The following is a 288,358-nucleotide window of genomic DNA, read 5'->3' as shown; positions in this document are numbered from 1 at the left end:
ATCCTTTTACAAAAAGAATAAAAACTTTATAGCATCTAAGCTATTTTGTTCCCTTGAAGTGTGGAAAGAGAAAGCATAAGAAGTCCATCATGTCAAGATCACATTACAGAGAAATATTGTAAATTATTGAAGGAGTTGGGTTGTCTGAACAATAATCAATAAATATTTATTAATGTTTATGTATTAATTTATTATTTATTAATGCTAAACATTGTAGGGAGAATCTCAAAGTTATTCTAATTAAATAAATGCATACTCACAACTTTGCTTAAATTGAGATGAATGTGACCGCTAATACAGAGATAGAGCAAGATGACAGAAAGTCACTTGTTCTCTCATTACAATGCAGAGTTTGGCCCTTGGTTAAATATTTTCCCCTCAGCAGGGTGGAATGTGTAGCCACTATAAAACTGTGCATATCCTTTGATCCAGCAATACCACTACTGGGTCGTATCCCAAAAAGATCATTAAAAATGGAAAATGACCCACATGTACAAAAATGTTTATAGCTGCTCTCTTTGTGGTAGTAAAGAATTGGAAAAATGAGAGATGCCCATCAATTGGGGAATAGCTGAACAAATTGTGGTATATTAATGTAATAGAATACTATTGTTTTATAAGAAATATTGAGTGGGCAAATTTAAGAAAAACTTTGAAAGACTTAAATGAACTGATGGTTAGGGAAGTGAGCAGAACCAGGCGAATGAACACTGTGCACAGTAACAGCAACATTATGCAAATGATCAACTTTGATAGACTTTGCTCTTTTCAGCAATACGATGATCTAAAACAATTCCAAAAGACTCATAATGGAAAATACTATACACATCCAGATAAAAAACAATGGACTCTGAATGGAGATCGAATGATACTATTTTCACTTTTTTGTTGCTTTTTTTTCTTTTCTGTGATTTTTCCCTTTTGATTTGATTCTTCTCTCACAACAAGATTAATGTGGGAAAATGTATATGTTGTATATATATAACCTATGTTGTTGATTGCTCTCTTGGGGAGGGAGGAAAGGAAAGAGAGGAGAAAATTGGAAATCAAAATATTATAAAAGTAAATGTTGAAAACTAATAAATAAATATTAAAAGAAATGTATAGCCACAAGGTGGCGACCTAAAGCCAGGTTCTATTTGATAACTAAGAATGGGATGAGTATCAAGTAATGTATCAAATGTATGTATCATGTATCAAATCTGTGAGTGGCGTGTATCAAGTAAATTTAAGTTCTCAGTCTGTTTCCTCATCTGTAAAATCAAGATATTGGATGACACCATTTCCAGCTCTGGCTGGAATAACTATTTATAACTATTCTGGACTGTTCTATCTCAATTGTGACTTCTTAGGGGAAGATAGTAAGGATTCCTGATTTCCTCTAGGGCTACAACAGACAAATTAATGGGAAGCTGATCAATTCTTTGGAGCCGTTGATCACTGTCAACAGCCAATTCAAATCATGAAAAGCCTCTTTGCCACTCATATTGATGTTTTATGTCTGAATTATTCCTTATAACTGCATCTGGCAAAATTGTTGTCATTGCACTTATTTAAGGAACTCCCCTTTCTCTCTATTCATCTATTTGTATGAGGCACATTCAGAACTCCAGAGAAAAATAAACATTTTTCCACTCCTACTGTTTAAAAATCACACTAAAAACAAAATTAGGGTAATTCTGAAAACCAGGAGACCAGAGCAAAGCCTATGGATCAGTTAGTCCTTCTGGGACCTAAGCAATATCCATGGGTCCAGTAAGAATTTCTTAGTGTACTGAAGTCAGATATCAGAGACTTTTCATTGCTTCTGCCCTCTGGAGACAGTGAGGTTGGATGTTGAGTTCAAGCTTTCACTTATAAGATTGCCTTCACACAAACAGCCAATTTTTGTTTTCTATTGCTTTTCAAAGTTCTCCGAGGACCCCTAGTGTTCTGTTCAAAACCAGAACTTTGGGGCCTTTAGGAAAAACCAAAGTCTCCAATGAATTTCTTCATATCCTAGAATGAGAAAACAACTGCTTACCAACCTGATAGATCATCTATTTTATTTTTTAAGGTTTTAAAAATATTTACTTTTAAGATAAAACAAAATAGATAAATGACTTAAAGCAGACTAGATTAGTTTGAGTGTCCAAGAACAATATGAACATTTCCCAGAGAAAGTAGCAACATAATAATGCCAGATTTCTTACATTATACAGAATTCGGTAACATAGAACATCTCAGTATATCAATATTTACAAACATCCAATACAAAGATATGTACATTCAATACAAAAAGTATGAACAAATGAAAATTACATCTATGTAACAAATGTATACTACAAAATAAGGTATAAAACAAATATAGAAACAGTTTAACCTAGTTCTTTCTTATACTGTCCTAGTTCCAAGTCCAAAATCCCTCACAAACAGATCATCTAGTTTAAAAGTTGTTATAGCATCCAGAATGGGTGCCAGTGATTTGATGAGAAGAGAATCTAACCTCCAAGGATCACATGTGGAAAAGTTTGGTAAGGAAACCTTGCCAGGGACTTACTCTAGTGCTCTTTAAAAGAGAAATCCAATTAAAAATGGCAATTAATACAGGGAGCACACAAAGACTTAGATGGAAACTTGATACTGGCATCCTGAACAGTGAGTGGGCCAAAGAACAAGTCATACAAACAATAAATCTGTGAAAGAGAATGACAATGATGAGATAACAAACTAAAATTTCTGGAAAACAACTAAAGCTGTCCTCAGAGGAAAAATTATTGCCCTGAGAACACCTGCTAACAAAATAGAAAAAGAGGATTTAATGAACTGAGATTCAATTTTTTAAAATTAGAAAATAAACAAATAAATAAGAAATCTATGGAGATAGGTTCAGAACACAGATGGAATTTCCCTTAGTCTGAGTGAGGCAAAAGGGAGTTTCAGAGTGACACAAAGCCACATTGTAAAGAGAAAAAGGCCCCATTTCTCAGGCCTACTGCTGAGTGATACAAAAAGTAGAAACCAAGAACTTCATGGGGAAGAACTTGAAGAGAAGGGGAGGGAGTAGGGAGTGGTGAAAATGAGTCTTAAAAATAAATCATACTATTTTAAAGATGAATTCATACATTTTGAATCTTTAGCACTTCAAATCCTAATGAAAATAAATAATAGAAATAATTTATAGGAGGAAATGAGAGAAGCTTGGGATGACTTGTATTTATTGGACAAGGCCAAGGGCCTTTCACTAGAGCATTTCACTAGAGGCCTTTATCTAACTGTAGGGTTCTTAATCTGGGACACACACACACACATACACACACATACGCACACACAAACCAAGTGTCCATGAATAGATTTCAAGGGACCCATGAAACTGGATGGGGGGAAAATTACATTTTGTTTTCACTAAACTGTACATGAAATTTAGCATTAATTTAGACAGCCAGGTGGTGCAAAGTATAGAACACCGAGTCTGGAATTAGGAAGGTATTAGTTTAAATCCAACCTCAAATTCTTGTTAGCTATATGACCATAAGCATGTGACTTAATCTCTATCTGCCTCAAGTTTCCTCCATTGTAAAATGGGTGTAATAATAGTTCTTACCTCACCAAGGTAAGTGTTGTGAAGGTCAAATGATGTAACATTTATAAAACACTTAAAACAGTGCCTGACACATAGTAAGAGTTTAATAAATTAAAACTTTTAATATTTTAACATTTGTTTTAAATTTAAGTCAAAAAGGTTAAACACTAAACATTTCTCTTTCCTTCCATTATAAATGTAAGCAACAAATATTATTCTGAAGAAAATGGGGTTTCATCAAACTACCAAGGAGAATTATGACAAAAATAAAGAACAAATTAAGAACCTTTGCTTTAATACAGCATTAATACAATGATGACTATCTTTGGACTAATTTATTCAACCATTTAAAAATCATTTTAACTATCCTGTCATCTAGCCTCTTTCTCTCCATCTTATTCACAGTATGTGCCACGAGATATTATGTCAAATATTATGCTCATATATAAGTATACTATATCGAATATATTCTCATTTATTCTTCTAGTTATCTCATCAAAAAGTTAAATCAACTTAGTTGGGTGCATCCTGTCCTGATATTTCTATTTATTTCTTTTCCAAAAGTGTTTGCATACCATCTTCTGAGTGATTTGTCCTCGAATTTTGCCAGAAATAGATGTAGGCCAATTAGCCTGTAGTTCATATACATTACTCTCTTCCCTTTTTTAAGATTGGGAAAACATTTGCAATTCTCCAACCTTTTGACATCTTTCTCATTCTCCAAATGCAAATTTGGAAAATTTCTCTTAAATTTTATTTAGAGTAGTTCAGCAGCAAAATTTATCAGTACTTTTCAACACTTTGAAAATCCATCTAAGCCTGGCAATTTGAATTTAGCTGAAGGCAGCTAGAGGATATCTCATCCTTTTAAATTTATTTGCTCTCCCTACTAATCACTTTTGTTCTTTTCCTGAAAGTTATTGGTGATATTTTTATTAGAAAATGCTCTTGTAGTTTCTAGAGTATAATGAAATCTTACTGGCTAAGAATTTATGTTGGGCCATCATGAATGTCATATAGGGTAAAGAAGCTCCACTGGAGAATTTAATTGATACGTCCTCATGTATATGGGGTGATTTTACAATATGTCTTCTAACCAATCTCCCAAACACAAGCATTGATAAAGATGGTGTACCTCTGGTTAACTTGGCTTTACATTATCTTGGAATTATATAATCTCCACATGGAAAGAACCTTGAGAATGAAAATAAAATTGTGAATTTAAATTTCTGAATTTCAATGACTGATAGTGCTGCTAAAAAATGCACTTCATTTATTCTACAAGGACATCAAATGATTTTATTTTTGGCAGAATCAGAGAGACATCTTAGTATAGCCTATCTTTGTTCTACACAGAATGTCAGGAAGGCAACATGTTTCCTTTTCAGGTTGTTCCTCATTAACAATAGACAGTAGCTTCAATTAGCTGTTAGAAAAAAATAATTTCTTGAATTTTCTATTTTTGACAATGCAATGATCCAAATTTCTTGAATTTGCTATTTTCAACAATACAAAGATCCAACAATACAATGAAGGACTTATAATGAAAAATGTTATCCATACCCAAAGAAAGAACTGATTGTGTCTGAATACAGATTGAAGCATACTTTTTTTACTTTATTTTTCTTGGGGGTTTGGGGGGGATGTCTTTGTTTTCTTTCACAATTTGACTTTCTTGGAAGTGTTTTTCATAACTTCCCATGTGCCTTTTCAATTGGAAAGGGGGGAAGGGAACAAGGGAGAAAATCTGAAACTCAAAGTTTTAAAAACCAATGTTAAAATTTGTTTTATGTGGAATTGAGAGAAAACAAAATATTAAATAATGAACAAAGAAAAGAAAAAGGTCGTTTCTGAGCAGTAATAACAAAAACAAAATATGTCTATCTCCCAAAACCTGGGATGTACGTTCTACACATATACACAATGAACAAGAGGAGAGTGATGGAGCAGAGATATCACTTTGACAACAAAAGTCCATATAAAACTTCTGGGTTCTTTTTTTCAGTAGCAATGTATGACCATGAAAGTTGGACTATTAGGAAAGTTAAATGGCCTCAAATTGAAGTTTTTAAACTGTGGTGCTGAAGAAGGGTTTTGACTTTTGATTTTTGAGAGTCTTAGACTCTTGGACTTGGACAGTCATTACTTAAAGAAATTAATTCAGACTATAATCTGAAAACTGGCACTAAAATACTTTGGCCACATGAGAAGACAGGACTCTTAGAAAAGACCCTAATCTTAGGAAAGATTGAAGGCAGAAGGAAAAGGGGATGGCAGAAGATAAGATGGATAGATAATATCATAGAAACAATAAACATGAACTTAGACAGACTTGAAAAGATAGTGGAGAATAGAGGACCTGCTATGCTATGAACCATGGCTTTGTGAAAAATTGCACACAACTGAACACTAAACAACAAGAAATATAACCAAATAACTACATTAAGACAAATATATAAATAACAAAATACATTGCAATACACATATAAACCCAGGTCACACTCTCCACCATTGCACTCAATAGGTGTAGTGAGGAGGGAACACACAGTAATAGAAAACCTGATATAGAAATACATGAAGGAGAAAACTCATTTGCTTATGATAATTCACAATTCTAAAAGTTTCAATGACATTGGTCCATTTAGGAACATTCACATCATTCATTGCTTTACTCTTTATCCTCACCACTCTTTAGCTAGGGAATAGACATAAGTTCCTTCAATCAACACACTTCAAAAGGCATAAAGAAAGTATTAGCTCTTAAGGTGAATAGAGGTTCTCTTTAAGCTAAAAAATTGCAAAGCTCATCAAACTGGCTTCCTCTGGAATATATAGAACAATCTAGCTAGTTTTTCACTCAGATGCTTTAGTGCTCAACTAGAATGGAGATCACTGCATAATGACACCTCTTATTTACCAAGGTATGAGCTGTCCATTCCCTTTCATTTTCCTTCTTCAGCCAGAGGTTACAGAAGAGAGCAAAAAGTTCTTATGAAAAGATGAAAAGGTTTGCTTTCTTCCAGAGATAGTGCAGAAGGGTCATAGCTGTCACTGGATGTCTCGGCCATTGAAATTCCATTCTCTCTGACCAATCAGGAATCACTCAGCTGCAACCCTCTTAAAGTTGACAACCTTCCAAGCTTTTCAGATGTCCTGCCATATCTTCTGCATTGGGTCTCTTCTGTTCAATGAACTATGATAGTTTCCCACCTTTCACTCAGAAAGTCACAACTTACTGTGAACCATTCTGGAGAACAATTTGGAACTATATCCAAAGGACTATAAAACTGTGCATACCCTTTGATCCCACAGTACCAATATTAAGTCTGCATCTCCCCTCCCAAAAAAAATCAAAGAAAATGAATAGGGATGAATATGTACAAAAATATTTATTAAGCTCTTTTTGGGGTGACAAAGAGTTGAATATTGAAGGAATGCCCATCAACTGGAGAATGGACAAACAAGTCATGGTATGTGATTGGACTAGAATAGCATGATGGTATAAGAAATGACAAGCAGGATGATGTCCAAATAGGAAAGACATGTATAAACTGATGCAAAGTGAAACAAGCAGAACCAGAAAAGCATTTTACACAGTAACATCAATGTTGTAAGGATAAGTAACTATGAAAGACTTAACAACTCTGATCAAGATAATGATCTGAGACAATTCCAAAGTACTCATGATGAAAAATACTATTTACATAGAGATAATTGATGAACTCTGAATGCAAAATTGAAGATTTTTTTAAATTATTGTTTTATTATGTTTATGTTTTCTTTTGCAACATAGATAATATGGATTTTTTGTATGTCACATATATAATCAATAACAAATTGCTTGCTTTCTCAAGGAAGGGGAAGAGATGGGAAGGAGGAAGGGAATGTAAAACTCATTTTTTTAAATTAATGTTAAAAAAATTTACATGTAAATTAAGAAATATTTAACAAAATAAATAAAAAGAAATTTTAAAAGCGTCGATGCCCCCAAATTTCTCCTGTTGGATCAATAGTCCTTTTAAAAATATTTCTCATCTTTTCAGTTCTACTCTTCTTAGTCATAAAACATGTATCTGCAAATTAGGGAAGGCACCCATCATGCCTTAGTTTTGAAATCTTCAGAAAGATAAGGTGGCTCTTTGGTGCCCTTAAAACTGTTTCTGTACAATCATATTTTTCTACTTTTTAATAAATAAAAAATATTTATTTGACATTAAACCATTTTCATACAAGGAAGGGAATACTTCCCATTGTTGAAAAGGAGTGTTAAGTCCTCACTTCTAAGCTATAGATTATTTTTCTCTCCAAGTAACTAAAATCCCATCTAAAAATGTTTCTTCATTCACATGTTTTAGCAGTGTGTATGTTAAATCAACTTTTTTGCTACTCAAAGTATGAAAATGTTCATCAATAACAGGGACAATATTCCACATTATTTGAACATGAGAACAAATTTCTTCCTTTACATAAAAATATTTTTTCTTTCCTTTTTATTATTAAGTGCTTCTCATGAAAGGGACTATTAAAGAAACAATGTGTTTTTCCTATTCATGGCACTGGGATCTCTGAAGCAAAGAATAAGGAAGTTTGCTGGTAAAGATTTAACAACCAACACTCTAGGGAAAATAAAGATATCCACAATACACTTTTAAATTTAATCAGCATTATTGATATTTTCTCCATCATTTTCTTAAGTCTAGACAATCATCAAAACGATAAATCAAATCATGACTGTGGTCAAATGCTCACAGTGAAAATTTAACTACTATCTCTTGAAAGCCCAAACAAGCTAACACATTCCTAGGTTTCAGTCCCTTTTGAAAAATATAATTTCTAATTGCTTTTCAGAGTAGTAGGACCAATGTAGACTTCTACCAGCAATGTAGTTTGTCTTCCTGTCTTTCCAGGAAGGCTCTAACATTGATCATTTCTATCTTTTCTTAACTTTCCCAATTTGTTGTCATTCTGGGCTGGGCATGATTTATTCTTAACTGACCTAACTCCTATTAGTTTTAGTTCAATACTGAAACAAAATGTGTCATTCATAGGTCACTCAAAGATTATTTGCTTAGCCATAAAAGAGGACATTCAACAAGGATGGGCACTGACAATGCACTGACTTGATTCAGCAGAGTATTGAGCATCTGAGAATTTCCCCCCCTCTTCTCATGTCTGCTTTGTAATCAGGAAATAAGGATGGATGTTAGCATTCTGAGCTATTAGTCCTCTGAGCCAACCAAGCTCTGAAAAATATTTCAATTTCTTTTAAGGAAAAAACTAGCCTAAGCTGAATGAGGGATGGAGGGGGCAAGATTATTGCCCTTACCACAGATGGATATCATAGAGTTGTTTCAGTTTGCATTTATCTTCCAAAGAAACTTTCATAAGATTATGGTTTATGACTCTTCTTTTAAGAACCATTCATCTCTATCTTTCCGCCACTTATCCACTGAGGACTAACTCCTGGTCTTATGTATTTGTGATAGTTTTCTATATATCTTTTATAGCAAATTTATCAGAGCTATTTGATGAAATATTTTTGTCCCAATCAATAGTTTTTCTTGTCCTTGATTTTAGTTATGACAAAAAAAGGCTTTCAATTTCATGTAATCAATACCATCTAATTTATCTATTCATCTTCTCTTATGTCATGTTTATTTAAGAATTCTGTCCCTAACAATGGTTGTAAAAGATCCCTCTACTCATTTTCTTTTCATTTGTTTGTCCTGTGACTTTTGATATTTAAGACAATTATCTATTTGAAATTTATTGCATTCTAATAGTATATATTGCAAATTGTTTAACTAAACTTATTTTGCCACACTGCGTTCCAATTTTCCTAGCAGTTCTTTGGAAACAAGGAATTATCCAAGTAGGTTGTGAGTTTGAATTTATTAAGCACTAATATAAAGGGGATATGAGACAATAACGGCCAGACCTTAGAGAATATTCAAATCTGATCTTCCTGGTCACTTACACAGAATAGGGACAGATATTCCCTACTCTGATTCCAAAGAATCATACAATATGAAAGTTTAGTGAGTTGAGAAACTGAAAAGACTGATGACATGAGTTGATGATACAACTCCGAGTGTAAAGATCAAAGAAATGATCCACTCTAAGCTGTCCTTTTGTTTTGGAGGGGGTTGTACTTTTTTTTTTCCTGGCCTTGATCAAAATGAATGTCCTGGTGTGGGAAAGGGCAAGTGTCATATCTCCTATTCCACTGCCATCTGTCTATAAGCATGCTACTTCTGTGTGTGTGTGTGTGTGTGTGTGTTTGTGTGTGTGTGTGTCCTGATGGTTACTGGAGTTAATGTCACAGTCCATCAGAACAATAGTTCCCAATGATGAAGGAAACACCTACAGGTGACAGCAGGAATACAAGTCTCTTGAGGATAGTGTCAGCTTCAGATACTTCTTGATGATGAAGAGGAATTCTGATGATGAACTTAGACTTGATCCTCAGAGACCTAAAGAGAAAGAGAGTCCCAGCAGTAATAATGTCTTTAGCCCAACATGCTCCCTACACATGTGCCTGGCTATCTTTCTAATTACATTTGATCCTAGTCTCTCCTCCTTTCCATGTGAGAGGAAAGAAATCTTTTTTTTTTTTTTTTGCTTTGGTAATTATAATTCTTGCCATATTTTTTCATCTCTTTCTTGACAGCTAATAGAGTTCATTTGACTAACTGACAATGTGAAGCTTGTCAGCTTGACAGTGTATGAGTGATGATACTAGAAATGTCATGCCCTGAGGGCTATCCCTAGAATTCCATGTAATAGACAGCCAACCTCTGGAAATCCAACCTGCCCAATACAAGTGGGAATTGAGGAAACAATAATAGCTATAATTACAGTCAAAACTTCTATAGCATTCACTATGTGCCACACACTGTACTAAGCATTTTATAATTAAATCTCATTTGATCTTCACAACAAGCTTGGGAGACAGCTGCTATCATTATCCTTACTTTACAGATAAGAAAATTAAGGCAAAGAAAAGAGATTAACCCAAGATCATGCAACTGGGATATATTTGAAGATGGATTTCAACCCAGGTCTTAGTGACTTCAGACCCTAGATTTATCCACTGTACCACTTAGGTGCTTAAAGGGGATGTTACACTGGGTTATTCCATTCAATTGTTTTTAATTCTTGTTTAAGTCTGTTCCGCTAGCCTATTTTTTCTGTTTAACCTGTAACCAAAATGTTGCTTATTGCTTTTATGTAATTTAATTTGAGAACTGAAAGTACTATTTCCCTTTAATTTCTGCTTCTCTGTTCCTCATTATTTTGCTTCAGCTTTTAAATCTTCCTTTAAATAAATTTTTAAATTATTTTGTCTATCTCTATAAAGTAACCTTTTGGTAATTTGTTATAGCACTAAATCTTTATATTAATTTAGATAGTGTCAGAATTTTTATTATTTTGGCATGGCCCTACTATAATTAATGAATCTTCTTCCAATTATTTGTCATCCCCTATTTCATTAAAGAATATTTCAAAATTGAATTTTTATGTCTTGAGTATGTCATGGTAAAATGATTCCCAGATAATTTATGAATTCTGAAGCTATTTTAAAAAGACTTCTTTTTCTAATATTTCCTTATGATTTTGTTATTGCTATATAGAAATGCAGTTTTAAATTTATTTTATTCTACTATTTTACAAATCTTTTAATTGTTTAAATATTTTCTAAGTAAACCATCATATCACCAGAGATAATAGTCTTTTCTTTAACAGTGTTTAAACCTTTTATGTCTTTCCCTTACTTTATTTTTAATCACTAGAATTTCTTAAATTAGATCAAATAATAGAGGGGACAAAAAGCATCCTTGCTTTACCTTTGTATTTACTGGGAAATATTTTAGTATTTTCCCAATGCAAATAATTGTATCTTTTTTTGTTTTATGTAATAGTTTTTATCATTTTAAAAATAACTATAGAGTATGTATATATTGATAATAAGGTCTCAACTCATGGATAGCAAATGTATATTTGATAGGAAAAACCTATCATATCTCAGAGAGAGAAAGAGAAAGAGAGAGAGAGAGAAAGAGAGAGAGAGAGAGAGAGTACAGAAGCCCATAAACAAACAGAAAAGATAATAATAAACTTTCTAAGAGAATTGTCCTTGAGGTTCCCAATGGGATAATATCTCAACATTCTGAAAAATCCTTTTTTACCACAAATCCTACATAGTCCCTCTTAGAAATATGTGGCAAAGATAAAACGGATCCAGGAATGTATGAAGTAATTTAGTTTATTTATGGTTTTTGCAAGAAACTGGTGATCCACTCAGAGGCAGTCCCTGGACAGATCCATGCTTATAAATGTGGAAATGAGCCTTTTATATCCTATCCTAAAGCACAAGGTCCCTCCCTTATCCCTCCCAATTGGCTGGTGATGACAAAATTAACAGATTTCTTTGTCTTCCCATTGCATGTTCCTCCTTGAAATGTTCCCCCACCCTTATAATATAATCCATGTTCAAAAATGGTGGAAAATTCCTCATTTGGGGGGAGAAGTTAATATAATTAATTCATTAAGCATGCACACTCAATGCTTTCAATTACCTTTTAATCACTTCTTGTTTCAGGTTGATTTTTGTCAGTTTATCAGTTCAGTATCTCAATATCTTGTTTTGTACAACTACCTTGGTCAGCTGACTTGATCTTTCTCTAAGTCTTTGTCTCTATATGGAAATGCAACTCTGTAGGTGGCTCACTGCCACCAAAACAGCCTCTACCCTGTTGCAAATCTTACTTTTCACAGAACTTATATTTCCACCTTGTGCTTCAATTCTGTCCTTAAAACAAATATGTTTTGGAATTAGGTGGTACAGAGTGCTGGGTCTGAGATCAAGAAGACTTGAGTAATTTCCATCTCAGACATTCACTAGCTGGATAACCCTAGTCAGATCACTTAAGCTCTGTTTGCCTAAATTTTTTCAACAATAGAATCCTACCTCTCAGAATTATTGTATCAAATGAGATAATATTTGTAAAGAGCTTATAACAGAGGCTGGCATACTATAGGTGCTAAATAAATGCTTATTCCTTCTGTAGTGAGCAAGTAACCCTCTTCTCAACAAGGATAAGGGAAGGCACACTTATTAAATACCAATTACATGCTAAACACTTACAAATATTATCTCATTTCATTCTCACAATAATAAAACAACCGAAACAGAATGCTTTAAAATTATAATGTTCAAGCTTGACCCCAAAGAACTGATTTGAGTATGTATTCCTACATATGATTACAGATGTGGAATACTGCATGTTGTCGGTGGTTTTTAATTTGTTGGAATTGTTTTGAAACCTCTTTTTAATTTACTATTAAAAGGGATGATTCTCTGAGAGGGAGAGTAAGGAAAATACATTAGATTATGAACTCAGAGACTGTTTTGTCTACTATTGTATTCCCAGTGGACTTAGCCCAGTGCCTGGCATATAGTAGGTAATTAATAAATATTAACTGATTAATTTATTAGGAAATATCAGTGATTTAAAAACAAAATAAACCAATATATTTTTAAAAAATAAAATCTCTAAACCCCAGAATACTTCAGCTCTGCCCCAGATGTTGATCTCTAGGGCCAGAAGGTTCACACTCAGGCCAAATATATGAGAAAGCTGTGGGTGAATACATCTCAAGGTCTTCTGCCCAAGTCAGCCATTAATGATTTGTGGTGGCTTCCCCACATCCTACATCCAAAATTAAGGTTTAGTCTAGTGTTATCCAGTCACTCCAAATGGCGAAAAGATAGGAAAAATACCCAGAATGGTCTGTCCTCTTTTTGTGGACTAGGAAAGATAATGTATTCAATCAATCCTTCTGAGTCCTAGTCAGTCAATCATCTTGGAATAGCCCCAGTCACTGAAACCTATCCCTCAGGAAGAAATGAGAAACTCCAAACCAGCCAGTTCTTCTTAGGACCACCCTGATAACTGAAACCTAATCAGCAATTGCCATTTGTTTTCTTAACAATGTGGCAATGAACATATCCATACTCTAAATTAGGTATCTTAAATTTTCTTGTACCATGGATCTCTTTGGCATCTGATGGAACATTTAGAACCTTTCCCAGACTAATGTTTCTAAATGCATAGGAAACCAATTGTGTTGAAAAACAGTTAATAAAACAAAAAAAAAATGCAAATTAACATAAACCAGATCTCTTGCTAAAGAGAAAAATATTTTTTAAATTCTCAAACAAAATATTATCACCTATGACCACATCAACTTCATTATGAAAATTCCCCTGAAAAATCTTTTCCTTCCCCTAATCTATAGAGAAACATCCTAGAAAAGAGGTTGAAAATATGGGAATGATTTGTGAGGTAGAGACAGAATTTTTAAATTACTCATCTAATAGCTTCACCTAAATGCGTCTAGCAGCATAGGTTCAGTCTGCCCATTGGGTGAGGAAAGAATTAAGAAAGAAAATAAACATCTAAGTTCAGAGAGAGGAAATAAGTTTTTTAAATCTGTTACCTTTTTGTCCTTGGCTAAATCTGTGAACATAAGATAAGAATAAGCTTTCCAAATCAATTATTCTTTAGAGTGACTGGGACAATAACTTCTTGCCTGAGCATCTTTGTTTATGAACCCATAAAATGAGGGTGAAAGGATTTTTCCAGAGAAAGTATGTACAAGATTATGGGTTTATGGATAATAAACAGTAATTCGTTCTTCATACCCAGTTCTACTACTAAATGCAGGCTTACAAGTTAAGCTCCCCAGAGTGGGTGAGACTTAGGTCTTGGATATTCTATTGGTAGCCTACAACTGTACCTAATACTATAGTTCACAAGTCTCTAATGGATAAGCTTCTGATTGTATGCCAGTACAAACAATTAACTCTTTCCCCACACACACACTACTTTATTATTCTTTTATTTTGGATTTTCTTTTCTTTTTTTTTTTTTTTTTTATTCTGCAATCAACAAATACCTAAAATAGAGTGTGGGGAGAGGGGTGTATAGACATAAATAGATATTTATACATGTGTGTGTGCATGTATGTGCATATTTATATGTGTGTGTTACATACATGTGTGTGTGCATGGGAGGTGTGCATGTATAGATATATATATTCATATGTATATAGCATGATAGGACAAGATAATGGAATATGAGACTGCAAGCCTCTACTATATTCAGCTTTCTTGCCTTTTAAATATATAATATATTCAACATACATCTTTCAAAACGATCTTACTTGTCTTTGACTTTTTTTGTCATTCAATTTGTGCATTTTTAAAAGCTACTGTATTGATTCATTTTTCTTTTTCTTTTTACTACCCTCTCCAGTTCCCTACTCCCTTTCTCCTACGCCACACTCATGTGGGAAAAAAACAACAAAATTCTTGTAACATAAGTGCATAGTCAAGCTAACCAAATTCCATACATGAAAATGGATCTCTTATTCTACATCTTAGATTTATCACCTCTCAGCCAGTGGCTAGCTTATTTCAATCATTAATCTTCTGGAACTGGAGTTGTTCACATACAATTAGTCCTTAGCAATGAAAGAATAGTAGCTTCCCTGCCTATCTTCCATCAAACTAAGGGAAAATCTCCCTCTAATATACACAGCATCCCTAGAAAACTGGGATTGGCCTGAACTCTGAGAATATATATATTTCTAACTCCTAGATCCATGTGTATTACAATATAAAGTCATCACTTACCCTGGGTGTAGCATATTGACTGTTTATATTGTATTCAGTTGGACTCCCAAGGTCAACTCCTCTCCAGGTCATAATTCTTAATTACGAGAGCTAGTTTTCTCTCAAGTCCACGGGTGACTCCCTTCTCTGTAGCCAGAAACCTTGTTCTTAGATGCTGCTTTCTCCTTTAGACTATTGATTCTTTGTACAGAAGCAATATCTCCTACTGGTTGAGTACTTCCGCTTCAAAATAACAGAGCCCATGCTGTCCAAAACAAAAATATCCAAGGCCCTTCTTACAGGTAGATCATAGAGCATAGATCTAAACTGCCAAATTCCTCCATGGTTTAATTATTTAAAGTTGAGCAAAGGAAATTTTGTTTGTCTGATATTTGCTCCCTTTAATTCACTCAGTGGATGTGTTTGAACCTTATGAGGTTATCATTATTTATCATGTTTTTACTGTAAATTTAATACCTAGTGATTATATTATGGGCTTGACGGTTTCTATTTCTCCCCTACCTTTACACACTGTCACTTGGGAGTTCACAATTTAAATTTATATCATTTCTATCCTCACTTGTCAGTGAAACTTTTAAAAAGAAAATGTATAGACAAATCACTTCACCTGTGAACCCCAGTCAGGTTGGGCTAGAAAAGATCTATCAATTTATCGCTGAATCTCATGATACTATATTGCCTAAGTCTAAATTTGAAGGACAATATAACCTAATACACGTAGGCAATATTTTTTAAAACCCACATTTAAATATAAATATTATGCTCTTTCAAAGAGAAAAATGAAATGGCCACAAGATGGCAGTAAATAGTAACAGATAAGAATGAATTAAGCATTTATTAACCCTTACAAGTGTTTTTAAATACATGAAAATTTCTAAGTATCTGATAATAGGTTTATGTCATTTTTTTCAAAACAGATATGAAACCAAAGGTTATTTGAAACCTGGCACTAATTGGTCCACAGTTTATAAAGGTAGAATCTTATCAAATTTAAGATATTAGTCATGAACACTGGTGTTTAATAATCAGCTCTCCACAAATACATGACACACTTTAAAGATTAATCTGCTTTATTAACATTTTCTCATTACTTTCTTAAATCTAAACAATCAAAATAAAAAAACAATAAATCAAACTAACTTATAGCTTGTTTGCTGATTTCCAGGCTGTAAATGTGCATGCTAAAAATTTAACAATCCACTCCAGTGAGCCAGTCAGAGCTAGCTCACAGTATACCGTTGGAGATCAATAACCTGAATTGTACTGTGTTCTGATATTATTATTGCTAAGTAGATTTCATTTTCTTTACATAAAATACTGTAAAAATCATACCAACACAGCTCAAAACTACAAAGTTTTGTACCAGAGCTTCATTTCCTTTCACATTTGGGTCTCCAAAAAAATATTCAAAGTATTTTGTCAGTCAGAATCATAGGTTTACTTGTACTAAAGAGGCATCGGACATATTAGCTTAAAAAGTTTTAATTTAATCAAAAATCAGAACAAATAAACTCTTCAATACACACATTGGGTACAACTTTCCCTTAAGGCAGCCAAACCTGTAGTGAAGAAAAACACAAAGCAGAAAACACTTACCCAGGGAGTATACATGTAAGCACATTTGAGAAAATTTATATGGTCAACCAAAGCATAAGTGGATTCGTACCTCTAATGCTGCATCATTGTCCTCTGATAACTTCATGATCTTTTTCTCTGTTACTTTCTGATGATCTTCATATTTCTGCTCCTTCTATGCTTTCTCCTGGGTATATCTACTAGGTTTTTGTTCACCAAGCTGTTCTCTTTTACCATCTGCTGAATTTCAGCTCTTTAGGAATCATTACTGTTTTCTTTTCCTATCTATTGAAGTTAAATGGCTAAAAGGTCTTTCCCTGACTAACACAGGTTGACATTCTTTTACAGCATAGAACTAAGGCTATGAGCCACTACGCCACACTAAGCAGATATCTTTTTTAAAATCAACTGAATACCCCAGACGAAGAATAAATCCATTCTTTGTCTGTTGTTGATTCAAGGTCCATAGTCCCAGACAACTATCTGATTTAAAGTTAATAAATTAAGTTAGACAACTATCTGATTTAAGGTAGTAAATTGTTTGTCTATGTTTTTCTCTTCATCATTTTCCTGTAATCTCTAGTCTCCAGAAAAGGGAGAGGGAGGGGGAAAGAGTGAAAGAGGGAAAAAGAAATGGGGGCGGGGGGAAGGAGAGAGGAAGGGAGGGAGAAAAGGAGGAAAGGAAAGAGAGAAGGAGAAGAAGAAAAATGGCAGAAATGGGTGGAAAAGGGTGTCAGACCTCCCTCAGATCATGCACATTATCTCTAAGGCCTCTGGATAGTCTACTTGTGACCTAAACATTAAGTTATCAAAAATAAATTAAAATAGGAAGCTGCCAAATGACACAGTGATGAGCTCCTACTCTTCTCCTCCACCATGCAAAACTCTCAGGCATAATATAATGCCAGTGTCCAAACATCCCCATTTCTCCAGCATAAAGTAGTTTCCACCACTCAAAAAAATTGAGGGCACCATGTCTGACCCTTCCCCCAAGTGCAAAAAGTTCTGGATATGATTCCATCTTCATATTATATCAAATTAAACAATATTCATTGGAGAGAACTAATTCAATGTTAACTTTTCTTACTTATTTTTCCTCCACTTTTTTCCACCAAAAGAATCCAAAGCTTATCTGTTCTTGTTTATCTTTATGTTTAATCAATTTGAATGCTAGTTGGCTAAAGAAGTGACTGATCTATAAAGGAGAGAAAGGGACATGTGCACATGTGCAAAAATGTTTGTGGCAGCCCTTTTTGTAGTGGCAAGAAACTGGAAACTGAGTAGATGCCCATCAATGACTGAATAATTTATAGTATATGAATGTTATGGAATATTACTGTTCTATAAGAAACAATCATGAGGCGGTTAGATGGCACAGTGGATAGAGCACCAGCTCTGAAGTCAGGAGGACCCGAGTTCAAATCTGTTCTCAGACACTTAACACTTCCTAGCTGTGTTACCCTAGACAAGTCACTTGACCCCCATTGCCTCAGTAAAAAAAAAAAGAAAAGAAAGGAAAAGAAACAATCAGCAAGATGATTTCAGCGAGGCTTGGAAAGACTTATGTGAACTAATACTAAGTGAAATGAGCAGAACCAGGAGATCATTACACATAGTAACAAGAAGATTATATGATGATCAATTCTGATGGATGTGGTTCTCTTCAACAATGAAATGACTCAGACCAGTTACAATTGTTTAGCGATGAAGAAAGCCATAAATACCCAGAAAGAGGATTGTGGGAACTGAGTGTGGATCATAACATAATATCTTCACTCTTTCTGTTGTTGTTTGCTTGCATTTTGTTTTCTTTCTCATTTTTTTCCTTTTAATCTGATTTTTCTTGTGCAGCATGATAATTGTGGAAATAGGCAGAGAAGAACTGCTTATGTTTAACATATATTAGATTATTTTTTGTCTAGGGAAGGGGATGAGAGGAAAAGAGGGAAAAAATTTGGAACACAAGGTTTTGCAAGAATGAATGTTGAAAATTATGTATGCATATGTTTTAAAAATAAAAAACTTTAATTAAAAACAACAACAAAATAACTGACTGATCTCAATCATAGGGAATCATGAAGATAAGAACCACTGGAAAGGATATAATAGAAAATTAAAAGAATACAGGTTAGACCCTCTATTTCTTCAAAAACATCAGAGTTGTATTTTATCTGGAGAACATTGATGTTATTGAGAGAGGATCTTACTGAGGATTACTTCTTTTACATTTTGTATCAATGTCCAAAAACAGAATGCAAATTGCATCCAGCTTTGCCATAGGTTTAAGTCAAAAGCAAGCCAGGTGATATTTCTGTTTGAGAGGGGACTCCTGGGTCATACTGCCTCCTCTCTTTTCTCTCCCTACCCTCACCCACTCATGAGAAAAAAAAATTTCTTTGTAGGAATGGAGCTAAGGGCTATTGCTGGAGAATACTTGGTGGAAGGGAAAAGAAATATGACTAGAAAACCTGATGAGACCAACATTCCAAGGGTAGAGACAAATAATTAGCTTTTCTCTCCCTCATATACAGCCAATTTTCCTACTGATACCTGGCTACTCATAGATATAGTTAATCCAGGAATGACCACTCTTACTTAAAGGTATCTGGGCACTCTCTAATCATCTTCTTTTCTATCATGGATTTGTAGTTGTTTTTAAATATTTCTTTTATATTTTTATTAATCCAAAAATTATTTTCCTTGATATAAACAAAATAAGGATTGAACAGTCATGTGTTATCAAAGTATACTTCTGTGTCAAATCATCATTTCATCTGCAATAGACATAGCCTCTCTTTAAGCTTCCTCTTGCTAATGAATGCTTCTAGCATTCATCTCTGATTTCCGCTCCTTTTGAATTTTCACATTCTGAACACTATTTTTTTCTTTTGAAGCTATTGGAGTTAAATGATCTGCCCAAGGTCACTCAGCTAGTAAGTGTCTGAGACCAAATTTGAACTGAGATCTTCCCAACTCCACGCAAGTGTTCTACCCACTAGACCACCTAATTGCTCCCCTTAATGTTATTCTCATACAACCATGTTATATTTTTATATTCATCCTCAATCACCTTGCTTTATACAACTTTTTTTTCTTTTATTATCTTGGACATTTATTGTTGAGACATTAAAAACTGTTAAGAGACATTTTTTCCTAATGTTTAGATACTGTTAGGACTATCTTCCAAAAAAAAAAAAAAAAAACTTTAATTATCTTAAGTATTCCTAGTTTTTCTGCTCTTCACTCTTGATTCAGCCTTCCTGACAACCTACTTCACACATCTCCCCTAATAATATGACATGTTACCTTCCTGCCCTTTCCTTCACCGCCCTCCCCCCAGTCCTACCATCAAAATCTGCTCTTAGCACTTTTACCTTCCTTAGGAAATATATAACTAATAACAGCTTAAAATATTCAACTTCTTTGACATTTTTTAATTTTAATAAATATCAGGACAAAAACCTAACCTGTTTGGACAGCACAGTCCAACTGAACAATTTAGTTTTCTTTTCTAATCCTGTTGTTATTGGACACTGGAGTTTTTATTTCAAAGGCATCCATTTTATCTCAAGGATTGTCAAAGTACGTAGTATTTGCCCTTTGTTTTTTCTCATTTGAGGTAAATGCTATAGCACTCCAAGTAAGCATTGTCGTGGTGCCAGGCATTTTCCTGTTACAAGGATCAATATTCATGGAGGAGCTAGGAGGCTACAAGATTTGGCTCCAAACTTCACACTCAACTGGTCAATAATTCTATATTCTGTTGGTCATTATCACTGGTTTTTTTTTTATAACGAACCAGAATAAAGGGGGAAAAAAAAAACAAATCATTATCTCTCCGTTTCAGGATTTCATTCTGTAGCCTGAGCCCAGAAATGGCTCCCAACAACACCATTGGGAGTTCTAGGCCCAGGAGGCCTTCAGGCTCTGATCCTGAGCATTAAAGTTCGAGTGGAATAGTTTAGTCACTATGGTTACAGAGTTCTGTGTGTAATTTTCATCCCTCACTAGGAACAGCTAAGTGACTAACAGGGAATCCAAACCTCAGCTCAATCTCCATTTCTGGGCTGATTATAGTAGGTAGTCTCACATGTGACTTGTGCTATCTTAGACCTGGTATTTCTGCTTGAATATCAGATCTGGATGAAAATAATTACTTTTAAACTGTTTTTAAGGTTTTAATTTTATCATCTACATACAAACTGGCTGAAATACAGTGTCAGGATAATTCTAGAATGAAAAAAATAAGGTAACAGCAAATTATACACCATGGGATCAATTCAATTCAGCAAACCTTTTTAAAATGTTTTCTTAATGTCTTTTGCTTTTATTTCACATTTCTAGATACATTCCTATATAGAGAGTGTCATGGAAACAACAAACATGAACTTAGAGAGATTTCAAGAGATAGTGGAAGATAAAAGGAGTGCTATGGTTTGTGTAATCATGAAAAGTCAGATACAACTAAATGATTGAACAACATCTTCTACTTTCCCCACTTCCAATAAGACTTCCTTTGAGAAAGGAAGGAAGGAAGGAAGGAAGGAAGAGAGGGAGGGAGGGAAGGAGGGAGGGAGGGAGGGAGGGAGGAAGAAGGAAGAAAGGAAAGAAAAAAATTTTAAAGCAAAAATAATAGATCCAATGACCTTGTTTAGCAATATTTGCAATATTCTTTATCCACAATCCTTGTCTGTACAAAAAAGCAGGGTTAAATTCATCATTTCAGAAAATTTTGCTCATTATTTACCTATGTGTAAATCATGTATGTGTATGTGTTTGCTCATTATTTACTATGTGTAAATCATTGCACTAGAAATTAGGAAGATAAAAAAATAACACAATTCCTGCTCTCATTGAGCTAACTTTCAACTGAAGGAAAATTACAGGAACATAGATAAGCAAATAGAAGACAATGTGAATAGTGACACAGTACTAAAACCTAGGGAGATCAGTAAAAGCTTCCAACAAGATGTGAAACTTGAGGTGATTTTGAGGGACACTAATTATTCTACAAGATAAAAAATTGCTTGTGAGGTAATAGGTTTAAGTCAAAACACAGAGGCAAGAATTAGATCAATAGGTTTTTTAACGAATAAGAATGTAAAGTGTATGAAGGAAAGTAATGTGAAATAAAATTGGAAAGGTTGGAGGGACTTAGATTATATAGGACTTTAAATGCAAGCTAAGTAGTTTGAATTTTATCCTAGAAACAACTGAAAGACACTAGAGACTCTTGAACAAAGAAATGAGACCTGTACTTCATATAAATGTTTTTTGGTAAAAATGTAAAACATGATTTGGATAAGGGGAAGAATGGATTCATGGAGACGAATTATAAGACTGTTCAATATTTGTGTGACTTGAAACAATGGTGGCACCCTCAAAAGAAAAAGGGAAGTTAGAAAGATTCCTGGTTTAATGGTTAAGGTTAATGATGAGCTGAAAGAGATTTTAATGTCAGAATGGGGAATTTGGATTTTACTGAGTAAGCAACAGGATTCCTCCTGGGTTTTCAGATGTATGCATAAGAAGCATGAATATGGTAATTTTTAGAAGAATGGGGAAAGGAAAGTGGAGGTTGAAAGGATAAGGAGCTATTGCAAAATATCCCAGGAAAGAAGCAGGGTTCACTGGAGTGGGGTGATGACATTTAGCATGAAAAGATGAAATGGTTATAAGAAATGAGCCCAGAGGTAGAAATAACAAGGATTGACAATGATTGGATAGTCTCCAGTGGTCTTGCCCATCTAGGGATGAGTCCACTCACTGATTGGTAAGTACTTGCTCACCATTTTTGGAGAAGCTTCTGCCTTGCTGTTCACTTCACTTCTAGCTCACCTCATTTTCCAATCTTCTCCAATTTCTCCCATCAGCTGCCTTTCCCTGGTATAGGAGCTCTAATTGCCTTTTTTTTCTCCAGCTGCCGTTTATATTTTTTCTTCCTTTATTAAACTATAAACTCCATCAAAGTAGCAGTTGCTTTGTTTTCTTATATTTGTATCCCTGGCACTTAGCCCAGTGCCCAACATGTTATAACACTTAACAAATTCTTTCTCTTTCTTTCTGTCATCTATCTGCCATCTACATCTATCATCTATCTGTTTATAATCCATCTATTGATTATCTATGATCCAACTATCTATCAATCCTCCATCTATTTATCAATCTGTCACCCATCTTTCTGTTTATTCATCTATCATCTATCATTTATCTGTCTATCATCTAGCTATCTTCCTGTCGATCTGTCTGTATATCCATCTGGATGGCATAGTTGAGAGTGATGACCCTGGAATCAGAAAAAAACTTCAGTTCAAATCTGGTTTCAAATACTAGCTGCTTGGGTAAGTTTTTTAATTTTTGTTTGCCTCAGTTTCCTCACCTTATAAAATGGGGATAGCACCTGTCTCTCAGAATTGTTGTGAGATAGTAATTGTAAAGCGCTTATCACAGTGTCTGGCACATAACAAATATTCTTGCTGTTGAGGTTGTTTTTATTTTTACAGTGGTACATTGTCCTAGAGTCAGGAAGATCTGTGTTCCAATTTGGCCTCATACACTTACTTAGTTGTGTGACATATAACCTCTCTGTATTGCAGTTTCTTCTTTTGTAAAATGGAGATAATAATAGCACCCACTAAATTGTTGTGAGTCAAATGAGATGACATATAGTACTTTGCAAACTTTAAAGTACTATATAAATGCTAGCTATTATTGTTATTATCTAAGGGATGTGACTCTGAATGACATTTGGATATTTTCAAAAAATCAATTCTACCCTCAAGAAAGAAATTTCTGCAGCTGCTGAGGATATAAAGAATAAAAATCTCTGGTCAATTTTTTTTAAAAGTCAGACAGGAAAATAAAAACAAGTAACAGAAAATGAGAGGGAGGGAAAAAAGGAAGAGAAAAAGAGAGAGAGAGAGAGAGAGAGAGAGAGAGAGAGAGAGAGAAATCTAAATATGTGATTTTTTAGAACAATAATACTTGGAAACTTTGAGTGGAAAAACATTCATTTGGCATTATCCTTTCTAGAACATTTGTTTTTTTAAATCAGTCCTATTATAAGTTATTAGTCATATCACTATCTATTATCTGTTTGCTTTTAAACAAAGCCACATTGCTATTTATCTGTAATAAAGTACATCTCTTAAATCCTTAGTGATGTCTTTGGCATGGTATTCTTCATTGGGCATGAATGAGAAACCTTTCTTTCTGGTCTTTCTCCCATCTCATATAGTCTGAACAAAGGTAGAAACATAGGAAAGTAGTTACTAGTGTATAGTCTCTGTTCATAAAGCAGGCAAACCATCAATGCTATGCATTTAAGGAGTGATTTAGATTATATCCTGGACTTTGAAAGGAAAAAAAAAAAAAACTCAGACCTACTACATATTCAACTTGTATCTTTTCGTGTAATCAATTCAAACTAAAATTTTAAAGAGCCAATGAGCATGGAAACTATTGGTATAAATAACAAACCCTCTATTAGTAAGGTTATTGGTTGTGAGCAATTTGCACCATGAAACATCAATGAAGTCAACCCCACCATAACCACCCCCAAATCTTCAATAAATGATTGTAATGTAGTTTTAGATAATCTTAGCTTGAATCAGTACTCTATACATATCCTTTATTTAGCTATCCACAATTCATGACCAATCCCAAAATATACCAGATTAGCCCCTACAAATTTGACGTGGCTCCCATTCTCTGACTCTGGGGACCCTAATTACCTACAGATTCAGTGTGAGGTACCTTACATGGCATTTTCTTAAATCATGAATTCCAACACCATATAGGGTCTTTTAACTGAATGTGGGGGTCATGAAATTGTGATTTATTATCTGTAAATGTTTGGCTTGTTTACCTATTTTATATACCTAGTCTCTGAGGTCACATAAAAATTTCTTGGGCAAAAAAGAATTGCAAATGGAAAAAGTTTAAGAAGTCCTGCTCTACATTACCTACTACACAAATCACAACCTGGTTTCCCATCTACTTCAATACTCTATTCAGAGATCATGCAAGAATAGTAAATTAAATAGTAAAGTACTTAATTAGGGCATAATTGCAAGATAACTTACACACACAAAAACAATGGATATCAGAATAATTCTCAATAACTCTATATATAGCTTCTAAGTAGCTCAGTGGATAAAGTGTTAGTCCTGGAGCTAGGAAAGCCTGAATTCAAATTCATATTCAAGTTAAGCTGTGGGATCCTTGGCAAGTCACTTAACTTTGGTTTGCCTTAATCTACCGTAGGGGGAAAAAAATGACAAAATGCTCCAGTATTTTTGCAAAAAATAAAAAAAAGGGGGAAAAAAGCCATGGACAGATGGACAATTATGAGTCACAGGATTGAGAAGAGTTGGATATGACTGAAGAACAGCTCCATAAACAAATAGCAGAAACTTTGTGCAATCTCAAGTAATAATTAATCACTTCCCTGGGACTTGGATTTTTATATTAGCATAGGATATCTACTTTACTCACTTAGGACTGGATTCCTCCAAATGGAAGAAGGGGCTCTATGGCTCTTTTAGCCTAAAAGAAAAAGACTTAAACTAAACATCTTTTAGGAAAGGAGAAATCCTTATACATTCAGTTATTCAACTAATGAAAAATTTTAATATGTCCTTGTTTGTTAGGATTCTTACAAGGTGCTAAGACAGTGGAATTGATAGACAATAATTATCTAATTTAGCATGGTTCAGTATGATTGATCTGATCCTACAAAAAGAAGTTATGGGCCAGAACTTGAAACAAGGTACTGAGTGGAATTGAGGAGACAATGTTTAAATCTAGTTTAGCATTGATTTAATCCTACAACAAATAATGGTTTCCTAGTGATTGGTGGGTACTCGGTGTACAGCATATAAGTAAGAAGCTCTCAGGGCCAGACACAGAAGCCAACTAGAAGCTCATTCGGAGGAAGCTAGAGGCAGAAGCTGGCAGAGGCAAAGAACTAATGGCAGGAGTTCTCATAACCAAGACTATAGAAGGCCTCCAGAAAACTAGCCAGACAGCAAAAGAAACAAGACTTTCAAGGAAACAATAAAGGATTTGGACTTTACTTCCTGGCTGCATTTGGGGTGATTACACTGAACTGAAAGGAAGGCTGCCTCCAGAAGCCCCCCAAGAAACCTGCTCCCAGAGAACATCACAATTTTAAAAAAGAATATTACACTTGTTCACTATCAGGGGAGTCTTTCAATCTTCTGAACACAGGCTCTAAGAATCTTTTCTGTTCAAAAGGATTATTCTTACCCAAGCACTAAGAATTTGGAACACAGAATGCTTACAGATAGAAAAATTCTTTCTTTCTATTTTTTTTAACGACTTCTGACTCACCACTGGCAATATCTCTGTCCAAAAGCCCTGTCTGACTTGGGTTTTTAAAGTCCTTGTAATTCCTACTTAATGTCCAATTGTCAGACCACAGACTAAGATGATGCGATTTTCAGCATTATCTTAAAGCCTGCCTTCCTTCAAACAACCAAGATCTGTCTGGGTCTGAGGCGCCTTCACTTTTCTTAAACTTTAGATACTTTTTGAAAATAAAAAAGGGGTTTTTTTGTAAGATACCTTCCAACTCTAAATCTATGATCATTTATTAATTGTATCCTTGACTCTCATTGGAAATTTCATATTCACATTGTCATCAATAAAGCAAGGTAACGCTTCTCATTTAGTTACAGTAACCTAGCCACTAGGTTAAAAAAAAAAAGTATGTGCTACAATTTACCCCATAAGAAATGAGGAAGAGGATGATTTCAGAGAAATGTGGGAAGACTTATATAAGAATTCGAAATAAAGTGAATAGAATCAGCAGAATAATATATATAACAACTATGACAATTTAAAAAATACAACTTTGAAAAACTTGAGAACTCTGATCAAAATTCTATATTTGAGAGAGGTTATAGATTCAAAATGAAAAAGGAAACATACATTTTTGGACATGGTCAATGCAAGAACTTGTTTCATTTGACTATGCATGTTTGTATAAAGGCTTTGTTTTTATTTGATTTTTGCAATAAAGTGAGGAGGGAAAAAGGAAATGGGGAGGGGAGAAAGCAAAGATAAAGAAAATTTAAAGAAATAAAAGTTACTGAAGCATCTTTTTAAAAATGCACAGGAGAGAACTGGACAAAAAAGAAAAAACAAACAAGTGGAATGCTTATAGGCTAAATTTATTTTAAAATTTAAAAGAAAACTATATATTAAAAAAACTATATATTATATTCTGGAAATATCTTTCATCAAAATGACTGCTATCCAATTATTACATAGGATCAACTGCCTGAACAGCAGGATACATGATAGCTTCAATCCTACTATTACTGCTGTATAGGGTCTTAGAATCTAGGACTCAGGGAATGTTAATTCAGCAGGCATTAATTAGCTTGAGGGATCATGCAGTAAAAGGAGATAGCTATAGGGAGCTTCTTCTCTCTCTGAAACCACATGATCCTAAGAAATGAGCCTTGTCCCTTGACCTTTTTGTTTGTTCTTTTTATGTTTTAAGCAAAGGGAGTAAAGTCTCCAGTCTTAGGAGCTTCAAAGGCTGGAAAAGGAAATTATGGAATCCAAGAGTCAGAATCCAGACCAGGTTTGTAGCCAATGAATACAAAAGCACCAATGCTTTAAAAATCAAGGAGTGACCTTTGGAAGTGACTTTCAAGATTTATTCCAGAAAAAGCTGAAATGAACCAAATAATCTAATAGGATCAATTACATCACATGGGACCAATGGGACCAATATTATGTTGAGATTGAGCCAAATTGTGAGCCTACTCCCCCTAGAAAATGAAATGATGTAGGGAAAGGTAGGGGAAGAGTGGGGAATGGAGGGAGTATGTGCGTGTTTGTTCTTAGTATATCTTTGAGCTAAATTTATTGGTGGTGGTCAGTCATTTCCGTGATGTCCAACTCTTGTGTGTTGTTTTAACAACTCATATGTTGTTTTAAAATAAATATTTTCCAATTACATGTAAAAATATTTTAATTTTTTTAAAATATTGAGTTCCAAATTTTTTTACTTCTTCCAAGTCCTCCCCCCCAAAGATGATAAGCAATTTTATTTAGACTATACATATGCAATCATGAAAAAATATATTTCCATATTACTCTTGTGGTAAAAAAAAAAAAAAACACAGACTAAAAAAAAAAGGTTTTAAGTGAAAATTCTATTTTTTGATCTGCCTTCAGATTCCATTAGTTTTTTCTATGGAGGTGGATAGCATTTTTCATCACTAGTCCTTTGGAATTGTCTTAGATCATTGTTATTAATCAGAATAGCTAAGCCATTCACAGCTGATCATCATATAATATCACTGTGACTGTGTACAGTGGTCTCTTAATTCTTCTCACTTCACTTTGTCACTGTTCATGTAAATCTTTCTAGGTTTTTCTGAAATCATCCTGCTTATCATTCTTTATAGCACCATGGTTGCTATATATTGCAATCATATACCACAACTTCTTCAATCGATGGACATCTCAATTTACAATTCTAGCCACCACAAAAAGAGCTGCTATAAATATTTTTTGTATAAAAAGGTTCTTTTCTCTTTTTAAAAAGATTTCTTTGGGGTGTAGCACCCAGTAGTGATAATGCTGGCATATTTCCAAATTGCTTTACAAAATAGCTGGATCAATTTCACTTGAAGTTTTCTTAGCAAAGATACTGGAGCAGTTTGCCATTTCCTTCTCCAGCTCATTTCACAGAGAAGGAAATTGAGTTTGCATAAGTTTAAGTGAGTTGCACAAGATCACAGCTAATAAGTGTCTAAAGCCAAATTTGAATTCACGAAGTCTTCCTGACTCCAGACCTGTCACTTTGTGTACTTCCACCTAGCTGTCCTTTATAAAGTTCAATTGATGTTCAGCAGTTAAATAAAATTGTAATGTTAGTCTTAAGCCCTTAATAGTGCAGTTAATGAAGACTAAACCAATGGTATTAGAGAAAAAGACACCCACAAACCAGGGTGTCTCTCTCTCGGGATGCCCTGGAATCCTAAAAAGCACCAGACCCAATCTCATTACCATGAAATAAGATAGATCCAAGTTTACCTCTTTTCAACCTCTTTTCCTGAACATTAACTTCATTTCCAAATTTCTCATCAGGAGAATCAATTAGATATTGCCAAGATTCTATCCTTAATCATTCCTCTATCAATGTGTACACCTCAAGAAATTATCACATATTAGTTTTTTCCCTACTTGGTTAGTCTAGCTTCATCCATTTGGGGAAGAGACAGTGCTTCTTTGACTACTAATCTGTGGAGGATCCATTCCAAACCTGTCATGAAATGAAGGACTTTATCCTTCTCGTGATGATGGAAGGAGTATGCTAGTAAATGTTAAATGACCAACTTTTGACATACTTTCAAATTTAATCTGTTTTGTTTACATTTTCTTCCTAACCTTCTTAGATCTAGACAATTAACAAGACAATAAACCAATCCCTGATTTGTTGTTTTCTAATTTCTAAGATAAAAATGCTCACCCTGAAAATTTAACAATTAGCTCTGTTAATAGGCGCTAATGAACTAGATATAGACATTCTCCATACCTAATGCACCACAAATTATCCATCTAGCTTCTGTAAAAACACAAGAACTTACTGTGACATTAGGTTTTAAAAGACAAGAACAGTCAAAAGCAAGTCCCCAGAGATTGCTCATTAGCCATTTCCATGCTCCCTAATCCATTCAACTACTTTTCCTACATTAGGAAGTGAGCTGATTAGGCAGCAAGATGTCACAGTGGGTGGAACCCAGAACTGGAATCAGAGAAGTCTGAGTTCAAAGCCAGGCCAGACACTTACTAGCTGTGTGATCCTGGGCAAGTCACCTTAACCTTGTTTGCCTCAGTTTTCTCATGTGCAAAATGAGCTGGAGAAAGAAATGGCCATCCACACCAGTATCTTTGTCAAGAAAACTCCAAATGGGACCACCAAGAATTGGACACAACTGAAAGTACTCAAGAACAATAAATTTTCTGGTCACTAATTCTATGTTTCTATCAGTAATTTTAATCTAGCTCGGGCAGAATTTAGTTATGGTTCTTTGTTTAATTTAACTGATAAAAGCAATCTGCATTTGAGTTCACAGTTTGTTAATCCATTCTTCCATGAAAGACAGAACAATGTTCAGAAGGAGAAGACCTCTGTGAAAAAAGATTCATATGACCCTTACCCTATCCAATCAGTATTAATCAGTTTAATATTTTGCAGAAATCATATAGGGATAATTAGATAAGATAGATAGACCTTTATAGGAGGAATCAAAATTCAATCCAACATTCACTTTTGTTTATGAGTTATGAAGCTCATTTGCACAACTACAAAATGCTGACAGATATCTCCATTAGCATGGGTGACATGAGACAGAAAGTCCCCCATTTTATTTTTGTACTTCCATTACACCCTCTCTTGTCCAAGATGAGCTAGTGACCATTTTATAACCACTTAACTAATAGAAATGACCCTTGCTATTCCCATCTTTTAAAATTATTATATCTTTTTATTTACAAAAAATATGCATGGTTAATTTTTTCAACATGGACCCTTACAAAACCTTCTGTTCCAAATTTTTCCCTCTTTCCCCCCACCCCCTCCTCTACATGACAGATAGTTCAATACATGTTAAATAAGTTAAATTATATGTCAAATCCAATATATGTATACATATTTATACAATTATCTTGCTGAACAAGAAAAATCAGATCAACAAAGAAAAAAAACCTGAGAAGGAAAATAAAAATGCAAGCAAACAATAACAGAAAATGTGAAAATGCTATGTTGTGGTTCGCATTCAGTTCCCATAGTCCTCTCTCTAGGTGTAGATGGCTTTCTTCATTACTGGATAATTGGAACTGAATTGATCATTGTATAGTCTTGTTGTTGCCATGTATAATGATCTCCCGGTTCTGCTTATTTCACTTAACATCAGTTCAGGTAAGTGTCTCTAGGCCTCTCTGAAAACATCCTGTTGGTCATTTCTTACAGAAAAATAATATTCCATAACATTCATATATCATAATTTATTCAGTCATTCTCTAATTGATGGACATCCATTCAGTTTCTAGTTTCTGGCCACTACAAAAAGGGCTGCCACAAACATTTTTGCACATATGGATCCCTTTCTCTCCTTTAAGATTTCTTTAGGATATAAGCCCAGTAGTAATACTGCTGGGTCAAAGGGTATGCACAGTTTGATAACTTTTTGAGCATAGTTCCAAACTGCTCTCCAGAATGGTTGGATTCATTCACAGTTCCACCAACAATGTGTCAGTGTCCCAGTTTTCCCACATCCCCTCAAACATTCATCATTATCTGTTCCTGTCATCTTAGTCAATCTGTCAGGTATATAGTGGTATCTAAGAGTTGTCTTAATTTGCATTTCTCTGATAAATACTCATTTGGAGCAATTTTTCATATGACTAGAAATAGTTCCAATTTCTTCATCTGAAAATTGTCTGTCCATATACTTTGGATTTATCAATTGAAGAATGGCTTGATTTCTTATAAATTTGAGTCAATTCTTTATATATTTTAGAAATTAGGCCTTTATCAGAATCTTTGAATGTAAAAAAGTTTTCCCAGTTTATTGCTTCCCTTCTAATCTTGTCTGTATTAGACCTTTTTAACCCTTTTAGCTTAATATAATCAAAATTATCTATCTGGTGTTCAATTATGAGTTCCATTTCTTGTATGGTCACAAATTCCTTCCTTCTCCATAGATTTGAGAGGAAATTATCCTATCTTCTTCTAATTTGCTTATATTATCACTCTTTCTTTCTAAATCATGAACTCATTTCAACCTTATCTTGGTATATGGTGTAAGCTGTGGATCAATGCCTAGTTTCTGCCATACAAGTTTCCAATTTTCCCAGCAGTTTTTGTCAAATAGTGAGTTTTTATCCCAAAAGCTGGGATCTTTGGGTTTGTCAAATACTAGATTCCTAAAGTTATTGACTATTTTGTCCTGTGAACCTAACTTATTCCACTGCTCAACTAAGCTATTTCTTAGCCAGTATCAAATGGTTTTGATGACCATTGCTTTATAATATAGTTTTAAATCTGGTACAGCTAGGCTATCATCATTTGATTTTTTTTCATTAATTCCCTTGAAATTCTTGACCTTTTGTTCTTCCAGATGAATTTTATTGTCATTTTTTTCTAGCTAAAATAGTTTCTTGGGAGTTTGATTAGTATAGCACTAAATAAATAAATTAGTTTAGGCAGTATTGTCATTTTTATTAAATTTGCTCAACCTATCCAAGAGCAGTTGATATTTTTCCAATTGCTTAAATCTGACTTTGTGTGGAAAGTGTTTTGTAATTTTGCTCATATAGTTCCTGACTTTCTCTTGGCAGATAGATTCTCAAATATTTTATACTATTGACAGTTATTTTAAATGGAATTTCTCTTTGTATCTCTTGCTATTGGGTTTTATTAGTGCTTGTATAAAAATGCTGATGATTTATGTGGATTCATTTTGTATCCTACAACTTTGCTAAAGTTGTGAATTATTTCTAATATAGCTTTTTAGTTGATTCTCTGGGTTTCTCTATGTATATCATCATGCCATCTGCAAAAAATGATAATTTGGTTTCCTTATTACCTACTCTAATTCCTTTCATCTCTTTCCCATCTCTTATTGCCAAAGATGGCATTTCTAATACAATACTGAATAGTAATGGTGATAGTGGGCAACCTTGTTTCACCCCTGATCTTATTGGGAATGGTTCCAGTTTATTCCCATTACATATGATGCTTACTGGTGGTTTTAAATAGGTACTACTGATTATTTTAAGGAATAGTCCATTTATTCCTATACTCTCAAGTGTTTTTAATAGGAATGGGTGTTGCATTTTATCAAATGCTTTTTCTACATCTATTGAGATAATCATATGGTTTGTTAATTTGTTATTAATATAACCAATTATGCTAATAGTTTTCCTAATATTGAATCAGCCCTGCATTCCTGATATAAATCCTACTTGGACATGGCAGATTATCCTGGGGATGATTTTCTGTAATCTTTTTACCAATATTTTATTTAAGATTTTTGCATCAATATTCATTAGGAAGATTGGTCTATAATTTTCTTTCTCTGTTTTCATCCTACTTGATTAGACATCACAGTACCATGTCTGTGTCATAGAAGGAATTTGGTAGGAGTCCTTCATTCCCTAATTTTTTTTCAAATAGTTTAAATAATATTGGAATTAATTGTTCTTTAAATGTTTGGTAGAATTCACATGTAAATCCATCTGGTCCTGGGGATTTTTTCTTAGGAAGTTGATTAATAGCTTGTTCTATTTCTTTTTCTGAAATAGGACTGTTTAAGCAATTTACTTCCTCTTCTGTTAATTTTTGTAGGTATTCCTCCATTTCACTTATGTTATCAAATCTATTGGCATAAAGTTGGACAAAGTAACTCCTAATTATTGCTCTAATTTCCTCTTCATTGATGGAAAGTTCTCCCTTTTCATTTTTAAGACTAACAATTTGATTTTCCTCTTCCCTTATTCTAACCAAATTTACAAAAGGTCTATTTTGTTGGGGTTTTTTTTCATAAAACCAACTCTAAGTTTTATTTATTAATTCAATAGTTTTTTTCCTTTCAATTTTATTAATTTCTACTTTCATTCTTAGAATTTCAAGTTTGATTGAAATTGATTGGGGTTTTTAATTTGCTCTTTTTCTAGTTTTTTTAGTTGCAAGCCCAATTCATTGATCTTCTCTTTCTCTATTTTATGCAAGTAACCATCTAGAGATATAAAATTTTTCCTTATTACCTCTTTGATTGCATCCCACAAATTTTGGTATGTTTTCTCATTATTGTCATTCTCTTGGATGAAATTATTAATTGTGTCTATGATTTATTGTTTCACCCATTCATTCTATAGAATGAGACTGTTTAGTTTCCAATTACTTTTTGGCCTATTTTTCCCTGGCTTTTTATTGAATAATTTTCATTGCATTGTGATCTGAAAAGGATGCATTTACTATTTCTGCCTTTTTGCATTTGAATTTGAGGTTTTTATATCTTAATATATGGTCATTATTTATTTGGGTTCCATGAACTGCCAAGAAGAAAATGTACTCCTTTCTGTCTCCATTCAGTTTTCTCCAAAGATCTATCATAACTAACTTTTCTAGTATTCTATTTATCTCTTTAACTTCTTTCTTATTTATTTTGTGGTTTGATTTATTTAGTTCTGAGAGAGCAAAGTTGAGGTCTACCACTATTATAGTTTTGCTGTCTATTTCTTTTTGCAACTCTCTTTAACTTCTCCTTTAGGAATTTCGATGCTACACCACTTGGTGAATATATGTTTAATATTGATATTGCTTTATTATCTATGATACTGTTTAGCAAGATATAGTTTCCTTCCTTATCTCTTTTAATTAGGTCAATCTTTGCTTTTGCTTGATCTGAGATCAGGATGGCTACCCCTGCTTTTTTTACTTCACCTGAAACATAATAGATTCTGCTCCAGCCTTTTACCTCTATTCTGTATGTATCACTCTGCTTTAAATGTGTTCTTGTAAACAACATATTGTAGGATTCTGGCTTTTAATCCAGTCTGCTATTTGCTTACGCTTTATGGGAGAGTTCACCCCATTCACATTTATAGTTAAAACTATTAATTCTGTATTTCCTGCCATCTTTTTATACTTCTCTCTTTCCTTTTCCCCTTTCTCTTTTCCTCAGTATTTAACTTATGAACACTACTTGCTTCTAGAAGCCCTCCACTTTTAGAATCCCTCTCCCTTTAGAGTCCCTCTCCCTTTCTTATACTTTTCCCCTACTGTTTCTGTTTTCCCTCCTATTTAACCTACCCCTTCATTTTTCACCTTTCCCCTTCCACTTTTCAATAAGTGAGAGAAGTTTCTCTGTAAACCAAATATGTCTAATATTTTCTCTTTGAGCCAAATCTGATGAGAGTGAGATTCCATAGTGTTCATCCCCCTCCCTTTTTTCCCTGAAATGTAATAGGTTTCCTTTGCCTCTTTGTGAGATGTGATTTTCCTCTTTTTACCTCCACTTTTCCTTTTTTTCTGGTACAATCCCCTTTCTACCTCTAGTTCCTTTTTTATATTATAATAGTAAAAATCAAATTGTAATGCACTTTCTATGTATACCCATAATAAAAATACAGTTCTCAAGAGTTCTCTTTACCTTTTTATGCTTCTCTTGAGTCCTATATTTAGAGGTTAATTTTTTTTGTTTGTTTGTTTAGCTCGGGTCTTTTCATCAGAAATAAATGGAATTCACCTGTTTCATTGAATGCCTATCTTCTTCCCTGGAAGAAAATGCTCAGCTTAGTTGGGTAATTTATTCGTGACTGCATTCCAACTTCCTTTGCCTTTCAGAATATCAGATTCCAGGACTTTTGATCCTTTAAGGTAGAAGCTGCTAGATCCTGGATGATACTTATTGTGGCTCCTCAGTGTTTGAATTGTTTTTTCTGGCTACTTATATTATTTTTCCTTGGTGTGATAGTTTTGAAATTTAGCCACACTATTCCTTGGAGTTTTAATTTTGGGGTCTCTTTCAGGAGATATTTGGTGAATTCTTTCAATGACTATTTTACTTTCTGATTCTATGACATCAGGGCAGTTCTCTTTGATGATTTCCTGAAAAATAGTGTCTAGACTCTTTTTTTTTTTTATCATGGTGTGCAGGGAGTCCAATAATCCTTACTTTGTTTCTCCTAGATCTATTTTCCAGGTCAGTTGTTTTTCCAAGTAGGTATTTTACATGTTTTTCTATTTTTTCATTTTTTTGGTTTTGCTTGACTAATTCTTGATGTCTCATCGAGTCATTCATTTCCATTTGTTCAATTCTGATTTTTAGTGAATTTTTTTTGCATTTACTTTTTTTGTATTTTCTTTTATATTTGTTCAATTGAGTTTTTTAAATGAGTTGTTTTGTTCCATGGAACTTTTTTTCATTTCACAAATTCTGTTTTTTAAGGAGTTATTTTCCTTTTCCATTTCACAAATTCTGTTTTGCTGGGAGTTATTTGTCTTTTCCAATTCACAAATTCTGCTTTCCTGGGAGTTCTTTACTTTTTGCATTTCACAAATTCTGTTTTTCAGGGAGTTGTTTTCTTTTTTTACTTTATCAAATCTATCTTTTAATGAGTTATATGCCTTTTCCAAACCCTCTTGCAAAGTTTTCCTTTCCTTTCCCCATTTTTCTTCTAGCTTTCTTTTAAGATCCTTTTTAATTTCTTCTAGGGAAGTCTTATGTAATGAAAACCAGGTTATATCACCTTTTAGGGATTCATCTAGAGACAATCTGCTTTTAGTATCCTCAGGATTTGAAATCTATTCTTCTCTTTCACCACAGAAAGTATCTATAGTTAGAGTCCTCTTTGCCTTTTTACTCATTTAAAAAAAAAAGTTAGGATCTGCTTTTAGGGCAAGGGAAGTTTACCAGACTTTCTCTAGAGGCATCAATGAAGCCTCAGGAAAGCAGTAGTAGCTGCGCTGGATCATTGCTGACTCACTCCCTTTGTTGGGTAGGTGTGGCCAGGTCCTGTGAGACTCCTGTGCTTTGGGATTCACTAGTGATCTTTTATGTTGGATGTTTTATAACTTCTCTACTGGTCTACTGGCTTATAACCAGGGCAGAATAGCCCCTTGGATTCTCCATGGCTCAAAGTCTGCACCACCCTGTAGAGACCGCACCCCATCCCAGGTCTGCACAGCGCAGTACTGGCATCCTGTGCCTGCCACCTCCTGTGCCCAACCAAAACAGACCTTTTCTGGTGATCTTCAAAATTATTTTCTGCTGGTAATTTGTTGCACTCCCAATATTCATGATTTCTGCCAGTCTATAATTAATTCAAAGGCTGAATTTAGTAATTAGTTGAAGATCCTGGGAGGAGATCAGAAAGAAGCTGTGTGTCCTCTCCATCATCCTTGTCATTCCCATCTTGTGACCACCCATGCTGATGTATCATTTCTAGTCCTTCTAGGGGATCAAAATCACTGTCAATCAATGAGATTCTGTATTTTACTATGCTTCTTTTGCATATTTGGGTATCAAACCTCATAAAGGTAATGACCTAGGAAAAGGAAGCATCTCAGATCTGAGGTCCACTTCATTAGAGAGGATTGTAGACCCTTTAATTAAGTGCTATTGACTTGGAGCTCTGCCTCAGTGTTTTTTCTTACAGATGGAATAATTTTGGACCTTACACTAGCATCTTTTATAAGTCCCAGCAAAGCCTTTTTGAGCTTTGAGACTATGCTTAGCTAGAGATAAAGAAAACAAGATTCAGAGATATCATGTGATTTGCCAATGGTCACACAGCTAGTAAGTGTTTGTGAGATTTGAACCCAAGTCCTTCTGATTTTTGAGCCCTGTATTCTTTTTATTATATTAACTGGCTAGTACTTATATATCTTTTTAAGGTCTGCAAAGTGTTTAACAGACATATCTTTTCTCATTAGATTTTCACAATAACTCTGAGGGGTGAGTGATAATATTATCTTCATTTTACAAATGGGGACACTAAAGCTCATTGAAGTTAAGGGACTTGCCCAATGTCACATAGAGCGTAAATATTTGAAGAAGAATTTCAACTCAGAGTTCCTGGCTCCGAGTCAGGCATTCTATTTCCTGTGTCTCCTGGCTTCTGTTAATACCATTCTGCCTCTTATGGGAATGAAAGGTCTTAAGAGGTTATGAGCAGAGAAGGAAATTTCAAAAAAATCCAAAAATAATTTAATGAGATCAACCCTGCCAATTCATTTATTCGTCTTTCTAAGAAGCCCATGAGCATTCCTTAAAGAAGCCTCAATTGCCGACTTCATGCAGAATGAAATTTTATATATAGAAGGAGATCACTTCCTTCATAGTCCATCAGTTCATTAATGACTGAACTAAAGCTGAACATTTAAAAGCACCAGTGGTTTAATTAATGTTTGTAAATAATCTCAGAATTTTGTGACTCTTAGCACTTTCTGTTCCCTTCCTATTGCTATCATTATGGAAGTAGAATGGGACTAAAATAGGATAATTTTGCATTTTTAACAGTTTCCTCAGACACAATGGTAAAAACAAACAAACAAACAAACAAACAAAACATTATTTAGTAGCCAACTTTCTACCATGGAGTACCTCTTTGTGTCTGTCTCTATCTCTCTGTGTGTCTCTCTCTGTCCCTCTGTGTCTCTATCAGTCTGTCTCTCTTGGTCTCTCCTTGGCTCTCAGTCTGTCTGAGACTGTTCCATACACACATATATATAGTAAGATATAGATAACCACATAAAATAAAATACATAGGATGATATGAATTTGCATATACCCACCTATACATATGCTTATTACTAAATTAACATAGATACCTTATGGTAAGACAAATAATGCTAAGAATACAGATTTAGTTTGTTTTTTGCTTTTTTAATTCTTGCATCAATTATCTTCTCTATGAGACTGTACCTTTTCCTAAGGATTAAAGAATTCCTCACACAATCATACAAACCAGAAATGCATAAAGAATTATAAGGAATTATGCTTATTGAGAAAAGAGAAATAGCATACTACAGAAGGGAGAGGTAGAGAAATGTTAAGAGATAACAAAAGGAAAACAAACAAGTCTAAATGGGGGCTGTTCGTGATGTTCCCTGGGTAACAGCAACTATTTCTTACCTTCCTCCTCCTCAACCACCACCAAATAATATGACTAGTCACGAGTACTATGCAGTAATCTGAATTGTAATTGTTCAACATGTATCATCTATTGCCAATGCTCCTGAAAAATGGTGGTACTTCTAAAGAAGGAAGAGGGACCCAGAAATCATAGTAGTGGAATCATCAAATGGCCCTCCACCAATTTCATAATCAAAAAATAAAAGAAATGATAAGGAGAAATTCTTTTTTTTAATTATAATAACTTTTTATTGACAGAACCCATGCCAGGATAATTTTTTACAACATTATCCCTTGCACTCACTTCTGTTCCTATTTTTCCCTTCTCTCCCTCCACCCCCTCTCCTAGATGGCAAGCAGTCCTAGATATGTTAAATATGTCGCAGTATATCCTAGATACAATATATGTGTGCAGAACCAAACAGTTCTTTTGTTGCACAGAGAAAATTGGATTCAGAAGGTAGAAATAACCCAGGAAGAAAAACAAAAATGCAAACAGTTTACATTCATTTAATAAGGAGAAATTCTATGCTAGACTGGATTTATACCAATAAAAGAAAACTATTTGCTGGGGTAGAAATGATGGGAAATCTTGGAGATAGGTGACCACAAGCATTTGGAAGGCCAAATTATCCATTTGAATTCTGTGATCATTTGGCTCAGTGAGGGTAGCAAATACCTTTTACAAATAAAAGTCTTGTTTTATGCCTTGTTTAATAATAACAAAAAGTAAGTTATCTATGTTGTTACATCTTTCAAAGAGTCCTTTGTTATTCTGATACTGAGGGGAGGAAACTTGTTGAAAGAGAATTTTAACGGGGGAGAGGGGTATTTCATTCTTGTAAGCTGTATGTTCAAAGCTTGAAAAGGTTTGAGGCAGACCACACATAGATATTAAACAAAGGAATTTGGCTAGTCTGGGAAAAAACCAGGAACTTGACCACTGGACTTAATTTTGTTTTGTTGAACTTTCCTTATTCTGTTTATTTTATTGAAGAAAAAATATTAATACTAGATTATGTTTTAGGCACAAATCTGTCAGAAATATTTTAATTAATTTAATGATATTCTAAAAATGAATATTTCTAGTTTAGAGAAAAGACCAAACTGACAAAGTTCCCTTCACCCCCCCTATCAATATCCCACCTCCAGACATTTCTACTCCTCAAGACATTAAACTTTATAAGAATCTTGAGAAAAGGGCAAATATGTTATAATCCATTTTGGGAATACCATTCTATTTCACTCAATAAAACTATAGTGTGTTAATAACTATTCAGTTCTTTCCCTAGCCACTCTCTTCAATGTTCTCCTAGAGAAATCAAAGGAGACCTCTGTAGAATCAATACTTCTAAGATCCTCAAAATAGGAAAGACAATGATTTTAAATATTTTCATTCTGTTCAATTTCTATTCTTAATACTTAATTCTACATCTCCACTGAAGGCTTTAGATTTTTGTTCTTGATCTCCTACATATTTTTCCTGAATAGGAAAATTCAGAAAGGATCTTAAGCTAGAGAAATATTTGTTTTTTTAATGTTTACAACCAACCTAAAAGAGGAAGTTTGTGATATACTCCCACAATTTTCAAGACAGAACAAAGGCAAAAACTGGAAGGCTCCTTAAGTATATTGACTCTTTCCCTTGACAATAAATGTATCTATGGGGGACAATGCCTCAAGTTTATTGTTGGCATGTTTTAGTGTTACTTTTTTTACTATTCAATTTCATTCAATGATTTTGCTTTGAATAAATTGTGTTTTCTGACTCTCTAGTAAAAGTAAACACATTGGTGGGGATTGGGTAGGTTTGAGTGACTGTGGACTTGACGGAGAGCCTTGAATCTAGGGTAATCATCCTGTATGGAAGACCCTATTGAAAGTTGAAGGATTCCTCCAGGTGCTACATTCAAATGTATATTCACTAAACAATGGCACAAAGGGATGTTGCATTCTCTATACATTTCAGTCAACTATATATTCAGTATCCTTCTATGGCTGCATAGATGTATTTCGTTGGAATGTTGTTTCTGAAAACCCACCTTCTCAAATCTTCATCAATAATATTCTCATTACATTTGTATATTAAACTTTTTTTAAAAGTCTCTATGACTAATAAAAGAATTCTTAATTTAACAAGGGATAAAAATAATCGTAGAAGATAAAATAATTTTGATCACATAAAATTGAAAAAAAAATTTTGAGAAAAATCAAATCAATGATAATTGCAAAAGAAGCAGTTAGTTGGGGAAAATATTTGCAACAAATATTTCTGAGAAATTATGATATTAAAGATTGTAAATAAAAGAATAAATGCCATTCCCAAATAAATAAGTGGTCAGTAAAATTATACAGGCAATTTTTTAAAAGAAGAAATTCAAACTTAACTATATTAAAGATAACTCCAAATCACTAATAAAATGTATATTTAAATTTCCCCTGAGGCTCTAAGTTGAACCCCATTAAGGTCTATTCTAGCCTTGGGCCAGTATTTGCTGGCTTTTCTCAGAGATACAAGACATCCCAATTTATGACATATCAAACAAAAACCTAATGAATATGTACCTCTTCACTGTACCTAAGGTATGCTTAAGAGCATGAGAAGTGATTTGAGGTAAATCAGAAATTTAGATTTTGAACAGACTTTGACTCTTTTGTTCTTTGCAGGAGTTCATTACTGACTCTGTATGCAGGAAAATTCCTCCCAAATCCAAGGCAAGCTCCTTCTCAGATATCTTTCTGAGTGTCTAATAGTGACACTCATTAGCTGTATGTCCCTGGGCAAGTCACTTAATCCTAAATAAATGAATGAATAAAAAAAATTTTTTAAGGGCTGAAGAAGGAAATGATAAACTACTCTGATATCTGCCAAGAAAGCTCCAAATGGGGACACAGAATTAAATATGAATGAAACGACTGAGGTATAACTTCTAGGAATAAGGTATTGATTATCTCAGTGTAGTTCTCTAGTCAAACCACTTGTGCAAAACTGTGTTCAATTCTGAGCCCTACCATTTAGGTAAGGAGTTGAAAAGTTAGAGAGTATCCATGAGAAGGTAAGCAAGATAGGAAAGGCCTTAAAGCCATGCCACAGGATGATCACTTGAAGGAGCTTAAGACATATTTGAAGGACCTGATCATATTTAGTCTGGAAAAATAAAACTCAAGCTGTACTTAAAAGCATCTGAAGGGCTGTCATGTAAAAGAAAAAAAAATGGAACTTTTTCTGGTTGGCCACTAAAGAAAGAGCCAGGAATGGTAACTTAAAGTTTCAGAGGCAGATTTAAAAACATTTTAGCAATTTGAAGTACTACAAAGTGGAATGGGCTTCCTTGGAAAATGATGACTTCCCTTTCATCAGGAGTCATCAAGCAGATGGCCCACTTGTTAAGTATGTTGGATAAGTGGAGTTTTTTTTGTTTTTTGTTTTTATTACAATGGTAAGGGAGCTACTGAAGAATTAGAGGCAAGCCTCCAACTTTCACTGGCTATTAAGTCTGTTACACTTCTAAGTCTATTAGGATGCTAGACTTCTAGGATCTTTTGCCTTTATCCTTAAAAAGTCAGCAAAATTCAATCCACTATATATATATATATATATATATATATATATATATATATATATATATATATATATATAGTTTTGCTTGAGAGCAGGGCTCCTTAAATGTATTAATATCATAGACCCCTTTGGCACAGTCTGAGGTAAGCTGTGAACCCTATCTTAGAACAATGTTTTTAAATGCATAAAATAAAATATTTAAGATTAGAAGCAAAACAAATTATTCAGAAATAATTATCTCCCCCCAAAAAAAGTTTTTTAACTTCATGGACTCCAAGAGGGGCAGCTAGGTGGCATAGTAGATAAAAAGCCTAGAGTCAGGAAGACTCATCTTTGGTAGTTCAGATCTGACCTCAGACACTAACTAGCTATGTGACCCTTAACAAGTTATTTAATCCTGTGTGCCTCAATTTCCACAACTGTAAAATGAGCTGGAAAAGGAAATAGCAAACTCCTCTAGTATCTTTGCCAAGAATATAATCTGGAATAATACCTCACTGTGATTTCTTGGATTTCCCATTCAGCATTAAGTCTGGGCCATGTTCTCCATTTGTTTTTAGAAGATGTGGGAGTCAGAACAACTGGGTGGCACAGTGGATAGAGCACCACCTCTGAAATCAGGAGGACCCGAGTTCAAATATGGCCTCAGACACTTAACACTTCCTAGCTGTGTGACCCTGGGCAAGTCACTTAATCCCAACTGCCTCAGGAAAAAAAAAAAAAAAGTACAAGTGAAAGAACCAAGCTGGTGGTTCTCTTTCCTTCTCCTCCATCTTTCTTCTAAAGGGTTTTTATTAGTGACTTTTAGGATCAGATACACTCTCCATTTTGAGTGCAATATAATAGAAGATGGAAGATATGGGAACCTAAACCTGATTTCAACCAAACTGCTTTCTAGTTTTCTCTATCATGCTTGCCATGATATCATCCTTTCCCTGCCCATTTATGTTCTTGAGTTTATCAAATATTGGGACACTGTATTCAAGTGTTTTGGTTTTTTCTTACATAGTTTATACTATTTCATCTTGTATGAACTGATGCAAAGAGAAATGAGTCGACTCAGGAACCATATATAGTGTATCTTATGTACTACAATAATGTAAATGGGAAGACTAAAGCAAGTAGACCTCTGAGCAGCTGTACAAATCAGTGGATATCTATGAGATCAAAGAATGAAAGATATCGCCTTCACCAAGAGATCCAAAAGACTCATTACTAGGGTTGAAGATTATCTCTACTAGCAAATGTGCCATGAGTTTGAATTCCCTGACTCAGTTATTTTTCTTTGTCACCCGAGAAAATTCAGTCTAGGGGGAGAAAGGGTTTTCCCCTCCTCTGATATAAAGACAAAATGCACCAATAAAACATCAAAGGGAAGGAAATAGGGAGACCCAGAACACAAACATTACTTTCCCAATAAATTTAATTCATGTGGAAAAGTGTTTAATCAACACTTTGTTTTTGTTTTCAACATCAAACAAGTCTTAGTAGAGAAGAGCATTGTAATCACTGCAGGAAGGCTTTAACTTTGGGTCTCTTTCTGATACTTGGAAAGCCCCCGCTTTAAATTTGTCTCATTTCTGGGATATGGGTAAAACACAAACTATGAAGCTGGGGAGAATGCTACTGGGCCACTTTGACTCTAGGAGGATGCTTCCAATTTGGCAGATGCTTTGGGGGACATTTTCTCCTTGAAACATATTTAGAACCTGTGGGAAAGCATGATTGTCTTGCTTGACTCTAGCCCTGTGAAGTTCAGAGATTAAACATTTTTGCTGCTGTAAGAACAGATTTGTTGCTCAATTGGAATGTGCAGATTATTGTTGACTGCAGACCTTTTAGGAAGTTCAGAGATTGAGACAACCCTGTTTTAGCTTTTGTCTCTGCCAGAGAACTTACCGAATTTCTTTCTAAAAATCTAGTGCTACAAAAAATAGATGTGGAAATTGTATATATATATATAGAGAGAGAGAGAGAGAGAGAGAGAGAGAGAGATACATAGATATATACATGCTTGTATTTGTGTGTGCATATGCAGATGTGTACATGCATGTGTGTTTGAATGTCTAATTGTTTTGCTAATTCTCTCCTATTTTCTTTTTCCATTTTTGGTATTTCCAGATTATATGTGTTTCCTGGGGCACTAGATGCTTAATCAGTGCTTGTTGACTTGGTGATGGACTTAATCCATTAGAAGATAAACTTGTAGAGGGGAGGATTTGTTTAATCTTTCTTTATATTCTTAGCACTTAGCCTACTGCCTGGCACATAGTAGATGCTTAATAAATGTTTGTTGATTGGTTGATTTTTAAAAAAAACTATAAGATTACCTGTTATTCCATCTCCATTCTCCATATCTTTTCACCACCCTCCTATAATGACTAAATGCTCTCTCACCTTATCTTTACATGTTAGATTCCCTGGTTTCCATCAACATTCAGCTGAAATGTCATCTTCTTCATAAGACTTTTCCTGACCTAAGCTGTCAATTCCCTCTCCCACAAGATTAACTTGTATCTGCTTTGCATGTGTTTTGTATATATTTGTATGTAGTCTCCCTTGAGGGAATGTAAGCCTCTCAAGGACAGAGACAGTTTTGCTTTTGTCTTCACATCCCTATCTCCTAGCCCAGTGCCTAGCCAAGTAGTGATCAGTACTTAATTAATATTTTTGATTGATCGATCAGAACTGTCCTTAGTTCAACATATGTATCTATCTATAATGAATTCTAGACAATAAAATCCTTAGTAGTAATCCAAGGAATTTAAGGCACACAATAATTCCTATAAAGAGAATGTCATTCTATCATCTCTTCTTAGGCCAGCTAGATCCTCTTGGACTGCATCCATATAGTTCTGAAAGAGAAGGAGGAGAAGAAAGAGAGAGACAGAGGGAGAGAGAAGGAGGGGGTGAGAGAGAGAAGGGAGAGAGGGAGGGAGGGAGAGAGAGAGAAGGAAGAGGGAAGGAGGAGGGAGGGAAAAGTTGAAGAGATTTAAGAGCAAATTAGATCCTATGTACAGTTTCTCAGTCACATCTCCTTGGGGTGATGTAATAGCTAGTTACATTGATAGATGTGCCAGTAGAAATAGGTTTAGAAGGGAGGCTGATTCCTAGTAATCAAACAGAAATTCATCTTGCTCCTCAAAATTCAGTCAGTCAACAAACATTTAATAAGTACCTACTATGTGCCAGCAAAGTTCCTGCTTTCAAGAAGCTTATATTCTAAAGATGGATAATGTATAAATGGCCCTGTATGCACAGAATATAAATATACATATATATATGTGTGTGTATATACATGTACATATAATATAAATATACTGAAAGTGAGCATCTTAGAATAAAGGCACTGAGATTAAGGAGAATAGGGAAGGGCTTATTGTAAGTGAGACTTTAGCTAAAATTTAAAGGAAATCAGACATTAAGAGGGTTTTAAGTCAGAAGCCAGATAGGGGGAAAGCAGGCTCTGGCACTGCTTACTCACTATTCAAATGACTGGAATGTATTAGGAGTTAACTATGACACAACAGGGGACAGTGGAACTGGGAACAATTCATAACACTCAGACCAGATGGCCACAAGCAGTAGTTCCAACTGTATTTGGACCAGGATAAAATCAGTAGCTTTAGTTGTTGTTGCTATCCATTAAAACCATGGGAAAAATCCCCAAGAATGGAAATTCTTGAGATAAAATACAAAAGAAGGAGGTGTGAAAAAACATTTATTTTAAGTAGGATATAACATTCTAAATTCTGGACCAATAATGAGTTCACCTTGCCTAGTCTGAGTACAAAAATAACATACAAAAAGGAAAATCATTAGCTGTAGCACTTTGCATTCCTTTCCCCCCTCCCCCATTCTTGGGACTAGATTTGTAACTGTTGTTATAAGGAATTCCCAAATAAAGAAATCCCTCTACCTCTATATGTCAGAGCCTTCTCTGCATCTTATGTTCTTAAAGATTAGAAGTCTGGAGTTAAGTGATCACCCAGTTCTCCATATGTATCAGAGGCAAGGTTTAATCCCAAATCTTTCTAAATATAAAGCTGGCTCTGTATTTATTACATCATGTTGCCTCTCCCTCCCTCACTACCTCCATTCTATAAAAAACACATTATTTTCAGACCCACCCACCCTTAGGTTCATGTAGAATTGAATCCAAATATATCTAGAATGATTAATACGAGTTCCAGGAAACTTTGTAGAGTCTTGAAGTTGGAATGGACCTTCAAAATATGTGATCAGCTCTTCTCAGACACAGAGAACTTTACTTGATGTCATAGCAATCAATACTTATTATCAATCAATAAACATTTATTAAGTGCCTACTATGTGTTAAGCACTGAGGACACAAAAAGAGAGAAAAAACAATTCTTGCCCTCAAAGAGCTTACAATCTAAAGTAGATAAGGTTTGATTTAAACATTGGATACTAAATTCCAAATCCAGAGCTTTTACTACCTATATACTCTGAAATCACTTTTCATGATAGTTTCTAGTCATTTGTGAAAGCCAACAGAAAAAGAATATTAATGCAATTACAGCTAAAAATCAACTTTTCTTAGACATTTCACAAAGCATTATAAATCCACTATAGGAAAATAAAAGCTTCATCTTTCTAGTTGGAGTATTTAGGACCTAGGTTATGGTTTGTGAGAACTCCCAGTAATCTCTAGGAGTGATGGTTTATTTTTTCCCTTGAATAAGGTTCTCCAATAGTTCCTGGGCCTCTGGAAGTCCCTGATCAGCAGCCACACCAAGAAGCATCTCTACTTCCCTTGGAGAAAAAAAAAGTGTCAATGAGATGTTCAGAGAAACAGGGAAAAAAATCATCCCCTTATCCCTTTCAGTTTGAAATAAAAGTGTAAGCATGCACCTCATTAATGTAATGGGAAGACTAGACAATGAGCATAGTCCTAATAATAAGTAGGAATCGGCAGAATCTGCTGATGCAATTCCCCTGGGGTGAAAGATGTCTCATTCAACTTTTGGATGTGAAATTCACAGGGTCAGTGTTATGTAGGAACTGCATTAAAGCTGAACTATTTTTCCCAGGGTTGGAAGGATATATATATATATATATATATATATATATACACACATACACATACACATACATATATATCTTATAGAATATAAGGTCATATATATAGGTATAAGCCTATATATAGGTATAGGGTCAAGAACATGTCCCCAAGACATTTCAGGAAAACGTACTTTTCATTTTGCAATATCTATCAAGTAAATATTCCTTTGTAAATGATTCTTTTTGTAATTGATAAATTTTTTTTTAAAAAACCTAATTGATGTTAAATTGCTAAGTATTACTTGGGCGTGTATTATTACCACACACACACAAAAGTTATGTTATATTTTGAAAGATCATAAACTAAGCCACTAGCCACAGGGTGACTTAATAAAAAAATGGTAGAATTTTTCAAATATTCTGAATGCCTGCACTAAAATGGAAAGGGACAGTCATGTGTGTCTGAAGGGATTTGGTTACTAAACAGTCCTGCCCACAAGAAGGAAGGGGAACATGTTCAGGAGGTCTGATGGCTAAGCCAGATGACTGACAGCTCAGGCTACCTTATTCCCCAATGTCTGCTGGGAGTTACATGTAAAAACAAAACAGGAACCTGGTTGTGATAGTGGCAATATATCCCGATCCAACAAACACTTCTGAAATGGTCTTAGAGATTCCAAGGTGTCATGGTGCCAATTCTTTGAAAACAGCTTTATATTATTTGACTCCAACTATTTCGCTATCTATAGTGGGAATTATTTCCCAGCCAAAATATTTAACAAAAGGATATAGATCCACTCCTCACAATAGTCATGAGTGCCCACAGATGCTTTCTTTGTGACCCCCAGTTAGAAAGGGACAACTAAAAATGTGAAGACTTTTTCCCTAGTAGAATGGGAGGATGAGAATACCAAAGTATTCCAACGGTCTTGAAGGCAGCTGAAGCAAGAACTATAAAACTCTTAGAGCTTGGTCAGACATTAAAGATACAGACGCCATCTCCTGCATCCTGGGTCATCACCAGCCCTCTCCAATTTTTTTCTGCCACTGACTTCAATAAGTCAGGAACAGAGAATGAGGCTGATGACTGAGCAACTCTGCCTTACTTAAATCCAATTCACAAGCAAGTTAATCATTACATGATTACACCAGTCGTCTCCAAAAAATGAAAGATGAACAACAATGAAAAGTCCTCCTTAATAGACAGCTATTTATTATCTCTGCTTAGTCACGCAAGAAATGGCTAAGAAAAAAAGTTGTAGTCCAAAAATCAGCTCAAAAACCCTGCTCAGAAGAACAGAAAAAGAAAAAGAATTAAAGAAAGCAGAATCCAAGGTGAAGATGAACGGCACCATATATTATTTTAAGATAAGGAAGGAACACATCCTCTGAGAGATAGAGTTGGAGGAGAGAGGGAAGGGCAAAGGAGAATGCTTACTATCTTCTTACCTATAAAATTCCGTTTGTACAAGATTATGTTGAAATGTGGTCTCTTTAAAGAAACCTACTCAACTCCAACTCCTTAAGGAGAAGTTACAAATACAGGTAAAAGGTACAGCATCCTATTTTACCCTTGTGTGAGCTGAGGTTCACAGACTCTCACTGCTTCATTCTTCCCTCCCTCCCTCCCAACCATGAAGTTAATTTTCAAGAATTGTAGACCAGAACTTATCCCAATGAAAAAGAAGATGGGATAGGGACTGTTACATGTTACATGTGTATTGCCTTACTTCCCATCAATCACCAATTACAAGTGAGGGCAAGTTCAGAAGAAATGAAATTTCAATTGAACAGAACAGGATGAGTAATTTGATTACCCTTCTTCAAGTGCCAGAGTTCTGTTTTTTAGCTTCCAAACTGCCAGGTTAAAGGAAGAATGAGGGTGACCCTGCTGGGAGGCTTTTCTGAAAGAGAAGGGGAACAGATAAAAGAGCTAGTAATTAGAAAAAAATAAAGAAGAAAAAACAAAATTACCAAAGGAAATAACGGGAAGGAAAGCATTTGATTAGCAGTTAATTGATTGATTGGTTAAATCAAAGCAGAATTATTCAAAGTAAGGAGGGAACCAATAAGTGATACTATCTTTACTAGAAATAAATCAGTCAAAAATTCACAGGCTAGTTTTATCAAGGTGCCAAACTTGTACATTTTAGTTTTTTGAAATGTTAAACATACACACATGCCCATCAATAATTTAAATGAGTTGGGGAAGGGAGTATTTAAGAAAAAAGTTTCTTATACTATGCTGTGGAAATGCTTGTTTCATTTCATAAATTAAAAATAAAACATTTTTTTTAAAAAATCCTAAAAAGAAGAAGAAAATTTCTAAATCTAGAATGAATATAAATCTAGGCAAATATTTTAACTCCTAAAAGAAGCTGCCTATAATTCTTGCCTCTACTTTCTCATTGTCCTTTATTTCTCAGTCCCTTATAATCTGAATCTCTCTTCACCACTCCTCAACTGAAACCACTATCTCCAAAACTATTAATTTTTACTGATACACTTTTCTCAGTCATAAGCCTTTTGCCTGATCTTTTTGCAGGGTCTGTCACAGTTGGCTACCCTCACCTCCTGGATTCTCATGCCCTTCTAGGTATTAGTGACACTACTCTCTCTCAATTCTCTATATTGTGGGATTGATTGTTTCCTTTCCTTGTAGGTTCATCATCTCTATCCTGCCCTGTTTGTACATTCAAAAGTTTGACTCTCTTCCTCCCTCTCTCCTTCCCTCCCCACCCCACTCCTCTCTCTTCCTCTCTCCCTTCCTCCTTTCTTTCCTCTCTCCCTCCTTTTCTCTCCCTCCCTCCTTCTCTGTGTGTCTCTCTGTTTCTCTGTCTCTCTCTGCTTCTCTCTCTCTCTCTCTCTCTCTCTCTCTCTCTCTCTCTCTCTCTCTCTCTCTCTCTCTCATCTCAATAGTTCCCACAGGTTTACCTCATTAACCTCCAGGTTTAGAATTTTCATGACAGAAAGGATGATGCTATCCTTGATAGAAATGATGAAGTTGGAAAGAGGGATGGGTTTGAAGGAATACTATATACTAAATAATGATATAGGTATTTGATGTCTTATCAATAGAATTTAAATTCCTTGAGAATAGGGATTGTCTCTTTTTTCTTTCTCTCTCTCTCTTTCTTTCTTTTTTTCTTTCTTTCTAAATATTTGTAACTCCAATACTTAGCACAGTATCTGACACATAAGAAGCATCTGATTAGCAGTTAGTTGATTGATTGGTTAAAAATGTCCAAGAAACAATTGGTGCTACTAGGTTGCAACTCAGGAAAGAGACTAAGACTGTACAGGTAGACCTGGGAATCATCTCCATCAGAGGTATTAAACCCTCAGCCCACAATACTTGAAGTGTAACCTGAATTAGATTAAAATGTAGCTGAAAAATATTTAACAAAATAAATAAAAATAAAACAGAACATAGGTAATATGTGGTTTTTCTTTGCCAATATATGACCCCCCCACTCCCAGGATCCAGTTATTTGAATTAATGGTCTCTACTGATGTCATAAATCCACACAGAGATGATTATTGGAATCTATGGATGCTGCTGAGATCACCAAAAGAGAGATTATAGAGAAAAGAGAGAGGGTCCAGGATAGATCCTTGTGAGACACCTACACTGAAAAAGGTGATAATACAACTACTGAGACAGGAATAAGATAATGTAAGTAAATACCAGCTATTTTCAAAGGAAGGAAATCACTTTAAATGATAATATAGCCCCAGCATTGTCTTTTGGGTTTGCACCCAGGTTCCTTGCCTTTTTACTGCTGTCCTCATTTCCTCCAGTGTAATCACTGGGTGTATTGTTCAAAAGACTTAAAAGCAGATCCTCAGTCCAGGTTTTTCTGCTTCCCAGTTCAGCTATCTAGCCCACCTCTGACAAAAGATTCCATGATACATAAAAGCTAATTTTTGTTCCATCACTCCTCAGTTACTGGGGCTGCATTTTGATTCAAGTATTTTTTATCAGTAATTCATAATGCTGCTATGAATATTTTTGTACATATAAGTCTGAGGTATAATCTGAGGAAGTGTATCTCTGGGTCAAAGAATATAAAAAGCATAGCCTTTCTTGTATATTCCTTAATTGTTTGCCAGAAAAGATGAATAAATTCATAGCTTCAACAGCAGTGAATTCATGTTCTTGTCCATTAGACAAGTTTTATTCTTGTCTAAGTTTTATTCTTAGTTTTATTCTACCACACCTCACCCCCAAAATCACCTATTTGTTCCTAAAATAGGGAAATTATTCTTTAAATCCCAAATCACCAGCTTCTTTATTTTTTTTTTTAAATTTAATAGCCTTTTATTTACAGGATATATACATGGGTAACTTTACAGCATTAACAATTGCCAAACCTCTTGTTCCAATTTTTCACCTCTTACCCCCCCCACCCCCTCCCCTAAATGGCATAAATCCCAAATCACCAGCTTCTTTAAACAGGAGTCTAAGTACTCTCTGCTTTGTAGAGACAGTTAGGTGATACAGTGACAATAGCTCTAGCCTGAAATCAAGAAGAATTGAGTTTAGTTTGGGATACTTACTAGCTGTGTGACCATGGGTAAATCACCTCATCTCAATTTCTCCTAACTATAAAATATAGTTATTATACTTACTTTCCAGGGTTGTTGCAAAGATCATAAAATGATATTTGTAAGGTACCTAACACATAGTAGGTGCTTTAAAAATTCGTATTCCCTTCCTCCATTCTTTATAGCACCAAATGACTATAGACTTTGTGATAGGTGGAGCCTTAAAGGTCACTTAGTTCCACTCCCCACTTCTACTCCCACTTCATCCCCAAACTTCTATCATTTTCAAAGCCTGTGCCATTTTGGCACATTCCTGCCCAAAGTAAACTTGAGCAACTCCTTAAAAAAGATAAAAAAAATCTTATGATTCTGTATACTGTGTGCACATGCTTGCTCACAAGGGCATAGGGGGAAGTTACTTCTTTTATTACATAAATTAAAAACAAAATATTTTTTTAAAAAGAGAGAAATAACTTGAGGAGAACTATACACACCCAAAGAAAGGGATCTTACATACAAATGAGAATATTAAAGCCCAGACAGTTCAAATAATGTGACTTAGAACACACAAGTAGTATGTAATAAAAGCTGCTCTTTCATGTTATAAAACTATATAAAATCTGCAGCCATCTGAGTGCATGTTTTTAAATAGAATTCTAATTCACAGAACCACAAATGTTACATGCTATGATAAACTTACTCTTATGTGGTTTTCCTCCTGTAACTACAATAGAAAGCAGAACAGGAATTATATAAGGAAGTGTAACCCTGTACTAACGCCCATTGATATAAAACTCTTTATTGGTGGAGATGAATTTCCTGCCCAATATAAGGAATTAAGAGGAATTGGTGAGATACCAGAAAACTCCAGACTTCAACTGGATCCTTTGGGTCTCTCCAAACAAAATTCTTCTTCAATCTTCTAGTCAACTTTTAGCTTCAAAAGGGAAGGTGGAAAAGACCAATCCCACTTGGGATTTATGAAGGAAAAGATTCTGGAAAGACATGAGAGGAGCTAGCATTCTCCATCACATCCTTATTTCCAGTTTGCTAATCTTGAGACTGTGAAATCCTTCACATTGAGTGAGATCCAGAACCTTTTAGCTTAGTTATTCCACTAATTCCTTTTCTCTGTATTGTCTGGTATATTTTCTCCTATGTATACCTTTTCAAATTTCCATTTCACTATGATTTGGATAAGTGGGTTTCTTTGCTATATCTCTTTTCATTGTAGAATTGGTATTAGGTAGGAAAAGACTCATCTTAGATATAGAGCTTGAGGGTCCCCCTCAAAGTAACTAAAAAATCAAAATTAATTCAAAACTGATCAAAGACATTAGACTAATTTTATTCAAGGGAGGAGACAGATATACTTTTAACCTTGTATCCCTCTCTTTCTCTATATATAAATAGATAGATAAATAGATTAGATAGACAGACAGACAGAGATATATGGATATATATGGTCTCAACCTCCAACTTTCTGCTTCCCCTCTTAGCAGGAATGAAAATCTTCCTTGAAAAAGTATGGGGCAGAAAACAGGATAGAGATATCTAGGTCTCTTCTGCTTTTCTTCAAGATACACAAAGGCAAGACTTTGCAGTACATGATCCCCTAGTCACTGGGGAGGACCCTCGACACATGGGGCTCATTCTCTCTATTAGTACAGAGATAACCATGCAGAGAATTTTGACAAGAGACAATTTTAACTCCTTTTAAAGTTTTTTTATTGATATTTATTTTGACATCGCCTTAATTTCCTCATATATCCCTCCCTTTTCCCAATGGACAAGACATCCCTTATAACAAAGATTCTTTTTTTTTTTTTTTTTTTTTTTAATTTAATAGCCTTTTATTTACAGGATATATACATGGGTAACTTTACAGCATTAACAATTGCCAAAGCTCTTGTTCCAATTTATAACAAAGATTCTTAAAATAAAAGAGGATTAAATCAGATTAATAAAACCAATAAACAAGTTAACTTGGTCTGATGGTACATGTGGCATTTTGTATTCATAGACACTTTAGTTCTGCCAAGAAAGGAAGCAGGTACTTTTCTCAATTCTTCTCCAAAGCCTACAGCTCTCTTCTCAAAATAGGAGTAGCCATATTGAAATGGAGATTCTTTTAAAATGGCAAATGAAAGTCCCTTTTTGCCTGGTTTGTTAAATGGCCTAACTCCACCTTCCTACTGGCCAATGAATATCTCTCCTTTTCTAAACAATCAAGCTCTATTAGAAAGAATCCAGGATGATCAACTATGACTGACTTAGCTCTTCTCAGCAAGACAATGATCTAAGACAATTCCAAAAGACTCATGATGAAAAATGCTAACTATATCCATACAATGAATTGAAGTCTGAATGAAGATCAAAGCATATTATTTTCACCTTTATTTTTTTCATTGTTTTTTAAAATCCTCTGGTTATGTTTCTTCTTTCACAAGAATGACTAACATAGAATTATGTTTTACATGATTGTGCATATATAAACTATATCAAATTGCTCACCACCTTAGAGGAGGAGGGAAAAGAAGGAAAGAAATTTGAAACTCAAAATTTTATTTTAAAAATGAATGTGTATATATAATTAGAAAAGATAAAATGTTATTTAAAAGAGAAAAAGGAAAAAAAAAAAAGAAAGAAAGGAAGCAGAGGTCCTCATAGCAAAACTATGTAAAAGCAGAATGGTATTATGGAAAAAGCAATGGATTTAAAGTCAGAAGAATAATGGAATAAGATTTGGGAGTCAATCCTGTCTCTACCACTCATGAACTATGTTGCTCTGGGCAAGTGGCCAAATGGAACTCTCCAGAAAATAAGCACTCTGAAACAGGTGATCTCAAAAGTCCTTTTCAGTTCTGAAATCTTATGATTCTGTGGTAAAAGAAAATTTTAAAATTCCAATCCTTCAAATAAAATAATTCATACTGAGTATTACACTGTAAACTAGAAGATGGGAATGGACTTCTTATTTTTTCACTGATGATTTGCTTTTTCTCCCCAGCAAACCATACACTAAAAGGAAGAATGAGAACATCTGAGTAAGATTAGGGATCTTATCTATCTAAAAAACCGCAGGTGGAAACAATTTGCTCTAAGTTGTCTAAACTCATTTCAAGTTTTAAAAGAATCTGAGTCCCTAAAGCTGAGGAGTCTTACATAATCATTGAATAGCAATCCTTAAAACTCAACATGATGGAAACATTACAACATTTGGAACTTCTTACATCTAACAAATGTGGACTATTCTCTATGTTAAATGAGTCTGGACAGTCCTTAAGCTGTCTTTAAACTATTTTTGTTGTATGCCCACATACCCTAAATTCTATTTGTTCCCTACCACCTGTCTCCATGCTGGCAGTGCTCCTGGTGTCTTGAAAGCTTTTTTATTTTCATCCACTACTCTTCAAGAGGAGCATGAGAAGAGAGTTTCCATGAGCCAGGTATGTGTCTCCAAAGTTTTTCTCATCTTTCCATTATAATTTTCCTAAAACAAGCCATTGTTTTTGGACAAAAGAGCTCCAAAGACCAATTCTAGATAGCCACAGCAGAGAATTATGCAGAATCAAGACTGTGAAAACAGGTATTTGCTTTATTGGGCAAAATCAGATCGGATATATATTTGAACCATAAAGAGACTTCATCTACATTTTTCTGTTAGTATTAAAATGTACAATTTCCAGATAATTGTCCAGGATATTAACAGGTTCAATAGGTCTGACATTCTAGCTAGACCAATATTTCTGAGTACTTGATTGTTTTGTTTAGCTAGAACAGTACATGTTATAATTAAAATTATAATGCTCTAACCCTTACTGTTTGACCCTAAGCAAGTTACTTAACAGCCATAAGTCTAAATTTCCTCATCTGCAAAATGGTGACAATGATATTTTCAATACATATTTTGTAGAGCTATTGTGAGGAAGCTGCTTAATCTTAAGTGGTAGATAGATATTAGTGTTAGATTTGTTAGCTGTTGTTTGCTTTATTTATCTGAATTTATCTAGATTTTCTCAAATACAGAGAATAACTAACTATACAAAATTAATTGTCTGCTTTCTTTGTATCACCAATTTTAAAATGCACTTTTTATTTTTCCTCAAGAAGGATAAAAAGGGAGATGAAATCAAGACTATAAGAAAAACAGTAAACTAGACTCATTTGAGGATTGGGAAGGTCTTACTGTTTCCTAAAAAGGCCCACAAGGGAGTTTAATTTTCATTTTAAAAAATAGTCTCTTGAAATCCAGTGTCATAACAAACTAAGAATTTCTTACCTAAACCAGTGCATTGCCATCTCTTCATTCTTGACTACACCAGCTCCTGAAGAAAAAAGCAAAATAAATGACAAAAAGAAAGATAAATTAAATTAAACTGCTTGTTACTCAAATCTTCATCCTTAGCTGTACATTTGTGATTAACTCCTAACCAAGACAGACTATGCTCTAACTGGGTCCAGGGGTTTACCTTTCAGATATCTCTGTCCTAAGATGTGCTGGGCATTAGGGTACCCCAAATGGGCATACATGTGAACCACCTGGAAATGGAAATTTTCATAATACTGCCAGATGTAAAGCAGGAAGACCAGGGAACCCATTATAATCAGTACCTACAAAAAGACGGAAAGAAGAAGGTGATTAAAGAAAGAATTAGATGGAAAAGGACATGGCAAGCTACTCCAGTATCTCTGTCAAGAAAATCCTAATAGAGTCACAGAGTTGGATACAACTGAAAAGACTCAATAATAGTAATAAAAGATTCAGAATGTTCAAATGCAGAAAATCAGAAAGTGGATTTTATATTCTGGAGGACATAAAAACAACACAGAATCAGAGTTAGAAAAGACCTCAGAGTACAACTAGCATCCCTGAAAAAGAAACCCCTTTACAAAATACTCAACTAATGATTATCTAACTTTACTTGAAGCCATCTGTGACTGACATCCACTATCTCCTTTGGCAACTCATTCCACTTGCTTTAATCATTATGAAGTTTTTCTTTATATTAAGACTAAATCTTTCTTCTTGCAATATCTACCTGCTGTAACTAATTTTGCCAATTGAGCCAAGCAAGAGTAATACTGCTTTCACATTACAGTCCATCACATTTTCTGTGTGTGTGTGTGTGTGTGTGTGTGTGTGTGTGTGTGTGTATACACGTATACATATATATTTCATTAAATATTGCTCAATTACAGGTAAAAAGAATTTTGGCACTGTTTTTAAATTTTGAGTTCCAAATTCTTTCTCTCACTCTCCTCCCCTCTCCTTCAGAAGGCAAGCAATTTGATACAGATTATACAGTGAAGTCATACAAAATATTTTTCCATACTAGCCATGTTTCTAAAGAAAACACAACTCCTTATCCTCCCCCCCCAAAGAAAGAAAAGAAAAACAACACTTCAATTTACATTCAGACTCTATCTGCTCTTTCTGTGAGAATGGATAGCATTTTTCAAAATTGTCTTGTATCATTGCATTGATCAGACTAGCTAAATCATTCACATTTAATCATTGTACAATATAGTGTTACTATGTACAGTGTTCTCCTGGTTCTACTCACTTCATTATGCTTAAGTTCATATTAGTCTTCCTTGATTTTTTCTGAAACCATTCTACTCATCATTTCTCAAAACACAATAAATAGTATTCCATCACAATGATATTCCACAATTTGTTCAGCCATTTCTAAACTGATGGACATCATCTCCATTTAAAATTCTTTGACACCACCAAAAGAGTTGGTATAAATAATTTGTATGTATTTTTTTTCCTTTTTCTGTTATCTTTTTGAGATACAGACCTAATAGTGGTTACTGAGTTAAAGGGCGTGCAGTTTTATATAGCTTTTGGGGCATAGTTCCAAATTGTTCTTTAAAATAGTTGGATCAGCTATGCTAAAAAAGTTATCAAACTGTGCATACCCTTTGATCCAGGAGTGTTTCTACTGGGCTTATATCCCAAAGAGATCTTAAAGGAGGGAAAGAGATCTGTATGTGCAAGAATATTTGTGGCAGCCCTCTTTGTAGGGCAAGAAACTGGAATCTGAGTGGCTGCCCATCAATTGGAGAATGGCTTAAAAAATCATGATATATGAATGCTATGGAATACTATTGTTCTGTAAGAAATGACCAGCAGGATGATTTCAGAGAGGCTACATGAACTGATGCTAAATGAAATGAGCAGAACCAAGAGATCGTTATACATGGCAACAAGAAGACTATATAATGATCAATTCTGATGGACGTGGCTCTCTTCAACAATGAAAGGATTCAACAATGAGAGAGAAATATCTGAAACAAAACAAAACCAGTTCCAATTGTTCAGTGATGAAGAGAGCCATCTATACCCAGAGAAAGGACTATGGGAACTGAGTGTGGAAGACAACATAGTATTTTCACTATTTCAGTTGTTGTTTGCTTGCATTTTGTTTTCTTTTTCAGTTTTTTCTTCCTTCTTGATATGATTTTTCTTGTACAGCAAGATAACTGTATAAATATGTATACATATGTTGCATTTAACATGTATTTCAACATATTTAACATGTATTGGACTACCTGACAATTAGGGGAGAGGAAAATTTGGAACAAAAGGTTTTGCAAGGGTTAATATTGCAAAAATTACCTATGCATATGCTTTGTAAATAAAATGTTTTAATAAAAAATGTCTTTTAAAATAGTTGGATCAGTTCACAACTCATCAACAATTCATTAGGGACCTAATTTTTCCATATTCCCTCCAACATTTGTCATTTTCTTTTTCTGTCATCTTAGTCAACCTGATAGCATAAGGTGGTATTTCTGAGTTGTTTTAATTTCCATTTCTCTAGTCAATAGTGATTTAAAGCTTTTTTAATAGGACCATACATATTTTTAATTTCTTCTTCTGAAAACTACAACTTCATATCCTTTGGCCACTTTTCAATTGGGGAATGACTTGTATGCTTATAAATTTAACTCTATTCTTTATATACTTGAGAAATGAATTTTATCAAAGAAATTTACTATGAAAATTATTTCCCAATTATTTTCTTCCAATATTGGCTGCATTGATTTTGTTTGTTCAAAAACTTTTAAATTTAATAAAATCAAAATTATTCATTTCATATCCCATAGCTCTATTTTTTTGGTCATAAATTCTTCCCTTATTCATAAATCTGAGAAATTTTTGATGTCCCCCTAATTTGCTTATGACATTACTTTTTTATGTCTAAATTATCCACCCATTTTGACTTTACCTTGTTATATAGTGTAAGATATTGGTTTATACTTAGTTTCTGCCAAACTGCTTTCCAGTTTTTTCAGTAACTTTTGTCAAAGAGTGAATTATTATCCCAAAAGCTTAGATCTTTGGGTTTATCAAATGCTAGATTGCTGTGATCACTTACTACTATGTGTTGTGCACCTAATCTATTCCATGGATCCACCACTCTATTTCTATATTCTGGTATTGTTTTGATGTTTACCACTTTGTAATACAGCTTGAAATCTGGTACTGCCTGATCACCTTCCTTCACAGTTTTTTTCATTGATTCCCTTGATAATGTTTAGCTTTAATTTTTCCAGATGAATTTTGATGCTATTTTTTCTTGCTCTATAAAATAACTTTTTGATAATTCAATTGGTAAAGCACTGAATAAGTAAATTAATGTAAGTAAAATTATTGTTTTTATTATATTGACAACCTATACATAAGCAATTAATAGTTCTCCAATTGGTGAGATCTTTGTGTGAAAGTTGTTTTGTAATTATCTTCAGACAGTTCCTGGATGGACCTTAGCAGATAGACTCCCAAGTATTTTATATTGTCTGCAGTTATTTTAAATGGAATTTCTCTTTCTGTATCTTCCTGCTGGACTTAGTTGATAATATATAGAAAACCTATAATTTACGTGGGTCTATTTTATATCCTTCAATTTTGCTGAAGTTAATTATTTCAACTAATTTTTAGATGATCCTCTCAGATTCTCTAAGTATGTAATCATATCATCTTCAAAGAGGGATCCTTTTGTTTCTTTATTGTTTATGCAAATTTCTTCCATTTCTTTTTCTTTTTATTGTTGTAACTAAAAATTCTAGTACAATATTGATTAATATTGGTAATAATGGGCATTCTTGCTTCACCTGTACTCTTATTAAGAAACTTTCTAGCTTATCCCCATTACAGATAGCTTGGCTATCACCATTTTAAAGCCAGCTCCATTTATTCCTATGCTTTCTCATGTTTTTAAGAGGAATAAAAGTTGGATTTTGTCAAAAGCTTTTCTGAATCTATTGACTTGCTGTTTTTGTTATTGATATAGTCAGTCATGCTGATTGCTTTCTTAATATTTTACTAGATATAAGTTTCTAGAATAAATATCACCTGGTCAAAATCTCCTTGGGAATTTTATTTAAAATTTTTGCACTAATATTCATTAGGGAAATTGGTCTACAATTTTCTTTGTCTGTTTTTGCTCTTCCTGGTTTAGATATCAGTGCCATATTTGGTTTGTAAAGTCCTTCACATTCTTGAAGGCTGTTATTATATTCTTACTGAATTCTCTTCTCTAGGTTAAACATCCCCAATTTTTTCATCTAGTCCTCCTATGGCACCAGCTTGAGTCTTTTTACTATTTATTTGCCTTCCTCTTGTCTAAAATTTTTCAATGTAGAACACAATGTTTCAGAAAGTCTAAAAAAAAAGAAATTGTAACAAATATAAGCATATCAAACAAAACAAATCCAAACAGTGGTCATGGGTTTTGGTTTTTTTGGATTTTTTAAAATATATTTCTCTTCACTTTGTATCCATCACCTTTCCATTTAGGAACTGAATGTTGCTTCTTCATAAATAACTCTGCAGACATAATCATCATTACTTTGATCAGAATTCTTAAGTCCTTCAAAATTATTGTGCTTATATAAATTGCTCTTCTGGTTCTATTTATTTCATTCTGTATCAATTTATACTACTGAGGATTCTCTGAAACCATCACTTTCATCTTTTTATGGAGAAATTATATTTTACATTACATTCATATGCCACAATTTTTTCAGCGAATCTCCAATTGTTTAAGAGACAATCTAAGGCAACCCCTTAGGTACTAGTTCTTTTTTTTCCCCTTTTAATCTTTTTATTAAGGATCAAGATGTTTATTTTGATTGTGACTATTCCCTCCTTGTTATTCTCTTCCCTCAATTTTTAACCTTTTTAAAATCATGTGATTTCCTGTTATTTTATGTGTTCCTCATAAAACACTATGTGTGTGTGCACGTGTGTTCATCCCTCCTTTGTTTTAGAGAAGAGGGAAGATTGAGGAACCTCTGATAACAGTATTTCACTTCCCTAGGTGCTCTTGTCCTCATGGAAAAATAATTGTTTTTCTTCTATGAGTCTGCTTGTTATTATTATGGAATTTGCAAAAAGTTTTGATGCTGGCATGTCTTTTTATCAATTTATTTTTCTCTTTAGTTTTGTTTCCCGAATTGGGACTTTGTGCCACAAGTAAATTCTGTCCCCCTGCTGTGCTTTTTTGGGGGGTAAAGGGTAAAAAAGCAGGGTGGTGGCCCCGTTTGAGCTTAACTGGGTCCTTTTGATGACCTGGGGTTTCTCCCCACTCCCACTAGATGATCAGAATGCAAGGGATACAAAGAAAGACAAAAGTATTATAAGTTGAAAATTATGAAGGTGTGAACTAAGATGGTATTGTGAGTGGAAAGGAAAAAATATACCAAAAAAATTGTATAAATAGTAATTATAAGATTTGACAATGAACAGATATATGAGTAAGTGAGAGTGAGGAGAACTTTGGGAGCTTGGGTCATTGAGAGAGTGACAATGCCCTGAATTATGATTTTAAAAAAATTAGAAAAGAGGAATTTGGAGTGAATGATAAGTTCTGTTTTGGATATATTGAATATCAGATGCATCATGTAAGGGATAAGAGGGTTGCTTTTTAAAATATTTTGGGGAAGAATTATAAAACAGTAGTAAAGATCAAGAACACAACAACACACTCACAAAAGCAAGAAGCTTAAAAGATATTAGTAGCTTCATGTTCATATGTTTGATCACTTCTGTAAAATCTTTTTGAGAACGGTCAATACTGAAAGGTCTTGATTTCTAAAAAATCATGAAAAAAAAGGGCAGTCATTAGCAAAATTATGTTATTATAACAACTAAGACCTGGTAACACCCTTTTCCTTGTTCTCTTTATACCTCATTCCCCCATGTTCATCCACTACCTCCATTCCCAGTAGAGGGAATTTGAGGCTCCTTTTTTGTCATATTGTTAAAATATATTTTTTAAATTTCCCCCCAATTACACAGTGTGACAATTATTAACATTCATATAAAAAATATTGAGTTCCAAATTCTAGCCCTCCCTCTCTCTCCCTAGTATAATAAGAAATCTGATATTGATTATACATGTGCAATCATGAAAAACATTTCCATATTAGTCATTGCATAGGAAGAATTGAATAAAAGAAAAAGAATGAAAGAAAGTGAAAAGTAGCATGCTTCATTCTGTATTCAAACAATACCATTCTTTCTTTATAGACAGATAGTATGCTTCATCTTTAATCCTTTGGTATTGTCTTGGATCATTGTTTGAAAATAGCCTAGTCATTCTTTATCAAACAATATTACCTGGTTTTGCTCATTTTGATTTGCATCAGTCCACATAAGTCTTTCCAGGTTTTTCTGAAATCATCCTGCTTGTGATTTCTAATAGTATAATCATTTTCCATTATAATCATATACCACAACTTGTTTAGTCATTCCCAAATTGCTGTGTATCACTCAGATTTCCAATTCTTATCCACCACAAAAATAGCTGCTAGAAATGTTTTTGTACAAATTGGTCCTTTTATCTTTTTAAAAATATCTTTAGGATATAGACCAGTGCTGTTGCTGAATCAAAGCGTATACACAGGCTTCTAACCCTTTGGACATAGTTCTGAATTGCTCTCTGGAATGGTTGGATCAGTTCACAATTCTACCAACAGTGCTTTAGTGATCCATAAGCTCATCTTTTGAGGGAATGAATCAGTGGAAAAGTTCTTAAGGGTTTACTCTGCGCAAAGTATTTTGCTAAGTCAGAGGGGGTGGTTGAATAAATCTCTAGAGACAAGAACCATAAGAAACAAAGGCTGGTGATAATCTGGTGATACCAATAAAAAAAAAAAAAAGCTAGACAGTCCCTTCAAGCTCACATATCTAAAAGAAAGAGACCATACATAATGGGCTTCAATACAGTGGAACAAGGCCCAGCAGCCCTTATGGGACCTTAGCTCAGTATTTGGCATATAGTGGACATTTAATAAATGTTTTTTTTACTGTTTTTAGGTGACCTACTTTGTGATATAAATACAAAGGGATATAGTCCCTGCCTTCAAGGAACTTATGTTTACTTAATGAAATAGCTGAAAAAAAAAAAAAAAAACTTGGGTTCAAAACTGGAAAGATATTTGGTTTTCCTCTCTACTTTTGGAAATACAAACCAGATTCAAAGATGCTGTCGATAAAGTCTTATTCTAAGATTTTTCTCCCCCCAAAACGGGCTGAAGCTATTAAGATAGAGGAGTGAAAATAGATATCTTCTTTCCTCTAATACTAGCACTGCCTTGGTACAGTACATCCTCACCTGGACTATTTCAATATCCATCCTTCACTCAGCTCCCAGAGTGACTTTCCTAAATCTAAGGTCTGAGTGTCACCCCCAGGCTCTATTCAGTAAATTACAGTAGCTCCCTATCATCTCCAGGATCAAATCTACTCTCATGCACTGTGTCATCTTGGATAAGTCACTTAATCTTTGCCTACCTCAGGTTTCTGAACTGTAAAATGGAGATGATAATAGTACAAGAAACCAGAGTTTTTGTAAGGATCAAATTAGATAATATTTGTAAAGTGCTTAGCACAATGCCTCACACCTATTAAGTATCATATAAATGTTAGCTATTATTCTTCTTATCATTATCAAATGAGATAATATTTATGAAGTGCTCAGCACAGTGCTATAAGAATGTTATTATTATTATTATCTTCAAGTGAGATAATATTTGTAAAGCATTTGGCTCTGTGCTTGGCACATAGTAGAATTTTTAAAAAATCTGTTTCCTTTCCCCTTCTCCCAGGCATTTTCCCTAATTGTCTCCAACGCTTAGAACTTTCTCCTTCCTTATCTCTACCTTCTGTAATAAAACTTTCCTAGGCCTCCTAAATCTTAGTGCCTCCCTACAAGATTATCCCCAATGCATCTGGCATTTATCTCATTTATGCTTAGTGGTTTGCATGTTTCCCCCCTCCTTAAGATCAGGGGTTATATTTTGTCTTTCTTTGTGTTCTCTGCACTTACCGTAGTGCCTGATACATAATTTGTACTAAATAAATACTTGTTGACTTTTTTGCAAATATAATTTTGCTTCTGCCTTCTGTAAGACTAAAAGTAGCTTCCTAATCTAGAATGTTTTTGATTTAGTCTGGGGAGGTACTAGATGCTCATATACTATACATGATTCAGATGCAGTTAGCACTCAATAACAACAAAAAAAAATTTGTGTCTCTGTTTCTAAATAATGAGTGGCTTCCCTTCAAAATTCACACTTATAAATAAAGGTTATTTCTCACCTCAGTCCCCAATCAATAGAAGAAATTCCAGATCTTGATGGCTGTCATTAAATGTCTAATGTTCTGCTGTAGTGGGCTGGCTACCAAGTAAAAGTAACTGCTGACTGCCATAATCCCTTCTTAGAATTCTAGTTATAAACAGACTCCTAAGATATCGCCAGTGTCTAATCATAGCTCTAAAAACCAAGTTAAACCCCAAAGTCTAGAGAAGGCTAGAAAATATAGAGACTTGCAAGATCAAGCCTCTCTTGACTAACAAGAACAATGTTACCAAAGAACAAGAATAAAATTACCAAAATCTATCTGTCATTCATGCCTGTAGATATTTCTATTTGGATGATACTGTGAATCACAACACAGTGATGTTGGGATGTACAGATAAGGAAACTGAGGATCAGAGTGGAAATGACTTGGCGATCATCCAGAAAGTTAGTAGTAGATCTGAGAGTCTCCTGCTTTTGATTCCCATTACTCAATAAATTCCAATGATTTCCTGTTACCTCCAGGAGTGATTGCAAAATGTTCAGTTTGGCATTCAAAGTCAAAACCTAATATCCTCTTGATGAGGTTTGGATCCCCTCAATTCCTGGTGGTGATGAGGTTAGTGGCAAAAGGGAGTTGTTAAAAAAAAAATCCCCTTTTAATTATCCATAGGTTTAAAGTGAAAGAATTCACTTATTCCTGAATTATTAATTGCAAAATGAAAGTTTATTGTTGGATAGAAACCAGTTTGCTAAAAGACTGACTTCTATAATAGCAGAATCCTATTGGGGAAATGGAATTTTACACTGAGAATCAGTGGGCAGGGTCCTAGCAAATTGCTTGGGCCTTCTGCAAGGAGTTTAGCTGAAGAAAGTTTATTATATGGGTATTTTGGTGGGCGGCTGGGACAGCCTGAGTTGATCAGACCAGGATTTCTCAATTGAATGAGAATTTAGAATTTCAAAAAGATCTATGGGCGTTGATTTGCCCTTGAATAGTATTGCTTCTCTTATCCTGGGAAGATGGGCCTTCTCTAGACTCCTTGAAGCCTGGAAGATCATGATCTCTGAGATCAGAATGGGGACACAACACAGTTTAGTGATAATCTTAAAGGGAGCACAGTTTCAGTAAAGGGAACAGTTTCCCCTCCCACTTCACTCCTACCTTTCTAGTCTTCATACACCCTGGTCTCAGACAGGTACTCTTGGAATCAGTAACACCAGCTCATGGCTGTTCCACAAACAAGATACTCTATCTCTCTGTTCCAGACATTTTCTATGTCAGCTTTCTATGACTAGGACTCTCCATCCTCCATTCCAATTAGTGACCTTTCCATCTTTATCTTTACCTCCCAAATAAAATTCCACTTTCCTGTTTATCTTTACATCCCAAATAAAATTCCACCATCTACAGGAAGCCTCCCCCAACCCCTTGATTCTAACCTTCCCTGGGTTAATTATTTCCTATTTTCCCTATATATTGTTATGCCACAGTTCTCTTTAACTGTTCTGACTTGGTTTCCCCTGAACTAGTTTCCTTTGTCTCAGTTTCCTTAGCTGTTCTGTTAAATCCCCTTAGTCGTAAAAACCCACTCTAGTCCATTAAGACTGGGGACCATTTACTCTAAGGTTATATATTGCTAGCAAGATAAACAAGAAAGCAGAACTCCTGACCCTCCCCTATCCTCAAGAATTTACAATATCCCTCTAAAATATTCCAAGATACCTCACTGACATCTTTATCTCTGGGTATTCAGACATCCTGTCTCTGGGCTTTTAGGATTTATGGTCTCCCCCCCAACCTGACAGAGGCCTTCCCGCCTTTTTTACCTTCTTTGTCTAAAGAATATTTAAGGTCCTGAGATACACCCATTCTTGGCTGCTTCATTCTTTGAGATGACAGCCCTGGGACCAACATGGTTTCCTTGGTCCCAGTATATCTTTATCTCTATCTGGATAATTTGAGACGAGAGTCCTGTCCAGTCAATTATACTCACCAATTAATAAACTATTAAAAACTCTCTAATCTCTCTCCTGCCTCAGTTTCTCCGGCATTACAATATAACTTGCACATATTTGCATGTTGTCTCCCCATTAGACAGCTTTTTAAAGGCAAGGACTTTTTTTTTTTGTTTAGTTAGTTTTTATCTTTTTTGTATCCCCAGCATTTTAGCACAGTGCCTGGCTGATAGTAGGAGCTTAATAAAGTTTATTGATTGATACTCTATTGAAATAGAATTCCTCCCCCTTTTTGATAGTAACTGAAATCAGAAGGGGACCATAGAGTCCACCCACTCATCTAGTGCATGAATATGAAAGCATTTTTTTTTTCCTCTGATGGATACCTATCAAGTCTGGCTCAGTTTATAAGATCAGATTAGAAAAACCAAAGGACATGAGATTCATATCAAGCCTTTAGTCTCTACCTGGGTATTAGATAGGTGTTCACACTCCTAGCTTTTATTCTCTATGCACCCTCAGAGCAATTCTGATTAGAGGCAGTGGCTAGCATTTCAAAAAAACCTTTTTCCAGGGTTTATAAGCTACGGTGTCCCAACTAGTGTTATAGGTCAGACATGTTAAGGGGAATTCTTGGGTGAGTATCAGAAAGTTAAAAAGAAAATAAAAAAGAAGAAAGAAAAAGAAGAAAGCTGGTTTTTGGCAAATGAGTAAAAGCTAAGAAGTTTCTTTAGCACATATTCTCAACCAGAAACTTCTGGAAGACAGAGGAAGAGACATAGGAAGAAGCTGGACAACTTATCCTCAATTAAAGAACGGCACCAGAGATTTGATCCTGCAGATAAATTTATCCATAGGAGCTAAAATGGGGTCACAATGGTTCCCTCTTTCTCTGACACTTAATCTAGAGAAATAGATGTGACCAGGACTCAATGGTGAATCCACTTCTTAGAGCCTGGGGTGAAAGGCACATATGGCAAGATTCCTGAATTTTGGTTCTAATATACTGCTTAGTTAATATATTGATTAGGGAAAGGATCCTGGTGGTAAAGGACATAGGCCATTCTGTAAGCACCTCCAGAGAGTTTGTTACCATATAAAACTGCCCATTCTAATAATAACACTAATTGTTGGAGAGCTTGCTAGAGTCTTAGTCCCTTAACAAGCATTTATTAAGTGCTTAAATTATGTCTAGCACTGAGTTAAGAGCTAGAGTTATGAATTAGGGAAAAGAGGAATTTAAGGAGTTTACATTCTAATGGAAAATAATTGACGTAAGGAAAGAGCTGAAAAGTGAGGGGAGTGGGGCAGGACAGAACAAAGTAGATGGTGGAAATATAAGTCTGGACAATCAAGAATGGATGAGTTTCTGGGAAGAACTCACTAATGGGAAAGGGGAACCTCATGAGTGGATTTAGGAAATAGTAAATTGTGGAAGTTAAATCTAGAAATGCAACTGAAAAGAGTAACTCTATTTCTCTCACCTCAACTTTGTTCCTACTACTTATCTTCCCTTACTCCACTGATAGCTTAGTGAATAGAGTCCCATACCTGGAGTCAGGGAGACTCATCTTTCAGACACTAGCCTGAGTGACACTGGACAAATCACTTAACCCTTTTTGCCTCAGTTTCCTCGCTTGTCAAATAAGCTGGACAAGGAAATGGCAAACCACTACAGTATCTTTTTGAAGAAAACCTCAAAAGAGGATCACAGAGAGTCAGAACTGAACTACAAACAATAACAACAAAAAACCCCCTCTGTCATCCTGGGAAATCCCATTGATGAGTCCCTTCTCAGAACCACAATTTTAGGAAGGACTCCAGAATTTCACTTTTGATGGTCTCCAGTCTAAACTTCTTCCATTAAACATTCAAGTCAATAATAAAGCTTTCCCCTCAGACCTCATAAACATGTTTGCATTCATCCTGGGTCCCACTGTTGTGAAAAAGTGAGATTTCATCTTTATTTTCTTGGGATGTTGCCCTCCACACTACCTTGCTGCAATCTCTTCACCAAACTGTTAATAACATAACCTCATTCAGTGGAGTGCTGGCAAATGTTTACTAACAGATTCTCCAAAGGAAGAAAAAAAGAGCACACCTTGCATTATTAATTTTTCCATCATTCATAATAATAATAGTACCACTTTAACATTTAACATGTATGGGACTACCTGTCATCTAGGTAAGGGGGTGGGGAAAAGGAGAGGAAAAGTTAAAACAGAAGTTTTTGCAAGGGTCAATGTTGAAAAATTAGCCATGTATATGTTTTGTATATAAACGTTATGATAAAAAATAAAACTAAAAAACTAATAAAATAATAATAATAACACCAATAATAACAATAGCTAAAATTTATGTAATACTATATACAGGACACTACACTATACACCACTTTACAATTAATATCTCATTTGATCCTCACAACAACCTTGGGATATAGGTATTTTTATTATCTCCATTTTACTGAGGCAGGCAGAGGTTAAGTGACTTATCCACAATCACACATATTGAGTCTCCATGATTCCCAATGTTACTCTAACCATTTCTGTACCTAACTGCTCAGCCTAGACAATCAAGAAAACAACAAATTAATCTCTGATCTGTAGCCGTTGCCATTTTCTTAAGTGTAAAATGTTCTTACAAAAAAATTAATAATTGACTCTCAATAACTATTAGAGCTGGCTCCAGCATATCCTGCTTCCCTTCTTTCCAACCACCCTCTTCTGTTTGCTGCTATCTTTAGAATGTAAACTCCTTAGGGAGGAAGATTATCTTGCTTGCTTATATCTATATTCTCAGACTTAGCACAGTGCCTGGCACACAATAAATGATCTATCCACCTAGTGACTCTGGAGTCAGAATCCCACTCTCACCAATGTTGATAATGAGTTTCTTCATTGACCCCAGTTTTTGATTTCCTCATCTATAAAATAAGAATTCTGAAACATGTAGCTTCTATAGTTCTGTCTAGATTCTAGATCTATTGAGTATAAAGTTTCTTTCTGATATTAGCCCAAAATATCTTCTTATAATGTCTACCCATTTGCTCTAATTCTACCTAATCTGTCTTCTTGTAACTCTTATCTTTTGGTTGTAATTCTGCTTCCTGCACTAAATGCATGAATACATCACTTCTTTTTAAATATTTGAAGACAGTGTTTATTTCTCTCCTTAGCTGTCTCTTCTCTGAATTAAAAAACCCCAATGCCATTAACAATTCCACACATTGCATAATTTCTAGACTCTTTTATTATTTTGGATGGCCCCCTATCTATCAGTGTACTTTCCTAGTGGGGATGCTTTCCTGGTAAATTTGAAATGTTAGCAATTGCCAAGATTATAGGGATACAGCATAAACACTCTTGGACTACAAGTGATCTATTACAGCTGAAGTATGACTGATAAGGGCTCCATTGCAGACAAGTTACTCCTACACCTTTATCAGTACTTTGCACAGACTGGAAGGTGGGAAACTATCAGCTCAATCTGCTTTTATCCATGTTTTTTCACTTGACTGAAGACCATTTACTCAAAGCACAAATGAAGCCTTAAATGAGACAATGAAAACAATGAGTCAGGATGATTTCCTTTTACTGAGAAGCTTAACCCATAGAATTCAGGCTTTAAAGCGAAAGTACAAGTAGTTTCATTTATTTGTTTTCAACCACGGTTAGCAGAAAGATAATGAGTTCATGGAATATTGCCCATTAAGAAAGAACAAGTTCCTCTAGCAATCATTCAAAATCAATAGTATCCCAAAAGCAATCTTGAGGCTCCTTTGGTCAAGGTATGGAAAAAGGAAACTTCTTTGTGTAACCTTACTATCCAGTTCTCAACTATCCAGATACATCATAATTGAATTAAAAGTTAACAGATAATCTTTTTGTATCTAAAATGCACAGGTCAGTCTTAATTAGTTATTTTTTCCTTTTTTGAGGAGGGGAGGGGAAATAGATGGGGAAAAGCACTTTCAGATTTATTGGTGTCTTTTGTTTTTACATTACATATATTTACAGATTATATCCACATTGTAAGCCCCTTATAATAAAACTATTACAATTAAATAAAACACGGGAACCTCATCTGAAAGTGTATGCAGCATTTGACATTTGAAGTACATACATACACACACACACTATCTTTCTATATTTTTTATTTAACAGAAATCTACTTTCTATCTTTTTTACTCTCATCCCATTGGGAAAAATAAAGAAAAGAAAAAATATCTTTTAACAGATATGTATATTCAAGGAAAACATCCCCCCCTAATGACTGTAAACATTTAAATTTATATATATATATATATATATATATATATATATATATATGTATGTATATATAGAGAGAGAGAGATTGATATCATTCAGTTTTGTCCAATTCTTCATGATCCCATTCGATGTTTTCTTCACAAAGATACTGAAATGGTTTGCCATTTTCTTCTCCAGATCATTTTTATAGATGAAGAAACTGAGGCAAACAGGACTAAGTAACTTGTCCAGGATCATATGGCTATTAAGTGTTTGAGGCTGGATTTGAACTCAGGTCTTTCTGATTCCAGGCCCAACACTAAGACACCTATCTGGTATGTATATGTGTGTGCATGTATATGGTGTGGATAGATAGATAAATTCCATACATCGATTCGTTATTTTTAAGTCTTGAGAACTCTATAGAAAAGGATAACTATCTTTATTTTTTTTTTTTTTTTTGAGATTTTAGGTGGCCCAGAAAAGCAAATCTCATGTTCCCAAGTTTTAATGTAGGTCTGTCACAGAATCATAAAGATTTTCTAAGGTGTTGTCTGGTAAACAGAATGGTAGGCATGGTAAACATAGAAATGGTAAAAAGAACTAAGATTAGAACTCAAATCCTCTGACTCCAAATTTAATAATAATAATAATATTTAAATCAAATTAAGCTTTAAAATTTTTATTAAATGCTTACTATACACTATACACTGTGCTATGTATTGGCAATACAACAAAACGGAAAAAGGCAGTCCCTGTTCTCAAGATCACAGCCTAACAGATGACAATATATAAGCAACAAAGGAGATATATAAAGGATAAAGGGGATATATAAAGGATACATTGGAAATACTTAACTGAAAAAAGGCAGTGATATTAAGGGAGATGAGGAAGGGTTTTTTTAGAGGGAAGAATTTTATTTGGTATTTGAAGGAAGCCAGACAATAGCCATAGGGAATTTGAGACCCTATTTGGTTTATTCTCGGCAGATATTAGACGTTTTCCATTTCCTTTTCCAGCTCATTTTATGATGAGGAAACTGAGGCAAATAGAGTTAAATGACTTGCCCAGTCACTTATCTATTAAGTTTCTGAAGTCAGATTTTTTCCTGACTCTAGACCTAGCACTCTGTGCTTTATGGTGCCACCTAACAGAGCATATCTATAAGGCAAAAACCAAGACTTTACATAAGTATTACTATCTACTATTAGTACTTGAGATGTAATTGTAGTCCCTTTTTGAAAATATTTTAATTCTACTACATAAACTGGGTTGTATAATAACCGGAATCCCTAAGGAATATCCAAGCAGGTCAGGTTCTTTAAAGTAATCTTTCTCATTGAGCAGTTCTCAGCTTTTCTTGGTACTTCTTTTTGTCCTATAAATGATGCTATGGCCAAAGAATGTGACTTTGAGTAAGTAAAATTCTCTGGGCTTTATTTATAAAATGAGAGTTGGACTGGATATCTTTAAGTTTTCTTTTATCTCTTTTATCTTTAAATTTGCACATGTGTATATGTGAGACATAAACGGGTCAGAAATCTAATTGATATCATTAGGAAATTTAAATGATATCATCAAATATAAAATATGTAATAGCTATCATTAAAGAATATCTGAATTTCCTGTCTGTACAAAATGGTTTAGTCCTTTTCAGCTTTTGATTAATAAAGCTTTCTTCATTTCACCCTCAAAAATAATTAAGAAATTATTTGGCATTTTTTATTCATCTATTTGAGGCAGTCAAGTGACATAGTAGACAGAGCACTAGGTTTGGACTCAGGAAGATTTCTCTTCATGAGTACAAATCCAGCCTTAGGCTCTTAACAGTAGTATGATCTTAAATGAGTCAGTTAACCCTGTTTGCCTCATTTCTTCATATGTAAAATGATCTAGGGAAGGAAATAGGAAACTACTCTGCTATTTTAAATGGGATCAGGAAGAGTTGTATTGCGAACAATTGGGCATGACTGAAAACAGCTCCACAATAACATTCATCAATACTATAAGGAGCTTTGGCTATTATTTTAACTCAGTAATTCAATGGTATAGGGAATTTCCAATGAGAAAATTCCCTGTACCAATGAGGGTTTGTATCTGTTTCTCTGCAATTTAGTCTTACAAGAGTTGCCCAGGCCACTGAATGATTAAGTGACTTACTTCCCAGGGTCTCACCTGTGTGTCAGGAGCTTAACTCAAACACAGATAGGTTAGTTATCTATTTGCTGTATCCCACTACCTCAGTTTGCAGTTCAACTTAGATAATTTGTAAACTAACTTCTATATGAAGGATTGCCTAACTCTCATCCCCCAAATGCTAGTGCCATCTACACCTAAAACTATGGATCAATGATTTAAAAGATCAAGTCAGAGAAAGAGCTGCTGGGGCAAGTAGGTTGTGTAGTGGATAAAGTGCTATATAGAGTCAGGAAGATTCATCTTTCTGAGTTAAAACTTACTTCAGAAACTTACTACTCATGTGATCCTGGGCAACTCGCTTAGTTGTGTTTGCCTCCTGCAAAATGAGCTGGAGAAGGAAATGGCAAATTCTCAAGCATCTCTGCCAAAAACAAAACAAAACAAAACAAAATGGAGTCATTAAGAGTTAGACATGACTGAACAACAATATCAAAAAAGAGAATGTACAATTAACTTCAGAGGAATAGGAATATGTCATGTGCAAATTTTGAAAGTAGGATTCTATTCATTAAATTGTTTTTTTTTCATATCCTGTTCATTAAATGAATAATTATTGAGTAGATATCTATATCTTTTGTAGTCTTTGTTTATAGCACCTCCTTCTCCCCACCCCCTCCCCTAGTTGGCAAGTAATCCAATATATGTTAAACATATTAAAAATATATGTTAAATTCAATATATGTATACAGATTTATACAGTAATCTTGCTGCACAAGAAAAATCAGATCAAAAAGGAAAAAAATGAGAAGAAAACAAAATGCAAGCAAACAACAACAAAAGGAGTGAAAATGTTATATTGTGATCCACACTCAATTTCCATAGTCCTTTCTCTGGGTGTAGATGGTTCTCTTCATCACAAGATCATTGGAAGTGGCCTCAATCATCTCATTCCAACTCAACCATTTTAAAAAATCCAGTGAAGGATCACTGGAAGGCAGTATGTAAATAATGCATGATAGAGAGAATTTACATTTAGATCCTCATCTCTCTGAAATTCACAGTCTGCTTTTGAAGGCCTGTAATTGTAAACTTACCTCACATTTACTCCATGGAACAGGAGTGTGCTTCTTGGTCCCCTGTGACATCCGTGCTCTGAAAAATTCCCTGTTTCTTGCCTGGGCCCTTCCTTTACGTTTTTGAAGTAGTGAAGGCATCATATTTCTCCCTTACCAGTCTCCTCAGTTCTTTACCTATTTGCTAAAATACTAGCGTTGAATGACTTTTTCTTAGTCTTTTATGAAGACGGTCTACTTCCTTTCTCCCTCCCACCTCCATTTCTACCCATTCTCATTTTACCTTCCAACCTCAGCCAATACTCAGTCCTCAAATGTCCTTCCATTAGCATCATTTGGCAAGGTTTTTGTCTTCTGATTTATGACAGATTATCCAGCTGCTCCCTTAGATAAGAGACCCTGGCATGAAGTATTTGACAATCAGTCTCCTTCTTTTTCCTGATACCCATTTCTCTGCAGAATCAGAGGAAAAATAATATTTTTCCCAAAAAAGCTTTGACATCAACCAACCTTTAAGATGCTGAATTTCCTAAACAATTCTCAAGGCTACTTTAGCTCTTCCCTCTGTTCAGAAACCCAAGTATGATATTTATTTAGCATTTAATCAAACTATTTGAAGTTTAAAAAATGTGTGAAAGTCCATACTTGGTTCCTATTCATGTTGAGATGCTTGGCAACTAGTTAGATCATTAATATGCAACTACATATACAATTTCATTTTCCTAAATAGGGAGAGTGTGTGGACCAAAAAAAATGGATTGAAAAGGTTAGGTTAGAGAAATGAACCTCAGGGGAACAGAAAAATGGGATATGAAGATTCCAAAAGTAGAATTTTAATATGCTGTCCATTAAATATTAAATGAGCAGTTACTATGGATAAGGTTTTATGATATATATATATATATATACATGCATTGTGAAGAATGCAAGATAGATAAGACACAATCTTCATGCCCCCTCCAGACCTATGTTTACCCCATCCCATCCTCTGCCCCAAGAAGCTTTTAACTTTAAAGTCACAAAGATGTATTTATTAAGTATTTAGTATTTATTAAATTCTTCCTATGATCCAGGGACTCTTCTAAATACTGAGGATACAAGGAAAAGCAAAAAAGTAGTCTCTCACCTCAAGGAGCATACATTCTAATGGGAGAAACAACATGTAAATACACACACACACACACACACACACACAGGAGATATACAGAATTATAAAAATAATCCAAAAGAGAAAGTCATTACAAGTGGGGGGCCAGGAACGGCCTCATGAAGAAGGAAACATTTGATTTGACTCTTGAATGAAGCCAAGGAAACTGATACTGAGGTAAGGAGACAGAGAATTCTGGGCATAAGGGACAGCCAGGGCAAAGGGACAAAGTGAGTAAAGGAGTGTCTTGTTAAACAAAAGGTAGTCTGGGATAGCTGAATCAGAGTTTATAATTGGAAGATAAAAGTTAGTTTATAAAGAACTTTCAGTGTCACACAGAGGCACTGTTTCACTGATTCTAGAGGCAAGAGAGGGAAAAAAGAAGAGGAGGAAGAAGAAAGAAAAGGAAGACAAAAAAGGAGAAAGAAGGAGAAAAGAGGGAGGAGGAGGATGATGACAGGGAAGAGGAGGAGAAGTATTGCAGTAGGCTGGGTGAGAGGTAATGATAACACAAACTAAGGATTGATTATATGAGTAGGAGAGAATGGAATATATATATATGAAATGTCATAGAGGAAGGAAGCCCTAGAAAGTGCTAGATCTGGAACCAATGGACATGAGATTGAATATCATCAGTTCAGCTACTTAACTAAAACTTAGATTATCTTTATAAAGCAAGTTGCTAAAACTTTAAAGGGCTCAGTTTCTTCATCTGTGAAATGAAAGGTTTGGATTAGATATTCCTCAAGGTCTAGATATTCCTCAAGGTCTTCTCTGACTTTAAAGTTATGACCCTGTAATGGACTGTTTGTATTTTTTTTCTTTTTTTGCCAGTTTGTAGATGGTAAAGTTCAGCATTGTTTTAATATGCATTAGTTTTATAATTTGTGATCTGGAGCATATTTTCAAATAGTTATTAAAGTCTTGCAGTATTTTCATTTGAATTTTTTTTTTGACTATTTATCTGTTGAGGAATAAGGACTGCTAAGGCTATGTATTTTGTCAGTCTTGAACATGAAAACTCCATCAGTGACAGAATGCAATTTTTTTTTTCCATTGGACAGTTTCTCTTTTTCTGTATTGATTTGGGGTTTCTTTTTAATTTCATGTAATTGAACTTGTGCATCTTATCTGTTATGATTCCCTCTATCCTTTGGTCAAAAGAAGCAATATGTAGGTGAATAAATGATAATAATAATAATATATTTATGTTGTACCTATTTTATGATCTGTACTATGCTAACATATTTACAAGTATTATCCCATTTGATCCTTACGACAACCTTGATAAGGAGGTGCCATTATTATCCCCATTATACACTTGAGGAAACTGAAGCAGAGACTAAGTGATATCCTAAATCACACAGCTAATAAGGATCTGAGACTGGTTTTGAACTGAGGTCTTCTTGCTTCTAGATCTAGTGCTCTATATCTGCATTACGTAGCTGAAGGTGTGGAAGGATCACTACAACCAACCCCACTAACTTAAAAATAATTCAGTGTAGTGCCATCTACAATCAGTGGTTCTCAAAGTGTGATCCAGAGTAGCTTAGGGATCTCTGAAAGCCTCTCTGAAGGTCTACAAATTCAAAATTAGTTTTCATTTCTAGTATGATAAATATCTATAAATATAATCCATGTAAACAAAAACTCTTGGGACAGATACTTAATCATTTTTAATAGTATAAAGACACTGAAAATAAACGTTTGAGAACCATGATCTATACTTATGAAGGGTTGGCAGCATCATATGTGAACAACACACTGTCATTCAAGTATAAAATAACACCATGTACAAACATGAGTTAGATCTGCAATTACAAACCTAATTACAAAAATACATGCAGCATGCTTCTTAATCATTCCTTCCTTTCCTCCCCTACAAGGAGTGTTACTAGACCCTTCTCCAAAGGCAAAGTGTATGCAGTTTTCCCCTGCACAGTAAGAAATTTCTTAGCACAAAGGGCCAATCGAAAGGGTATTAATTCTTTTCAAAGAAGGTAGCCAGTGCCTCTGAACAACTTAATCCTCACTTTGAGCGAGATTCTAGAACCTGAAAAGGCAGGAGAGAGGGGAAAGGAGGCATTATTTTGGCTAAAATAATAAAAAGAAACTCTAGTCTTGCATATAGGAACATCTCAAACCTCTGGACAAAAATAAAGTTTTAGAATTCTCAACTCTGGGGGAAATAGCCAAAGATATATTTGTCCCATTATCAATAATTGTTTATTATTTTTATTTATTTTTGTTGATATTTCTCATCAACAAGCACTTATTAAGCCTTATACTCCAGTAGAGAGGATTTTTCTTTTACTTCTATAGGACACTCCATATATCTACATTTCATATATCTATGTGTGTGTATATGTCTATGTATGTATAGGGATATGTTTTGTGTGTGTGTGTCCTATCTCCAGGCCTTTGAAAAGAATAGCCCTCAAGGCTAGAATTCTCCCCCTAATTACCTCTACCTCTTAGAAATTGCACCCCCACCTTCAAACCTCATTTCAAGGGGCAATTCCTTCAAAAGACTTTTCTTGACTCCCAGTTTTGTCCTTTTTCTCCCTATTCATTGTATAATATATGTGTATCTCCATATGGAGATTTTAATTCTAATTAATCTTATTAATTAATTTAAATATAAATTATAGATAACATATATATACCTTATACCATATATCATATCTTACCTGTGGAATGGCTCCTTCTCAAGCCTCTTTTACTGTATTTTTATTCAGGTCATACCTACTTAAGTCACCAACACTGGATATGGGAGAGATGTTGAAAGACAATTGGGAGCAAAGGAGATACTTTAGTTGTAAGCTTAAGTAATATGAAGTGGTTAGTACCAGTGATAGTAATGGGAAAATTAGGGAAAGGAGTGGGTTTGAAGAGAAATATGAGTTCAGTTTTGGACATGATGAATTTGTGATGCCTAAGGAGCTTCCAGTTTGAATTTTCCAAGAGGCAGCTGGAGATGTGATATGAGAAGAGAAGTATGGATTGGATAAATAATTCAAAGAATAATCTGTGTAGAGAAGAAATTGAGTCCTACCAAGGGAAATCATGTAGTACAAGAAATTCCAGGATAAGGGACTTATAGAAAGTGCAATTATCATTTCTATACAGATGAGTCTCAGAACGATCAATTCCAACCCTACCCTGATGACTAGTCTCAAAATTCTCTAAGGTTATCAGAAAATATTATCACTTTAAGTAGGTGGGGTAACTTGATCATTGACTCAATCAGTCTCATCTTTGCACTTATATATACAGTTTATCTCATCTAACTCATTCTGTTTAACTCATTATTTTTTCAGGTTTTTATCATCCCTTTCCTCAGTTGTGATAATAGCCTCGTAATTGTTTTCTCTATTCTACATACCCTCTTTCTTCTTCCATCCATTCTTCTTCAACTAGAAGCAACTAGGTAGTATATAGAACACTGGGCAGAATCAAAAAGACTTGAATACAAATCCAGCCTCAGACACTAGTTGTGTTATCTTGGGCAAGTCACTTAACCCCTGTTTATCCCAGGTTCCTCAAGTATAAAATGGAGACAATAACAGCATTTGCCTCACAAGGGGTTGTGAAGCTCAAACGAAATAATATTTGAAAAAGTGTCTGACACAAAACTGATCGTATATGTAAATGCTTATTACTTTTCCTTCTCCTTCCCCTTGAAATTGGTCCCCAGTCTTTCTAATGACTAATCTGAACATGTCATTCTACTGCTCCAAAATTTTCAGTAGTTCCTCATTGCCCATAGAATAAAATACAAATTCCCTAGGCTGGCTTTTTCCCAAGGACCCAAACTGCCTTTCTAGCTTTATTTCTAGCTTTTATCTAGAATTTTGGGATTCTTCTTTCAGTGAAAAAGAATCGTTCCCTGATCTTGTCCTGCCATCTCCTAGTTCAGTTCATTCCCACAAGGCATCCTTCACTCTTGGAATTAATTTCCTCTTCATTTCAACCTTTTGAAATCTTTCTGTACATCAAGTGGCACTTTCTCTGTAAAGACTTCCTCCTTCCTATCTTTTATTTAAATGTTCTTTCTTTCTTCAGATTTTCTTAGAGTATTTTATCTGGATCTCTCCGTTGCCCATAATCTTTATATTCTTTACATACTATTAGAATAAATAGAATAATACATTATTGGAATTTACATTTTATTTGTATTTTTGATTCATGAGTCATCTCCTACCTCACTTCCACTGCAAGATTGTAAACTCCAAGAGAGAAAACAAATTACTTTTCATCTCTGTATTTTCTAAATTCAGCACATACTTGGTCAGTGTTTAACAGATACTTGCTAAAGTGAATTCAATTGAATGGTAGACCCAGCTTGATTTTGTTGCTGCGTGTTATATGATCAGTAGGTGTGGAAGTAGAGATTGAGATAGATTTTGTCTTCTGTCTTTTTGTTAAGTTTTATTTCTTTGTTTTGCCTTTTCTTTAACATAATCAACTCACTAAAGGCAGAATCTGCACACTTTCCTCCTAAACACCCTTTGAGGACATTCCCATGCCATGGAAGAAGTTTTTAATAAATAACCCTTTGCCTATTGATAAAAGATTTCTCACCCAAGCAAAAAGATTTTCTACATTCATTGATACAATAGTTTGTAGTTCAAATAAACTTTCAAATAAGAGATAATCCTGAATAACTAGAGCTAGCACACACACAAAAAAAAAATCTGTACAGCTCTTAAAAAGCAATAAAAGAATTTTGCATTAAATAATCACATACCCTCCTCTCTCTAATTTCATGCCAAAAACATCACCAAATAATAAATTACTATAACCATTAACCAAATTATAATCAAATAATAAATTACTACATCTATACCCCAAAAATAAATCACTTTAGGGAGCATCTAGATGGGGCAGTGGATAGAGCACCAGCACTGAAGTCAGGAGGACCTGAGTTCAAATCGGGTCTCAGATTCTTAACACTTCCTAGCTGTGTGACCCTCAGCAAGTCACTTAACCCCAATTGCCTCAGCAAAAAAAAAAAATTCTTTAGCCATTATCATCAGATACAAAATTTGTAGGATATGTATGAATAGTCAAAACCCTATATTTAAATCCAGAAATGTTTGAAGGCCTAAGTTTTATTTGTCAAATTTTTTCTGAGTCCTTAAAATGAATTCTACCACCTTTTTTTCAACTTCTACACCTGGAAAATGGAATTTACTAAAATATTAAAAATTATACTAAAATAGTAAAAAAAATTATTAAAATATTAATTTTATGAAGTAAAGTTGCCCATAAATCCCCTTAAAAATTGAGTTTAGCAAGGTTTAACAATCTTGTCAGAGATTTTGTAGGACTTACCAGAACAAAACCCCCAAAAGATCTTAGAATAAGAAGTTGAATCCAGTTAGATGAAATAGATCTTTTTACATATAGGTTCAAAAATTTAATTTCATAAGCACAGAAATGGAGAAACATGGTTATTCAACAGTTCCTATATTTTTTAAAAACTCCTGGGAGTTTCAATTGACTACTACCTCAGCATGATTTAATAATGTGACATGGCCCCCTCAAAAAAAAAAAACCCTAATACTATCCTAAATTTCATTAAGAAAGGGACAGTGTCCAGAATGGTCTGTCCACATTTATTTTCAGTCCTGAATACCTCATTTTAGAAAAGATGGGAGTATATCCAAAGGAGGGCAACAAGAATGATAGATAAATTAGGATTGTGCCCATAAATATTGCTTGAAGGAAATGACAAGTGTTTAACTTAAAGAAGAGAAGACTTTAAAAGGACCTGATATCTGTCTCTAAATCCTGAAAAGGCTGTGATATGAAAAATAACTCCTTCAGTTTATCCCAGAGAATAGATCTAGGAGCAATGAACTTAAGTTGCAGATGCAAAAATTTACATTTTATATAAGAAGACGTTTTCTAATTATACTGGACAATAGCAACAACAAAATACTAGTTTTCTGGTCATCCCCATAAAATTAGTTGAACCATACAGTATTTTTATACCAATTTCAAATATGACTTCATATTTTGTCTCTTACCCAAATATCCTACAGGAATCAAATTTAGGTTTTTTAAAATCATCTTGGCCAAGCAAAACTGTATTTATTTGACTCATCTAATATATAGCTGATATATTTAATTTCATTGCATTTAACCTATTGACCATCCCTCCTCTGTGTCTAGCAGTAATTAGCCAGTGTGTTTGAATTCCAATTGACTTGGTACTCCTTGTCTATTGTGAGGTTACTGGAGAAAAGATGAGATACTCATCACTCTGGGAAGAAATCCAAGAGTATGAACCCAAAAAAATGAACTTCAAGTGACATATTACATCCCATAATTTTATAATAAGATTGGAGATGTGGGCACTTTTCTGGTAATTTTCTGCCTTGTAGTTTCCTCCAAAAAAGATTTTTGATCTCTTTTAAAAATATCTTCATTTCATGTACAATTCCTTCTTTTCAGTACATTATATTTTAAAATGTTTGTGTTAATAAAGAAAAAAATTTTCATAATACATTTATTGGGTTTGTTGTTAAAAAATTTTAAAAAAAATTTATTTTCATGTAGTTCCTTCCAACTTCATTCAACTCTTCTTTAAAATGTGTATCTCAAAACTTTCCAGTGTTTGAGGACCACTGGAACATCCCCTTTTTTATTGTAGCTTCATTGATTCTTAGTAACAAATAAAAAAAAATCCACACCATCTAGATCTGTTGCCTTAACAATTTTTCTCCCTGAAGTAATTGGGGTTAATTGACTTGTCAAGAATCACATAACTAAGAACTATTAAATGCCTGAGGTCAAATTTGAACTCAGGACCTCCTGACTTCAAGACTGCTGCTCTATCTACTGCTCATCTAGCTGCTCCTTTGACAAAATTTCTCACCGCATCAAGTTTAATAAGTAATGAAGTTTAGAAAACCTTTCCAGGACTAATCAGTAATTGACTTACCACATTTTGGGGGCTATAATCAATTTATTTCCTTTTAGATTGATTTTTTTAAAATTATTGTGTTTTTTTTTTCCTGTCTTTGCTCTCCAACTCACATAATATTTGGTATTTGGCAAATATTTGGTAGACCTATGTCACAATCCTCATAAAGAAGCATTCATTTTTTCAGATCCTCACAGATATGCCAAAATTATATTCATATGTAATGCTTCTCAAGAAAAGATTCATGTTTAAACATATTTTGGTGCTCTCTTATTAGTTTAAATTAGAAGCTAAAAGTTCACCTAGATTTTGGGATAAGTTAAAATCATAAATAATGTTATTTAGATCTGTTTAGGTTTCTAAACAAGATTCATAGAATGGAAAATAGGTAATCGTTACCTTATTGATCTCCTATTTAGTGATGTTTATCTTTATCCTTACAATCTGAATCATTAGGGTCATTTTCTCCACCCAACTCCCAATTTTCTGGATCATTTGGAAAAGATCCATTTGGATTTCTGGTGATTTATTATTTCACCACATAAAAAAAGGTCTTACGCTGGTAGATTTATATATTATACAATATATTGTACATAACAAAATATATTTAAACTTGAAGATCTATTTCATTAGGCAAAAAATGTCAATCTGTTCAATGGACTTTTCTCTCTAAATCATAGGAACTAAAAAACACATGTGACAATATCTGTATAGTCAGCCAGTTAATAGGCTAATCCAACAATATGTATTTATTTAGCACAGATCATGAAAGCTGCACAAGTGAGGGATTTTGCCTTTGCCTTGAGCACAATTTTAACAACCTGGATAGAGTTCATATGCTTTCTTAAGTAGTGGAAGATTTCATCTCTAAATTTAAAAGATTAGCTCACTAAAAAATTATTTGGATGACTGACACATTTATGAAGCTTAAATATAATGTGCTAATACCTGCATAGTACAAAATAGTACAAAACATGATTAAAAACAACAATGCTGTTTTACAAAATTATAAAAGCAGATAATAGGCCAGTGGAAAGATGTAAAAAATTTCAATGCAGGATTGAAAATATGTGAACATGTTCTGCCACACAACTCATAAATTGGGATTACACACAGCATGCAAGAAAAAAATGAGCTATTGATTTTTTGTTTTCTTTGTGATGAGGTATTGGAGATAGGAACATGTTTTCCTCCTTTGTTTTAATTCAAATCTAACCAAAGTTAGTATAGTAGTTCAGTCTCAGAGTTGGAATTAAATCAGCCATTCATTGTTATTATTGACCATATACTGCTAAATTTATTTAGCAATCACATGGAAAAGATATTTAGGAAAAGTATAGCTTCAATTCAGTTTGTTTCCCTATCTCCATATTTGCCATGTGGCCTGCTGCTGAGAGGCAAGTGTCAAGACTAAGGAAAGAGTCTTTGACTCCTCCAAAGGTGGCATTTGTTCTTAAGGCCATGAAGAAACCATATTAATGATACAAGACTTAGACTCCTGGACCAGGTAAATCTTGAAGGTAGTATCACTGCTTTAAAAAATAATAATAATGAATTTATTCATTTATTTTTACATACACTTACTGACTTATCTCTTCCTTTATTTTGAACTCCACCCTAAAAAAAAAAACAACGAAAAAAAAGAAGAGAAGAGAAAGAAATGCTTTAACATAGTATGGATGTAAAACAAATTCCTCTTTTGAGCATGGCCAAAAATGTGTGTCTTTTCATTTTAAGTTTATCAACTTTTGGGTAGGAGGTAAGCCACAAGGTTTCTAGACTTGAGTTATGTTTATCAGAGTTGGGTAGCATGGACTCAGACTTAAAGTGCAACGGCAATGAGACACAAGGGCAGTATATCCATGTGGCAAAGAATAACTCACAACTCTTGGTGTCAGAAGCCTGTTGTCTGTGTCAGCTCCTTTTGGATAAAGCTTTCCAATAAGGTACCAGATCAGTTAAGTTGTTGAAGTGGCTCCATTCTTGAGTTCTTGAGGTCACACTAGAACTGGAGTCAGAAAGACTTGAATTCAAATCCAGTCTCTGAGAATACTGTGGAATGGATAATTTTGATTATATTAAATTATAAAAACTTTGTACAAATAAACCAATGCAGCCAAGATTAAAAGGAAAGAAAAATTTTGAGGGGAGAGAATTTATAGTCAATAATCTCATATCTTAAATATTTAGAGAACTGAGTCAAATTGGTAAGAATAAAAGTCATTCCACTAATACATTGTTGGTGGAATTGTGAACTGATTCAAATATTCTGGAGAGCAATTTGGAACTATGCCCAAAGGGCTATCTAACTGTGTATGCCCTTCAATCCAGCAGTAGTTCTACTAGGCTTGTATCCCAAAGAGACCATAAAGGAAAAAAAGGGACCTATGTGTACAAAAATGTTTGTGGCAGCCCTTTTTGTAGTGACTAGAAACTGGAAGCTGAATGGATGTCAATCAGTTGGAGAATGGCTGAATAAATTATGGCATATGGATGTTATGGAATATTATTATTCAATAAGAAATAATTAGCAAGATATTTCAAAGAGGCCTGGAGAGATTTACACGAACTGATGCTAAGTAAAATGAGCAGAACCAGGAGATCATTATACACGGCAACAGCAATATTATACAATGATCAATTCTGAAGGACATGGCTCTTCTCAATGATGAAATGATTCAGGACAGTTCCAAAGGTCTTGTGATGAAAAAAGCCATCTGCTCCCAGAGAGACTGAGTGGGGACTGAGTGTGGATCACAACATAGTATTTTTACTTTTTGTTGTTGTTTGCTTGCATTTTGTTTTCTTTCTCATTTTTTTTTCCTTTTTGATCTGATTTTTTCTTGTGTAGCATACTTGTGGAAACATATATAGAAGAATTGCACATGTTTATATATATTGGATTACTTGCCATCTAGGGGATAGGGTGGGGGGAATGGAGGAAAAAAATTGAAACACAAGGTTTCGCAAAGGTGAATGTCGAAAATTATGCATATGTGTGGAAATAAAAAGCTTTAATAAAATTTTTTTAAAAAATAAGTCATTCTCCAATTAATAAATGATTAACTGATATGAACAGACAGGTTTTAGAAGAAGAAATCAAAAGCACATGTATAAGAAAATTCTCTAAATCATTACTAGAAAAATAAAAATTAAAACAACTCTGAGGTCCCATTTCACTATCAGACTGGCTAAAATGATAAAGGGGAAAATAACAAATGTTGGAGGTGATTGTGGAAAAAATGGAACACCTAATATACTCTTGATATTAAAAAGTTATAAAACTGTATATACTCTTTGACCCAGTAATTTCACTATGAGGTCTATTTCCCAAGGTGATAGGGGGAAAAGAAAAAGAATCTATATGTCTGTAAGTTACTTCCTTTACCTTTACTGTCTCAATTTTCACATATGCAAAATGAAGTAATAATAATAGCACCTACCTCTCAGGATTGCTGTACAGATCAAGTGAGATGATATTTGTAAAATGCTTTGTAAAACATTAAATGTTATATAAATTATAGGGATTATTATTAGCTGGCACAAAAGGAGTCATGTTGGTTGAAGCTGCCTCCCCTCTTGTGTGACTCTTGTCTCCTATCCCTATCTGTATTCCACTTGTCTCTCTGTTCTTCACTGGATGTTTTGCCTTCCATTGGTCTAGAAGCTCAGATGGCATAGCCAATGAGGAAGGCAGGAGAGGAGAGGTTCCTTCTTGCCCCAAGAGGGGTCTGCCTCCATCTACCACTCCTCTAACCTGGAACTGTCCAACTCCAGAACTGACTACCTAACATGTTTTGCTGCTTTTATGGACTAGACCAAAAACTAAGACTATTTCTCGTAGCCAATCATACTATTCCTTTTTTGACCAAGTAGACAGAATTATCATACCTGATAAAGGAATTAAGATTTAGAAAATCTGATTTACAATTAAAACCTAATGTTTTAATTATAAATCAAATTTTCTAAACCTCAATCTCTTTTTTTAAATTGTTATTATTATATTTTTTATTTACAAAACACGTGCATGGATAATTTTTCAATGTTGACCCTTGAAAAACCTTCTGTTCCAAATTTTCCCCTCCTTTCCCCACCCCATCTCCTAGATGTCAGATAGTCCAATACATGTTAAATATGTGAAATCATATGTTAAATCCAATATATGTATACATATATATAGTTATCTTGCTACACAAGAAAAATCAGATCTAGAAAGAAAAAAAAAACCTGAGGAGGAAAACAAAAATGCAAGCAAACAATAACAGAAAGATTGAAAATGCTATGCTGTGGTCCACACTCAGTTCCCATAGTCCTCTCTTTGGGTGTAGATGGTTCTCTTCATTACTGGACAACTGGAACTGTAAACCTCAATCTCTTTATCAAGTATAATAAAGGAAATGGAAAAAAAAAGGCATGACTAGAAACTTTTCTAACCATGGAGAAATTCATCCTCAGTACACTTGAAAGAATTTCAGAAGAGTGAAGGAGAGAAGGACATTTCCAAAACACTTTAATTCCTTGGAAAAATCACCATCTTTTTCTTCTCTAACCCTACCCCCACATAAGTGGGGATTATAAAACATTTTTATTTTTTAAGAGAGTTAATTTAAAAATTAATTTAATTCTTTGTATTGTTGTGGGGAAAGATTATATAATGGGTAATACCAATTTTATCCTGTTTCTGAACCACAGTGTATTCTGCCATTAGTCAAGGTTGATAGGCTTTTTTTAAAATTGCTTTTGGAAAAACAAAATAAAACCCAAAAAATTAATCTGATGATGTTAAGGTATAGGAAAATTCCAAAATGCATTCTTTTTATATATTTTTTAATTTACTCTCTGAGCTTTTTGGTTGATTGCATTAATTAAAAGTGGTGGATTGGCAAATGAGGGAATCTTCTCCCTTAAAGAAATCTTTAAGTCAAAGGTTCTCCATTTTGTATTTTAGATCCCATTGGAAGTCTTGGTGAGATTTAGGAACCCCTTTTAAAAACTGTATCTTTAAATACAGAAAATAAAATGCAAAAGATTATAAAGAAAACCAATTATAATGAAATAGTTATCAAATTTTAAAAACTCGAATTCAAAGGCCATCATGTTAAGATACTGTACAAAAAATATTAGCTTAAAGTAGATGACCAGAGGTCTCTTCCTATTTTTCTGTTCAGTGATTTAGCAAGAGATGAATGAAAATCTTTTTATTCTTTTAATATGCTGCCATCATGTGGCTGTTTCTTTTTGTCTCATTCAAATCTCCCACAATTGTTTAACTTTTAAAGTTTTGGGTTAACACATTCTATTTAAAATTTAATCAAAACTATTATTTTAACACTTTATTTGGAAATTAACTGTTCTCATGTAATTGTCCCAGTATCTCATGATTCTGTTATTCATAATTGTTTCATAGTAAATCAAAAGTCAAAGTTCAAGTTTTTTTAATCCCAGACATAAATTTAATCTACTGTGAAACTTTTAAAATGCCCCTCCAGTTGCTGTAATTTGTCATGCAATATTTTTTATCATCAAAGAAAAGATCAAAAGAAATTACTATTATAAAACTGCATTGCAATCATAGGTGTGCATATCTCATTCTATGTAAGCATCTTATTTCAAAATTCAGTGATCAGTATAATTAAATTACCAAACATAATATATAAAAAGTCTCTTTTTAGAATATTTTTATTACAAAGACACAATCATGTGTACAGAGGATTCCACCCAATGAGCTCTCTACAATGACAAAACCACAGACCATAACCAAAGAAAAGTAGCAAAAAGTCTCCACAAGTTTCTGAAGGTCAATGGGGCAGAAAAGAGGTAAGTAACCATGAAAAACTCCTCAAAGCCAGTAAGTCTCAAGGACACATTCCTTCTTCATATCAAGACTTCTAATTCCCCTTGAACGAACAGAGAAAATGGTGATTAGTAAGACATAGTAAATTGAGGTGTACACTTATTTGTCTTTTTTTTTTAAAACCTTAACTTCATTGTTTTGTCAACTTAGAAATTGAGGAATGATAATTTCTTTCCTCCTTAATATCATTTATCTCCCAGAATGTGCTACCTTAAGAATTCAAAATATGACAATAATCATTTTCAGGGACCACTGCTTCTGTTAATACTTACAAAGATAAAACTTTAAAGTAGTGGTTTTCGATTGTGATACATTACCCTTAGGATAAATGTAAAAATCTCCAAATTAGTTTTAAAGACTGCACAACTTTCTCCTCTTTATTTTCCCTACACACAACACACACACACACACACACACACACACACACACACACACCACACTATTCAAATATACCTATCCTACTTTTCTGACTTCTTGAAACTGAAAGGATCTCTCTATCCTCCAAACTCCCTTTGTACCTACTACTGGTTCCATTTATATTTTGTTGTTTCTCAACACTAGTCTTATTTTTTAATTTATGCATGTAGCAGCTATTTTTAAATTAGCAAAGAATTGAGAGTTTAGGAAGTGCTCATCAAATGGGTAATGACTAAGCAAATTATGGTATATAAATATAATAGAATATTATTTTGATGTAAGAAATTACTATAATAATAGTTTCAGAGAAACCTGAGATTTGTATAAATTGATATAAACAAAACCAGAATAATTGTTTGCCTTTTACTATAAGTTACATTATAAAGATAACAACTTTGAAATAATAAACTCTAATTAAACAATGATGATTCCAAAGAATCAGTGATAAAGTGTATTACTCACCACCTAATGACTGGGAGGTGAAGAATAAAATATACATTTTTAAACATGGTCATGGTGGGATTTTTTTTTCTTTTTTGGCACTGCATTTTTCTTAATAGGGGTCAGTGCAGGGGATAGAATGCCAAGCCTAGAATCAGGAAGATATGAGTTTGAATCTAGCTTCAGACATTTACTTGCTATGTGACTCTGGACAAGTTACTTAACCATGTTTGCCTCCGTTTCCTCAACTATAAAATGATCTGGAGAAAGAAATGGTGAACAATTCTTGTATCTTTTACAAGAAAACCCCAAATGGGTCAAATACAACTGAAAGGCATGAACTTCAAATTTTTAAATACAACCTAGAATAGCATTCGTTATCTTTCCACATGTTATACCATTGTCTCAAATTGAGCTTGTCATACATTAAAATTGCTTGATCTTTTTTCATAAAAAAACTATTGTCTATCGGGCAGCTAGGTGGCACAATGGATAAAGCACTAGCCCTGAAGTCAGCAGGACCTGAGTTCAACTTTGACTTCAGACACTTAACACTTCCTGGCTGTGTGACCCTGGGCAAGTCACTTAATCCCAATTGCCTCAGCAAAAAACAAAAAACATAAAACAAAACACTATTGTCTAGCCATGTTTCCTCTGTCCTATATTTGTGAGACTGGTTATTTTTTTTCATCCAAGGACATAGCTTTACCAACAACCCTATCAATTTTCATCTTATTTACATTATTCCAGTCTTTTGTGATCCTTTGGGGTCTCAAGACTCTCACCTGGAGTTTTTGTCTTCTTATTCCCAGCACAGAGATAGGAAGGTTTTAGTAAAGGTTTGAATTGAATTAAATTCAGTTTATTATGACTGGATCCCAGGTTACAGTCATCTGTATGATCTGACAAGCATACCAAGTGTCCCTCTCTAAGTCATTAAAAACAATGAATAGTACAAAGCCAAGAACAGATCCCTGGGACATTTCAAGAGACTTCTTTCCAAGTTGACATCATTCTATTAATCACTCTACTTTGGGTCTAGTCATTCAAGAAGTGCCAAATGCAGTTATCCCTATGAACTTCTAGCCTGATGACTCTTGATCTTATCCATAAGGATAATGCAATCATCTTTGGCTAACTACAAAGAAAACAGAAACAGTTCTCCTATTTTACCCCATTCCCATAAATTCCTATTTAACAAGAAAAAAAGATCTTATCATGAGCACATTTAATGTATTATAAGTACTGGGATTTTTTTCAACAAAGCTAACTTTTTCTTTGGATAAAAAAGCTAATCACTAGCCCTAAGACAGAATGTTGGAAAAATAATGATCCTGGTGTCATAAAAACTTCTTTGTTTTTATCAGTACAGAATTCATTTTGATGGCCCAGGGTCATCTTTATTGTAAATAAAGTATTAAAAATAAAATCTAAATAACAGCACCAAAGCCAGACAGATATGTGACCTCTAAATTCAGTGTTAGTGATGAGAACAAATGTACTTTCAAATCACATTATTGCAAAAATAAGCAACAATAATTATTTTTTTTTCCTTTATCACATGAAACAGATCTGACATTGTTGATTTTATATTTAAAAATAAAACAAGAGTTGACATTGTTAGTAATATACTTAAAAATATTACTTGTTTTAGGGAGCAGCTGTTACTAGGTTGTTCACAGTAATATTATTCTGAGTGGATCGACAACTATTGTTCCTTTGTTTTTTAACAAGCATGTATTAAGTGCCAACTATATGCCAGTCACTGTACTAAGTTCTAGGGATACAAAGAAAGGCAGAAAACTGTCTCTGCCCCTGAGAAACTCACCATCTAATGTAAGAGAGTGAAAACAATTATGTATAAAACAAAATGCAAAGAGGCTACACTGAGACCAAAGTTGCTGAGATTAGCTGAAGATGTTTTCTAAAGATCATTTTTATTCTTTTTCTTTAGTATTTTATTTTTCCCCAGTGACATTTAAAAACAGGTTTCAACATTTGTTTTTGAAATTGAGTTCCAAATTCCCTCCCTCTCTCCCCATTCTCCTTATTGAGAAACGAACCAATTTGATGTAGGTTATACATGTATAGACATGCAAAACATTTCCATATTAATCATGTTGTAATACACACACACACAAACACACACACACATACACACAAGAAAACATTCCAAATAGTTTTAAAGTATGCTTTAGTCTGTATTCAGACTCCATCAGTTCTTTCACTGGGGATGGATAGCATTTTTTCATCATTGAGCGTTCAGAGTTGTCTAGGATCATTGTACTGCTGAGGATAGCTAAGTCATTCACAGTTGATCATTTTACAGTACTGCTGTTACTGTGTACAATGCTATTCTGGTTCTACTCATTTCACTTTGTATCAGTTCATGTAAATCTTTCCAAATTTTTCCGAGAGCATCTAGCTCATCATTTCTTATAACACAAGAGTATTCCATCACAATCATATAACATTCCCCCAGTTTATGAGCATCCCCTCGATTTCCACTTTTTGCCACTAAAACAGAGCTGCTATAAATATTTGGGCATAAATCCAAATTGTTTTAGATAATGGTTGAATGAGTTTACAACTGATAGGAAATAGTTAAATTGGAAACCAAAAATGTTCTAGAACTAATTAACAAAACTAGAAGCTGAAAAGACAAACAAAACTTTGAAGGAGTTATGTTTTAAAAGATCATTTTTTTCACCTTTCTAAAACTCTTAATTTTGCTTGCTAGCCACATAAGAACATCAAGAGTGGCTAAACAGAAAAAAGTGACCGTTTTTATGCAACACATACCAATGATGATAGGCTCCTTCCAAGGCACCAAGCCTCCAGGAGGAGCTGCTACACTCAAGCTAAGTTGAACTCATTCCAAATATATTGTCTGTTTTCATGTCAGAGTAATTGATAGAGATCCTATCCTTGGTGATCTTGATGTGAGAGTTATTTGCTATAGTTCTTGTCTTGTTTGGGGGCCTGATGATACTGCACAGTCTGCAGAATACCCCTCAGATCCGAGGAAACCCCCTAAGAGTCATTAGCTGCTCCAGAAAGATATGTACCTCAATGTAGGGCAGACTTGCCTATGTTCAATGCCAGCTGCTATGTGTTTGCCCAGCAGAGACTCAGAGTAGCACTGTTGTTCTAGACCATATTGGTTTTTAGATGACAATTTTGGCAGGAGCTAAACCTGTGTAATAAGAAGAGAATTAAGGTGAGTTCTCTCTATCTAAAGATCCTCACCTAGTCCATGTTTTATCCAAATTCCCAATGACATAACTTTTTAAAAATTTAACCTATTTCCAAAACAAGTTAAAAATGTAACAGGGCCTACACATGCTCTTTCCATTCTCTTCTCTTTTTCAATAAAGAACATAAATCTATTAGGTCATGTCAGAATATTTAATTTACTATTCTTATTTTATTCTGCATACAATCAGGTTTTTATAATTGTTATTTCATTTGGTTCTTTTTTTTTCATAATTTTAACTTTTTATTGACAGAACCCATGCCTGGGTAATTTTTTACAACATTATCCCTGAACTTCTGTTCTGACTTTTCCCCTTCCTCCCTTCACCCCCTCCCCCAGATGGCAAGCAGTCCTATACATGTTAAATATATTACAGTATATCCTAGATACAATATATGTGTGCAGAACCGAACAGTTCTCTTGTTGCACAGGAAGAATTGGATTCAGAAGATAAAAATAGCCCAGGAAGAAAAACAAAAATGCAAACAGTTTACATTCATTTCCCAGCATTCTTTCTTTGGGTGTAGCTGCTTCTGTCCATCACTGATCAGTTGAAACTGAGTTAGGTCTCTTTGTCGAAGAAATCCACTTCTATCAGAATACATCCTCACACATATTTCACTTGGTTCTTGAGATAGGAACAATATTTTGTGTTGATGCTTCTTGTAGTAGAAGCAATAACTACTTCACAGAGATTGGACTAAGCTAGTTTTCCCTTAAAAACAATGAAACCATCTTCAGGTGTTAAACAGGGATATAACTTCAAATTTGGGGAATTGTTTTTTGCCCTGGGGCTTTTTGTTCCCAGGGGTTTTCAAAAGGGGTTTGTTGGCCAAAAAAATTTTTATTTAAATGACCCTCATAAAGAAGATGGGAGTTTGGGGGATGGGCTTTTTCCTTTCCTCACAAATCCATTTTTAAGAATGGGAGCTGAAAATTTAAAGTAAAAGAAATAAACTTTTTTTTTCCAAAGAAATAAATTTTCTTTGAAAAGAAATTATGGACCTTAAGGCCTCAACACAAAGATCCCAAGACAAACGGCAAATTAACCTTTTGAAAGTTACTTTGGTCCATACCTAAAAAAGTTTGATTAGGGCCTCGTTTCCCCAACAAATTTAAATTTTGTTTTTTGTTTTTTTGTTTTTTTTTAAAGGGTCCCCGAATTAAAAAAAACAAATTAAAAAAAAATAAAAAATAAAGAAAATTTAAATAAATTTAAAATTTTTTAAATTTTTAATTTCTTTTTTTATTGTGATAAAAAAATTCTAGATTTTTAGGCACACACTACGGTTAAATAAACTAAGTAAGTAACGAAAAAGCCCAAAATTTAAAACATTTAAAAAAAAAGTTTTAGGATGGGGCCCTTTTCCCACAGAGTGGGTTTGCGTTGGGGGTTGTGTTTTAGTTCATTGAATTAAAAAAAAAAAGGAAAGAAAAAAAAAGGAGAAAAGGAGAAAAGAAAAATTTTATATTTCCTTTAAAACCTATGATTGTGGATTAAAATTACAAATGGGAAAATGTTTAGGTTAGTCTCCACTGAAAATAAACAAAACCCCCACGGAAAGAAACCCAATTTATTATATACCTTAATCCAGAAAATTAAAGGGCAGTTAATTGAAAAAGGAATGGGTTTTAAAAGAAGAGTTTACCTGGGGACCCCTTGAGTTTAAAGTTCCAAAAGGGATAAATGAGAAGGAGGGAGAAAAGGAGAAGACAAGAAAAAGGAAAAGGAGAGGAGAAAAAAGGAGAAAAAATAGATTGAAAAATAAGGTGTTTGAACCCCTGGACGGATTTCCGAATTTTTTCCCTTCCCTTAAAAATTTGGGAAATAAAATTGATTTGTTTTATAAGTGAGACCTGCCTCTCCTTTTAAAAAACTTTGATTTAAGTTCTTTGATTACTTTTAATTTTGAAAACAAAATTGGGGCAAATTTTTATGCAAACCAGAATGGGATTCCCAAACCGTAGGGAAAATGCAAAACTTTGGCAAATTAAATCATGGGACTTCCCAAAGTCTGACAGAAGAAAGAATAAATGCCAAAGGGTTTAGTTTAAAAGGCAAAGGAAAGAAAAGGAGGAAAAATTTCCCCTCAAAGGGAAAAAAAACAAATTTTTATAGCTTCTTTGGTTTGAAAATACAAAAGGGTTGGAAAATTTAAAGCAAAATAAAATAAGAGGTCCTTAAATTTTCTCTTTGCCCTGAGAAGTTTTTCCAGATTGTTTTCCCCCCTTTTTAAAATAAAAGAAGTTTAGATAGCTAAACTGATGGTTGGGGTTTTAAATTGTCATTTAATTGTGCTTTGTGCCTTTATTTTATTTCAATAACTTTGAAAAAAATTTATTCATTTAAATTAGGTAGAAGTTAAAGTTTGAATAAAATTGGCAATATTTTCCGTTTTCCCAACCAGGAATTTGGTTTAATGTTTAAGCAATTTATGAGTAATCCAATTTTAACCTTTAAAAGGTCAAACAAATTCAAAAGGGCTCTATTTTATAGCCCAAATTTTTTTTTGCCGAATGCAAAAAGGGCTAATAAAAACCCCTATTAAAAGCAATTTAAAGGTTTTTAGAAACCCGAAATAAGGAGGAAAATCGCCCCTTTAAAATTTAAAAAAAAATTTACCAAAAAGTTTTGACCGTTAAAGGGAGCAAATTTTAAATTCCAGAGAAGAGAGTTTTGGAAAAAAAGGATTTAAAAGTATTTAAATAGGGGGCAATAGGAATGGGCAGAATGGAATTTAAAAACAAATCTGTGTGACCGAAAAGCTTTACTTAAAAAAAAAAAAAAAAAAGGAAAAGGAAACAAAAGAAAGGGAGAAAGGGAGAAAGGAGGGAGGGGGAGGAAGGAAAGGGGGCATAAAAGGAAAAAAGGAGGGGAAAGGAAAAGAAAAAAAAAGGAGAGGGAGGGGGAAGGAAAAACAAAAAAAATGAAGGAAAAAGGAAGGGAAAAGGGAAGGAAAGAAGGGGGAAAAAAAAGGGAAGAAAGGAGGGAAAGAAAGAAAAAGGGAGGAGGATAAGGAAGAAGGGAGAGGAAGAAAATAAAGAAAAAAAGGAAAGGGGAGGAAAAAACTGAAAAAAGGGGGAAAAAGGGAAGGGAAAAAAAGGAAAAGGAAAAAGAAAAATGTAAAAGAAAAGGGAGGTGAAATGAAAGGAAAGGAGGAAAGGGGAAAAAAGGAAAAAAAAAAAAAAGGGAGGAAAAGGAAAAGGGAAAAATTGAAAGGGGAAGGAAGAAGGGAAAAAAGGGAAGAAAGGGAAAGAGGAAAGGAAAAAGTGAGAAAAAAAAAAGGGGAATGAAAAAAAGAAAGGGGAAGGAAAGGGGGAGGGAGAAGAAGGGGAAAGAAAAAGGAAAAATGGAAAAAAGGGAAAAATGGAAAATAAGGGACCCCGAAGGGAAAAAAAAAAAGAAAGAAAAAAGAAAAGGAAAAAGGGAAGGAAAAAAGAAAGAAGGAAGAAAGGGGAGGAAAGGAGGGAGGAGGGAAGGGGAGGGAAGAGGAAGAAGGAGGAAAGGAAAGGAAGGAAGGAAAGGAAGGAAGGAAGGAAAGAAGAAAGGGAGGAAAAAGGAAGGAAGGAAGGAAAGAAATAAGGAAGAAAGGGAGGGAGGAGGGGAGGAAAGAAAGAGGGAAGGAAGTAGGGAAATGTAAAAGGAAAGAGTGACAGAATGAAGGAAAAAGAAGAAAGGGAAGAACTAAAGAGAAAAGAAAGAAAAAAGGGGAAAGGGGAAGGAATGAAGGACCAAGGGAGGGATGCAAGGAGGAAAGGAAGGAAGGAAGGAGGAGGAGGGAGAAGGAAGGAAGAAAGAAAGAAAGAAGAAAGAAAAAGGAAGGAAAGAAAAGGAAGGAAAGAAGAAGGAAAAAAAAAAAAAAGGGGGGAAGAGGAAGAAGGGAAAGGGAAGGAAAAGGAAAGGGATTGAAGGAAAGGGGAAGGAAAGGGAAGGAATGGAGGGGAAAAGAAAGGAAGGAAGAAAGGTAGGGGAAAAAGGGAGGAGGGAGAGAGGGAGGGAAGGAAGGAAGGAAGGAAGGAAGGAAGGAAAGAAAGAAAGAAAGAAAGAAAGAAAGGAAAGGAGGGAAAAAAGAAAGAAAGAAAGGGAGGGAAAAAAGAAAGGAAAGAAAAAAGAAAGAAAGGAGGGAAAGAAAAAAGAAAGGAAGGAAAGGAAGGAAGGAAAGGAAGAAGGCAATGAAGGAAGTGAATGAAAGAAAGAAAGAAGAAAGAGAAAAGGAAGGAAAGAAAGAGGAAGGAAGGAAGGAAGGAAGGAAGGAATGAAGAAACGAAGGAAAGAAGGAAAAGGAGGGGAATGGAGGAAGGAAAAAGGAAAGGATTGAAGGGAAAAGGAAGGAAGGGAAGAAAGGAAGGAAAAGGGGGGAAAGGAAGGAAGGAAAAAGGAAGGGGAAGGGAAAAAGAAAGAAAGAAAGAAAGAAAGAAAGAAAGAAAGAAAGAAAGAAAGAAAGAAAGAAAGAAAGAAAGAAAGAAAGAAAGAAAGAAAGAAAGAAAGAAAAGAAAGAAAGAAAGGAGGGGAAAAAAAAAAGAAAGAAAGGAAAGAAGGAAAGGGAAGGAAAGAAGGAAGGAAGGAAGGGAAGGAAGGAAGGAAGGGGAGAGAAAAAAAAAGGGAGGGAAAAATGGAGGAAGGAAAGAAAACAGGAAGGAAGGGAAGAAAGGAAGAAAGGAAAAGGGAAAAGGGAAGGAAAGGGAAAGAAAAAAAAAGGAAAGAAAGGAAAGAAGGAACGAGAAAAGAAAGGAAGAAAGGAAAGAAAGGAAAAAAGAAAGGAAGAAAAAAAAAAAAGAAAGGAAAAGGAAAAAAGGAGGGGGAAAAGAAGGAAAGGAAGGGAAGAAGGAAAAGGGGGAGGAAAAAGAAAAAGAGAAAGGGAAGGAAAGGGGGGAAAGGGAAAAGGAGGGGAAAAAAAGGAGAAAGGAAAAAAAAGGAAGGAGGGGAAAAAAAGGAAAAAGGGGGAAAAGGGAAGGAAGGAAAAGGAAAGAGAAAGAAAGGGGGGAAAAAAGGAATGAAAAAAGGGAAAAATCAAAGAGGGAAAGGAAAGAAGGAAGGAAAAGAAAGAAAAGGAAGAAAAGGGGAAGGAATAAGGAGGGAGTAGGAAAGGAAGGAAGGAGGAAAGGAGGGAGGGAAGGAAGAAGAGAAGGAAGGAAGTGAATGAAAGAAAGAAAGAGAAAAGGAAGGAAAGAAAGAGGAAGGAAGGAAGACAGGAAGGAAGGAAGGAATGAAGAAATGGAGGAAAGAAGGGAGGAAGGAAGGGAAAGGGAAGGAAAGAAAAAGGAAAGGAGGTGGAGGGAAAAGGAGGGGAGGAAGGAAAGGAAGGAACCAAGGAGGGGAAAAGAAAGGAGGGAAAAGGGGAAAAGGAGGAGGGGAATGGAGGAAAGGAAAGGGAAGGGAAGGAAGGAAGAAGGAAGGAAGAAAGAAAAGAAAAGAAAGAAAGAGGGAAGAAAAAAGGAAAGAAAAGAAAGAAAGGAGGGGAAAGGAAAGGAAAGGGAAAGGAGGGAAAGAAAAAGAAAGGAAAGGAGGAAAGAAAAGGGGGAAAGAAGGAAAGGGGAAAAAGAGAAAGGAAAGAAAGGAAAGGGAAGGAAGGGGGAAGGAAGAAGAAAAAGGGAATGAAAGAAAGAAAGAAGAAAAGAGAAAAGGAAGGAAAAAGAAAGAAAGAAAAAGAAAGAAGAAGGAAAAGAAAAGAAGGAAAGAAAGGAAAGAAAGGAGGAAAGGAAAAAGAAAGGAAAGGGAAAAGGAGGAAGGAAAGAAAGGAAGGAAAAGGAGGGGAAAAGAAAAGGAAGGAAGAAAAGGGAAAAGGGAGGAGGGAAGAAGGGAAGGAAGGGGAAAAAGGAAGGAAGGAAAGAAAGAAAAAAAGAAAGAAAGAAAGAAAGAAAGAAAGAAAAAAGGAAAGAAAGAAAGAAAGAAAGAAAGAAAGAAGGGAAAGAAAAAAAGAAAGGAAGAAAGAAGGAAGGAGGAAAGGAAAGAAGGAAGGAAGGAAGGAAGGAGGGAAAAAAAAGGAAGAAAGAAAAAAGGAGGAAGGAAAGAAAAAGGAAGGAAAGAAAAGAAAAAAGAAGGAAAAAAAGAAGGAAAGAAAAAAGAAAAAAGGGAAAAAAGGAAAAAAAAGAAGGAGGGAGCAAAGGAATCTAAGAAAGAAAGAAGGAAGAAAGGAGGGGAGGAAGGAGGGAAAGAGGGAAGGAAGGAAAAAAAAAAAGGAAGGAAAGGAAGGAAAAAAGGGAAAGGAAGGAAAAGGGGAAGGAAAATGGGGAAAGGAAAAGGAAAGGGGAGGAAGAAGAAAGGGGGGGAAGGAAAAAGGGAGGAAAGGGGGGAAGGAAATGAAGGGGAAGAAAGAAGAAAGGAAAAAGGAAGGAAAAGAGGGAAGGGGGAAAAGGAAGGAAGGAAGGAAGGGGAAAAAGGAAAAGGAAAGAGGGGAAAAGGAAAAAGGGGAAGAGGGGAAAGGGAAGGAAAAAAGAAGGAAGGAGAAAAGAAAGGAAAAGGGAGGAAAAGAAGGAAAAAAGAAGAAAAAGAGGGAAGGAAAAGGAGAAGGAGGGAGGGAAGGAGGAAAGGAAGGAAGGAATGAAGGAAAGGAAAGGGAGGGAGGAAGGGAAGGAAGAAAAAAGAAGAAGGGAATGAAAGAAAGAAAAGAAAAAAGAAAAGGGGAAGAAAGGGAAGGAAGACAGGAAGGAAGGAAGGAATAAAGAAATGGAGGAAAGAAGGGAGGAAGGGAGGAAGGAGAAAGGGAGGGATGGATGGAAGGAAAAAAGGAAAGGAGGAGGGAAAATGGAGGAAGGAAATGGGGAAGGAAAAGGGGGAAAAGGGAGGAAGGGGGGAAGGGAAGGAAGGAAAAGGGGAAAAAGGAAGGAGGAAGGAAGGAAGGAAGGAAGGAAGGAAGGGAAGGAAGGAAGGAAAGAAAAAGAAAGAAAGAAAGAAAGAAAAGAAAGAGGGAAGGAAAGAAGGAAGGAAAAAGGGAAGGAAGGAAAAAAAAAAAAACAAGGAAGGAAAAAAAGGAAGGAAAGAGGAAGAAAGGAAAGAAGAAAGGAAAAAAAGAAGGAAAGATGGAAGGAAGATTGTAAAGAGGGAAAAAAGGAAAAAAAGAAGGAGGGAGCAAAGGAATCTAAGAAAGAAAGAAGGAAGAAAAAGGGGAAAGGAGGGAAAGAGAAAAGGAAGGAAAAACAGAAGAAAGGAAAAGAAAGGAAGAAGGGAAGGAAGGAAAGGAAGGAAGGAAAGAGGGGAGGAAAGAAGAAAGGAGAAGAGGAAGGAAAGAAAGAGGAAGGGAGGAAGGGGGGAAGGGGAAGGAGGGGAAGAAAGGAGAAAGGAGAAAAGGAAGGAAAGAAAGAGGACAGGAGGGAGGGAAGAAAAAAAGGGAAAAAAAAGGAAGGAAGGAAGGAAGGAAAAGGAAGGAAGGAAAAAAGGGAAGGAAGGAAGGAAGGAAGGGGAAGGAAGAGGAAGGGCCCAAATTTTTTAATTTAGCATTTACTTAGAAATTTCCCAGCTCACAAGTTTTTCTCATTTGTTCACACTTTTGGGGAGATTCCGTCAGTATTCGTATGAGATTCAAAGTGAAACCCAAACCTACCTCAGAGGAGGAGTCAATCTTTTACCCAGCAAAAAGAGCTTCAGTGAGCTGAGAATAGTTCGAAGAAGCCAAGTGGGGTGAGCAGAGGAAGTCACTTTGAAGATTGAACCACGAGTGGAGTTGAGGCAGAGGCAGAAGAAAAGGACAAGCTGCAAGAGGAATCAAGGATGGAGAAAAAAATGTTTGGATTTTAAGGGGTTATTTAATATTATACTTTGAACTGAAACTGAGGTCATCCCAAAGCCTCCCCCAAAAACCCTTCCAGAGAAAACAAAAAAAAAGAGAAAACCAAGAGGGGAGGGAAGGAAGGGAGGAAGGAGAGAAGGAAAGAAGATAAAAGGAAAGGAAGAAAGGAGAGAGGAAGGAAGGATGGAATTGGGGAAGGAAAGACAGAAGGGGAAAAGGAAAGGAGAGAAGGGAGTGGGGAAAGGAAGGAAGGAAAGAAGAAAGGAAGGAAGGAAGGAAGGAAGGAAGGGGAAGGAAGGAAGGAAGGAAGAAAAAGAAGAAGGGGAAGGAAAAGGAAAGAAAGGAAAAAGAAGGAAAGAAGAAAGGAAAAAAGGAAAAGGGAAAAAGAAAGAGGGAAAAGAAAAGAAAAGGAAAGGAGGGAAGGAAGGAAAAGGAAGGAAGGAAAGGAAGGATGGAAGGAAGGAAGGAAGGAAGGAAAGGGAAGGGGGGAAAAGGAAGGGAAGGAAAGGAAGGAAAAGAAGGGAAAGAAAGAAGGAAGAAAGGAGGAAAAAAAGGGAAGGGAGGGAGGAAAGAAGGAAGAAAAGAAGGAAAAGGAAGGAAAAAAAAGGAAAAGAAGGAAAGGGAAAAAGAAAGAAAAGGGAAGAAAAGAAGGGGAAGGAGGGAGGGAAAAAAAAAAGAGTGGAGGGAAGGAAAGAAAGAGAGGAAGAAAGGAGGAAAAAAGAAAAGGAAGGAGAAAGAAAAAAGGGAAAAGGAGGGAAAAAAAAAAAGGAAGGAATGGAAGGAAGGAAGGGAAAGGGGGAAAAAAGGAAGGAAGAAAAAGAAAGAAAAAGAAAAGGAAGAAAAAAGAAAGAAAGGAAGGGAGGAAGGAAGGGGGAAGGAAAAAAGGGGAAAGGAAGGAAAAGGAAGGAAAAGGAAAGAAGGGAAGGAAAAGAAAAAGGAAGGAAAAGGGAAGAAAAAAGAAAAGAAAAGGGAAGGAAAGGAAGGAGGGAGGAAGGAAGGAAAGGAAGGAAGGAAAAAAGGAAGGAGGAAGGGAAGGAAGGAAAGGGGAAGAAGGAGGAAAAGGAAGGAAAGAAAAGGAAAAGGAAAGAAAGAGGAAGGAAGAAAAAAAAGGAAAAAATAAAAAGAAAAGGAAAAGAAGGAAAGAAGGAAAGGAAGGGGAGGAAAGGGAAGAAGGAGGAAAGGGGGGGAGGGAAGGAAAGGAAAGAGGGAAGGGGAAAAGGAAGGAAAGGGAAGGAAGGAAAGGAAAGAAAGAAAAGGGGGAAGGGGGAAAAAAGAAAAGGAAGGAAAAGGAAAGGAAGGAAGGAAGAAGGAAAAAAATGGAAGGAAAGGAAGGAAGGAGGGAAGGAAGGAAGGAAGGAAGGAAGAAGGAAGGAGGAGGAATGAAGGGAAGGGAGGAGGAAGAAGGGAAGGAAAGGGGGGAAAAAGGAAAAGGGAAGGAAGAGAAAAAGAAAGAAAGGAAAGGAAGGAAAAAGGGAAGGAAAAGAAAGAGAAAGGAAAGAAAAAAGGAAGGGGAAGAAAAAGAAAAAGGAAGAAAAGAAGGAGGAAAAAAAAGGGGAAGAAGGAAGGAAAGAAGGAAGGAAGGAGGGAAAGGAAGAAAGAAAGAAGGGGAAGGAAGGAAAGAAGGGAGGAAAATGAAAAAGGAAAGGGGAGAAGGAAGGAAGAAGAAGGAAAGGGGGAGGAAGGAATGAAGGAAAGGAGGGAAAGGAAAAAGGAAAGAAGAAAAGAAAAGAAAAAAAGAAAAGGAAAGGAAAGAAGGAAAGGAAGGAGGGGAAGGAAGGAAGGGGAAGGAAAGGGAAAAAGGAGGGGAAAGAAAGGAAAATTGGGGGAAATGGGAAGAAAAGAAAGAAGGAAAAAGAGGGGAGGAAAAAAGAAGGAAGGAAAAGGAAGGAAAGGGAAAGAAGGAAAGAAGGAAAAGGAAAGGAAAAGGGGGTGAAGAAAAAGAAGGAAAGGGGAAAGGGGAAGGAAAAAAGAAAAAAAAAAAAAGGAAAAAGGAAAAGAAGAAAAGGAAAAAGAAAGGGAAAGGGAGGGGGAAAGGAAGGAAGGAAGGAAAGAAGGGAAAGGGAAAAAGAAGGAAAAGAGGGAAGGAAAGGGAAAGGGGAAGGGAAAGAAGGAAAGAAAGAAAGAGGGAGGAAGGGGAAAGGGAAGGAAAGAAGGAAAAAGAAAAAGAAAGAAAGGAAGGAAAGGAAAAAGGGAAGGGAAGGAGGGAAGGAAAAGGAAAAAAGGAAGGAAAAGAAAGGAAGAAAGGAAAGGGGGAAGGGAAAGAAAAAATGAAAAGAGAGGAGGGAAAAGGAGGAGGGAAGAAAGAAAAAACAAAAAAAAGAAAGGGGAGGAGAGGAAGAAAGGGAAGGAAAAAGGGAAGGAAAGAAGGAAAAGGAAAAGGAAGGAAAAGGAAAGGGAAAAAAGGAAAAAGGGGAAGGAAAGGGAGGGAGGAAGGAAAAGGAAAAGGAAGGAAGAGGGAAAAGGGAAAGGGGGAAGAGGAAGAAAGGGGAAAAGGGGAAGGAAGGAAGGAAAGGAAAGGAGGAAGGAGGGAAGGAAAGAAAGGAAGGAAAAAAGGAAAAAGGGAAAAGAAAAGGAAGAAAAAAGGGAAGGAAGGGGGAAAGGAAAGGAAGGAAAAGAAGGAGGAAGAAGGAAAAGGGAAAAGGGGGAAAAGGAAAAAAGAAAAAAGGAAAAGAAAAAGGAAGGGGAGGGGAAGGAAGGAAAAAGGGGAATGAAAGGGAAAAAAAAGAAAGAGGAAAAAAAAGGAAGGAAAGAAGGAAAGGAAGGAAAGAAAAGGAAGAAAGGGAAGGAGGATGGAAGGAAAGGAGAAAGGAAGGAAAAGGGAAAGGAAAGGAAGGAAAGGAAGGAAAAAAAGGGGGAAAAAGGAAGGAAGGGAAGGGAAGGAAGGAAAGAGGAAGGAAAAAGGAAGAAAAGAGAAAGGAAGGGAGAAAAAAAGGGAAGGAAAAAAAAAATGAATTTGAAGGGAAAGGAAAGAAAAGGAAGGGAAGGAGGGAAAGGGAAAGAGGGGGAAGGGAAAAAGGAAAGAAAGAGAGGAAAAGGAAGGAAAAAGGAAGAAAAAAGAAGGAAGGAAAAGAAAAAAGGGGGAAAGGAAAGGAAAGAAAGGGAAAGAGGGAAGGAAGGAAGGAAGGGGGAAAAGGAGGAAGGGAAAAAGAAGGAAGGAGGGAAAAAAGAAAGGAAAAAGGAAAGAAGGAGGGAAAAGGAAGGAAGGAAAAGGAAGGAAGAAGAAAAGGAAAGGAAAGGAAGGAAAGGAAAAGGAAGGAAAAAGGAAGGAAAGGAAGGAAAAAGGAAGGAAAAGGAAAGGGAAAGGAAAAGAAAAGGGAAAAAGGGAAAAAGGAAAAGGAAAAGGAAAAAGGAAAAGGGAAAAGGGAAAAGGAAAAAAAAAAGGAAAGGAAAAAAAAGAAGCGAAGGGGAAACAAGGGGGAAAGAGGAAGAAAAAGGGAAAAGAGGAAGGAAGATGAAGGAAAGGAAAAAAAAAGGAAAAAAAAAAAGGAAAGGAAAAAGGGAAAAAAAAAAGAAAGGAAAGGAAAGGAAAAAAAAGAAAAAAGGAAAAAAGGGAAAGGGGTATAAGGAAAAAAAGGAAAAGGGAGGGAAAAGGGAAGGAAAAAAAAGGAAAAGAAAAAGAAAGGGAATTTAAAAGGAAAAAAGAAAAGGGGCAAGTTTTAAAAAAAAAAAGAAAAAAAGAAGTAAAAAAAAGGGTTTCAAAAAAAGAAGGAAGGAAAAAGAAAAAAAAGGAAAAGAGGGAAAAGGGAAGTAAAGGAAAGGAAAGGAAAGGAAAGGAAAAGGAAAAGGAAAAGGAAAAGGAAAAGGAAAAGGAAAAGGAAAAGGAAAAGGAAAAGGAAAAGGAAAAGGAAAGGAATAAAGAAGTAGTTCTGCATTAGGGGCAACTACATTTGGCTGTGGCATAGTTCATGGAGCAACAACAGCCCTGGAATTAGGAGAGGACATGAGTTCAAATTTGACCTCAGACCCTAATTGCATCCAAGAAAAAAATCTCAATTAGAGGCACTGAGTACTATAATTCTTACCAAAAGACTGGTAACATGTAATATTATAAATCCAGAGTTGGAAAGGATCCCAGAGACCATCTACTCTAATTCCCCACCTTTTACAGATAAAGAAACAAACTTTCAGAGGTTTGTTTTACCTAAGGTTTTTGTATTACCTAAGGTCATACAAGTAGTAAAGATCAGAAGTAGAATTTAAACTGAGGTTCTCTAAAGCCAGAGCCAGGGATCCTTCCACTGTGTCATGTTATTTTCTGCCACCTGTTTTCAATAAGGATGTATTAAGCATCTATTAATTATTATATACTCATCTATGAATAATTATTGATTAGTTATGAAGTCTCTAGTAATGTTTTCATTATGTGCCAAATACAGATAGCTATGCTAAGGATACAAAGATAAAAACTACTACCTGCCTTCTCAAAGGCAGCAGGATTATTCTCCTTGATAGCCAACCAAAAGAGGTAAAATAGCTCATTTAATGCCTCATCTCACTATAGTCTAATGGCTTCAATAAGAAAGATAATATCTGGAATTATCTTTTGGGGGTTTTGTCATTTTACTGTATTTTTTGAAGTTTGTAGAGATTACTTGTTTGTTTTTTATTTAAAATTCTAACATTTGCTGCTAGTCATCTCTTTCTATTTCCTATAGTTAAGATATGACAGGATGGGTGATTACATTCATACTTTTTATCTCCCTAAAGTATAAGGGAAATCTAAGAATATGTTTTAATTGCATAAGAAGCTCAGCCAAGCTCCCGTATAGTAAGGGTTTAAAGATTTGCCAACATCACTTTGCAGGTGACCATCATTTTGTTACTTCTTTCATTTGCATATTTAATCCCATCCAAAATATTAGAGTAATCCAAAATTATATATTATATATATATAATGTTATGTATTTACTCATTGAATCCTACTATACTTAATCTATTGCATTCTACTCCTTATTATAGCACTTAATACAGGAAATTTTAAAAAAGTGATGGTATATTTTGCTCCCTTAAAAACATTTAACACTCCAAAATCTAAACTTATAAAATAGGTAGAGTATATACTTATTAGAAATAAAAAGTATATTATTTCTATATATGCAAATTTCTATAATGCAATATAATTATTGCATTAGAAAAGGGTTGATGGCTCTTCCAATCAAAAGGACTGCTAGGACATTTAAAATAGGATTCACAAAAATCCAATTTACTAATAACAATTATTGATCATATTTTAACCTATTTCTCAATGAACTAAACAGAACTCCAACCACAATTCATCAAATATTACTTAGAGAAATCTTTCCTGATAATAATTACTCATATCTTTCTCTATATTAAATCTCTTATTCTCTTAAAATCTAATATAAAAGCTACCAAATATATAATTTGTTCACCATGAAATCAGCACTAAAACAAAGACATAGAAAACTATTTACAGCATTTTAGCTGTGAGAAAAATGACAAGTAGGTATCTCAAACTCTGTCACTGCAGGTGATTTCATGTCTGAGAACTGTCTCACAACATTTAGTTCATTCTTGATAACAAAAAGTCATTGTAAGAATATGCTTCATCTTCTTCACAAGATAAGGTTGCAATAGTTTCACAAAGAATAACCCCTCTATCTTTTTCTTTCTGTCTAGCCTATTTCCAACTTTCCTTCCTTCACACTCCTTTGTTCTCCTTGAAAATATAAGTAATTTGATATCGATTATACATATTAAGTCATTCAAAATATTTCCATGTTAGTCATGTTACAAAAGGAAAGAAATAAAGCTAATTTCAATCTGCATTGAATTCATCAGTTCTCTCTTTGAAGGTAGATATTTTTCATCATGAATCAATTGTCTTCAATCATTTTCTTAATCAGAGTAGCTAAGTCTTTCAGAATTGATCAATGTTACTGTATTGCTATATACACAGTTCTCCTGATTCTTCTCACTTCACTTTTCATCAGTTCATGTAAATCTTCCCAAGTTTTTCTGAAAGTATCTGCTCATCATTTCTTATAGCATGATAGTATTCCATCACCATGCCATATATATATGCCATATATGCCATAACTTGTTCAGCCATTCTCCAATTGATGGGCATTCCCTAGCTTTCTAGATCTTGTCAAGGAATATAATGCATTACATCCATGGTTTATGAAACTCCCATCTCCTTGTCTTCCTATCTGTCTTCTTTCTTTCCTTCTTGTTTCCTTCCTTGTTTCAGCAAACTTTAGTAAACTTTTGGTCTTTTGTCACCCTTCTCTCATGTGTGACTCCAAGAAGCTGTAGCTTGAGCAAAGCCTTCTCAACAGATAGGATAAGCCAGTTTGAAGATAACTAATAAACCTCACTGATTTGTCAGTGAGTTAGGGGTATGTTAGTTCCAAGAATGTGAAGGCATCCCCCAGTGGTATGGAGAGATGAGAACAAATTGTCCCAAAGTCCACGAAGGCTGCTGAAGCAGGCTCTGTGGAGATCTAAGAACTTGGTGAAACATTGGAGACCCCAAGGTCATCCACTACATCCAAATCATCACCAATACTCCTAACTTTTGTCTTGCAACTGGACTTCAAGAGAGAGTGAGGGTGATGACTGCCTCACTTAAATCCAATTCATGCACAAGTCAAGATATCATCCCACAGTGACATTAGTTCTTTTAAAAAACTAAGCATGAACAAAAACTACAGCAACAGAAAAGTGATTTCTACAGTTTCTTAAGTCATTAAAATCTTAAGTTTTTTTTCTCCAGACTCACTTTATGCTTCATAAATTCTCTTTATATCAGTTAAGACATTGTCACAAGAAAAAACTTTCATCTACTTTATCTTTTCAACAACTGCTCAAAGATCCCCCAAAATTGAAATTAAATTCATTAACCATATATAATATTTCATATAAATATATATATGTTAATTCTTATCTTTTCTCCTTGTTAAAGAGATAGTAGTTTCTATTGCCTCTTTTGGAGAGGCTTTTTAAAACAAGAATTATGTTTAAATGTCTTCAGGTATTTAGAGTAGTTATGCTATACATAACTTGTGAGAATTGTTTGGTAGTAAAAATATATGTATATATAATCTGTAGAATTTTTTTAAAAACCAAGATACTTAACATGTTGCATATTTGCCCTCATTATGGTGCTTAATATATGAAATTATTATTTTTTTAGTAAACATTCTGAAGTCTAAACTGATAAAACAGGTATAGTATACACTTGTCATTTGCAGGATTGGTAGTTCTTATGCAAAATTCCTCTCAATTATAAGGACTTCTAGGGTATTTAAAATGGAATTCTATTTGAAAAAAAAAAAACATCCAGTTTATACTATGGAGAACATTACATTTTAGCTTCTTTTGAGTTTGGACACCTATTATGCTAGGAACGTAAGAATTCGAAGTTCTTAAGGATTACTTATTTAATCCTCAAGTGAAAAGAATAGATTGGATTAATGCAATAAAGGGACCTCCATGTGGTGAAGTGCATAGAGTTATGGACTTGGAGTCAAGAAGACTCATTCTCATGAGTTCAAATCTAGCTGGAGAAAGAAGTGACAAATGGCTCCAGTATCTTTGCCAAGAAAATGGGGTCACAAGAGTTGGACATCACTGAAATGACTGGACAACAAAAAAATGCAGTCACCTGTGAATTTTTCCCATTCAAGAAGGGACATCCTAGATTCTAGAATTGGAAGGGATCTCAGAGTCTATTTAGTCTATCCTATGCCCTCATTTTACAGATAAGTGAAATCCAAAGAAATGAAATGACTATGAGATGCTGGTATCTTTAAACAAAAGGACAAATTTCATGAGGACACAGTATGGAGAGGACAGTTGCTCATTCTAACTTTTTCTTGCTGACAGAAAATCTTTGGAAAGTCGTTCTTTGATGTGAAATGCTTGTCAAAAGGCATCTGTAGTGTTTGTGCAATATTATATGTTTATCTTTACTGTTTATATAGCATTACTTAGCTTCATATTTATAGGAACACACATCAAAATATAGTATCAAATCCATAGGACTTTGCTACTGACATATATACAGAACAAAAGCAAAAACTCCTGCCCTTTACCTTACCTTCACTCACCTTTAATTGTCTCTCAAATTTATTACATGCCAACCTAAAGAGATTCTTGGGAATTTCTAACCCAAAATCAAATAAATTGTCTGGGGTTAAGAACTATAATTCAGTCTTAGATATGATGGAAAAAAGTCTCAATCAGTGTGAGGCACTCTGTTAAAAAAATAGATCAGAATAGATTTGTTTAGTTTTTGTGAAGATCTTTTAAATTTAAAAAAAAATCATGATGAGTTTGAGAGGTAGCAAAGCCTGATCCTGGAACAAAACTAGAAGCTAGTGACTAGAAATATCAATAAATAGGCAATACCTAATACAATAAAAAAAAAATACTATATATTAGATGCCTAAATAGCAAAACCAGAAAAAAAGAAAATAACTAACACAGTTCCTAATAGCAGGGCTCCATAAGGGGAAAAAAAAGTTGACTTCAAGGATTCTTGGGGAAAAAAGCATAAAGATTTTTTTAAAAATAAAATTAGAGCTCTGGAGGTAAAACTTGGAAGAAAAACAACAAATCAGAGGGTAAAAAATTCTACCCAATAAATTAAGATATACAATAGAGCACATAAAACTTGATGACTTTAGGGGAAAAGAAATATAAGGCAAAGTCAAAAGATTGGAAAAAATAGAAGTGAATATAATGTGGAAACAACTAACCTGAAAAATGGAATAGGAAAATTCCAAGGAACCACAATCAGAATCAGAATTACACATATAAATATGCAATGCCATAAAGGAAAGAAAGCAATTCTTGTGAAGGGGACCTGAGAAATGAATCTTTAATAGAATAGATAACTTTTAAGCATGTCTCATGAAAAGACCAAAGTTGAGCAGAAATTTTGAAATGCAAATACGAGAATCAAGAAAAGTCTAAAGAGAGAAATACATTGAAACAGTAGAAGAGAATAAACATTGTTCAACTGCAGACATTCTAATAAAAGAGATTAATATCCCTTCCAAACCCCATTGTCTTCAAAGGTCACAGGGGAGTTAAAGAAGACAGACATTGTCTAGGTGTAATTTTGTTCTGTTATTATGGCTTTGAATGGGGGGGGAGGGTGGAAAAATAAATATACTGGGGAAGAAATGAGGAAGAAGAGAGGATAATATACTATTTCTCACAAATGTAGTGTGCTGGAGGATGAGAATAAAAACATAATGAGGTGGCAAAAGTAGATATCTCATGAGTCTCACTCTGATCTAGGAAAAGGAAAGTTGAATTCATATATAGAAAGAGCTTAGAGGCAGAATTAAATTAAACTCAGCTAAGAAATAGGTGAGACCAGAGATAAGGGACTAGAAGTTTAGGAGAAAGGATAGAGTTAAAGAAAAGGAATACTAACTACATAAGCAAACCAAAATACAGTTTTGGAGGGGAGATATTAAAGGTGGAATTCTAGGCAAAAAACAACGACAAAACAGCAAGAACAAATGATTAGGGTCTAAGCAAGGTGAATAGAGGAGGAACTATAGAGTTAGAATAGACCATCTTAATTATTCACTACATTCTCTTTCACTTCCTTTTTTCTTTTTGCAAAGAAAGAAGCTGGAATAAAAGAGGGAAAATTCTAAGAGAAAATGATGGAGGAAAATAAACAATTAACAATTTGAATACAAATATCATGAATTCACTCATAAAATGGAAGAAGGGCAGAATGGGTTAGAAAGTTATAGTCACATAGTTAAAATGAGGGAATGGAAAAGAATTTAGTAAGTCTTAGACAAGTTAAAAAATAACAACCACCACCTGAGTTTTAAATCTGGCTTCAGATATTTGATACTTTCTAGCTGTGTGACCATGGGAAAGTCATTTAATCCTAATTTCCTCAGCAGGAAAAAAAAATAAAAATTATAAATGGATTTTTTAATGTATAGAAGAGAACAGAAGGGGGATACAGAAAAACAGGATGATTTTGTAGGTAAAATGTTGAATTTGACATTTTTTTAACCCACGTATATTAATGGAGATGCTGTATTCAGCCCTTTTGTTTTCTATTCTCTGAATATAGAATTGTGTTTGCTGATATTTGTCAAATACATAGCAAAAATGATAGGAAGTGTTTTTACTTTTGTATTTGTAAACTTATCAGTTGGCACAGTTTATGGAATATGTAATAAGTTCTTAAGACATGCTGGCATTCATTCAAAACAAAATGAGATGTTTGGACTACATGTTCCTTCTAGATTTAAATCCTATGACCCTATGATCTTCTTTGTATTGCTTGATGTTGACTACTTTTTTGGATCAAAGGATCAGATATCTAGAGCTGGAAGGGGCTTTATAAATCATCTAGTCTATCTCTATTTCATTTTGCCGATGAAGGTTAAACAGAATTAAATGACTTGTCCAAGTTTACAGAGATAGGATGGGTGCAGAGTCAGAATTTCAGTTCATGGAGTCTGTGACTCCATGTTTAACGATTTGTACACTGTACCATCTTGCCTTTTGTGATACTGCAGTGTCCTAATTCTCCTGCCTTTGCATATTCACCATAATGATCTCTTTTGTAATTAATGTCTTTTTATTTTATTTTTTGCTGATTTTATTCTTTTAGAGTTCTCATCTAAAATTATACTTTCAATAACTGGCTCCATACAAATGACTCTCAAATCTTTATACTTTACTCCTGACCTGACTCTGCAGTGCCATATCTCCACTTCATGGAAATTTCTCCTTTCCCTCATGTCAACTTAAATGGATATTTATAGAATGGAATACTATCTCTTACTTGATTCTTAATTAATCTACTAAGGATGTCCCTACTTTTGTTGATAGCAGCAATATCACTACCCTAGTTATCCAGCTTTGAAATCCGAGCCATCCCAAACTTCCCTTCTTCCACCTTTTCTTCCCTTATCATCTAATCAGATGCTAAACCTTTTTGATTCTTCCTTTTGCTTTCTTTTTTCTATCCACTGTCACAACCATTGTTAGAAATCCTGTTACTTTGTGTTTAGATTGTTATAATAATGATCTTTTAATTAAACTCTACTACTGTTACACTGAAGTTTCACTAGTTTTTCTAGTTCTTTAAACTAGACTTCAATTAAGGACCTTGAAGACAGGAATATATTATGGTGTTTTGTTTGGGTTCGCAATTATTTTTGTAATTTTGTTCAATTAGGAGCCTAAAACTGGATCAGACTTGAATAAATCATATATTGAATAGCAATACTCTCAACAATTTTCTCAAGCTTTATATGAAGAATGACATTTGTTAAATATGTCATTCTTAACAAATATGTCTCTCTCAAAGTCATTTTTCAGTTATGATCAACTCTTCATGACTCCATTTGGGATTTTCTTGGCAGAAATACTGGAGTGCTTTGCCATTTGTTTCTCCAGTTCATTTTACAGATGAGGAAATTGAGGCATTAAATGGCTTGTCCAGAGTCATACAAACAGTAAAGTGTCTTGAGGCCAGATTTGATCTCAAGAAGATGTCTCCCTGATTTCAAGTCTTGCACTCTAACCATTGTGCCACTTAGCTGTCCCTATCAAACATAAAGATCATGAACCTAGGGAGGAGAGCTAATGAAGATTTGGAGTCCAACAATATTTGGAAAGATTAGGATAATGAACCAAAATAAATCACATAAAATTCAAAAGGGCTAAATTTTAAGACCTGCACTTGAATTAAAAAAAAAAAAAAAAGTTAGACCCTAATGTAATAAAAAACTTTAACAAGAAAAAAGTTAAGTTTTAATAGAGGCATAATCTCCAGAATAAAGGTATCTATAATGCTATCTCAAACATTTTAGAGTTCTAGAACCCTGAACAAATCAACTTCTCAGCCTGGTTTCCATAATAGTGCCTCCCTTTTTGTGAGGATCAAGTGGAATAACAATAACAAGCTTTTATTAAGTATCTATTGTGTGTCAGGCACAGTGTTAACCACTTTTTACACATATATTATTTAGTCTTCACAACAATGCTAGAAGGTAGGTGATATTTCCATTTTATAGGTGAGGAAACTGAGTCAAGGATACAAAGAGTGTATGTTTTGTAAACCTTAAAATTCTCTAAAAATATTAGCTATATTTATTATAACCGCCAGTGTACTTTGCCCTGGCCAAACTTCATCTGGAAGTTCTAGGGTCCTCATTTGAAGAATACTAAGAGAAGACTACCCAGAAAAGATTTGCTAGAATTATAACTTGGAGGTTGGTTGGTTGTTTTTCAGCTATATTCCCATTTGGGGTTTTCTTGACAAAGAGACTGGAGTGGCTTGCTACTCACTAGGCATCTCAAGCAGTTGGTAAAAGTAGGTTGGCCCCTTAAAAAAGGGATGGAGTAGGCGGGGTCTCAGACCCTTGAAATAAAAAGAGATTTAGCCCAGAGGGGAAATGGAGTCCTCAGTTCTGCAATTGCCTGAAGGAAGGGTAAATTGATGTCGTCATTTCTGGATGGTTGCTGTTTGTGGTGACTAGGAAAAGTAAAATTTTCTATCTCTTTAACTTTGGAATTGTACCCTTTTAAAATCTTAGTAAGATTGGTTTTATGTTTTATGTACCATACTTATATTTTAAAACTTGAATGTGCTTCAGGCTTGGCCTGAATAGACTATCTCAATTCTCTTTTAGCTCAAAATTAGATGATGATATATTTCAGAGTAGCAGGCAAATTTCAGCTTGATGGAAGGAAAAGCTTTCTAATAATTAGAGCCATTCAAAAGTAGAATGGAGTGCCTGAGAAGATTAATTTCCCCAAGAATATTTTTAAAAATTAAGTCCTTATGTTCCAAGTACTGGAGACACTAATGCAAAAATTAAGATTGTTTTTGCCCTCAAGGAGTTTATATTCTAATGATTGGTTACTTCTTGTCCTAGTTCTCTGGGACGACCAAAATGACATCACTATGTTAGAGTCAAATTACAATGTGTCAGGCTATAGCTGATCAGAACAAAATGAGTTCCAAATACTCTGCCAAAGGTCAGAAATAGTCCATATGAATATTTGGGATGGATTCTCTATGCACATCTATTATTTCTTCTGAGCTGCTTCAATTCTATTTTGCTCATAGAGCATAGCACCTTCTCTGATTTAGGGAGATCAGAGTTGCTGCTAGTTGGTCCTGTGCCACTCCCATGTTGTACACTCAGTTCTAAAGTTCTTATAGAAGAAACCTTGAGAATATTCTTGTATTGCTTTTTTCTGACTTAGCACGTGAGTAGAAAAATTAAAGTGGAGATGATTCTAATGGTAATAGATTACTCATTTGGGGATTAAGTTGTTTTGGGAGGGTGTTTTGGCCTTGGAAGTCTCTGGGATTGTGATTCATCCTGTTTTTGAATCATAATGTTGATTTTATTACTGATCCAAGAGCTAGAAGTGAAAAAGGGAAAGGAATGAAGACTAGCTGTTTGAATATTATAATGGTCAAGGCTGGTGCTGGCCCTGGGTTCTAGGTTATAAATGGAGGGCTTTGGAAAATTGGGAGTCCTGAGCTTCAGAGTATCACGTTGGTATTAACATACCAGGTCTAGAAGCAGACACTGGAACCAAGATGCATGAACAGGGAGTAAGACAGTCTTCAAGTAGAGGATGAAGATGGAGAGATTCAAGGTCACTGACCTCTGAAGTCCTATCCATTCTGTATGAATGTAGCCTAACTCACTAAATAGCTAGATAAATGAAGTTATCAAGTCACCCAATATTTATTAAATGTATAATTTATCAAGTTTGATGTTGCCAGAGAAATGAAGAAATAGAAGTCATGGTCCCTCAGGGCATGCAAAACAAGTGTTCATTTTTGACTGATAAGAGATACAAGCTACATAAATATCACACAGTCTAGTAGAGAATGGTAAGTACAAAGGGAAAGGGGGGGAAGAATTAGGGAGCAACAATTTATAATGGACTGAAATGCATGTCAGGAATTCTTATTTCTAGGAGACCAAAGTTCCTATGGTTGTAGGTGAAGCATTGAAGTAATTTTCTCATAAACAAATATGATAGCTAAATCCACTGATTTGATCTTCTTTGTAATCAAAGGAATGCATTTATGAATTATAAATAGGACGGGATTAAGAGTGCAAAATATGACCTCAAAAACACGTTCTTCACTTTATTCAAAACTAATAACTTCATTGAAACCCACGATTTTGGTCTTACTGCCTCCATCGAAGCTCTCACTTCCAATCACCTCCCGAAGTGGGTTGGATATAGGGATAACTCCGTGAAGGGTAAAAATTCTCCCTTACAACTCTTAGTTCTCTCAATCCTGGAAGGACCAGGTAGAGATGGGGGGCTGGGGAGTTGAGAATGATATGGAGATTTGCAACTATCTCCTTCAAAAGTTGTTTTAGACAAAATTACTTCCGTAGTTTGAAATGAGTACCTGGTTGGACTCATGTTCCTCTATAAATCCCTTCTTTACTATTATTCCGGTCAACCTAGTTCTTGTTATGGTAAAATTTTTCCTTTATCTTGGAAATGAAGACATTGAAATTCGCAAGCATATTTTTGGGAACAAAATGATGTTCTTTGACCTACTTGCTACGCTTTGAGTTTCTTTAAAAGTGCTATCCGATGTGATGTTTGCTTGACTCCGCAAGGAACGGGGAGGGGGGGAGAGGAAGTCCCTGTCCAGCACTTGAGGACAAGCCAGCTTCCCTATTCTAGGTTTTTGCAAGCGCAGCAGCCATTGCTATAGAAACAAGGAGCTCGCATCGCAAGCTTTGGTTTTTACCTAGCTTCAGCCGTGGTTTTTTAATCTAAATTTATAATTTAACTTGTCTCTCCCCACCCTCGGTGATGAGGATGCTTTCTGTAACTTGTCAAACTAATCAGAAATAGAGCTTCAAGGACTGAGCATTGTTTTTACTCTTTGGTGTTTTCCAAATTTTGCTCCGAAGTTCGCCGACGATAAAAGCTGCACTTGAGATGCAACAACTACTGGCCGGCGAAGAGGGTCCCGTTATACATTCGCTGGTACAAAAGGAGTATGCGATCCGTAACGATTCTGGTCCGACCGCACTCCGGCCAGAGGGAGACTCCGCGTGCACCGCCTCTCCCTGACGGTCGGTGACTGTCAGTGAATCGCTGACATGCATTTGTCACGCAACCAAGCGTCGGGCGGACAAGAGCGGCGCGTTTATGCGAGGAGGCTCGGTTCCATCTGGGCCCCCGGAGTTTGTCTCACGCGGCGCTTTGCTTTTTTGTTTGCACTCCCTCCCTTCCCACACCCCGCCTCCTTTGTGGCCGCTTCTGTGGGGCTTGGCGGGGACCCCCTGCGGCGGCTCGTGCATGCTGCCGGCTCGCTATTGGCTGCAGAGGCAGGGTAGTTTGCCGCGGAAACGCCAGCCCGCCACGGTTAACCGGAACGTGGGGACTCTCTTTTCCAGGCCCCGCTGGCTGGATGGGTGAGCAAGAGATGCTGACTGGCGAGAGTTAAGGACGTGGGGGTGGGGAAGGCGGTAAAGAGGGAGGGGCGACGGGTGGGTACAGGCTGGGTTTCCGCGGCCTGGAGTGTTGCACGCCCACCTGGGGCTAGAACCCGCGGGCGGGCGGCGCAACGCTGGGTGTGCATGCACGGGCGCCCCGGCGAGCAACCTCGGCGCGCGCCCTTCCTCCGCGCCGCCCCCGAGTCACATGACACCGGCTGGCTGGCTTCTACGCTTGAGCGCCTTAACTTGCTCCATTTCTCCCCCACCCTTCCTCTTGCCTTTCCTTTCATTACTGCTCCCCCCCCACCCCCGACACCAGTTCTCGCTAGAGCGGCGAGAAGCCCGCCCCTACGTCCTCTTGCTTCTCATGCTCATTGGCTGAGACGGTGAAGACGCGTCTCCAGGGCGAGTGGCAGCCATTGGTGCGGGGGGCGATCCGAGTTCCCGGATGAGGGAACATTCTGCAGTATAAAGGGAGCGGGGAAGGCGGGAGACAGCGCAGTTTGAATCGCGGTGCGCCAGAGCAGTAGCCGGCGGGATCTCTGCCCGGGTGTTTGCTTGGTCCATTCTCTGCCGTGAGCGTGTGTGCGAGAGAGCTTCACGCACAACTCAAAATGGTAAACTTAGCAGAAGAGCCTGAAGGATTCCGCGGGCTGGTTCCCGGCTGGAGAAGGGGGAGGGGAGAGGGGGAGGGTACCGTTACACACCGGGTACTAGGGGAAGAGGCGGCGGTTAGGGGCGCGCGCGCGCGCCTGCATGAGGCTAGGGAGGAGGAGGGGGAGGAAGCGAAGGAGAGGGGGGACGGTTGGGGGGAGGGAAGGAGGAAGGGAGCCGCCTCCGGTCTCGTGGCGGCGGCGACGGTTGGTGGCGCGCGTGCGCGGCTCCGCGCGGGCCCGGGACAGAGCGCGCGCGCGCGCTCCCGGAGGCCTGCGCGCGGATCGTCCAGCGCCGGCGGGGCTGGCGGCCCGGGAGCCACGGAAACCCCGGGAAGGCGGGGGCGGCCTCCTTTACTCCCATCCCCCGCCCTCTCGCGCCCGGGAAAATGCTCGGGTCGTGCGTTGAGAAGCTCCGCGGAGCGGGCCGGCTAACCACCTCCAACCCCGTCCCCTTCTCCCGCCCGTATGGGTGTGTGCCCTCTCCAGGCTGGCGGGAAGGCTGGGAAGGACTCCGGAAAAGCGAAGACAAAGGCGGTTTCCCGCTCGCAGAGGGCTGGCTTGCAGGTCAGTGGGGCCCGCTGCCGCCTGCCTCCGCCCGTCTCTGTGGATCGCCCCTCAGGGAGGGAGGGCGGGCGGGTCCCCCCTCGCGCTTGGGCTGGGGCGGGAGGGGGCGGCAGTGGTAGCGCGGTGACGTGTACCCCCGGGAACCACTGGCACCCCCTACTCTGGGTCGAGATTTGGCGGGATTGTTGATTGAGGCCGGTCTCCTCCTGGCCAGGTCTTTTTTGTGCATTCTTGTGCTTGTGTGTGTATGTGTATGTGTGTGTGTGTTTTTAAGTTCCCAGTCGGCCGTATCCATCGGCATCTGAAGTCCAGGACAACGAGCCATGGACGCGTGGGGGCCACTGCTGCCGTGTACAGTGCAGCCATCCTGGAATATCTAACTGCAGAGGTAAAGGGATTGTGTGAATTCTCCGCGGAGTGGGAAGGGGAGGAGGAGCCGGAGCAAAGTGATGCAAAGAGCCCTCGGAACTGAAGGGGTGGGAAGCCGCCTCTCGACGCCAGAGGGAGCCCGAGGGTTCACTAGGGGTCACCCAAGCAGCCGCCCTCTTAACTGGCATCAACCCCTGGCTTAATGGTATTCATAGCTTGCCATCGAAGGAAACTTTTTTCATTTAAAGACCTTATGTAACAAAATCGCCTTTATCTATACTCACTTGGACTAAAGAAAGTTATTGTAGACGGTATTGACTTACGGTTTTTTTCCCCTTAGGTTCTTGAGCTGGCAGGAAATGCATCAAAAGACTTGAAGGTGAAGCGCATCACTCCTCGCCACTTGCAGCTTGCCATTCGCGGGGATGAAGAATTGGACTCTCTTATTAAGGCAACAATTGCTGGTGGTGGTATGTAACTGGCATTACCTTAAATTGCTTGTGGAAAAACTATTTGGTCCAGCTTGCACTTAGCTTTTAGAGTAGGAATTACTAATGACTTTGCCAATACAAGTTAAATCAGTCTGTAAAAAACCTTACCCATCCCTTTTTTAGTATTCTGCATGCAAACTCCCTGAAACTGATCAATAGATAAGTTGTAACAAGATATATATAGTCCCCTTTCATTGAATGGAAAACTAATGCTCTTTTTTGAAGTTTAAACAAATTACCTTTTAATTAAGAACTATAAAGAGGGGCAAATTTTAATGATCTTAGTTATTTTACATCATACCTTAAAAAAGAAAACTTCTAATCTTTTAACACTCTTATAGGTGTGATTCCACACATCCATAAATCTCTGATTGGAAAGAAAGGACAACAGAAGACTGTTTAAAGGATGCCTGGATTCCATGTTATCTCAGGACTCTAAATACTCTTAACAACTGTCCAGTGTTGGTGATTTCCAGTGGACTGTATCTCTGTGAAAACCACAATTTTGCCTTTTTGTAATTCTATTTTGATTAAGTTGGAAGCTTACTTAGCTTTCCAGCCAACCAAATTTCTGCATTGAAGTCTTAACCATATTTAAGTGTTACTGTGGCTTCAAAGAAGCTATTGATTCTGAAGTAGTGGGTTTTGATTGAGTTGACTGTTTTTAAAAATCTGTTTGGATATTAATTGTGATGCAGAAGTTATAGTAACAAACATTTGGTTTTGTACAGACTTTTATTTCCACTCTGGTGGATAAGTTCAATAAAGGTCATATCCAAAACAAGTTTGTTTCTTGAATTTTGATGTTTGATAGGACAGAAATAGGTCTATTTTGATTAAATGTTCTTAAACTCAAATGAATCCTTTGAAAATATACATCCTAGTAACTCATAGACTTCTCCTGAACAGCCACAATAGGAAGTAATTTCAATCCAGAAGCAAATAATTGCATCTGCAGCTCTAATAAAAATAGGTGTTAAGTTAAAAATTAATCAAAATCAAAAGATTTGAGAGGCTTCTCGTTAAAATATTTTCTAAGTATGTACATCCTTTATGTACCTCTGTCCTTACTTATAATGACCTAATTTTGCCAAACTTCTTAATTGGGAAAAGAAATGGCTATAGCTTAGAAACTACAGGGACCTAGGAATTAAAGAAAAAAGCGTTAAACTTGGAAAGGTAATTACTGCAATTTACAATGAATGGGTCTTATACCTGTATAGAATTCCTTTTTATAAAATATTAGTGTTCACCACAAAACCACTTGTCACAATCATAGAACACTGTTAAGGTGGTTTTCTTCCCCAGGGTGTCTCAACAGTTTTGAATGTTTATTAATGCGAATTACTTATCTTGGCTTGGAGACATTTATTACTCGCATTTTATCTTTTTAAATCTTATACTATTTTATGTATGTGTGAATGCATGTGCACATAAAACAATACACTATAGTAATAAAGGTGCAAATCGGGATTTCAAAGCAAAAACATTTTAATAGCATGTGCTTCAATAGATCCCTAAAAGTTATCATAAGACCCTAATAAATGGTTATAAGGCAATAAATGGTTTTCAGAAATTTCCTTGGTTGAAAATTGCATGTCCAAAATTAAGATTAGTTCTGAGGGCTTATCAAACCTGACCACTTGTGTTCTGCTTGAGCATCCTTCAAAAAGTCAATTACTGTGGGGTAAGATGTGAGGCTGAGTTGTGAAAGCTATATTGACACCGCAGTAAAATGGGCATAATGGATTTTTTTTTTTTTACTATGAAAACTAAATTGCAGACGGCCAATAAAGCAATTTTTCTTAAAACTTCATGCTAGCTAGTGATTTGCATTTTTAGGTGGTGGCATTTATCAGCTGTTTTAATCTGTTCAAAAGGACGTATTGGGGAAAGAACTAGCTGGATGTGAGGCGGTGGGGCTCTAGCATTTATCGCACATGGCTTGGTACGTGCGCTGTGACGGCGGGCTGGCTGGGAGGCTGGCGTTGTCTTGGTCCCGCCTCCTACACGCCAGTCTTAGGTTACCATGGAGCCGGTAACTCTTAAACCCACGGTCGGGTGCATTGGGAGGTTCGGCCGAGAAACAAGGTTCCTAGCGCCCCCTAGGAAACCACAATCCCGAACGCCCCAGCGAGGGGCCTTCTAGATGAGGAGGCTGGGAAGCGGCTTCCCCAAATTCTAACTTGCCCACGTAGTAATCACTCTATCCCAGGGGCCTGGGCTTTCTCGGGGTAGAGGGTGGAGCTGGACGAGATACGGAAGCCGGGGCGGGAGAGGGGACAGGGCTTCCTGCCAGCTCGGGGAACGAGTAGTCTGCGCCCTCGGCGCCGCAGTGACACCCCTCTGGGAGTTTGGTGGTACCACCCGTCTCCCCCTCCCCCCCGCGGTCGGCCCCGGGTTGGTTGGCTCCGCCTGGTTCCTGCGCCCTCCCAGCCGCGTTCTGCGGATTCGGGTCGGACGTTTCGCCATCCTAGCCCCGTCTGCCCCTGCACTGTCTGACCGGGCCCACCCGGGCGATAGTCCCCAGCAGGGGTCGGGGTCCGGGATGCAGCCAGACTTGGGCCTGACCGCCGCAGCCGCAGAGGCGAGAGACCGCCCGTGAGGAGGCGGGGCCGCCCGCCCGCCTGGCCCCGAGGCCCGCCATCTCCTCGGAGGTTTACGGCCTGCCCGCCCCGGCCCCGGCCCCGGTCCCGGCGCGGGCCCTCCTCAGCGGCCCGGCGCGGCCTGCCTCCCTCTCCCATCTCGGGTGCTCCGCCCCGGCCCGCCCCCTCCCCCTCCGGCCCGCCCTCCCGCCTCCGCCTCCGCCGCTCTGGCTTCCGCCCCCTTCTCGCTGCGCTGCCGGAGGAAACGGAAGAAGGAGCGAGCCATGGAGGGGAACCGGGACGAGGCGGAGAAATGCATCGAGATCGCCCGGGAAGCTCTGGAAGCCGGCAACCGCGACCGGGCTTTGCGCTTCCTGCACAAAGCCGAGAAGCTTTACCCTTCCCCCACGGCCCGAGGTGAGTGAATCCCCCGGCCCAGCCTGGCCTCGCCTCCGCCGCCCGGCCTCGCGGGGAGAGGCAGAGGAGGCCCAGATCGGCCGGTCCGGCTTGACACACCCCCACTGGGGCCTTCATCCCCGGTCCCCGCCCCGGCCAGGCCGGCCTGACCCTCTGCCCCCCTCCTCTTCCGGGAGCTCAGCAAAAATGACCCTTGGTCCGTTCGAGGCGATCTGGGCCCTGTCGGATGCCTGAGATTTCTCAGGAGCTCCGTCTCCTCCTGCTTCTCAGTGTGGTGATTATTATCGAGCGCCGACATGCCCCAAGAGTCCCTGGAGATGCGAGAAATGAACCCTCGGGGGTAACCCACTGGCCTCCGAGCCCATCTCCTCCTGGGGGTAAAAAGTCGTTCCCCAAGCAAACAGTCTTTGGTACGTTAGGGAGGGCAGCTTCCCCCAGGAGACGGAATCAAGAAATGACTGCAGATTTCGCAGGAGTAAGGGTAGGGTTCAGATTGATACAATATTTTGTGCTTTCGGGGAGGGGAGGGGGGGGGAGCAAGGAATGGACTATACTGTATAAATTATGAGGTTTTTCTTAAGTTCCAGAATGTAAGTAGTGTTTTCTTCATATCATCCAGTCTCAGAAGTACTGCTACTTGTTTGTATTATCCCTAGATAGGTCTCAAAAGTATAAATGCTATTTCACACGATATGGAAAACTTGAAGAATAGAAAGGAAAATCAGGGTTGTTTAAGTAAATTCTACTGTGTTAATAATGTCCTTTGCTTCCCTAACCGTTTGGTTGGTTTGGGTTTTTGGGGCTTTTTAACTGCGTTAACCTAATATACCGTGAGGATAGAAAAATAACTTGTTAAATTTCAGCTATTTAAAATCAGCTACTTTTTAATGTTGGATGTAACTCTGGGAAATCATTTAGTCCAACCCTTAATTTTACTGCTGAGGAAACTGAGACCCAGAGAACTTGAGCTACTTATAAAGTTTGGAAGACCTAAGTTAATCAGCAAATATTTGGTAAAAATCTATTTTGTAAAGGTCTGTTAGGGAATAGGAAAATATAGAGATGCCTGCCAAGATTCTAGTTAGGAAAAGGAGACAAAACAGCAAATATCCTATTGACATCCAATCCCAGAACTTTTATCTTCTCTGCTGCCCTCCCTTGATATGATTTTAAATTTCAGAGTTCATCTTGATTAGATTCAGTTCAGTGCTCTAGCCTACAGAGATCCTGTGTTGCTCCCAACTTTGTGAAAAAATTCATATTTAATACACATGCCATCTACAACTTTACTTACACCATCGATTAAGGTGTTAGATCTTCATATTTTATGAACATGTTAAAATAGCATAGCACCAAGCATAGAACCCTGTTTTACTCAAGGAATTCAGCTTCTTAGCTTTTTAAAAATTTCCATAAAACATCTCTAACATTTGTCCTCTTCACTCCACTTTTACAATCACCACACTAGTCCAGTCTTTCATCACCTCTAGTTTGTGCTGTGGTCTCTCCAAATTGATTTTCCTAAAGTACCTATCTATGTTACTCCTTAGTCAATAATCTCCAATGTCTTCCATGTCCCTCTAAGATCAAATATCAACTCCTGTTTGGCATTCAGAACTTGACAACCTGGATCCTTCCTTTCCTAGCATTTTTATTCATTACTTCCTTATACACACACTAATGCCAACTGTACTGACTTTCTTATTCTTCACACATGACATTCCATTCCTTGTCTCCATGCTTTGTTCTGATGGTCTCCTCCACCCACTGAAACACATTCTTTTCACCTCTGCCCCTTAGAACTCTGAGTTTTCTTCTAGATTTAGCCCAAGTGCCACCTTCCGGAGGAAGCTTTTCCTGGTCCACCTGCATGCTAGTGTCATTACCTCTATAGTTAGCTTGTATCTTTTTTGTGTCTGCATATATCTTGTAGAAACAGATATGCATGTCTCTGCTGTTAAAATATGTTCCTTGAGAACAGTGACTTGTTTTGATTTTTTTGCTTTTTATTCTCAGTGCCTAAGACGGTACCTGGTAAATAGTAGGTCCTTAATAAATGATTATTAATTGATTCAAGATAACCACATGAGTTATCACAAAACAAGGTCACAAAGCAATATGAATAATAAATAGAGAAGTACAGAAGAAGGAGAGAACTTTTGTAAGGGGTGTTAAGGAAGCCTGCCATTGTTAACTACTTTAGTAAAAATTTTGGTAACCGAAATTTTCTATTTGTTGATTTCTTTTATCTAGGCAACTTCTTGAATCTTGTGATGCAAAACAATATATATTAGACATGTACTCTTATGTGACAGTATTATGCCGTAGTACATAGACAGTTGACATGTGTTCCAGGAAGATCTTGGTTCTATCCTTGCCCTTGACACATTACCTATATATGCTCTGGAGCGCCCCAGGCAGTGCTCTAAGTTACAGAGAAGGTGCTGACCTTTATTGTAGGAGAGATTTACTCATTTGGGAGCTCCGCCCTATCCTTATTCCTGCTATTGTAAAAGACACTGATACTCTTATTTATAAATACAGAACTATTACTATGAAAATTCTTAGGACTAGAACAGCTGATTAAGACAGCTAGGTTTGAACTAAGCCAGTAGTCTTCAAACTTTCTTGATCACATACCCCATCAGCAATTTTTTTTTCCCCTTTTGGTGGCTATTTTCTTAGTGACACCTGACCCAAATTGTTGATAATAGATACTTGGGACAGTACTTAGATTATTTTTGCCCTGAGGGACTCGGTGGGAAAATTGGTAGATGGTGTCTTATGGGGGAAAGATGCAGTTGGGAGAGTATAAGGGGCTGTCATGGGTAAAGGGTAAATGTGGTTGTGTTGGGCACTAGAATGATGCCATCTTCTCCCTTGAATTCTTTGATCACACACCCTTAAGGCTCTTAAGATCATCATTAAAGTGAAAAAGATAGGAAGGCAGGACTTGAACTCTATCTATCCACTAATCCTAAATCTTAGTTTAAGAACCCTGTACACATTTCTGATTAGATTATGACCAAATCTTGGCATTAATCTAAGTAATTAAGTAATGATGCCTTATCCAAATAAACAAGGTTTTTAAAAAAACTATCTATTAGCATTGTGGAATTTCAGAATTCAAGGTGACTTTAGAGTATCTCTTACTTTAAGATCATGGATAGCTGCAATACTTAAGACATTCTAGAGTGGAGATTCTTAATCTTTTTTGTCATAGACTCTTTATTAGTGTGGTGAAAACTATGGACCTCTCAGAATTACGTTTTAAATGCATAAAATCAAATACATAAAATTACATAGAAACCAATTATATTGAAATTAAATTGTTAAAATACTTTTTTTAAAAAACAAGTTCAGGGATTCATGTTCTATATAGATGATTATTTACTTTAAAGTATAAAACCTTGTTGGACTTAAATTATTTTGAATGGAAATTTATTTCTTAAGCCTAAGGAGTACTCATGGTATATTGGCAGAAGTAAAAGCATAACATTCTTAGTTATGTTCATTGTTATTATAATTATTCTCCATTCTTACTGGTAATTTATACTATTTTAACAACATCTTATAATTTTATTCTCTTCTGTGACTTTATGCTTATACCCTTTTAATAACTTGACATGCACATTCAGCTGTCTTCCTTTAACTCTGTTCTTACCTTAACGATTAATTTCATCTATTCTTCCAGATCTTGCCTTTTGTAATGAGTTTATCCTCCTCGAGTTCTTTTCAGAAATTTCTTAATCCTTTTCTTCCTGTAGCAAACTATCCTTTCTTCTCCTTACTGGAGAGTTGATCTCTTTCACTAACCCTCCCCCCATTCTCCTAAATTTCTCTTTCCCAAATTCTTTTTTTGTTTGTTTGTTTTTTAACTTACAGACCCTGCAGATCCTTCAGTTTCCTCCTCCTAAGATGCAGCATGATACAGTAAAAGCATTGCCTCAGAAGTCAGAGGACCTCTGTTCAAATTCTGCTTTTAATGCTTCTTAACCTATGTGAACTTTGGGTCTCTTTCTTAATCAGGTTAAAGAAATTGGACAAGATGGCCCCTGAGATGACTTCTGCTCTGGGATCTATGATCTTTTGACCTTATGTTCATTTTCAGCTCCTTTCTGTCACTTAACATCTTCTGGAAGCTTGATTTGTCCATAGAAAATTTATACTATCTTAAATATTTTTTCTTCCAGATAACAAATGGCTATATGTGGCATTAAGATATATTTGTCATTGTTGATTATTAGTATAGTTGAAATTCTTTTCATAGAACCTTATTTTTCAAAGCTCTTAGGTCTAATCAGTATTGTGTCCATTGGTTGATTTGGCATCAAATGTTTCTCATACCTGAAATGGACATCCTGTTTTCTCTCCCACCCCATATCTGTCCAATGAAGCCCCCCTCAAGTCCTACCTTAGAGTTCTCCATAAAAGCTGTCTCTCCAATTGAAATGTCACATACCCTCACCCCTAATTTCTCAGTTTTTGACTAATTTTGTACTTCTCTAACTTTTCCCTTCTATCACAAGGCTCTTCTCTTCCAACTCTTGTATCTCCCATTGTCCATTTCTCTTTACTGTGCACTAAGCTCCTTATTAAGTTAGAATTCTGAAATAGGGTTTTAGTTTTTTGTTTGTTCTGTATTTTTAGTGTCTGACACAGCGATCTGCTCACTTTTTTTTTAAATTTCCCTTTACCCCCATATCATTTCATTGGGCTTGTCAGTATGAAAACTCATGTTAACCTGTTATCACTAACAGAGCAATTAATTGATTAATTGTTCATTGTTAACGCATAGTCTTACACAGTTACCCAGGATGGGCACTGAGAAGGCAAGTGATTTATGTGTGGTCACATAGTTAGCATGAATCGGAAGGAGAGCATGATTCTAGGTTATCCTGACTCTGGGATTGCCCTCTGTCCAGTATAATTTTATTAATACTTATTAATTGTATTTATTGAATGAGAGTAGTATATAGAAGTATTCTTTGGATACGTAGTGGGCATTGAAAAATAATCATTTTTAGCTAAGGTGTGTTTATTATTTTTCACTATTATGTCATACTACTACAATGTATGAATTTAGATACAAAGTTTTTACTGAATGACGCTAATCCATATTCATCTGAATATATAATTTTTTTTTTCATTCAAATCTGACATAGATAAAGTCTGAGAGCAACCTGTGACTTCTTTGCTAGGACCATAGACCCAATCTTCATTGTTCTTTCCTGCAGAAATATCAAAAGCTTCACCTTTAGATGTTTCTACTGTTGGTACTAAAAAGTAAAGAAAGCAGAACGTACAAAATCTTGCATATAACTCCAAATTCTTTAAAGATAGGTCTTTTAAATTCTAAATTATAATGCCTAGCAGTAATTCTATTTTCTTCTGCAACTGCATCCTCTCTTCCTCTTCCATGTGAAAATGTGGAAAAGAGGGTAGGGGTAGTGGGCATATAATGTCCCTAAGGATGTAAAAGGCAGAAAAGTCTCATATGTAATGAAATAATTGTAGAAGCACTTTTTGTGGTAGGAAAAAGTAGGAAACAAAGTGACTGCCCATTGATTGGGAAAATGGTTGAACAAATTATGGTATATAGATATAATATACTACACTTTGAGTTACTCAAATTAGAATTTGATCAGTCAGATTTTATGTACTGATGCAAAATGAAGACAGTACAAGCCAGAGAATTACGACTATGGCAGTGAAATGGTAATTGTAATGACCACTCTTAGTTTCATAGAATAGATGATGAAATTCTTGCATTTAGGGGGCAGCTGGGTCTTATAGATTAGTTTTGTTTAACTGCTACTCTTTAGTAAAAGAGAAAAGTGAATGTGGATTTTTTTTGAAGGAATATGAAAACAAAAAAACTGACTTAAAAATAAACTATATCAGTGAACTTATTTTAAATGTACTTATGAAAGAAGGCAGGATTTTTAGATTTTTATGAGTAGAGGGGAGTTGTGTGGGGGAAGGCTGAAAATTAAATGAGGGTGACCCAGTTGTGTTACCTGGAAGAAAAAAAAGCAATCCTTTTGGATTTCTCATATTGGAACATTTTTGTTTCTAACAGGGTAGTGGAAGAGAATGGAACAAGCATTCATTAAATTCCTAGTTTGTATTAGGCATTGTGTTAAAGATATTTTACAAAAATTTCTTTTAATCCTCACAGTAAGTGTTGTGATTATCTACATTTTACAAATAAGAAACCCGAGGTGGATGGAAGTAAAGTGACTTGAGGAAGGTCATACCATGGGAAATGCTAAGGCCAAATTTGGGTTAGGTGAATAGAAGTTAAGTGACTTGAGGAAAGTCACACAACGGGAAATGCTAAGGCCAAATTTGGGTTTAGTTCTTCCTGATCTAAGCTTAGCACTTTATCGCCTATAAATGAATGTTCTTAAATAATTTTTTTCCATGTTTCAAATGACCAAAATTTTGTTATTGTTCAGTCATATCTGACACTTCATGGTCCTAGTAAGAATTTTCTTGGTAAAGATACTGATTTGCTATTATCTTTTCTAGCTCATTTTATTGATAAAAACTGAAGTAAACCAAGTTGTGACTTGCCCAGAATCACACAGCTAGTAAGTGTTGAGGCTGGATTTTATCTCAGGAAGATGAGATTTCCTGAGATTTCAGGCACTCAGTCCATTTTACCACCTACCTGTGATCAAGTATAAAGTGTCAATTCTGTTTTTACCTTATATCATTTTCAAAGGCATTTGGCAGATGACTTTTCCATTATTCAAGTTTGGCTAGTCAAAGGTAGGTTTGGACAACTAATTTAACAAAATTGTTTCTTTTTATTTCAACACTATGATTTTGTAACATAGTTGACCTCATCACTCTGATTAAGATCACTGGCTGGCATAATTTTAGTTAAATAATTGGTTTTCATTAATTAAGCATTCAGATAGTACATTCGTTAGAGTTAGACTTCTTTCAGTCCTCCCTTAAAAATTTACTAGTGGAGGAACCTTGGGTAAGTCACATTCAGCCTCAAATTTTCCTTCTCTGCAGAATGGAAATAATCATAGCACTTACCCCAAAGGGTTGTTGCGAGGATTAAATCAACTATATAGAAACTGTTTTGTAAACCTTAAAGTGTGATATAAATGTGAGCTATAAATACATATTAATAGCTGTTTGAAAATGGAATTTGATGCTTCCAGAAAGTGAGTTTCCCATTACTTCTGGGTTTGGCTGCATGTTGGAGTTGTTATATGCCTCAGGTAGATGCTAGATTGTATGATCTAAAATCTCTTTCTACTACTTTGATTCTGTACTTTTACAAGTAAAATTTAGTTGTAATCAATTTCTGTGCAACAAAATTTCAGTATAACAAGAAAGATTTCCTTGTTCCAAGTAATGGAACTACATTTTAATAAAGATGAAAGTACCTTGGAATAGGCTTTGACTTATATTTGTCCACCTATATATTTTGGCACATTCTACTTAAATTAACTCAGAAGTGATTTTAGAATTTAAAGATAGTGAGTAATTATGCACAGATTTTAATTAATAGCTTTCCTTAGAGGCAACATCAGGTCATTAAGTGTATGCATAACTCAGTCAATAAATATTTACTTGTGTACATATTCTGTGCCATAAATTGTGCTGCTAAATACCAAGGATGCCCAACAAGAATAGTAGTGCCTGTCTTTAAGGAGCTTACAATCTAAAGTGTGAAGACAGAATTACAAAAGGAAGGTGAAAGAGGATGGATGGGAGGAGAAGATAGCTACCTAGCTGGGAGACATGATAGCAATGTCAGAATGCACCCTTTTAGAGAAATGAAGGGATGACTGCCTTGAGACTCCTCTCCCCCCCTTAGATGGAAGTTTTGGAACTTATTGCCTATCTTCCAATCAGAGGCAGAGATGACAAGGTTTAAGTATCAAAGTTAATTCTAACCTGCAGGTGGGTGAGATTTTCCAGTAATAAAAGTTTTGGGGAAGTATGATCAAGTAGTCAACATTTATTAAGCACTTGCTTGGGCGATAAGTACCATTAGTGTCCTAAGGTAGAGGGAAACAAAAAAGAGGCAAAAAGCTGTCTGTGCCCTCAAGAAGAGTATAACTCTGTAATAAGGGCAATGTCTAAGCTAATATAAACAGAGTGATCAATATACAGAATAAATAGAAAATAACTAAGAAAAGGAAGGTACTAGAATTCAGAGGAGTTAGGAGAAGCCTTCTGTGAAAGATGGGTTTTTATCTGGGATTTACCAGAAGCCAGGGAGACCAATAGTGGGATTAGAGGAGGGAGAGCATTGCAGGTTTGGGGATGCCAAAGAGAATGCTCACAACTGAGAGATGGAGGATTTGATGTCATGATGAAAAAAGTCAAAAGAGAAAAACCTGGGCATTGGAAGGGAAGAGGAAGATGAATTGTCAAAAGATTTGAATTCGAGTTCTGATTCTCCCACTCAGTAGTTGTATAACCATGAGTAAATCACATTTCTCAGCATATAATTTTCTGTAAAATGGGGATGCCAAATATTACACTCTCATCTTTGTGTTGGTTGTGAATGCATGTGAAAATAGTTTCTATCTGAAGCCATATAAAAATGTAAACTAATATTAGTCAAGTCAAAAAATTTAATATCAAATAGGCTTTCTTTTACTGTATTTTTCCCATGTTTGACTCCTGTTAAATACCGTAAAGCAAAATAGGATTTGGAAGACAAACATACACAAAATTAAATGACATTTCTGGAACTAAACAAAATTAATCTTGGCACATATCTCTCCTTTCCCAATTGTAGTTAATAAAGTTAAAAGTATTGTAATTTGATGCCAATCCAGGTCTTTTTTTCACTTTATATTGTTTTAAAATGTCAAATAGACTGAACTGACTTCTAACCTGTGGGTAAGTGGAGCCATACAGAACAGACTAGAGACAGGAGAAATAGGAATCAAACAGTTTAATTTCAAGATGAGTGAAATGGCTTGCAAGGAAGGAGGCAGATTAGACACATGTGTTTGGGCCACACCTCTGGTGAGGGGACCTGAGTTAGTGTGGCTCAACCTTGATGCTTACACCAAAAGTTATGCAGTGAATTGTAGCCCTGACAATGAGGGGGGTAACAGCAACAATGAGATGAGTTTGATTCATAGCAGAGTTTCATGACTGCAATATTTCTGAACTTGTCCTATCCTAATATGAACTCAGAGAACACCTGATGCTGGTCAAAGCAATACAGTAATCATTTAATTTTGCCAGAGGGTGAGTGCAAAGGATAGTTGTTATGCCAAGTTCAGGGCACAGCTTGCCTGCTTATTGACCTTAGCTCTGGAAAATAGGGTGTCTCCTAATATCTTGACAAAAATTATCATTAGTATAATCTTGAGATTCTCAATGACAGCTAAAGCCCAGAGTGACCCTTTACCTCTTAGTGCTCCAGTTGATGAGACTTCAGACCTTAAGATTCAAACCATTTCTGATTATTGTCAGTGAGATAGTTTCCTCACTGGGAGGCGTTTATATCAATGAAATTATAGATTTTAGCTAAAAAAAAAAAAAATTACTTTTTAACTTTGTAACCATGAGCAAAAACAAATCGGACATCAAAACCAAGAGGCCAAAATCTTATCCATCTCTCTGCCTTTTTATTATAGCAGAATTAAAAGGATTAGAGTGTTTTGGTTTTTATTAAGTGACCAGACTTGTTTGAAGTGGTACCATTTTGGTCAATTTTTTTTTTTTAAACAGTTTATTTATTTATTTATTGGTAGTATAGTTCTATTAAGTGTTTGTGTACCATTCTGGGTATGCTGATTATATTCTATATCACCTCACAAAGGTCTTTCTGTGTTTTCTTGTGTTTCATAATTGTTTTTTACACCACGATAATATTCCGTTACATTAATTAAGTGATAAGTTATTCAGACATTTTCTAATTGTTGGGTATATTTTGTAGGTTGCTCACAATTGTTTGCCAGTAAAATAACTGTGCACTTTTTTGTACTGAGAGATTCTTTTTTATGATATTTTTTGAGTTAGTCAACAATTTTTATTTAGTCGTTTCAGCTGTCTGAATCTTTATAATCCCATTTGAGGTTTTCTCAGCAAAGATACCAGAGTAGTGTGCCACTTCTTTCTCATTTTACAATTAAGGAAAACTGAGGTAGTTAAGTGACTTGCCCAAGGTCACAAAGCTAGGAGGAAATGCTAAGACTGGATTTGAAGTCAGGTTTTCTTGAGTCTAGGCCTGGCACTCTGTCTACTCTGCCTCCTATCAGCTCCAGAGTCAGAGATAGAATTATGGAATCACATGGTAAAAGTTCTGTGATTTTTACTGGATACTATTTTCCAAAATGTTTGTATACTGGCACACCAACAATGAACTGGATCACTTTTTAGACATTTTTAACATTTTGATTCCCTGTATCTTCAATAAGACCTCTTCCCAAAATACATTTTGCTTTAAACTCTGCAACTTTTGTCCAGGGTATTCCATAAATCCTCTTCAGTGGACTATTTAATATATCGGAGGTTTTCCTCTTAATGCTCATGACCATTTTCTTATTACATGGCCTCCCCTCTTTTTTTTTTTTTTTTTTTTTTTTTTACTAATTAAAATCTCTCTGACATAATTATATTGAACAATTTTTTTGCATCCTTATTTTAGGTCTCTCTGTTGCCTTTTGAGTAATACAGTCAGTCAACAAATATTTAGTAAAGGGCCTACAGTGTGCTTACCCTGGAGCTACAAAAAACACAGTGAAACAGTCCCTGATCTCACATTGTACATTGTGTCAGGAAAGACAATAGATGCATACAGGCACACACACACACACAATACGAGATAATTTTTTTGAGGGTGGGAGTAAGAATATTATTTGCTTGGGGGAGGGGAGGTGCGGAGACTGTCAACAGCTTCACAAAGAAAAGGGTGCTTGAAATGATACCTGAAGAATTCTAAGAAGAGTTGGAAGTGAGAAGAGAATTCCACATGGGCAATATCCCATGCAGAATCACAATGATTAGAGATGATGCTTAAAACATCAGGAAGCCAGTTTGGATATTCTGTATTGCATGTGAAGAGTAGTAATGCATAACAATGGTGAAAACATAAATTGGGGTCATTTTGTCAAGGGATTTAAATATCAGACAGACCCATACTTTTGATGATTCATATTATGATATTCTGTGATTTACAGCTCATAGAGCATCACTAATAGAAGATGAAAATGGAGCTTTTTTTTTTTTTTTAAAGGAAGAAAGTTAAATATTTAGATTCTGTATTGGATATCCATGAGAATACTTGTTCTGTGTTTTGCTTGCTGTTTATGTGGAAGAAAATCCTTGGGGGTGGGGAATCACTTGTTTTATTTATTAAGGAATCTTATATGATCATAGCTTTTTTAAAAAACCATACAGTTGGTTATAAATAGTAAGTATAGTAAAATCTTGTATTCGGTGTATTTTTTAGTCAATTATGTAATGAAAAAGGTATGATCTGCTTTCATTTGACAATACTTATTTCTGCTCTCTAAGGATATCTTTGGTACATGTGTAGGTCACTCTCATACAGTTGTTATCTAGATAAGATAGTTAGCATATGGTTTAGTTAGGGCCATTGTATTTATTCACATAATACTCTTAAGGTACTATGAATCCAATTATACTGACTCAAGGACAGAACAGAGAAGTTGCTTTTTTAAAAAAAATAAATCCTGATGTGTACATTTTGTACATGCAATTTGTTCTCCAAAGTAAAAATCTACAAAAATTTCTGTTATGTGAGGAATTTAGTTGAGTTCTGGTTAAGCAATGTTTTAATTTGTTTTTATATCTTAAATGTCCATGTTATAAGAAAATATTAAACGTGGGACCTCATCCTTTATTTTTTTCTAGTCAGCAAAAGTTTATTGAATATCTATTATGTGCAAAAATCTTACGTTAGGTTGGTGAAATTATTAGTTAACTTTAAAAGAAAAACGATATATTAGACATTTTGGTGTAGCTTACTAATATCATAGTTGTGAATTTATTTGTAGGTTATGATTAAAAACATGTCAAAGAAGAAAAAATACTGTTATTAATGGAGAAAATTGTTATAGAAATGCTGACACTTTTCTACTTTTTATTTGTTGTCGTCATTTCATTCTAAGATTTTTTAAAGGACAATCTGAATTAATCTAAGTCTCAAATGAAGATTTTTTTCAAACTTTTCTTTCTTTCACTCTTCACTTTTTCTTTCATCTTTTGATGAGAATCATAAAGTTCTACTGAAATGCTCTGTATGATTTTATATTTTAAAATAATGTATCTTTTGATACAATTTCACTCCTTATGGCAAAGGGATCACTAAGTATTTGCTGCCTGAGATGGTTTCTCTGCTGATCTCATCATTGTAATGCTTTCTTTATGCTGTTACATTTCAGTAAAGAGTGATGATAGTCTTTCTCAGTCAATATCTCTTCATTTATCCATTTTCTATTTTTTGATACTTGTAGCTTATATAGTTCAAGTTGGAATTGTTTTAATTACATACCATGTCTTCTCCTCTTTATTCTTCTGGGTTTTTTTATCTTTGATTATTTTTTAACAAATCAGTTACATACATAATATGTACAGTTGTGATTCAGAAATGACTTCCACGTGAGTATCATGTTACCTAACATCTCCTCTGTAGTTAAATTACAGTGTTACATTGTATAATAAGGTCAATAATTGTGTCTAGCAGATTCTTTTCCTATGTCATATGAAAGACAAATCTCTGAAATTAAGGTACCTGTTCATTCAGACTACAAAGAGACTTCTGGGTCACAGAATTATTAAGATGAAGACTAGACACTTTCTGATTCTCAGCTTCTCAAACACCTCCAAAATATGAATGATTTGTAATAGACAAAGTATTTTCAGTTGTTTTTTAAGTCCAAATAACCAAGAACCCTAACAGGGGTAATAGCCTGATAAAATAATGACAAAAAATGCTAATCTATAATACCTGTCATGCTCAATCAGCAGTATGTGTGTGGGGGCTTCTAGATCATTTTATTTTTTATTTATTTATTTATTTATTTATTTATTTTTTATTTAATAGCCTTTAATTTACAGGATATATACATGGGTAACTTTACAGCATTAACAATTGCCAAACCTCTTGTTCCAATTTTTCACCTCTAGATCATTTTAAACAAATCCTGACAACTGAATTTCCTTTTGGATATAATGGAAAATAAATCACACCTGAGGAGCCAAAGGATCCTCTGAATTCCCAAAAGAGCCTGGGGACCATAACAAGGTGTTCCTAGTTTAAACAAGGAATAGACCTTATAAGAACATAATTTACGGCCTGCATAGCATAAATAATTTGTTGATCATTCATTTTTCAGTCATGTCCTACTTCTTGTGATCCCATATGGGTTTTTTTTGGGGGGGGAAGGGGGAGTGGCAGAATTACTAGAGTAGTTTGCCATTTTCTTCTCCAGCTTATTTTATAGATGAGAAAACTGAGGGGGGAGCAGGACTAAGTGATTTGTCCAGGGTCACACAGTTAGTAAGCTAATAAATACCTGAGGCCAGATTTGAACTCAGGAAAATGAATCTTTCTGACTCTGAGCTGGGCATTCTATCTACTGTAATACTTAGTTGAATGAATTAGCAGAATGAAAAAACTTGACTCCACATTGGCAAATGTTACTAAAGATAAAGAAGAGAGAACAACAGATCAGGAATGTAGACTACTCAGCAAGGAATAATCTGGAAGAGAAGCAAAAAAAAACCCATGATTTCAAAGCCATACATTGGTTTGGAAAACAAGATTCCTAGGTAATTTAAGGATTGCATGTCTCCCAGAGGAAAATACAAGTCACAAAACCAGAACACCATAATTCAAAAAAACTGCCCAAACTCTCAATACAGAAAACAGTGTCAATGAAAGAATCCATAGATCACCTCCCAAAAAACCCCAGTATACTGCAAACTTCAAGACACTTAGTGATCCAATGACAATATTGACAACAAATTCTGTAAGCAACTGAGAGAAAGACCTTCACATATAAAGGATAAGTAATTCAGGTAACAAAGGATTATCCTGTGCCCTCCAACACTACAGGAAAGAATAGAATAATGTTTTTTAAGGAGCAAAAGTAATTTAGAATGTAACCAAAGGGGATATAAGCTACAAATCTGAGTCTAGCCATTAACAAAAAATAAAATAATTTTTATTATCTTAATAATAATATATGTAATATAAATAATAATAAAAAGAGGCATTTGAAACATTCCTACAAACAAAACCAGATTCAAACTAATCGTTTGCTTTACAAATATCCTAGACAACAGAAATACAAGATAAATACAGGAATAAAGGAGGACATGGGTAATTAAATAAATTACCTTTGTGGAGGCAAGGGAAACTATTTGGACATAGATTAAATTTCTAAATGTTATGGTTTCAAAAAATAGATTCATTCACTGAAGTTTTTATCAGCCTATTAGTTTATTTTTTCCCCTTACAATTAAAAGTTCCTTGTTGGCTTTACTTAAATTTTTTTTTTAAGTTTTATGGTACATTTTATTTTTAAATTTAGTCTCTATGACCAAACATTTAGTTCCTTTTCTCCCAACTCCCCCTACTCTCCTACACCCACACATACTCCCACACACAGAAAAAATACCCTTATACCCCTGTGTATAATAGTCAAGCAAAACAAATCGTCATATGACCCATGTTTAAAAATGTATGTCTTATTTTTTATCTTGAGTTTGTTGTCACTCAGCAGAAGGTGAATAATTATCACTGATATTCTGGAATTGTGGTCAGTTGTGTTGATCAGAAAACTTTTTTCTTTCAGAGTTGTTCCTTTTTACAATGTTATTGTATAAGTTATTCTCCTGAATATGCTTGTTTTACTCTTGTTATTTCATACAGATCTTCCTAAGTTTTTCTACAAACAATTCCATTCATCATTTGTTTAGTATTCTGTTATATTTAGATACTATAACATGTCCATCCGTTAATTGTTGACCATTCATGTTTCCACTTTTTTAACCACCACAAAAAAAAAAGAGTGCTATTATATTTATTTTTAAGCCTAAGAATCCTTTTCCTCATTCTTTGAGCTTTGGGGGGTTATGTACTTGATAACGGTATTGCTGGGGAGAAGGATATAAGTATTAATTTAGTAATAATAAGGGTAGCTTAGTTGACAAAGTAGTTACAGTCCTGGGTTTGGAGTCAGGGATTCTTCTTCCTGTATTCAAATTGGCTTTAGTTCAAATTGGTCATTAACTGTATGACTCTGGGCAAAGTCATTTAATTCTTTACTTTGGTTTCCTCATTTGTAAAATAAGTTGGAGAAGGAAATGTTAGACTACTCCAGTATCTTTGCTAAGAAAACCCCAAATGGAGTCACAAAAAGTTGGACATTACTGAAAACAACTGAACAACAAATGGTGATAGTGGTAACTCATTTTTATATAACACTATGTACAAGGCACTGTGCTAAGTGTTTTATAATGATATTATTTGATCCTTACAACAACTCTGAGAGATAGGGGCTATTATCATCCCCATATTATAGGTGAAGAAACTAGTGCAAACAGTTTAAGTGACTTGTCCAGATTCACACAATTAATCAATGTCTGAGACAGGATTTGGATTCACATCTTCCTTGATTTTAGGTCCAGTCTGCTGCACCTTCTAGTAACTTCAATGCATTAAGGTTCCTATTTTTTCATAGCCTCTTTGACCTTTGCCAGTTGGATGTATATGAAGTAGAAGCTCAAAGTTGCTTTAGTTTGTATTTCTTTATTAATGATTTGGAGTGTTATTATTTTTATTTTTGATGTGGCTGTTTGATAGCTTGATTTCTTCTCTTCAGAACTAACTACCTGTTCATACCTTTGGACCATTTATCAATTGGAAAATGAGCATTTTTTTTTCTTAAACAATGTAATCACTTACTGATTGATTTAGATATAGATATATATGATTATAGATATAGATTTTGCCTGGTAAAACTGGCATACATATTGGCAATATTGGTACTATGTATGCAAATACTCTTTGTTAATTGGTTCCAGAAGCATGAATGGTGAAAATGTATCAAGTGAATTTTTCCTATAAGGAATATATCTCCATTCTGAAACCTAACTATTCCCAATTCCCCAAAGGGGGCAAAGAAGCAAAGAAACAATCCTCTCAGCCCAGCCAGACTTCTCCCTTCTTGACCCCACTCACTTTCTGAGAGGAACTGCGATCTTTATTACTTTCCCCCTTTCCCATGTTGTCCAAGCTTCTGAAGTGGTGAGTGATGGAGGAGGGCTGACTGAGGAAGCAAAAACTAGGGTCCTGCACCCTCTGAAGCTCAGGACTCTGGCCCCCATCGGGATTAGGGGCTGCCCAGAATTGTGGATCGTCCTCTTATCACTGCTCTTATGCTGCTTACGCAACTGCCACCGCTGCTACTGCATCTCTTCCTCCTGAGTACACTCCTTCGAGTACTAATGTTTTGGGAGCCAAGAGACTACATACTGCAGCCACTTTGTCTTTCAGGCACTGCCTTGCAATGCGCCTCACAACCAACCTCTGAATCATAGACTCCCTTCGGACACTTTTGCATACTGATGCCTGCATTTAGAAGGACCTGCCCCAAGCTGATGGCAATAGCAGCCATGGCTGGGGGGGGCTGGGCAGTGCACTCGGCCAGCCTCACATCTCCATTGCTCAACTGAGACAATAACCAGTTGCAAGAAGTGCTGAGCAAGCGTCAGTTGCTGGAATGCTAAGTGTCAAAGCAGACTAGTGCCAAGGTGCCACTGTAAATTGTTTAGCAGTGATTTTATCAGTATTTCAAATTCACAGTAAAATGTACTAGTGCAAATGACAACTGTTCCTTCAATTTGTAATTTTAAAGAATTCAGGCACCATAATGCGTGAGAGGTAGGACTTTCTAGATTTGCTTTGTTGGGAACGATCTTCTAAGGGCATTACTCTTGCGTGTCTCTATTTCTCTATCTTCCTCTGTGTTCTTCTCTACCTTTTATCCTTTTCTCTACTGAGTGTTCTTGCTAAGAACTAAGTTTTGAGGTCAAATGTGAGTCATTGTTCTCTCAAGTCTAGTCTTGTAGTTGTTGTAGCTAGAATGTCAACTATAATTTAGGGCTTTATCTGTGGGTAGATTCTTTTCACCCTTTTTTTCTTAACTGTTAAAATAGGCACCTCATTTTTCTCCCCGTCTTCCCATTCAAATTTACTCTTTATTCAGCTGCCAAAGTGATTTTCCTGGAGTCTGTGTTTCACCCTAGCACTTCCCTGCTCAAAAAAATCCTAGTGGCTCCCTGTTACTTCCAAGACTTATTGAGTAGTAGTTGTTGTTATTTTGTCCTTCATTTTCAAAGAGGACCATGACATCAGGAAAGTGATGCCATGACATATAAGTCCATTGGTTATAAGTAAGGGAAAGCTGTGCAAGTTACCGGTCTCACTTTCCCCTCTAGAACATCTAAATTCAGTGGCAAGATATAGATCAGGATGACTGGAGATGGCACTGGATGTAGTGGGAGATCATGGCCTTTTAATAAGCTTAGGGCAGGTAGGTGGCAGAGTGCATAGATTGCCAGACCTTAAAGTAAGGCTTATCTTGCTGAAGTCAAGTCTTGTCTCAGACACTAGCTATATGACCCTGGACAAATCACTTAACCTTGCTTGTTTTAGTTTCCCACCTGTAAAATGAGCTTGAGAAGAAAATTGGCGAAGTTCTGTAAATTCAAAAACAATAATAATAATAAGAGTTCCTCTGTGTGTGTGTGTGTGTGTAAACATACAGCCTTTTTTTAAAGGATTGTACTTTTTTAGGAAAAAACACACTTTCCGAAACATTTCAGTTGATCCAAGAGATAAATCACAATAGATAGATATAGGGTCATTTTAACCACAGCAACAACTATATTATTTTCTTAATTCAGCAAGAGATAATTGAACTTATTAGAAACTATTCAGTAGTTTGATGTAAAGCCTTGCATCTTGGTCTGTTAATGTTCATAGAGGTTGTCCCCAGTGCAGTAGAGGACTTCCCTTACTTAATTCTTTTAAAATTTCATAAATACTAATGCAATATGTGAATTATCCGTTTATTATTCTCTTTTGCTACATTTTTTTACACTTTTATTTATCAATATGTACATAATATCTTATATATTTCATTGTACACATTTCATATAAATTCATCATCACTGGTAATATATTACAACATGCTAAATTACTATTTTGGTCACCTGCAATTGTTATCTCTTGAAATTGTGACATCTCATGATCTTCAGTCAAATAGTATTACGAGGAGAATCTAGGTGATTAAAAAGATGAGGGTTTGTAGAAATAAGCAATTTAGTATAATTAAAAGAATGGCATTGTTTCTCAGATTGTTCCAGTTTGTTCTTTCTCCTATCTTGTCATAGACCCACTTCGTTGTCTATTTGCGGTATTTGTCCTAAACTTTCCATATAAATGAATGGAGATGAAGATAGGGACTAAACCTGTGATTTCATTCATATAGGGAACTTCAGGGTTAGGAAACTTCTTTCACCAGAGCAGGTTGCAGTTTACAGTCTTAGTTCTTGTTGAGCACTGGGAAGAAAAGCAGATTCTCAGACAATATGTGTAAGGGGTGGGACTTGAACTTTGGTATACCTGACTAAGGCTAGCTCTGGTGACTGTGCCATACTTAAGTCAACAAGCATTTTTTTTTTCATTTAATTACAATTTTATTTTCTTCTCAATTAACACTTGAGGAAAACTATCTCCCTCTTACCCTTTTTGAGAAGGCAAACAGTTTGATATAGATTATACATTTGTAGTCATGCAAAACATTTCCATATTAGTTAGCCATTTTGTAAAAGAAAACACAGACAAAAAAACCCATAAAACATTCAAAAACAATAAAAGTTTAAGAAAAAAAAAGTGTTCTTCAATCTATATTCAGACTATCAGTTTTTTGGAAGTGGATAACATTTTTCATCAAAAATCCTTCAGAATTGTCTTGGATCATTGTATTGCCAAGAATTGCCAAATTATTCACAGTTGATCATTGTACAATATTGCTGTAATTGTTTACAAGGTTTCTTGGTTCTGCTCATTTCATTTTGCATCAGTTCATGGAAGTCTTTCCACGTTTTTCTGAAAGCATCCTGCTCATCATTTCTTATAGCCAATAGGATTCCATTGCCATCATATATTATAACGTGTTCATTTATTCCCTAGTTGATAGATTTTCCCTCAAATATTTTTGTACATGAGATTTAGAAATAGTTATTACTGGATCAAAGGTTATATACACTTTTATAGTCCTTTGAATATAGTTCCAAATTGTTGTCCAGATTGAATCAGTTCAAAAATCAACCAACAGTACATTTGAGTCCCAATTTTTCCACATCCCTTCCAATATTTGTTATTTTTCTTTTCCATCTCATTAGCAAATCTGATAGGTATGATGAGGTGGGTACAAATGATGAGTTGTTTGGATTTTCATTTCTCTAATCAGTAGTAATGTAGAGCTTTTTAAAACATGACTATAGATAGCTTTGACTTCTTTGATTGAAAACTGCCCGTTCATATCCTTTGGTCATTTATCAGTTGGGGAATGATTCTTATCTTTATAAATTTGACTCATTTCTATTTATATTTGAGAAATGAGGCCTTCATCAGAAAAACTTGCTATGAAAATTATTTTCCTGTTTTCTTTTTTCCTTCTAATCTTTTTAATAGCAATAATAATAACTAACATTTATGTATCACTTACTATGTGCCAGGTATTGGGCTAAAGTAATAAGCATCGTAAAATTGGGGGCATCTCTGCTTTTACCTATTGATCTCTTGTGATCATCCCCTCAGTTAATCACATTATCTAATGTTCTAGTTCCATTGAAAGAATTAAAATTAATTAGCTTTTAGGAAAAGGTTGTTTACTTTTTGGATGTTCATCCTTTCTTTTCTTCTTTTAAAATTTTTTTAATTTTAATTTTTTTATTAAAGTTTTTTATTTTCAAAACATATACATAGATAATTTTTAGCATTTTCCCTTGCAAAACCTTGTGTTCCAAAATTTTCCCTCCCTTCCTTTTACTCCCTCCCCTAGACAGCAAATAATCCAGTATATGTTAAACATGTGCAATTTTTCTTTACATATTAACACAATTATCATGTTGCACAAGAAAAATCAGATCAAAAAGGGAAAAAATGAAAAAGAAAGCAAAACAGAAGCAAACAACAAAGAAAATGAAAATACTATGTTGTGATCTACACTCAGTCCCCACATCCTCTATGGCTCTCTTCATCACAAGGTCATTGGAACTGTCCTGAATCAGCACCCTATTTATTGAAAAGAGCCATGTCAATCAGAATTGATCATTGTATAATCTTGTTGCTGTGTATAACGATCTCCTGATTCTCCTCATTTTACTTAGTAATCTCTCCAGGCCTTTCTTAAATCATTCTACTGATCGTTTTTTATAAAAACAATAATATTCCATAACATTCATGTATCATAACTTAATCAGCCATTCTCCAACTGATGGGAGCTTCCAGTTTCACCCCACTAAAAAGAGGGCTGCCACAAACATTTTAACACATCCTTTATGATCTCTTTGGTATATAAGCTCTATAGAGATACTGCTGAATCAAAAGGTATGCTCAGTTTGATGACCCTTTGGGCATAGTTCCAAATTGCTCTCCAAAATGGTTGGTTCAGTTTACAACTCTACCAACAATGTATTAGTGTCCCAGTTTTCCCACATCCCCTCCAACATTCGTCATTATCTTTTCTTATCATCTTAGCCAATCTGAGAGGTGTGTAGTGATATCTCAGAGTTGGCTTAATTTGTATTTCTCTGATCAGTAGTGATTTAGAGCACTTTTCATATGAATAGAAATGGTTTTAATTTCTTTATCTGAAAATTGTCTGCTTGTATCCTTTGACTATCAATTGGGGAATGACTTATTTATGTTTGACTCATTTCTGTTTGTATTTGAGAAATGAGGCCTTTATCAGAGAAATTTGCTGTGAAAGTTATTTCTGTTTTCTTTTTTTCTTCTAATCTTGACTAAATTGGTTCTGTTTGTACAAAACATATTTAATTTGATATAATCAAAATTATCCATTGTATATACTATAATTATAGCTTTGTCTTTTGTCACAAATTATTCTTGTATTCATTAATATGATAGGTAAAATATTCTATGCTCCCCTAATTTACTTGATGATCAACCACTTGCTTGTTGCATTCAGTCCAGTATGCTCAAAAATATAAACATCATGAGAACCTCATTATACATAGAGAATTTTTTATTTGAAACTTAGTATAGGAAATCCATGAGTTTATGCCTTTCTATTTTATGTTTCACCTGATATAAATACCTGGAATTTTATTAAAATTATCTCTGGTTATATCTGTCAAGTATGTGGCGGGGAGGAAGAGGGAGAGAGGAGATTGACATGTTATGAGAGATTTCTTTTTGGAAAAAACCTGTAAGGTTAACTGTTGCTCTAGCTATGGTACAGTGAATAGAGCGCTAGTCCTAGAGAAAGATAGTTCAAATTCAGTTTCGGTTACTAAACACTTACCAGCTATGGGACCCTAGGCAAGTCACTTAATCCTGATTCCCTCACCAAAAAAAAAAAAAAAAAAAAAAAGTGCTTTTGGTTTGGGGGGAGTGATCAGCAAACAGTAAAGAGTGTGGATCTTAATTGTCTCTTGAATTGTGTGACTTGGAAAATATAAGACTGTTATAGAGCACAGTTTTTGAAAGTTTGCCTAAACTTTTTTTTTTCTTGTGTTGCTCAAGGATATCCTTGATACCTAATACTACTTATAATTGACATTTACATGGTACTTTATAAACTGTGCAAAGCAATGTGTATACATGATCTCATTTGAGTTTTATAGCAGCACTGTGAGATAATTAATATAAGAATTTTCCCCATTTATAATAAGAAACTGAAACTCAGATCATAGGTAACTTGTGGATTGTCATACTGATAAGTGTCAGAGATAGGATTTGAACCCAAGTCTTCCTGACTCCACATTCCTTCTTCCTAATTCCTTCTTTTCTAGCACTTTTATACACAATTCATTGATGGATCGATGAAACATGATCCTTTTAAATTCATAATTTTTGTAAGGACTTAATAGAAATGGGAAAGTTAACATATAGTTTGCCTTTTTTTTTTTTTAATAAAATACCATCTGCATTTTTTTTCTACTTTTTCAGTTTTCTTATTTTTTAGATAGCTTGACAATTCTTTAAATGTTTTCAAAATTGTGTTATCTCAAGTATGATATATACTTGATCTGGTTTTTTTTTTTTTTTATCATATTGATATTTAAAAACAAACTGAAATTTTCTAATTGCATTTTTCTTTCTTTCTTTCCCCCATAAGACTTGTAACAAAGTAAAAGAAGTATATGCTATTTAGTTATTTTTTCACTGGTAAAGTCTACTTCTTCTAATTCTTAGACAGACTTCTGCTGTCATAATTGGTCATTGCATTGATGTGAATTTTATGGTTGCTATTGTTTTCCTTTATATTTTTATGATTTTTTTAATATTCTCATTTTGCATAGGCTCATAGAACTCTTCCCAGTTTCACTAAATTTATATCCTCCCCCCCCCTTTTTTTTTTTAACAGCACAATAACTTTTCAGTGTGCTCAATCATAACTTTTTCAGGCAAACACCAGTTAATGAGCACCTTTGCTTTAGTTTTCTACCATACAGATTTCCAGCTGCTCTTCTGTTTGTTTGGTTTTTTTCTATTCTATTATTTAGCATGTGTGGAATTGAGATGTTAAAATCCATATGTGATAGTTCCACTGTCATTGATGAAGAAAAATACTATATAATAGCATCTTCTTTGTCTTTCATCTCTTTCCAGTATGATCTTTAAATGGGCTTAACTTTGGTTTTAGGCCATACTTTTTGCAGTTATTTTTCTCTGTCTTCCATGTCCTACTTTTTATGAACTGATACTAGTGTTTTATGATATCGACTGATCATAAGTACTAAATCCTTAATGATTCTTAACTTTTTATGAAATGATGCTACTTAAGCTTAAGCTACCATCTGTCTCTGAAAAGTTTTACAAATGAAGTTTATATTCCAGATGAGTATTATCCTTTTACTATGCCTGTCTTACCTGTGAAAAAGATTTTCTGTTGGCTAACATGATTTTCAAGGTTTTTTGTTTAGTTTTGTAGTTTTGTTTTAAGTTGATTAATCCCCATTGGTATTGGTATGTTTTCCTTTTTTTTTTTTTCCAGAAACAATGTCAACTTAAAACTTTTATAATTACATCCTGTATCTTCTCATTTCTTTATCTAGGATTTAATATGAATTATGTGTTTGGTCCAATTGCAAAGACAGCTAATTCAGAAATGATTCTCACATCAGTAAACAGTTGTTTCATGTCAGTGTTGTTTATTGTTATATTACTTGGTATTTGTCAAATATCAAGAGATTTCTGTACAGTCTACAAAATTTTCTTTTTCATTTCATAATCCTAAACTATATTTTAAAATTTAATCTTCTTTTCATTAAAGTCACTGAGTATTAAAGTATAAATACCTAAGTTTGAAAGATCTTGGGTTTTTTTGGTAGAATTGCTTTGCTTTATTCATCAGTTAAAATTTAAAATGTTATCATGTAAGTATCTTCATAGGTATTTTTAAATTTTTTTTTTTGCATAGATTCATCATAAACACTGCAAGGTGAGATGAGACAACTTTCCATTTGATTTCATTTCTAGTAAGAAACATCAATTTTGTCATAGTTTAGTTCTTTCAGTTGCATCTTCATTTGGTGGTCATTGGACAAAGATTTCACATTTAGAATACTAATGATTATATGCTGAATATGCTATTCTATTCAGTTATGTGGTGATTATATGAAGGATCTATGACTTTGTCTGATTTGAGAGAGGGAATTTATATCTATATCTATGTACCAACAACAAAATTACATATCTTGAATTAGCCCCTGACTAAACTCATTCTGCTCTAACTCCTAGGAAGTTTTCTTTTACATGAAACTCAAATATTCTTCTTTGTGATGCTCATTTATTGTTGCAAATCCTACTCCCAGGAGCCAATCAGAATAAGTATTGTAATCATTTTTCCTCTTGACAGATGTTCAAATACTTTATCGATAACAGCTATGACAGTTTCCTTAAATCTTCTCCAAACTAATCATCCCTAATTCCTCCAAAGCACTCTTCAGATAGCATAGTTATAATTGACCTTCTGGATAAATCCCATAAGGTGCATTCTTAAGGCACCTGAAAGTTATTTTTCACACAATATTCTAAATTTCGCCTAACTAGGACATTTGAGTCAGTATACCTCTGCGTTAACTTTTTTTGTTGTTGTTTTTTGCTGAGGCAAAAGGGGTTAAGTGACTTGCCCAGGGTCACACAGCCATGTCAGGGCTATGCTCTGTTCATATGCCACCTAGCTGCCCCTGCATTAACTTATTAACCTACCTTTTCATTAATCTACCTTTTCATACGTTGAGTGCACAGTCCACTGAAATAAGAACTGTTGTATAATCCATACTTCCTATTCTTATGAAGATAACTTTTTGACCCAAGTGTAGATTTTTTTGTATATATCCCTATTAAACTTGCTATTATATCCAATATATTATTCCACTCTGTCAAGATCTTTTGCTCTCTGATTGTTGTCCTGCATAAGATCATATTAGCTTAGGCATGTGTAGATTATGTGATTTCCAAATTTTACAAGCATGCTTCTTCATTCTTCTTCATTCTAAACATTTGTAAACATATTAAACAGCAAAGGACCAAGGATAGAGTCTTGAGACCCTCTATTAAAGACCTCTTCAATTTGTTGTGGTTCCATTAATGACTTGGTCTGATGATTTACTCTTATCTGATCTGTAGCTTCTTAAACTGTGGTTCATAATTTTATATGGAATCTCAAAACTGAATGTGGTGGCTATGAAATTATGATTTATTATCAGTAAATGCTTGACTTTATATATTTCACTTGCCTATATACTCCGGGTCACATAAGAATTTCTCAGGCAAAAGGGGGCATGAGTGGAAAAAGTTTAAGAAGCCCTGATCTAGTAGTCCAGTCCTCCTCTGTCTTGGTCACAAAAATAGCTAGGATAAGAGATTTTTTGGAATGTAAATTCCTTTTTTCCGCCCTCTTGCCCTTTGGTCATAGCCTTAACCGTGCAAGTAGCAGGCACTTTACTTAGTGTTTTGTTCAATTCAACTGTCTTTTACTAAGTTCCTCTGTTGGGCAAAGGGATTGGGTTGGAAGTTTGAGGAGGAAGGGAGAGATTATAACATACAAAGAGAAATGATTTGTATTTACTCTGTGTGTGATGCATATTCATTTCAGGATGGAAAGTGGAAGCATTAAGAGTTGAGATCAGAATCAGGAATAGGGAATCAGAACAGGCTATGGGAGGTGTCACCTAAGTTGAGCCTTAGAATTGAGTTGAATAGAGTTGAGCTTAGAATTCTAAAATTCAGAAGTAAAGAGGGAAATTATTTCAGCTATGTCAGAGAACTCTACAAAGGTGGTTTCACTCTTCAGTTTTGAAGGTACCGAGTTACCTTAAAGGTTCCAAGATAGCAGATTGAATAAAGTGCAAGAAGAGGAGTAAAATTTAATACCTTCTTTGTGGCTCTTAGAACTAATTGTCTCTTCTGCCCATTCCATTGAGGAAATCTTCACATATTTGTGGTAGACATCTCTCTATTGGAGCAAAGGATTTTAAGGTCTTTTAGTTCCCCTCAATTTGATTTAGCCAAAAGGTTTTACTGAGATATGACTACAGCCACAAGCGAGAATTGAGTGACAGATACTTTTAAAAAAAAAATTTATGAAAGCTTTTTCTTTTCTTTTTTTAAATTTAATTTAATTTTAATAATTATAACTTTTTATTGACAGAAACCATGCCAAGGTAATTTTTTACACCATTATCCCTTACATTCACTTCTGTTCCGATTTTTCCCCTCCCTCCTTCCACCCCTTCCACCCAGATGGCAAGCAGTCCTATACATGTTAAATATGTCACAGTATATCCTAGATACAAAATATATGTGTAGAGAAAGCTTTTTATTTTCAAAACATATGCATGGATAATTTTTAAACATTGACCCTTGCATAGTTTTGTGTTCCAAATTTTCCCCACCTTCCCCCCACCCTCTCCCCTAGATGGCAAGCAATCCAATATATGTTATACATGTTAAAATATATTGTTAAATCCAATACATGTAAACATTTTTATACACTTCTCTTGCTGCACAAGAAAAATCAGATCAAAAAGGAAAGAAAATGAATAAGAAAACACAATGCAAGCGAACAACAAAAAGAATGAGAATGTTATGTTGTGATCCACATTCAGTTCCCACAGTCTTCTCCCTGGGTGTAGATGGCTCTCTTCATTATTGAACAACTGAAACTGGTTTGAATCATCTCATTGTTGAAAAGAGCCATATCCATCAGAATTGATCGTTGTATAGTCTTGTTGTTGTCATATACAGTGATCTTCTGGTTCTGTTCATTTCACTCAGCATCAGTTCATGTAAGTCTTTCCAGGCCTCTTTAAAATCATGCTGTTGATCGTTTTTTATAGAACAATAATATTCCATAACATTCATATACATAACTTACTCAACCATTCTTCAGTTGATGGGCATCCAGTCAATTTACAGTTTCTAGCCACTACAAAGAGGGCTGCCACAAACATTTTTGCACATGTGGGTCTCTTTCCCTCCTTTAAGATCTCTATGGGATATAAGTCCAGTAGAAACACTGCTGGATCAAAGGGTATGCACAGTTTGATAACTTTTTGAACATAGTTCCAAATTGCTCTCCTGAATGGTTGGATCTGTTCACAATTCCACCACAATGTATTTAGTGTCCCAGTTTTCCCACATTCCCTCCAACATTCATCATTATCCTTTCCTGTCATCTTATTAGCCAATCTGAGAGGTGTGTAGTGGTATCCTAGAATTGTTTTAATTTGCATTTCTCTGATCAGTAATGATTTAGAGCTCCTTTTCATATGACTAGAAATGGTTTTAATTTCTTCATCTGAAAATTGTCTGTTTGTATCCTTTGACCATTTGGAGAATTGCTTGATTTCTTATAAATTTGAGTCAATTCTCTATATTAATTTTAGAAGTAACGCTTTATAAGAATCCTTAAATGTAAAAATGTTTTCTCAGCTTATTGCTTCCTTTCTAATCTTTCTGCATTAGTTTTATTTGTGCAAAAACTTTTAAACTTAATATAATCAAAATTATCTATTTGGTGTTCAGTTATGAATTCTAGTTCTTCTCTGTTCACAAATTCCTTCCTTCTCCACAGATCTGAGAGGAAACTATCCTATGTTCTTTTAATTTGCTTATAATATCACTCTTTATTTCTAAATTATGAACTCATTTCAACCTTATCTTGGTATATGGTGTTAAGTGTGGATCAATACCTAGTTTCTGTCATACTAGTTTCCAGTTTTCCAGCAGTTTTTGTCAAACAGTGAGTTTTTATCCCAAAAGCTGGGGTCTTTCGGTTTGTCAAATACTAGATTGCTATAGTTATTGACTATTTTGTCCTGTGAACCTAACCTATTCCACTGATCAACTAATCTATTTCTTAGCCAGCACCAAATGGTTTTGATGACCACTGCTTTATAATATAGTTTTAGGCTTGGTACAGTTTGGCTACCCTCGTTTGATTTTCAAAACATTTTGTTCTTTACATATTCCAAAAAAGATTGTTGATTTGATGCTTTTGTGAATTTAAAACAAAACATCTTAATAAACAAATCCCTATAGTGGACTAATACTCTTCTCTCATGCAGACCAATTGACATTTTGTGGAATCCACCCCCTAACCCAGGAGTCTTCAAACTACATACAGCCCACCGGCCAGATGAGACAGCTGAGAATTATTATCCCCCTCACACAGGGCTATGAAGTTTCTTTATTTAAAGGCCCACGAAACAAAGTTTTTGTTTTTTACTATAGTACAATACTATAGTCCGGCCCTCCAACAGTCTGAGGGATAGTGAAGTGGCTCCCTATTTAAAAAGTTTGAAGACCCCTGCCTAACCCATGAATGAATGCATGAAAAATCATTTTTAAAAGCACTTTCAGTATGCCAAGCATTTTGCTAAATATAAGAGATACAAGTAGAAAAAGCAAAGACAACCTTTGTTTCAAATGAAAATCTCACTTTACTTGGAATAGACAACTTGCAAAAAGAAAGCTCAGCAGTAGAGCAGATAAAAAGGCTGAAATACCTAAGGCTTCAGTGGTGGGGAAGATGGCATAGGCCAGAAACCTATTTATATTACATATATAGGTTAGATCAAGACTTGTTAAGCTTTTTCCTTTTTCATCCAAGAAATTTTTACACAACCCTGGGCATACAGGGCATATATGTGTATAAAATTGGTATGCAAATTCAACATTTACTGATTATAAATCATATTTCACAACTCTCATGTTCAGTTACACAGTCCCACATGGGGTTGCAATTCATAGGTTAAGAATCTTTGGGTTAGATGACAAAGCTGAATAGAGATAGAGCCAGGCAGTAAGGCCAAATTTTCTTCCATCCTATTGGACACTCCAGAGTTGCTTAGTGGACTAGAGCGAAGTCAGGAGAACCTGAGTTTAAATATGTTCTGAGACACTAGCTATATGATTCTGGGAAAGACATTTAATCTGTTTTCCCCGTTTTTCTATGTTTAAAATGGGGATGATAATACCTCACAAAGTTGTTAGGAGTATCAGATATGATAATTTTTATGAAGTGCCTAGCAAAATGCCTGGCATTGTAGTAGATCCTTAGTAAATAAGTACTTGTTTCCCTCCTTCCTTTTTCCTTCATCTAAGTCCTGTAAAGTCAGACAGCCCAGGCTAAGGGAAAAAGTTAGGAGACAAAGTACCTCTATTAGTGGGAAGTTTTTTGCCCCTTGGTAGTCTTGGATGAATTCTGTATTCATTGCTTTTTTATTTGTTGGGAGTGGTACTTCATTATTAGATGTACTTTTAACTGAGTGGGTATCATGGAACCCTTTGTTATTCTGAGGAAATCCAAGGATACCTCAGAATAACAGTAACAGTAATAATGGTATTTATACAACAATACGAATAGATTTCCAAAGCATTTTTAAATAGCTTATTTTGACCTCATAACTACCCAGGAGGAAGCTGCTATTATTACCCTCATTTTATAGATGACTAAAACGAGGCAGACAAAAATTAAGGGACTTGTTCAGTGAAGTATGTGTCTGAGGCTGGAGTTGAACTCTTGGCTTCTTGACTCTTAAATCCATTGTTCTGTTCACTGTGCTACCTAACTACCTCAGTTGAAGGAAATGCTGATTTTCCAGTAAATGTGTATGAAAAGTAAAGATGCAGTTTTTTTCCTTTATCAGGTTTCTGGATCTTCAGAAATCTATTCACAGATCATTAAATGTTTACCACCCCCTAGGTTTTGGTTTTGGTTTTTAATTATTTCCGTAGCAGAGTTTTATAAAGGGAAAAATCATATATATACATATATATGTGTGTGTGTGTGTGTGTGTGTATATATATTCCCCTCCCCCCACTATATACTTTTTCTTCAGTAGCCTTTTATTCATGCAAGACATTTACATTTTATGTAAACAGAATAATCAAAATAATTTTATAGTCATTTCTATGCCATATCTACTTGGCTGATACTAGAGGTCTGAGAAGGTTATACTTTATATAATCCTAATAATAGTATTGATACAAAGCTATGCAAAGATTAGTGACTTTGGGGATAGTTCCAAGTTGTTTTCCAAAAGGGTTTTTTCAATGATGCATTCATTTTGTCTTTCTATTGTCTCTTCTAACAATTAATATCCCTCTTTTGTTATCTTTATCAATTTGATGTTGTGTACTAGCTCAAAGTTGTTTTAACTACATTTTGTCTTATTAATTGTTTGAATTTTTTTTTTTTTTACATGGTTGTTGGCAATTTGGTGTTCTTCCCTTGACAACTGTCTATTCTTCATATTCTTTGACTATTTATTGGGGAATGTCTCTAATTCTTATATGTTAGTTCTCTCTATATTTTAAATATGGGGTTTTTATTATATTTGGTGCAAAGATTTATTTCCCTGTTAATTATTTCTTTTATGCTTTTGCCTGTAGGTTTTTTTTTTTGTTTTTTTTTTTTTTTGGTTGTGCAAAAGCTCTTCAGTCAAAATTATCTATTATATCTTCTGTGATCCTCTCTAACCCTTGTTCTAGTTCTTCTTCTTCTAGCCATCTAGAGATATCTACTGATGTCTCTTTCTTTCCTTTTCTGATTTGTTTATGTTGTGAACTTTTTATACATGACTCATGCATCTTTTGAATATTTTTATTGTGATAATATGGTATGTGACACTAGTTCAACTTTAATTTTCTACCAGACTTCTTTCCGGTTTTCCAACACTTTTTGTCAAATAATGAGTTCTTACCCCAATAATTGGATTTATCAAACATTACAATGTGCTTGTTTATATATTTTATGGATAGTTTCTTCCAGTAATAAATTTTCATGTTTTTTTCCTGTTTTTTTACAAATAGTTTTTATGATTACTGCTTTTGCAATTTCTGGCTTTTTCTTCTTCCATATGAGTTTTGTTATTTTGTCTAGCTCTATAAAGTAATCCTTTGCCTACTTTTCTGTTAAAAAGTGAAACAGTAGAAACATAGAAGTTGTGATTTGCCCAGTGTTTAATTTTCTAAAAGTAATTAATTTTTTTAAAGTAATTAATGGACCAGAATTGTATTACAATTAGATCAGTGTGCTTTTTATTATACCATATAGTCTCCCTCTCGGATGTTACCTGACAGATCATCATGCTTAAGGAATAAAATATGTAAAAGATAACTGTGTTAGATAATGAGTTTATTATCTCCCAAAAAACTCACCTAATGGAGAGCTTTCATAAGATGCATTAACAACGGTAATAAAAAGTAGAATGTGAGAACTGCCAAGATTGTTTTATACAAGCTGCTGTAAGAATGGAAAGGATTTGTTTGGATGCAGAGAAATTACAATAAATGACTAGGAAAGATGTCTTGGAATAATGACAACAAAACAACTAAGTTGGCCAGTTTGACCAGCATTCAGATTAATAAGGAGACAGTAAAAGATAGATAAAATATGTGTGCCTTGAATGCCAATATAAAGAGGATTTTCCCCCTCATTGAAAAATTAAACCAACAGTCCATAGATAGAGGATTACTATATAAACATAATTCTAACCAGATTTACTTGTAAAAAGAAATAAATGCTGTATAAAAACTTAGGATTTTTTTAAGTGTTAAATTAAATGTTAGTTTAGTGGACATTTTTTTAAATAAATTTTATTTTTTACATTACAGTCATTAATGGACATTACCACTGCAGTATCTCTCCTTTTCTCAGCATATTTTCTTACCCAGTCCGAAAATAACATTTCTTCTATTCTCTTATTTACTGTATTGTTCCCATTCAGTGATGATGATGATGATGATGATGATGATGATGATGATGATGATGATGTAATAAATATTTAGGATTTACATAATGCTTACTATGAGCCAAACAAACTATGTACTTTACAATTAACTAGTTTGATCCTCAAAACAACACTGTGAAATAAGTCCTGTTATCCTCATTTTACAGATGAAGAAACTAAGACAAACAAGTCAAGTTATTTGCCCAATGTCACAGTTATTGTGAATTCAAATTTTCTTGATTTTAGACCTGGCACTCATTCTGCTGTGCCACTTACCTGTTTCCTCGTGGAATTGCTGGGTCACAAAATGATAAATACTTTAGTGACTTTCCCTTCATAATTCTGTATTTCATTTCTAGAATTGTTGGATAACAGTCTTATAGACTTGTTCTTATTATTCATGGACTGAATTTAAACAACAAAGCAATAGGCTATCTTATACCAAGAAAATGTATCTTCTGGCATTTTATTTTGCTTGCTTTATTAGTATACTTTGACATTCTTTTAGTATTAATACTATTGTCTAATTCAAAAATTAGTTTTTATTTGCAGCATTTTTGAAAACTAATATAATACTGAATGTGGCATAAACAAATATTTCTATTTTATGCTCCAGAGAATCTCTTAAATCAGTAAAAAGCAATCTTTAACCCTGAATGAAAAGATTAATAGGTCAACTATCAGAAAAAAAAAATGTATAATAAAGGTTATTTTTTTTAAAAAGGTAACAAAAGTATTTTCAAGACTTGCTCAAATACCCATTCACTTACAAAATAAATTCTGCTGTAACTATTTGTATTGTAATTCTGAAAATTTAAAAATGCAGCTTATTTTTTTTTTTAGTTTCTCAGTGAGTTTTGTAACATTGTTTATTGTTTCCTTAATGTTAGAGCCAAATAAAATTCTTTTTTTTTTTTTTTTTTTGTCTGACACTGAATTTGAACTCAGATTTTCCTGACTCCAAGCCCAAGGAGAAAAGTGTCCAAAATCTTTTATCATAAAATAATTTTTGTTGTCTGGGCATGTCACTTAATCTCTGTTTGCCCTTAGTTTTTTCAGCTGTAAATCAGGGAAATGAATAGATCTTACCTCCCATAGTTGTTATAAAGCTCAAATAAGGCAATATTTGCAAAGTACTTAGCACAGTGCCTGGTCCATTTCTCTTTTACCCATCATCTTGATTGGAAGTACAGTAGCCACATCTTTGCCTGATCTCAGCTCCTGGTCTGTAGGAAGTTTGGACCTGCTATGTTCCTCTAAAACAACTTTGATGGCTGTTGCTCTGGGAGGCTCATCCTATTTATGCAGGACTTTATGTGATCACCCATTTGACTTTAGCCCTAATCCAACTCAGAGCTCCAGAGTTCAGGTGATCCACCAGTCTCAGATTTTACAGCAGATGGGATTAGAGCCTGTGCTACCACATCCAGACACTCTTTTTCTTAGGATTCCTGTTTCCAGGTATTGGGAAATTGGAGACCCAGAGTTGGCAGTCGTCATCTAGTATCTCTGCATCTCAGATGTAGAAGCCTTGACAAAATCTGTTCTGGGGATAATAAAAGTGGAGAAGTAGGAGTTGGATGAAATTAAGGAGAATTCAGAAATAAGTGCAATTCCATAAGTTTCATGTCTTTCCCCTCTTGTATTTTCTTCCTTCTTCAGACCAGATACAGTCAAATTTTCCTTTTTCTGAGATCGATTAGAACGAGGTGTTGTTCTAATTAAAGCAAATGAAAAGTAAAGGTTAATTCTCCAGGGATTTATTTATTTATATTCTCCAACAAGAAGCTTGTTAAATCAAGCTACCATTGTGTGAGTTCTTTAGATTCTCTTAGTTCTAGGGGATCCTGCTTCTCCTAATCCATCCTGGAAGTAAATCATTAGTTAATATCAAATGGTAAAATCCCCTTATCACATTTGCATATATCCTTGAATCTCCACACCCTATTTAATGTATTAAAGTCAAGGATATTATCGATTGGCATATTTGAACCCAGTTGAAAAATACCTTTTTATTAAGAGTTATCTTTTAGTAAAAAATTTCAGACCCTATTAGTTTACAGCTCATTGTATTGCTTGTCTCAATATGTCACACCTGAATATAGATTGCATTAACAAATCTCCTTGAAAAGGTTTATACTAAAAAAAAAAATCTAACTTAAAAATACACTATATATAGTGTATATATATGTATATATGTGTGTGTGTATACATATTTATATATATGGAGGTAAGTGGGGTTAAGCTTTTTTCTTTTAACTTGATTTCTCATTTCTGTCTCTGGTCATATTTGAACTCAGGTCCTCCTTACTTCAAGGCTGGTGCTTTATCCACTGCGCCACCTTGCTGCCCCTCTGAAACATCTCTTAAGTTGACATTGATCCATTATGTAGGTTTCTTAATCAGCTGTATAACTATATAATTGAAATTCATATTTCTCCATTTTTTTTGCAAGGATCTAAGAGAATTTTAGCCTTTTTAAAATCTAAGAATAGCATATCTATCTAAAGTATTTCTCTTACTCTGTTGGTCTATTAATCTCATGAAAAAAGAAAATGAGCTTAGTTTATCAACAGTGGTTCTTACCATGTCCTCTTCTAGCATTTCATTATGCCTACAAAATACACGTATGGTTCAGTTTTATTATTCCATGTTGCTTCTCATTACTATATAGTTTCAAAAAAAATCTACCTTTTTACTTAAAAAAAAAAAAAAAATGAGGCCATTTGCTTGTCTCCACGTTCTAATACCTTTTATTCCGGTTTTCTCAAAAATCAGTGGTGGTGGTTCAGTATTCATGTCTGTTAAATTGCAATGCTTTTTAACCATCCAACTTAATAACTACAGTGAAACTCCTCTTGGAATTTCCACGGGACTTGAGTAGCATAGTACAAACTACTAAGGGAAAATAAAGGGAAATATCCTAACCATCTGCTAAAGCTGTAGTCACCATGTCTTCCAGGTTCCATGTATACCTTGAGCCTCACAAACTTCTGACTGCCCCAGTTAACCAAGGAGCAAATGGGAGAATAGGAAGAGGAACTATGAGGGAGAGGGCTGGAGCCCAACTGGTACAGCCATCTTTCATTTTTCTATAACTTTGCAGTTTCATTTTTTTTTTTCCCCTTGTTTCTTGACTTCGGAGGATCAGTCCTGGAAATAGATCTCCTATCATTCAGACTAAGTTTCTCTGAAGCTACAGATTATTTTATAGATGGGAAAAACAGAGGCTCCAGCAGATGAACTGACTTGCTAAATGTCACTTCATGACATGGAGTGGTAGAGGCTGCAAAGCCTAGATTTGAACCCAGATTTGCTGACTCTTAACTACCTCCAGTGTAATTTCTTATGCTCCATCTTGTCAATATCTGCCTAAATTGTTATACATATGCCTCTGAGGGAGTCTCCCTTTGCCTCTCATCTCTCTCTGTCTCCAATCTGCTCCTATGGCCATAATGAACATTTTCCTAATGCACAGGCATGATTATGTCATCCATATGCTCAAAAAGCTTGAGTAGCTTCCTATAGCCTGTAAGATTTATGATAATGATGTTCATAGCTAACATTTTATGTAGTTCTTTTAAGTTTACAGGTGGACCCAGATGCCTTCTAAAGTCATTTTCAATTGTTCTGAAATCCATGCTCTAGCTGCTTGGTGAATTTGTTCTGAGAATTTGGAACCAACTAGGGCACATTTATATTGTATGAACTCCAGTTACCTTCTGATAGATTCTAATGAACATGAGGGGGAAGGAGTCTTGAAGGGAGAAAAATAAAAACTAAAGGATAGGAATGTATATAGAAAGAGAGCATTGTTGCTAAGTAATTTCTAAGGTTACCTTGGAGATGAGATTGGGCCTTTATTCTTACTGATTATAGGTATGGGAGTTCTCAGGCCTGGTTCTAGTACCAGTTCATAGCACTATTTCATTCTCTTATGATCTTGAATAATTTTTCAACTGTAGTCTCCTGATACTTGACCATCCTAGAATGATTACCTTGACTTTTCCTTATCTTTTTTGTTTGTTTGTTTTTTTATCTTGTTTTCTGTTTTTCTGGTTATATATGTAATTCATTTTTAAAAATACATTTCCTTATGAAATGTTAGGAGAGAAAAATCAGAACAAAAGTGAAAAACCATGAGAAAAAAAAAAAACAAGAAAAAAGGAAAAAAAGTGCATAGCATAGCATAGCATGTGTCGATTTACATTCAGTTTCCGTAGTTCTCTCTCTGGATACAGATAGAATTTTCCATCCAAAGTTTATTGAATTTGCCTTGTATTACTGAGAAGAATGCTGAAAAGAATCCAATCTTTCATAGTTGATCATTGCATAGTCTTGCTGTCTACAGTGTATTCCTAGTTCTTCTTATTTCACTCAGCACTAGTTCATGTAAATCTTTCCAGGCCTTTCAAAATCAGCTTGTTCATTGTAGGGTATGGGCTATCTCCCTGGAGCGCCTCTGGGTCAGCCAGAGTCAGGATAAATTAAAGTCCTTAGTCTTTAGGGGGAGAAGTGAAAGAGGCAGGCAAGTAGAATCCTGGATTCAGGACTCTGGAGTCACCAACCTCTCTCCTCGTCCTGTTGCCAAGTGCCTCTCTGGCCCCTCTCCCTCTACCCTCCAATCCTTGCCTATCATTATCTTAACACCAAACATTCAGCAAGCACCAATGGCAAGAAGAGCCATTTATCCCTATATATGCTAATAAAGTCATTGTCTCACATTGAATAGGTAAAATTAGCCATAAATGCTTAGTTGTCTGCAAACCTTTTTGCAGGTTTAGCCCTCTACAATTTATCATTTTTTATAGAACAAAAATATTCTATTATCTTCATATACCATAACTTATTCAGCCATTCCCCAATTGATGGGCATCTTTTCATTTTCCAATTCTTTGCCACCATAAAAAGAACTGCTACAAATATTTTTGCACATGTGGATCCTTTCCCCTCCTTTATGATTTCCTTGGTGTACAGATCCACTGCTGGATCAAGGTTATGCTTTGATAATGCTTTGAACATACTTCCAAATTGCTCTCCAGAATGGTTGAATTATTATTTACCAACAATGCATTTAATAAACCAATTTTCCCACATCCCCTTCAACATTTATCATTATCTTTTCCTGTCATTGTAGCAAATCTGAGAGGTGTGAGGTGGTACCTCAGAATTGTTTTTATTTGCATTTCTCTAATCAGTAGTGATTTAGAGCGTTTTTTCATATGACTATAGATGATTTTAATTTCTTCATCTGAAAATTGTATGTTCTTAAACTTTGACCATTTATTAATTGGAGAATGACTTTTATTTTTATAAATTTGACACAGTTCTTTATATATTTTAGAAATGAGGCCTTTATCAGAAACATTGGATTTAAAAAAAATTTTCTCAGCTTTGTACTTCCCTTTTAATCTTGGCCATGTTAGTTTTATTTGTGCAAAAACTTTTTGATGTAATCAAAGTTGTCCATTTTGCATTTCATAATGTTTTCTAATACTTCTTTGTCATAAATTCCTCCCTTTTCCAAAGATCTGATAGGTAAACTCTCTCTTGCTCTCCTAATTTGCTTATGGTATCACCTTTACATCCAAATCATGTACCCATTTTGACCTTATTTTGGTATGGGGTATGAGATGTAAGTCTGCCATATTGGTTTCTTAGAAAGAAGATATTAACAGAGGGCGGGGGTGGGGGGGTTGCAAAGAAAGAGGGGGTGAGGAGGAGGATGCATTTTTTAGAGTAATATGAATAGTCATAGGAGAGATCAACATTGTAGGAAATTCTGTTGGGACCTTAATAGATTAGGATACCAGAAAATTATACAGAATTGAAGTAAGGTAGAAGTTATGAAAATCTAAATGCTATATTTTACCAGATTTATTAGCCTTTTTTCAGATAAGTGAAAGGGATAAGAGATCACAGATAATTGATTGATCTTCAATTGCCAGTAGTTACTAACACTTTCATTTAAAATTTCTTAGTCTTTCTGGAAACTAAGGAAGCTCCCATTTAAGGTGGTCATTTTATTTTTAAAAAATTATCTCAATTTGTTAGTCATCCAGATTTGTTAAAGTATGTCACATGTATGTTGCATATATTTCTTTAATGAAATTACAATCTGTACTTTCTTTGTCTTGGTACAATAGTGCTTCTGGAAGCAATTATGAAAAATGGAAGCACAGCTGCAAATGGCCCACATTGTCGAAAAACAAGTGGTGGTGATCACAACAGGCCCAATAGCACAAAGGACAGTACGTGTGCTGGTGGTGAAAGTGGAAAAGCCTATACCAAAGATCAAGTAGATGGAGTCCTCAGGTATGGAATTTTATAAGATCTTTTTAATATTTTGATTGTGATGACTGCTTAGAAAGTTTAATTTTGGCCTAAAAAGATTCTTCTGTCTCTTTGTAAATAGCAAATACTATGAAAAAGCTGAACTGTTTACTTGTATGCTCTATGATTAATTTTCCTTTTAAAAGCACATTATGGGCATAACATGATAGTATGGGATTATGATTTATGTTTCAAATGAGATAAAATGTGGAAAATATTTTACAACTTTGAAGATCTGCATATAAGTGTTTACTGTTATAATTACTTAAGACTAATAATTTTTTCACCAATGATTTGTTTTAGTTTTTTTATATTTTCCCCCAATTATATGTGAAAACAATGTGAAGAAAGTCCCACAGTTTTCTATATAATAATGTTATCTACAGGTACACAATTGTATGATGAAAATCTCTCAGAACAAGGATTCAAAGACTGTGTGTTATTTAAAAAGCAAGGAGATCTATAGTAGAGTGGAATGGGGGGGCCTGGAGATGGTGGTAGATGGTGTGGGTTGTTCAAGCCTGGTGTTTTTTTCTTCCAAGAGTTGTCTATGCCTGATGGTGACATTTCCTCCCTATCTCATTCTTTCCTCAGTCTCTTGGCATCTGCTTTTACCTCCCTTGGCCTCTGTCAAACATCAGTGATCATTCATTTGGCCACATATCCAAGGGCTTTTTCAGTCCTCATTTTCCTTTACCTTTTTGTATTTTTTGTCATTGCTGACTATACTTTCCTACTGGATAGTCTGTCATGTCCTGCCATCAGGCATTTCTCTTTTGGGATACTTACCTCTGGCAGGCCATTTTCTTTTTCCATTACAGTCTTTTTCTTTTCTTCCCTCCTTGAATCAATTTATACCATTCTCCTCTCTTCTCTCATTCTTTCCTTTGGCACTCTTGATTCATTCCCTGATTTCAGTGGACATAATCTAAGAAAAGGATTCCATTCTTGACTTCTTTTGTGAACATGCCCTCATATTTCCAAAATATTATTTTCCAAAATCTAAAATTTCCACACACACACAAAAAAAAAACCCTGTAGATTTTTCTGTTCTTGTGTCACACCAGCATTTCAAGTGCAACCAAGAAATTGAACTCATTTTTTCCCCTCAACTTGGGCTGCTTTTCAAATCTCACTCTTTTTGTCTGATCACCACTTCATCTGTCATGTTCAGAATATTTACTGATGCTTTCCTTTTTGTCCTGTTTAACGTGCAACTTACTTACTAGGCCTGCCAATAGGCTGACCTCCATTCTTTCCCTGTGCCAGTCTACCCTGTATATATTGCTGCCAAAATCATCTTCCTTACATGTAGATCAACTGTATCTTTCCTCCTGAATAAAATGCAGACTCCCTCACAGTATCCAAGACTTGGCACAATATGTCTTCACCTTGCTTTTCAAGTTTTTTCTCATATTCTTAGCAAATTGGATTGTTTTCGCTCCCTCTTTCAGGCTTCCATGCTTTTGATACTAATATTTCTTATGTTGAGAGTGCCCTCCCCCCATTTGTCCAACCTGTTTGTTTTGCTTTGGAGATCTACTTTACTACAAAGGGAAAATTGAGATACTACGTTCTCCATGAATTTTTGATGATCCATTGCCTATAAACCCCTTGAGGCCAAATATTGTATCTTATTTCTGCTTTAAATCTACTCTCTTTCCACCACTCTCTCTCACTCACTCCTACTCCCTGATTTTACATTGATCAAATTTCCTGGCTCCTCATGGCATTAGGCATTTAATAAGTGTGTACATATTTTTCATAAACAGAACTGATTTCCAAGGTTCACTTTCATTGCATTAATTTAGTCATAAGCTATATGTTGTATAGACTTAAAATAACCAAGCACTTTAGTGATGGGTTTTTGTTTTGTTTTGTTTTTTGTTTCACATGTTCACAAGGGATTTTTCTGAAGAAAGAATTGTTATCCTGTTGGTTAGCTGATTGTTGCATGATTATGCAAGCCAGTTGCTCAGGGAGAAGCAATGCAATAGTTTTCCATTAGTTGCATAAGTTATACACTCTGAACAGTATTGGTATAGGAAGGCTAATTATCTGAAGTGAAGTACTTTTCATCACCTTTGAGTTGAAATACATCTGAAATGAAGCTTAGAAAGAGTTAAGAGTTTTCCTACTTTGTTATTTAAAAACGCATCATATATGAACATGAACATGAACAGTGGCCAATATGAAAATCTTTTAAGTAGAACATAATCATAATTACCATTTGAACATCATTTTCAAAAGTGAAAATGTGTTATTTAGTCAGCTAAAAATTTAGATTTTTAAAAAGACTTTTTAACATTACAAATAAAAATCAACCCATATATTGTTTAGGGGGAAGAGTTTAATCAAAGCTTTCCAGGAATAAGAAAGCATTTCACTACTTATGTTATATATTTCATAAAATTTGAATGTAAATTTAAAAATAGTTTTGAATAAAAATATTATTTTAAGATATTAAATCTTACACTATATCTTTATAAGCTGTAAATAGCTCAAAATTATACAAAGACTTTTGGGGCACCTTGTGTAATTATCATTTTAATTAATTCTTGCTCATCATCTACATGAGAAAACTTTCATTTTTCTTTTTTGTTTTTGTGTTAAGATATAGCACACCCAGTATTTCACTAAATATTTGTAGAGTACAAATATTATTTTCCATATTTTCCACATAAGGACATTGAGATTCTAAAAAGTCTTGTCCATGGTTATAAAATTAATATGTATTTGATATTAGAATCAAACACAAGTCTCATGACTCCAGATTGAGCACAATAATAATTCTGTTATATTAAACATGAAAGTTAGTATATTTGAACAAGCTATTGAGAATATAGCTTGAAACCTGTGCTTTTCAACTGTTTGAAAGTGAAAAAAAGTATATATTGTAGAACTGAGTTAGGCAAGAATTTGAGGATATTAATTGTAAGCACTAATTTTTCCAAACTGACCTCTAATTTATCGTGACATTTTCAGGACAAAGAGGATGTGGTAGAGTACCCTCTAGAAATGAGTAAAATGCCTCCCTTGCCTTTGCTTATTGTGATCTGCTGTGACTACCCCTTTTAATATCAACAGGAAAACATAGATACAGGATTATATAGTTATAAGTAGAAGTAATTTTGAATTTTGGAGGTCACTGAGTCCATCCACAACTCCCTCACTTTATGGGGTTAAATTTGAATGTAGGTCTAGTGCTCTATCTCAAAGTACTAAGCTGTCTCTAAAACATAATATCAGAGATCAATCTGGCAATTAGCAGGTACATAAAAAAGCATTCTTATGTCGTTTCTAATTGCCAGATTGATCTCTGATATTTGATTTATCCAATATCTCTGATATTTGTATTATTAATGTTATATACATCTTCATTGCCATGGATAAGTAAGAGATTCCTGTAGGTGTTTTTGAGAATTAAATTCTTCATATTTTTAACATTTAAAAAAAAAGGACTTTCTAAAAAAGTTTTTTATTTTTGAAAGATCAGAGAAGAGACCTCAGAAGCCCTCTGAAATCTCCCCTGTGACTGATAGCACAAGTGCCCTCTATTTGCTCACTGTCTGAAAAGCTCCATGGAGGAGCAAGTCCATTCATTGCCTTTAAAGGTGACCCACTCCATGGGGGCCCAGCTCTGACCTCAAGGTCCTCTTCCTCTCACTTCTAAATAGACCTCTGAAGTTTCACATACTGCTCTGGCTTTTTCCCTCATGGAGCCATATGGAACAGGTATGCTACCTTTTCCACGGGACAGGCCTGCAGACACCTGAGAACCAGTGGTTATCATCCCCTTCCCTCCACACATACACTTTCTCTTTTCTGCACAAAACATTGCCAGCTTCTTAAATTAATCCTTATATGATAAATTTCCTTCAACCAATTTTCATATGACATATAGTAAAGATCACACAGAGTATAGTTGTTGTTTATCCTTCATTCTCAAAGGGGATCATGACAAAGGACCATGACATTTTTTTTAGGTGATGCCATGACATGCAAGTGAATCGGATTTAAGTGAGGGGAAGGCTGAGTAAAGTCACCTGCCTCACTTTCTCCTCCAGAGCCATCTGGGTCCTGTGACCAGATATAGATCAAGAGACTGGAGATGGTCTTTGGTATAGTGAGAGACCATGGCCTTTTTAAAGCTAAGGTCTTCCACAGGTCTCAGTTTGACTGAGGCTGCACCCATTTAATGACTCAAGATAAGTAGAATCTGAGGCAAAGAATCTCCTCTTTCACCTAGTCCAAAAAATCTAAATGAATGAATGAATCTTAAAATTCTAAGCCTATCTTCAAACTTAATAATGTTGCTAGGATAGGAACAATGACTTTAAAAAAACAGAAGCTTTATTCATGTTTTTCACATTATAACCCTTTTCAGACATGTGACTCCTTCCCAGCTCTCCCACCACACTTCTTTCTCCTTTCATCTTTCCCTGTAACAAAGAAAAACAACTGAGCAAACTAATCTGGAAAGTGACTTTTTCTGCCCCTTTCTATTTCTTTAGTTCCTACCTCAGCCTAGAGGAAGAATATTCATTTCCTCATCTTTTCTTTAGACCCAAGTTTGTCCATCATAACTATTTCGTCATAGTGTTTTTTTTCATTCACATTATAGTATTTGTATTATAATTCTTTTTCTCATTGCTTCATTTTCAGTCATCTCCTACAAATCTTCTTTTGATTTTCTGAATTACTTTTTAAAAAAAATTTCTTATGGCATAATGATAATTTATTATATTAATAATTAATATAATATAATATTTGGATATTCTCCAATTGAAAGCTACTCACTTTTGGACATTATTTTTTTGGGATAGAAAGTAATGTTAGACATATTTAACATGTATTAGACTACCTGTCATTTAGGGGAGAGGATGGGGGAAGGAGGGGATAATTTGAAACAGAAGGCTTTGTAATGGTCAATGTTGAAAAAATTACCCATGCATATGTTTTGTAACTAAAAAGCTTCAATAAAAATAAATAAATAAAAGTAATGTCAGAAATATTTTGTTATATATTGAGATTTTCTACCTATGACTTTTTTAGGATGGGATTTCTTTGTGGAGGAATGTGAATGTTTCACCTTCCATAATTTGTCTCTATAATTCCAAATTATTTTCCAGAATATTTTGAGCAAGTCAAAATATTTGTGCCAGTAGTTGTATGTGTCTCTTTGTAGAAGTCCCTCCATGTTAGTGGGTGAAGGGTAAAACCTTACCATTATTTTAAGTTGCATTTTTCTTACTGTTATTTTTTTTAATGTTACTAGTTATTTTAAAAAATAACATGTTACTGTTGTGTTTTGTTTTTATATCATCATTATAACTAACATTTATATAGGACCAATTATGTCAGGTACTATACTAAGCTCTTAATCCATATATTATTTGATTGTCATAACCTTGGGAGATAGATGATTTTAATTATTTTAAAGTTTGTTGATTTGTTTTTTTTTTTAATAATAGCTTTTTATTTTTTAAAATACATGCAAAAATAGTTTTCAGCATTCACTCTTGCAAAATCTTGTGTTCCACATTTTTCTCCCTCTTTATCTTCTCCCCCTTCCCTAGACTGCAAGCATTTCAATATAGGTTAATAAACCTGTGTGATTATTCTAAACATATTTCCACATTTATCATGGTGCACAAGAAAAATCAGATCAAAAAGAGGGGAAAATGAGAGAGGGGAAAAAAAAACAAGCAAACATCAAAAAAGATGAAAATATTATATTGTAATTCACATCTTCATAGTCTTCTCTCTGCATTCAGATGGCTCTTTTCATAAGTCTATTGGGATTAGTTTGAATCATCCCATTGTTGGAAAGAGCCAAATCCATCACTTAACTGTTTTACAGTTGAGAAAACTGAAGGCAGACAGATTAATTAATATTTCAAGGTACTCAGATCTTGTAGCCTCTGGCCTCAGCAGTCTCCACTGCGCCACCTAGCTGCCAAATATATCACCTACATTTCTCGAAGTATTCCCCAGAATATTCCTTTTTAACAAGCAAACAAACAAAAAAAAAAGGTGTGTGTAATGTGTGTAGGGGACACATTTAGCTAAACTGACTAGAACATCTAAAAATTCAAGCATTATTTGTAGGCTTCTCCACCCATAGTTTCCTCCTCTGCAAAAAAGGAAGGGGAACTCCTTTATATATCTCTTCTTTATGGCCAAACTTGATCATTATAATTTCATAGCATTTAGTTTCACTTCCTGTTCTTTCTGTATTTTTTAAATTGTTGTTTTGTTTTCCGGATTCAACTTATTTCAGTTTGTATCCTTGCATATACTTTTCCTGAGTTTCTCTACAATGAGGGTGTGTAGTTATCCATCACTTTCACTGTTTCTTATAGCATCATAATATTCTATTACATTGTTGGTTACCATAGTCTGTTTAATCATTTCCCAAACAATGGCTTCTCTTTTGTTCTTGCTACCATAAAAAGGACTGATATAAATAGTTGATGTATGTGAAACCTTTCTTATCAGTGACTTCATTGAGATGTACCCAGCATGGAATTTCTGGATTAAAGGATTTGAACATCTTAGTTTACATAATTCCAAATTGCTTTCCAGAATGATTGGACCAATTTGTACCTCCATTATCAATGCATTAACATTTATGGCTTTTTATCATCCCTACAACATTTCCATCTTTTATCATTTTTGCTCATTTTCTGAGTATTTAAAAAACAAAAATAGTAGTGGTTTTGATTCAGAGCATATGATGTTTTAGTAGTTTGCAGCACTTTTAACTGTTCATACCTTTTGACCATTTGTTTATTGGGGAATGGTTTTTGATCTCATACTTTTTGGGTGAATAGCAAATCTTAACAAAGATATTTGATAAAAAGATTATACCACCCTTTGAATAGTTTTCATTTTCCCTAATTATATGGAATGTATTCAGCCTATTTAACTTTAATATAGTCAAATTTGAATGCTTATTCTTTTTTGGGGGGAAGGGAGAATCTAGCAGTTTCTCTTAGCCAGAGTTGTGTGTCACCTGTTTTTAAAATTGTATAACATTTCCTATTTATGCCATGTATTCTTTTGAAATATATATATTTTTTTCTGGTATAGGAGGTCATTGTAAGCTTATTTTCTCCCCAAATGCTTTCAAGTTTCACAGCAGTTCTTTATCAAATTGGGAACACTTCCTCCTAGGAATTTGTTCTTCTATTCTAAATACTAATCAATTTTTGTTTCATATTTTTGTTTATATTGTCTGTCCCACTGGCATAGTTTTCTATTTGAGCTCATCTTAAATTTTAAGTTTTATCATTTTATGTTATAATTTCAGGATATCCTTTCAATCCAATTTTTAACAATTCTCTTGAAATTCTAGAACATTCTGGTTTTCAAATGATTTTTGCCCTCTCTTGTTTGATATAACACTAAATTAGTGACATTATTTAGGTAGTTTTTATCAAATTAGCACAGATCCTCCAGGTGCATTTAATTTCCCTGCAGGAATTATTTATACTTATACTCAGGCTATCACTGTTTCACTTTATCTCCTTCTCAGTCTTGAACCTGTTGTCAACTACTTTCAACATTACACTGCTCTCCACTCTTTTGAACTTATTCCGTTTCCCTCCTCTGTCTCCCAAATCTCCTCCTGCTTGGCTTATCTTTACTATTCAGTCTCTCTTGCAGGATTCTCCTTCACATTGTGCCTTGAAATTATGGTTGAGCCCTCAAGGAGCTGTTCTGAGTCTTTATCTATTTTTGTATTCCATATTGCCTGGTGATCTTATCAATTCATAAAGGTTCAGTTATCATTTTTCTGTAAATGGCTCACAGTTCTATATGTCCATTTCTTGTGTCTTTCCTGAGTGCCAGTCCTTCATCACCAGTTGCCTATTACATTTTAGTAATGGCTATGCCATAGTAGGGGCAGCTAGGAAATGCAGTAGAGTGCCAGGCCTGGAGTCAGGTGGATGCATCTTCCTCTGAGTTCAAATTTGACCTCAGATATTTACTAGCTATATGACCCTGGACAAGTCACTTAACCCTGTTTGCCTCAAGTTTCTTGTCTATAAAGCAGAAAAAAGAAATAGCAAACCACTCTTGTTTCTTTGCCAAGAAAATCCCAAGTGGAGTCACAAAGAGTCACACAACTGAAACAGCTGAACAACAAAAACATGCCATAGTCATTTCAGTTTGCAGCAGACTCTTGTTAGTACTTTTTTTTTTTTAATCTTTTAAGAGCAGCATTGTTTTTCAAGTCCACCTATGTTTGTAACCTAGGAATAATCTTGAACTCTTCATGGGACCTCAACTCACATATTCATTCATTCATTGGCCAAGCTTGGTGATTTTGGCTTCCAAATCTCTTAGACTTGTCTTCTCTCCACTCTCACAGTCACCTCTTTCCAATGCAGTATCCCTAAACTGCTCTCCCTGCCTCAACTATGCATCCCCTTTCCAGTCCTCTGCACACTGAAAAAATAATAGGAAAACAAAGACACCATCTCACCCCTCTGCTTAGTAAGCTCCAGTGGCTCCCTAGGAGTTCTAGGATCAAATACAAACTTCTTTATTAGGTATTTAAAGACTTTCACAGTGTGGCTTCAGTCTTGTACATTTTTTGTTTCTATTTTGTATTTTTGCCTCATTTTCTTCTGGTTTCTGTTACTGTTATATGGAGCCATTAGTGACTTTTATAGATTTTATAGATTTATTTTTTGTCTTGTTACTTAACTGGAGCTATTAGTCATTTAATAGTTTCTTTGTTATTCCTCAGGGATTTTCTAAGTAAAAGTTTTTCTACAACTAGGGATAATTTTCTCTTCTCCTTTTTCTCCTTCTCCCTAGTCATTCCTCAATCTTTGAAATCTGGTTTCTGACTGCCACATCAGTCAGAAACGACATCAGTGAAACTGTTCTCCTCAGAGTATGAATGATTTCCTAACTGTGTGGGGCCACTGTTTTCTTACCTGACCTATCTGTGTCATTTGATGCAATAGCTCCCTCCCTCCCTTCTGCACTCTCATTTATTGTTTACACTCTTTCTTATGGGATCATAGTTTTGAGCAAGCATTTATTGACTATGTGCTAGGAAAGTGGCACCTTAGCATCATGAGTGAACATATTGGAAAGCCTTCATTAATGACATCATGTGCATAGATAGTACTGTTCTGAGCATGGGAATACAGAAGAAAAAGCAGTCTGCTAGTATTGAGGAGCTTACGTTCTAATGTCAGAAATAATATAGCATCATATGGAAAGGTCTAATGGTCTTTAGTATACAGTACCAAAGCTTGTGATCTTACATCTTCTTTAAGGTTCCTTCCACGGATACGGCCATATCTATTTCAGATGTTCACCTACTTGACAGTTCTAAGGACTTGGGGCTGTAGCACCTGACTCTTGATGGCCTTTGGTCAATAACTGGAGATTGATGGTCAGGGTGGTGATTTGACTTATCTTGAACATACTGTTTCAGTTAAATAGATTTCTTGCCCTGTAGGTTGCAGTTGGTGCAGGTACACTAACCTGTTTGCTACAGTGAGGTTGATCAACCTTTTTGATGATGTCTGCACAGAGGCAGTAATTGGAGGGGAAGGGAGGAGTTGTAACTAATAAACAGAGAGCTATCCTTGGGGCCAAAACACTTGGATTCAAATCCCGTTTCTGACATATACTGTCTGTTTGATTTTGGGCTTATCCTTTTAGGGGCTCTCTACAGAAATAAAATTGCCAAAAAAACATTTCTTTGAGCACTGTGCTATTTGATGATGAGGAAACAAACAAAAACACAGGCCCTGCCCTCAAGAAGCTTACATTCTACTAGAAGGTATAGCATATTCACACATAAATATAAGCTAAATACAAAATAATTTTCTGTGGGGGCTCAGTATTTACTAAATACTGAGAAAGAATAGGGAGAGGCCTCTAGCAAGAGGTGGCACTAGAGCTAAGTCATGAATGTCCCAGAGGCAGAGGTTAGGAGAATGAGCATAAGAGACATGGGAAATGTGATGTCATGGAGATGGAGATCAGCAGGTAAATCATTTTGGCTTTAAGATGGGAAAGAATGAGTAAATAAGCTCAGAAAAATAATCTGGAGCTATATTGTTTTTAAAATACCAAAATGAGGAGTTTGTTTTCTGTCCTAGATTTCATTAAAATGTCTTGAGTGGTAGTGTGTGTGACATGGTTAAAGCTGTGCTTTTGGAATATCAATTTGGTGGCTTTGTGGAAAATGGATTAGAGAATAGAGACAGAACCAATTAAAAGGTCATTATAATAATTCAAATAGACTGATGCCAGATCCTAAATAGAGAGGGTAGCTAATACAAGTACTGTTACTGAGATAGAAGCCCTAAAATCAGGCATTTGTTTGATTCTGTGAGATAAGAGGAAGTGGAAGAGGCCAGGATGAGTTCTTGGTTGTTATTTGACCGAATCAAGAATGTTAGAAGGGCCTGTGGTTTTGTTTTTGTTTTTGTGTTAATTTTGAGTTTTTTGGTTTTTAGTTTTTGCTGAAGCGATTGGGGGTTAGTGACTTGCCCAGGGTCACATAGCTAGGAAGTGTTAAGTGATTGAGGACAGATCTGACTTCAGGACTGATGCTTTAACCACTGCACTACCTAGTTGTCCCTGGGCCTGGTTTTTAAGGGGGAAAAAATGAATGTTGCTTTGAGCACGCTGAAGTTGAGAGGTTTTTGACATCTCTCTAGATGGATGTTTGAGAGACTAAATAGGGTCTCTGGGTTGGAGTAAGGGAGGACCTGGCTGCTAATTATAATTGTATGACCCAGGTAACTTATTTAATTTCATTGTGCTTTAGCTTCTTCTTCCAGCTTTCAGCCTATAATTCCCTTATCTCTTGAATCACTGAAAGTTGATAAGCACCTGAAGAAAGAGTGTAGAGGAAGAAGAGGAGAAGGCTAAAGATGGAGTTCTAAGATACACCCATAGTAAAAGGGTGGGATGTGGAAGAGGATCTACAGAACAATGAATGATTTGAGAGCATTGGTCAAATAGATGGGAAGAAAATTATGACAAAACATTGTCACAAAAACTCCTAAGAGGAGAGGATCCAGAAGGAAGGGTGGGATACAGTATCAGATAATGAAAACTTGAGAAAATTCCTGTGGATTCGGCAATGAAGAGGACTTTGATGATCTCTGAGAGAACAGTTTCAGTCATAGTGATGGGGCAGTAGAGTCAAGTGAAGGTTATTTAAATAATCTCGTTTTCAGATTTGGAATGAATGGAACTCTCAGCAAATTTTTCCTAAAAGGGATATGTTTAAATAAAACTTTACCTGATGCTAAATAACCCTCTTTTGAAGCTTTTAATTGTTTACTGAAGGAGTTCCAAGCCATCATAATGAATTCTTATAAATTAATACAGAAAGAAAATATTCAAGTCACAAATTTTCAAGGGCAAAGGTAACAAGTTTGGATCAATGGAGGAATATCTTCTGGAATGAAAACAATCTACTAATCCTCATAACTTTTGGTGGAGCCCTTTGCTGCACTGCTCTTTATTATCTATATTGCTTATGTTACTGGAAGAAAGAGGAGTCTTCTTGAATATCAGACAGCTTAATGACTGCAGTTATTTATCCACTACTATAACCAGTAGTTGCAGGAAGTCCATGGTTCATTTTCCTGAGCTTAAATTGATAATTAAAAGGAGGAAAGTTTGCACTTTCTTGCAAACTCTTGTCCCTTTTCTTCTCCTTACTCCTCTCCCCCGCTACCGTCTGCTTTACCAAATGAGAAGTCCATCTTGCATAAGAGTTATCTTCTAAAATGATGTATTAATTTTACTAATTTGGTTAATTATTTTGCTAACTGGTTAAAGTAGACACATAAGCTAAGGTTGAGTACACTTCTAAAATGGCAGACTCCACTGTCATTTAACTTTTAAGACCTGGTATTAATTTATTTCATTTTTGCCTTCAGATTTTCTGTAATATAAATTAGCAAATTATTGAAATTCAAATGACCACTGAGAATCAAAAACTAAACATTTTAAGGTACTACAGAAGGCAGGGTTCTAAAACTCTTTTAAGATTTAAAAACCAGAAAATCCCTGGCTCATACAGAAAATGAACAATGAAATATTCAGATCCTATAGAAATTCAGTTGAACAAAATAATGGTTTGGTGTTTTTTAATTTTCTGACACTTAAAAAGTTTCCTTGTTTTTTTTTTTTTTGTTTTTTTTTTTTTTTTTTAATAAAATGGGGCTTTACATTTTTTGGTAAAGTGAATTTCAGTCTTTGATCCTATTTTTTGCATATATCCACAATTTAGATTTCACTCAGCTAATTGTACTTTTGTTGGGGTTATGTACTTTTAGGAATCAATTTGTATGTAAAAACTTTCTGTAATGCTAATGAAATAGCTAGACTTAGTTGATAATTCAATCAAAAAGAGAGAACTGTACAAGGGACAAATTGCATAGGAAACAAGAGATGGAATCGGGCATATAAGTAGAGAGATTGTTAATGATCAAGAGACTGGCTATCTCAGCCTTTCAGATTGGATCAAGGAAAGAGGAAAAGAGGGTGTTTAAGTAATTTGAAGTATGAAATTGGAGAGGAGAGGCAGCTCTTGGTTAATATCATCTTTAAAAATTTTTTTTAATTTGGGGAATAAAGCAAGCATTTTCATAGTACAGCATAATAAAAAGGATGATTATATGTGAAAGTGCAAATCTACTATACACAGTTTGCTATATTTCAAATATACAAAATTATGTAAATTTTTTCCCTTTCTCCCTCTCCCAGTCAGTTTTTTACATTTATCTAGTATATATGTTTGTGCTGAGTGACTTGAACTCAACTCTGGGCTGTAAGAAAAACCTTACTATATTTTTACCTAACATAAGTTTCAGGTTCCTATTAGTCATTCTTGCAACCCTTCCTAGTCAGAAGATTCCATTTATTCAGTGGATCAATTCTCTCATTGTCCTAGTCAATCTCTCTATAATTGTATCAGTCCTATGTAATTTTTCTCTTACTTTATAAATCTTCACTAGAAAATTTGTCTACTAATGCAGAAAAGGTCAGTTTTCCTCCAAACTCTTTTAATATTTTGCTTTGTTTTGTTCTTGGTAATACTAGGGATGTGTTCCGTCTTTGTGTAACTTATTTTCACCACCCAATTTCTTTCTTTGCCTCTGCCAGAACATATTTGGAAATTCATTTTGATGGGAATTTTACTTTACATAAAGAAGCTTCCCTCCCTTCCTGTTTTCTACCCTTACTTGGTGTTAAACCACATGAAGATTCAAATTTCATATTTATTTATGTTAAATATTGAATTTTTACTGTGTTAATCATTCTTAGCTAAATATTTATAATTAGACAAAAGTTGAAAAGTATTTATAGTTTTTTTTCATGTAATTATTGTAGTTTCAATTTTTTTGTTCCAAAATATTTTATTGTGGCATCTGCTATCTCTTAGGTACAAATGTGACAAATTTTGAATTGCTTTTCTTATGAGTTCTTATACGAATGTTTATTCTTGCTCACATTTCTGCCTACATTTCCAGAATTTGGGATGTAGAGTGTGTCTTGGAACACAGTGGAGTAAATTGAGAATTATATGCAGCTAATCCTGAACAAGGTTTCTTGTGTTTGGTAAACAATGGAGCAAAAATATTTATTTTTACTTTTCTAATGAGTTAAATGTTCACAAAAGTTCTATAAAATTTTCTTCTGACATTTATTTTATGTAACATTCTCTTTACAGCATAAACAAGTGTAAAAATTATTATGAAGTACTAGGAGTTACAAAAGATGCCGGTGATGAAGATTTGAAGAAAGCTTACAGAAAACTTGCTTTGAAGTTTCATCCAGATAAAAACCATGCACCTGGAGCAACAGATGCTTTTAAAAGTAAAGTAAACTTTTAAAAACATTGTACATTAACATTGTACTATAAGTATAGTAACAGTAGTGAATTAATAACTAGTTCAATTAATTCATTTCAGAATTCTTCTGAATAGCATTTTGTTTTTAGAAACATTCATTAAAATGTTTGTATCAAGTTCTTTAGAAAAGAATAAACTCAACAGAAATATAACTTGGTATTTGACAAAGACATTGTGTTCACTTTGACATAAATCTAAGTAAATTGGTTAGGCTAAATACCTAAGTATATTTTTAGGCCAATCAAACCTACTAAACATAAATATTTAAGTGAATGATTATACATAAACTGTTGTCAGGCTGCTATCTGGTTCTGTGATGATAAAAAGGCAAGATAAGCAGTTTGACATATAAAAATATATTTTATTAGCTATTCTATTACTATGGTGTTTATTTACCTACTCATCAATTTATCTGTTACCTCCAGCTCATTTTTTTATTTGATATTTTTAAATTTTTGTCTTAACCGAAGTTGTTTTTTCCTCTCATTTTTATTGGCTACTATTTTCATTCAAGTTTCATAGTTTCCTTTTTCTTCCTTTTTTTTTTTTTTTTTTTTGATATGTTTGTATTTCAATGAGTAATAAATTAATGTGCCATAAGATTGCATTTACAGTTTCATGCCTCAACACAGTTTGGTTCTAATAAGCTCCTCTTTATAAGAGCTTAATTAGGTTTCTGATCATCATTCACTGGGGACTGGGCAAGTTTTAAGCATTATTTGGTATTTACTGTTACATTGTTGGTTTTTTGGAACTATACAAACTGACCTGCGTCACTGTAAATTATTCTAAAGAGGTGTTAGTCCTGGGGAATGACTACTATCTATATGTGCTTTTAAAAATGTTTCCAAAAAAGAGTTTTATTTCTTGGAAGTTTTTGGTAAGATTAAGTATATTTAGAGTTTATAAACATACATTGATAATATTTGGCTCCTGAAGTGGCACTAGTGATATAAATATATTACAGTTTCAGACATTTTGGCCAGGTTTCTTTTCCTTTAAGTTAAAGAAATCGATTTTATGTAGAAAAAAATTTTATGTAGAAAAAAAGTTTTATTCAAAAACAACCAAATTTTAGTTGACATTTCAGTTCAATTAAATTAGAATTAAAAAGCTGATCAGAGTAGCTTAATTCATAACAATTTAATTACTGATACCTTTTATTAATGAAATTTTCTTTTAAATGTATGATTTCTGGTTCAATATATAATTTTAAAAAAATTATTACTGAAGGCTATCCATTTCACATAATAAAATTATTTTTTATTTTTCATAAACATAAAATGTTCATCAAATAAAAGCTAGTTCATAATGGTGCATCAAATGTAGCCTTGAAAATTTTATGATTTTTATTCTTTTTTCTGTTTGAGAATTCCCCAAGTGTGAAAAGTTAAAAATCTCTGACAGCTGTGTTTTAAAAAAAATTGTTTGGAAACAATTGTAGTAGAAGTTTGGGTTCTTTTAAGAAAAATTAATATTAAAATCACTATTTAAGGAAATAAGTTGAATTTTCCTTCAATTTTTTCAGTGAATGTTAGCAAAACATTATCCAAATAAGTAATGTAAATGCTTGTGTAACAATTGTAATTTATTGTCATCTAAAATTTTTAAAAAAAGTTTTAATAAGTTCATCTATTGCAGATGTAATTTTGTTCAGAAGATTTATCTCTCCAAAAATCAGAACCCAAAGAAGTAATATGTTAAGTCATAAGGGTTTTATGTTATCTATATAGTGTGATTACTTTGTGATGTTTAGTTAAATCTATTAGCTTTCAAAGAATAGTATTTAATAGAATCATACAGGTAAATGAAACTCTAGAGATAATTTAATCTAAACTCCTCATTTGACAGATAAGGAAACTGAAATTAAACAAAATATCCCCAAAGTCACCAGCACTTAAGTCTTTTGACAACTAGGACAGGGTTTCTTTAATTACATAGCACTAAGGAGTAAGGAGATATGGACAAAATAATTTCTCCAGATTTCTTATAACTCTGATAGTGAATATAAATGTGCTTTGTTTTAGGTATATCTGTTCCTTAAAAGTTGTATATAAATTAAATTTTTATAAGTCAGATCATTTAAAATCATGAGTTTTCCTTGTGCATTTAAAGGAATTCTTTTAAAAGTTTTTTAAAAATTTTAAAGTGAATTCTTTTGTAAAGAAAATGATCACATACACACCCCATCCCCTCCCTAATTTTTTTCTTTTTGAAAATCCAGATTTTCTTATAATGGGTTTGCCTAAATCAAGTTGCACCTATAAACAGGGATGTTGTTCTACACAAGACATTGGCAGCTTATGGCAGGTGACAGAGGAGATAATGGCATCTGGGGCAATTGTTGCCATCAGGGTCCTAGGCAAAATTACAAAGTAGGTGAAGTTTGTTTTCCCTGCCTTCCCATCTCCTTTTGTACAACCTTTTCTCACCACTTTCTCGCATTCTGTTCTTCACCCTCCCTTCTTCAACTGCTTATATATAAAGTCTTCTTCTTGATCTTTTTATTTATATTTCCACTTTTACATCCAATTTAAGCCTGCATCCCTCCAAGTTCACTGTGCTCTAGAATTATTTCTCTCCTGCATCTTCACCCTCCACCCACCCATACACACACACACACACACACACACGCCCTAAAGAAATTGAAATTTGCTCAGAATAGTCTCTCTCAGCTTTGTGTTCAGAGGAAGACCTTTGGATTGGATTTGCACTAAGGAACAAATGGAGAATAAATTTAATACTTAAAATATATTTTAAAGTATGTGGTTTTTTTAATACTTAAGATAAGTTTAGTAAATCAAATTAATGCCCATTTGGTGGAATTTGGAGGAATGATAGAATGGAGATATGTTTCATCTACGGGACTTCCTGGATCTGGATCTCTGCCTCTTCCTGACCATATTGCTTCATTCACCTTGAGGCACAATGTTTAGTGGAAAGAGCTCTGGATATGGAATCAAAGGATATTAGTTCAAATCATTATTCTAATATTTACTGTCTGTTTGACTTCGGACAAGTAACTTCCTCCTAGACCTCTTTGTTGTCAGTTGAAAAATGAGAGAGTTGGACAAGAGTCCTTTATAGCTCTAAATCTCTTGTCATTTAAGGCTCTTCACAATTAAACCCAAACCAATGTCTGCAAATGTTAATATCATTTCATTCTGGTGGGTTTTTTTTTCTAAGAATGAAAATTTTTTAACTCATTTTAATGCAGAAATAAAATCTGAAAAGCAAGTATGTTATAATAAGTAGTAGGTCTGGAAGACGTGGTTTCAAATACCACCTACTAGCTATGTCATCCTAGGCAAATCAATTCCTTCTCACTGGGTGATTAAACAAATCTTAAATGGAAAAGGCGGTACTAATCCGCATTGAGAATGGGAGTTTCCTCATTAGTGAGTTCCTTCTTATAATGAAATCATAAGACTAGATCAAATTTAAAAAAAAAAAAATTTTTTTAACCCACCAAAAAACATTTTTCTATGTCTCTTTTTTCTGAATAAATTTTTTTTATGTTATAAATAGAAAAAACTGTGTACACATGACTCCATTCACAAATAAGGATTGAATCTTGACCCCCCCCCTTTTTTTTTTTTTTTTTAAATAACCCAGGATTTTTAACCAAGTAGCCAAGATGGGAAAAATTAGGGGGGGGGGGAGGCAATTATTACAGTGAAAAATACACTAGTTCTAGAACCAGACAATCTGGTTCTAAATTACACTTGGGATGTTTACTATATGGATGACACCAATTGGGCCACTTACCTTCTCTGGGCCTTAGTATTCTCTCCCATAAAATAAGAGTGGTGGATTAAATAGCCTTTGACATCCTTTCCAACTCTACCTCTATGATCCTCTGGTGAATGCTTGCCTATGCCCAGTCTAAAAATAATCTTCCTTTGAATTGGTCCCTTGCACATTGCTCTGTACATAGTAAGCATTCATTAGTTGGTGTTCAATAAATGAATCTAAGATGCCAGTTTTAACTTCGATTATATCCTTATCTTCCTCCCAAGCCAAAGTCCCCCATTAAATTACTTTCCCTTTTTGTTTTCACTTCCCACATCTCATAACCCAACTCAGATTGTATTTCATTTATGAAGCTGTCTAATCAGCCTCAAATATGTCTGTCTCCTTCATTTGACTTTTTCAAATACTTATTATCTTCAGTTGATACTTAGTTGTATACCGCTTTATACCATTTCTTAAATAGTTGTCAAATATTTTTGTTATTTAACTTTTCATCTGTGTATGCCTTATCTCTCCAACTAGAGTAGTGTACTAAAAATTGCTGTGCATAAAATAGACATTCAGATCTTTGTTGAATGAAACAATATCTAACCTTTCCTGTTCCTAGAACTGTAATCCAGAAATTCTTTCAAGATGTATCTTGACTAGAGGAACTTTTCATTTTAAAGGCCTCTAACCATTTTTTGGTGTGCTTGAAAAATAGCTGGACTTGTTGAGAGTACAAAAACAGAATTAAGTATATGCCTTAGATTAACTTATTGATCAGTTAATATGGCAGTAGACTAGAGCAGAATCTTGTTTGTGAGTGTTTTAGCATCTGAATATTCTTCAGTGAATGTATCATTTAGTACAGAAGATTTATTTGAAGTTTAATTCAATTTAGTAAGTTTTTGAATGTCTGTGTGCTTAGTGTTTAGGGGAAGAAAACAAAAGGAATGGAAGAATTGTCCCTGCTCTCTAAGGAACTTTCAGTCTACTTGGAAAGTGGACTTGTATGAAACTGTGAAAGAACAACAGAAAGAAAGAAACTTGCTAAAATGTGTACCACAGAGAAGCCAAGTGGGAAATTTAAGAAGAGGAAATCATTGTGGTTCATAGTTCTTAAGGAAGATTTTATAGAATTTGTAAAATTTCACTATGTCTTGAAAAATAGTTGGGTAGAGAGGAATCAAAGAAAGTATGTAATTAGGGGATGATATATCACATGAGAAAAGACTTGGAGAGATGACTCCAACCTGATTGAGCAAGTAAAATGAGGCAATGTCAAAAAGGACTTTAAATGAAACTAGTGAAGCATGGATTAGTTTTAGTAGCTGTAGGAAGCAATAAGTTCTTGAATCAGGGGATAATTTGAAATTTGTAAACAGTACTGCCTGTCAGATAAATGAATTTTCTAAGAAACACATACTTTTAGTGTGATGGTAATATTCCAGGTATTTTGTAAAATTCCATAATAAAATATTTCAAGAACAAGTATTTCTTTTTTAAAATATTTAAGTGAAAATTCTAGTAAGATTGAGGCCATTATATCAGCAATTAAAGAAGAAAGCAGCACTATGGAGTTACAGAGCAATAATTTCAATGCATAAGAATCAAATCAAATTGAAGTCTTGATGTGGGGCTTTGTTTTATCCTAAAACTAATATAATGTCTTCATGAGAGATCTGGCAGTAGATTTTAGTCCTTAGATAAAATAGCATTAATAGAGATTAATAGGTAGTTCAGAACAAACCAAAAGTTCTTTTGTGAGTCAGTTGTTTGGAATTAAGACTACTTTACCTTGTAGTGTTGCTTAATAGTAGAATGATGGTTAGTTTCCCAGGTAAGTCCAAAAAAGCCTATTTGACTCACTGTATCCAGAATGAACGATTTCTCCCCTTCTCCCCCCATGGGAAAACGCATGTAAGCCAGAACTTAGCCACCAAACATTTTTCTAAATTGTAAAGCAGAAAACACCCCTTTGCCCAAGAAACATAGGTCAATTATTTTACCTTTTATTCTGAATTGAGAAGGGATGTCAGTGGTCAGCTGACTCCATGGGGAGGATGGAGGTAAAGGCAGGTATGGCCTTTCATCATTACCCATCAGAGATAGCCTATATTTCACAAAAATATTTAAAATGCCAGTTTAATGTTTAAAGATATAACTTCTCCTTTCATCTGGAAAACAGTGCTATGTAGAATGTGCACACTAATTGACTCTGAACTTTTTATTGTAATTTTTCTTCCCATTCATCTTTACAAATATTAAAAGAGAGATCATTACCTACTGAAATTGAGCTGAAACTAAACTGAGATTAAAATTGAACTTCCTTTTAAAATTATACCATTATGAACAAAGATTGCCCAGAGTGAGAAGTACACTAATATATGGAAAGTACTTTGGAAACCTTAAGCATTGCATAAATTGTTAGTTGTATTAACAATACAATTAGTGCTGCATCCTGTTTCAATGAAGAAATTAAACCTGGGTTTAAAACCTTAATACCATTTGGAACCCCAAGGAAATGAGTCTTTCTGAATAGCTGAAAAATCCTAATACTTTTAATCATTCATGATAAAAATATTCCTAAAATAATTTTACATACTTCCTACTCTTTCTGGAGGACATATTGAATATGGTACAGCCTTTTCTTATTGATTCAGAATATCACTTGATAAACTGTGGATAGGTATGGGTGGCTCATTTCATTGTGAATCAAGTGTATGTATTTTTGTGCATGAATTTTACAACCATCTACATGACTGCTCAGAGGTCTTTTTTTCCTTTTCTGTTTCTCATGTTCAAGATAAGATGGATTTTGGAAAGTGAGTTCTAGGTAAAGTGAGATTTTTATATATATATATATATATATATATATATATATATATATATATATATATATATATGATAAAAAAAAAATGTCAGTTGTATAACATATAGAGTGCAGAACTTGGAGTCAAATCTTGCCTAAGATGCTTTCTACTTGTATAATCCTGGGAAAGTTACTCAACTTTCTCATCCTGTTTTCTCATCTTTAGAATGGGGGATATGTTAGCATTGCCTCCCACAGGATTATTGTGAGGATCCAATAAGATAACATATTTAAAGCTCAAAATTGCTGTATACATTTAAAAAGTCAAAACAATTTTTCCAAATGTTTTTAAATTCTGACACTAAAATTTTAAACAATATAAATATATATTAGGGACAGCTAAATAACTCAGTAAATAGAGTACAGACTCTGAAATGAGGAAGCCCTGAGTTCAGATCCAGCCTCAGGCACTGTAACCCTGGGCAGATCACTTCATTCTGTTTACTTTTATCCATTGAAGAAGGGAATAAGAATCCATTCCCAGAAAACTCCATCAATAGTGTGGTCCATGGGGTCACAAAAAAGTCAGCTATGACTCAGCAGCAACAAAATTATTTTAGAGAATATGCCCACTTTAGGACATCTTAGTGAGTCTGATAAAGCCTAGTTAATGCTGTACATTTTTTTTTCCTGTTCCCATTTCCAAGTGAGGCAGGCAAATTCTTTAACCTAAACCTTTATTCTCAGCCTACTCTTTATTCCTTTGGAAGATTAAGGGAGAAATAATAGTAGTTGACACTGAGTCATGTATCCTGAAGAGTGATAGAGCCTCTACAATTGCCTATTTTCCTAATTGGATAACTCAGCCTTAAGAAGATGAACTTTATGAATCCAGTTAAAACCATGTTCTCCAACAGTGTAATCACAAAGCTGGGGGATAGAACTCACAACAATTTTAATTGTGGCTTTATTTCAGAATAATTCTGTAGTCATTTATTTGCAGATGGGAATATTGTAGAGATAAAGTTTTAAAATTGAACAGTTCGCAAAATTGAGTTTGTTGAAGCAAATTACTTTAATTGTTCACTTAAAGAATTTTCTTGGTTAACATTTTATCTTGTTAAGTGCTGCTTAACACATCAGAGGAGGGTAGCATTTAAAGCCTGAAGCAAACTAATTTCAATTTCCAGTGACAGCAGTAGTGTTTAAATATGAAAATAAATGTAATGATAGTAGGGTTGGACTTAGTTAAATCCATTCCCCAAAAGTAGCTTTTAGTGTGGAAGGCTAGGACTATGAGGACTGTGGTCTAGGACCTACTGGTACCTGGTGTTACTTCTGGAAAGCACTTAGCTTCTTCAGTATTAAAAGAAAAAACTTATACATGGTCATAGATTTGTCAGGGTATTATATGGATGGTTCAAACAGACTTTGTAGCTTACTGTATTTTCCTTATAACACTACTGTTACTTGCTCATGCTATTCCACCCTTTATTCCCAAAAGACCTTCTTATAACAAGAAAAAATCAAACAAAGCAAACTTAAAAATATACAACTGTGTTTGTGTTTCTTTATTGAAAGGAAGTTTGTGTCATCATCAAGTCTCTGTAACCAAGATTTGACGTGTATAATTTAAATTCTGGTGTTTGGGGTGGTGTGTGCATTTATATTATTTAATGATAGTACAATTATTATAGTCATATTATCTTTTATTCCATTTGTTTTGCTTTCTTTGCCTTACTTCAGGTCTTCCTAAATTTCTCTGACTTCCTTATTCATCATTTCTTACAGAATAACAGTGTTATAGTTTATGTTTCACTTGTATCTCACAATTTTATCCAGCCATTCTTAACAAGTTACATCTACTTAGTTACAATGGGTTGCTTATTTTAAGTACTAATCAACAAAAGAATTTCAGTACTAGAATAGAATTTGGATAACTCAATGAGATTTATTAAGAGGAGGAATGAACATATCTTTCCTTCCTGATTGAAAATTTATCACCCATGTGATGTTATTTAATCCTCCTGAGCCTTAAATAAGAGGGAAAAACCTCTTCTAGCTCTAAAAACTTTGTGATTATTCATTTATTAGTTTATCAACACATTAAATAAGGTTATATTATATTCTATTTTGAACAAACTTTGTAGCTGAATAGAAAATTCTACTAACAGATTCCATTAATTTTAGATCTTGAAAGCAATATAGTTTTATTTAGAAGTATGTTTCTGAATAATATATGTCTAAGGAAATGGCTCATTCATTAAAAACAAGAATTTAATTGAGTTTTCCTATATGTCTAGCCACTGTGGAAGATGCAGATGGACTTTTACATCCACAAGAAGTAGCATTTACTTTTATTGGTATTAGAGAAGCATAACTTGTGAAAATTAGGCATATTATATACTTAGGTGGATTTGTGGTCTTATTAGTTTGGATGCTGCCCCTAATGGTGTAGAATATAATCTATCCATACTTTTTTATTCTTTTATGATCTCTACCCTGTCTTCCCACAATTCATTTGTTGAGGATCTACCTAATGTTCTGGAAAGCTTCCTTTTTATGTCTTTTTTAACATTATGAAATGTTTAAAGAATAGTCATTTACTGTTATGCAATAAATACTAAATTTGGGGTATAGACAAGATTAGCCTTTAAACTTGGTGTGTTTCTGCTTGAGAATGCAGATTGCAACAAGATGGAATTGTATATATTCTGGTAATTTTTTCCTGACATTGATGAAAAGTAGTGGATAAACATTTAAGTCAGTGAAAAATAAAATAGATCCTTTAGGCATACTGAGCAGAGAAGTATAATAGGAAATTTCAGAAAGTTGAGATAACCTGTTTAGCTAGAAAAGAACTACTTTTCTTTTTTTTTTTTTTTTTTAATTGTAGTAACTTTTTATTGACAGAACCCATGCCAGGGTAATTTTTTACAACATTATCCCTTGCACTCACTTCTGTTCCGATTCTTCCCTTCCCTTCCTCTCTCCCCGCCTCCCCTAGATGGCAAGCAGTCCTATATATGTTGAATATGTCCTAGTATATCCTAGATACAATGTATGTGTGCAGATCCAAACAGTTTTCTTGTTGCACAGGGAGAATTGGATTCAGAAGGTAAAAATAACCCGGGAAGAAAAACAAAAATGCAAACAGTTTACATTCATTTCCCAGTGTTTTTTCTTTGGGTGTAGCTGCTTCTATCCATCATTGATCAATTGAAACTGAATTAGGTCTCTTTGTCAAAGAAATCCACTTCCATCAGATTACATCTTCATACAGTATCATTGTTGAAGTATATAATGATCTCTTGGTTCTGCTCATTTCACTTAGCATCAGTTCACGTAATTCTCTCCAAACCTCTCTGTATTCATCCTACTGGTCATTTCTTACAGAACAATAATATTCCATAACATTCATATACCACAATTTACCCAACCATTCTCCAATTGATGGGCATCCACTCAGTTTCCAGCTTCTAGCCACTACAAACAGGGCTCCCACAAATATTTTGGCACATACTGGTCCCTTTCCCTTCTTTAGTATCTCCTTGGGGTATAAGGCCAGTAGAAACACTGCTGGATCAAAGGGTATGCACAGTTTGATAACTTTTTGGGCATAATTCCAGATTGCTCTCCAGAATGGTTGGATTCGTTCACAACTCCACCAACAATGTATCAGTGTCCCAGTTTTCCCGCATCCCCTCCAACAATCATCACTATTTTTTCCTGTCATCTTAGCCAATCTGACAGGTGTGTAGTGGTATCTCAGAGTTGTCTTAATTTGCATTTCTCTGATTAATAATGATTTGGAACACTCTTTCATATGAGTGGTAATAATCTGAAAGTTGTCTATTCATATCCTTTGACCATTTATCAATTGGAGAATGGCTTGGTTTCTTATAAATTAGAATCAGTTCTCTATATATTTTGGAAATGAGGCCTTTATCAGAACCTTTAACTGTGAAGATGTTTTCCCAGTTTGTTGCTTCCCTTCTAATCTTGTTTACATTAGTTTTGTTTGTACAGAAGCTTTTTAATTTGATATAATCAAAATTTTCTATTTTGTGAACAATAATGGTTTCTAGTTCATCTTTAGTCACAAGTTTCTTTCTCCTCCACAAGTCTGAGAGATAAACTATCCTATATTCCTCCAATTTGTTTATAATCTCGTTCTTTATGTCTAAATCATGGACCCATTTTGATCTTATCTTGGTATACGGTGTTAAGTGTGGGTCCATGCCTAATTTTTGTCATACTAATTTCCAGTTATCCCAACAGTTTTTGTCAAATAATGAATTCTTATCCCAAAAGTTAGGATCTTTGGGTTTGTCAAGCACTAAATTGCTGTAGTTGACTATTCTGTCTTGTGAACCTAACCTGTTCCACTGATCAACTAATCTATTCTTAGCCAATACCAAATGGTTTTGGTGACTGCTGCTCTATAATATAGTTTTAGATTAGGTACAGCTAGGCCACCTTCATTTGATTTTTTTTTTCATTAATTCTTTTGAGATTCTTGACCTTTTATTATTCCATATGAATTTTGTTGTTATTTTTTCTAGAGCATTAAAATATTTTCTTGGAAGTCTGATTGGTATAGCACTAAATAAATAGATTAGTTTAGAGAGTATTGTCATCTTTATTATATTCGCTCGACCTATCCAGGAGCACTTAATATTTTTCCAATTGTTTAAGTCTGACTTTATTTGTATGGAAAGTTTTTTTGTAATTTTGCTCATATAATTCCTGACTTTCCTTTGGTAGATAGATTCCCAAATATTTTATGCTGTCGACAGTTATTCTGAATGGAATTTCTCTCTGTATCTCTTGCTGTTGGATTTTATTGGTGATGTATAAAAATGCTGAGGATTTATGGGGATTTATTTTATAACCTGCAACTTTGCTAAAGTTATGGATTATTTCTAATAGCTTTTTAGTAGAATCTCTGGGGTTCTCTAAGTACACCATCATATCATCTGCAAAGAGTGATAGTTTGGTTTCCTCACTGCCTATTCTGATTCCTTTAATCTCTTTCTCGACTCTTATTGCTGAGGCTAGTGTTTCTAATACAATATTGAATAATAATGGTGACAGTGGGCAACCTTGCTGAAAAGAACTACTTTTCAAATTGAAAGTCATATTCATTCAGACTAAGAAAAGGGTCTTAGAACAAAGGAGACTTTTAAGCTAAGCCCTGATGATTCGAATCACAAAGGAAGAAGGGCTGGTATGGGTAGGAAAGTAACATAGGCTAGGTTAATAATGAAAGTCTGTATTTCATGTTTTGAGAAGCTGGAATAGGAAATTAATGTTGTGGAGTAACTCAAGATTATTACCTATATAATTGTAGAAATAATGTAATTTTGTCTTTGAAGGATAATCATTTTTACTGTCTTCTTGATCACTAGTAATTCTTTATTTAAATTAGATATATGTAGCTTAATGTATCTGTTATAATGTGGTTTGCTTTTATTCACTAAATATTTCAGAGATTGGAAATGCCTATGCTGTTTTAAGCAATCCTGAAAAAAGAAAGCAGTATGACCTCACAGGGAATGAAGACCAAGCATGTAATCACCAAAACAATGGTAGATTTAATTTCCATAGAGGCTGTGAAGCTGATATAACTCCAGAAGATTTGTTTAATATATTCTTTGGTGGTGGATTTCCATCAGGTACTGTAATAATCATTCATATACAGCTTATTTATTGAAGTTTGAGATTTTCAGTTAAGCCTTTTGAATGGTTTGCTTATCACTCCCATATTTGTTAAAAATGTCAGAGTTGTGAGCAAGTCCAAGAGATAATTTCTTTCTCTTGTCAAGAGCAGTGAATCATGACTCTTGTCTGCAAAAAAAGCTATATGAAAGAAAATGACAGGAAATTAGATAATAAGTAATATCTTAAGGATATATATAGATGGTTGGATCTCTGAGGGCTAATAAGTAAGATCTAGAAAAGCACTTTGCAGACCTTCAAGCTTTGAACAAATGTGAACTACTGTTACTGCTAGAAGACAAAAATGCCTTGGATATAAGCTTTGACTGTACAGGAATTATTTCATTTGCGCAGATTTCCTAGTCATATAACAAAAATATTATTAATGGTAATTTGTTAGTGAAAAGTTAGGACCATGTATTTATCTAAACAGAGTTTTATTTCATTCAAGTATATAAAGTAACTGAAATGAAGCTATTAAATTGATACCTAATAGAAGTAACAAACAACAATAAGATAAATATAATTAACATATGGCAAGGCTTTGTGATTTAGTAGATAAGAAAACTAGTCTCCAAGTCAGGAAGGCCTACTTGGTTTCCAGTTCTGTCAATTGACACAGTTGGCATGAATGACCCAAGGCAAATTGCTGAATCTGGTAATGCCCCAAACAGCTCTTGTAGACTGCAGGATGCAGAACAACTGCTGAACCACATTGGGAAAGGAAGCTTCCTTACTGAAACTTTGCTTTTGCCAGTGAATTAAAGAGGGTGTGTGTGTGTATGTGTGTATTCACTAATTGGACAGCCTTGCCAATTAATTAATGGCATTGCCAATAATTAATCTAATAGATAAGATCTTAAAAAAAAAAAAACTTGTCTATTCAGCAAAAAGATTAACAAATATTTATTAAATGTTTGCTATATGCAAAAAAAGTGTACTAGATATTGGAAACACACAGGCCCTACTATGAACTCAGGTTCTAATGAGAAAGGAGGATAGACATATAAATAACTAAGAAACAAAATAGAATGAGAAGTGTACACAGATAAGATACAAATTACAGTGAAAAAAATTGAGAGTGAAGTGGACCCTGGACCAAGTTATTGAAGGTTTCATGAAGAAATTGACTTCTCCAGTTTTGAGGAACAAAGACACAGGAAAAGAAAAAAAATGATAATGAGTAATGGAATGTAGTCTAGGTTAGCTGCAATATAAATTTGGAAAAATAGGTTGGAGCTAGATTTTATAAACTATTACATATCTAAGTCAGTCCTTTAATACTTTATACCAAACAGTAGAAAGCAGTTGAAGTTTTTTGAGGAGAGAAGTGAAAAAACATTGTAGTGTTTTAGAAAGATGACAAGCTTTGTTGTAGAGGATATGATACTCAAGGAGGAAGATCAATTAAAAGGTTAATTTATTGCAGCAGCCTGGATAAACAAAGATGAAGGACTCAAACTAAATGATTGAGTAATTAGAATCAAAAGATATTTCAGGGATAGTCTGGACTATTTTAAAATGAGTAGATTCCTGATTAATGAGATAAAAAATCTTAATCTCCTGTCCTTTTTTTTTTTTTTTTAATGATACTGATAATGATTTTGGTTATACAGCTTTAAAAAAATAAGCTTTATTTTTAACCTTTAAAGCAAAGATATTATATAAATGCAAAATAATAACTAAATTTGTTATTTAAATTGTAAAGTTATCAGAATAATATTTCTTGAATTAATTAAATCATTTTAGTTATTGAATAATGGGAAAAATCAATTGTATCATTAATAAGGAGGATAATTACCTTTTGGATCAAAGATAATGAACTTGGTTTGGGGGAAAAATGGATATCATAGTAAATCATTAATTTTTTATGAAAGGATGACCATGGGAATGAGATCTAGAAGTATCTACAGGTCTTTATAAAATCCTTATACAAGATGGTAAGCTTGGAAACTTGAGTAACTTAAAATGTAGCTGTCATACATTTTGTAATCTTTATGATAATGATTTAGAAATTTTCTTTTTGTAGCTGATACAAACTTCAGTTCTGCTAGCCATAGAACACAGTTTATCAATCTTATCCATAGAGTAACCATTTTTCTTTGGTACACGGTCTGAACTAATACATTGCAATTCATTTTGTAATGAAGCTGTCTTAAATTTTACTGCTAAATACCATATATTTATTATTTCTGTCACACCTAAAAACCAAATTATTTAAATTTAAAAGTACCATAAAACTTTTAAAAGAATCTTTATAATCAATAGATGTGGTTGCTTTTAAAAAAAAAAAGAAAAGAAAAGAAAAACTTGCATGTTTGATCTGAAGATAATTGTAAACAATAATAATCCTGGATTTGGCTTAATTTTCTTTTTCTAAGTATTTTGGTCACAAGTGCTATTTTGGGCTTAATTTTGCTTTTAACTCTTCAGGTAGTGTACATTCATTTTCAAATGGACGGGCTGGATATAGTCATCACCACCAACATCGGCATAGTGGACATGAGAGAGAAGAAGAAAGAGGCGATGTATGTTTGGGATATAATTGCTTGTATTTGCCTTGTTTCCAGAAATTAACTTAAGTGGTATGATTCATAGAGAGGGTTATATAAAAATAAATTTATAAGCAAAATTTATAATGAAACTGTTTAGATCATCCACAAATAAGAAAGCATATCTGCATTTACATCTGATTATTTCTCCTTCCACCATCAAAGGATTTTTCTACTCCTTATATTTTAGAAGGACAGCCTAACATCTGTATTCCTTGCCTCAAATTCTTTCCCATAGTCCTGCAGGTCCTAGGTAGTATAGGAACACCTTTTAAAGTCATTTAGTATTTAACTTTACTTCAAAATAGTGTGAGGAACTCTTGGGAGTATAAAGTTTCTATTTTATAAAATGATAAAGTTAATTTGTAAGTATAAAACTTCATTGTTTATTAAAATGTAATATAACATGAATGATCTTGTTTTTACAGGTTCAACCTATTTCCAAAATTATGCAGCTATTGTAAATCTTTTCCTTGGGGAAAACTCATTCTTTCCTTGCTCTAGACTTCAGACCCAGCTCCTCAGTTTTAGGTCAGGGGCCTCCTCTATAATACCTGAATCTTGATTTTGGATTCTATCCAGCACTTAACAAGTCTCTCCTTAGGGCTTTTCTGTGTGGGGAAAAAACCATCCTGACATTGCTCTTTACTAGGAAGCTTTTTTTCTTAACTGCTCTGTCTGGATAGTTGCCACCTTTTAAAAAAAAAAAAACATTTAACATAAATCGAATCATTCTTTTTTCCCTTCATTCTTTCTCTTAAAAAGTTCATTTCATTTTTATTTTAGCCCATCCATAGGCAGGTTCTCTGGTCAAACACATAAAAGTTTATATCATATTTAGATACCTATCACCCACTCTCTGGCTTATGGAGAAAACCTTCATTTAGATATTTTCAAATATCAATTTAAAAATATGCCTAAGGTAACTTCTTTTTTTCTGTGATGGAAATGAGGAATATAGGTTGCGAGTATTTTACCACAGTATTTGCTAGTCTTCCATAGCAGCAAATTTATATAAATATTTGTTCCCTGAATATCATCTCTTCATTTTTTTATGTATTTTAATTTTTTTTCATTGAACCAAATCTAGTTTGTACCACTTTAGAATTATGCATTTATCTAAAATCTTCATCGCAATCATTTACTAGAATTTTAGCCCAGGAAAGCGCTAACAAATAGGTATTCAGACCTACCACCTTTTCCTCAAATATTTGTTACTTATCTTTTCCTGGAAGACAAAACTTGACTGACTGGAAAATTGCTTAATATAATATATTTAGTAATATTAGTAATTATCAATTTATATATTTCCTAGAATTTGAAATTGATTTTCCACACACGCACATATGATCTCAGGTCATAATACTACCTGGCCTTCCTTATGCTTGCCTCCAGGGCTCCCAGGTATCCTGGGACACAATACCTCCAGTCTTCTCTTAGAGATTTTTTTGAGACTCCTGGAATACACCACGATCAGGCTATAGTGTTTCCCTCCTTTGGTTTATTTCTGGCTGACCCCAAGTCAAGTAACACTTTCTACAGTGAGTCTAGTCTATCACTGTCTTTACTTTGTATCAACTTTCTTTTTATGTTATGTGTACCTGTTTACGGATAAATTGTTTCTCCCATTAGCATGTAAACTTATTTCAGAGTTCAGGAGAGGGATTGAATTTTCTTTTTATCTCTAGATGAGCCTAGGGAGTAGGGGAGCAGAAGGCAGAGACAGAGAGGGAAACCATGAACCTTGGGGTCACCTGCCTCTCTCCACAGCCTTCTCCCTACTGATAATCTGCCAGGACTCACTACCCACTGGTTGGCCTATTTCTTTCTTATTTTTCCCTTTCCTGTGATTGTGAACCCCTGGGTGCCATCCACTCTTACCATTCTCACCTCCCTCAACCTACTTGCCTTGATTCCCATTACCAGTCTGCTGCTGTTCTCCCCTTTTTCTCTATGCCTTGTGGAACTCTAATTAAAACGTTTTCTTTCATTATAGGTCTCCTCTCTTTTTCCATCTTCTGGTACTCCCTGATTCCTCTCCTCCAGAAGATACTACATCACTGGCCTTCCTTCCCTGAACTAATAGTAGCTTCTTTCATACTCCATATCCTGACCTCTATTACCTTAGTGACTTCTAGGATATTCTTCCTCTTTTCTCAGTGAGTTTAGTTATTAATTAGCAATCATTTCTCCCCAACCAATATCTTTATACTGGGGAACTATATATATATACATGCATATATAATATGGGGAAATCTGTTTATGAATATCTTCCATAGTTTCTCAAATATCTAATTTTTAATTCTATTCTACTTGGATGATCTACCTACAAGCACTCTTTTCCATGTCAAAGAACACCGAAATTCCCCCATATGCTCATACTCTTTAATTCTTCTTTCTCTCCCTGTGCCATCTTACTTCTCATCCCCACTCTCTATCCCTCTAGTTTTCTATACTTTCCTAGTCTGTTGCCCCTGCTCAAGCTTTACTCTCCTCCCTTTCCAACCCTTTGATGAACAGTTTAACTCTGTATTATCCTTCACTGTCAAATCTCTCATATTCCCTTTTCTAATCATCATGTGTATCTTGCCAAATCCTATTTTAGATTACTCTCATTGTACATCTTTTGCTCCTCCTCATTTGCTGTTGAATGGTACTGATGGAAATCATGAAATTAGGTCAAATCTATTACAGATTTTTTCAGTTTATCACATCTCTCATATGTCCATCTCCTTTTCATTTTAATCTTTGAATCTGGTTCAAGATTATCACTTCTCTCCTAAATTACAGCAGTAGTTTACTACATTGTTTTCCTTTCTCAAGTCTTTCCTTATTCTAATCCATTCTTCATGCAGGTACCAAAGTGATTTTCTAAGACTCAGGTCTGATCATATTGCCTTCTTACCCAGTAAGCTCCAGTGATTCTCTTATTAGCTTTAGAATCAAATATAAATGCCTCTGTTTCTTTCAAACTGACCCATTTCTCCCTTATACATTATTTCTCTGTACATCCTTTCTTCCAGCCATGTCTCCCATCACTATGCCTTTATGTTGGTTGTCTCCATTCACCCTCCTTTTAGGATTTCTGGCTTTCTTCAAGACTGAGACCAGTTAGCAGCACCTTCTTTGGGAAGCCTTATCACTGTCTCTACTTTGTATCAACTTTCTTTTTATAGTATGTGTGCCTGTTTATGTATAAATTATTTCTCCCATTAGCGTGTAAATTTATTTTAGAGTTTTGAATTTTCTTTTTATCCCTAGATGTTAGCAGAGTGCCTGGCACATAGCAAGTGCTTAATAAATGCCTGCTGATGATTGATTAAATATGATTACATATTCCTTGCCTACTATTTTGTGAGGATTAGATTATATATAAAAGTGCTTTGGAAAACATCATACAAATGTGTAATAATGCTGTTTCTTTTAATATGATTCTCTCGATTGGCTAGTTAAGCTTCTTTGAATTAATTTTTACAAGTTTCATTCTAGGGACACTTACTTTTCTTCATAGTAAATTGCTTTCTTCCAGATCTGTTTTTCATTCAACTATTTTTACATAATGAGATTAAACATCACACTTTTTCCTTCTTATTCCTCCATACAAGACTATGCTTTTTCAAGGATTTATAAAGTAAAGTTTCCCAGGACTACCTTTCTGCAATTGCAATTTTGACCTTCAATAATTTTGATTTGCATTGATTGAAGGAATTTCTTTATTGGGAGTTAACTCGCACTTATAAAAATCAAAATTCTGGATCAAATCGATTTTTTAATTTAGGCTTAAGCTTACATTACCTCTTCTCTAGTATTTCATGTAAGACAGCTTAATGAGTTGGTTTTACAAGTCAGTTCACAGGCTTATTCAACCTTCCCTGCACCCTCCCATCTACTGTTTGTTTTCTTGTTTATGATTTCATTATAATATGTAACTTTTGACTCTGATTTGGTCAGATTCTCATTATTAAAAAAAAAGTCTACTTGGAAGATGATAACTTCTTGGTTATCTTTCAAAAAATCTTAATATGCATAGAAATCAGTCCTCATTTTTCTGCAAATAAATTAGGTTATTTTAGAAAGGGAATTGTTTACATTTTTTTAAAAAGTTTAACATTTATCAGCATCTATTTAAATTAATCTCTATTAATTGATAGACTAGATAGGAGGAATAGAAGAAAAATACTTTGTTAGAAGATGTTAGAAACCATGGCTAGTTTAATCAGAAGGGAACATAGATATAAGTCAATGATTAAATAATTAGATTTTCAGAAATTTGGCACAAATGTTTTCAGAACTTAAAGCTCTTGTCAGTTATGAGAGTGTAAAATACAGTCTTAATCTCATATGACCCAGGATTGCTATTGATCTATTTAATAGTGTTAATGACCCTCTAGGTTTTAATTTTTTATTATAATTCAGTTTCTGTACAGAAGCTAGATTATACAGGACAGCAAAGTATCTCCAAGAAAGTGCATTGGACTAAAGGTGTGAAGGTTCCAGGATTCTCCCACTAAGTACTATCTCTAAGCTTCATCTTAACTCCTATAAAGTGCATACAATATTAAGTATTTTCTGAAGATCTTTTCCATTGTGAGATTCTTTGGTTTTTGTATAACTTTTCATTTGAGAAGACATTTAGATTCTAATTTGGTTTTTTTTTTCTATTATATAGGGAGGTTTCTCTGTGTTTATACAGCTGATGCCCATTGTAGTGTTGATCCTTGTGTCCTTGTTAAGTCAATTGATGGTTTCTAATCCTCCTTACTCCTTATATCCCAGATCGTAAGTAGTTAATTATTTTATAATGAATTTATTTCCTTAGTAGTCTTTCTACTTCTTGAATTACCAGAATAATTTTAGTTTTTTCCTGGGTTTTATCAGATTAATAATTATAAAGTATGTTTTTATTTTCCTTTTCTAATTTAGTTTATTTAGTTGGATGAAATGAATAAGGAAAGAATGTTGTGATTAGACTTCATGGCCATTTAATATGGAAAGATGATATATTAATACTTTTGTATTCTCAAGGCAAAAAAAAAAGTATTCTTTTCTATAGATATAAGAAAATGAGGAAACAACTTAATTTTCCTGTATATGTTAGCAAATGTAACTATTTATAGAGTATAGAATAAAAAGAAGTTGATATTACTCTTTGTATGAAGCCCACTTTCTCATAAAATCTGAAATGAAATTTGAATTGTATTAATAATATATCTTTAAGGCAGTTTAACCCAGTACTCCAGTTTTTTTTTTTTGTTTGTTTGTTTGTTTTTGTTTTTTAGTTTTACTATTATTAACTTTTTTGATTAGGAAAATTGGTTCACATTTATTTTGCCTTCATTGAGTCAAAGATTTGTTTGTTAAAGATGTAGTGCATTTACATGGTTGCCATTAAATTTAATTGTTCTAAATAAAACCTATTGCTCTTTTAAGTAGGAATTCAAACATTGATATAGTTTTGTTTGCTTTTAAAATCTAAAATAAAACTGTATTAAAATTATTTCATTTTAGGGAATGATCAAAATATCTTTTTGAAAATTCAACATAATATAATTTTAAAATTAAGGTGAATTATCAATTTCATATTTTAATGTTCCTTTGGCAACTTGATTTTATAACTTAAAGTTCATAAAATTTTAATTTTGAATTTAGTTCATAAAAACTAATAAGTATTTGTCTATTTTGCAGTGGTTCAGGACAAACCATTAAAATGCAGACAGAAAATTTAGGTGTTGTTTATTATGTCAACAAGGATTTTAAAAATGAATATAAAGGAATGTTATTACAAAAGGTAGAAAAAAGTGTGGAAGAAGATTATGTGACTAATATTCGAAATAATTGCTGGAAAGAAAGACAACAAAGTAAGTTGAACAAATAATTAATGTTAGCAGATTTACAACAGAATTTCTAAACGCTATTTTACTTGTGATCTTCATTCATTTTCTCCACCAGTCTCCCCCCTCCTTCCATCTCCGTGTCTTTCTCTCTTTCTCTTTTATTCTCAGTTTGTGGCTCTCATTTTTTATTTTTGGTCAGCATCAGTGAAGTATTTGTGTAACTTCATGTAAAGCTTAGCTATTGACCAGATGTCAACAAGATATATGTTAATATGTAAATGGTCCACTTAGAAAGTTACATAAGTTGATGATGGCATATGTAAGTATTGTCATCTTTCTCTTAAAGATTGGTAGCTGCATTATTACTTATGTGCTCCTAAATACTCAACTATTTCCAATTAGCACTGAATAAGAAAATGGAATCAGCACTGCATTAGGAATCAGGAGCCTTGGGTTTGAGAATTGACTGAAGTTAATTATTTTATGACTGTAGGCGGGGTCTGTTAGTTTCCTCATTGGTAAAATGGAGATACTTCATATTTAAATGAATATTTGCTTGAGCTTATTTAGAGTATTTTGCAAATATCAAATCACTAAATAAAATTGGCAGTGCTTGGATCAGATCATTTCACTAGTTATGAGTCTTAATTTTTTTACTTGATAAATGAAGAGTTTCTGTATTCTATAGTTCTCTGAAATGATCCCCTTTTTTTTTTTTTTTTTTTTTTAAAGAATTGTTTTATAAAATCACACATATACAAAGAGAAAGACTAATAGTATTCTGAACAAGGGATTCAGTGAACAGATTTTCATTGAGTGACCATAAATGACACTTTATTTTAAAAACATAATTATTTCTTAAATTTTTAAAAATGTTTTTCTGTTTAAAGAAACAGATATGCAGTATGCAGCAAAAGTATACCGGGATGATCGACTACGAAAAAAGGCAGAATCACTAAGCATGGACAACTGTAAAGAATTAGAGCGGCTGACTAGTATCTATAGAGGAGGATGAACCAGGATTTTCATTTACATCTTTTAGCACACTTTTTTTTTTTCTGTACAAGAAGAAATTTAGTTTCGTTGTAAAATCTCAAAAAAGAGTTGGATATTAAAAACTAAACTGAGTAGTTGTTCCCTGAAATCTTATCTAGGGCTCAAAACAGTTAATGGCTTCTTTATATAATGTGAAATTGAAAACTAAAATTCATTATTTAGTTACGCATCTCTTAATTGTTTAGTTTTACTTCCAATGCTTACATAATTCTTTAATTACAGATTATTCAGAAAAGGATTGTCATACCTCTAGCAGTTTTCCAGTTACAGTGATTCCCTTCTTCCCTTCTCATGTAAATATTTATGGGGGGAAAAAAACATTTTGTGTATATACAAGTTATTGACTTTATATTTAAAAATCTCAAAAGTTTAGCTCCATGAAACACTAAAGCTCACTGATGAAATACTTATATGACAATGTTACTTTTTTCTTGTCAGGTGTCCAGTGTGTGGAGTTTAAACAATGATACTTTTTTTTTTTTAAAGGCAATTTAACTTTGTGTAAAAAAATCTTCTAGCTTTATCTGCTTAGAAGAATTTAATATTTTTAAATGTATATTCCTGAATATATGTTGAAATGAATTGAACTGGTGTAGATTATCAGTTTGCCATTTAATTTTATGAATTGCTAAGCAATGTGAGGAAATGAAAAGCTATCCTGATTAATTTAAAAATAAATACACTAAATATGATACACAAATACTTAATGTTGACATTTCTTGAGAAGTAAATGTCAGTTTTGAAATTCTGAATATATTCCTTTGTTCCCTCTACCCCACCCCCAGTCAATTTAATGTCCATTTAAAAGGTTCTAAAATTTATGAAGGAAAAGGCTTTTCCTCTCCTACAGAAATTTGTGTTTTCTTAGTGCTTATTTCATGCTTGGTCTCAAAAGTAAATTAATTCTTTTATAAGCAAGTGGTAAGAAAAGTTACTACTAAAATTAAGCCTTATGCCTTTAAACACTATTGCCAACTACTAAACTTTAGATAGATAACTTGCAAAATTATTTGACCTATTTGGCTATATGAAAAGATGAGCAGAAATATAGTGGCAGATAGAATAATCTTTTACAGAAAGTCACTGTAAATGTCTCCATAATGCCACTCTGAACTTAAAGTCGACTCAACATTTAAAGTAGTCGGATTTGATCTTAATAAAAAAAAATATATACATTTTTTTTAATGAAATCCATTAGTATAAATTAGAATCATATGTAAGCAGTTGGATTTTGGGTTTTGTGCCTATAAAATAGAATATGAGACTTTTATTTGAAATTTTCTATGTTGGAACAGTTGTCATATTTTAATCATTTTGTTTCATGCTCATTGAATGGAACAAGTCTTTGACAGCTTTTTTTTACTTGATGAGAATGCTAGAAATTTGGTATAGTAGCAGTGCTCATTGTGCTTAGAAACTTTCTAAATTTAGCTAATTTATTGTCAGTCTAATAAATTCCTGTTAAAATGATCATTCTCCTTAAAATTGTCCTCTTGTATCTCTTTTTTCCAAGTGATTCACTTAGAATTGCTTAGTTGCATCATAAATTATATAACAGTATAATAATTAAGGAATAGTAGAGAACCCAATCAAGTTTTACTTAATTTTTAGAGAAGTGGCCTTTAGAGTAAATAGTATACTTAAAGGGAATTACATTTTGAAGCATTTCCTTCAGCCTGCAGAGTGGGCTATTAGCAGATAAAGGACATAAATTGTTGCTCATTATTTATTTTGAAAGTATTATAGTCATAAGAAAACATACAAATTTGGATTAGAATTACAATATTTTTATCCATTTCTTTTTTTCTAGTTTTCACAGGAATGATGGGCATAAATGGAGGTAGTTTCTTTGAATTCAACCCTCCTACTTAATGATTCTTTTTCTTTTAATTTGGAGTTTGAGAATATTGATGACATTAGTAAAGTTAAGTGAAGTTGTATCATGCTATCTTACTCATGGTTCTAGACAGTGTTATATACTTTTATTGTATTGGTATATTCCATTGAATTTCCTAAAATATTAAAATGAAATATTTGGAAAAAGGACATACTAAAATTGATTGTAATCACTAGTAATGACTGAGCAAATTTTAGGGTACCCTGCTGACCAACAAGCCTCAGAAGGTTCTTCTGCTTTGTGCTCTGGAGGTGAAAAAGTTGGGCTTTCTATATTACCTGCATGCTAGTTTAAAAAAAAAAAAAAAAAGCCCAGGCCTTTTAGTGTTTTAAGGTGGGCAAGGCAATATTTGGCCACCTTGAAGTGGGAGAATTTCACATTTTAACACTCATTTCAAAGATTTTTTTTTTTTTTTTTGCCTGTGAAATATTATTACTTATTAAAGGTATGTGTTCATTCCAAATTCCAAACTAAAACTTTACATCACTACACTAATCAAAGGCTCCTAGTCATGAAGTAAGGATATACTGTGTTTAGATAATTTACAGCTATTTTATTCAGTTGGCATCAAAGAAATTTTTCCATGCCTTTAAACTACTCAATAGTAACAAATTAAAGCTTCTGAAGAAATACAAAATAAAGTATTTTAATGTCTGAGTAAATTGAGACAAAGTAGAATCACACTGTTTCATCACTTTTGTTTTCCTTTGCCCTATAGTTTACAAATGGATTGGTGCTAGTTTTTGCCATCTTGGCTATTTTTGAATTGTGGAAAGTTTCACTCAATATTGTATAGTAGTTTCAGATTGTTTTTTTTTGTTTGTTTGTTTTTAAGTGAAAAGGGTTCATTTCAGAACTAAGTGGATTTAGGTGCATCTGTAACCATTTGTTTCATACTCCTCACATAAAATATGAATAATATGTGAATACTCTAGGAGAAGTAGTTACACCCGTATATATGAGCATCATTACTCTAATTCATTAGACTAATCTGCTTGTACTACCTCTACTTAGATTGGTTTTCTGCTCTTTCCCACTGAACAAAACTTACCACAAACCCTAAAAACCAACTAAGCCTTCATCTCCAGCCCTACATCTAACAACTAAAAAGAAGGCTTAGTTTCTATAGTTGATTTAAAAGGGCCTTCTCTTTGGTATTCAATATTTTAAAATAATGTCATGTGGCAACACAACACTACCTGATAAAACATGTTTTAATTTTTTGCTTAATTATATATGAATTTAATCTACCAATGATTTTAAGACAGTAAAAAAAAATTCTTGAAGTAATCAAGGCAGCTTTCCTATTAAGCAAGTATTATGTGAAAGAATCAAAAGGTTCATAGAAAAACTTGGTGTCCCTGTGGGAGACTTAAATCCAGTAGTTAATCTTATAACTCCTCAGCCTCACATTGAATAAGGCAAAAAGGAGAGTTATATAAAATCTTCACTCCTTATGTGGACAGGAAAACAACAGTGAACAAGCTTGTTTGCTACTTTACAAAATATGTGACTAAACTGATGAGTACAAAAATAATAGTCTGGCAGATATATTTGTTATTTAAGGTTTTAGTGCCAGCAAACCCCTTTATCTATTTTTTCAAAGAAAATAAGTAAAGTGGTGATCCCCCTTAAGGAATTTTACTTATCATTGATCTGATGGGAAACATGGTAATAGAAGTCAGGCTTCCTTTTTAGTTTAATTACTGTTAAAATACATATTTCATGTGAATGAAAGCAGTTTTCTTTTTAATAAAATTACTTTAAAACACTCCTTATATTAAGGATTGTGTAGCATTTTTTAAAAACCCCTTTGCATGTGTAACTTTTCCCTTATCAAGATAAAAATTTTTTTTTTCATTTAATGCCAATGTTTGCTGGTCTTGGGGCCATTAGATTTGTGAATACTCTGTGTATTGTGTGTGTGTATAGGTGTATATATATATATATATATTTTTTTTTTTTTTTCAGCTAATACCTCAAACTTGTGATTGTTTAATTAATACCACAATATGTTTGCACAGAGCAGGGCTTCCATTAGCAGAAGGATTAATCTTCTAAAGCTAGAAATTCAGCTCCGAGTCTTGTTAAACATGAAGTCTATGCCTTCAATAATCTTTTTTTCCCCCTAAGAGTATATAGCCATTTCTGTTATAAGTTCCATTTTTCAAAATAGCCCGTACCTGTTTCTTTTCAAAGCAATCTGTAAATATGCTATTAGGTAAGAAGCATTTCTTAAAATGTCTCCATCAATTAATTATTTGATATTTGAGACTTCAACTCAACAAGACTATTAAACCAAAAAGTTAATAACATCTGACCCCAAACTGTTTAACTAATTTCATTTCACAGGAGACAATATGCCTTATTAAAACATTCCAGTTTGATAAGCCACTGAGTTTCAAAAATGTAAATAATGAACTTTCAAATGGGTAACATTCAGCTGTATGTAGTATGAGTTTTGGTAATGAAGAGGTCAGTCCTTTTTCTAGCTAGTCATGATGACAAGAAATAAAAGCAGTAAAAGGATTAACTCAGTTGGCCATTTATTAATCTTGAGAAATGCTTCTTGCCTGTTTTCACTTTCTGTCATTCAGTCCAACTCCTTCTAGTCCAAAATTTAATTAGTATGTTTTGAAAGCCACAGATAATTTTCCCAATATGTGTAGGAATTTTAATGGAAGCCTTGTAAAAAAATTTAATGAAGTGAAGCTGGCATCTTATATAGGAGATCTTATTTTGTCTATATAGTGCATTTAAGATTAAAAAATGAACTGTCTGATTTGTAACATAATTACTGTAATATCAGACTTATATCAAAATAAAATTATTTTCAGTGTGAGAACTGTGTTAAAGAAATGGTATTTGATTTTATTTTTGTAAACTTGTAAATTCTGTTGAATGCTTTATGATAAATTTGTTTTTTTCATTTCCTGCAGTTTTCATGTCTGTGCAAGGCAGGAACAGATTGAAGTTATTATTATTCTCCCTGCAAATGATTATAATACAAGTTCACTTTAAGGGTGTGCTAGGTTTTATGATTACTGGCCCTCTACCTTCACTACAGAATTGAAAGAGAACTGCATAGAAACTAAGGGTCATTTTGTATTCCTTTTTGTCCATGCGCAGAAAATTTATCACCCATCACCTGCCTCAAGGGTAGTTATGAGGAAAGTACTTTACACCCTTTTAAAGTGCTTTATAAATTATTACCACTTAGTAATATTTTATCCTGGTTAATCTAGATCTGGGAAACCAGATAGTCAAATACAATAGTTTTGAAAATGACCACATATAAATCTTTTCCAGTCTACCGGTTAACATCTTTTGAAATATGAATTCTAAGCCTTTTCATTAATCATTTTTTTCACAGAAAAAATGAGTCACTGTGTAGAAGGTGCTAAAAATCATGTTTTATATTTTATACTATTTATAATAGTATAGTAATGGGTCAAATATAAAACTTCATACATAAGTGCAATACCTTACACTGAATACATCCATGTTCAGATGAAATTTTCTCATTGACCTTCCTGAGGAAAAAAAACAAACATAGTTACACAATCAGGGATAAACTCCATTGCTTCTGCTAGATAAGGACAAGGTCTTGGTTATATTTCTCTCAGTCCCTAGATGTTTGGAACCCAGAAAGTAGTCTCATTTTTGTTTGGTTTTGTTTTCAGAAGGTCATTTCTAAAAATATTCCAATTTTTACCATTGGCCTGGAGAGCCAGTGTACTTCTATTGGCTGTCCAAAACTGATAGGAAGTTTTTCTTTGGACAGTTGACAGGTTAACCTATGCTGAAAATGCCAGATATATATCAGGTCTGACTGTGATTGTGAAACATACATATGTTTGCATATGTACACAAATAAATGGACATTTGTGATTCCAACATTTTTGAGGTTTTATTTATTCTTTTAGTTTCTCTTAAAATCCTCCATATCAGGTGACAAAACAATTTTTCTAAAGCACAGGTTCTATCATGTCCCATCCTAACTGACATCCTATCATTTTCCAGTAAAAATACAAACATACAGTGTCACACTCTAGCTCTAAATTATCTTTCTAGATTTATTTCATGTTACTGCTTATTACACACAAAATTTTAACCAAATAGAATTACATTCATAGGATCAGATCTGGTGATGGAAGGAACCCCAGAGCACATCTAGTTAAAGGAAGTTGTATTATATCCAAGATCACACAGGTTTATCAGGCAGATTGGAATCAAGAGACTAGATTTCTCTGGCAAGAGCTAATGTTCTTCCCCCATGTCACACTGTCTTCCCAATTTCACCAGGCTTGGAATGAGCTTTTATTTTTTCCCAAGAGCATTTTATTTTCCAAATACATGTAAAGATAATTTTCAGCACTCATTTTTGCTAGGCTTTGTGTTCCAGATTTTCCTCCCTTTCTCATTAAGACAGCAAGCAACATTTTCAAATTTTATTAAACAAGAAAAATCAGACCAAAGGGGAAAATTGTACTCCTTCCTTATCACTAGCTCTTAGTATCGTTATTCTTGAAGCCTTAGCTTGTGGATTACTTCTTGCAGGAACCATTTCCTGATCCTCTTCATTTCTAGTGTTCTAGTTATCTGGTATTAATTGTTTGGACAGCAAGCTCCTTGAGAATGGATGTTTTTGTTTTTTACTTGTATCCCCAGTAGTTCAGGGTTTAGCACTTAAATGCTTGTTGACTTGGCTTGTTTAATGTATTTTGTCCACCAGTATGGATAAGTCTATAAGCATTTATTCATACCTGCTGTGTGCTTGTCATTGGTCATAGAATAGGAAAGCTATCCCGACCTGGACATTCTTTTATAAAAGCATCATTTGCATACATATGTGTATAAAACATGTGCCTGGAGGAAAGGGAGGGAGGTAGTACTTGAGTTTTAAAGAAAACTAGAATAAGGAAGGAATGCATCCCAGACAGACAAGGCATCCTATGCAAAGGCATAGAGATTGCGGATAGTCTGTCATGGGAGAAGGGCAACAAAGCCCATTTGGCTCCATCACTGATTGCATGAAGGGGAAGACAATACCACAAAGTAGATTAAGACCCCAATGCATTAGATGCCAGTAACAGCCACTGGAGCTTCCTTGGCATAGGTTGACATATCCTTCCTGTGCTGTAGGAGTGTTTGGGCAAATGTATGGAGGCTAACTTGGAAAAGGGAAAAATTGAAACAAGGAGACCAATATTGCTGTTATAACCATTCAAATGAGAGATGGTAAGGTTCCAAACTAAAGGGATAAACCATGAGAAAAGGACTGATGTGACTGATGGGGACTTGGAACTAACAACACTTGGAAACTGATGGGGTGATGGAGAAAGAAGAGGCATTGATGACTCAGGTTGTGGAACCGAGGGACCAGAAAAGATACTGGTGGGCCCTGAAAGAAGTAGATTTGGAATACTTGATGGAATGGAAACCAAGAGCCTGCTTGAGAACCTCATTTTTCAAATGGTCAAAAGAAATGACTCTCCTAAATATAATGGATTGTCAAGGAAAGCTCAACTGTTTTCTTTCTCCAATTACATTCCTTTCAGAAAGGTCTGTTGTATATAATGTTATGTCCTTTACATGTCAATGATGGGATGCTTGAAAATCAGAGTGACCATGAAACAATTTCTATGATCTCCCTTCTCTATTATTATATGAGATGATCTCAGGACTTCTCTACATGACTAATAGAAAAACATTCATTTGTACCCATGAATTATTGAATAAAAATATTTCCCATACAGTAGTAATGGTCTTGCTGAAAAAGGAAAGATTTTAAGTTTTCAGGAGCTCCCACTCCTCCCTTATAACCTGAACCCAAGAGGGGCAAAAGCAATCATCAGCAAGAATTTCCCAGTCAATAACATGAAAAAGATAAACTCATCAGATTTCAGGGAGCTTCTGACAGCTTGACAATTTGAATATCATTAGTACTTCGACTCATTCTTTAAAAACACCAAAATTTTTATTTGCTACAGATTTTCTTTTGTTTGATCCAGTATGAGTGCTATTTGTTTCATGTTTTATTCTACAAAAATATTTACTGAGCAAAATTTAGGAAAGCTACTGGCCTCTTGGAGCTTACAATTGAGACACATATATGTGTGTGTGTATATATATATATATATATATATATATATATATATATATATATATATATATTCATATCACATGTAAGTGCTATGTGAATGGTTTAAGTATAATAAGAGTTCAGATTATATAGACATTTTAATAAGTTCAGCTAATATTAAAAATCCATATGTGGAGCATTATATTAGAAACTGTGGAAATTAAAAATTTGACAGAGAATCCTTGCTGTCTTTGAGTTTCCAGTTCAGTAGAGGGATATCATAAAAAAACAATTATATTGGAAAATAGTGCAAGAAAAGTGTCCTAGTGTGGAACAAACTATAAAATCCATTGGGAAGAATGGGAGTGTCAGCAAGACTTTTCTATAGAAAGCAGTCTTTGAGTTGGGCTTTAAAGAATAAGGAAGGGAGGACTGCAGCAGGCAATCATAGGAGTAGATCTCGGCATGAGCAGAAATAGCAAATCTCATTTTATCTGCAGTGTAAAAGTAATGCAATAGATAAATCATACTGTATTTAATGGGGACCATAATGATTCAGCGTATACTAAGTTTTAGATAATGTTTGGGCATCAGTAGTCATTACTTAGAGAATGTGGGTCAGCAACTTATGAGATGCCAGGACTGGAGTTGTACATTTTGGTGTCTTCTATAAAAGTGGTAGCTACATCAGGAAATTGAATGAGATTGCCTAGGGAGACAGTATAGAGAAGAGGTCCAAGATGGAAACACTGAGGAAGAGTCCCACTAGTGATCAAAGAAGGTTTCATAAAGCAGCTAAGATGTGACCTTGACAAATAGCCAGGGGACCTTCATTTCATAAGCATTCAAAATAGATATGTTGTAATGATATATTGACTGGAAACAGAAAAGATTCAAGATTGGACCAATTAACAACCTATAATGAAAATGCTAATGACTCCCATGTTCATTTCACTTCTTTCCATAGCCTTTCATCAAGCTTGTTAAGCCTATTAGATTTGCTTATTGGACGTAAATTTACAGAGAGAATTCCAGATTGTTCCTATACCCTAGGATTCAAATTCAACTATAAGGAATATTTAAATGCAATAAGAATTTATTAAACACCTACTACATGCTAGGTACTGTCAAGCAAGCATATTAGGTAAGGAAGCCGACTCCCTTTCCCTGTTCATCAGCAGCTGTTCCTTCAACTTTATAGCCTTTCAGAGTTGTTCAGACAAATTTTTGAGAGGTTGAGTGATAGACAGGGTTATGTGGCTCTGTATCATAAGCAGGACTTGAACCTAGGTCTTCCTGATTCTTGATGCCTATTAGCAGCTAGAGATAAAAAGGGGAAAAAAAGGATCTGCCTTCAAGTACCTTATTTTTTTTCTCATAACTCATACCCTAAAAGGAATTTCCATTCTCTTATACTCAATGAATATTCATTCAGCTTCTTTTTGAAGATTTCCAATGTTAGGAAGCTTCATTCAACCCTGTGCGTCTAGTTCTACCCTTTGGGGTTGAATACCCCATATTCTGCATAATTAGCCACTGCATAATTTGCCTTTGCATTTAAAGATATTGTGTATAATTATCTTAGGGATCAGGAGGCCAGGAGTAAGGAAGACTCATCATCTGAGCATGGCTCTGGCCTCACATTGATTAGCTGTGTGATTCTGGACAAGTTACTTAACCCTAGTTGCTTCAGTTTCCTTCATCAGTAAAATGAACTAGAGAGAAATGGCAAAGCACTCCAGCATCTTTGCCAAAAAACCCCTCATGGGATTACAAAGAGTTGGACACTAAGATTGAAGGGGAGGGAACAGTTCCCTTTATTGAAACTGTGTTCCCTTTTAAGATTATCACTCTGAAACTGTGTTCTTTTCTGATCTGCTATCCCGTTTGGAGTCTTCTTCTCCTCCCCCGCCCCCCCCATAAGTTATCTTTCAGGGATGCCAGACCCTTTGATTCAATTAGAAATTTTGGTCAAAAAGCACTCCTTTGAAGTGTTAATTCCAATAGATCTGGGCTGGATACCTACCAATAAGCATCTAGGCCTGGGAACTTTGGCTTTCTGAAATCTAAAGTTTCAAGACTCCTTTTAAAGGGCAGTTTCTGAACTCACTTTTTCAGAAGATCTAGAGCAACTATCTAGCAACCTGCCTGCTGAGAAGGCATTTTCTTCTCAGTGTCAGCCTCTATTTCCCTAATAGAACTTTCCTACTAAGGAAGTTAGTCTCTAATGAAAGTTTATTGTTGGATAGGAAGCTGGCTTCATTTCACTTCTACGCTGGCTTCATTTTCATTTCTACACTGACCATAAGGGGATTTTAACAACTCTCATTGCAAAAAACCTTATCAAAATGACTGCACAACATAGTTATAGCAAAAATAAATCTAGAAAAGGCCATGGATGCCTAAACCACGGGAAAAGGCTTTGTCAAAGAAAAAGTAGATTTTAGGCGTTTCGGCTTTATGATGTGTAACACTAGTTGGTGTTATTATGGAGGAGATCTGGCATCTATGGGAAAGTGGAGCTGGGGGAGAATGGACACAGAAATTAATTAGGAAACTGAAAGATCTGGAAAGTCAAAACCTGAATTATGTTCTGTAACATGGTACTAACTGAGGAATTAACTGAGTGAAGATGTTCTCATGGGAATATAGCCTTAAACTAATTGTGAAAAGACTATAATAACAAATAGAGCTATAATTCTATTTTAAAAGTTGCAGGTGTTGTCCTCTCCTATTTCCCAATTCTTAATTAGCATTTAAGTACTTTTTAAAGGTGATGATGGCTTTGAATTCTCTTATCTTCTTATATGTCAATTCTCTAGGGAAACTTAAATTAAGAGTTTATCATTATTAGCTTGCACTCTTTTGTTTTGGGGGGGGATGATTAGGAGGATTAGGATGGAGGTTAGTAGGGCAAGGACTCCACCTAGTTTATTGGGGATTGGGCGGAGGATGGCATATGTGAATAGGAAATATTCTGATTTGATGTGGGGAGATTTCCATAATTAGAATGTAAGCCTGGACTCCCTCTAGCAATGGTAGAAAGGCCAGCCAGAAAGGTCTGGAGAGGAAGCTTCTTCATTCAGGGTATTTAATTTTGTGTTTCAAAGTTATGCTCTGTACCCTCCTTTTACTGATAAACACTTTGTCAGATAAACCCCTTTTGCCTTTTCTTACTCTTGAGAGTCTCTATTTTTGTGGATGATACTGCCCCACACATAACCTCTAAAAAAGGGCTGTTACTGATCCCTTTTCCTTGAGGAAATGATAAATCATGGTTTTTAGTTCCACAGGTTCCACTGTGCTACTTTTCTGATTCTTAAAACAATTATACATAATATATTTAAATGCAAAGGCAAATTATGCGGTGGCTAATTTTGAATTTACTATTCTCAAATTTGTTTCACTGCTGAGCTCAAAGTGCTCCTTAAATTGCCCACTTGTCAAATTGTGTGGGACAGTAGCATCCACAAAAACAGACTCTCAGAGTAAAAAAAAGCAAAAAGAGGTTTATTATGATCTCATAAGAAAGGACATTTCCCATCTGACAAGGTGTTTGTCAGTAAGGAGTGCAAAGCATAACTTCAAAATACAAGATTAAATCCTAAACCCAGAAGTCCTTTCTCCTCTCTCTCCCCACACAACCCGCCCCCCCCCCCCCCCCCCCCCCCCCCCCCCCCCCCCCCCCCCCGGCCTTTTTTCCCATTGTTTGGAGGAGTTTAAATTTACATTCTAATCACAGAAATCTAACCTGAAGAGCTATTCATTCCACACAATCCCTCCTCTTTTTATTTATCCTTTGAAGACTTCTCACACTATTCTTGATACATTTCTTCCACCAGCTGGTTTTCAATCTCCAATCCCTCTGGACCTGGCTTAAACTTTTTCTGTACTGGAGTTCATCCTTGTCTAACTGGACATCCTGTACCCCCAACACCTATTGGGGCCATCTAGCACCCCAACCATTTGTGTTCCCAATAATTAGAGTAAAACTGTCTGTCACTAAAGCCAGCAACAACAGAAATGCTAAAAGAAGCATCACATCTTCCTCCACATATTCTCAAGGCTCATGTATCCACCCAGAGGGAGGTCCCTGGGATGATTTGAATCCACAGTCCACTCCGTGGCAATAGTAATTGGTCCCTTAGTCTGAATGTGGTGAGTCCAGCCTTTCTCCTTGGTCCTTCCAGTGATGTCTGGCATCAGCAAGACTTGGAAAGGTCCCTTTGTAATGCAGGAGAAACTAAGTAAGGATAGAGATTAGAGTTATATTTTATTTGAAAGGGAGAGATTTACTGGGACCAAATGGATCATGGTTTGGTCCCAGGGCTGAATGAGACTTATCATCTCCAAAAATCCAGCAAACAATGTGAGTTCTTAATGACATATATACATATGGCTCAGATACAGGGGGTAGACCAAGGCAGGGCAGAATCAGGGAGCTAAGAGGGGGAACGGGGACAGGGTGGGGGGAAGGTACCAGAGAGTCATCTTGATAAGATAGTATCTGATATTCTGATAGATTGGGATGGGGAGAGGCATTCTGATATTCTAAAATATGATCTTTTATCCTTATCAAATATTCTGGTGATTAAGGAGGGATGCTTTTGCTGGACTGAGCAGAACAATTGAGGCAGAACAATTCAGGGACAATTTAGGGCAACTGAGTCAGGACAATTAGGGAAACAGGGCAGTTAAGGAAACTGAGTCAGGACAAAAAAGAACTGTGGCACAACATCTCCCAGGAGAGAATGATTTTTTCCTTTTTCCATGTCCCTATCAAAACCCAGTCTTCAGGCTGAAATTTGTGTACAGGAAATCTTAGTGGTGGAATTTGAGCAATTAGCCCTGTATTCTGCAACACAGTCAAATGTTTTATCAGAGAATCCACATAATTCCTAAGGAATTTGTTTCTACTGTCAAGTATGGGGTTCCAGTTTCCTTCTCTTCCCAGATAAGGATGTCCAAAGAGAAGTTCATAGAGATGATCCAATATCCCTCCAGTGTTTGGTCTTCATTCTGAAGAGGGCCACAGGGACGCATTCTAACACTAAATTAATGAGCTGCCTCTTGATCTAGTTCATTCTTTCTACCTTACCGAGGAAGAAGGGTGCCAAGGAGTATGAACCTCCTAGGTAATATCCTTTGCCAGGGACTGGAGAACCTTAGAGGTAAAATAAATCCCCTGGTCTGAGTCTGTCCTCTCCATTATCCCATATCTGGGAATGATGTCTTCCAACAAGATCTAACTAACAGCCCGAGCAGTAATTTGGGTCACTGGGAAGGTCTGTACTCCAAAGTCTATTATGACAAGCAGGTATCTGGGGCAGCCTACCAAAGGCAGCTCAATAGAGTCTACCTGCATCCTCCAAAAAGGTCTAATTCCCAGGGGGCCTTCCTCCTGAAGGGGCCTGGTCCTTAGACAAATAAGACAATCATCCACTAGGTTGTATGCAAGGTATACAGACCAGGAGATATGAACTGGGTTAAGACAGCTTTGCACAGGTTTTGGACATCCTAATGGCTGCCTTGGTCTGCCTCATATTTGCCTTATTCAGTACTTCTTGGCCATCAGGTAAGTACCATTTAACATTATAGTCGAAGCGGATCAAGACCAATGGGGTTCAGCCCATTGAGGTTCTTCATTCCCTGACCTTGCTTGCTCATCAGCAAGACGGTTTTCTCTAGCTTCAAAAAATTGATCAGGTTGATGCCCATTCACATATACAATGGCAATGGTCTCAGGCAGTAAGGGGTTCTTTAAGACTTGTAGAAACAATACAGTGTGGGTTAATACCTTACCTTTACTGTGCCCCCCCCCCCCCCCCCCCCCCCCCCCCCCCCTCCCCCCCCCCCCCCCCCCCCCCCCGCCCCATGCATCAACATATTGCAATATCTGGATACTAGGGGAAACTCTAAATTCCTCCAAATAGTTTCTAGTACTTGCCCAAATAGATGAGGGGATTTCGTGTATAGAACATACCATCTATACTACTGTTTTCTTCCAGTATCTGCATCTTGCCATTCAAAGGCAAAGATCTTGTGGACAAGCCCCAGAGGGCATCTTTTAAATCTACAGTTTAAACCACTTACTGGTTCAAAAATCTGTATTTGTATCGGGTACTACTGGATGAGAAGGGAGGACTATTTTATTAATTTCCCTCAAATACTGCACCAACCTATCTAATAATCCATCTGTTACTAATCCTTGGATTACTGTTGTAGTTCTTTTCCCCCCCAAAGGAATGGGGTATTGTCTGATCCTAAACTGTATTTGGGTCCATCACTCTAATTCTTATGGAGGTTATATTTACTTGGCCTCTGTTATGGGGATGAGACCAAACTTCAGGATTGATTCCATTTTCTTCCTCTTTCTCAATAACATTTTTCTGATTGGTATAATCTGAATCATCTCCTCTAGTATCAATTGGATAAACAATTTGGTTATATTCATCTCTGTGATTAGCAGGAATTTCCCCAAAATCATAATCTTAATCCCCCCTCCATCATATTCTTATTCCAAAACCTCAGTAAGTGGTACAATAAAATTCTCGCCTTTTACAGCCAAAATTAAAAGAGTTTCTTTGGACAATTTGACCCTCAGAGCAAGTGAGTTACAGAGGATCTGGTAGCCCCAATATCTATCAAGAAAACCACTTTGTCTGGGCCCACCCTTAAAATTTATCAAGAGCTCTGGGTGAGTTCTTTCCATGAGCCCCTGACATTCCTTTTTTTGTGAGGAAGTAGATCTTTTGTTCCCTTTTCTCCTGTGGGCATTCCTTCTTCAGATGCCTTTCCAGTCCATAATTGAAACTAGTGGAGTCCTACTGGGCAGCCACCTCCCTTTCCATTTTCTGATACACTGTTGGCTGAGATTCAGGGCAAAAACTCTTCCTTCCTCTACCTCTACTAGATTGCCCTTGATTTTTCATTACCGACTTAGCAACTGTTTCACTATCTGAAATATAACTTTACTTAGCTCTTCCTGTTGTGAGGGACTGTGACAATTTTTCTTTCTTCTCCTCAGTCTCTTTGGCTACATATACCTTCTGAGCCATTTCTAATAATTCTTCCAAGGGCCTGGTCTGCTACCCATCTTGCTTCTGGAGCTTTTTATTTATATTTGGGCATGAATTGGTGACAAAGTATGCCTGAAGCAGCTTTTCTCCATGACACATTTTTCCCTAATCCTGAATACTTCCTCAGATGCTCCTTGAGTTTATTTAAAAAGGATGAGGGGGTGTCTTCCTTTTCTTGCTTAATTTCTGTTACTTTATTTATATTTTGATTTCAAGGGACTGCATTTCTAATACCCCGAACAATCATCTGTCTTAAGTCCCTCATACTTTTTCTATGAGCTGGATTGTTATTATCCCAATTGGATCCTTGAAGGGAGAATTTTTGTTCTCTCCTCCTTATGCAACCAGACAGGCATTATTCTGGGTCCTCATTACAGCTCTCTCCTAATTTGTCCCTGCTCTGATCTTCAGTGAAGAGGATTCCTAAAATTGATACCAATTCTAGGAATTGGTCAAACTGTTCCACTAACCCGGATGGATCTTCTGAAAGGGCTTTCATTTCTTTTTTTAAGTTTCTCACCTCCATACTACTCAGGGGAGTATTTACAAACCCCCTTCCTCTCTGGGAGAGTGGGACCTCTCTAAATTGGAACAAGCTAGTCTTTGTGGGGGGTGGAAAATTTTCTTAATCCTTTAATATCTGCTTAAATTTCCTCTGAATTGGGCCAGGAGGAGAGAAAATAGTTAATGGTTTTAAATCAACTGAGCTCCCTTCCTCAGCTCCTCTCTGGGGTGGAATGCAGGAGGGGAGCTCTGGAGCCAAAGCCTTAGGACAATGGCTGGCTGCGGGCATAATGAGAAAGAGGAGTCCCAAGGACAGAATTTCTCCAGCTCCTCTCCTTCCTTTCTCAAAATAGATTGACCCACAGTCAGCAAACACAAGCTGCTTTACTCTTCTCAGAATTAACAGGCTCCTTTGAATTTACATACTGATTCAATTTTTGGCACACCCAGATCTCAAAATACCTATATTTTGGCCAGAAGACATTTCTTCTGAGTGGGGTGTTTGTCCAAACAAAACAATTATATTTAATCATTTTCTTTTTGTCTTTCCCTGTACATTTTGGTATTTTCTCCCAGTTCTTAAGCCTGTCTTCTAGAGGGCTGCCATTGTAATGCTGGAGAAAGTGAGGCAGGAGAGAGATTAGAGAGTTTTCAATAGTTTATTAATTGGAGAGTATAATTGACTGGACAGGAATCTCATCTCAAATTATCCAGTCAGACAGAGATAAAGATATACTAGGACCAAGGAATCCATGTTGGTCTCAGGGCTGGGGAGCCTGTCATCTCAAAGAATCCAGCAATCAATAGGAGCTGCCCAATTCCTTAAATACCCCTAGAAACAAAGAACCAGAAGCACACTCGCAGGAAAACTTCTGTCAGGTTAGGGGAGACCATAAATCCTAAAAGCCCAGAGACAGGTTGTCTGAATACCCAGAGATAAAGATGTCAGTGAGGTATCTTGGAATATTTTAGAGGGATATTGTAAATTCTTGAGAACAGGAGTTCTGCTCTCTTGTTTATCTTGCTAGCAATTTATAACCTTAGAGTAAACGGTTCCCAATCTTAATGGACCAGAGTGGGTTTTTACGATTAAGGGGATTTGACAGAACAGTTAAGGAAACTGAGACAAAGGAAACTAGTTCAGGGAAACCAAGTCAGAACAGTTAAAGAGAACTATGGCATAACACCTTCCAGTATACTATACAGGTTTTTAGAGCCAACTACTTTAGATTGTTCCTTTCCTGTAGAAATGGAGAACCTGATCTTACCAAAGGAAATCCTTTATGGAACCGCCTAGGATTTCCTCAATATCAAAGAGAAATGAGAGCCTTCTAACTGCCTAGATTCTCCCAAATCTAATCCCAATCACCCAGATACCTCATCAGACCTCTCTTGTCCTTTCACCACTTTTTGGCTTTACCTGGGTTACATTACTGATTGCAAACTTTTCTCAGCTAGTTTATCTCCTGGGCCAAATTAATCCTCTGCCTATGTTGGCCCACTTCTGTTTTTGTTTTCTTTGAGTATCCCTCTTTAGGAGTTCCTGATTGGACTGGGAGTTCCTCAGCTGAGTCCAAGGACCACCAGAGAACTCTCTGGAGGATGCCTGCCCAAGGATTCTGTACAGAAGAGATTCCTCAAGAACAGGAAATATCCTGGACAAGCTCCCAAACTGAGGGATAGCAGCATCCACAAAAACAATCAGAGACTCTCAGAGTAAGAAAAAGGAAAAAAGAGGTTTATTATGCTCTTACAAGAAAGGGCATCTCCCATCTGACAAAGTGTCATTAAGAAGTGCAAAGCATAACTTTGAAACAAAAAATTAAATAACCTATATGCAGAAGGCCCCCCAAACCCTCAGACTGGCTTTTTCTCCCATTGTTTGGGGAAGTCCAGGCTTACATTCCAATAATGGAAATCTAACCCCAAAACAAAAGAATACAAGTCAATAGTAATACTTTTAATTTGTTTATCTAGAGAACTGAGATACAAGCAACAGAGAATTCAAAGCCATTATCACCTTTAAAGGTATTTAACTGCTAATTACAAAGTGATGAGAAATAGGAGGACAAACACCTGCAACTTTTTAGCTCCAGCTCTTTTTGTTATTATGAAGTCTCAAGTCACAATTAAAATATAGTTTTTAAGTCTATATTCCCTTGACAGCATCTTCACTCAATTAATTCCACACAAAGTGATTTCCTTGCTGAAGGTCATTGCTTTGTATTTACCTGTAACATTTTTGTTATTACTTTTTGCAACTATTTATCTGGAACAGGGATTAAATCTGTTCTGATTCCAGAAGGTGGAACCAGAAGCACTGGGTTAAATGAAAGTTCTTCCCTTTCTTAAAAAAAACAAACACAAAATTTGTGAACCAATAAAAGCCAATTCAATTTACTTTAATAATTGAGGAGTTAAAAGTACATAATGTACTAATCACAAAGGATATAAGTGATAACTCCTCTTCTAAATCAGACGGTGAAGAAAGTCACCTACAAGCAGCAAAACCTTTAGAAAAGCAGTGTATAAAACACTGGAAAGGTGGAGCAGGGAAGAGGATCAGCTATGGCCACAATAGGAACCCACCCAAGATCTTCCTCCATACATTCAAAATTAACTTAAAAAAATAATTTTTTAAAAAAATTAACTTTAAATTTATTTTTATATCTACCTTTTGTCTCCTCCATAGAACAAAAAGTCCTTGAGGTCAGGAAGTTTCTTTTAAAACGTATTAAGTCCAAGCCTCTACTTGAAAGTACCAAAAAGAAAATCAACATATTGGCTGATTGCTTGGTATGTGTGGTGTTGGGCAACTACTGAAATCTTTCCAGGTCATCTATAAAATAAGAAATCTGGGTTCCTTTCTAATCTATCATTCCTAATTTGAAGTCCCAGAACTTAAAAAAAAAAAAGTTTTGATAATTGACTTTTTTTTTAACAAAACATATACATGGGTAATTTTTTAAACATTGACCCTTGCAAAACCTGTTCCAAATTTTCTCCTCCTTCCCCCCACCTCCTCCCCTAGATGGCAGGTAGTCCAATACATGTTAAATGTTAAAAATATATGTTAAATCTAATAGGATAACCGACTTTCAACATATAATTCAACAAACATTTATCAAGCGCTTACTATGTACCTGGCACTGTTCCGAGCACTGGAGAAACAAAAGGAAGCCAAAGGTAGTCCTAACCCTGCATTACAAACCAATGGGGGAGCCATTATAATATTAATAAATATAAAGCAACCTATATAATTCTAGAAACATTTATCAATCACCTGTTATTTAAGCACTGGGGATAAAAAAAAAAGGGGGGGGAGGCAAAAAACAGCTGTCCTCAAGAAATTTACATCAAATGGAGATGACACCAAGAAAACATACATGTTAAGCATCCTAAAGGATGGATAGGAAATGATTAAGAGGAAATACACTGGTTATCTCATGAATATTTTATGCATTAAAAGCAGGGATCCAAGGCGCAATAAAAAGAAAAAAGGGAAGAATCCCGAAGATTTTTCCATTTCTACATGGAAAGCATGTTTTCCTCACGTGTCCAAGAGCCAGAGATTCGCCCATCCTCGCAAATCCCTCCCTCATAACGTCTGGGATGAGTGGAACGAGGCAGGCGCATGCGCAGCATCCTGCACAGAGGTCGGATCGTGGAGGAGAAAAGCTGAGTCTTGGCACATGCGCAGGAGGAGTGAAAGGAGCCAGTCCGGAACATGCGCACGACAGACTGAAAGGGGCCAGTCCGGAACATGCGCACGACAGACTGAAAGGGGCCAGTCCGGAACATGCGCACGACAGACTGAAAGGGGCCAGTCCGGAACATGCGCATGCCGGCCTCTGCTGGCAGAGGGAAGTGGAAGGAGAAGGGGTCCGGTCCTTCGTCGATGTCAGTTCCTGGAGAGCCAGGCCCAGGAAGCCGCTTCCGTTGTCTTTAAATTTCTCCCGGAAGTGGAGTGTCACGGGACAGGCTCCCTCGGGGCTTCCTGAGAGAGCGGGAGGGGTCAGCAGTCATGTGACCGCGGGTTGGAGAGGAAGCGGCGGCGGCAGTCGGAGCTACCTGCGGCCCGGGACTGCTGCGGCCTCGGCAGCCTGAGCTCGGTAGGTTTCGTGGCTTTTTGGGCGCGGGGAGGGGGCGGGGCGGTCCGAGGGTCCGGCTCTGAGGTGACGGCAGGAGGTGACCCTGTCTCCCCCATCCTAGTCCTCACCTCGGGACTTTCTCTTGCAGGTGTGGGGACCGTCCCAGCGGGAGGAAGGGGTTCATCATGGCGGATGTGAGTGAGATACCCCCCCCCCACCCCCACCCCCACCCCCAGCTGGGAAGAGGGCGGGAGGGCAGCGGGGCCGGGATGGAGTTGGGGGTGGGGTAGGAGGGGAAGACCTGGGGAATCTTGCAGTCACTTGAGATGGTCTGACTAAGGTCACAGCTGGTGAGGAGCAGTCAGTCAGTATTAGACGCCACTCACTCCGGGAGGCTCTGGCAGTTTCGGAACAAGGCAGGAAGGAGGAAGCTTTGTTCCAGAGCCGCCTTCCAGAATTTCCCTTTTATTTGCTCGCTCTGAGCAGATTTGACAGAACATGACCCGTTGGAGACCAGACCCAGTTTTCCTTGATGTCCTAAAACTTTGTCGTGCTCACCGCCTCCCTCCCCAATTCAGTGACATAACAGCGTGCTGCGGTGGGCTTCTTAAGTCCCTCATAATCTGGTCCCTTCCAGTCTTGGGTTTTCCCACTTGCCCAACTTTCTGATGCATCCCACTCCAACCTAGGGCATTTTCACTGACTGACATCTCCCCTCCCCCCGCCCTTTCCCGGAATGCTCTCTTGTTTTCCCCACCCCCTGGCTTGCTTCCTTTTTCTTTTCTTTTTTTATTTATTTAATAGCCTTTTATTTACAGGTTATATGTATGGGTAACTTTACAGCATTAACAATTGCCAAACCTCTTCTTCCAATTTTTCCCCTCCTTCCCCCCACCCCCTCCCCTAGATGGCAGGATGACCAGTAGATGTTAAATACATTAAAATATAACTTAGATACACAATAAGTATACATGACCAAAACGTTATTTTGCTGAACAAAAAGAATCAGACTCTGAATTATTGTACAATTAGCTTGTGAAGGAAATCAAAAATGCAGGTGGGCATAAATATAGGGATTGGGAATTCAATGTAATGGTTTTTAGTCATCTCCCAGAGTTCTTTCTCTGGGCGTAGCTGGTTCAGTTCATTACTGCTCCATTGGAAATGATTTGGTTGATCTCATTGCTGAAGATGGCCAGGACCATCAGAACTGGTCATCATATAGTATTGTTGTTGAAGTATATAATGATCTCCTGGTCCTGCTCATTTCACTCAGCATCAGTTCGTGTAAGTCTCTCCAGGCCTTTCTGAAATCATCCTGTTGGTCATTTCTTACAGAACAATAATATTCCATAATATTCATATACCACAATTTATTCAGCCATTCTCCAACTGATGGGCATCCATTCAGTTTCCAGTTTCTGGCCACTACAAAAAGGGCTGCCACAAACATTCGTGCATATACAGATCCCTTTCCCTTCTTTAAAATCTCTTTGGGATATAAGCCCAGTAGAGACACTGCTGGATCAAAGGGTATGCACAGTTTGATAACTTTTTGGGCATAGTTCCAAATTGCTCTCCAGAATGGTTGGATGTATTCACAATTCCACCAACAATGTATTAGTGTCCCTGTTTTCCCACATCCCTTCCAACATTCTGCATTATCTTTCCCTGTCGATTCTACTGGCTTCCTTCCTTAAAATCCTATCTTCTACAAGACTTTCCTGATGCCCTTAATATCATTCTTCTTAAATCATTTTCTTAGTTTATCCCATCTTATAACTTGTTTGTATGGAGCGGTTTGCATATTGTCTCCCTCATTAGATTGAGGGGTACTTAGTTGAGTGCCCAGCACTGATTAATAAATCTTAGTTAATGTGTTTTGGTATTTTTGTATCCCATCTATCTAGCACAGTACTCTGCATAGTGAGTGCTTTAAAAAGTGTATGTTGCTTGATTAACTGTAGAAATCTCTACCTCTAAATCCAATGTTCTTTACATTACAACACCGTTCTTCCTTTCATTCTTTGTTATTCTTCAGCGTCCACCACTTCAATAAGGAACATAGCATATGTTGGTTATTAGAACTATTATTAGGAAACAGAGGTCTCCAAAAAGCCACACCTTCCTCTTAAAAATCAGTGGACATTTATTTTTTTACCATCTAGTTATTTGCCAGAAAGGAATTGGGGATAAAAAAGCAAACAGAGCTTTGTGCTCTGTCAGCACAGAGATTATTCTGTTGGAAGTAGAACTTGAGTTTTTGCCATATGATTCAGACCTTTGAGCTAGTCAAATTCAAAGTAGTCATTGTAAAGGTGTGCTGGACTTAGAGTCAGGAATACCTTAGACCTAGAGCAGCTAGTGGCAAAGTAAGTGGAGTACTGGGCTTAGAGTCAGGAATTCTCAACTTCCCCAGTTCATATCTGCCCTCAGACTTTCCATCTATATGACCCTGGGCAAGTCACTTAATCCTGTTTGCTTCAGTATGAGGCCATGAGCTGGAAAAAGAAATGGCAAGGCAATTCAGTACCTTTGTCAAGAAAACCCAAATGAGGTCATGAAGAAGAATTGGATACTACTGAAACAACTGACTAGCTGTGTGACTCAGCAAGTTCCTTACGTCTGTGTAGTTTAGTTTTATCAAAAAAAAAAAAAAAATGACAGTAATAATTTCCAGCACATAGGTTGGTTGTAAGGAGAGCTTTCTTGATATTTGACCTGAAAATTCTCTTCCACCCCAAATCCATGATTCTGTGAATGGTGTATAAAATGTAAGCTATTGGAGCCATTAGTTCTTAATTCTAGGGGGATGTGATTGTAAACTGAAGGTAGGGATTTTGTATTTTCCCACAGTACTCTGCATTTATGAGGTATTTAATGATGATGTATGGTAGAGTTGTATTAGCATAAAGTTCCAATGAACTGAGTTCAGGAATTGTTCACTCCTGTGGGAGGCATAAGAATGGGGTTTGAATTCGAACTAGCTTTGGGAGATTCTGGTGAGGGAAGCCTATGAGATGCTATTCAACTCAGATTTGAGGAGCTTCCTGTTTGAAGCTTTATTTCCCCCTTGTGACATCTTTATATTTCCTTTTCTAGGATTTGAAGAGATTCCTCTACAAAAAGTTACCAAGGTAAAGGATCAGTAATAATGTCACCCAGAATTCTGAATCATAAAGTCTCTCTTTATTGCCACTTTAAAAATATCACATTTGTTTCACTTTTAAACTCACCTATACCAGGTTATTTTCCTTGTGGTATTATACCAGGGGTCCTCAAACTACGGCCCATGGGCCAGATGCAGCAGCTGAGGACGTTTATCCCCCTCACCCAGGGCTATGAAATTTCTTTATTTAAAGGCCCACAAAACAAAGTTTTTGCTTTTACTATAGTCCGGCCCTCCAACAATCTGAGGGACAGTGAACTGGCCCCTATTTAAAAAGTTTGAGGACTCCTGAATATACTATCAGCCAAGCCTTTTTGCTTTTACAGTATACTACATTTGAGTTTTTCCACTAATGAAAAAAATTTGAATGTCTAGCTTTTGAGAAATATACTTTCTTTTCAAATACACTTTACCTATGCACACGTTTTTAAAAATAGGATATAGAGAACATATCTGGGAATTCCGAGGCAAGGAAGCTCCTTTTATCAGTGCATATTGGTACCTCCTCTGTAACTTAAAGCCTTAGAGCATTATCTGAGAAGTTTAAGTAACTTGTTCAGTGTCACACAGCTAGTACATGCGACAGGTGGGTCTTCTGAGCTCTGAAACCAGCTCCCTATACAAAGCCACCGTTAAAAATAATTTCAGAAAGTTCTTGAGAATTAAAACTGAACTATGTGGTAGCTAGATCTATCTGGCTATCTGTAATATCTACTGGTTCTTGAGAGGTAGGGAGAAAATGTTACAAGACAACACATCTCATTGGGGAGAGGGGGAAGAATACATATGTATGTAGAACATACATATATAAATACATGCAATATAATCTAAAATAATTGTATAATGATAGAATATATAATGATATTCTGATTTCATTCTCATACCAGATCAAAAAGTAGTTTCTATCTGATTTTAATTTGTTAATATACATATACAGGTGTATATATATATATATTTTTTTTTTTTTTTCTTTTTTCCTAAGTCACTTTAGGCTTTTGGGGATCCTGATCTTAGTGGTTTCTGTTTCTATTTGAGTTTGACACCACCATTTTTAATGTGTCCCTTAACATTGTATAGAAGGGTATCCAAGTTGTCAACCAAACATCATTTAATCTTCATCTGGCTCATTTTTTTTTCCCAGATGTGTGTATCTCTGGCATTCTTCAATGAATTTTATTTGTCCAAATCTTGCTTGGTAATGGGTTACAGTTTACTCAGTCCACCATGCACTTTTACAGTGCTTTTTGGATGACTCTAATGGTCTGTAACTTGTAGGTTTAATATTTATATTAGAGTAAAAGGACATCTAGATGGTATCATGGATTAAACTTGGAGTCCTGTTTTATACACTAGCAATATGTAACCTTTGTTCAGTTTCCTCATGTAAGAATGAGGACATTAAAGGTGCCTTTCTCTCAGAGTTTGTAAAAGGACCAAATGAGGTAATATTTGTAAAGTGCTTTACGAACCTTAAAATGCTATATGAATACTAGCTATTATTACTACATTAAGTTGAGTTCTTTGGCGGGGATAAAGCCTCCCTTTATTCTTGCTTTATTTCAAAATCATCTGGCATATTACTAAAAGTCAAGAAAAATGTATCCTTGCTTCATGGCTCAGCTACAACTTGGAATCTTGGACAGTCATTCATATATTAATTGGATTTTTTTTTTTTTTAAAGAATCTGCTTCCGGTGATACAGAAACTTAGAAACTTGGCATTCTTTTTATTTTTTTAATAATTTAAAAAATAAATCTAGACAGATCATTCTTCCATTTGATTAGCTAACCACTAACCTCTTCATAAGGGAATATTAGAGGACAGTTAGTTGGTGCAGTGGCCTGGGGTCAGGAAGACCCATCTTCCTGAGTTCAAATTCAGCTTCAGATACTTACTAGTTGTGTGATCCTGAGCCAAGTAACTTAACCCTGTCTGCTTCAGTTTTCTTATCTGTAAGATGAACTGGAGAAGGAATTGGCAATCCATTCCTTTAGCTCTGCCAAGAAAACCTTAAATTAGGCTATGACATGTCTGTAACAACTGAACAAAAAAACAAGTATTTTTATATGTTTCTAGGACAGATCACTGAGTCATCATTAAGGAGACTGAGTTTTTGTTCAGTCAGCCCTGTGTAACTTTGTCTAGACCTTTTTCTCGTGGAGAAAACAATAGAGTTTGATCATTGGAACATTTTTGGACCTGAAAACCCCATAGGCTGGTCTGGGTCGTAAAGGGAGGTTAAAAAAAACTTTGAAGAAAAATAGGAGAAATAATGTGTTCTTAATAGAAAAATAGCCACGTGCATGTTTTTCTACATAGTTTTAATGCTATTCCTTTCATATTTAATATTTTTGAACCAAATTTTGCAAGGAAATAATGTCCAACTTTTTTTCTCATGGAGTGGATATTTTGGCATTGTGTGCAACATTAGGGTTTTATGGACTATGCTCAAGCAAAATTTTAAATGACATCTTGTCTCTTAACATTCATTGATCTCTTATCTCAGCCAGTGGTTCCCATTGTGTGTGCCCTCTAAGGCCATAGAGTTACAGCAAAGTTCACAAATTCATGATATCTATTATTTATGGCTATAAAAGAATAAGCTAACTCCTTCCTGATTTTTGCTGGACTTCTTAAGGTTTTCTAAAATTCAATAAATAAAATTTTTCTAAAAACCTGATCTCTCCCTTAGCTCCCAACCCCCAGTCCCATATATATTTTGAAAGGCAGCTAAGGAATACTAGAGTTCTGGGCCTGAGATCAGGAAGATCTGAATTCAGAAGTGGCCTCAGACACCTATGACCCTGGGAAAGTCATCAAACCTATTTCAACTTCAGTTTCTTCAGCTGTTAAAAAAAAAAAAAAGAAAGAAAGAAAGAAAAAGAAAAAGGAGGGGGAGAAATAATAATAGCACTCAGCATTCTTCCCAGCCCTTCTCCCTACTTTCCCTCTCTACCTCCCCTCCCCTCAAGATAATTGCAAAGCACTTAGCACAATACCTGGCACATCATAGGTCAGTTAAATAAATAAAATGTTTGGTGCCATGTGCTTTGAATTGTACCAGTAATAGTGATGAGTTTATGCTATCCAATCAGTGTGGTTCTCGCCTTCTCTTCCTTATGAGTGGTCTAATTTAAGACTATTTTAATGCAACAGAAGATAGTTGAAAGCTAATGAATTCTAATAGGTTTTGGTATAGTGATCTTCTGTAATTAGCATTTGTAGATTATATATGTAAATATTGAATTTTAACAATCTTATTCTTTATAATGTTTAATCCCACATAAGTTTTTAAAGGTTGTTTCTTCCTTGACAGTTTTTCAAGGATTCTCTCTGCCTAAAGTATAGGTCATTATTATTCCTTATGTTCCTACATGACATGACTGATGGTTTTGATAAACCCAATCATAGGTGCAAAATTTCCTGTTTGACCAGTGTCTTTCTTCCACAAATAGCCTTTTGCTTATGATCACTTCCAATATTTTAAAACTGGCAGCATTATGAACTATATGATGAAGACTTTTTGGTCCAAAGAAAATCTGGACCATAATTGTGATTTTGTTGATTTAAGAAACTTGTCTCTGGAAGAAATGGAAGTGCCCCATCTTCTCTTCCTTTTCTCCTGTTTCCCTGCCTTACCTCCCAGTGTACCCTGGGGTTCCAGATTCTGCTTTCTGCTGCATCATTATTATTTCCATACCTTCCCATCACCCCTACAATTGAACTCATGTTATCTCCCTAGTTAGAGTTTAAGCTCCTTGAGAACAGATTGTCAAAGTGTTTGACATACATTGAGCACTTAATAAAGGCTTTTTCATTCAGTAAATCAAATTGGCATTCATCTCTAATTTATAATGTGCCTGGGGGCACTGAGAGGAAATTTGATTTGCCCATGGTCATATGGTTTGAATCAGAGGCAGGACCTGATTCCAGAGCTTTGATCTAGCCCACCACGCTGCCTCTCCCATTATATAGTGTTACTTTATTTTTTAAAATGGTCCATATACTGGCACTTAGGAGTCTTTGGAGGAGTGAAAGTTATCTCTAAGGCATCTTTTAGATGGCATCCTTGGTTCTGTCTGAATTTGGTCGAGACTTGGGGTTCCTAGAGAAGGAGGTAGTACTAAAACAAGTCAAGGAGGAAGAGCCTTGAAGACGTAATACATGTCTTCATAATGGGTGTATTTGTTTTGTTTTGGTCCATAGTTAGCTTTATTGACTCAGGGTGAAAAGTTCTTAAGCAAGGGGCCATAAAAAGAGTGATAGCTTTGGATTTTGAGAATTTGGGTATGATTCCAGCTCCACAACTCTATACCCATGTTGTCCATCTCTACCTTTATATTATTTTGTTAATATAGTTTATAGTTATCTACACAAGCATATCTATCCATCTCTTGCCTCCTATAACTGTAACGGAGAACAGTCACAGCACTTCATGTTCAGTGAAATTGAATATGTAATAGGAGTTTTATGACTTCACTGATTGACCTATTTCCTCATTTAAAATTAAGTATTAGCTTTATCGACAACACTTGGATTTGGCCAATTTTAAGAATCTAATTGTATTTGCTATAATTGTTAGACTTAGGTGTCCTGAGTTTTGTTAAATATTGTGAGAACAGAATATACTGGTTGTGTATGATTTTAATTTATAGAATGCTATAATATCAGGCACTGGGTAGCTGCAATATGGGTGTGGAAAGGCAGTAACACATAATAGGGAAGTATGAGAGATTGAGAGTGAAGTTTGTCAGAAAAATGCATGCTCAGAAGTGAAAATAACCTGGTCAGTTGTAGAAAATAACCACACCTAATGTGAACTTGGGGGAGACTCAGGATAAGTATGGTATAGGCAAGTCTGGGCCAGCATCTACATGGTTGAAAGCAATGTCTGAATCCATGAGATCTTAAGTTTAATGTATAAGGATGGGGGTGGGGGGAGAGGGAGAGAGAAGTTGAAAGGGGGAAGAAGAGAAGGGGGAGTGTGTGTGTGTTAACTTTAACCTCACATTTTGAGAAAATTTAGTATAATGTGTTATTTTATTTCTCTAGTGTTGAAGGTCTTCATGCCATTGTAGTCTCAGACAGGGATGGAGTACCTGTTATCAAAGGTAACAATGAATTGTGGAAGTGGACATTTTATTTTCAACTTTGTCCAAAAAATTAACAGGTTTTATTCAATGTGGGTGATGAAGGGAAAATCAAGAAGCTATTTCAGTAAATGAAAGAACCTTGTTCTTGGACTTTAAGAAGACATTTGTTTTTGAGATATTGTCAAGGCAATCTGTTTAAAACAGCTGTTGGGGCCTGTAGTTTATCATGTGAGGTATTTCATGTAACCAGATTTTCCCCCCAAAGGTCAGGTTCCCCATTAAAGGCAGTTATTGATGTATATAATATGATGTCAGTAAATCTAAATTATTAGAGCCATGTATATAATTCACTACTTAAACTTTTAATAAGATGGAAAAAAGCCTTCAAAGACAAAGTACTTGCTTTTGTTTCATAGTTCCCTTTAATATAGACATTTAATAAATGTTGAATCAAAATCTAGTGGTTTATATTCCCAATTCATGCCTGTAAAGAAAAGTTAATTTTAAAAATTCATTTCTTCCCTTTTCTTCCTCCTTTCTGAAAATTACATATACTTAGAATTTTTTTAATGTAGTGAAACTTGAGTTAACCAGAACCCAGGCAACAACAATTCTTAATGAAAATTTTATTTTTGTATTCCACTTTCAGGAGAAAAGGCAAATTACAGGAAAACAAGCTTATAATAGAGATTTATATAAAAAGAAACTTCTAAGATCACTATTTATTCAGCCCAATTACCTAGTTACTTGTGCTGTTTACATATTATAATATTGTGTGATGAAAATTGATATTAAGAATGATGATTCAGGGGGCAGCTAGGTGGCACGGTGGATATAGCACCAGCCCTGAAGTCAGGAGGACCTGAGTTCATATGTGGCCTCAGATACTTAACACTTCTTGGCTGTGTGATTTTAGGCAAGTCACTTAACCCCAGTTGCCTGGTGGGGGGGGAGAGAGGGAAGGAGTGATGACTCAGACACTGCACAATCCTTAGTCATCAGGGACAGCTTAATTTGTTTTCATTATATTACTCTATAGATCTTATATATAAGTGGAAATAAAGCCTTTTTAGCCTTTTTATTTTTGACTACAACATACTCCTTAAGCATTTTAATTTATTTAAATCTTATTGTGTATACTTAGAATATGCAGATATTCTTTATAAATGTTTTGCTGTGAAATCCCAGGAAAGATTTCAGCATTCTTTTTCAGTTATTTATGGGCTCTGAGCATGTGGTTAACTAGGACTCTCTTTCTCCTCTACCTGATAAAACCATGAAATTCTTTTAAATATATGCAGAATTCTCTTTGCATTTAAAACATGCATACCCCAATGCATTTGAGAAAGAGATTATTATTTATGGGCATATGAGGAAGAAGGTGTTGTTTGTTTTGCTCCGTTTGCTATTAACCTGATTTCTCCTATAAGCTCTTCACAGCCTTTATTAAAAGCATGCTGTCTTTTTCCAGTGGCAAATGATAATGCTCCAGAGCATGCTTTGAGACCTGGTTTCCTGTCTACATTTGCCCTTGCAACAGACCAGGGCAGCAAACTTGGACTTTCAAAAAATAAAAGTATCATTTGCTACTACAACACATACCAAGTAAGTACCTAAATATTGAAACTTATTTGATTGGAACTATCATTACAAATCTTTTTTTCTTAATTAATTAGGCTCACTTTATTATAGTGAGTAATAATTCTTTACATAGCCTTTAACTCAATTACAGATAAGTCATTTTATAGTGAAAATTGATTGGTAAGGAAAACCATTTAAAAAGATTTGATAGTCTACCTAATAAGAAATGTAAGGTCAATTCAGGTCACTTACTTCCAGCAGATGGTCCCCGTAGCTAATTAGCTGTGAGTCACTGAAATGATCTTTTCATTCAATGTCTTTATTTTTCACAACTAAAGACTTTATCTTGAAAATCTAATGGTAACTGTTATGCAAATTTGAATTGGCAGTTTTTGCATTATTTTAATTTTGTTAATAAAATAACATGCTAAAAATCATGTTATTTCATTTACAGAAGCAATTAATCAATCATTAACTTTTTTTTTAAGTCAGACATGAACATATATTTGTAAAGAAATAAAGCTTAGTATCGTCAGAGTTAGAAAAGCTCCATCTTGTACATTGAAAAGGGAGGTGTTTCCTCAGAAGTGGGTAAATCCTCAAAAATATACACAGTTTTGTGGTTACAAGGAGTAACCCATTGAAATTATTTAATTAAGGAAACAAATTTACTGTTACGGTTATTCATAGAATCATATCATGTTAGACATGTTTGCTCATTTTAAAATTAATGGGTAAGTAAAACATAAAGGCATTTCATTTTCATTTTGGAATATAAAATGCTATGCTCTTATTTCTCTAAAACAATAATTTCTCTCCCTCTTCCCCCCCTTTTTTAAAAGGTAGTCCAATTCAATCGGTTACCATTGGTGGTGAGTTTCATAGCAAGCAGCAGTGCTAATACTGGTATGTTTTCAATATTTTAAATATATTTTTATATTATTGAAAGATTGTACTTGTACTTGACATTCCATTTCTATCCAGAATTTGAAGTAGTCTGTGTACTGGATATGCTACATCCTTGTCTTTATGCTTTGTTTGCCTTTCATTTGTTAAATGAAATAATTTATTGAATTTAACGAAATTTATTTTGTTTAAATAAATTTTGTACAGAGCACTTTGATGTATATTTGTGTATATATGTATACATATATATGTACATATTGTATATATATGTATATATGTGTATATATGTATATACACACACACACACACACACACACACACACTTCTAGAGAGAGGATTTTTTTCCCCAGTTTTACATGTGGTACCTTTGGAACCAGAGATATTTTCCACAACATTTAGTCACCTCAAAACAGGTTACTTCTTCCAACTTTCACCCTGGTGTTTTTACCACTTTTTTTTAATTAATCAACAGTTAAGTATATTCTAAAAATTTTTACAATTCATTTAGTTATGGACTACTATAATCCAAGATCCAGCCTAACTAAGTTTGAAGAAGCTTATTTATTACCAAGGTGGCCACAGGGTGATGAATTTTTCAGCCACAACAATTCTTGAAACCATCTATTGAAATTATAGGGGAGTTTGTTTATAATTATAGATATCATATTAGTCAACATTTTTATAGTGCTTTAAAGTTTACAGAGCACTTTGATTCCCACAACTACTCAGTAACTCAACATTTCACAGATGAGGAAATGAAGGCTGACAGAGTAAGTGACTTGCCTAGCTTCACACAATAAGGGTGTGAAGCAGGATTTAAACTTGGCTTTGACTGATTTTCCAAGTGCATGGGGAGCATATGCAGGATGTCCCTGTCTGCCTGCATGAAAGTTACAAGTTTTTTAATTTGCTTCTATTACTATTCCAACTTGATTGAAGCTTCTTTTAGGAGGTCTTGCACAATCTGAAATGTTTCTTTTCCTTGGCTTATCACCTCTAAGCATTCCATGTTTTTTGATGAATGGTAAAAGAATCTGGAGGAAAATTTTATGGACACCCGGGAGATATAGTTAATATAGAGAAGTCCTTAGATACTTTAGATACTTATTGTAAAAACAAAATAGCTAATAGCCTTCAGATTCTGAATCCATCCAACACTGGTGGTGGTGGTGGTTTTAATGTTAAGTTTAGTTATTCTTAGGAAAATTTAGAATCCTTATATATACATATATGCTCTAAAATAGGAAAACTTTTAACCATATCCTTGGGTAACATAATGTGACCTCGTTAATTTAGAGTAATGACAAAAGTATCCCAACTATTTTTTCATATAATTAAAAAATTAAATCTTTATCTTCAAACATTTTTTTTAACATATAAATACAATATGAAGTAGATATTAGCAAAAAGGTCACTTAATGAGAAAACTTAAAATTAAGAGACTTCATTGGTGGTAGGTATTCTCTCTGACTAAATTTTAATCCTCCTACATCATAGTTAATTATCCTGAATTTCTCTTATCTCTATCTTCCTCCCTTCCCTCAACAAAATTGACTTGACAACTAGCCTTTCCAGACTCTTCTGAATTGAGCCTCAGCACAATCTGTCAAATCTTTTATGGTATCATTTTAACTTACAAGAGCTGTGACTCACTGGTATAAATTTAGGGAATCCACTAGGTGCAACAGTTACATTGATGCATTGGAGCTTAGATCCTTAGATGGAAGTATCCTTAAATTTGATGTTTTTTATTTGAAAAAAAAAACGCTTTTGATTTGATTTTTCAACTGTAACAATATAAAATAGAAATGTATTTCAAAAGGGATAGGATTATTTCATGCTATTCTTAATTAAGAGAAATATTTGTTCCTCTCAACAGTGAAAAGTCTAAAACAATTAAATTTGTATCTTGGAACATACTCTTAAGTAATTCAAGTTTTTTCTTTGTTTTCACCCAAATTGCCTTATAGCTTTTTGAAAATTATCTTTTTTCTTTTCTTTTTTTTTTTTTTTGGATGTAGGACTGATTGTCAGCCTAGAAAAGGAACTTGCTCCATTATTTGAAGAGTTGAGACAGGTCGTGGAAGGTTCTTAATCTGACTGTGGCTGACCCTGGCCATGTTGTGATCCCAGTGAGTTCAGTCCAGCAACCTTGAACTTCATCAAGTAATGTGACTCTACACATTCAGAAAAGACAACTTGCCCCAAGTTAGACTGAAGAAGAAGATCGTATTTATTATTTCTAAATTGATGGACTGTTGTGTTGAGTTTTAGGCTCAATTCTTCCATAGTATGATTTCTGGGGAGACCACTAAAATGGTTCAGTATCTATCACAGCTCCCATGGAGTTTAGCTTAGCTACCATTAAGGGATGAGATTCTTATCCAGTGGATCAGAATCAAAATGTTCCCGTGATCCACATGAGCCACCTAAAGCTCCCATTGTGTATAATACATACAGGCCTGCAGTAGGTAGGCCCTGCTCTGTATATGCTATTGCTTTATTGTGAATAATAGAGAACTTATTTTTATGTGTGCCATGTTGTATGTCTGCACTGAGAGGAAAATAGCCTCTAACAGCAGTAATAAACCAGTACAATCACTAACTATCCCTGTTTATATTATTGTGAGGTAGAAATTTAAGAAAGCATTACTAATTGGTATTTCTCTTTAAAGTGTATATCTAAAAAGAAATCTGTTGTTTTGGATTTGCTTTTACATTCAGTTATCAATAACCAATCAGTATTTTGATGTTTTTCTCTTTGTGCAATTTAAGTGTGAAATCAATATCAAAGCTTTGGTTTGTGACATTTATATGAATACCATAATACAACAGTTCATTTTACTTTTCCTAAATATAAGGGTCTAAATAAAGTAGTATTTTGTAAAAGTATAGCTTGACTACTTAGTCATATAGTATTGGGTGGGGGAAGGGGCAGGAGCTGAATGAGGCCCACACATAAGGATAAGAAGATCCTCCAAAGGATAAGGAGTTTATAAAATAGTGACAGAACCATGAGTCCAATTGGTCTAGCAAGAGGTGATGAGGACTTGAACTAGTGTGGTTGTGCTGGATCCATGGGACCTGAGGAGATTATGAGTGGCTCTGGAGTACATCCAGCTATAGAGGATCAGACCAGAATAAGGAGATTTGAGAGGGATTGTTCACATGTAGGAAAAGAGCAGTGTCCAAAAAAAAAAACCTGAGGTAGGCCAAGTATCTAAAAGATACTTAGACTAAGGGGCATCTCAGAGGCTGAGAAAGGTGGTTCATAACTCATTCTGCCTTAAGAGATGGAGAGGAGGGTTCCTCCTTACTGAATACTGGCCAGCACATTAATTCACAAGACTCCCCACATATGAGGCTACAATGTAAAGGAGTCAGTGCAGAATAAGGGACCAAACAGTGCATTCTTAAGTTTGGGAAGGCTTCACATAAACTGAGTTGAAGAAAGGGAAGCTTATCAAAATAGAAATTAGGAGTGGAAAGAAGGGAAGTTCATTCTAAATGTGAGGGGAGAGTATGAGAGGCATGGAGACAGGAAAGAACAAAAATGGGAGAGAAGAGTGCGCCTCTTGTTCTAACTTTAAAGAGCTGGGGTCACTATGCTACCATGAGATGTTGGAGCTGGACTTTTTAAGCTACTTAAGAGTTAACAGTGTTCATTTAGGGGAGTTGGTTTGCACTATCTGAATTACTATAACATTCTACATAGTGATAAACCTGTTTTTAGGATACTTTAAGAAAAGTATATAGAATGTTTTATCTTTGCTATCTTTGATTCTATAAATGGGAAAATATTCTCTTTCATATTTTTAAATAAGATGCATGTAATAGTATACATATATGTGTGTATATGTACATATATACATATATGTGCATAATTTATATATACATATAGTCAAAGTAATTTAAGTTTTAGTAAGCTTAAATTGCTCTTAAGATTTTTGAGGTGTCCTGTAAATAGACTTAGATATTTACAAATAACAAGTACCACTTAATCTGTAAGGGCTTTGATGGTATATTGTAACTCCTAGACTTAAAATCAGGAAGACCTGGGTTCAAATTCTGCCTCTGACACTTAAGTTTATCATCCTGGGCAGATCATTTAACTCAGTTTCCAATAAAATGAGGGTAGTATTTAGTATAAATGCCAATAGTGTTTCCCAGGTTGTGACAATCAAATTGGACAATGTATATGAAGTGCTTTGCAAACTTTCAAGTGCAAAATAAATGCCAGTTATTATTATTTTATGGCATAGTTTGAGTATTTATGCATATTAATATCTGGGAATTGCTATCCATATAAATTTGTAGATTAAAAAAAATTAAATATCTTCATTAAAAGGTGTTATAAGAAATGCCATGAAAAGCAAAATATAATATACACCTACACACACACACTCTCATTCTGGTTCTATTTTTCTTGATTGTTGATAATAGGAAGTGTTCTGAATTTGGTGTCAGGAGACTTGGGTTCAGATCTTAGCCTTATAAGCAAGTCACCCTCTGAGACATGTTTCCCCATTTCGAATGGGGAGAGTAGCTTTTAGATTCCCTACTTCATGAAGTTATTGTTAGGAAAAGTGATTTATGACTTTTGTGACTATGAAGACCCATAGGATGTAAATTGTTATCAGTTGTATTTTTAATCACTATTAAAAAATCAACACACATGTTGGAAAAGTATGCAATTTTTAATAAAGCCGAGCAAAAGTATATTAAATAAATACATAATATCCTATAAAAATAGCAAACAGTCTAATACTACTTTGCTTTAGAAAGTCAAGGGGACCCCCATTTTACAAAAGGTGAATGCCAAGGACTAGAAATCCAGCATTCTGTATTCCCTCCCTCCCCAATCCATCCTGTCTTTTTTTTTCTTAAGCTCTGAAACACATCATATGCCTCTTTTGTTATTGTTATTATAAATCTCTTGATAATTGAATGTACCTCAAATGGTATATAGCAAGTCTGGTTTAAGTTCCTTGTAGGCAGATGCTTTGGAGACGTTTTTGTGCTACAAGGTTGTGAGTGCTTAGGAATCCTATTCTAAAGTCTTTGGGTAAATAACAAAACTAATGTTATAGCAAGCCCAGAGAATAGCCAAGATTATTTAGACGACAAGCAGAATTTGAACCCAGGTCTTCTGAACCAATGCACTTTTTGTCATGCTACACTGTGGGAGAGAGCTATAAATAATAAGTCTTTGATATTTCTTTTGATCTAAATCAAGGAGAATCTGTCATGATGAATTTATTTAATCCTTGCAATGGAACTCTTGTTTTTGACAGTCAAGTTCCAGCAAAATGCTACTTAATTTGTTGGTTTCTGACATGATACTTTCCCACTATATAGACAACCACCCATAGAAAAACATAAAAAAGTGTTTCTATTGCTTTGTTTTGTTTTATCATTCTTTTTAAAAAAAAAAAAAAAGTAGATTTCAAAGCTGTAAATTTGTGTTATCTTTCAGGTTTTAATTTTTGAAAAAAAAATTTTTATCAAAATATTTGAAATCTGTTCTAATTCCCATTACTGTTCTCACAACATAGTGGATACTTAATAAATGCTTACTGAAAGGAAATGGCAAATCAGTCCAGTCCAGTAGCTTTGCCAAGAAAACCTTAAATAGAGCCACAAGGAGTTGGACAAAGTGAACAACATCATTTTAAAAAAAACAGGAATGGGGCAGCTAGGTGGTGCAGTGGTTAGAGCACCAGCCCTGAAGTAGGGAGGATCTGAGTTCAAATCTGGTCTCGACACTAAATTCTTCCTAGCTATGTGACCCTGGGCAAGTCATTTAACCCCAATTGCCTCAGCCAAAAAAAAAAAAAGTTATCCTATTCCCAGATAGGTAAAATAGAGGAACTGCCTGCTAAACATGTTTACTCTAATTCTTCTAAGTTTGGCAGTCACAACCAGAAAGAAAAGAACATTGAATTCTGGAGAAGTGTTTTCCAAAGTTTTAAGATGATATCATGCAGCAAAGGTATAGTCCAGAAGTTCAAATTCTACTTTGGAGAATTTACTAATTGCATGAATCTGGGCAGGTCATATGACTTCTCAGAGCTTCAGTTTTCTCATCTGAAAATCGGGAAATTAGTAGCACCTCCTTCATGGGAATATTATAAGAATGAAAGAAGAGAATGTGTTCAGTGCTTTGCAAAACTTTAAGCACTGTGTAAAAGTGAGCTATTTTTATTGTCAAATGCCTGTTTCCACCAAATCAATAATTGAGTGTGCCAATTCCAGGAGATAGCAGTATCTGGACAGAGCAGCCATTTCTGTGCCTCAGCAATGTGTTGTATTCTCAGAGAATCTAACCAGGCACCCATTCTTTGTCCCTGGAGTTAGATTTCCTTGTAAGTCCATCAGCATTTACAACAGTGGAAGCAGCCTGCCTCTGGGGAAGAGCAATCATCACTTTTCAGAAAGGGATTGCTTTAAAAAGGACTGAGACCTCATACTGCTACCATCCTGTGCCAGTTGCTTCCTTATTTGTGACTGAAAAACAAAACAAACAGAAAAACTTGTGCACAGTTGTAAAATTTGTTTTTCCTTGCATAACTCTATATAATATTGACACATAGCATAGTTTGGAGGTTTTCCAAATGTGAAATAATAGATGATAAATACTAAAGTCATCTGGGCAATTAAAGATTTATATATATATACACATACCAATCCTATTTATCTAGTTACTTGTATATCTAAGAAAATTTTTAGCTATTCCTACCCCATACATACAGACACACACGCTCATACCTTTCCAAACATATTCCCTGTTATCCCTGTGTATAATCCTTCAGAGAAATGGGATATCTATTTCCCAGGCATGGCCTGAAATTCATCTTTAGGAGAAGCATTTTCAATGACAAGGTAACTAAATCTCAAATGTATTGAAGAAACAAGCATGAATGCTATAGGCATTTAGGTAGGTCATGCATTGAAGAAAAAAAAAATTCCTGTTCATAATAAACAATATTCAATAAGGCTTTCAGGTTCTTGAGGGTAATGTTCTTTTGCAGGCATTGGGATTCTTGATGAGGATGACAGATATTTGAACTAAATAATAAAGAGACAATCCATTAAAAGTAAATGTATCTACATATATACATATGTAATGTCTACAGGAATTGGATCTAGAAGTTGACTAACAACTTGGAAAAAAAATGCAAACAAAATAAAATGTAAAAACAACACAGACTTGCAAAAGTTGCTAGAAATCACTGTCTTCCTTCTGGGAAACATCTACAAAGTACAATATTTGAAATAAAGTTTTTTTCTTTAACCAGCACAACTGTTAGTTATGAGCAACTGGTCATTTTTCAAATATTGTACTTTGTAGATATGTATCATTAGAAATTTGCATCCTTATGTGGAGAAATATGCCAAACTCCCATCACTGGATTGCCCAATTCTCACTGTTTTCTTCCTGCAGACTGGGATTGACCACCTTTATAAATCAGGCTGGTCTGGTTTCAAGAGACAGGCGGTCAGCATTAATCCAGTCTTCTCTCAGAAGAGTGGATAAATTACAAAGTTCTTCCACAAACCTACCTATATCAGAAGGACTGTCCTTGCCCCTGAATTCCCTGAAATGAATTAAATCACATACCCAAATTTCTATCCCCTACCCCATAGGCCAGACTGCAGATGATCCATTTCCTTCTTAGTTTGAAAAAAATGCAGATGGAATTTCAAAGAATAAAACATTATAAAAGAGCTTAGCACAGTAGTAGATCTTGATAAATTACCATTTTCCATCGGAGTATTTTAATCCACTCATCTGCTTCTACTCCTGTTTTTGCACATAAATAAAAAGTCCTGTATGGAAATACTAAGCTGCAGGGAAAAGAAAAAAAGGAACAATTTAATATATTCTTCCTCTCCTGTCTCCATTTCCTCCCCTCATTTTTCTTGAGAAAAAAAACCTGGTAAAAGTTCAGTTAAGGTTTTGAAGACTGGCATCTGAAAAATTCTTTGAGGTATATTTGAAGTTTCCTTTAATTATGACAGGCCATGTTCTTGTCTAATAAGAATTCAAAGATATAAAAAAGACAAGATCTAGGCTGCTTCCAAAAACCTTTTCATGAATGTTCTCACAACTTCCATGGGATGAGATTAGGTCATAATGTCTAGTTCATCCATCTCCTCTAACCTGAACTGATTTGAATTGAAGGCTTAAACCAAAACAGAAAGACGCTGTCTGTTGCTTGCCAAGACCAGTAAGGTCAGTGTTTCCCCACAGAAGCCTGTAGACTCTTATTTGTGTTCATCTAGTATGATAAAATGTTGTCCTTCACATATGAAGGCTGCAAATCCCGTTTCAACATTTCATTTCAGTTCAGGGAGAAAATCAACCAGCTCACTTGATCTATTTAAAGAACAGGCAATTCACTTGTCTATCTCCTTGGTTACAAAGTCAAAGTAATCTGATTTTACAAACCTGGCTCTGCCTTTTATCTCCTCCCTTGCTACTGTCTCAGTAACTGTTGTGAAGCAAGGAAGCAATCAACAAACGGTTATTAAAAGCCTACTCTTTGCCATGCACATGGGATTGCAGATAAAAATGAGTTTTTATTTCTCTTGGGGGCAGGGATAACATCCATGTATAAATGTATAATATGGAGAAAGTTATTACAAAATAATTAGGTGGAAATTTTTTCTGGAAAGTAGAAAAGACTTCATGGTTGAACTAAACTTTGAAGATCCTAAAGGTGAAGGTGAGGAAATCATATATCAAATGCCCAGAGAGATAGAGTTGGGATTGCTGTGTATCAGAAAGAGCTAGAAGGCCAATTTCCCTGTATAGATGAATGAATGTGTAATAAGTCTGGAAAAGCAGACTGGAGCCTGAATGGGAAGGGTTTTGAATGTTCAACACAAGAGATTAAATGTGTTTAGCAGCAAGTATGTTTAGCATACTTGCTATGTTTAGTGTTAGGAGGGAAAATGATAGGTGTGTAGTTAAAGAGAAAACCAGGAATCCCTTCTTGAATATTTTCATAGGTCTTCTGGTCTTCTAAACATTACAGATTAGGAGCTTTTCATATGGCTACTGAGTTTAAGACCCTCAGGTCATAAATCTTTTAACACGTTGAGATGGCAATGCATATTCTATGGTTTTTTATTCTTTTTCAGGAAAAAGGGATGGGCAAGGATTTTCTCTTTTTATCACAACTTACCAGAAACAGTTGACTTTTTCCTGTGTGTAATCAAACTGCACAGCTGAGCATTCTGTTAGATCTAGTGTTCGAATTGGCTCTGGTGTCTGGAAAATGAGATACAATATCATGTTTGGATGTGAAGACTCTTGGAGCCTATCCATTACTCGTATTCCCCAGTAAGCCCTTCCCAAGATGACCATGACAGCTTACTTCCACCAACGAGGACTGAAATAAGAAAGTACATTTTATTTGGAGGAATTCCATGCTAAAGGTTTTTAAATCCTCAAGACCCTGAGCATCAAAGATAGATGAATTTGTATTTCCTACTTCAATTTCATATGGAAAGAGTTTTTGTTTTTTATTTTTTACATATTAGAGACAGCCACATTTTCCCCACAGCTTTTGACTCATTGTATGTCTCATAGAAGAAGAATGGGAATCATGAGCCTTGGGTTTTAAAAAGGGTTCTACCTACTAACTGTAACCTAAAGTGTTTGAATGTCTATGGGTCTCAGTTTTCTCATCCAACCTGTCCCAACCCAAATCTGTGAACCCAGGCACTAAGCATACAAAGACAAAAGAACGAAAAACAGTCCCTGCCTTCAAAGAAACTTCTAAATATCTTTTAAAAAATAAATATATGGAAGTGGTAGGAATACAACATATAATCAGATTAATATATACATGATAATTGAGGAGGGAGACAAAACTATTAGGGGTATCAGAAAAGGTTTGCTATAGGAAATGTCTTATCAGTAAAATGAACAGGATGGACTCTGCTATTTCTTTCAGCTGTAACCTTTTAGGGTTCTATCTGCTGGAGGGAGAGAGGAGAAATGAAATAGCTGTAGATTTATGAGCTGGACAAATGAAACACAAAGAAATCTTTGATGCTTTGTAATGTAGCATCTTACAGTTTCCATCTCTGTTGGTTCTCATTTGCTCTTCCCAACAATCCTATGAAGTAAATATAGGAGCTTTTATCTTTAAGTTATAATGAAGAAATGGGAGTGTAGACATTATAAGATCTAGGACATGAGGGCCATCTAGCCCAACTCCATCATTTTACAGGTGAAGTAATTGAAAACCAGAAATATGAAACTTCTTGTCCCCAAAAACCCTACAATTAGTGACAGGACTGGAGAGTGCACCCAGGTCTTTGGACACTCAGAAAACAATAACAAAAAGGAGGAAGAAAATGAGAAGAGAATATATATTTATAAGTACCTACTATGTTTCAGGCACTGATTTAAAGTGCTTTTCAATTTTATCTCACAATGTCATACTTGTTACGTGTAAAATGAGGGAGTTAGATTTCATGTCATATTAGACCAAGATGCTCTCTATAATTCCCATATTGCTTCATTCTGTGTAGTCCCCAAACAATAGGCTAAAAAAAAAACTGACTAGCTCTGCTCAGTAGAATCATAGTACCAATTATGCCTTGGGCATTTCAGGTAGAATAATAAAAATTTAAGGGATTTCAGAGGTCTTGTTTTCTCCTGGGGTCTGTTTTTTTCAAATGATACTACACTGCAATCTACTACTCACCATTTGGTCTTTGAAGTATTTCAGTTCATTCCTTTGCAAAGTGAACCACCTGGTTTTCCAAGTCTAGAATGAGGGAGAGGATGGAGGAACAAGAAAGAAAATATGTAGATTTTGAATAAAAAATATGGGAACTAAAGTATTTTCTTTGTTTAAAAAAATCTAGCAGAGGACTAAAAAAAGAATTGCTTCAGAGAAAAATAATTGAGAGGGTTTTCAAATGGGAAATAGTTCATAGAACTGAGGGTCCTGTCCCATGTGCATACTGGATTTTCATATACAAGGTCACCCTAAGTTCAAAGAACTCAAAACCATAGCTCATGAGCTCTCAGTTATATACTTGCTTTTAGGAGGACACAATATATATCAAAGGCATTTCATGAAATAGCATAGTAAAAAAAAAAAAAAAAAAAAAAGAAGAGGAAGAAGAGAAGGAAAAGGAAAAGGAGATTTTTTTTCATAAATTCTGGGAATATCCCACAATATACATGCCATCAGTGGGAAGAATAGACACTACATAATGAAGGTTTTTCAGCCTTAGTAATCTATGGTAGAAACTATTAAAATTGTAATCTGTTACTGATAGATAAAAAACCCACACAACTGAATTACTAATTCTCTCAACATCTAATTAATATCCAGCCATCAGCCATATAATAAATCTATAATGGTCAACATGCCAAAAAAAAATGCCTATCTGCAAATTTGTACATATCTTTTACCAGATCAAATTCAGTAAAGTAATGCAGTGTTGAATAAACATTGAAATTACTTTTCAAAAATAAATTGTTGCACTTAAAAGCACAAACTAAAAATACACTTTTAAAATGTTATTTTCAATAGTTTAAAGTATATCAAGCTACCTTGACTCTCAAAGTAGCTTAAGTCATGATGGCATTTTTCTGCTGTATTAAGTGTAAAGTGGTATTGAAATGTTGTATAAAAATTAGAGGCATTATTCCCACCTGTCTCTTTTCTGAGAAAATCACAGAAAGAAGAGCAAATTGAGGTGGGATAGAATCTAGGCCTGGGTACTGATTCCTTATTTTATGAGATATTCTTGGCTACAGAGCCCCACAGAAGAAATTTTTTTTTCAATTTCACACAGAACAATTCCTAGAAAATAATTCATGTCTCAACTTAAAATAGGACAAAATGAGTTAATTACTTGTCCATAGACATTTTCTTGGGACATGAAGGTGAAAACTGAAAAGGACAACCCCATTAAATGAGGACAGTCAATCTAATCCAGTATTATATTCCATTTTCTAGTATTTCTTAGACAAGCTGTCATTGCTAAATAAACCTACTAGAATTTTAAACCTCTTAAAAAAAAAACTGAATTTGTACAAACTGAAATTTTATAATATGTTGAAAATTATGCAGAGGGAACTTCCTAGAAATTTTTCTAGAATAAATTTGCTACCCTCCCTCTCAATGAACCTGTTAGCAAATTGTTAGCAAATGCACCTTGGTAGCAAATCATAAACTTCTTTGTAGGTATTTCCCTTAAAACTTAAAGTTACTTTCCTAGTTTTGAATAATTAGCTGTCAAAAGGCACTGGTAAGATGGCTTTGTTAATTAATCAATCAATTAATTTTAGATCTGACCTGTGATTCCACTGATATAGGGAACTTCTAATTGAGAAACTCACTCTAGCAATACTGTTCACCACCTGATCTGAAATATTAAGTGACTTATACATATATGGGTGTTTAAATATAAATAACTATATATAATATTATATCATGCACATAATATGATATATAACAATGTGATGTTGTCTGTTATGATGTAATATAATATATAATGTAGTGTATTATATGTAATATGTATGCATAATAACAAAAGCAGAATGGTCTATTGAATATATACAGGAACAGAGTCACAAATGTCAAATTTAGAAATCTAGTTGAACTCTATGCCATCTGCTTAATTACTGTCTCTTTGGGCCTCACTTATAAAACCAGCTCTTACCTTCACTAGACCTCCTTGTTTCGTTAGGTATCCTTCCTTGGTGCCCAGCTAGGAAAGAAGCAAGAAGTTATTGAAACCAGAGACATAAAATCGATCCTTATATCTCTTTTCTGTTCTAGAGGAGTATTGGATTTTTTTTTAAGTCTTGAGACTCATCTCTTCTCAAGGCTCAGAAGTTCCCTGTGCATCATGAGGTGCCATAATTGCTTTGAATCACAGTCTCTTGATCTTAAAATGTACCTCAGACACATTTTTTTTTTAATCTTTTTGAATCTTGCTTTTTACTTTAGGGAATTCTAAGACTAAGCTCTATATAACCTCTTATGCACGCCACATTTTTTTTTTTTTAAGAGAACCAGTGCTTTAGCAATCACATGTACCAGTTGTTTCTTTTCTTTCTTTTTCATTTTGGATTAAAGCTTTTTATTTTTAAAATAGATACTTTTCAACATTCACTCTTACAAAACCTTGTGTTCCAAATTTTGTTTTCTTTTTTTCTTTCCCTTCCCTCCACTCCCTCTCCTAGACAGCAAGTAATCTAATATGTTAAACATGTGCAATTCTTCTATACATAGTTCCACAATTATCATGCTGCACAAGAAAAATCAGATAAAAAAAATGAAAGAGAAAACAAAAAGTAAGCAAACAACAATTTAAAAAAGTGAAAATGCTATGTTGAGATCCATACTCGGTTCCCACAGTCTTCTCTCTGGGTGCAGATGGCTTTTTTTATCACAAGATCATTGGAATTGGCACGCGGAAAGAGCCACATCCATCAGAATTGATCATCGTATAGTCTTCTTGTTACTGTGTATAATGATCTCCTGGTCCTGCTCACTTCACTCAGCATCAGTTCCCCACCTTTCTGAAATCATCCTGCTGGTCATTTCTTACCGAACAATAATATTCCATAATATTCCTATACCATAATTTATTCAGCCATTCTCCAATTGATGGGCATCCACTCAGTTTCCAGTTTCTGGCCACTACAAAGAGACCTGCCACAAACATTCTTTCACATGTGGGACCCTTTCCCTCCTTTATGATCTCTTTGAGATATAAGCCCAGTAGAGACACTGGCACCAGTTGTTTCAATATTCTTCACAGTAAGACTGGAATCCTGGAGTAAGAGAGTGCAGGTGCTGCTCAGCCTGCTCACCTTTAAAAGTTCTTCATAAGAAGTTGAAAGGATGCCTGTAAGCAATCTATATTTGTTCTCATACTTTCTTTGGCTCAAATGAAATGGAACAGTGAGTCAGATTGGATCCTTGCTTCTCATCTACTACAGCTTTGTAGCCATGAGTGGGAATTTCATCCATGTGTAAAAGAATCTTTACCAACAAGTTTGCTTTTTTAGACCTTGAACTCCTTGACAATGAGGATTGTCTTTTGGGTTTATTATCTCCCTAGTACTTAGCACAGAACCTAACACAGCATAGAGAGTTAATAGGTGCTAGTTACCTAATTGACTGAACCTGTATCTGTGAACCCATTAGGAGAGAGAAACTTTTGTCTATCAAAACAAGTTGGCATCTGCTTTGCAACTTAATCTTAGAAGCATCCCTGGGGCATTGAGAAATCAGGTGACTTGCCTAGGGTCAAACAATCAATTTGTATCAGAAGCAAGTCTTGCTGATACAGAGACTAGTCTTCTATTCACTGTATTTTACAGCCTCTCAATTCAAGAAACACAGAAATTCATCCCAGAGTGCTTTTAGGTTGAGCTCCCCCCCCCCCCGTCTGTCTCTCTTTTTCTGTCTGTCTGTCTCTCTTCTTTCTTTGTTTCTGTCTCTTTCTCTCTTTTCTGTCTTTCTATCTCTGTCTCTGTCTCTGTCTCTGTCACTCTCTCTGTCTGTCTCTTTCTCTGTCTCTCTCTCTCTCTGTCTGTCTCTCTCACTTTCTCACTCCCTCCCTCCCTCCACTTTCCCCACCCTCCAAATTAGCTTATGTTCAGCATAATTACTTACTGAAGGAGCTGTGGGTACCAGGTCACTTTCTGTCCTTCCCGTCTGCATTGCTGTGTGAACTCTGACTGATTCGTAGATGGATGGCTCTTCTACTTGGTACGGATAGGGATGTTTCAGGACAATCAAGGTGCCTAAATTGGAGGGAAAACAGAGGATCGTGTAACTTTGCCAGGACAGGCTTAAGAGCTAACTAGAAGGCTGTGCTTGGGCTTTTATTTTATTTTAGGATTTTGCTAAAACTAGATAGAATAACAATATGTATTTCAGAAATATTTATTGAAGTACTCTGAATTAATTCATTTCAGTTTTATACTAAGAACTTTAATACATTATGCATTAATCTCTGATCAGTTAAATCATATATCAAATCTCTCTTCCCTTCATTCCCCTCCCATCTCTTAACTAAATACATTTGTTTTGATCAAGTGAACATGAAATGAGTATGGACATTACACATATCCATTTTTTTCTCCATTTTTACTTGCAGGAAAATTTTTATTTTTATTTATAAGCAGCTAGATGGTGCAGTAACTAGAGTCCTGAAAGTCATATTCTACATCAGACATTTGCTATATGTGTGATTCAAAGAAGTTACTTAATCTGTACCTCATTTTCCTCATCTGTAAAATGAGGATATTAATCGCTCCTGCCTTCCAGAGTGGTTGTAGGGATAAAATGAGATATATTTGTAAAGCCTCTTGCAAATCTTCAAGAGTTGAATAAACGCTATTTATAATGATTATCATTTTCTATTGTTACTGCCCTCTAAATACCACAAATTCTATTCAAGAGATATGGCTGCTTAGGGTCCTTCACAGACATTGTGACTTTTGAACTAAGCCTTGAAGGAAGACAAAGATTCTGAGCCACAGAAATGGGGAACTTGCATTCTAAGTTTGGGAGAATAGTGGGATAAGAGGTAGGGTGTTGAGTTCCAGTAGGTATAGTTTGTTTGAAATGTAGAATAAATGAAGGACAGAATACTATTAGAAATGTAGGGGAGAGTCAGATTGTGGGTGAGTGGGAGGGGATCTTAAATACTTAGCAAAGAGATTTGTATTCCTTCAAGCCTCTGTTCAAATGCTATTTTTTCCCAAATCTTTTCCAGTTCTTACTCCCATTCCCCATTGCTAGTGTGCCTTCTCTCTGAGATTACCTCTAGACTACGTAAACATATCTTCTATATGCATCTTCCCATTAGAATATGAATTCCATGAAGAAACTATTTTTTTGGTCTATTTTTGTATATATAGCACATTGCTCGGCACTTAGTAAATATTAATAAAACCTATTGAATGCTTGACTAGAGTAGACTAGGGGACTGTCCAGAAGGTTTTGAGCAGGGAAGTGACATGCTTGGACCTGTGCCATAGGAAGATTACTTTAGCAGCTGTGAAAAGTCTGGTTTGAATCAGGCAAAATCTGTTGGAGGTCAAAGGAATAGTCTAAGCGAAGAAACTGTTACTAGTATGTTTCATTTGGAAAGAACAGAGAATGGTATATAATACGCAATACTAAGAAGAAACCCTCAGATGGGGATGACTTAATTCTGGCCCTTTTTTTTAAACTTAAAAAAAATATATCTATGAGCTCAGGCCCAATCAATCGATGAGCTTCATTCTGAGGCATCCATAAGTTTCACCAGACTGCCAAAAAAGGTTAAGAATCCTCTGACAGACATTTCATCAAAAGCAAATTAAAACAATTAATAATTCTAGGACATGTAATAATAATGATAAAAACATATAATAAATTTACAAAAATCATTAGACTGTTTATTACCAATAAAATTTAAGAAGAAAGATTAAAAAGAAATTCTATTACAAATAACTACTGAATCTATAAAATATTGAGAAGTCAGATATTAGGCAAGTAGTGTAGGACAGAGTCCTGAGCTTAGAATCAGGAAGACGATTTCAAATCTGGCTTCAGAAACTTATTAGCTTTGTGACATTGGGCATTAAATCACTTAAATTGTTTGTCTCAGTTTCTTCAACTGTAAAATGGAGATAATATAATCTACTTCCCAGGGTTGTTGTAAAGATCAAATGAGATTATATTTATAAAGCCCTTACCACAGTGCCTGCCATACACTAGGCATTATATAAATTTTGTGGCTGCTAACATTATTGTTGTTGTTATGAGGTCCACCAACTAAGATATATACAGAAAAGGAATATGATGACAAAACACTCTTGCTTAAATATTCAAATAATAGGAAAGCTATTGATTGATCAAGATTTGGCCATGTCAATATAATAAAAATGAGAATGTTGTCTAAATTAATTTATGGAATCAACGCCACACTGATTAATGTACCAAAGAGTTATTTTATAGAACTAGACAAAAATCAAAACAAAATTAATCTAGAGGAACAATAAATCAAGAATCTCAAGGGTAGTGATGAAAAAATGAGAGATAATATCTTAAACTATATAACTAAGCAGAAAAATGAGATCTAATGTCTTAAGCTACATAACTAAGCAGTACAAATCAACATTATTTAGCACTAGCCAGAATTAAAAAATTGGTCAGTGAAAAAGATTATATAATTTAGACCCAGAAGCAATGCAATGTAGTCACACAGTATTCAATAAATCCAAGGATACTAACCACCAGGGTAAGAACTCATGTGCAGCAAAAACTGATAGAAACCTAGAAAACAGTCTGACAAAAATTAGATTTAAACTATACTCTTATAACACATACCCCTATAAAATCCAAATGGATACATAACCTAGATGTAAAATGTCTCAGCATAAACTATTTGAAAAAGAAAAAAGAAATACTATTTACAAATATGGATAGGGGAAGAATTCTAAGTCAAATGAGGTACTAGAAATAAATCATAAGGCATAAAAAAGAAAAATTTGATTATATAAAATTGAAAAGGTTTTGCCAAAACAAAATCAGTGCAGTTAGATTTTTAGAAGAGTTAGAACTCCCCCAGAAGTTAATTGGGAAAAAAGAAAACCTATTTCATAAATTTCTCCGATAAGCAATCTGAAGTACAAGATATTTAAAAATTGATGTAAATGAATAAGAGAGAGTGATCCCTCAATAGATCAAAGAATATGGTACCACTTAAAAAAGAAGTGCAAGTTATCAACAACAATATGAAAAAATGCTTCAGATTAATATTAAAAGAAATTAAAATTAAAATAATTTAGAAGTTCTGCCTTATACTCCTCAAATTGACAAAGATCACAGAAAAAGAAAATAATAATTGTTGGAGGGCCCGGGGAAAATAGGTATATTAATCCACTGTGATGAAACTATGAATTTGTCCTACCAGTCTGGAGAGCAATTTGGAACTATATCTCCAAATCCATTAAATTATGTATAGGCTTTGACCAAGTATTACCACTACTAGACCTATGCTCCTAAAGAGGTCAAAGAAAAAGAGAAACACCTTTATATGCAAAAAAAAAAAAAAAAAATTTAGTATTTTAAAAAATTGTAATAAAGACCTAAAACTAAAGGACTGCTCATCAGTTGAGGAATGGTTAAATAAATTATAAGAATGTAATGGAGGGAACTAGATGGCTCAGTGAATAGAGCACCAGTCCTGAAGGCAGGAGGATCTGAGTTCAAATATGGCCTCAGATACTTAATGTTTCCTAGCTGTGTGACCCTGGGTATGTCACTTAACTCCAATTGTCTCATGAAAAAAGAAAAAAGAATGTAATGGAATGTTATTGAACCAGAAGAAACAATGGAAGGGATTTTAGAAACACTTGGAAAGACTTTTATTTAAAGTGATTCAGAGTGAAGTGAGCAGTGAAGAGAATGACTATAATATGGTATTTTAACATTGTGAAGCAATGTCAAAAGACTTAAGAATCTTGATTAAAATAGTGACTTACCATGACTTCAAAAAACTAATGATGAAGCATGTCTCTATGGAAATATATTGGAGACCACCCGTTTTCTTTAGGTTACACTTATGATATTGCAGTATGTAACTGCATGTTATTGCAGTGATTATTAGTTTAAATTGGTCACTCCTGGACGAGAAATCCCGATTCTGAACCAATATATGAGATGATTAGGCTCTTGGTAAGGGGAAGAAAATAATTACTTTCTTTCCATAAGCATAATGCATATGCATTCAGGGAGGAACCTGTTTTCCCTTTTGATAGAATACCTCCAATTGGTTTAGGGTAATGATGTGACTAAGGAAAGGAAGAAGTCTTCGATTATTTCAGTTAATGGAAATATCTCTTGAGTTTATCTTTTTTTAAACTCGAAAGGAGCATCCTTGAAGGGAGAGATTGAAAAAGGATTGAAAGGTTTTAGGAATATAATGCTTCATGGGTGTGCCAAAAGTAATCTTCCTTGTTCTATTTGATGAAGCAAACTTAGTTAAACTTAGGAATTCTGCTTAATTTTGACGGAAATTTTGTGAGTTTTTGGAATGCTATAAATTTTTTACTCCAGAATGGGCTTATGTTCAGTTTTTAGCAGTAGAGGTAGCTGCTTTTTTTTGAACCTCTTCCCTTTTGAGCAGAGATGATTAGAATTAATTTAATCAAAATTAATATATATTGTTTCTGGTAAACTTGTGCCTAAAATACAGAATATAGGATCTTATTCTATATTTTTTTTACCACTTAGAGGAAAAGAGTTTCAAAATGAGATGAACATATCAATAAATGTGATAAATAAACATTTATTAAGTGCTTACTATGTACTAGGCATTGTACTAAGTATAAAAAGAAAAGCAAATGATAATTGCTATCCTCAAGGAATATACAATCTGATGGGAGAAAATAATATGCAAAAATATGAAAAGAAGGTTGAGCAGGGTTAGGGAAAGGGTAGCAGATATAAGGGCCTTAAGGTATTGTTCATAATATAGAAAATTCAGTTTAAAAATTAAATGGCAAATTGAGGAAGTTCTATTTTATTCTGGTGTCAATGGGAGATAATAGTAGAAGATTAGTATATCTCACTCATGCTTTGAAAAGATGAATTTGGTTACGTTTGGAGGATGGATTAGAGAAGTGATATTGAAGCAAAGAGATCAATTAGGATGTTAGAGCATAGTCCAGACAAGAAGTAGAGAAGGCCTAAATAAGGGTGGTAGCCATATAAGTAAAGAAAAGGAAATAGATTGCATGTTGGGGCTTAGGGGACTTGGGGAGAATGTGAAAAAGAATGAACAGCAGGAGTTTTTCCAAGATTATGAACTTGAGTGGCTGGCATAGTGCCACTGGCTTAAAAGAAGAAACCTCCTTAAAGGTACAAGCTAGGAATTTCTGGGCCAGACTGAAAAATATGGTCATAGTGATGGCACTAATTGGTACCATAAAACAATGAGCCATACTTGATGAACCCTCTATCCCAAAACATTGAAATTTTTAGAGATTTTATGTAAATGGGATTATTTCCTTTTAGATTACAAAGGACCAGGATAGTATTTTATGCACTATGTATCCTACATAGTAGGTGCTGAAAAAAATGTTCTATTTGGTGAATGAATGAATGCCTTTGGAAGATGAGGTTTAAATTTAGGAAAGCTTTGCCTGACCTCCCAGTGTCCATGGTCCTGAAGACCTAGGACCAGGATAGCCCAGATGTTCCAAATTCCTCCAGGACCTCAGTTTTGGTTTTCCTTATCTTTAAAATGGATTTCAAAACTTTATTCTTAAAACATTTTTAATTTAACTCAGTAAAGGAAGTATGAATGAACTCCCTGCTTCTAGGAAGTAGATTGTAAGCTGAGAGCAAAGTCGTGGTGCTGATCTGCTTCTAATTTATGTGGCTGGGGTTAGATTTAGACTGAAATGAAAAATAGGCAAAATGCTAATTCATTATACAACTTCTCATTTCTGTGACCCCAGAGGAGAGGTTTTCTTAATCTGATTGTTGAAACACTATTAACTCAGTGAGGTCTCATGTTTTGGAAAGAGGAGTTAGTACACCAGACCAATGGACAAGGAAACTTCAATACACAAGACAGTTAGACTAAGTCAACTTTAGGCTTGGCTGCAACCCTTAGATAAGGGGTAAGAGTTGACAGGGGATGGGAGAAGGGGTGAAAAGACTAAAAGGGAAATTAGGGACCAGAAGCTTAGGAAATATAGCTACAAGTTTTACTTCATTTTCTGCTCTGCTTCTAGAAGATGATTTGGTCCTGCCTCTGAAGTTAAATTTGGTTTCAGAATTATTCAGCAGAAGTACATTTTTTCAAGCAGAGTTTCTTAGCCGTGTGTGTGTGTGTGTGTGTGTGTGTGTGTGTGTGTAAGAGAGAGACAGAGAGATAGATCTTTTGTATAATCTAGTAATGACTATAGATCCCTTCCCAGAATAATGTTGTTGCCTACATCTAGGTGTGTTCTAGAATCAGTTTGTATTATGAGAGACAATTGTTAAATTTTCAGTGTGTGTATTTCATCTTGAAAATAAGCAAAGACTACAAAATGATTTATTAAGTTTTTAAAAAATTATCTAGACCCAAGAAAATGTGAAGAAAACATTAATAATGAAGATTAAACTTAAAAATGTATTTGTAATTTTTTTTAGAGAAATCAATTAAATATTTACCACTATACCCCCTACCTACATCATTCATAATGGAAAGGGATGCTCAATTTCAATTAGAAGTTAGTTCCCATTTAAGTTCCCCAATCCCTTGAAATCTATCTAAATACTCTTTGAGGATCTACAGACCAGAGATCATGTACTTAGATAATTACTGAATTGAATGACTGTGTTGCCTGGTAGAATACTCGGCATGAGAGTTAAGTCTCCTTGAATGCAGAAGGGTGCTATATAGCAGAAGTATAAACCACATGGTTTGCGTTATTGCTGCAACATTGGCTGGTATTGCTAAACCAGATTAAAACTGAAATGGAAAATATTCAACAATATAAGAAAAAATACAATAAAGCATATATATATAGTAATATGTAATTTCCAAGTCAATATATAGCTCACAGGGATCCTCATGTATACTTTAATGTCCTTTCTCTTTGAGTTTGACACCACTGTTGTAAACTACAGATATGTACAAACTATCACTTTTTTTTATTGAAGCAATTAGTTAAATGATCAGGATCACCAGCTATTAAGTTCCATCTAAAGCAGGATTTGTACTCAGGTTCTCCTGACTCCAGAGCCAGTGTCCTCTCCACCTAGCTTTTACCCCTCAACTATTAAAAATAAAATCAACCCTCATATCACTCTTTGGATTCAAACACTAAGTTCCAATAATACAACAATGATGGCCATGTTATCAGTTACTCCATTAGGTTCTTCTGTTAGTATTTCTTTCTGCAATTCTATATGAATGGAAATGCAATATGATGCAAAACAAAAGGGCAATGAATTGGAAGTCAAGAGATCTGGATTCAGTGGCTGGTTTTGTCACTAACTTGTTCTGGGATCTTGGACAAATCATTTGTGAATGAATAAAAGGATTGGACTAGAAGATGTCTAAGTTTATTCCCAGGGCGAATATTCAATGACTCCATGAATATGGAGTCTCATCCCCCTCAATATTGTGAGGTACAAGAAAGATGAAGAGGACATAGTGAACTGACCAACACCGAGTCTGGAAGTCTACCCACAGTGCCACCTAGCTGCTTAAAAAGTAGTGACTACACATGCATTTACCAGCATCTGATTGAATTTTAGTTCTGCCCTAGACTTAGGCTGGTTATGTGCCTCTGAGCAAATCACTTATCAGTGCCCCAAATTGGGTACAGCCTCCGTCAGACTGAGATCTGTGGAAGACCTTAGTTTAAAAAGTCCCAGATCTCCCATTGTATCCAGGACCATCTCCAGTCATATTGATCTATATCTTGCCACCAGACCCCGATGGCTCTGGAGGGGAAGTTGAGGCAGGTGACCCTCTCTTAAATCCAACTCACTTGCATATCCTGGCATTTAACCTCCCTGATGTCTTCTTCGAGTACAAAGGATAAACTACAACAAGACTGTAAGTAGCAGAAAAAGTGCCTAACTACACTCATTCCTCTAGAAACTCTACTCGTTGAAGTACAAGTGAATGTTTAAAAGACATTCCTGTTCCATCATAAGGAAGATTCAATGTCCCAAACCAAGTTTATGTGAATGTTCTATCTTGTTCCCCTATATTCTAATACAGCAAGCAAGCCATCAAGAAGCATTTATTGTAGATTTGTGATGGAGAGAGTCATCTGCATCCAGAGAGAGGACAATGGGGACTGAATGTGGATTGCAACAATTTTCATTTTTTTGCTGTTGTTTGGTTGCTTGTTTTTTTCTTCTTTTTTCCCCTCCTTTTGATCTTATTTTTCTTGTTCAGCATTATAAATGTGGAAATATGTTTAGAAGAATTGCTCATGTTTAACTTATATTGGATTATTTGTGTAGGGGAGGGGGTGGTGGGAAGGGAGGGAGAAAAATTTGGAACACAAGGTTTTGCAAGGGTGAATGTTGAAAATTATCTTTTCGTGTATTTTGAAAAATAAAAATCTATTATTATTAAAAAAAGAAGAAGCATTATTGTGTATTATATGCCAAGCACTCTGTGAGGCACTGAGGAAAAAAAAGACAAAAAGAGCTGACCTCAGTCAGGATATATTGTAACCATCCTTATTAACGTCTCTTCTTACAGGTAAGTAGAAAATACCTTCATTTTCATAATGAGAAAAATAGGATTCCAGAAGAGTAAGCAGTTCAGATCACCTAGAAAGTCTGACCAAGTAGGATATTTGGAATTCTATTGTGAAACCCAACTCATGCCTCAAATAATTTAAATATTGGTGGCAAGTGGTATTTAACACCACAAAGGGAGAAGTGATTTATTGTCTTTGGTTAGGTTGTCATCTTCTTCTCCTTCTTCTTCTCCATCTTCTTCTCCTTTCTCCTCCTCCTCCTTCTTCTTCTTCCTTCTCCTCCTCCTCCTTCTTTTTCTGCCTTCTCATTTTTCTGTCTTCTTCTTCTTCTTCTTCTTCTTCTTCTTCTTCTTCTTCTTCTTCTTCTTCTTCTTCTTCTTCTTCTTCTTCTTCTTCTTCTTCTTCTTCTTCTTCTTCCTTTTTCCACTGAATTACTTAACTGTCCCATACTCATTTTGAAAAGGGCTTTTTATGTATCTGAGGGATAAGAATCCTATGTGATAATTCATAGGCTGGACAGATTTCCAATATAAAGAGCTGGTGAGAGTCAGTTCACAGAATCTAGGTTAGTGCATTTATCAACTCTTATTCTGTTGTATAAAATTTGGATGTTCTTCAGTGATACCAAGTCTTTTCTCTCTATTCATTATTCAAGCTCTTGACTAGGGTCTTTTAGTCCTTCTCTCTGCTCTTTGAGCCTGTAGTCTTTCTCTTTTCCAATATACATCTTTGATTAAGCTATAAAAATAATTTCCAATTGTGAAGGTTCAATGCCTCTGATTAAGAATCTTCATTTTTCCCTATTGCCTCTAAAACAAAAGCTAAATTCCTTTGAAAAAACTTCTTCAGTTTTACTCAAACCTATCTTTCCAGTCACATTTTGCCACTAGCTCTGTACAGTCCAGTCAAACTGAATTATTCATTAGCTATCACTCAATCTCATCTTGCCCTGTGTTTCAGCATCAAGATAGGCAAGGTAGCTATGTCCAGGAAGACCTCTCTCCATATCTCTTCCTGCCGAAATCTACTTTAATCAAAGCCAGTTCTAGGCAATTTCCTACATGGAGCATTAACCCCAGTCCTCCTCTTGCCTCACTTCTCCTCCATTGAAACATAAGCTCTTCTTCTTCAGATTTATCCCAGCACTTTTTTCTGGATCTCCTCTTTGTTCTCATCATATTGTACTTAATATTGTTTCACCTTTATTTGTATGCATGTCTTATCTTCCCTATTAGACTTTTTTCTTTTTCAACTTTGTTTCCCTCCCTCCTAGATCCTAGAAAAATGGCCTGGAAAGTAACAAGAAATCAAAATTGCATCACAATCTGAGATTCATTGTGTGAGTTACACAGTATATATGGGCAGTACATACGTGAGTTATATTGCATGTTTTCATTTTCTGATGAGAAATTGAAACTTAGGGAAATTAAAAGAAGTGACCACTTGGTTTTATAGCTGCTAAATGGTGCAGTCAGATTCAGTTTTGTTGGCATCAAACCAATCCCTCCTTCCATTATTCCCATGGCATATGGCATATGAGGACACACAGTAAAGTATGTAGAGTAGTACCAAGAAAGCCTGAACTGTGTCACCCTGGGTAAGTTGCTTAATCTAAACATCAAGTTTTCTTATCTATAAAATGGGGATAATAACTCCCTCAGAATTGTGAGGATTAAATAAAATTTAGGAAGTTTTATTTAGAAATAATTGGAAATAAAACTTTAAAAGTCAATAAACATTTATTAAGCATCTACTGTGTGTCAAACACTGTGTTAAATACAGGGACTATAAAGAGAGGCAAAACCAACCAAAACCAGAGCTCAAAGTCTAACAGCATATAAATAAGATATATATACAAGGTAAATTATTGATAATCTCTGAGGGAAAGCACCAAGATTAAGGAGAACTGTGATTCTTTCAGAAGGAAGGACTTTTACTGAAGCTTGAAGGAAGTCAGGAAAGTCAGAAATTGTAGACATTGTAGACATGGGGGACAGCTAGTGAAAATACCCAGAAAGAATGAGGAATAACTAAGAAGCAAGTCACTGAATCAAAGAGTACAAGGAAAAGATTAAAATCTAAGAAGGCTGGAAAAGTAGGAAGGGTCCAAGGGATAAAGGTTTTCAAAAGCCAAACAACAGTTTTTCATATTTGATCATAGAGGAAATGGTAAACTACTACAGTATTTGCACAAGAAAATCCTATATTGAGTTAAGAAGAATTGGACCTGACTGAAACGACTAAACAGATGTATTATGAGAATGAAATGATTTAGAGAAAATTATTTAAGCCCAATGATAATAGTTCAGTTCGTCCAAAAAGCATTTTGCTTATAATTTAGCACCTTCCACTGGCATCTTTTTGCTAGTAGATGCAAATAGAGTATGTCCCAAAAATCTTGGTGCAGTCTTACTACTTTGAAGAACTGGAAACAAGTCAAGTTTTTCTTCTTGTACCCATTCATTTTCCTCTTTTTTTTCATGTATTACTTAAAGCTTTAGTATCTTTAAAACTTCATTAAGACTTTTGGGACACTCTGTATAAATTCCTTTATTTAAAGCTTCAAAGATTCTCCCCATACTCTACCTATGTCTCCATCTATGATTTATGAGATCTGCTTTTCAAGTAGCACTTCACTTTTTATAAAAAGCATGTTACAATATTTTCTGAATGTGCATAAAAAATAATAACTCAATGCATTTTATTATGTGCCCCTTGGGAAGAATTAGAGACAATTAATTATTTAGGTAGCTTTTAAAATTGTTTTTCTTCTATTTTTTAGGGATAGAGGAGGGGAAAAATACAAGGTCAGCTATTTTTTACTGTGGAAAATTTCAGTCTCCAATCACTTGCAGAGGTACTATAATAGTCTTAAAATAAAATTAATATTGAATCATACTACCTTTAAAGTAAGTATGTGTCACAGAAGAGGCAGAGTTTAACTTTATAAGGGAATTATGATAGAACCCTATACAGTAACTATGATAGTAACTTCCTTCAATCAAGGATCAGAATCTCAAGATTGGAGAATGTTCATCATTAAAGAAAAATCCAATTTAAATCTTCTTAGCTTAGAAGTTTTAATGAAAAGAGGGAAATCCAAAGCTATACGATAGTCGATTTGAATTCTTATTTTGTAATGCTGACTGGGTGATTAAAAAGCAAGAGACTGGCTTTAGATCTTTTGTATGAATATTTCCAAATATACTCCACATATTTCTCATCACTACCCTTTGGTTCACCTTCATTTGATTCTTTGAGTATTTGAGTGCTTGTATAAATAGGGAAGAGCTTAAATTACAGATTAGTTAATAAGTTAAAAACTACACTGCAGTCTATACAAAATAATAAAGCATTAATAATGAGAAAGCCCCTATTGATTTTGTGTTTAAATTATTGCTGAAAATTTGTTTTGTAATTATTCCTTACTTTAAAATGAAGTTTCAAGAATTTAAAGAACTCTACTATGTGTAAATTTTATCAACACCACTTCTTTTGGAAATTTGGAATGATTTAATATAGTCCATGGTTAAGAAAAAAGGATTAGGATAGAGATTGTCAGAACTGGGAGAGATCTCTGCTCTTTGAGCCTGTAGTCTTTCTCTTTTCCAATATACATCTTTGATTAAGCTATAAAAATAATTTCCAATTGTGAAGGTTCAATGCCTCTGATTAAGAATCTTCATTTTTCCCTATTGCCTCTAAAACAAAAGCTAAATTCCTTTGAAAAAACTTCTTCAGTTTTACTCAAACCTATCTTTCCAGTCACATTTTGCCACTAGCTCTGTACAGTCCAGTCAAACTGAATTATTCATTAGCTATCACTCAATCTCATCTTGCCCTGTGTTTCAGCATCAAGATAGGCAAGGTAGCTATGTCCAGGAAGACCTCTCTCCATATCTCTTCCTGCCGAAATCTACTTTAATCAAAGCCAGTTCTAGGCAATTTCATTTAATCCTCTCCTTCCCTATTTTGCAGATTTTTTTCCTTTCCGTTTTTCATTTCTATCCCCCACCATCTCATCCCCCAACCCCAGACCTGTGACCTCACTGTATAAGGAACTACCAACGAGGCAACTTCCTCAATCAATGCAGATCTGTACTTGTTCTGCAATTTGTAGTCAGAAGCAGTTGCTAGGGCCCTAAGAGTCTAAGTAATTTACTCAGATTCACAGAGGCAACAAAATTCAGAGATTGTACTGACGTCAGCACCCCTATCTCTGAACACTGTTTGCCTTTTTCAAACTTTCATTTTAAAGATAAAAACAAATATAGAGTGAAAATATAAAGCAACTTGAACTGTGTTCTGAATTAATTTGTCTTCATCAAAAATTTCAGTTAGAATACTGTCTAAAGGCCCAGAATCATATCTAATGGTTTTTGCCTTCTTTAAAGCTGTAAGTCTCATAAGAGTGTGTGTGTGTGTGTGTGTGTGTGTGTGTGTGTGTGTGAGAGAGAGAGAGAGAGAGAGAGAGAGAGAGAGAAACAGAGAGACAGAGACAGAGAAAGACAGAGAAACAGAGAGAGACAAGAAAGATTACTCAAGCAGTAGATTAGATAGTTCATGTAAATTTTAGAATTTTTTTTCCCATTGAAGACTGCCTTAACTGCATTCCAGAAATTTTGGCATGTTGTTTCATTATTATTAATTTTTCACACAGCTATTGATAGTTTCTGTGATTTCTGCTTTTTACTTCATTATTTGGGATGCCATTATCACTTCTATTTTCATCTGTTTCTTTTGCTTGTGCTTCCAATACTAATTTCATTTTATTGTTATATTTTATTTAAAAAATGCATGGTATTGGTGCTTTTTAACATTTATTTGTGACTTCTTTATGTCTCAGCACATAGACTATTTTTGCAAATATAATGTTGAGAAATATGTATATTCTTTAATGTTTCCATTTAGAGAATGCCATAAGTCTTTTAGAAATAACTTTTTCAGCAATTTATTCGATTCCATATTTTCCTTTTTTTTTGTCTATCTTTCAGGATTAATCCAACTTTAAGAGAGGAAAGTTAAAGTCTGCTATAATAGTTATATTAACTTCGATATCCTTTTAAGGTTGTTAGCTTTTCCTCTATTAAGTTAGACACTATGCCATTTCATGGATGTACCTTTACTACTGATATGATTTCATTAACTGTGGTCCATTTAAGCATAATATAGTTTGTCTCCTTTGACACTGAGAAATTTTCTTTTTACTTAGTCTGATCACATGGTTGCAACTTCTGCTCTTTTGGAAAAACCTGATATATAATATATTTTAATTTGTTCTCCTCATTTCATTCTAAGTATATCTTTGTTTTTAGATTGTTTTTGTTGAAATTGTTGAGTGTCATTTCATTGTATTTCTTTAGTCTATTCACTTTAAAAATTATTATTAGGCTTGTGTTTATTCTCTTATTTCTTTGGTATTGATTTTTATTCCCTTCATCTTCAAAGTTGATACTTAGTCCCTATAACTGATTTTCCTTATACTACTTTGATGATAACCCCCACAGGCTCTTCCCTGTTCCCTTTTCCATTATCAGTCCTTACCCAAGTTTGTTAAATTTATTTAAATTTCTTCCTTCCTTTATTCCTTCCTTCCTTCTTTACTTCCTACTTTCTTTTCTTCCTTTCTTCCTTTCCCATTTATGGAAATGTTATTTTGGAGTAATCTTTCTTCTCTTCTTTTAGAGAGAAACTCTCTTTCTACTATTGGTATCCCAGTTCCTTCCTTCCATTGCTTTTTCTCTTATCTCCTAGTCTTGTTAAGAGATTAGAGACTTACTATCCCTTCACCATCTTCTTATAGATTTGTAAGTGGAGTACTTCAGTGGAAGCTCTTTCTCTTATTTCTAAATTTTCCATTCATGGCCATAATTTATTAAGGGTTTATTTGTTTCCATCAAGATTAGGCTCAGGTTTATACAATATGTTTTGGATTGCAATTTTAGCTTTTTTGCTTTATGGAGCATCTTATTACATTTTTCCTCTGAATCTCATAGTTGAAGATTAATCTTGGGTTATTTTAATTTCCTTTGTTTTTTAATTTCCTTTATATCTGAAAGTATCCTAGTTTCTTGCAAAAACTGTTGTCTATTATTTTATTATTGAAATTGTGAAATCCAACCATTTAATACCTTGATGTTTCAAGTTTTTTTTTTCCCAAGCAGAGATCTGTTGATTTGATCAAATGGTATTTTATTATATAGATCAAAAGGTTTGGAATAGTTTTCTTGTATTTTTTTTTTTTTTGCAAGACAGTATTCAGGTTTTTAGCTTTTTTTTTTTTTTAATTTGTCATGTTGTTCTTTGAGATCCATGAGCTTTATGTTATATCTTCACAAACTATCTTCAAGCTTGAATAGAATTTATATGTTCTTCTATCATTTTGTTTTTGCCAAGTTTTCATCCCCTTCTCTATTTTTATGTTTCAAATCTCAAATTATCTCTCTGGGTTTTCAGTTTTCCTTGTTTTTAATATTCTTTCTATATGTGCTTGCAAGTCAAGTTTTTACTCAGCCTTTCTCCCTTGAACTTGTAGTCTTATATCCTTTCTCTTATATTTCTTATGGCTTTTCTCTAACTACCCCCCTCACTCTGGTTCCACCATCCTTTTACTGCTGCTTGGATTCTCATTTCTGGCATTTCTTCAGTCTCCTAGAGTTGGGGTAGTGCTCTAGCCCAGAGATCTTTAACTTTATCTATGTCATGGATCCCTTTGGGAGTCTGGTTAAGCCTTGCTTATGATTAATTTTTTCAAATCAATAAGATAAAACAAACAGAAATGCAAAGAAAAAGTAATTATATTGAAATACAGTTATTGAAATACTTTTGAAAAGGAAAGTTCACAATCACTAAGTTAAAAATATTTCCTTTATAGGGAATCTAGTGTTGGATAGAGTAGGATGACTTCTGTTCCCTGTTTCAAATTTCCTCCATTTCAGAAGATGATTCAGAAGCAGAACTACATGTCTCATGTTCCTTTCACTTTAATTGCAAAGGAGGAGAGTCTAAGACTAGATGATTTTGTATTTTACAGTGAATAGGAGCTTATTTAACATGATGAATCCTGAATACTGAATGTCATCAAAAATGTATCTTAAAGGAGGTATTGCCTGTTCCATTAACCACCCATACTGGAGTGCTTACTCCACCACTTGTGATGATGAGCTATACAGTTCACCATTGAATCCTGCTTCTTTGAAGTAATTGCTAAGAGTGGGAGGAAAATGGGACATTCTTTTGGCATGACTTTGACAACTTGTTCCCAGTTTTAGCAGTACTGGCAGAGGAAAGGGGGATTATAGTTGGCTGAATCCTGCCTAATTGACTTCAGGCTTTTAAATCAGGCACTCATGGATTTTTAGCAGGGTCCTGGGCTATGAATATTAAATTTCACCAGATACCAATTGTAATGAACAGGACATAAGGGAAGAAGAGAAAAGAAATTGCTTAGTGTCATAGAGGCGTCCTTGTGAAGCCCTGGAGCTGGAGTTAGCAAGAATAAGTACAAATTTGGCTTCATTCACTTCCAAGATGTGTGATCCCAGCTAAGTCATTTTGTATGCCTCATTTTCTTCATCTATAATATACGGATAATAATAGCACCTACCTCCCAAGATTCTTGTTAAGATAAAATTAGGTAATACTTGTAAAGTGTTTTGCAAATCTTAAAGTACATGATTGGTATAAAATGTTATTATTATTATTATTATTATTATTATACCTCAAATGTTGAATTTGCTGACAAAATGAATTTATTATAAACATTTTAAGGGCCTTCATTAGAAAACATAGCATATACATTAAACCTACTCTGAGAAACTTGTTATAAATGATGTCCTTGGATATTAGTTAGAATGGAGAAGCTCAAAGGTTTACATTTAATTTTGAACCAAAAAATCCCTGAAACTTACTGATAGAAAGAGTTCTTATCTTCCCCAAGGAAGATATCCAGGAGGAAGCAATGTTAATTATGAAGGGACCAAAAAACAGTATCAAAGAGGAAAGGTTAAGGCAATGGGGATGATTTTCCCCGTAGAATAAAAAACAAAAGACCCCCAAATCCAAAAACTGCATTGTATCTCAAGACTACAAAGAATTATTAAATGAATATTAGCTCTCCACCCCTTCCCCCATTTAACATCTTTTACTTGTAAGTTTCATTTAGTGGTCAGTGAAGATAGAGAATTATAAAGAACCCCCAAAACTATCTTGTCACTGTTTTTTCTTTATTTCCTGTGGCTATTCCCTTATTAATAAAAAATAATATACCTTCACTAACAAGAGGTTTTTCTGTGCTATTGAGTCATCAAATCCACAAATATTTGTTGAATGTGTTCTCTGTGCAGAATTCTGAGGTGGGATCTCTAACGTAGATATCTCAGGTTGTCTTTATCTTATAATTTTTCTTCTTTTATATATTTCGATTGTTCTTCAGATATTACTTCATGACCCTATCTGGGGTTTTCTTGGTAAAGATATTGGAGTGGTTTGCCATTTCTTTCTCCAGTTCATTTTACAGATGAGGAGACTGAGGAAGACAGGATTCCATGACTTGCCCAGGGTCATACAGCTAGAAAATGTCTGAGGCCAGATTTGAACTCAGATCATCTTGACTTCAGATGTGGTACTATGGCCACTGTTCCTTATCTTAATATGATAAATAGAGTCAAACAAATGCTATTTCAGGTTTTTATTGGCCTATGTTACAGAGAGCTGGTCTTGGGGTCAGGTCTGAGTTCCAGTCCTATCTTTCACACATGCAAGCTCTGTGATCACATTGGCCAATCACTTAACCTTCCAGACAACTCCCAGAGACTTTAAGATACTGTATTTTGTATTTCTAGAGGGAATTCCCACACTGTATTCCCTAATACTAGGTATATTTTACTCACTTAACCCTACCTAAAGAAAAAACTTTTAATAATAACTCTTTGTATTCTAAAATTCTAAACTTGACTTCTTTTCTTTTAACTAGACCTTTAATTTTTGTGCTACAAGGAGCTTCTTGATGAAGAATCATTTCATTGGTACAAATCTGAACTTGCTCTTCAGTTTAGTCTTGGAGTTACCTGAAGTGGGGGATGGGAAGAAAATAAGTATCTACATAATTTCTGTTATGTATTGTGTCAAATCTTACAGCTATTTTTTTCTTATAAATATTATCTCATTTGCTTCTCACAATAACCTTAGGAATTAAGTTCTAGGTTCTATTATTATTCCCATTCTTTGGTTGAGGAAAATAAGGCAGAGATTGAGTGACTTGACTAGGGTCACAGCAGGTGTCAGAATTGAAATCAAGTTTTTCTGATTTAAAGCTAGTAACAAGATAATAATTGCCCATTGAGACTAAAGAAGATGAATTGAAATTTCACATATTCGAAGACTAGTGTAGGTAACAAATCCATTAGTTATGAAATTTTGGGTTCCTATGTTCCCACTTCTTTCTTTATCTCTCAAACAATATCTTACAAGCTTCCCATTTACACAGAACTTACCTGTTTCACTTCCAATCAAAGGCTGGTTTGCAAAATGATTGACAAATTCCTTCAAACTTGAGAACTCGTTAAAACCAAACTTGAATGAATAGCCTGTGTATATTACTTGGAAATGTTTGACAGACTCTTTGGCTCTGAAAGAGAAAAACACTCATTATCTATATCTATATTTAATCTATATTTGTATCTATCTCTGTATCTATTTATATCTATATCTATTTGTTATTTATGTGAAATTCATCATTTTGAAAAGAAATTTATAATCCTGACATGAATCCAATCACCACTGTCCAAGAACTAAGACATTTGTGACAATGGTTGAATTTTCTCAGGGCAGGGCCCATTCTCCAAAGGAAGAGACAAATTCTATTTTTCAGAGTACATGCAAAACCCAATTTCCCTCTTGGATGGATTCAGGGGGATAATCTCCCTTGTGCATTCATTCATAACCCAATTTCTCTGAAGGACCCTCACATATTCACTTCTAAAAAAAAGGTGGGAGGTGAGACAGAAAATGAAATGGGCATATCTATTCCCCCCACCTATATGATGGGTGACTGTCTTCACTGACATACATTGAGAACATTAATGATGATTTATATATTCATTCAGATTGTAAACTCCTTGAAGAAAAAAAGTGCCTTTTGCCTCTTTTTGTATCCCCAATACTTAGCACAGTACCTGGAACATTATAGGTGCTTCAGAAATTTTATTGATTGCAAAATCAGAGTGATTTGATGCAAAAGGCACTGGACTTGGAGACAAGATATGGGATATAATTTTAGTTCTCTCACTTCAAGATTATCTATGAAATGAGAATAGTGATGCTTGAAATGCTTTCCTTAAAAGATTATTATGAGGAAAGTTGTTTGGAAACCTTAGTATTAAAAAAAAAAAGTTGATCTTGTTCAAGTTTGTTCTCTCACCAAATTATTGCTAATTGTGGTCCTAAAGATTTTAAAACTGGACTCCTAACCTTCTCCTCTTTGAACTCTAAAAAGGGGTAAGATTGTGATGCTGCAAATTTTCACTCCTTAGGCCTCAGGGAACTGAAAAGGATTACACATTAAGGGCATCAACTAATCCAAATGATTCATTTTACAGGTGAAGAAACCTGAAGCCAAAGGTATTTGGGTAAGTACCTTACTCAAGCTTTTAAAGGAAATGATAGAGGCAGATTTGAATACTGGTCCTCTGCCTTTAGAGTTTTTGCTCTACTGTACCACATTACCTTAAAGAAAAAAATCAGTCTTCCAAGTCTCATCATCAAAGACAATAAAATACTTTTATCCTAATGCATCTCCCACCATGTTTGGTTAGAATGTTCATACTACATATAGAATAAAGCAAAGGCTGATAACATTTGGAGACCATCATCATGTACTATCATTCAGATTAAATATGCATTTCCATATCTCATTTTCATTCTAATAAATAAATCTCTGAGTAGAAAGAATTCTAAAGTGCTTAATTCTCTGAAAAGTATTGAGCAAACATAACCCTTTAAAAATGTAGCTTTTGTCACTGGTATAATTCTAATAAAGAGTGAACAAACATAGTCTGGCTGTTTTTACCATTCAGGTTTGAGAACTCCTTGACTAGACTGTCCAAAAATAGCAATGCAGATTTGGTATAAGAGTGGGAATAAAGGAAATCTAAGTGTAAGGTGCAGTAGAATGTCAATTGAATCAATCATTCCATCCCATTTAAAGTAACTACATTAACCAGGTAAGACCATACTTAGTGAATCAATCAATTGAGGGAATTAGATTAGGTTTGAGAAGTTTTTGATCAGTTTGGAAGTAGTAAAAGTTATTAGAGGAAAGGAAGTAATAATGCAAGAAGGCATATTGGGATGAGCTGAAAAGTCTCAGTTATATTCTGTGATTCTTATATAAAAAAAGGCTAGTTTTCCAATGAAAGAAAAAACATTTCTAGCCAAATTCCTGGGAGAGAATCACTTTGGGAGAGAGGAGAGAAAAGCATTTAGCTTTCCTAGTTAACCAGAAGATAACCTCCTGGACTTCAAAAAGTTAGAGGATTTGGACTTTTCATCAGTGTTCTAACAGTATCCTTAGAAGAGATGATAGGAATATATGAATCATATGTTGAGCTAGACACAATTTTTAAAAAGGCAGCTTCAGGACTACAAAATGTTCAATAGAAAGATACACCACATCTAAGAGAACTTCATGGAGGAGTCAAGGTATGAGGGATAGAAAAATAATTCTAACAAAAGGGCTTCTATAATCAATAATTTATTCCTTTTGCTTGATATTCTCCAAACTTGAGTCCAATTTTCCCTAGATTCTGCATATAATTGTTGAGAGTGGGTTCCAGGTTTGGAGGGGAGTTGTACCAACTTTTTTTTATTATATTACCTTAGCAAACAGTTTCTAAAATCTACTTAAGTCTGGGGAATTAATTTATATAAAAGGATAATAAATAAGAGCCACAAACTGATGGGGTTCATGAACCTCTAATACTTGGGAAATTATCCTTCACCCTAGAATCTTGAGAGTAAAAAGTAAGAGCTGAGCTCTTGTTGGGTTTCTGATAGAGGACTCTGGGAGAGTGAGCTCAGGGCTTGATTTACATTAATATAATTGCTAAGTTCTTTAATGCTGTGCTCATTTTTTGGTTATATGACATACCTCACTGACAGAGAGTATAGACCATTACTTTTCCTTAGGAGGTAACTTCCATCACTTCCATTTGAGAGAAGAAGTGCTTCTGCTGCATGGCGAGTGAGATTACCATGATACCATCTAAAAAGGAAAAATATAAAGATTACATTCAAGGAAGAAGATAGAGCAATTTCTTGTTTGCTCAATTTGTGGCCACAGATGAGTTTAATAATTTCCCCTCCAGTATGAGATGTTTAGAGAACAAATGGATTAAACTGCTTTAAACATATTAAATTGCTAAACACACACATACACACACACACACACACAAATATATATATATATATATGCATATATATATATTCCATATGTTCCATTTGACCATCTGTGCTTCAGGTACAATTAACTCATTGAGCCAAAAACTAGAGAATAACCAGCATTCGAGAGAGCCTGTGACATACTTCTTGCCTTCTGGCCACAGGAATTAAGAACTAAAGTTTTTAAGGTCAGAGATTCCAGTTTGGAAAAGCAACAAATTTACCAGGACCTTCCTTTGATTCCACGCTCCATGAATGAGCCATGAGCTTGAGACTTCAAAAGCAGGTGGAGGTCCCCGGCAGTAACAGGATGTTGGGTGAAATAAGAACAGCTATAGGAGCTTCAGTCTGCACTAGGGGTGGATATAGGGTCTCTTGAGTCCATGTGCTGTGCTATGAGGAGCTGAGACCCATATCCCAAATTCCTGGGTGTTCAAACTAGTATTCAACTGCCTGTTTTTCTTAGTTGGACTAATCAAGGGGAAAGCCATGAAGAGCAAAAACAGCTTAGGTCCTCAGTTACTGTGTAAGAGAAATAGGGTTCTGTCCCAGTAGGACTTTATCCACATTCCATCTCTGTCCTGCTTATCTGACTGGTCTTTCTAAATCTCTTTTTTCTGGATCAATATCTGTGTTTTGTCCCCTGTGCCTGGCTGTGTCCCAGGGCTCAATAAAGAGCTGCCTTTTTTATTCTCCAAAGATTCTCTCTCTCTCTCATGAATCTCTTTTAACTTCTGTGGGTTCAGTTATTGTCTTTATGTAGATTATTTCCAAGTTGACATAATCAGTCTCATTGACCTATAGGACTTCATCATCAATTTCCTTTTGGATATCGCCACATGGTGATCCAAATTCAACTCTATGAAGGAATTCATTATCTTTTTTTCAAACCTTCCTTCTTTCTGCTTCTCTGTTTCTGTTAAGTATGACACTATTTTTCCAGTCTTTGAGGCTCTTGACCCATTCTTCTTCCTCCCCCAATTAATTTTCCCCACACTAGTTGAACATCAATTGTATCAGAGATTCATTCAGGTAAGGAATGGACTAGACATAGAAAGTCTCTTCTGAGATTTTATATTATTCAAAGGAAATGTTGGGTAAGGATGGGAGAGGGAACAGAACTGGTCAACAGAGATATTTTATAGTTGGGAGACCTAAAATAAGATTTAACCAATCTCACTAACATCAATCTTTGCTCTTCCTGGTTTCTTCATTTCTATTTCTCCCTTAGCTCTACCTTTTATCAAGAGGAAAATCATTTTGAGTAAAAACTGCTATTGCTTTAGCTTAACTACCAATAAAACAGGAACAAAAAGAAACTGGGGTATGATAAGAGAAGAAATCTCTGGGTTTAGTCTACTTATATGATAATATCAGCAATATGGTTAGTGTCACAACCATACCTCAAGAGTAGAAGAAAGCAGGGGCCAAATTAATCTATTCATGTAAATGAAGTTTTGTCATAATTTTCTAATTCATAAAAAAAATAGATCTACTCTTTGGGCCATCATGCCTATATAGTCTGAATAATAACAAAAAAAAAAAATAGGAACCTTCATTGCAGAAGGCTTGTTTAACCTAAATGACTTTTTAAAGGAAAATTTTTGAACATCAGTGGAAGGAAGTTTCTTCATAAGTCTTAAAGTTATCTGTTTTCTAAAACTGTGCTTCCTGGTATCTATTTCTTGAATTCATTTCCTCTTTCAGGCAAAGATGTCATCATCCTGTATTTTTCATGTTGCTCTAAACGTGTCACTTTAAAAAAAAAAGGAAGTATCTTTGAAAGTAAACATACCTGCTCATCAACCTCACTCTTTCACTAACTCAGCTTAGTCCTAATCATGGAACAGATCCTAAGAGAAGCTCACAGCTCTATTTTGCTAAAAGCACTCAAAGGACCATGGGAGAATTGAACAATGGATCTGTCAACTCCTTCACACTTTTCTAAGGTGAAAGTTCTCTTTCTCTTCAGACAATAAATCCTCAAAAGGCTTTTTATGTATTTCTTTTAACCTATAGATACTTTTAAAAGAAAAATATCGTATGACAAAGGCCCAAGTCAGTTATTTGAACTTTTTTTTATAACAATAGCTAATTCCACAAAATTCTAATCCAATAAAATAACATGGATATTCCTCTGATTTTTTTGGAGCATGATTTGATCTGTATTGCTTGAAATACTTTTAGGAATCCTTTTATTTGTTAAAAATAATAGCATAAAATAGAACAAAACAAAAAAGCCAAGGCTCTCTTTTAGGTTCTTTAGATTGAAGGCAAATTGTAATTTGTCACAAGATCTGTATTCCATAGACGTTACAAATATGGGCATGTTGTTTGAATGCTAAATGTATGTTTGCCTAAAAGACTATTTTACAGAGAATTCATGCAAGGCAGCTGCTCATACGGTAGTCAAAAGATGCAATTCAAGGATGCCCTCAAACTCTCCGGAGACCTTTGGAATCAATTATGAGACGTGGTAGACTATGGCATAAGACCATTCAACATAGTATGCTTGAATCAGAGAAGGCTTTGTGCTCTATGAGCAAAACAGAATTTCAGTAACCCAAAAGAAACATGATATGTACAAATTTAGGGACTTCACTGCAAATGTTCATAGGGACTCTTTGTGTCTGACCTGTGGTAGAGCCTTCTGAGCTTATACTGGTTTAGTCAGTCATAACTTGACTTCAACACCATTTTGGCCTTCTTCAAAAACAAAGGACACTAGCCAACCAAGTTCTAGAGACTGGATTTGAGGTGTCATTGATATAAGAACCCCCAATGATGAACATCAGTTAGATATTTGCTTTGCAATTTAAAATTTTGACATTTTCTTCCCGAGCTCATTTTACAGATGAGGAAACTGAGGCAGAATTAAATTATTTGCCTAGAGTCGCACAGTAAATGTCTGAGAGTAGATTTGAATTCAAGAACATGAATCTCCCTGACTTCAGGCTCAATACTCTATCCACTGTGCCACCTAGCTGCCCTTTTAAAAATCTTTATGTGATTCTCTCTCTCTCTCTCTCTCTCTCTCTCTCTCTCTCTCTCTCTGTCTTTCTCCCTCCTTTCCTTTCTTTCTTTCTCCTCCTCTCTTTCTCTCCCTCCTTTCCTCCCTCCCTCTCTCTCTTCCCCCTCTCTATATATACATACATACATACACGCATGCACACACACATATATGTATACATACATATTTACTATATGTATTATGTGTGAGAATTTGTATGTTAAACTTGCTCAGTGGCCATGCTAATTTACTCTGCATTTTCCCAATTTTAGTCTGTGCTACTGAAGTGACCATTGCCATTTTTCTAGCCCATATAGTCTTAGAGAGTTGCCTGTTGGGCACTGTGAGATTATATACTTGTCATGGGTCACACAAAAAGTATGTATCAAAAATTAAACTTGATTTCTGGTGTTTCTGGCTCTGAGACATGGTGTTTATTTGTCAGATGATGCTGTCTCTCATAAAAGCATCATAGGATCCTATTATTTATTAAAAATGCTAATAGAGGCTTAATCTTTATAGGAAAAATCTAACCCCAAATATCTGTCCCTCTGAAGGCTGAATTTCTATCTAAACCCTCATTTTTTTGTGATAAACTCTTGTCTTCCCTTAACTAGAATGTGAACATTACAAAAGCTGGGACTGCATGTTAAAACAGTTTTCAATCTTAGGTCAGGCATCCAGCACAATTCTATTTTTACACATGGCAATACCAATAAATATTCATTGATAATGATTGAAAAATTTCATTCATTGTCTATTCCCTGCATGATGCAATCGACACTGCAAAATCTCTAATTCAAGATGCTCCACAATATGATTCCTCTTCAAGGAAATATATTCTCTTTGGTGTGAATGCTTTTATTGATATAAATTGTATTCCTTTTCCAATGTAATGGATGATCTTCCAGAACTGCTGTGACTAAAATTTTTTCACTCTATAGCCCTGGAGGGAACAGCAGAGCCTGTTTATGATGGACTTGGAAAACAGTGATGTAGTTTGCATTCAAGAAGAGATTCATAATTTTTCCAGCTTAGTAGGACCTGAGTTGTGCCCTGTTCACAGTCTTCAAGAACCCTCACATCATGACAAAAGAGAGAAGAATCATCTTCCTAGTAGTAATTATTGTAAGAATGATTTCAGATCCCTCTCTACTATGAAAACCTGGAATTTCCTTTTGAGTTTGGGATTATAATTAAGAGAGAAGATAAGAATTTAGTAGCTATTGCCTAAGATAGGATACATCAATCAGGAAACTCCTCAGTGAGGAAACTCTCTCTTAATGCAGGTACTTTTTTGACAGTCTAGTTTTACTGTTGCTCAGTGCTTAGGGCAGTGAGTGATTAAATGATTTGCCCAGGATCACACAGTCAGTATGCATCAGAATTGGGTTTTGGTTGACAGCTTGGCTTTTCATATGCTATACCACACTGTCTCTATTGACTGATGTAATAGTAATTTATAGAAGAATGTTTTCCTTTAATTTTAATAACAGAATCACACTACTACCAGTTGGAAGAAATATCAGCAACCAGCAAGTTCAACCTATACCCCGAAAAAGAATCATTACTACAAAATGTTCAATATGTGGTCCTCAAGCTTTAAAGGCTTAAAGTGGAGCCTTCTACCTTCTAGGGAAAGCCAATAGTTTTGGTTATTAAGAAGTTTTTCTTGCCATTAACCTAAATTTTGCTCCTAGTCCTATTCTTTAGAGCCAAACAAAATTCAAACTTTTTCCCCCTGTATGATTGTCTTTTAAACAATTATCATATTTCTACTGAATCTTTTCTTCTGTAGAAAAAAAAAAACTCTTAGTTTTTAGGATCAGAAAATCAAAATTTTTTTAGGATTGGAAGGGACTTCACTGACCATCTATTCTAAATCGTAACTAAAGCATTGTCCCTTGTATAACATGACTGGCAAATGGTCATTCGACTTTGTTTGAAGCTCTCTTTTATGGAGGGACTCCCTCTTTCTCAGAACAGCCCATTCCATCTGATTATTAGGTAGTTTCTCATGATACAAAACTTCTATTTTCAGTTTCTAAACAATGAGGTAATAGTTTCTGCTTCTTCAAATGAGAGAATAATTGTAAAGTCCTTTGTGCTTCTTCAAAGGAGAGAATGGTTGTCAAGCATCTTGTGTAGGCTCCATCATATAACAGATACTTGATAAATAGTGATTCCCTTTGCCCTTTCCCTTCTGCCCTTCCCCTAAAACTTCAAACCAAGTCTAGTCCTCGTTTTACAGGTGGATATTAAGGATGCTGCCATATCCCACTCAACTATAAAATTCTAAGACTATTAGATAATTCTAAGACTATTAAATTCTAATTTAGATATTGAGTTTGCTTTTTGATCTTGGGGCTCTAATAAAAAAAACATATTAGTTACTCTTATTTATTAACTGAGATAGTCTAGGGACTGAATCTCATTTACTACAGCCTAAGATTACATTAGGGATTCTTGAGGGGAAGGCACTGCCCTATTGCTGTTAAGCTTGAAATTCATTAAATCCCCATCTCTTTTATTATTGTCATTCTGTCCTTTCAAGTCCAAAAATCATTGTCCTTGATAGAGAAAATAGAAGTGAAATAACTACTTAGCAGCTTTCCCTTCACTCTGTTATATACCATCCTATCTACTTTCAAGTCCTTCATCCAGTCTCATTTTTCTTTGAAAATGCCTATTAAAAAGCTGCAACTCCTTGATGTTGCTAGTTTTTTCCCTGATTCCTCTTTCAGCTCACTCTGAACTTTAACCCTCCAGACATTGTTTTTACAAGACTGAGCCATCCTTTTGATACATCTGTTCTTGCTTCATCTTTTGTACATACCTTTCTAAAAACCAAGCTGGCTGATGAATTCTCCATCCATTGACATGAGTCGTCTCAGATGACTCCTATTGTTCCTTTTCAACAGAATTGTTTTCCTTTGTACTCTCAGAAGTTATTTTTTTGAAAGTTTCCCATCCATTCTTAGATGACTTGTTTTATAGAATTTTAGTTCATTGGCAGCTATTATACTTTGAACATTTTGAAAACTTTTTTCCCGAAAACTAAGGTGTATGTCAGACTATCTTGATTTCCTGTCCTTTTATTACAAACTTTTAGAGGAAGTAGTCACTTCCCCAAGGTTTTCCTCATTTCTCACCCCAGCAATGAGTTCATTCTTGCTAGTAAGAATCACAAATTCCCTTTGTTGATTTCTCTATCTTTTGAAGAAACAAATTATTAAGTCAAGAAATTTATTAGCAGTTCTACCAGAGAGAGACAGAAAAAGAGAGATAGAAAAAAAGATTAAGGGATAGATAAATAAGAGACAGAGCAAAACCAAAGAATCTTCCCCAATGATGATGATGATGATCATGTTTATGCAAGTGTGGCAGGAGATACAGTGAATCAATCAAAACTCTTGCAGATAATTGAAATCCTCACCACAACAGAATTATTCCTCCATGTTAGACTTATTGCATCATAAATTCTTCATCAATTGCCTCTTTTTTGATCAGGTGATCTATAATATACTCCAATGACAAAATTGCTTCTTTTCCTATTTCCTTTGAACTTCACCCAAATGCTATCTATCATGCTTCCCCTTTCTGAGTCCTAGATTTATTTACATGAGAATAATCTCTTAATACAACTTGCTATCCCACTCCCAATCCCTTTAATTTATCTTGTTCCTTCATGCACCTCCTATCTACTTCAAGTCCTTCACCCAGTCTCATCTTTCTTTTGAATAAGGCATACCCATAAGGATCTAATTGCAGTAATAGTTTATTTATTCTTTTGCCAAGGGAATTGGGGTTAAGGAACTTGCCCAAGGTCACACAGCTAAGAAGTGTTAAATATCTGGGGCTAAATTTGAACTCAGGTCCTCCTGACTTCAGGGTTACTGCACTACCTAGCTGACCCAGTAATGAGGTTTTTATCTTACTATCTCTTAAATAGCTATAAGGTCAAAACTGTTTTCTTGCATTATGATTTCTAGTTCACTTTATATATTCCCTAAATATTGGGCATTTATGTATAAACAATTAAGGCCATGGCTTTTGCTACTGGCTTCTCTTTTAGACTTTGTTTTCTATGAACTTTTGGATGTCTCTATTATTCTCTTTCTTAAATAATCCTCTTGAGACACTGTCAAAGTCCTTGAACATCATAGTCATTCTGTCTCTGGACACTTCCCAACTTACCAATATCCTCCCTAACTCTGCTTTATAGAACTGAACTGTCTCCTCAAATGCTGACTCACCAGGGCAGAATACAGTGGAACTATCAACTCTCTAGTCCTAGGCAACTTGTCTCCTCTTAATACAGCTCAATAGCTATTTTGACTGCCATATCACATTGGTGAATACTGAGTGAATAATAATAAAATCCCAAGGTCTTTTTCTGAGATATTGCTGTTCAGTTATGTCTGCTACATCTTGTACCCACAAATTGATTTCTTAAATCCAAGACTTTAGATTCAGATGACACTTTAGACTTTTTTCCTATTAAATTTCATTTCATTAGATTCAGGTCAGTGTTATAGTTTATCAACACATTGGGGGGGATCCTGACTCTTGTCACCCTTTGTGTCCATTATTCCTCTGTATTTTGTGTTATCCACAGGTTTGACAACCATGCCTTTTATGCTTTCATCTAAATTATTGAGGGAAATGTTGAACAGCACTGGACAAAGAATAGATTTCAAAAGTGCTACACGGTGGTCCTTTTTCCAAGATGACATCAAACCAATATATGAAGTTAACCAGTTCTGAATCCTTTTAATTATACTACCTTCTTGCTCACATTTATTTTTCACATAAAAATAATATAAATTGTTTTATCCAATACTTTGCTAAAATTGAAGCAAAATATAACTACTTAATTTCCCTATCTATCAATATAGTAATCCAATTTAGTATTTTGGTATGACCGTGATGTTTCTTTGGGATTACTACATTTAGATGGTCTATAACTATCTCTTCAATAATGAGATCTAGAATTTTTCCAGCAATTCAAGTCAAATTTACTGATGTTAATCTTTTCTCTCTTGAAAACTGGAATAACATATGCTCTTCTGCGGCACTACCTCCATTGTCCACAATCTTTAAATTCACTGGTAGTAACTATCATACATTTGACAATATTTTCAGGATCTGAGACTATTAACTTTCCAATAGTCTATGGGGCTCGCATACTGTGTCCTTGTTAATCTTGTATACATGCTCCCTAGTATATACCATTTTCTAGTCCAACTCTTCCTTCTTGAGGCAGGTAGGTGATATAGTGGGTAGAGTGCCAAGCAGAATCAAGAAGACCCAAGGGCAAATTTAATCTCAAAGGAAGTCAGATCAAAAGACCCATCAGTCTCAAGAATGTAATTCTGAAGGCAGAAAGGAAAATAATTCCACTGAAAAGGAAAAACTGATCTCTACAGAGATCAGTTGTAGTACTGAGAATTCATCAGCCAGAATGAGAATGAGAAAAGAAACAGCAGAACATAAGAGAAGATTCAATATGAAACAATAAATTTCTGTTTCAAGAGAACCTACATAATAAATACTACACTGTTTTCAAAACTGCCCAATTTTTCTTCACTTTATTGTAGGTTTTCTTTTGTTCTCTCCTCTTCTTCCTTCCCTCAACCCTTCATTCACCCTAAAGAAGCATATAGTTAATTGTGGATATATATATGTGTGTGTGTGTGTGTGTGTGTGTGTGTACATCTATATGTGTGTATATATATATACATATAAACATCTATAAATATTCACCTATACATTCATGCACATATGTAAGAATGTATTATGCTGATTTCCACTTGTCATCCGTTTCTTTGAAGGTGGATAGTATCTTCATAAGTCCAAGTCTTCCCATTTAAAAAAAAATCAAACAACTCATCATTTTCTATAGGATAGTAATATTCCAGTTTAATCACATCCTATCTGAGAGATTGTCAATGAAAGTTTTCTCCCAATTTTCTGCATTCCTTCTATCCTTGGCTGCATGGTTTTATTTATACAAGAACATTTTAATTTAAAACAATCAAAATTATACATTTTATATTTCAACATTCTCACTTTATAATATAGTTTAAGATCTAATACTGCTGAATCTGCTTCCTTTACATCTTTTTCCCCTGATTCTTTTGAATTCCCTGACCTTTTGTTCTTCCTTATGAACTTTATTATTATTTTTCTAACTCAGTAAGATATTTTTTAAATAATTTAATTGGGGTGGCATTGAAGAAATAGATTGTCATTTTAACAAGTATATTGGCTTTACTACCTCTGAATAATAAATATTATTTCAATTATTTAGATCTGACTTTATTTGTTTAAAAAGTGTTTTATGTTTATGTTCATATAGTTCCTGTATCTGTTTTGACAGATATTTCATACTATCTAGTTATTTTAAATGTTCCAAAACAGTATTAATATTGTTGACACATAGTGTAGTTTTCTTATTTTTCTCTTTTGATTAATTCACTTAGCTGTCCCTAGGTTGGCAAAAATAGCCGAGATATGTTAATTCTCTTCTATTTTTTCATTTTTTAAAATTTTGTTTCATTATTTCTTGGTGTCCTAGAATGTTAGTTTCCTTTTGCCCAATTCTAGTTTTCAAGGACTTATTTTCTTCCTAAAGTTTTTGATTCTCTATTTCAAGTTGGTTGAGTCTCTTTTTATAATTTTCTTGGATTGCTCTTTTTTTCCCCTAATTTTTCTCAATCTTTCCTATTTGATTTTTAAAGTTTTTTAAAATTCTTCCAAGAGCTCTTTTTTGTGTGTGCTTGGGACCATTTGACATTTCTCATTGAAAAAATAAGTGGTAGGGCAGCTAGTTGGTACAATGGATAGAGCACCACCCCTGTAGTCAAAAGGACCTGAGTTCAATTCTGGCCTTAAACACTTATTACTTCCTAGCTATGTGACCCTGGGCAAGTCACTTAACCCTAACTGCCTCAGCAAGAAAACCCCAATTGCCTCAGCAAGAAAACCCCAATTGCCTCAGCAAGAAAAAAAAAAATGAGTGGTGCTTTTTTTGTTCTGTTATATTCCACTGAATGTGAGCTCAGAGCTTCTCTATTTCCATAGTAACTATCTGTGGTTAGGTTCTTTCTCCTTCCTGATTTTTTTGGTTTTATTTTGTTTTTAGCAGCTATTAGTATAATCAAGTTATAGTCCCAAGGTAGGGGGAAATGATGCTCCAAATTTCAGGTTTTTCTTACTGTTATTTCTAAGGTCTATCTTAAAGCTCTACCTTGGGCTCTCCACTCCACTCCTAAGCCAAGCTGCCCTGCAAATGCCCTATGGTCTCTCAGATGGCTGCAAACTGCAGCTATTCTCTCTTCCCTGGAACTGAAACCAGGGACATTTGCTAACACTGAGGCTGCCTCCCAACCCTGCTGTCCCCTGGGTTTGTTATTTGTTGATTCTGCAGACTTGAGATGTGTGCATTTCACTCAGGTCTAACCTTCCCCTGCTGGATGACAAATTTTTCCTGGGGTCTTCTCAAGTTGTTTTAGGAAAATAACTGCTTGGGTTGGTTCAACATTAGGAAAACTATCAATATAATTGGCCATATTAATAACCAAATTAACAAAAACCACATGATCATCTCAACAGATGCAGAAAAAGCATTTGACAAAATCCAACATCCATTCCTATTAAAAACACTTGAGAGTATAGGAATAAATGGACTTATCCTTAAAATAATCAGCAGCATCTATTTAAAACCATCAGTAAGCATCATATGTAATGGGGACAAACTGCAACCATTCCCAATAAGATCTGGAGTGAAACAAGGTTGCCCACTATCACCGTTACTATTTAATATTGTATTAGAAACGCTAGCTTTGGCAATAAGAGCTGAGAAAGAGATTAAAGGAATAAGAATAGGCAATGAGGAAGCCAAATTATCACTCTTTGCCGATGACATGATGGTATACTTAGAGAACCCCAGAGATTCTACTAAAAAGTTATTAGAAATAATCCACAACTTTAGCAAAGTTGCTGGTTATAAAATAAACCCACATAAGTCATCAACATTCTTATATATCACTAACAAAATCCAACAGTCAGAGTTACAAAGAGAAATTCCATTTAAAGTAACTACTGATAATATAAAATATTTAGGAATCTATCTGCCAAGGGAAAATCAGAAACTTTATGAGCAAAATTACAGGAGAATAACTGCTTAATCCTACCTTTTGTTTATTTCCACTATTCTACATCCCATATGTACCCTTTCATGCATGTATTCAGAGTGTATACTCTTCACTGTTGGGATAACTGAAAAAAGAATGTATTCCATATGAATGGTTATTTCCTTTTGGTCAGTTATGTGCTAACATCTTTGGTTTGCTCTTTTGCTTTGAACAAATGTTTTCTTATTAACATATTAAAATAAAATATCAGTGAGACCTCATCAGCCATTTCTTGAAAACTAGATGCTGCTCTACAAAGTATCTTGATCCCAGGATAGCTTTCTGGGGACCCTCTTGTAACAGTTAAACATAAATATCATAATCCAGAGCCTTCACCCTATCTAGTTCCTTCTACTATGCAATGTTGTATCAGTCCAGAAGACCAGTGGCTTTTTTGGGACCAACTCATTTTTTAGAGTTAGCTATTAAAGACTAGTGAACATTTTTCTCCAAGTAATCCTCTCTGGATGGTTGGCTAGCTCACACACTAATATCACTTGGGACTGACCTAATCAGACTCAATACTTACATCCTAGTTAGTTTCCTTTCCTAGTCCTTCATAATTTTAAATTAATAATAACAGTAAATAATATCTAGCAATTTATATAGAACTATGTATATAGAATTATGGTTTATTAAATGTTATCTCATTTGAGCAATTAGAAATTTTTATTATATCATAGAACTCCTTTGTAATTCAGATGTAGAGGAGACTACTCTCATTGACCATTTATTTTATATGCTCATTCCAAGGGAACATAACAAAGTTTAGCTAAGACAGAGTGGACTAGGAGTGGACCACAGTGGGAAATTTATTGAACAGGGATTTGGACTCTGGACTTAAGAGTTCAGGAATCTGAGTTCATGTTCTACCACAAGTTGGCTATGTGAACTTAAGTAAGTGAGTAAGGGACTTGTACAATCCAAACTGACAAGTATTGTCCTGAAATGGGGGGAAGTCTTGCCTACAGGGAAACAGGAAAGGCTTTTTTGGAGGAGGTGGCTTTTTACTTGAGCTTTAAAGGATATGTAGGAGGAGTTCAGTTGGTGTTAAGAATGAGGAAAAAGTTGATGTTATTCTTCACATAAGGAATAATGTAAACAAAGTCATGGAAAGCTGAAGGAGTAGACAAAGAGCAGTAGTTGGTGACAGTGTAGATTATTATATAGAGGGAAGACTGCAAATGTGGGGTAGTTTCAAATTGTGGGAGTCCCTAAAAGGCTAAGTTAATAAGTTCTAACTTTTTTTGGCAAGCAAAAGGAATAGTATAAACATCATATAAAAGGGAATAGTATAATAAAGTTTTGTTTTGGAGTTTCTTAGATCAGCTTGGTCATAGTTGATAGAGAGCTGAGCCTCATTTTCCCGAGTTAAATCTGGCCTCCAGCAATATTTGGAGGTGTCTCTAAATTTATAAATCTCAAGTTTCTTTTGATCTACTGTAATTCTGTTTTGCTCAAAGAGCACAGCTCTTTTTTTGATGCTGAGTGGTTCTTTGCCAGTACCTCCCATGTCTCCCAATCAATTCCACAATTCTTCAGAGAGACTTTGAGTATCATTATATCATTTTTTCCTTAATATTTTATTTTTCACCAATTATATTTAAAGGCAATTTTAACGTTTTTTTCCTTCAGATTTTGAATTTCAAATTCTCTCTCCTCATTGAGAAGGCAATCGATTTGACATAGGTATACATTTATAATCATGCAAAATACATTTAACATAGATCATTTTGAAAGAAAACAGACAAAAAACCCCAAAGAAAAATAAAGTTTATTGTGTACAATTATTGTACAATTATCTCCTGTTTCTGCTAATTTTACTTTGCATCAGTCCATGTAAGTTGCTCCATGATTTTCTGAGAGCATTCTGTTCATCACTTCTTAAAGCACATTAGTATTCTATCACAATCATATACAACACCTTAGTTCAGCCATTCTCCAATTGCTGGACATCCTCTCAATTAGCAATTCTTTGTCACCACAAAAAGAGCTGCTATAAATATTCTTGTACACATAGATCCTTTCCCTTTTAAAAAAAATTATCTTTGGGATACAGATCTACTAGTGGTTTTGCTTGGTCAAAGGAGATGCATGATTTTTATAGCCCTTTGGGAATAGTTCCAAACTGTTCTCCAGAATAGCTGAATCAGTATAAAACTTCATTTGGATTTTAATTTTCTCACATACTCTCTAACATTTGTCATTTCCTTTTCTATCATGTTAGTCAATCTGACAAGTGTGAAATAGTAGTTCAGAGTTGTTTTAATTTGTATTTCCCTAATCAACAATGATTTAGAGCATTTTTATATGACTCTGAGAGCTCTGATCATTTTGTCTGAGAACTGCCTGTTCATATCCTTTGTTCATTTATCATTTGAGGAATGACTCATTTCTATAAATTTGACTCATTTTTTTTTTTTGGTTTGAAAAATGAAGTCTTTATCAGAGAAACTCACTGTAAAATTTTTTTCACAGTAATGAGGACCAACTACACATTTACCTCCATTCTATTTTCCCTATTCATCTTATTCTTTCTTTTTTTTTTTACCCTGTCCTAACTCAAAAGTATTTTGTTTTTTACTTTAACCATCCCCAAACTTCTCTCCCTTCTATCAGCTTCTTCATTCCTCCTCTTATGCTCTTCCCTTCCTATTTTCCTATATGGTAAGATAGATTTCTGCACCCAACTTAGTACATATAGCATTCCCTCTTTAAGTAAAATTCCAATGATTCCCCTTCCTGCATCTTCAATTTCCCCCTGCCCTATAAAATCTCTTTCAGGTCTTTTTTATGTCAATAATTTATCCCATTCTAGCTCTCCTTTTCCCCTTTTCACAGTGCATTTTTCTTTCTTATGCCTTAATTTTAATGTTTTAGATAAAAATGACATCATATTCAACTCACACTTTTTTATGTATACTCTTTCTAGCTGCCCTAATAATGAGAAAGTTTTTAAGAGTTATAAATATCATTTCCCCATGTAGGAGTATAATGAGTTTAACTTTATTGAATCTCTTATGATTTCTCTTTTCTATCTTTTTATGCTTCTTTTGCATCTTACATTTGAAAGGCAATTTTTCTATTCAGCTATGGTCTTTTCATCAGGAATACTTGAAAGTTCTCTATTTCAATAAATGTCTACTTTTTCTACTTTAGAATTATACTCAATTTTGCTAGACGGGTAATTCTTAGTGTAATGTTAACTTCTTTGCCCTCCAGAATATCATCTTCCAAGCCTTCTGAGACTTTAATGTAGAAGCTGCTAAATCTTGTGTTATCTGACTGTGGCTCCACAATATTTAAATTGTTTCTTTTTGTTTGCTTGCAGTATTTTCTCCTTCATTTGGGAAGTCCAGAATTTGGCTATAATATTCCTGGGAGTTTTTATTTTGGAACCTTATTCAAGACATTGTTGGTGGATTCTTCCAGTAACTATTTTACCCTCTGGTTCTAGAATATAAGACAGTTTTCCTTGATAATTTCTTGAAAGATGGTTCTAGGCTCTTTATTTTTTGTTCAGGACTTTCAGGTAGCCCAGTAATTCTTAAATCATCCCCTCTTGTATCTATTTTCTCAGTTTTTTTTTTTTTATAAAATACTTCAAATTGTCTTATATTTTTCATTCTTTTGATTTTGTTTGATTGTTTCATGATTTCTCAAAAAGTCATTAGCTTCCACTTGCCAATTCTAGCTTTTAAGAAATTATTTTCTTCAGTGAACTTTTTTTTTATACCTTCTTTTCCAATTGGCCAATTCTACTTTTTAAGAAATTCTTCTCTTCATTGGTTTTTTAATGCCCTTTTACCATTTGTCCTATTCTGTTCTTCGTTTGTTTGTTTGTTTATCTATCTATCTGTTTGTTTGTTTTTAGACTGGCAAAAATAAGTTTATTATTGGCATTGGGAAATCAGCCTTTGCTAAACATGAATAGAAAGACTGAATTCCTTGGTGGCAGATCCCAACACAGGGATATAAAATTTCTAATGGAGGATTCCTGGCAGAGAGAGAGTTTCTAACAGAGAAATCCTCTAGCAGAGAAATCCTGATAGAGAGGTGAAGAAGGTCTTGTTAGGGAAATAGAGAGATAAAGATAAAGAGGGAGTAACGCCGAAAGAGAATATCATTTCAGCAGGCAGAGGGTTGCAGCTTATGCCAAGGGGAGAGAGAGGTTCCTTGCCTTGGCATGGCATGTTAGGTCCTGATGCCAGCAAAGGGACCTTTGTAAATATCCTTCTGGTCCACTGTCCAATCCCCTTACCATGTGTGGACTGAGAGGTCTGGAAATTGCCCCTGCTGCCACTCAGTCACCTTGAAACCTACTCCTAGTGTGCTGGGGCCCAGTCTGCACTGGCTCAACTTGTGCTGGACTTAACTCCTTTCTCACCTTGGAGCAGCAGACCTTTTCAGCTAACCTTCTAGATTGATTTAGGATGGAAAATTATTTCACTCTGGTTTTTTATAGGTTCTGACACTCTTGAATTTAGGTATTTGGAGGAGTCTGAGAGAGCTCAGAAGCGTCCCTGCCTTTACTGGACCATCTAGGTTCCAATTCCCTTTATATTACTTCTTTTTGACTTTAGGTGAGTGCTTGCCTTGTTTGTGTTCTTTATTTAAAAAGTTTGTTTTATTCAAACATACACCTGGCATTGGAACAACATGACTAGCCTAGTGAAGTCATGCTCTATGCAGTAGAGTCAGAAAGTTTGGCAGTTCAGCTGGAAGAAGGACCTCAGTGTCTGGGGCTTTATCTTGCCAAATGATCTTCAGAATCTTCCTAAGACAATTCAAGTAGAAGCAGTTCTGTTTCCTGGCGTGGTGCTCAGGTTTCACAGGCAGTAGACATTACCACAGAAGGTTTCACATCAATGTTGAAATCTAAATTTCCCTATGTGGCCCTTTATAACCTGGCCTTTTTTTTTTTTAACCTTCTCAGTGTTTTTATGCCTAACTTCCCTCCAGGTACTCTGTGAGCCAGTGACAATGGCCTCCTTCCTGTTCCATGGAGAAGATATTCCATCTTCCAACTGCTTGTATTCTTAGTGGCTGTTCTGGTCCTTCTCTTCATTACTTACTCCTAGCTTCCTTCAGACTCTCAGCTCAAGCCTATGGACAATTTTCAACATTCACCCTTGCAAAATCTTGTGTCCCAAGTTTTTTCTCTCCCTTCCCCTGTGGGGTGTTCTTTTTCCAAAACACAGCCAGGCGATAAAAGTTCAGATCTTTTATTGTGTCCTTCAATATAGCCCGGTTAGCTCAGGCCTATCTCTCTGCTTGGTTCCAAGAGCTCTTGCAGCTTTGTCCTTGGCTTCTGCCTCTGCTTTCTTCAGCCTCCAGCCAGCACCAAGGTAGAAGATATGATGAATCTCTTTTGCCTCGAAGATAGGGCTTGTGGGCTTCCTCCCAGAGTGCTCCTTTCCGACCCCAGTCAATGGTCCCAAGAAAATTCTCCCAAGCTCTAAGAGCTTCCTGTGTATATGTGATCTCCCAAAGGTTAACTCCTCCTTCTGGAGAGAGAGGGATTCTGGGTTATCTCCCAGAGTGCTCTCTGGCCCTAATGGAGGTGTGAATTTGGATATCTCATACTAAGCCATACTAAGCCCTGAAATCTCCCAAACGTGTGAACTCCATTGAGTACTTAGATACTTATGAGCTCTCTAAAGGTGTGAACATAAGCATCGGTTCTATCAGTTGTACTTAGTACCTTGTTTCAAGTTCTGGCCCAAAATATCTTAGATCAAATCAATTATATTGAACCATGCTAAATTAGATAATTATTGTCTCTATCAACTCCAATGGCTTAACACTTTGTAAAGATTCCAACATTCCCCCACATCCCTTCCCCTAGATGTCAAGTAATCCAATATATGTTAAACATGTACAATCTTCTATATATATTTCCACAAATATATGCTACACAAGAAAAGTCAGATCAAAAAGTAAAAAAGATGAGAAAGAAAACAAAATGCAAACAAAAAACAACAAAAAGAGTGAAAATGCTATGTTGTAATCCACACTCAGTTCCCACAGTCCTCTCTGGATGTAGATGGTTCTCTTCACAAGACCATTAGAACTAGTCTGAATCATCTCATTGTGTGTGTGTGTTTTTTTTTTATTAAAACCTTTTATTTTCAAAACATATGCATGGGTAATTTTTTAACAATGGCCCTTGCAAAACCTTATGTTCCAAATTTTCCCCTCCTTCCATTCCCTCCTCCCCTAGATGGTAGGTAATCCAATACATGTCAAATATGTTAAAATATAAATTATATCATTGTTGAAAAGAGCCATGTCCATCAGAATTGATTGTCATATAATTTTGTTGTTGTCAGTACAATGATCTCCTAGTTCGGCTCACTTTACTTAGCATCAGCTCATGTAAGTCTCTCCAGGCCTCTCTGAAATCTTCCTGTTGATCATTTCTTATAGAACAATAATATTCCATAACATTCATACACCATAATTGATTCAACCATTCTCCAATTGATGGGCATCCACTCAGTTTCCAGTTTCTGGCCACTACAAACAGGGCTGCCACAAACATTTTTGCACATACAGGTCCCTTTCCTTCCTTTAAGATCACTTTGGGATATAAGCCCAATAGAAACACTGCTGGATCAAAGGGTATACACAGTTTGATAGCCCTTTGGACATAGTTCCAAATTGCTCTTCAAAATGGTTGAATCAATTCACAACTCCACCAACAATGTATTAGTGTCCCAGTTTTCCCAATTCCCTCCAACACTCATCATTATCTTATCCTATCATTTTAGCCAATCTGAGAAGTATATAATGATAGCTCAGAGTTGCCTTAATTTGCATTTCTCTGATCAATAGCAATTTAGAGTACCTTTTCATCTGATTAGAAATAGTTTCAATTTCTTTATCTGAAAATTGTCTGTTCATTTCCTTTGACCATTTATCAATTGGAGAATGGCTTGAATTCTTATAAATTTATATTTTTGAAATGAGGCCTTTATCAGAACCCTTGAATATAAATTTTTTTCCAGTTTATTGCTTCCCTTCTAATCAGGTCTGCATTGGTTTTGTTTGTACAAAAACTTTTTAATTTAATATAATCAAAATTATTCATTTTGTATTCAATAATTTACTCCAGTTCTTCTTTGGCCAAAAATTCGTTCCTTTTCCACAGATCTGAGAGGTAAATTATCCTTTATTCTAATTTGCTTATAATATCACTCTTTATGTCTAAATCATCAACCCATTTTGATCTGCAGGAAGTCTCTCCTAGTCATATATAATCTTAGTGACTTCTTTCTGATTCTACATTTATCCTGTTTCTATCTTGTTTGTACATATTCACTTGCATTTTACCTCCCTCATTATACTAAGAGTTTCTTAAAAGCAGGGGCTGTCTCATCCCTTTTTTGTGTCTCTAGTGCTTAGCATAGTGCTTGACTATGCTATACTTAATAAATGCTTATTGACTGGCTGATTTGTAGTTAAAGCAGTGCTATTTACCCACAGTTTTGTAGACACTTGTCATTCAATATTCAATAAAAATTAGTTTAATTTTATATGAAGATAAAACCAATTTAAAAAGAATAAACAGCAAATAAATAAAATTTTAAAGAGAACAGTAAATACCCGAGAATAGCCAGGCAGTGATGAAACAAGGAAAGGGAGGAAGTAGAAAGGGGATAAATTTACCAGATTCTAATACTAGCAACAGTCAGGAAAACCACAACATTCTGTTCAGGCAGATCATTCCTCAAGAGGTCAGTGAGCTACATAAAGATCCAGCTGCTCATAATGATATTCAGTTTGTTGTAGCAGCTCTTTACACTTATAATGTTGTCCCTATGGACTCCCAGACTTTCCATATCCCTTGACTTCTACCTCCCATAGTCCAAGATCCATTTGGGAAAACTACACTTTCCATTAGCCCTTTTAAGAGGCTATACAAGCAGAAACAAAACCTTTCTTGACTCACTACAAAGCAATTACATTGTACTGCATAAGAGCTACCAGTCTGTTCTTGAAACAATAGCTATCTTCCTCCCTTTTCACAATTATGAATAGCACTTGAATAGATAGTCCTGATGTACTTCAGAGGCCTTTGGAGAACTAGCTGTTTGAGTGATTTAGCCCTTGAACTTTTGTGGTAGTAGCATATAGATATTTTCTCTCTGACCCCCCTTCATGTTTTTGTTTCCCAGATGCCTCAATTTTATAAAAGACTATCGTTAGCTACCTTCCTAGCATTCAGAAAGCCACCAGAAGAGTCTAAGGGGAGGCTTTGGCAACTTGATAGATTTTCCACATTGTTAGCAAGACAATTTTCCTGATACTTTGTCTGGGACACATACATACAAACCAAATTGCTACGGGAAAGGTTGTGTCAGTCTAATTCCCTGTGGCTTCATTTACTATCCCTATATCTTTACAAACCAAATATTCTGTCATGGCCTTCTCTCTCCTAAATTGCCTATTTATACCTCTTTCTTCCTCCTCTGCCCACTGAGAATGGAAGCTTTTTGAGGCAGGAATTATCTTTGGTTTGGTTTTGTTTTAACGCAAAGCAATCACTAATAAGATTCCTAGGTGGTGCAGTGGATAGAGCCTAGGATCAGGGAGATTCATTTTCCTGAGTTCAAATGTGACCTTAGATACTTATTATCTGTGTGAGTCTGGGTAAGTCACTTAATCTTGTTTGCCTTAGTTTCCTCATGTGTCAAATGAACCAGAGAAGGAAACAGCAAAAACCGTTCTAAAATCTTAGCCAAGAAAATCCGAAATGGGGTCATGGAAAAATCAGATGTGATTGAAATGACTGAATAGTAATAAAGCATTTACTAAATGCTATTTAATCAGCTCAAACATTGAGACCTTTTTTGATCCTTCCAGTAGTTGATGCTTCTCCCAGATTACTTTGCATTTATGCATTTATTTTATATTCACATATGTGAACATGTTTCCTCCTGAGAAAAATGATTATTTTTCTCTTAGGTTAATAACTAATTGTTGAATTAGAACCATGGTTTTTCCCTTTTCTACTTCCTCATCCAGAAATCATCTAGTGTGGGAAATTTTTCTCAAAGACTTACACAGACTAAGATCTAATCAGACAATAAAAGAAATTCGAATTTTTAGCTATCGATTCCTCTCACTGAATTTACTCAGTCAGGTCTAAGAAAATGTAGATTCTCCTTTTTGTCAGACAGGTGATATAGAAATTGTTAAGCCTTTTTCTAAGACTTGTTTGATTCAAGATCCTCATTAAAATGAGCCTGAATCTCATTATAATATTCATTTTCTCATTAATTGTTAACCAATCAGAGACTAACCCAGTCTTCCAAGGGCATATAAACTGTGAGCCCACCACCATGAGGGGTCTTTGACATTTGAGAGTTCCTTTTTTATTGATAACATCATGATAACAACATGAACATAACATATTTATTAATTTATTTATAATCTCTTTTTTATTAATGGCATGTTAGCCCTATTAGTAAAAATGTTAAATTTCCCAGAGATAATGTCTGGAATTTTTTAAATTATCACACTCCATAGAATGTGAATTTCTTTTTGTCAGAGACTTCCTTTCCAGTTTTTGAAACTACAATGTCCAGCAAGGTGCCTGGTAGGTGGTAGGCACTTAATTAGGGAGCAATTCATTGGCTCATTGATTGATTTGAAACACACACAAAAGCAGCAGAACTAGTTCCCATGTAGTTCAGTTGTTTGGTGAATATAATGGTCTGCCTTGGATACAATTCCATTTATGTTTTCCTGCTTAGGCTTCTGCCTCCCTTCTCTTCTGACTATATAATCCATACAACATACTGTGCACTACAGACAAATAAATCCTTTTAAAGTACTGCTTTGAAGGGCTTTAAGAAACACCTCTCCCCTTTGACTAAAGCCTGCTTCCCATTGCCTACTCAAGGCTATACATTATTCTGACATCTAAAGAGGCTCCCAATCTCTCCTTCTGAGGCTTGTCTTCCATACTTCTCCAAAACAGCCCCAGATTTGCAGCTAATTTGAATTTAAATTAGCTAAATATCAATTGTACTTTCTAATATATACAATTATTTTTGCAACTCTCTCCATTCTTCCAAATGGAATGATTTCCCTCTTCTTCACCTATTAAATTCAAAGTCATCCTTAACCACTGCACTACTGATCATACAGTTCTTTGTTCTGTAGTCAGCTGTGTCCAGTTTTTATTTGCTAGATGTAAGTAGAGTATACTAGAGTATAAGTTTCATTTTTTCTTTTTGGAGGCAATTTGGGGTTAAGTGACTTACCTTAAGTCACATAGATAGCAAGTGTCTGAGGCTGGATTTGAACTCTTGAGTCTAGGGCTTGTGCTCTATCCATTGTGCCATCTAGTTACCCCAGTTCATGTTTTCTAAGGAAGGGATCATGTTCTATACATTTCTGTATTCTGTCCTAGACTTAGACATTGCTCTGACCTTAGTTATTATTTAGTACCTTTGTTTCCAACTCTTTGCATTCCCGTTTAGTGTTTTTTAGAAAATATAAGGGAGTGATTTATCATTCCCTTCTCTAGTTCATTTACAGATGAGGAGGTGCTCAGAGTCACATAGCTAGTAAGTGTCTGAAGCCATATTTGAACTCAGGAAGATGATTTTCTGACCTAAGTAGGTTCTCAATAAGTATTGAATAAATTAATGACAGGAGGCATCTTGATGGAGTACTTCTTTTCATTACTTTGTTAATAAAATGATTTATTCTGAATAGATGCTGGACAATAATATTGCTTCGGAAATATTTTCCCATATTTGTAGAAGATTAGTTGGACAGATTTTCATTTTGGGCTATCTACCTGGAGGAGAAATTAGTTATTCATCTAAGGAGGAAACACACTGGAAATATAAGATGGAAAGATTCTGAACTGATGAGGTGGTTCAATGATGATGTAGTGGAAGAGTACAGAATTTGGGAAGACCTGGATTTATATCTTGCTTCTGACATTTACTATTTTGTGACGTGTACATTTCTCCTCCTCCCCTTCATTATTGTCCTCTTCTTCTTCCTTTTTATCTACCTATCTATCTATCTATCTATCCAGCTATTGGCTCATCTTATGTCACCCAAGCTCACTCACACAGTGGCATTCTCATGTTTAACAACCAGCACTCCAAAACAAAACAAATTTCAACAAATATAACAACATACTTTTCTTCATCACTTTCAACAATCAACAAAACCATAAAACAAGTTCTGATTTGTAACTTCTGCTGATTTCTGAGGTGTGAAAAGTCACCCTGAAAATTGCCAAAAGGCTTTGTGAAAAATTCCTTTGACCTGATTTTAGTACAAACTCATGGGCCTATCATACTGCTGATTGACAAGCAAAATTTAACCTGTTCTATTTCTGGAGACCTGGGCCACTTCCCCCTTCCTTGGCATTTTAATCCCTTTTATAATATTATTATTGATTTTAATATGAACACCCACTAAAGTTCAGAACTCCTGAGCTCAAGAGATCCACGAGTTTCAGCTTCTCAATAACAAGAATTATAGGTATGTAGCACCATGCTTGGTCAATTCATCTCTTTAAGCCTAAGTTCCCTAAAATATATAATAAGATAATAAAATATTTGTTACATATCTCACAGTGCATTTTTAAGCATTAAAACAATAAATGTCAGCTATTTTTAAGTGCCTTTATGTTATAGATAAGTAGTCTGAGACGTTAAACGTTACCCAGTCATAAAAGTACTAAGAAGATAACAAAATAAAAAGAATAAGAATAAATGTTGAATCAGTGAATTAATGAACAAAAAAATCAATTTATGTTCTAATAATATACTGTCTCAGGATGCTATACTGCTATGTTTAGGCATATAAAACTGCATACATAGGAAAAATCAAATTTTTCTAATGATTATAGTTTTCTTCCCACAATTTCTTTATTAACTTGGGTTGGGGGAAGTGTTAAAGTTCAAGAGGATCCATAAACTTGGATTAGAAAAAAATGCATCTTTACTTCAATATAATTTGTTTTCTTGGTGGACCTGTGAATTTTAATTTATACAAAGGATTCATAGGCGTCCTAGAGAGTGCTAAAAATCCCACAACATAAGAAAGATAAAGAGCCATTACTGGGTTTGTATCCCAAGGAAATCATAAAGGAGGAAAAGGATCCACATGTGCAAAAAAGTTTATAGTAGCTCTTTTTGTGGTGGCAAAGTAGATGCCCATCAATTGGGGAATGGCTGAACAACTGTGGTATATGAAGGTAATGGAATATTTTTGTTTTATACAAAATGATGAACAAACTGATTTTGGAAAGTCCTAGAAAGATTTACACAAACTGATATTGAGTGAAACAAGCAGAAACAGGAATACCTTGTACATGGTAACAGCAAGAATGTGTGATTATCAATTATGAAAGACTTCATTCTTCGAAGTGGCTCAGTGATCCAAGGCAGTCCCAATAGACATGTTTTTTTGTTTTTTTTTTTTTTGTTTTTTGCTTTTTTACTGAGGCATTTGGGGTTAAGTTACTTGCCCTGAGTCACACAGCTAGGAAGTATTAAGTGTCTGAAATCAGATTTGAACTCAGGTCCTCCTGACTTCAGGGAGGGTGCTCTATCTACTTCACCACCTAGCCACCATTCCCAACAGACTTTTGATAGAAAATGCCATCTGCATCCAGAAAAGAAATTATGGGGATTGAATGTAAATCAACACATGTTCACTTCTTTTTGCTGCGTTTTTTTTTCTCTTCCATGGTTTTCCTCTTTCATTCTGATTTTTCTCTCCCAACATGACTCATAAAGCAATATATTGAAAATAAATATTTTTTTAAAAAAGAAAACAAATAAAGATAAAGAATCCCAGAGATTATCCCCCCAAAACTTAACTCTTTTAGCTCTGGAACTCCTACCTTCTTCTCTCCTAGGTCCAACCTCCCTCAGAGTTTCACCTCTGAAAAATCAAATCATCCAATATTGAATGAACACAATGGTCTCAATCAAGGCCAGTTTAACCAGAATATCATTTTGTCCCTCTTTTATGAAGGCTGTAATATTTTTCTTTCCCCCACACTCATATCCAGGAGGGCTTTTGAACTGGACATTAAGTTACATTCAGGTAGGGAGGGGTCTAATACTGAGAACTCTGTACCATTTTTTTCTTCCTCCTATCCCCAAAAAGAAAAAAATCAGACTAGAAGAAAAACTTCATTTATGATATTGTGAAAAATATTACATTGAATTTAAACATTCTAATATTACTTTTTCATCTAAGATTTGTTTGATGAGACCTTCCTCTAAAGATATATTCATTTTTTCTAGAAGTTGAAGAAAAATTGATTCAAATGCCTATTTTCTGAGCAACTCAACCTTTTTGCACAATTTCTTTAAAATGCTAGTCTTGGAACAACATAAAAATGAGAATTTTATCTATTTCTTTCTAAGAGAATCAGACTATACTCCAGTTATTTACTTTGCAACATTCTAAAATAACTTCTAAATGGAAGTATTCATTTGGCACCTCCACCAATGAAATTTTTAAGTGTATATGTAGGAATTCTTGGGGCTTTTGCAATTTCCAGAAAACCAGTTTTATTTTCTCTCAAGTCATCAGTTCCTGCTGCTGCATTACCAAGGTGATGCCTGTAGTTTTTCTTCCCTATTTTGTTTCCCATATCTCCTCTCCTTTTTCTAAATCAACAACTAAAACAGAAAAATACTTTCTCCTGCTTCACTACCAGCATGTTCCATCAAAATAAAAATCCTTCACTTTTAATTTGCCTTCTGAAATATATGTATGGATACATAGGCATATAGATTAAAATGTGTGTGTGTGAGAGAGAGACAGACAGACAGACAGACAGAGAGACAGAGAGAGAATCAGAGACAGACAGAGACAGACAAAGACAGACAAGACAGAGATGGAGAAACACACACAAAGACATACAGAGAGAATGGGGACACATTTGACCTATTTAACATAACTCCTTAGATCTTCCCCAAACTGTGAAGCTAAAGAGATATTTACAAAGCATTTAGTGCAGTCTGGAACATGGTAAGTGCTTTAATAAATGCTTGTTAATTTAATGACTTAAAAAAAAAGTCCTCTCAGTCCCTTCTATGATGCTACCAAGTAAATTAAATTTCATTGTTTCAATCCAATTTTACAACACAGAATTGTTAAAAGGCATAAAATCCTAAAATCATCACATATAATCATTAATCTGCAAAAAAGTTAATAGTCTTTTAGAGGTGCATGCCAAAATAATGAGACAATATTCCAGGTTTCCAGATTGATTTGCTTTTTTAAAGTTTCTTTTGCCTGATACAGGCTTTACACAAATCTCATATTTCTCCTCAAAATACTACAATGTGTCATTTTGGTATTAAAATAATATTCTAGACACAATCATTCTCCCAAAAGGTGTCCCAAATCCAGAATGAGGTGTTGTAAATACATTAGTTAAAAATTTCAGACAACCCATTTCAAATAACAATGAAGTTCAAAATTTTGCTTCCTTTAGGTATTTTGGCATGAAAACTTTCTAAAATATATTTAATACAGTTTCTTAAAATAGAGAATGCTAAGTACATCTTATATGACTCAGGGTCATCATGGGGAAATCCACTTCTTATTCCATTCTGTCCATTACAGCCCATTTTTACACCTGCTTTTGAATTGTGTTTCTCCCTTTTCTGTCAAGCTGTCAAATATCAGGTCTTACTGACATGACACCTTTCTCTAACAGCTTTCTTTCTACTTTGTTCTACTTGATTTACTATGACTTTGGAAATTAGATAATCAGGTGGAAAAAGTGTAGAATAAAAGTCATTAAATTTTGAGGAAAGGGTTTTTAAGAAGTGGCCTAAAGATCTAGGTTTTAGTGTAGTTATTTTGGGGATCAAAAGACCTTTTTTCACTCATTTCTGGCTTGAAGCTGTGTTCCAGCAGGGTTGAATTTCCTGGAGGTGTGTCCTTAAATTTTCTAGTTGTGAAAAAACAAGTGTTCCAGAAAAAGAATTATCTCCTCCCAAACCCTATCTCTAAAAGGGGGGGGGGGGGAGAGAGGAAAGAGGAAGATTGAGGTCTGTTCCAGTAAAGCTCATGGAAATATTATGATGGCTATATTTTCAGACAGCTGTATTCAACCTGACTTCAACTCCTCTCCTCATCTCATAATTCATGATGCTAAAAGGAGACATCTATTATTTTCCCTCTCCTGATTAATAAAGTGCCCAGTCTAGATTAACAAGGACAATCCAGGATCTCTGAGTCACAGGCTCAAGTCACTCAGGAAATCACCCTTTTGAAGGTGCCATTCATTGTCCTAAACAAGGTGTCACATTTTCAAAAGTTTTTTTTTTTTTAATCAAGACACAGCTGACGCCTCTAGCGTAATTTTAAAGGAGTTTATTAGTTTCTTCTCTTATTATCATTTGTAGGAATAAGACGTGAACATTACCACTGTTCCACAAATCCAGGAGAATGAAAAACAAAACAAAAACTAAGCACATATAAGATTAATGTAGATACTTCCTCATTCCTGTTCTTAATTTTTTTTTTAAACAAAAGCCAACAACAAATATACTCAAACCCCAATCCACTTACTTATGGAATCCGCATTTTTGCTTACCGTATCGACAATCTATCCCTCTTGTGTCCAAGAGTTCAGGAATCCCCTTTAACATCACATACTTGACTTTGACCATGAGGCTTTTACATATACGAAGTCTTACTGTACCCTTGGTCCCCTGAGATTGCATTTTATAGCATCATGCCTTCCTCTTGGGTTTTACAACAGGAAACAAAAAAAGAGTTTGTTATACGTTTTGTTTCAAAAGCTAGAATGGATGAAACTACACATTAACTGGAAGATGCCTGACCTCTTCCAATGTGGAAAGATAAAGCGAGAAAGAGGAAGGGAATGGGGAATAAGATCATTAATTGAAGCAAGCGGGGAAGTTTGAGTCAAGTGTGACAATGCTTGCTGAAAAGCCCTCTGGGACGCGGCTCAGCCCCTTACCCCAACTCCTGGAGTTTCTCGGCTTCTCCCTCGGAGTCGTCCAAGTGGCTCATATTTCTTTCTCTAGCTTCGACTCTGCCCATTCGAGCTGCCTCTCCACTACCAGGTGGGTTGGAGATGAAGGGAGTGAGCAGGACAAGATCTCCCTGCTGCTCGCTGGGTCATTTGCCACCGGGACAAAAACAGCCCCGGCTGGCAGTGCTCGCTCCTGCTGTGGGTGTGAGCCCCAACTAGGGAGGAAGTGAAACTCCCAGCAGGGCTAAGCAGCCATCCTCCCAGCCCAGGCAGACCCTGAGGCAAGACGAGGCAGACAGAGTCAGGGAAGAAGCAGCCTAAGATTACTCTAAGGCTGCAGCTCCGAGCACACCTAGGACCGAAGGTCCTTTTGCCCGAGGGACCCAGCAAAGGTTGCGGACACTCAGAGAAGCCTCCGGGCTTCCGATAGGAATAAGCTGCCTCTCCATATGCAGGCAGTAATTCAAATGCAGTGGGTAAAGGACCCCTCCTCCTCCATGACTCACACAGAACTATTTCTATTCTATCTCTGAATGATTATGTGACAATTACAATTTCAGGGAGAGCCGGGAAAGAGTAGTTTGTGACTCTCCTGCTTTCACTAGTCTAAGTTGGAGTGTTCCCGCAAAAAAAGGGACTTCACAAGTCATTTAGCCCAACCCCCTCATTTGACTAATGGAGAAACTAAGACCCAGGGATGTAACTTGTCCATGGTTATACAGGTCACTAGTGTCAAAGGTGGACCTGGTAGGTTCTCTGATTCCAGAGCTGTTGTTCTTCCCTATATGTTGTTCATACCCCACTCCTCTACATTAACGGCATCAATGAATTCTATGTGAGGAAAGAGAAGTAAGCAAATGGTGATTATTAGAGCCCAAACCTGCAGATTTGACGCTAGCTTGAGTGTTAGGAGTGTCCCAGCAATTGGCTTACTTCACGTAGAGCTATGGAGATTGTGACAGACTGGAAAGAACCCTAGGCTTATAAGGAGAAAATTTGTTTTAAATCATGACCTGTGGAACTTGGGGTGAGCCATTTCAATTTTCTGGGTGTCAGCTTTCTCATCTACAAAATGGGGTAATACCTACATGATTTGGCTCACAAGATTGAACAAAAAAGAGAGAATCTGCAAAATTATATTTATGCATAAACACACACATGTACATATATGCCCTCTATTCTCTGTATTCTGTGGAATTAAAACTGGGTTAGCCATTCTGTTACTGCCTTATAGAACTCACCCTTTATATTCCCCTTTTCCCTTGTATCTTATTCTCACAACAATGATAATTACTATACAAGACAGTGAGGTTATTACCTTAAGATAGGTGCCCTCCATCACATCCTTAACTATTCAGTCCACCACTGATATATAATTTTTCCTTGGTTACTCTCTTTCCCCATTTGCTTCAAACATCCTCTGTTGGTACATGCCTTCCTATTCCCCTCCCCAACCAATACAGTTAGATTGAAATGAACTCATTCTTCTTCCCTGCCTATTGAGATAGGGATATACGATTTTTTTTCCCCCAAGTATC

The 288,358-nt window shown here is 35.1% G+C and overlaps 5 protein-coding genes across 8 annotated transcripts; 3 read left to right on the top strand and 2 right to left on the bottom strand.

The window, feature by feature from the left end:
• Window positions 1–46,717: 46,717 nt before the first annotated feature.
• On the bottom strand, window positions 46,718–73,827 carry LOC111721308 (sel1-repeat-containing protein YbeT-like). The gene is made up of 5 exons (XM_023505759.2): window positions 73,705–73,827; window positions 56,135–56,276; window positions 55,945–55,990; window positions 48,932–49,018; window positions 46,718–46,865 (listed from the first exon to the last, which is right to left on the bottom strand). The coding sequence occupies exons 1-5, from the start codon at window positions 73,825–73,827 to the stop codon at window positions 46,775–46,777; spliced, it is 489 nt and encodes a 162-aa protein (XP_023361527.1). The 3' UTR covers window positions 46,718–46,774.
• A 41,370-nt stretch (window positions 73,828–115,197) lies between these two features.
• Window positions 115,198–117,781, top strand: LOC100918923 (histone H2A.Z). Of its 2 annotated transcripts, none has more exons than XM_031941428.1 (5): window positions 115,198–115,534; window positions 116,060–116,137; window positions 116,352–116,525; window positions 116,847–116,976; window positions 117,339–117,781. In XM_031941428.1, exons 1-5 carry the CDS (start codon window positions 115,532–115,534, stop codon window positions 117,398–117,400), a joined length of 447 nt encoding a protein of 148 aa, XP_031797288.1. In that variant the 5' UTR covers window positions 115,198–115,531; the 3' UTR covers window positions 117,401–117,781. The 2 variants fall into 2 exon arrangements, with proteins under 2 accessions (XP_031797288.1, XP_031797289.1); XM_031941429.1 differs by having other exon boundaries at window positions 115,228–115,534; window positions 116,412–116,525.
• A 1,970-nt stretch (window positions 117,782–119,751) lies between these two features.
• Window positions 119,752–198,065, top strand: DNAJB14 (DnaJ heat shock protein family (Hsp40) member B14). 3 transcript variants are annotated; one of them, XM_003772940.4, is made up of 8 exons: window positions 119,752–119,999; window positions 157,676–157,844; window positions 171,595–171,740; window positions 183,815–184,000; window positions 186,477–186,571; window positions 191,265–191,374; window positions 192,281–192,453; window positions 193,320–198,065. In XM_003772940.4, exons 1-8 carry the CDS (start codon window positions 119,867–119,869, stop codon window positions 193,442–193,444), a joined length of 1,137 nt encoding a protein of 378 aa, XP_003772988.2. In that variant the 5' UTR covers window positions 119,752–119,866; the 3' UTR covers window positions 193,445–198,065. The 3 variants fall into 3 exon arrangements, with proteins under 3 accessions (XP_003772988.2, XP_012407484.2, XP_012407485.1); XM_012552030.3 differs by having other exon boundaries at window positions 192,281–192,457; window positions 193,320–193,441; XM_012552031.3 differs by lacking the exon at window positions 157,676–157,844 and having other exon boundaries at window positions 119,896–119,999.
• Window positions 198,066–212,997: 14,932 nt separating this feature from the next.
• Window positions 212,998–226,779, top strand: LAMTOR3 (late endosomal/lysosomal adaptor, MAPK and MTOR activator 3). Its single transcript, XM_012552029.3, has 7 exons — window positions 212,998–213,162; window positions 213,290–213,335; window positions 216,244–216,278; window positions 221,363–221,421; window positions 222,875–223,008; window positions 223,827–223,890; window positions 225,912–226,779. Exons 2-7 carry the CDS (start codon window positions 213,327–213,329, stop codon window positions 225,983–225,985), a joined length of 375 nt encoding a protein of 124 aa, XP_012407483.1. The 5' UTR covers window positions 212,998–213,162; window positions 213,290–213,326; the 3' UTR covers window positions 225,986–226,779.
• Window positions 226,780–229,068: 2,289 nt separating this feature from the next.
• On the bottom strand, window positions 229,069–287,371 carry DAPP1 (dual adaptor of phosphotyrosine and 3-phosphoinositides 1). The gene is made up of 9 exons (XM_012552028.3): window positions 286,806–287,371; window positions 259,311–259,424; window positions 256,657–256,790; window positions 238,557–238,687; window positions 236,590–236,637; window positions 234,615–234,677; window positions 233,082–233,167; window positions 231,651–231,738; window positions 229,069–230,397 (listed from the first exon to the last, which is right to left on the bottom strand). Exons 1-9 carry the CDS (start codon window positions 286,886–286,888, stop codon window positions 230,314–230,316), a joined length of 831 nt encoding a protein of 276 aa, XP_012407482.1. The 5' UTR covers window positions 286,889–287,371; the 3' UTR covers window positions 229,069–230,313.
• Window positions 287,372–288,358: the final 987 nt, after the last annotated feature.

Source organism: Sarcophilus harrisii, chromosome 6 (assembly GCF_902635505.1).
Source record: "Sarcophilus harrisii chromosome 6, mSarHar1.11, whole genome shotgun sequence".
NCBI classification, from domain to species: domain Eukaryota; kingdom Metazoa; phylum Chordata; class Mammalia; order Dasyuromorphia; family Dasyuridae; genus Sarcophilus; species Sarcophilus harrisii.
Note: the sequence above shows the minus strand (reverse complement) of the source record. Positions and strands in the feature narration are given on the sequence as shown.

Excerpts from the sequence above, each read along its gene's own strand:
- LOC111721308 (XM_023505759.2), bottom strand. The coding sequence starts at position 73,827 with ATGATGCCTTCACTACTTCAAAAACGTAAAGGAAGGGCCCAGGCAAGA. Across the intron at positions 55,991-56,134 it reads AGGACAGAGATATCTGAAAG|GAGCTGGTGTAGTCAAGAAT; the intron begins GTAAACCCCTGG and ends TTTTTTCTTCAG. Across the intron at positions 46,866-48,931 it reads ACTCTGGCACTTGAAGAAGG|GGAAGTAGAGATGCTTCTTG; the intron begins GTAATCAAATTA and ends TTTTTCTCCAAG.
- LOC100918923 (XM_031941428.1), top strand. Across the intron at positions 116,138-116,351 it reads CGCAGAGGGCTGGCTTGCAG|GTCTTTTTTGTGCATTCTTG; the intron begins GTCAGTGGGGCC and ends CCTCCTGGCCAG. Across the intron at positions 116,977-117,338 it reads GGCAACAATTGCTGGTGGTG|GTGTGATTCCACACATCCAT; the intron begins GTATGTAACTGG and ends ACACTCTTATAG.
- DNAJB14 (XM_003772940.4), top strand. The coding sequence starts at position 119,867 with ATGGAGGGGAACCGGGACGAGGCGGAGAAATGCATCGAGATCGCCCGG. Across the intron at positions 120,000-157,675 it reads CCCTTCCCCCACGGCCCGAG|TGCTTCTGGAAGCAATTATG; the intron begins GTGAGTGAATCC and ends TTGGTACAATAG. Across the intron at positions 171,741-183,814 it reads AGCAACAGATGCTTTTAAAA|AGATTGGAAATGCCTATGCT; the intron begins GTAAAGTAAACT and ends TAAATATTTCAG.
- LAMTOR3 (XM_012552029.3), top strand. Across the intron at positions 223,009-223,826 it reads GCTACTACAACACATACCAA|GTAGTCCAATTCAATCGGTT; the intron begins GTAAGTACCTAA and ends CTTTTTTAAAAG. Across the intron at positions 223,891-225,911 it reads AAGCAGCAGTGCTAATACTG|GACTGATTGTCAGCCTAGAA; the intron begins GTATGTTTTCAA and ends TTTTGGATGTAG.
- DAPP1 (XM_012552028.3), bottom strand. The coding sequence starts at position 286,888 with ATGGGCAGAGTCGAAGCTAGAGAAAGAAATATGAGCCACTTGGACGAC. Across the intron at positions 236,638-238,556 it reads TGGTACCCACAGCTCCTTCA|CTGGGCACCAAGGAAGGATA; the intron begins GTAAGTAATTAT and ends CTTCTTTCCTAG. Across the intron at positions 230,398-231,650 it reads AAATACTCCGATGGAAAATG|TCACAAATAAGGAAGCAACT; the intron begins GTAATTTATCAA and ends TTTGTTTTTCAG.